The sequence below is a fragment of the Ursus maritimus genome, unplaced genomic scaffold (genome assembly GCF_017311325.1).
Source record: "Ursus maritimus isolate PB19 unplaced genomic scaffold, ASM1731132v1 scaffold_1, whole genome shotgun sequence".
NCBI classification, from domain to species: domain Eukaryota; kingdom Metazoa; phylum Chordata; class Mammalia; order Carnivora; family Ursidae; genus Ursus; species Ursus maritimus.
In genome coordinates this window covers 10,034,782-10,323,139 of record NW_024423343.1, presented here as the reverse complement: position 1 = coordinate 10,323,139, position 288,358 = coordinate 10,034,782, and the positions used below count along the sequence as shown (strand labels likewise).

The 288,358-nt window shown below is 40.6% G+C and overlaps 1 protein-coding gene across 3 annotated transcripts; it reads right to left on the bottom strand.

Annotated features, from left to right (window-relative positions):
- Window positions 1-72,524: 72,524 nt before the first annotated feature.
- On the bottom strand, window positions 72,525-286,260 carry PID1 (phosphotyrosine interaction domain containing 1). 3 transcript variants are annotated; one of them, XM_040639520.1, is made up of 4 exons: window positions 285,978-286,260; window positions 277,313-277,375; window positions 188,762-188,908; window positions 72,525-74,684 (listed from the first exon to the last, which is right to left on the bottom strand). In XM_040639520.1, exons 3-4 carry the CDS (start codon window positions 188,894-188,896, stop codon window positions 74,208-74,210), a joined length of 612 nt encoding a protein of 203 aa, XP_040495454.1. In that variant the 5' UTR covers window positions 188,897-188,908; window positions 277,313-277,375; window positions 285,978-286,260; the 3' UTR covers window positions 72,525-74,207. The 3 variants fall into 3 exon arrangements, with proteins under 3 accessions (XP_040495454.1, XP_008688614.1, XP_040495446.1); XM_008690392.2 differs by lacking the exon at window positions 285,978-286,260 and adding an exon at window positions 278,225-278,241; XM_040639512.1 differs by lacking the exon at window positions 277,313-277,375 and having other exon boundaries at window positions 285,978-286,259.
- Window positions 286,261-288,358: the final 2,098 nt, after the last annotated feature.

Below are 288,358 nucleotides of genomic sequence, written 5' to 3'. Positions count from 1 at the left end.
CTTAAGGAATGGGCATTCCATCAGCTCTAATTACTGTTGGAAATGATTCTGTTGGAACTCGTTGGTAATTCAATACAGAATTTCTCTCCAGACCACCAGTTCAGAATTGGCCCCAATGAGAAAGAATTCTGAGTTATTATCTGATGGCGTCTGCTGCCAGAATGAGAGGTTAGAAGAATTGACCGTTCTCCGTGTAGGGGTGCAGGGCCATGTAAGTCAAATGTTATTAGTATCAATGCTTCATCACTCACCCCACCCCTTCATCTCCTACTGCCATCAGCAGCACCAAAGCCAAGAAATTGGTTGAGATGAAGACTAAATCATTATTTTTGTTCCATGTGTGGTCCTATCTTTCAGAGATACGTTCAAGTCCAAGAGAACTCATGTTAACAGTTATCATTGATATGTAAGTCCCAAGAATTTACTTCTGCCAAGCCAGTGTGTCGGTATATGCGAGGTCAGATGCTTAGGTCTCTAGATCTTTAGAGAGTCTAAGGACTGAAAAACTTTACAGTGCCACCCACACACATATCAGTCAAAATGAAAACAGACAAAACCATGAAACAAGTAAAGGAAGCTTAACAAAATACAAAACTGAAAACCTTTTAAAAAAATATCTACTTTCAAATATTTTTCTAATTTATAGAGGCCTCCTGCTTTCCCGATGCCCTGAACATGTGCATAGGTTGCATACTGAACATCACAAGAGAAGCTGTAAGGCTCAGCATATGGAAAAAATTTTGAATTTAGAGTACAGATACCTGTGCTCAAGGTTTGACTCTGTCAGTCAGGAGTGAGGGACCTTGGGCAGGCTGGAGAACTCTCTGGCACCTCCATTTTCCCATCCCTAAACCAGTGATAATATTTACTCTTTGAGATGTTGGGAGTGTGATGTGACTTGCCATAGGGCACATTCTTTGTAAATGGCACCACACCATTCACATTCTTTGTAAATGGTGCCATAGCATTTACAAAGAATATATAATACATGGGGTCTTGGCTTTGTGGTTCAGTGGTGGCTATATTTGTCAGAGTTTTGACAAATGGTATAGTACCATTTACAAATGTTAGGTCTTAACATTTTAGTTAGAATTTATGTTTTTCTCTGTATCATATTTTGCAAAAATGTAGAGGATTCTTTCTGTTTTTTTCCAGTTTGTTTAAATATAAAATTACAAACAGTGCTCATTTTGTCGGTAAACTTCTGTTAAATTCATTTTAATATGTAGTCTTAGTAATATTAATATTTTCAATTAATGCATATCAATTTAGTATATGTTCTTACTAATGATAAATACTGAGAGCTGGCCATGTGCCAGGAAGTATTCTTAGTTCATTACTTGTAATAATTGATGTGACTCTCATAACAACCCTACAAGGTAGATATTATTATCATACCCATTATTTTTAATATGAGAAAACCAAGGTTCAGGGGTGAATCTAGGATTATACAAGATTATACAGCTAGTAAGTGGCAGAGCTGGGATTTGAACTCAAGCTATTTGCTTTAGAATGTATACTAATTACTCAATTTTACTAACTTTCCATAAGGTATGATTTTTAAAAGAAAGGGGGGATATAATTTTAATGTTTTCATTCATTTGCTCCATCTTGTATTATGCTGAGCAAACACAGTCACATTGCTGGCTCTACTGGGAGAGACATATAAGAAATTAAGAAAACATATAAGCAAAAAACCAAAGAGATATGTGTTACCAGGAGAATGAACCCAGATGATACAGCAGAGAGTGATTGTTTAGTTGGGAAAGACCTCTTCAAGAAATGATATTTGAACCAAGGTTGGAATGTCAAGAACAAGTCCACCATGTGAAGCTCTGGATATTCCAATTAGACAGAACCGCACAGACAAGAACTTGATTTGGGGTTGAGCCTGGAAAATAATTCCCAATGTAGGTAGAAGTAGGTTGGTGCTAGGGATTAAGCATTTGTGTCCCCCTACAATTCATGTGTTGAAAATGTGATCCCCAGTGTGATGACACTTTGAGGTGGGGCCTCTGGGAAGTGAATAGATCATGAGATCTCATGAGCAAGATCGTGTCTTTATGAACAAGTTTCCAGAGAGTTCCCTTGCTTCTTCCACACCTGAGGTTTACATTGAGAAGACGCAGTCAGTGAGGTAGCTGACCTTTACCAGACACTGAATCTGACATCCTCCAGAACTGTGAGAGATAAATGCCTATAGTTCATAAGCCACATTTATGGCATTTTGTCATAGCAGCCCGAGTGGACTAAAAAGAGAAGAGTAGGGGAGATAAGGATAAAGCCTCCCATTTTAAGGAATAAAAAGATGGTCAGTATGATTGAAGAGCAAGGACGAGAAGAGGCTACAAGTCCAAGTTGAGGCACATAAGGCAGGGAAGGCCGTGCTTAGCACCTAAGAACAACTGACAGGTAAAGTAATGTTTACAGCAATTGGGTGACATAATCAGGTATGTTTGACATGTTTTGAAAAGTTACTCTGTCTGCAGGACAGATAAACAAACGGAAATCACGAGAATAAGAGAAAAGAGAGTAGTCAGGGGCTATACCGCGAATAACACAGGCAAGAGATGGTTGCCTGTGTTCTTTGACTAGGGTGCCAGTGATGGATATAGTGAAATGTGGGTGGGTTTAAGATATGTTTTGGATGTAAAATTGATGGGACTTGGCAGGAATGAAAAAGAAGGAGGTATGAAGGATGACTTCTAGTTTCTAGTTTTTACTACAGAATGCACTAAAATTTTTTACTATTTTTTACTACAGAATGCACTAAAAGTTTTTACTACAGAATGCACTAAATTCGGTTGGAAAACTTTGAGTTTCACTATGGACCTTTGAAATCTAGAACTGTAATCTAGTGAAGGACAAAAACTAAAATATCTAGTACGGGTTCAGTTAATATTTATTAAATAATTAAAATAATTTCTTCTCCATTTGTCTGACCGTGGATCACCTAGTCACCTATGCACACTAACGAAATTTTGACACTGGAAATGTTATGGACTGAATGTTTGTGTCCCCTTCATATAATTCACATGTTGAAGACTTAAGCCCCAACATGATGGTATTTGGAGGTGGGGTCTTTGGGAGATAATTAGGGTTAAATAAGTTCATGAAGTTGGGGTCCTCATGATGGAATTAGTGACTCATAAGAAAAAACACCAGAGTACATGCTCTCTTCTCCCTCTCTCTCTCTCTCTCTCTCTCTCTGCATGCACACAAACAAGAGGTCACATGAGCACCAAGCCTGACGATGGTTGTCTACAGGCCAAGGGAAGAGACCTCAGAATAAAACCTCTCTTTCAGGCACCTTGATCTTGGACTTCCAGCCCCCAGAATCATAATAAACAAATTTCTGTTATTTAAGCCGCCATGTTTATGGTATTTTGTTATGGTACCCTAAGCTGACTAAGACATGAAGTTTCCTGGTAAAGCAGGATTTAATGAATTGAGAAATTCCAGATGGAATTTCAGTTCTGATTCATCCCCAGATGATGTTATTAGAGATCTCATCTGAGACCCCATGGAAGTATCTCTATATCCTCTGAACATGGCAATACTCCCAGCCCATTTCTCCCCTCCTTTCAACCATTAATCTCTACTTCTGGAAATATCTCAGAACAGACTTAGTCTCTGAGATGGGAGACAGAAAAACGATGAATATTTACCTCAATAAATTCATCTCTGTTTATCCAGAAAAATCTAGTTTGCCTGTAAAATATATCCTTATGTTCATTACTTCTACCAAATCAGTTGATCACATTAATTATCTGCCTCCTCTTAGGCCTTTTTACTGGTTTGAGATTACCCAATTGAACAATAAAATCTTTCTAATAGAAAAGCAGTCAGCAAACTTTTTCTGTATAGAACCAGATGGTAAATATCTACAGCTTTGCAGGCCAACTGCTCCTTGTCACAACTACTCAATTCTGTTGTTGTAGAGTGAAAGCAGCCATAGACAGTACAGGAATGGGTATGGCTACGTTCCAATACAACTTTACTTACAAAAGCAGACACATAGCCAGATTTGGCCCCTAAGCTATAGTTTGCTGACCTCTTTACTAGAACATTATTTTGGTCAGATATTATGTTTTCAGATAATTTCACAATTACTTTATACATATCACACATAGGGTAAAAGCTGAAATCACAAGTGTCTCCACAATCATTGCAGGACAGAGCCTATTTATATAAATATGTGCTGTCTGTTAGTATCATTCCCAGAGTATTGTTTGTCATTCATCTGATAAAACCCTCCAATCTGCTTTGGGAAATCACTCCTTCCCATTACATGGATTCTGGTGAGGCTCCCATAGTTGGACTTTGAATACTCCGTGAGGGGCCAACATAGGCTAATCAAGGCATTGCAATTCTACTGGTAGGAAAATAAATAAATAAATAAATAAGATCAAGGACAAGACCAAGTTACGAAACTTTGATTACGTAGGCATACTGAGAAAGATAACTTTGTTCTTCTAAAATGCGAAGCCATAAAAATTATGTAACTTGGGATGCTTTAGAATCATCTTCCAAGGCTACATGAATGAAGTCATCTGTAGTATCAGCAGATGAGATCAATGAAATGAAAGAACAGAAAGAACACCCAACACTGCAATGGCAGAATCTGGAGCCCAGGATCAAGCCTTCAGTCACAAAAGCAACAATAAACTTCTCTTTTTAATATCTAGTTGAAAGTGAATTTCTAATGCTTGTAAACAAAGGAGTACGGAACAATCAAATTTCGCTATAGATATGACAAAAGCTCAACGAAATCAGGCAATTTCAAAAAGTAAGACATGCCATTATCATAATTAGACCAATGGTTGATTTGATTAAGGAGGAAATAAGGAGCAATTTGGGGCAAGGCTTGTCAGAAAAATTAGAGAATGCCAGGCTACTAGGAAAAAGTTTCAGTGTGTCATGACATCACAACTGAATTAATATTTAAAAAGTGCAAAGTACTCCATAGACACAATGAATCATAGATAAATGGATCATCCCCTAACTCCATGGAGAGTCAGAGAATGAAGGCTTTTGAAGTATTTGGGAAGTACACGAAAAGTAAAGAAAAATAATTGTACAAATACACTTCAAGAATACAGAATGGTTCTCACATATTAAAGACTTCAATGTAGCCTGATTGACTTTATTGACATGTCTAAAAGAAGAATGTTTTAATCAGTGGGAGTATATAACGAGCCGTGGAGGCAGAGTAAATGAGAGTTGCAGGGGGAGACACTGTCAGCTTCCACTCAAGCACAGCACAGTGAAAAAGAAGATTTAACCTCATATTTTCCATTTTCTAGTCCTTTTTGGCAAGAATTGCCAATATTGGGATGCTGACAAGGAATTCTAACCCAATGAACAGTACAAAACCACCCCCATTATGAGCCTAGAAGATGAGGAGAAGCCTGAGACCACTGTACATTCAGCTCATCTAATTAATCCCATCCAATCCCACACATTTTTTCCCCTGATTTCAGCTTAGCAAGGAGACTTTAAATTATGCCCTAAATTACTAAGAGAAAGACTTTGCCAACAGAAAGAGAATTTTCTGATCATTACCATCTTTGAATATTCAAATTCCAATGACAGTGATTTCTCATCATAAATTCAGAGCTCGGATTTTATGCATCAATCTAATGGGTTTGGCTAATGTACATCTACCCCTGGAAAATGCAACTATTCTCTGTGAGCCCAGCAAGTTCAGTCTTTGAGCCTCTGGAAGGGTCCTAAAGTATTGTGAATCCTCTAGGTCAGTAAACATCTTCCTTCCACAGTCCCTGGTGTTTGCTTGAGAGGGAGCCTGCCTAGCCTATCAGGTAGAAACTTCCCCAACACAAACACACATTGCTCTGTGCCTATTCCTATGTCTCTTGGCTCTGGCCTCTGGGATCTTAGCTCCAAAGCTCTGGGTCATCTGTCTTTGCCTTGAAAAATAGCCTGTATTTGAAGGGAGTGTTTTTCTCCTCTTTTCCCTGCCCGTGGAAGTACAAGTGTCAAACACCTCTTTGATTCTGTACGGTCTCTATTTCTTTAAGCTTAAGTTGGTGATATTTCTGCCAGTATAATTTCTTTAAAACTTTGTGGGGGTTCTATGAATTGTTTTGTTGTTCACTCCATTCAAAAAAATTAATATCCACAAATCTCTTTGAGATAGCCAGAGCCCCTCATGAGGCTGCTATGGGATAATTCCCTTAGATTCTAAAAGCTCTATTGTTTAACAGGCAGAGTCTGTGAGGAATATATCCTTTAGATGCTGAGAAGTTCTTTGCTCATCTAAAAGGACCCCTGAGGCACCACCTTATGTCTTTTTTACAGTTTACAAAGGTTTCACAATTTTGCCATTGGTTTCATCTTTACCCTGAGACTATATTTTTCTGACAGGGCTCTGGATTTGATATTCGCCCCGAGGTCTTTCTTGCTCTGAGAATCTTTTGCCATCTGGAGAGGCTAGGAATGAGAATCAATTAAATTTTCCAACTCACAAAGTCATGGTTTCTCTGTATTTCTACTAAATTTTGCTTGAAAATTAAACATTTCCTTTTTTACCTCATCTCTCTTTCTCTTTCTATATCTTATGATGAATGATTAAAGGAGGCAAGTTGGCGCTTTGACTATTCTGCTTGGAAATTTCACTTGCAAATCCACCAACTCATTAGGACTGTTTTCTGTTTTCTACATCACCACACATAACTGTGTCATCAAACTTTTTTGCAATCTCTTATAATAATATTTTTACTGACTTTCCAGCCTTCATCCATAGCCTCTTCAAAGTCCTTTCCACCTTTCCTAACAGAAGCCTCAAAACACTTCCATTTTCCACCTGCACCCTAATCATAAAGACAATGACACATGGTTAAAGTTTTTGGTATGGGAATACCCTGCTCCTGGTGCCAAATTCTATTACAATGATCTATTGTTTTATTAAAACCACCCATATAACCTTGTGTCATTAAGCAACAACCATTTAATATGCTCATGAATTGTGTGGGTCAGGAATGTAGGAAGAGCACAGCAGGGATGGCTCTTCACTTCTCATGATGTTGGGGCCACAGCTGAGAATATTCAATTGGCTTGGAGTGACTCAAACAGCAAGGCACAGAAATCATTTGAAGGCTACTTTAATTATATGTCTGACACCTACACAGGGGTGATCTGAAGGTTGAGCCCAGTTGGAACTGTTTACCAAATACCTATGCAAGATTTCTCTATGCAGCCAGGGCTTCATATAACTTAGAAGCTAGGTTTCAAGAGGAAGCATTAGGAGAGGAGACATTTCAAGAGACCCAGACAGAAGCTCTAAGATTTTTCTGACCTACCCTTTGAGGCCATGCAGTCTTAACTTCTACCACATCTTATTGTCCATTGTAATCTTAGTTCTTTTGTATTTTACTGATTTTTTTTTTTTTTTTTTTTGTAAATAGATTCAAAGTAAGGCTCTGAGTCCAGCCCAGTTTCAAGAGGATAGAAATCAGATTCCACCCGCTAATGTGAAAGTAAGAAGCCCACGTAACCAAACAGGTCAGATGGAGATATTATTAGACGATCTTTGGAAATATGTCATAGACTATTGAATTAAACTACTGAACAGGAGAAAATATGAGAAAAGTAAATGCCATAAGCTGATGAAGAGAAGAAAAGCTACCATAGAAGCTAAAATAATAAAGTTTAGTATTTTTAGAGACTCACATTCCCTATGTCTTCCACAATGTTTCATCTTTAGAGAATAGAGGAAAATAACATCTGGGGCCACCATAGAATAATATTCAACATTCTGCATCCCAAAGCACCAGGTGAATTTTGCCTTCAGTAAGAAACAAAGAAATATACGTTGAGCTAGAGTAAGACAACTCCTGTTTTCTCTCCTGCTGCTGGAGTGATAAAAGGAGGCTGGTTTACCCCACATTCAAATGGCAGGCGGCACTTCAAGACCCAAGCAAGATCAGAATGAAGTCCTTGGGAAAAAGGAAAATGAAGTTGTTTGATCAGGCGTGGGTCTGATCAAGATGCTGTAGAGTAAAAACAAAAGCACGCAGGGGATTAGGGAAGCGCTGGGCGGGATCATCAGCCATGAAAACACCCAGATCGCAAATTACGGAAACACAGTAACACTTTGGTTTAACATTTCTTAAAGTGGGGGCTCCTGGGTGACACAGTCAGTTCAGAGTTCTTTTCTTGATTTCAGCACAGGTCATGATCTTGGACTTGTGAGATGGAGCCCCACGTTGGGATCCCTGCTCAGCAGAAAGTCTGCTTGAGGATTCTCTCTCCTTCTCTTTCTACCCTCCCCAAATAAATCAATAAATCTTAAAAACAAACAACAACAAAAAAAAACCAAAAAACAAAAAACATTGCCTAAAGTGTCTATTGGTTGGGACGCCTGGGTGGTACAGTCGTTAAGCGTCTGCCTTGGGCTCAGGGCATGATCCTGGCGTTCCTGGATGGAGCCCCACATTGGGCTCCTCCGCTGGGAGCCTGCTTCTTCCTCTGCCACTCCCCCTGCTTGTATTCCCTCTCTCGCTGGCTGTCTCTCTCTGTCTAATAAATAAATCTTTAAAAAAAAAGTGTCTGTTGGTTGATACTTTTAAACCTTTAAGAACAGATCGCAAATGGATGCAGAAGAGAGGCAAAGGAATTCTCAATATGAGAGAAGTTTGTTTGCCTAAATGTAACTTATTGCAAATCTTACTATCCACAGCTGGTTTCTGAGGGCTGCCCTCCTTAATTCCACCTCCATTTTCCCCTGACCAAAAATAGTTTGAATGAATGTTTCAATTACATATCTTTCCCAAGGATAAGCCTTGGGAGACCAAGGATAGAAGCAGAGGCTGCTGGGATGTTATGGAATAATCCAGGAGAGAAGGTAGACCCAGTAGGATTCGCTGATGGATTTTATGTAGGCATGAGAGAAAGAGAGGAACCGAGGATACCCAAAGCTTTTAGTCTTGGCAGGTGGCAGGATGGAAGTACCAGCAGTCATGTAAGAAGGACAAGGGTGGATTTGTAATTGTACTGCATATTTAATTACTCAATTGTTTACTCAAATTTCCCAACCTGGTGTTTCCATTGAACACAAATGATGAAAGCTGGATTACATAACAGAGGTCAAATGGTTTCTCTAAATCTAGAGCCACATTTTATCTGAGGAAGAAAGCTTCACCAGTCTTTCAGTCCCCACATTTTATGCCTAATAACTGGTTAATGTCTGACTTCAAACTCATGGGACTCACACTTAGGCTGACCTCATCAGAACTTCCCATCAGTAACTATTTCTCTGCTAGTTATCTTCGAGGCTAGCTCTCACTCCATTCTTTATACTGAAAAGTTGATGATGACGATCAGAGGAAAGCCCAGGTGAATGAGAATTTGGCCATTGAAATTGAGGATTTTTTTTGCCTTTTGTGCATGTTTATTTCTGTAACGAGAATCCCAAAGTCTTTGCTGGCCACAGTACTCTGTTTCTTTTTCCAAAGAGCCTTACATCTCTGAGATTACAATTGGATTTTTGTTTCATTTGGATGCCAAAACTGAAATGTTTACAAAAGAGCCTCTCAAAGTATGCGAGATAGATAAGTTAGCTGAGCTCACAAGTTCCAGCAGCACGTAAGCATGACTATGCCAAAGAAGATGGTTAAAAAAAAATAATACCCCCCAAACGCTATTATTCTCATAAATGTGTACAGTAGATCAAAAGCATTTTTATCAATAAACTAATTGTAAATGATCTGTTCTGCCTCTAATGAAGGAAATGTTTCGTTCCTAACAGCATCAAATAGTCATCAAGAATTTTATTAAGGAGATGGTTATTACTTCCACAAGGTACTCATCAGTATTTTAAAAATGCATGTGCCCCCATATGAACACCAATGTTCATCAGAGTAGGTTCACATGGAAAAGGAAAAGGAAGAATTTGCTGGTATCCGTAGCTTCTATAAAGGTCACACCGCTGAGTACCTTTGATACTAGGTCTGCAAAGCCGTGTGGATATAGATATGGGCTGATGAATATAGTTTTATTCCAAGTCCTACTGTCCACAGCTGGTTTCTGAGGGCTGCCCTCCTTAATTCCACCTCCATTTTCCCCTGACCAAAAATAGTCTTGAATGAATGTTTTAATTACATATCTTTTCCCAAGGAAAAGCCTTGGGAGACCAAGGATAGAAGCAGAGGAATCTGTTGGGATGTTATGGAATAATCCAGGAGAGAAGGTAGAACCAAAAGGATTTGCTGATGTATTTTATTTAGGCATGAGAGAAAGAGAGGAACCAAGAATGACCCAAAGCTTTTAGTCTTGGCAGGTGGCAGGATGGAAGTACCAGCAGTCAAGTAAGGAAGGACAAGGGTGGAGCAGGTGTGAGGGGGACGGAAACCAGGAATTGAGTTGAGGACATGCTGAGTTCCATAAGCTCATGAACGATCAAGTAGAGAGCGTGAGTAGGCTGACATCCAATAAGTTTGGGCCTTATTGTATTTTCTCTTTTCAGAGTTGCCTCAGTGCCCAGAAATCATAGTTCAAAATATCTTTAATGATACTTATATTTCCTCAGGAATAAGGAAACAATCCACTTAGGTTGCGTTCTTATTGTTAAACAAAAGCTCTGGGTAATTCCAAGCAATGGGAAACACTATCATAATGATGACACTGGTACTTCCAGTAATAATAACCATGACTTTTAAAGCATGTGATGTGTGTATTGCATTGAAATCATGTCTAATTCAACAGCTCCTCAGGAAAGTATTAAGATGCAGAAAATAAGTCCGAATCTTGTCCAAAGACACAAAACTATAAAAAACAAAATAAAACAAACAAACAAAAGCCACAAAGCTAAATGAGTGGTCAAGCCATGATTTGAACACAATTTTGCCCCATGTGGTCCAAAGTCCCTATTCTTATTCAAAGTAACACCGAAATGCAATTTGGAGGCCCAAGTCCTAGGCCAGAATCTTCCATCACTTACTAAGAGGCCTCTGCCAAAAGTGACTTTTTAAGAGCTGTAATCTAAACACATCTGCAATGGATATAAACATACCTAGTTCTTTGGTTTTCTGGAGACTATGTACATTAAGACATACAGAAGTGCTTTGAATTTCTTTTAGCACTAACATATCTAAACCCTATTCACTGAACTCATTGACCTAATCGGCATTGCCCTTGGTGATGCCAACAGCAAAATACTTCTCAGATGAAACATCTATGTCTGGTACCACAAGGACTTTGTGTTGTAAAGAAAAGAAACTTCAGAATAGCCAGCTCCTTTTGCCTTATTGGACAGCACACACATGCTTAGCAGAAAGACAGAAGAAAACCAGCTGGTTGAGGCGTAAAATTAAATATAAAGTAATAACACTGACTTAAAGGAAAATACATTTATTTTCAGAGAAAGATTTAAACCAATTTTTAAAATGATCAAGGGAAACGTTCATGCTACTGATGATTTGTAAATTAAAGAAAACTAGAAGCCAGGTGTGATAAAGTTAACATACTTTCTTCTATTACTTATGGTAGAATACCCTAGAGCAATCTTAAACCTGAGGAACCAATAACTCAGCTGGAAATTTAAAAAATGCATGAAAATAAATGCAAAGGGAGGTCCTTAGCTTTAAAAAGACTACAAAGGCTTTAAGTTAGGAAAGCATAAAAAGACAACAAAATTAGAGCTAATTATGGGTATAAAAGTTATTGCTTCCTAAAGCATATGTGGTAGTTTAAAATATTACTTTAAATTATGATTTAGAAATTTGTTTTCTAAAAAGCTCTTGGTGCTTATCTGGGGCTTCTCTTTGAAAGTTCTCCAAGCATATCCAGGGGCAGAAAAGACTGCTTACACACCTAGCTGCTGAACCCTTGTCTAGCGGGCACTTGGCCTCTGAGTAGCTTCCAAAGAAGACTCGTCTGACATCTTGTTGTATGATCTTAACATTTATTTTTTGCGAAGTAAAATGCAAATAAATTGTCTCTTGAGCATGACAGGCCTAGGATAAATTTGGCCTATTAATCATATAATTGATTCAATTTGCCTTTGATTACTTGGCTGGCATTCTCACAGAAAAGAAGTCTAGTAAGCGAATAACCCAGTGCTAAAAAAATTCTTGCCCCTTGATACAGAGCAAGCTGACAGAAACAATACTCCCAAAGTGCTCATATTATGGTAAAGTGGTATCAAATCTAGAAAATCGGTTATTGGTATTTGCAAATTATCATTTGATGATGATTGTGATGATTTTGCTAATATTTATTGTGCTGAACCAACCCCTTCCATCTGCCCCAACAATACGATGTATAACTACTGTTCTCTTTTTACTAATGGACAAAGTTAAATATCAGTTCAGTTTCTATAGGGATCTCTGAAAAATGAGCTAAAAATAGCAGGCAATTAACGTTTTGGCTATTCAGTTGCAGAAAATAGAGGCCAGCTCTGGCTCACTTAAGCACAAAAATTAATTATTGGAATGGTCTTGGGGTATTCATTTAGTTAAGTGGAAAGGTGGACAATTATTTCTGGAAAATAAGGTCTTTGTTTCAGAAAATCTTCAGGAAGAAGAGGAAATGGCCATCTGTGGGTCATGCTCAACCTTGGGGAAGGAGGAGAGCAGAGACCTAGTTCTGGGATGCTGTCAGGGAAACAAGATGATGGTACCCACCTCCTACACTCTAGCACGTTCTCAATGACAAGTTCTGTCCTACCTCAGGGCCTTTTTGACTTGCTGGTCTCCCTGCCCGGAATGCAGATCTTAGCATGGCTGCTTCTATCACACCATCTAGGATTTAGCTAAAAGTCTTCTGTACAGAGAGTTCTTCCCTAATTTTCCAATCACAAAACCCCCTTAATTTGCTTCACTGCACTTACCAACACCTGACTTATATGCTGTACTGGGCCACAAACCCCACAACGATGGGGACAGCCAAGGCGAATGAATGTCCAAGGTGAATGAATGTCCAAGGTGAATGAATGAATGAATGAATGAATGAGAGAACATGTTAAAGAAATGAACTATCAAGGCCACTGGATATGTTTAATGACAGCTTTGCTGACTTCTTGGCCTCCTCCTTGGTGTCTTTCCCCTACCCCAGTGGGCATAAAGAGAAGTTTTGAAGCCCATGCTTTTTCCCGCTCTCTGGAGACTGTGGGTAAAGCTTGCCTCTGGGGTTCTATCTGTGCCAGGAGTCTGTTACAGCTGACAATGGTGCTGATGATGGGCCGTGGCACTGAGCTTGGAACCTGAGCTCTGGCTTTGCCTCCTGGTATGTCCCGAGGAAGTCGCTCACCCCTCCGACGAAACAGATGTCTCTTCACTAAGGTGAGGCAAGGAGACTGACCCTGTGGCTTCTGGTTGGCGGTTGGCAGCAGTACAATGCCCCAGGGTTGTATTTTGTGGAGCTGTAGTATTGTTATTTTGTTTTGTTTTGTTTTCATCCTGAAGTACAGTTATTCCCCAGCAGTTATATGTAGAAAGATGTAATATTATGAGTTAATTTCCAATAATGTCTACTTCGAAGCACAGTTAGGACGTGGTATTGGTGTTTGGAATTATGTTTGTGTGTAGGTAGCTTATGCAATCTATTATTGTAATTCAGGAGAGTAAAGAACTCTTCTCAAAATGTGTGTTTTAAAACGGGGAGCTTTGGGGCTAGAGGCTGGGGAACCAGGTGACTTCTGCAGGGAAAACACAAACTACTTCTTTTGCAAGGTCTCCTCGGCCTGGCTTCACGGTCCCATCTACTGCAAATGCTCAGATCAGACACATCCCCATGCAAAACAAATGCACGCATGCCTTCTAAGCACAGACACCAATGCTGCCCCAGGGGAGCGGTAACTCTGGGCGGCAGCCCTCGCCTTTGCACTGCTTCTGGAAGTAGATCTGTCAAGACGCAAGGGCCATGTCATAGGAGAAGGAGGGAGAGGGTGACAGCAGGAGACCTGGGCCAGCTGATGGTGAAATTCTGCATGATATCACAACAGCCGCTTCTCCAATCTAGATCCCCATCCTCATTCTCCCTCCACCACTGAAAGCCATTGTTCGCTCTGAACTTCAACTACCATCGGGATGTTTATCACCTCTTTATATTTTTTATATTCAGATCCCTGGCTTGTTCTCTGGGTAGGGTAAAAGTTTTTGCTCTCCTCCAATCTATTCTTCATTCAATGCCAGAATCTTCTTTCGTGACTGTAAGTCTTATTTTATCACTTTCTCAAAACCTTTGTAATGCTCCCTATAGCTGGGGTGAAGTCCAGTCTTACTTAGATAGCAAATCCTGCCTAAACCTCTGGACGTGACCTCCTGGTGTCAGATGTGAAGCCAAGCAGAGCTCAAAGTCTGTAGTTACTTGTAATGTGGGACACACTCAACATGGTTTTCTGTAGGAAAAGGATTCAGCTGGCTATAATTCCTCCGGCGGTGATATGTCAGTCCCCCACCCACCCTGTGGCCTCACACCCTTCTCTGACAAGCCAGTGGTAACCATGCGGACTATGCAGAGATTTCTATTCCTCTTTTGGCTCCCAGAGGGTGCTAATAATTCGTGAAATCACCCAAGGGAAGGACACTGAGAAAAAACACAAAAACAAAAACAAAGCATCTTATGGATCTGCCCCACATAGATTACCAGCCATACACTGTTTACAAACATGATCTCTACTGTTGGGCTGGCCTGGAAGAGTGGCATTGACTATCACTTGAAAATGCATGCTTGCAGCTGGGGCTGGGGCTTTGCTTGTCAGAAGACAGTCCCATTATCGTGGTACTGACTTGCTGTGATTTGATTTGTGCTGTGTGTGAACAGGATTCTTAGGTCATGGGAATTGCTTGATAAAGACTTGTTGGCCATTGACTGATAGGAAGTAAATAAAGTGCCTCATGCAAGAAGAGGTTCTTTCTCAAAACATCTCCCCAACTGGTGATGTATCTGAAACATCTCAATGTACACCTTTTATCACATATTTAATACTTAATTGTTGAAAATAAAGACTCGGTGGTATAAAGCTCTTATCCTTCAGAAATGCCAAGTATAGAGTGAAATGTATTAATTCGTCTTTGCCTAGAATCTTTTCATCTGGGGACCTTCCTTCTCCCCACTCCCGTGGTGGAGCTGTGAAACAAAGGACCCCAGGAGCAGTCTCTCTCAACACAGGGCTGGTTCCGAGGTCCAGTTAGTTCTTTCCTAGAACTGGAGCCATTGCTCATTTTAACCTAGCAGCATATGTAACAAGTCTGCCTGGGAATGCAGTCAACCCAGGGAAACCAAAGCAGAGTAAGCTAAAGACAAAGAAAACTACTGCCATTATTGACCTTTGGGTTCTGGCCTTACTGGAAGCCTGCAGCCTTTTTTATTTTACTTAAGCTAGTTTTATTTGAGCTTCTATCATGTGCAATCAAAAGTAAATATTCAATACTAGCTAAAAATTATGGAGAAATAACATTTACTTTAAACCACTCTCATTTCCACTCTCATTTCTGTTATGATATGAAAAGGGCTTACCATAGAATAGGCATGGACTGAAGCATTTGAAATGTATCGATTACTCCTTAATATATATTATCTGATACTACTATTCCCTGATACACAGAGATTTACTGAACTGCACAATCTCACACAACTAGGCATTTTCAGAACTGTAATTCTTTCTTGCTCTTCACCATTATGCAAATTTGCCTTCCTGAATGCCATCCAAACACTGACCCTTTTCCAGAAGTGGCAAGAATTTTCCAACTCTTCTATACCCATGTTCCATAAATGCATTCCTGGAGGAGTGTGTGCTCTCTGGAGTTCATTGTATCTGGGTTGAAGCTCTGACTTTGTCCTTTAGTAATTTTATTACTTGAAGCCATGTCTCATTTTCTTTTTCTGAAAAACATGCCAGAAGACCAGCACCTTCCTCCAAGTGTTGTAAGGTCCAAACGAGCTAAAGTATGTGAAGCATAGTGCGCGCAGCTGTGGACACATAGCTAGTGCTCGGGAAATGGCACCGTCAGGACTAAGACCACTCCTTTTGCCTGCAGAGCCCGTCTCTCTGGTACCATCTACACCACCAGCTCACGCTTTGGATACTGTTAGTAGTTACTCTGGACCAGCATAAACTTGCTCCTTCCAGAAGCTTCCTAGTCCATTTTTTCTCATTTCAATCAGACATCACAAGAAACTTCAGTCACTGTACTTGCTAGAAGAATGCCCTGGAATGCTGCCCACGTATTAGTCATGCCCATCCGTGACTGCTCAGAGGGGCTAAAACAAGGAGTTCGCAGCTGGAGAACTCCTCTCGCTGTGCTTTATTTGAGATGCTGTTTCCCTTTTGCCCATTGGACTTAGAAACATGCCAGGAGAGGTCACAGAAGCCAAACTCTTTCAGGAAAGGAGAGCTTAATAGGGTTTCCCAATCTTCATTCAGGTGCTAATACCATGGGAAGGCAGGTCAGACCCAACCTGATCCGTCTCTTCAAGTGTAGAAAATGGGGCCATTTTTCTAAGGGTTCATAGGTTCTAAAGTGACCTCGTCTGTGTTTTAAGTGCAGGATACAACAGGAAGAAGGAAACTAAAGAAAAATTTAGTCAGAATAAAATGATACAACTTTGGCTGGATCGGTAAGAGCCCGGTAGACACACAAGGAAGGGACATCAGGCTCCACCCTTCCTCTTGCTGCGCTCCAGCTATCCCTGCCGTGTTCACAGATCCTCTCCCACTGCTGCCTACGCGAGTTACTTACGGTTCGCAGACTTTGCTCGCTTCATTATTCTGTTTAATGCATCTTTGCAAAGGCATTCAAAGAGTGCTTCCACAGCTCAGGGTGCACCTGCTCCCACAGCTGTAATACCTCTGCTGCGGGGCCGCAACCCCCCCCCCACTCCAGGGGCTTCTGGGATTGATGACCCACTTCCCTTGGCGTCAGGCACTTCAATGTCAGAGCGACGCCGTGTGCTGACGTTCAAGAGACACCGGCCCGTCGTAAGAGTTATTTATTCTTTTTCTGATTCATGTTAATGCATCTAGAGTTTGAAGACTAACTTCCATTAAATCTGTGAAGAACTCAGACTAGGGGCGCCTGGCTGGCTCAGTCCTGGAGCATGTAATTCCTGATTTACTGAGTTGGAGCCTCCCCATTAGGTATACAGATGAAAAATATCATTTTTATTATATTAAATATTGTATTATATTATTAAATTAATCTATAACTACATATTTATAGAATACAATTATATATCAATTATGTAACATAATTAAAATATAAAATAATTATTCCATTATTAATATTTTATTATATTACATAGAATAATGATTCAAAAAATACTTCTCTAAAACATATGTATTTAGTGATATTTCTGAAAATAATTTAAATTCTTACTCCCCTTTCTATTAATTTCTGTGATTAATACCAATATCACTGACATATTGAAGACTTTAAAATTTTTTTCCTCTTGGGGTGCCTGGGTGGCTCAGTGGGTTAAGCGACTGACTCTTGATTTCAGCTCAGGTCATGATCTCAGGGTGGTGGGTTGGAACCCACACTAGGCTCCATGCTGGGTGTGGAGTCTGCTTAGGATTCTCACTCTTTCCTCTCCTTCTGCCCTCCCCTAGCTCATGCTCTAAATAAATATTTAAATAAATAAATAAAATCTTTTAAAAATAAAAAATAAAAAACCATAAAAACGTTCCTCTGTACCTCCAAATGCTTTTAGTGCAGGCCAACAATGGACCTTGGCGCTATTGACACTGGTAATGAATCTTGCTAGTTTATTATGCTGACATAAAGTATTTGTGTATAAAGTAGATGTTGAAAGATTTATGGATGTGAGTTAATGAGCAAACAAGTGAACTAATGGCCATCTAAATGGATAAACAAATCAGTGGAAAGGGTATCATCCCAATAGCAGCCCACACTATGGGCCAGGTGCTGCGTTAATGGCATACATGGCTATTATCTCAGTCATTCCTCACGTGAACCTTATGAGGTAAGCAAATGTAATTGTGTCTCAATTTACAAATAAAAGAAAAAAGCCCAGTTCATTTAAGTTACTTGCAAAATGTCACTTAGCCAGAAAATGGACTTTGACCACAAGATTGGTCCAGCTTGAGAAATCTTGTTTTGTTCTACCACTTTAGTGTTTTTCCCAGTGTCGAATCAAGATGCACATCCCCCCACTTCCCACTTCCACACCAATGCAGAGTGACTGTGTGTCCCCGGAGGCACTGGGAGAATAGTACAAGGCAGCCAGGGTCAGGGTCAATTTCCTTCAAAGCCTCATGTTTTACTTAAAAATCCACATCAATTTGCCCTATATTCCAAAGTGTGGATGCATTTTATTACTATCAAGAGAATGTGGTCTTGCTGTTGCTGTTGGTATTTTCCCTCTAGACGTTCTAATAAAGATCAATGTCCCCTTAAAAAGAACCAAATTTACATGGTGGCTCTACAGACCCCACTCACACCAGCTGGATGCACTCCAGGTTGAGAAGCATGCCGTGCACGTGACAGATACATTTGGATAGAGGTCAAGGAACATGGTAGTATTTTCTAGGGGTAACTGGCCCCTATGAGTTCCACACTCAGGGGCTCTTTATAAGTGAGACACAGCCCCAAAGCCCTGAGATCCCAAAAAAGACAAAACAGCACAAAAATGGGAGATGAAATGAAATAGGTGATGAGTGTGAAGTGTAGGACAAAAAGATTTTGTTGTTGTTGTTTGTGGGAGTCACTGTCCTCCTCCCGATGCCTGATGGGTCCTTCCATGTGGAGGGGCTCCATTAATGTGACCTTCCCACCTCTCTCCTTCCCCAGGAGAGGAAAACTCTTACTGATAAGGTCAAGAGAGGAACTGGACACATATAGCTCTGCCACTTCCCTTCCCTTTGCTTTCCAGAGCTGCTGTGCCCAGGAGGCATGGGTCCTAATCTGGCTCACCTGCTATAAGTGCCACAGTGACAAGTCTACCTGTGTGGGGATACCTGTGATGGTCCAGTCCTGCTGTGACTGGCAGGTATATTTATCTAATTCTGGGGTTCAGTTCAGCAAAGCTTATTTGCCTCCGGACATATGCTACCTTCTACAAAATTGGCATTATTAGGCATTAAAATAGCATTTTGGTCTGCCTTTGATTTTATTTCCCAGTTGGTTCAGAACTCAGGTGAGAGAGAGAGAGGTACTAGTCATTGGGCACCTTTAGAGGCCCAGCTTTTTTTTATGCAGGGCCAGAAACCTTCAGAAAGAAAAAAGTGGAATCGTTGAATCAAAATAGCACAGAGAGATATGGGTGAGCTCAAGGCACATGGCTTTGGTCCCTGAACTTCAGTATGTAATATACGAGTGGGATGTTTAGATGTTGCAGTTTGAGAGACTCATATTAGCCACATAAGACTGGCTGCAGCCTGAGTCTGCAAGTGACGTTTCACTCTAGAGATCTGGTGAATGGGTCTAAGTTTGGTTGTGTGTCATTTGAAATTCTCACCTTGGCAAATCGCTAAAGCTGGATGGTGGCTCTGTTCACAGACAAGTGGGTGTCTTGATAGAGTTAGTGTTATGGACATTAGGCCTAAAACAAGTACCTTGCAGGCCTTACCTGCGTTGAGAACATTCATCAGAGGTTCAGGTGCCAGGGATCAAACCAGATGTTGACTAGGAAGGTGGCCTTCGCAAGGAATAGTCTATTACCTGACTCAGAAATATATGCAAACCTTTTCTTATGCTTTTCTTAAGATAGTACAACTGAGGCAAAGATCCATTATAGGAAAGAGTATCTTTCCACATATGGGCCTTTTAGGCATTAGTGCCATTTTCAAAATGCAAGCCCATCAAAGTCTCCATGATCTACAAAGCATTAGTGAGAATCAAGCTCAAACTTTAGCTCAGAGGCTACGAATCCAGTGCTGGACCAGTTGCCCCAAATTCTATTCTGCTTTTAGAGCCAGGGAAGAAAACATGGCAAGACCAATCTTGGATTCCTGTGCCTTCTCCACAAGCTCAGGAGTTGGGAAACACTCCAAATCAAAGGTAGCATATAAGTAAAAATAAGGTATTCATTCCAGCAAACAGCATCTGTGTTGTAGAAGGGAGACCCCGCCCCCAATGATCTGGTTAGATTATTACCACTTCATCTGGGGAAAGAACAGAAAGAAAACAAACCTTCAATGCACATCCCTCTATCACACAGGAGGTGTAGAGACAGAACAGTAGCAGGGCTTGGGGAGCATGTGACCACTTGGCTCTGAATTTCAGAAGCACTGAGGAGCACTTTGAGTTCAGTAATCAGGAAACAGCGTTCCCAGATGAAACACATGTGAAGTTGACGGTACCCATCTCTGGGAAGTAGTTTTTATAGGCCTATTCTATGTCATAGTGAGAGGACTGAAGATGCCCACCAGTATGCTTTGAATTGCATCTCCCCTCAAATTCGTACATTGAAGTTCTGATCTATGGTATCTCAGAATAAGACCTAACTTGGAGATAGGGCTTTTACAGAGGTAATCAAGGTACAATGATTTCATTCGGATGGGCCCTGATCCAGTATGACTAGTGGTTTTACAGAAAGAGGAAATTTAAAGACATACAGGCATCATGGAGAATGCCATGTGAACATGAAGGCAGCCACCTACAAGCTGAGGAGAGTGGCCTGGAATATATCCTTCCCTAACAGCCCTGAGGACTCTACGAACACTTTGATTTTTGACTTTTAGCCTCCAGGACTGTGAAACAATAAGTTTCTGCCATGTGAGCACCTAGTTTGTGGTACTTTGTTACAACAAGCCTGTCAAAATAATACACGACTCACAAGCGTGTGTGGACATTAAGCCACCACGTCAAGCCCACATTCCATCCAGTTTCTGAGGGCTGAGAAATAAAAATTAGGAAGTTTTGGATAAAGAAAAAAAAATCAAATTAAACCTTGAGATTAGAGCTCCCACCATTGCAAATTTCTGAGCTTTTCAAAAAGGTAGCAGTTTCCAGGGCAGTCCTGTGAATATGTTTGTATAAAGAGATTTCCTAGTAGATACGGTAAGGGCAGAGAGTACCTAGGTTTACTTCCTGCTAAAAAAGTTTTCTCAATTCAGCTTAAGTTCACAGTTTAAGCCTGGCTGATCACTGGCTTAGATGGACAACCATTGTGGAAAAGCTAAAAACCAAGATTTTCTCCTTCTACCCTCATTTTGAATTTAAATTATGATGATGGTGACGATGATGTACTTTACCTGCAAGGTAGTTTAAAGTTTCCATAACAAATTAACAACAGAAAAGGATTTATATTCCAGTTTGAAGCATCTAATATTGACATATACTTACAATACAAACTCTTTGAAAATCATTGATAGGTCAATTTGCAGGTACCTGGACATAATTTAGCATCTCAGAAATATAATAGGGAATGAAATTTTAGCCTTGGGTAATAAGTACTCATTGGATTTGATTTGAATAATGTACTGTTCTGACCCATCCCAAAACCCTCTGGGGGAAGGGGGAATCTGCAACCACTTCCAGAGGATCTGGAAGAGTAACCAGGGGCAGTGGTTGGTATTAGGAAATAGACTCAGGGATCAGTCTCACTTTTCAGGCCACACAGCAGCAGGAGTAATCCAACCTCTCTAGATTACTCAGAAGGCACTATTTAAGAAGCCAGAAACGAATTCCATTAAGAAGAGACTGTCTTCAAGTGACTCTATTACTGAGAGACAATTAGATTAGACATGCTTCTCTGATCCTCTCCACAAAGCAATGGTAACACTCTTCCCAGGAAGCTAAATTGCCTCTGTCACCCTCCTATGTGTGCAGCAGCTGCTTAAATTCACAGCTGACTTTTAAAGAAGAGTTATAAGATCCTCAGAATTGCCTGTGATCGATAAAAGGGGAGATGAGCCACATCTCTGGAATTGCTGTGCCCAGATTGAAGCACACCTCAAGAAACATATGAAAACATCTTTTAATGCAAAGTCCTCACTACTCAGTGAACCTATTTGCTTCTGGTTACAAGTGTTCATCTCAAAGAGACATGCTGAAGTCAGCAGGAGCTCTGCCTGCTGAATCCGAAAAGTTCTGTTGGCACCACTGGCTGAGCTGCCAGGGGACCTGTATAAAATGCTCTTGAAAAGCTGTCTGTCCCTTCTTTGGCCCGCCCTCCATGGAAATAGCCACAGCTTAGTGGAAGAGCATTTTACCAGTGTCACTCCCAGTGCAGATCAGAACAGAACCTGTATCTGAGAAACGCACCAAGTGTGAGTGCTTTCGTGTCTGAACATTTGGTGAGGTTGAACACGCATGTAAAGAAAGGTGGAAGAATACAAAGAGGCCATCAGCTTCCAGAATGATCAACCCAAGTCCTATCCTTTGCAGTGAAAGCAAACACATTTGGGAATAAACATGGGGGGGAAATTACATTTCAAAAATGAGTCCGTGAAAATTTGCAAGTATGGATCATTCAATTATGACAATATAACAGAAAATAAATGAGGCAAGTAAATCCTTATTTGCCAGAAATCGGGATGGTCATGCCAAGCTGATTCTGCAGTTGTGGATCCACAGCGGTCTAATCACCTAAGAAGAAATCAAATTATGATTTCACTAACTATGAATCCTGATCTGAATTCTCACCCAAGCATTTTGATCATCTCATGGAGAGAAAGGTAATTAAACAATGAAAGGTCTAGGTCACTCAGTCAGTTGAGCCTCAGGCCCCTGGCTTGGCTCAGGTCGTGACCTCAGGTCATGGGATGGAGCCCTACATGGGGTTCTGTGCTCAGCGGGGAGGCTGCTTGAAGATTCTCCTTCTTCCTCTTGCCCTCCCTCCATTCAAGCTCTCTCTCGTAAATAAATACATACATACATACATCTTTTTTAAAAAATGAAAGGTCTAACGAATTGCCCATTTTCAACTTTATTTTTTTTTAAAGATTTTATTTATTTATTTGACAGAGAGAGACAGCCAGCGAGAGAGGGAACACAAGCAGGGGGAGTGGGAGAGGAAGAAGCAGGCTCCCAGCAGAAGAGCCTGACATGGGGCTCGATCCCAGAACGCCGGGATCACGCCCTGAGCCGAAGGCAGACGCTTAACGTCTGAGCCACCCAGGTGCCCCCCTTTTTCAACTTTAAATGAGAAATCATTGTGAAGCAAAATTGAGTGTGTATGATAGTCCTGGGGAAACATCATTCGTGGTTTTGTTTTTTTATTTCCCTTTATATCAGCAGCATTTTTTGGTATTGTCCTCCTAGCCATCATTTTTCAGTGATAGCATAGCATTTCTTTCAGAGACATTCTTTAATTCCCCCCCCTTACCATATGGAATAGTCACTTTTTCTTTCCTTATTGTTTTCTCAGTAATATTAATACTAATGAAATTAATAATTGCAAACATGTACATACTATAATTAATATGTAAGACGCACTGTTCTAAGCACTTACATCTATTAATTCACTTAATTGATGGGAAGGAGTTTGTGAAGCAGGTGCTTTTTATCTCCATTTTGCAGTAGAGAAACTGAGGCACAAAGAATTCACCTGGCTACTGGCACAGAACAGGGTTTCTAACCCAGGCAATCTGGCCCCTAAGTCCATGCTTTTGATCATTACTTGGTCCTGACTATATCTGGACATAAAACATTTTTCTCCCCTTCCTTAAGATTGTTTTTATCAAGATACATTTTCTGAGTAGAACAAGTAGACTAGAAAATATGAAAATTTCAAAAATTATCAAAATATAATTGCTGGATTGCTTCCTCAACTGTTACAAATATCGTACAGATCATTTGCTCCTAAATCTACACATTGTGAAGCCATGTATTCAGTTAGTAAAGATTCAAGACTATCCTATCTTTACTGCATTTTGCTTTGACCAATAGAACATGACTCCCCATTTTTTCTGTTAAATATTTTTCTAATAGCTAACTCTATTGTGTCCAGCTTTAATGCTATTAGCTTAAATTAGCTTGAGTTTTTTTGTTGTTGCTTTGTGAGGGGTTTTAATATTTGCCAATTTTATATTTGTTCATTCTTTTACTTTCACCTGCCAGTGGCTTTCTGTTTTCCATGTTTCTCAGCAGATAATTGCTGAATTGATTTTAAAGGTCCAATGAATCCACATTGTTTTTCCAGTATTGTACCTCTGATACCATTCAGGATATTGTATATGTGTTATAATTAAAATAGATCTACAGATTGATTTATTTTCTTCTAATCATCATTTTGGATACCTGACTCTTAATTACTTCATAAAATTAATTCACAACTTTTTCAGTTTTCCTACGTTCTGAAATAGTTTCCATAGCATGAGACTATTCAACTCACTGAATATTTTAATAAATTCGAAGTAAAACTTTCTGGACCTAGCAAGGGGAGAGGAGGAGAGAAAACAATACTTTTTAATAAAGATGTTCAATTTCTTTCATAGTTACATGTCAATTCAGATTTTTAAAATTCTTCTTGAAGCAATTTTACAAATATATATTTGCAATAAATTGTCTAGTCTAGTGTGATTTAAACACATATTAACATAAATTTTAAATAGTTTTCTTTCATAGTTAAATAAAGCTCTATATCTGTGGTTCTATCTCCTTTCCAATTTCTAATGCAGTGTGTCTATGGTTACTCATTCTTTCAGATACAAGGCCACTTTATTGGATACTTCAGAGCACCGGGACTAAAAATGGTTCGTATATTTCAATATTACTTGTCCTTTATTTATTTATATACTTCATTAGTTTTGGCATTGATCTTTGCAGATGCTTTCTTTTCTCCATGGGGATGTTTCTGCTGCTTTACTTGGCCTCTTGAATTTAAAATTTTCTTTCTTTCCCTTCATTCTTCTTCATTCTTTCAGGTTAAATAATAAAAGCTCTAATCACATTCCACAAATACTGATATGTAAAACATTTCATTTATTGATAGTTTAAAACAGTTTAATGTGGTACTTTAAAATAGGCTCACAAATGTTGTGACATTCCCTTCAAAAGGTGGAGCCTAATTGACCTCTTCTTAGGTAAGGGCTGTTCTCAGTGAGCCATTTAGAATGAATAGAATAAGGTAGAAAGGACAGGGAGTAACTTCTGAGATAGGTCTGAAAAGTTAGTTAAGATAGGTACTGTATGGTGACTAATATAACAAAATAAAAATTATTAAAAAAAAAAAAAAGTTAAGTCCTTTCTCTCTTGGATCACTCCCTCTGGGAGAAATCGGCTGCCATGTTGTAAGCAGCCCTATGAAGGGGTCCATGTGGCAAGGAACTAACACCTCCTGCCAACAGCCATATGAGCCTGCCATCTTAGAAGTAGATCTTCCATTCCTTCTCCTACATATCTTCCTGCTATTTCTTATGTTCCATAAATGAGTGAAACCATATGATTATTGTCTTTCTCTGCTTGACTTATTTCACTTAGCATAATCTCCTCCAGTCCCGTCCATGTTGCTGCAAATGATGGGTAATCGTTCTTTCTGATGGCTGAGTAATATTCCATTGTATATATGGACCACATCTTCTTAATCCAGTCATCTGTTGAAAGGCATCAGGGAAATTCAAATCAAAACCACATTGAGATATTACCTTACGCCAGTTAGAATGGCAAAAATTGAAAGGCAAGAAACAATAAATGTTGGAGAGGATGTGGAGAAAGGGGATCCCTCTTACACTGTTGGTGGGAATGCAAGTTGGTACAGCCACTTTGGAAAACAGTGTGGAGGTCCCTTAAAAAGTTAAAAACAGAGTTACCCTATGATCCAGCAATTGCACTACTGGGTATTTACCCCAAAGATACGGATGTAGTAAAGAGAAGGGCCATATGCACCCCAATTGTCCACAATAGCTAAATTGTGGAAGGAGCCGAGATGCCCTTCAACAGATGACTGGATTAAGAAGATGTGGTCCATACGAAGGGGGGGGTGAAGAGAAGGGGGAATGAACCATGAGAGACTATGGACTCTGGGAAACAAACTGAGGGCTTCAGAGGGGAGGGGCGTGGGGGGATGGGATAGGCCCGTGATGGGTAGTAAAGAGGGCACATACAGCATGGTGCACTGGGTGTTATACGCAAATAATGAATCATGGAACTTTACATCAAAAACTAATGATGTACTGTATGGTGACTAACATAACATAATAAAAAATTATTATAAAAAAAATAAAGAGCAGATTAAAAAAAAAAGTAGATCTTCCAGTTCCAGTCAAGCTTCAGACGAAAAGTCAGTATCCTTGGCTCCCATCATGACTGTAGCCTCATGAGAAACCCTGAGCCAGAACCACCTCACTAAGCTGCTTCTGAATTCGGCCCCACAGAAACCGTGAAATAATAAATATGTATCGTTGTAAGTCTCCAAGGTTTGTATTCTATAATAGTAGATACATCAAAAAATCACAGTTTTTTAAACATTCCTTCTTTGACCCTAGATTTGGGTTTCTTCGATCCTATAGCATTGGAATGGTTCTTGTAATTCTTTTCTCAGGCCTTCTGACCAGAAGGCGGAGCTTATATAATTTCACCCATTGCGGATTTATCAAGTTTTTTTATGCCTTAGTAGATAATCAAATTTTGTGAACATTGTGTGGATGCTGAAACAAGTGGACTGTCATTATGTTTACTGAACTAATCTGATCGAGTATATTATTCAAACCTTACATAAACTTATTTATATCGTATGTACCTCATTATCAACAGCAGAGTGTCATGATAAAATCTCTCATGCGTGTGGTATGTTAGTCCCTTCCAACTTGACTTTGAACAAATTTTTACGTAGATATGTGAAAATGACTAGTTGTGAAAAACTTTCTTAGTAGTCATATGCTAATCGTACATTAAATTATTTAATATAAGAGGATTTTTTGAAAAATCAGTTCAGTGAAATTTTCCCATTGATCTTTATTATATTTATTGAGTTCCTAATATTAATACTGTAGTACTCTACTCTCTTTTGTTCTACATTTTTCTAATACAGCTTTCTTCACTTTTCACATCTAACTTCTCAGTCTGCTATAAATTAGTTTTTTATAAGAAGCATGTAATTGCTACACTTTGATCTGAAAGCCTTTGACTTTAATGGGTGATGTAATCAATTTGCTTTTGTTATTATAATCATTTGGTTCTAAGCTTTCTTCTTTTCCTTTAACTGTTCATTGATCTCTCTTTTTTTTTTCTCTAGATTTTACTAGGTGATTTTTTTGTCGTTTTTGCTGTTGGTTTTTTGCTTAAATTAATCCGTGCTTTTGGAGGTCTATATGCTAGTAACAATCCCAGTAGTTCCCTCTAAGTTTCTCAGAAGCACGCCTTAACTTACATTTATCTAAATATCAAAGACCAAAATGAAATGTTCACTTTTGGTCCTCTGTATATGAGATGAATAGTTTAGTACACTTTTACTCTCCTTCATCTATTAATCTATTTGAAGTTTTAGATCAAGAATATTATATTTGTTTCATGACATGGAACCTGACTGTGCCATGAGATAAAGTTTTAAAAAGTTTTTCTTAACCTACATGTTTCTGCCTTATAATGAATATCACGTCCTCCTACAATCTAACGTTCAGTCTCTGTTTTTTCAGAGTTGCTATTTCATTTTTCCCATATCATCAGGGATATTCTAAGAGAAATTAATAAAATCTGCATTGGAGGCTGCTAGTGTGAGTCCACATCCCATTTCAAACTAGATCTCTAGTTAAGACTCCTTCAGACGTCCTCCGAGTTCCTCAAACTTCCTCTTCTACCACGTCTCACTCATTCTGAGCATTTAAACTCCTCTCTTATCTCACAGAGAAAGGAGAAATCATCACGCAGGAATGCCCGCTATTTCCTGAAACCACGCTGATTCTTTTTTTTGTTTGTTTGTTTTTTGTTTTTTTTTTATTTTTTATTTTTTATTTTTTTATTTTAATGTTTTTTTATTATATTATGTTAGTCACCATACAGTACATCCCCGGTTTCCGATGTAAGGCTCGATGATTCATTAGTTGCGTATAACACCCAGTGCACCATGCAATACGTGCCCTCCTTACTACCCATCACCGGTCTATCCCATTCCCCCACCCCCCTCCCCTCTGAGGTCCTCAGTTTGTTTCTCATAGTCCATAGTCTCTCATGTTTCATTCCCCCTTCTGATTACCCCCTTTCTTTATCCCTTTCTTCCCTTACCGATCATCCTAGTTCTTATGTTCCATAGATGAGAGAAATCATATGATAGTTGTCTTTCTCTGCTTGACTTATTTCACTTAGCATTATCTCCTCCAGTGCCGTCCATGTTGTAGCAAATGTTGAGAACTCGTTCTTTCTGATAGCTGAGTAATATTCCATTGTATATATGGACCACAACTTCTTATGGTTCCTTCTTATTCTACCTTTGTAACAAAGTTATGTTTTGCTTACATTTACCTTCTGTAAAACAAAAAGTGAATTCTTACTACTATATATATTTTATATATATAAAACATATAAAAATGTTATATAATGTTATATAACAAATATATATAAAACATATAACAAAACAATGAATTTTAACATCTATTCTCAAATAAAATAACTTTAGCACATGTGATACTTCTGATTTGGGTCTATGTGATCTTATCACCTTTAAAATTAAAAATAAATAATTGTTTGAATATTAGATAAAGAATTATTTTTCGTGGTGGGTGGGAGGTGTGATTATGCTACTGTAGATATGTTTGCCTTAAACGTCCTTATCTTTTTAGATAGGCATATCAAAATAATTACTAATAAAAGTATATGGTTTTGGATTGACATCTACATAATCTAGTGATGGAGAATGAATGTTGAGAAAAGTGGGTTGGAACATAAAAGAAACAGAAGTGGACATGGGTTGATAATTATTGAAGATAAGTGATGGTTATGTGGGAGTCCATTATGCCATTTTCTCTTCTTTTGTAAATATTTGAAATTTTCCATTAAAATTGATTAAAAATAATCATTTATCAACATTTTAAACTATTATGCTTCTACAATTATATGAACACACATGAAACTGACTTTAACAATCACTGCCAGTCCCTTCCTACTAAAACTTCTCCTTCCCTAAGTTTCTAGTAATTTGGGAAACAAGTTTACCTCTTTTGAAAATCCTTTCCAGGAACTACTATGGGTTGTATGTGTTCAGAGAAGCTGAATATGAGCTATTTATAAAAGCTAAAATGCATCCATACATCCATTAGTCCATTCACTTATTCAAACAAGTTTACGTAGCTCACGCTAGACAATGTGCTCAGCCTAGGGATACCCACCATCCCTGCCTTTATGGAATTTCTGTCTCAGTTCTGGTGGTTTCCTTGAGGGAGGGCAACAGAATAAACATCTGGCCTGAAATCAAGAAGAAATTAGGGTCTATCCCTCACATGTCCAGAGAAGGAAATCCCATCCCTTCCCTCGCTGTGGCTCCCTGTTGACAAATGACAAAATGACTTAGACCAATCACTTTCGAAAGAAATTCATGGACCACTTAGGGATCTCAGGAGGTTCCATGTAGCCAGTTAGTGCTTTGAGTATTCTTCCTGGGAGACAACCTATCCACAGATTTCTTTGGAGTCTCAAAATAACCCATGGTATTAAAAGGATTAAGACTGCCTTGTCAGTCTGTGTTTGTAATGCATGGCTAAGGATGATTCATAATGGTGGTTTATCAATTCCTCTTATCCATGCTGCATGGGGGAATTCTGGGAGATTGTTGACGCATTCTAGTAGCAGAATACAAGGAGATCTATTTAGAATGATGGATGGTTTGGTAAGACAAGGATTTCTAATCAGTCCTTCCTTCACATGGCTCATTTTCTTCTGAGGTTTGCAGTTAATTATTAGAATGATTGGTACTCACAGAAAGAGATTATGCTTATTTTTTAAAAGCGAGAGAGTTCTTTTGTTTAAATATCAATAGTTTGAATTTAGTCCAATTTCCCAGAGGATAATGGTTTAGTGTTTTTTCTCTTCTTAAGTTTAATAGAGAACATTTCTTTGATATTTATTAATCTTGGATCTTCAGCTATAATGCTTTGGCATTATTCAAAGCATTCTTAATAACATAGTAGAGGTAAAAATAAAAATCTTCACAAATTGAAATGTGATGCATGTTTGGCACTGTAAATTTTGTATAATCTCAATACCATAACATATGTAAACTATACTATTCAGATAAGAAAAAAATCAGTATGTAAACAATAATTTGCGTCATTAACAGCCTTATTATATGAAATATCACAAATGAAATATGCATATATTGACTTAGAAGTCCTAGTTTTAAGCCTGCAAAGTACCTTTGAAATATTATAGTACTGCAAATAAAAATCACAATATATAATTGAAAAATTTTTTGAAAATACCATCTGCCCTGTGTTGGGCAGTAACTCAAAGCATAACATAAATATCCAGAAGTCTACACAAATATAAATAAATTACATAAATAAATGAGGGAGAGAAGATAAATCTCCCGTGAAGAAGAACTTCGAATAATTTATCTAGATACTCTCCCATCAAGGAGAGGAGCATAACGACTGACTCAAGTGTGAGCTCTGCAGAGCGCCTTCCTTCCAAAGAAGGTAGAGTGAAATAGGGAAAATAAAAGAGTGACCTTACATTGGAGCAAGCTGAACCCCCCAAAGCCCATTACCAAACACAAGACCTCAGGGCAATCATGAGAAAAACATCAGATAAATCCCAGTGGAGTCAAAACACCTGACCAGTATTCCTCAAAACTATAAAAGTCAAAATCAAGGAAAGTCTGAGAAACTATCACAGCCAAGAGAAGCCTAAGGAGATAAAATGACTAAATGTCATGGGGGATCCTGAATGGGACCCCAGACCCACAAAATGACATCAGGTAAAAGCTAAGGAAATCTAAGTAAGGTATGGATTAGTTAATAATAATGCATTAATGTTGGTTCATTAATGTGACAAATGTACCAGACTAATTGAAGATGTTAGTAATGGAGGAAACTGGGTAGAGGGTGTATGGTACACTCTCAATTTCTTTGCAAATCTAATAACGCTGTTCTAAAAACTAAAGTTTATTTTTTTTAAATGTCATCTGCCTAAATATCTTGGATAAAGGAAATGTAAAATATTTTGGACCATCTACAAAATAAACATCCTATTAGTTTCTAGCAGTACTTTCTGCAGAATCAATAAGGTTTTTAATTTGTCAATAACATTATCTTCCTTCCAAATCTCTTCCCAAATATCAAACCATGATTCACCAAGTAATATTAATTTTTATAAGATAAAGCATTTCTAATAACTATATAAGCACTTTATCCTTCATATACAGAATTTTCTAAAATCCTTCAAAGCAGAGTCTAGATGGCAATATTCCATTACTGTGCTCACCGACCCCACACTGGCTTTCAGGCACTATTGTCAATACAGCCAGCTCTGTTGGTGAGCCCCACCCTTCCATTCCCTAAACCTGACACCCCTGGAAATTTATGTCAATGATTTGTCAGGTGTGTGCACAAAGTCACAAAACAGGGATGCTTCCTGAGCAGCAACAAATACCCCACAGAATGAATAATCATGGTATTGATTTGAATTATGGCATTTCCAAATAGATTTTTCCAGAAAGAACAGAGTAAGTAGAGAATTCAGATTGTTAAAAGTCAAAAAGAAGCCATGGGAACAGTTAGAAATCCCAGCTGAATACTATTACTACAATTTCCAGGTGGGAGACTTACTATACTCATTTAGAGGACTGTCTTTGCTTTAAGAACATCATTTTGGGCTTAGCTGAGCAACGGTAGAGGAGAAGGGTAATGCTGTCATTCCTGGAAGGCAGCCTCATAGTAGGATAATTCATTGCTATTTTAGGATGCTCAAAGATTTACATGACTTAGTTTAAACCTAACCCGAAAGCCTTCATAATCTATGACCAAATCTTGTGGAAAAGAATAGCTTTTGATATTCTTTCTATTCATTTTCTTGGAGACAACGAATTCTTTTTAAGGAAACATAGAGGTCATTCTCATAAGAGTTTGTAAGACCAGCATCCACTATTGACTATTAATAACTTACTTCCTGTCGCTGCTAGTGAGGCTGTAGGGTGTAGACGTCTAATCTGAGTTTCTCCATTAGCAAAAGTTGTGAAAGATATGCTCATAAACATGATCGATTTGGCCTCCTGTCACCATCTATTCTGAGTCACTCAAAAGATAGTCATCTCATCTGTTATTTATTTTATGAAAGCAACCTTAGAGGAGCAATGTTATTTTCCTATTGAAAGAAGAATCTGCCTCTCCAACATATTGATTCATTAAGCTGAAATAAAATCTTGTTTTCACACAATTAGGGAATGTGAGTTACAGGAGTCTATCAGGATGTGAACCTCTCAGTTCCCCAACTTACTGAGTAAGTTTCACTTCAATTTTCTTTCCATTAACCATGAAGAGAGGTAGGAGAAGGAAGAGAAAGAGAAGGGATCAGGAAGTAAAGAGAGGAGGAATGAGATAGCGGGGAAAACGTAAGGGAGGGAAGAGGAAAGATCCAGTAGACAAGAAGGGGAGAGCCTAGAATATGGAAGGCAAGAAGGGGGGGAGAAATCATTGTGCAACCATTGTACAACTACCTTCTTTGCAAAGTTATTCAAACCAAAAATGAATGTCTTTGCTCATAAGACTTGATCCATTTCAGCTTTAGGAATCAACATGGTTTCATTTACTCGCATGACATAAATTCATCTAAAAAGGTGATCTTAAAATATTCTGGATTCAGATTTCACATTCAAATACTTTAGATTTCGAAAATTCTACTAGTCTGACCACTTATTCAATTTCTATTTGAAAATATATGGCCACCATAGAACAACCCTTTTTAGGGAGGATGTGGGAAGAGAATCCTTGCCTTAAAAAAATAACTTTATAATTTAGAGAATTTGACTAAGTAACAGATGATAAAATGTCAAATAAAGGTTCATCAGAGATCACATGAAATCTTTTAACTTCCCTTTCTTCAAAACTTCCACCAATGAACTTGGTTATAAAACCCTGCCCTTAGGGGCACCTGGGTGGCTCAGTCGTTAAGCATCTGACTTCGGCTCAGGTCATGATCTCAGGGTCCTGGGATCAAGCCCCCATGGGAATCCCTGCTTAGCGGGGTGTCTGCTTGTCCCTCTGCCCCTCACCCCTGCTCATGCTCTCTCTCAAATAAATAAAATCTTAAAAAAAAAAAAGGAAATAGGCATGATGTCATGATATTCATATGTCCCTGGGAGCCTAACTAAACTCTACAAACAGGAAAGAACAAAGAATATATCCTGTTTTAAATAATCCCTCATGCAGGCAGGTCTGGTCTTTTCTTTCATAATTTCCTCTGATACTTAGTAACCCTCCATGAACTAGAAATTCTTTCTTACATAGTTGCACTGCGAGAAAATCAAATTTGTGCAAACGGAATCATCTTTTAAGTGCATTGGGGACAGACTTAACAAGGTTAAAGGAGGAGCTAGAGAATATTTAAATATTGATCATAACACCTTACAAGAACAGATTCATAGTTTCAAATATTTGCATAGAGGGTTAACCGGAAGTTAACACAGCTGAATGTGACTGTGCTACTCGGGAGTTTTCAGTGATAAACAACAGCAATTGATTCCATCCAAGTGGGGCACAGCCTCAGACTCCCTAGGATCAATTTTCTCCTTCTGCTTTAACAATAGAAGCTTTCACTCTCCTGAATTGTGTTAAGGCACAAAGCAGCCCAGCTAATGACTCTATTTTCTGGTACCCTCCCTTTGAGCTAAGAGTGGTCATGTGACTAAATTCTCAAAACTCAAATGCAAGAAAAATGATCCCTGAAACTTCTACATCCTTTTCTTAAAAAAGAAATTGCTCGCCCGCCATTTCTCTCTTCCCCCTTCCACAGGGTGGAATGTAGGCTTGGTGCTGGTGATCCAGCTTCAGATAAAAAGACCAGAACAACCTAGAGATAGAAGCATCATGAGAGAAGGAATCTGATTCCCTGCAAGGAGCTGGGAAGACAAGTTGCCTGACAGTTCTGAATTACATTCGTCTCAGCTTTTACATGACAGAAAAATAATATATTTGTCAGAGTCTTTGCTACAATAGCTTAGTTTGTACTGTGACTGGATTTATTGGAATTATATTGGGTAGCTCACAAAATGATTAGTAATGTTCGAAACCAGGCTTGGAAAATAGTCAGTGACCAAGAAATACAGGACACAGCCAAAAATCCTACCACAGGCTGCTGACGTTATTCCTCTCTTCTGAATGCTTAAGTCTGCAACAGCCAACCACAAATCCTCCCTCATATCCTCAGTTTTTAAATCATTCTTTTATGGTTCGAAGTTTACAGGCTGGGCAGACACAAATGGCAAATGTCCTCCATGGTCTCTCTTTGAACATGGAATAGTCCCACACATTCTTTTCCTCATTTTTACACTTAAAAAAAAAAAAAGAAAGAAAATCTCCCACCAAAATTCAGCTATCACTCACGCAGCTGAAAATTTACTGGCTTCCTCCCAGGGAGAAGAGGATGAAGCTTCATGAACCCTTGCATCCTGCTTAAAGTCTAGCATCCCCCCCATCTTCTGAGGTGAGGTTCAGTCCTTTCTACTGAAGAGGCAATTCCATGATATGCACTATGAACAAAATAGTAACGTTATTCATGAGTAAATCCAGTGTTAATTGCAAGGAAGAAGGAGTCAAAATAAAAGGGAAATTAGTTAAATGCATAAATATATACTTGATACAATGAGGAAGGAAATACAAGTTGACGTTTCAGTGTTCATATCCTCAACTATCTTAAGGCCACATTTGGCTATAATTTCCATCCTCCAGAATGCATTCCATCCTCCCTTTGCCTTGAAGCACACTTCCGCTGGTCAAGATGCTTACCTGGGACAAAGCCAGATGGTTACACAACTGCAAGAAAAGGTAGTGATTCATATGGCTATCCCTGGAAGCTGCTTTTAATCAGCACAGAAAAAAAATATGAAATCAATAGCTCTATGCCAGGTCCCAAGGGCTCTAGTGATTTGCTCTAGTAAGGAGACCACATATGGAGCAGCAGCTTTAATTGGTGTCATCCCCTGATTAAACTTACAATTACTAATGAGCTCTGTATACCCAATCCATCTTCCCCACTGGTCAAGCTGGAAAGTTAAATGGACCCATCATTGTAATTACCACCCATGAAGCTTTCAAGTCTTACACCACGGGGCTTCCCTAAGCATCTACCTCTTAATACTTTTTTTTTCATTGAACATGTTTAATTTTTTTCTATTTTTGACATAACTTTAAACTTAGGTAAGAATTGCAAGAACAGCATAAAAATCCTCTGATGCCCTTCAGCCAGAGTCACTTTATCCTTTCTTCTCTTTCTGTTTCTTCTCCGTTATCCCTCTCCCTTCTTCTTTCTCCTTCTCCTTATTATTACCTCCCTCATTTTTTCCCTAATCATTTAATAGCAATTTACTCACGTGATGCCTCTTTACCCCCAAATACGACAGCATGCATTTTCTTAAAACATATAATTTCCATAAATACCCATAGGATAATTATCAAAATCAAGAAATTAACATAGGTGATATGTTATCTAATTCCATGGACCTCATTCAGATGTTGAAAATTCTACAGTAATGTCCATCATAGTGAAAATGAAAACAGATCTATTCTATTGTAGAAATAGATCTGTTTCTACTGAAATAACTATTTCAGAGACTGTCCCTCAATCTGTGTTTGTTTGCTGGTTCCTGACGGTTAGTTTTAAGTTATGCCTTGTTGGAAAGAATGCGGTAGAAATGACACTGCTTTCTTAGCTCATAATATCAGGAGGCACATGCTGTTGATTGATCCAATAGCTGGCATGCTAGTTTTGACCACTTGGTCATCACATGTGATCTATCCTGGAGAATGTTCTATGTGCATTTGGGGAAAATGTATATTCTGCTGCAGTTGGATGGAATCTTTTATAAATGTCTATTAAGTCCATCTTGTCTAACATACAGTTTTGGTGGTGTCCCCTGGTTTGGTTAAGGTTGGTTTCTACTGTAAAGAAGAGCTTTCCCTTCTCCATCATTTGTCTACTTAATTTTTTCATATTTCAGAATCTTTGTGTTTTGTGCAAGAAGTAATTTCCATATTCATACCATTTTAATGTCCTCATTCTGTATTTTCTAACACTTCCTACTTTGTCAATTTAAATGATATCCTCAATTCCCACCTACTGCTTATAAAAAAAATTGATGATTTCATTCAAANCCCTTAGCCTTGCCCTCCATCTCTTAGCTGCCCTAATTCAGTTTTATTGAAACATACAACATGGAACATATAACATATATCACGTAACATAGCATTGTTCTCCATTTTTTATCATCTTTGTGCTAGTCTAATTTCAACAATCATTTACTCAAAATCTACCATTTTGCTGAAGTTTTCAAAATCACCTCTCTTTTTTAATGTGTGTGGTATCAGTTGTCCTGTCTCCTCTTTCATTTCTAATTTTGTTTATTTGAATCTTCTCTCTTTTTTTCTTGGTAAGTCTAGCGAAAAGCTTGTCTATTTTATTTATCTTTTCAAGAAACAGCTCTAGTTTTATTGATCTTTTCTATTGTCTTTCTAGCCTCTATTTCATCTATTTCTGCTCTGATGTTTGTTATTTTCTTCCTTCTACCAACTTTGGGCTTCATTGGTTCTCCTTTTTCTAGTTCCTTGAGGTATAAAGTTAGGTTGCTCATTTGTGCTCTTTTGTCTTAATGTAAGCGTTTATCACTAATGAACTTTGCTTTGTTTTTGCTGCATCCTGTAATTGTTGGTATATTGTATTTCCATTTTTTGTTGACTAAAGATATTATTTTATTTCTTTTTTGGCTTTTTCTTTGACCTATTGGTTATTTAGTAGCATGTTGTTTAATCTCCATATATTTGAGAATTTTCTGGTTTTGTTCTTGTAACCGATCTCTAGTTTCATCCCATTGTGGTCAGAAAGATGCTCAATATGCTTTAAATCTTAAATTTATTCATTTTTTAAATTTAACTTGTTTAAAGCCTAACCTCTGATCTATGCTGTAGAATGTCTCATGTGTGTTTGAGAAGAATGTATATTCCGTTGCGGGTGCATAGAATGCTCTGTAAATGTCTGTTAGTTCATCTGGTCTAATGTGTGGTTTAAGCCCATTTTCCTTATTTACTTTCTGTCTGGATAATCCATCCACTGTTGAAAGGTGATATTGAAGTCTTCTACTATTATTGAATTGCTATCTATTTCTGCCTTCAGGTCTGTTAATATTTGCTCTCTATATAATTTAGGTGCTCTTGTGTTGGGTACATAAATATTTACAAACGTTATATTCTTTTGTCGGATTGACCTCTTTATCATGTTATGACCGTCTTAGTCTCTTATAGTCATTGGCTGGAAGTCCGTTTTGTCTGATATAATTACAGCTATCCTCACTTTCTTTTGGTTTCCATTTGCAGGAAATATCTTTTCCCATCCCTTCACTTCCAGCCTATGAGTCTCTTTTAATCCATTGCAAGCATTTTTTTTTCTTTTCCATCATTGAGGATACTTACTAGTTTTTTTAAAACACTTATCTGTTAATTCTAAAATCTGCATGATCTCAACTTTAGTCTCTATTGATTGTTTTTTTCTCTTGAGAATGGGTTCCAATTTCCTAGTTCCTCATATATCAGAAAATTTTGGATTCAATCATAAACATTATTGTTGAGAAGATTCTGGATTCAGTTATTTTTTGCTGATCAGCCTTGGTTTTTAGGTTTTGAGGTTTCTGCTTGTCTCTTTTTAGCAGGTATTTAACTTGGTTGGACTTGAACTGCAAATGCATTCCTGGGAGTTAGCTCCAATCTCAATAACTTTTGTATTTTAGCTTAGTTGTCTTGAGACTGCTCCAAGCATTCAGGGTTCTTAAATTATCCAGATACGGGGACAGACATAAGTCAAACACCTTTTGTTTGGCTCTTTCTCATTGTGAAATATGTCTGTCTTTCCAGGGACTGTTTGTGCTAGTCTAAATCCCAGACAAAAAGACTGTAGTTTTTCCGCCAGTACCCCTAACAAATGCACCTGCCCCAGGCTAAAAAAACAAACATACAGACCTCATGCTATATAACTCTTGCTTCTAAGCATGGACTCCATAGACTCCACCTGCTTCTATTCTTTCTCCAGTAACTAACTTTTGTGTTTTTTTAGAGCTAATCGTTGTCTGCAAAAGAGTTTGCCTTGTTGGAGTTCCTTAGTCATCATTGAAAGTGGAAATAACAAATTATATTTTAAGATGTTATTTCTGGGGCACCTGGGTGACTCTGATTTCAGCTCAACTCATGATCTCAGGGTTGTGAGATCAAGTCCCACATGGGGCTCTGCACTCAGTGAGGAGTCTGCTTGAGATTCTCTCCCTTCCTCTCACTCTGCCCCTCCCCTTGCTCTCTCTCTTAAATAAATAAATACATAAAATCTTTAAAATACTATTTCTATTCCAGTGTTATTGTTTTAAACCCTTCTTCAGAACCCCAATTACATGTTATTTCTTCTTTGCTTGTCTTTATTTCAACAAATTTTCTGACCCTTTTAATATTTTCTTTATCTAATTCTTATCTTCTCTGTTTTCCTATTTTTCTTAAATGCCTCTTATTTGTTTTCATTTTATTTATTCTTTCTTAAGAAACTTATCATTGAATCTTCATTTCTGATATATTTTGTATTTATTATCATTTCTTCTTGAGTTCAATACACTCTTGTTTAATTGAAAGAATGCTCATTACTTGAATTGTTTGGGGTTTGAGTTTTTAATCGTTTGCGGTTTTTTTTAAGTACTTATAGGTAGGTAGGTAGATTGTTTGTGCCTCTCTAAATTCTATGGCTGGGGCTGGTGTTTCGGTGGTTTATGAGATTCCAGATTCAAAAGCATATCTTCAGTGGTTTTAACAAAGAATTATTTCTTTACTGATTTAGAGGAGGGAAAGGTGAGAGAAAAGATACGAGGCATTTTGTGTCTCTTTTTACTTTTATTTTTTACTTTTAAAAGAGACTGTATTTCTCCTCTTGCTTATTTTTCCCTTTTCTGCTCAGTTTCCAAAAGGCACCCTTCCATTCCCTCTAACCTTCTTTTTCCCTTGAAACATCACTTCCTCAGGACAGACTCCATAGGTTCTGAATGCACTTTAACATTTTCCCTGTAGACGGTGCTCTGTGTTCTTTTGCTTCTGTGTGGACTTTCTTTTTGGTATTGTTTTTCCATCAATTTTAGGCTTGCTACAAACTCCCCTATACTCTCTTCAATGTCATTTTCCAGAATTGTCTGTATCGCCCAAATTGTGTAGTAGGAAGAGCAAGAGATATCTTGATAGGATTTGGTGTGTGTTTTGCTACTTACATGTAATTTGAAGTTTAGATGTTCTCTGTTTTCTATTTATGCTGGGGCTATAGGTCTTGTGTAGCTTGTTATTTGTTTATTTGTTTCTGAAGTTAAGAATTATGGATCTGTGTGCCCTACTCTGCTTCCACCACTGAGGATTTTTAAATTTACTATATTGGTAAGAAATGAGAGCCTTTGTTACAAGTACAGCACTTACTCTGTGGATCAGAAAATTAGTGTGAGAAATCTCATTGCTGCTGAATATTTGCATACCTACATTTAACAATTAGGGAAATAACTTTAGGATGAGCTCAGAGGTAGACCTACTGTGAGGCAGACTCAAGTCAAATTTCCGTTTATGACTTGTCCCCTTAAACTCCAAATATGACTGGAGTTTCTTTCTGGTTCTTTCTGAGACTGTAATAAATAACACACAAACTTCTGGGTATTATTCTGTTAAATGACTGCAAGTCCCTTTAAGAAAGACTGAGCGGAGGTTCATTTTACAGGCACGAGATACTATTGTGAAATTCCTATATATGGGTCTCTAGGCATCTACCTTACTGAGTCTTGGATCTGTGATCTGACTCATATCTGGGAATTTAATAAGGAGCTGTGACTCTCAAGGAGGTCTCAGACGTTTTTCTTTGTCTTTTTAAGTTATACTAACCAAATAGCTGCTTAGTGTGCCACCCTTCATTTTAGTCCCCGGTACTCCATGACCAGAAGGTCATAATCAAACTTACTCTGAATCAAGACATTTAGTTAACAGCCGTGTTTCTAATGCGCAAGTGCCTTTCCACTGCGCTTCCAGCCATCTGATGTCATATACTGGTGTCTCGCAGTCTACCTACTTTCATAGCACTGACATCAGAAAGCCCATTTCAACTGCATTGCCTTCCACCAGCATTATTAGTTTATACAGTACTGCTAAAATATTTTTCAGAAATGTTAGTGCTTCCCTCACAACTTTTTTTAAAGCCTTAGGAAGGACATGTCTTCTCTGCTGTCCTATGGGCTGTAGATAGAAGGTAAGTGGTGAATGGGTTACACAAAATAAATCTACCCCAGCACATCTCCTTCTTTGTTATACAGAGTCTATGGCATCTCAGATTACACTCTGAAAGACTTCCACTGTTCTGGCATATTGAATCCAGGATCTCTTGTGCCTTGCAGATTTTAAAATAAATTAGTCTGATCTATTTTTATCTTCTTCCCTGTTTGTTCCAGCATCCTTGGAATCCATTCCCACACATACAGCTCAGATTTTGTTTTTTTCTGTTATAAATTAACAAAGAACTGTGTATGAGACTTCTTCAGACCCCTTCAGTGTGCTGCAATCTGACTCTACCCCTAGGTCTTGACAAAAGGAGGGGTGACAGAAAAGGAAATGGGGAAAATTGAGGTCCTTTGCAAAATAAGCAAGGGAGACAGGGTGTCTTTAAGCCAAGCTGAAACAGTCTCTTTAGATTAAAAAAAATGAGCTTGTTTCAGGTAACGAGGCAGGCCCAGCAGCCTTAAGAAGCCCGGGGAGCTCTAGTTCTTCCAAATACTACCGTATGAGTAACCACTGCAATTCTCAGACACTTATTCTTTCTCAGTCAATGCCTTAAGATATTTGGAAACATTGCATATTTAACCAATGTTGTAATTGGGCAAAGCACAAAATCCTTCCACATTTGCTTTTCAGTTCACCACCTCAACATTGAAGGTACAAAATGTTTAAAATAGCTCATTTTAGCTGTCATAGAAAGTTCTTGGTTTCCAGTTTGTGCCCTGAGATAAGAACAGAATTATATGAGTTTATTATTCTTCTTTAAATTATTCAGATGTGGTATTATTATTATTATTATTATTAGATGTGAATTCCCCATCCTGCATTCTTTGAATAACACATGTCCTTTGTCTTATTCTATAGTAGTGGTCACTAAGGGGCTTTCAATGGGTACTTCATTACAGGTCACAATAGGCAATAATTTCACAGCTATATATCATAGGCTGCCAGATTCCTATCCTTTAATATACTGGAAGACACTAGATTTCCACTGCCTTCAGCTCTATGCAGGCTGGATAACAATCTGATGTTCTCCCAAACTCTATAGAGAAACACAATTCACTCCCTTAATAATCTCTGTACGATTTATCAATGTTCTTTGTTACAAAAAAAAATAGAAATAAATACCAATTTAAGACTTCTGTCGGGATGACATTGAGGAACACTTATGTATTAATTCTTTAATGTCCTCAGTTCTTCACCCTTCCCTGTAGGCACAGCCTTGGCCTTTGCAGTGTCCACTGCCTGTGACTTTGCAGTCTTCCATAAGTATTCCATTGTATTGTGAAGCTGCTGATCCATGAAAAATTAGGAAAATGTGGAGCAGACCCCAGACTTAATCATAGCTTGGAGCCAAGCCCACTAAATCCAGCCTAGAATGGCCAATCTCCCATCAACCTGCATTCATAGGAATTTGAAACAAATTGAGCACTGGGTGTTACACGCAAACAATGAATCATGGAACACTACATCAAAAACTAATGCTGTACTGTATAGTGACTAACATAACATAATAAATTTTTTTTAAAAAAAGTGAAACAAATATTCACATTTGAATGCCACTGAGCTTTTCTTGAAGACTTGTCATGCAAAATTATTGTGGGTATAGCTGGTAGATATGTCATAGAATCTTTCAAATGACTAGTGAACCAAGATTCAAAGGAAGCTAGAAATGGCCAAGACTCCAGCACAGAAAGTTTATTTAAGATGCTACTACAGGTGTTACTACCACTGGAGACTGGCTACTGTCCCATCACAATCCACATTCCCTGGGCAGTGCACACTGAGAACCCCTATACCTTCATTTCTATGACAGCCCAGAAAGTAATCTCTCGTGACCTCTGTTCTCATTTACCACTACTCCATAATCAAGTCCCAGTCTGGAGCATTTTTAAAAAAGATTTATTTATTTTTTATTTTAGAGAGGGGGTGATGGGAAGAGGGAGAGAGAGAGAATCTCAAGAGGATTCCCCACTGAGCACAGAACCCAACACGGGGTTCCAGGTCACAATCTTGAGATCATGACCTGAACCAAAACCAAGAGTCAGATGCTTAACCAACTGAGCCACCCAGGTGCCCTGTCAGTCTGGAACATTTCATCAGCCAGCCAAGGTCACACATCTCCACCCTAACACCAAGAATTGGGAGAAGGAATATCTACCTCCCTATGGCTTGTCCCAATCTGTGATTCCTGCCAAATATAAAAGGTTTTGAAATCCTAGGTAGCCAAAAAAAAAAAAAAGGGAAAAATGTCCACTACGTGTCTTTTCACCTGAGTAGGAGTGGAAATGCCATAGAACCCACAATCTTACTTTCAAGCCAGACCATATCTAAACACAACTGCAACAATAACTAAGGTGTTAACTAGGTGCCAAACACTGTGCTAAAAGCATGATCTCAACTTTCATTATGGATCAAAAATCCCCTCTATATTATGTTATGTTAGTCGATAACATAATAAAAAATTATTATTAAAAAAAATAAATAAATAAATAAAAAAGAAGGGGGAATGAACCACGAGAGACTATGGACTCTGGGAAACAAACTGGGTTTCAGAGGGGAGGGGGGTGGGGGAATGGGATAGGCCGGTGATGGGTAGTAAGGAGGGCACGTATTGCGTGGAGCACTGGGTGTTATACGCAACTAATGAATCATGGAACACTACATCAAAAACTAAGGATGTACTGTATGATGACTAACATAACATAATAAAAAACTAAACAAACAAACAAAAAAATCCCCTCTATAGAAATGTGGAAAAATGAGGTTTAAGAAGGTTAAGTAACTTTCTCAAATTCCCACAGCCCGTAAAGGTGGTAAATGCAGGAGATAAGCCAGGCCGGTGAGCTCATAGAATCCTTTCTCTCAAACACTGGGGTGCACTATTTCTCAAGTATTAAAGAGTCATTTCCAGGAAATAATGAGATCTCTCTTTTTATTTTTTTTAACTAATAAGCATTGGGGACTTCATGAGCGTCATCTATAACCCACCCTAATCTTAAGTCCACAGCTAATCACTACTTTTTAATTTCCTTCATGCTGTATTTTAAGCCAAGTTCCGTTTTCTCTCCTTGCAGAGGAAATGGGAAATAACTGGTCTCTCCTAAGTATTCAAAACTTATTATTAAGCTTGCTACGTGCTTCTCCCATCCATATTCTCATAACTTTTCTCCACCTTTAAATGGGGTATACTGTTTTTTCTTTTATTTGCTTTCATTAATTTCTAGGGATTAGGTCTCCAGAGTTTTTCTAGACAGAGAAATAATTTTCCATTTTCTGTAAGCCCTGACTCCTCATGAAAGTTTCTTGAGCGTGGCTCTGTGTGTGCTGGTGTGTATGCGTGCCCTCGTGTGCATGTCTGTGGCATACCCTATTGTTACTAACACTGTTGTTAATCGAATTTCTGAGAGGACTGAACAGTAATTAAAGTGCTTTCTCTACTGGTGCCTTGACAACCCACAAAAACAGGTGTCATACAGATACGAGGGTAGAGGAAAGAGTGTAGTGGACCCGATCCATGTGGTTGAAATGATTGTTTGGACATAAACTAGCTCTATGTCATTTGCAGTGCACTCCAACTGTCTGAACATTTACTCCATTGTTTACACAACAAGATAAAAAAGAAGGGTGTCTGGTGGCTCAGTTGGTTGAGCGACCAGCTCTTGATTTTGGCTCAGGGTTGTGAGATCGAGCCCTGTGTAGGGATCCATGCTGGACAAGGAGCCTGCTTAGGATTCTCTCTCTCCCTCTCCCTCTGCCTCTCCTCCCGCTCACATGCATGCTCTCTCTCTCTCTATCCCTCTCTCTCTCTCAAAAAAAAAAAAATAAGATAAAACAGAAATAATACTGCATGCAGCTCAAAGCTTAATGCAAAGCGGATGCTCGGTGGTAGCAACCATCATCAGTCTTGCTGTTGCTTCAACATTATTGTCATTGTTTTTCTTGTAATGATACTGAAAAAAGCTGTGACTCTTCCACTCATATTCACTGGAGTCCACTTCTTAGAATTTCTTTTCCTGAACAACCAGCAATAATAATGTGAATAATTACCACTCTTTTCAAGTAAAGATTTTACTGAAGAATAGCAGTAGTATTTATTCCTGAATTATCTTATGAAATCATTCTCAACCACATTTTAGGAGCTGGAGAGAGATTCACGCAAGCATTATTTGAGTTATCCATGCGGTAGTTCTCGTGTTACCGCCAGCTAACTGAGTTGGTTATCACCACTAGTAACCCACCTGTGATTAGTGACAGCCAGGTCCAGGGTTAAAGCATTCCTCTTCGTGTTCTCCCTACTTGCCTTGCCTCCCTATTGTTTCCTATTTTGAACGATTCCTTGTAATGTAACCACTGAACAATGGCCCGGATGAGGCAGAAATGAATTCACAGCTCTTGGGCTAAAATATTTGAGGGGAAATCATCGAGAAAATGACCACAACCATTTTCATGTGAATTATTTTCATTTTCTTTAGCACCTGAAGCATAAAAAATTTGGGTGGCTTCAGGACTTGAAGTCAGTATGTTTCCAATGACTCTATAAATTATCTTTCAGACAACCCATCACATTAAATAATGGAATTATTGAGTAAATAAGGAGCCAGATGACTCAAAGTGTTTTATAGTTGAGGGAACATCATGTCATATCATGGCAGTATAGAAAGTCCACTTTACGTAAGGTTGGGATTTCTCTCTTTAAGGTGTCACCTTACACTTTGACTGCCAAGTCTCAAAGAGGCAGGGAATTAGTGCTGTCAGTTTGAAGAACTGGGGAATGTTTTTCCTCTGGATTTCATCACCCCCTCATCAGCTGCATAAGCAAGAAGTGAGATAATTTGTATTTATGGAGACAGATAGGATTCTATGTCATAGGCAAGGAGAAGAATTCCCATGTCCTTGTTACAGTAATAATGGTACTAAATGCCTTGAGCCCTTTTAGAAGTAAGTAGGATATAGATCTTTAATAGTGTAAGAAAAAAGGTGTATTAGGTATCACAGCTAAGCAATAAGTCACTAAGTAATACAAACATGTTTGGCTAGAACTACAAAAAGATAATTTTATTATTGAATCAGAAATGAGCTAATTAGCTAAAGAACTTCAAAAAGGGTCCCTGTGGTTCATGCTTAGGACCAAAAAAAACCAGAGAGAATTGTAAATAAAATGCGTTCTTTTATTCTGGATACCATTTTCACCTCCACCCAGCCAATTACTATATATCTTCTAGTTTTATTTTATTTATTTTTTTTTAAAGATTTTATTTATTTGACAGAGATAGACAGCCAGCGAGAGAGGGAACACAAGCAGGGGGAGTGGGAGAGGAAGAAGCAGGCTCATAGCGGAGGAGCCTGATGTGGGGCTCGATCCCATAACGCTGGGATCACGCCCTGAGCCAAAGGCAGACGCTTAACAACTGCGCCACGTAGGCGCCCCTAGTTTTATTTTTTTATATAAAGTGTTATACAGTAGAAAAGATGCTCTAATCCCATTTGTTTGTTTTCCTCTGTAATATAAGTAACAGACCAGAATTTGTGCACCAAACAAAATAAAGTTATTTTCCTTCAACACACATTCCATTAGACATCTGGAAAACATTTGAGGCCACACTTCATGATCCACAGATGAAAGAAGTGATATGAATGAGAAATGATGATGTTCCTCCAAGGAATGAAAAGATTTGAAAATGAGTTTTTATCTTCTTTCCTAGATGCATTTTCCAGTCCTTGTCGAAGGCCAGCAAAATGGGCTCAGGATTCAACAGCAGAACCACACATACATGAGCTGGGCTCGTGCTTCTGCAATCGATCAAACAATCGCACTTTACCAGACGCCTCAAGAGAATGTCCTTAATGCTCACCTTACAGCATTTTACTCCTAGTTCTTGGGTTCACCTTTTCAGAAGGCAATTTCTATACTTCGATCACCGCCTGGAATTACAGGCCCAGCTGTCAATGACTTAATCGCCTGTTCTCCTATGACCAGATGTATCACTCAAGTGTTTCATTACACATGAAACAAGAGGAGGCTGGGGTGGGACTGCCCATGCCAATTGGATTATTTCTTGCACACTCACTAATGGTGGGTTCTGAACTCTCAGTTGTCCATAGATGTTATTACATTAATTCTGATGGTGAATATATATAAATATATAGCTAATTTCTATTTGAAATGTAGAAATTTCTTCAATTTTATTTTTATCCTTAAAATACTGTAGAACTTTCAGAAAATGAATTATGTCTTCTATCCCATTTTATTTTTTATTTTCTTCTATATTCTGTCTTCTTTTCTCTTCATTTTTAAATCATATAATTTGTCAAACTGAGGGAACCCAGCTAATTATGAATTCAGTTTTCTCTTGCATTCTCCAAGACAATTGAAATTCCAAAGCTTCAGAGTCATATTCATTTTAAAGGACTTTCAGTGTAAAGTCTCTTGTTGATTAACTCAAATAAGAGCATGATACTGTGGAATGGCCTTGACTGAACTCTCTCCAACTATTGATCAGCACATGATTATATGTAGGGTATACTGGAATGCATTGCACCAATATCATAACATGTGGCTGAACTATTTGGTTGAAAAGAATTACTGAGAACAGAATTACCTGAGAGTTGGACAGTTACACTGTTCAAGAATCTATAACAGAAACTGGGATCATGGATTACAGAGGAGCATATTTTGAAGATACTGCACAATATGTCGTAAATGTATGAAAAAGTATTCTGAGACCAGGTCAGTAGGATTCACCAAGCTCCCAAAGGAGTCTGTGGAACAAAAAAATTTAAGAATTCCTGCTCTAAATCACAGACCGTGGTTTGTCCTATGTTTTCTTTGGGAAGATAATGAACGTGCTAGGGAGGCCAAGGACAAACCTAGAGCAGGGCCAGTATCATGGGCATGTGACCCATGCTCAGAAGGGGGTCTTGTGCTTGGGATTCATACTCTGCAAGCACCATCTTGAAATTATTAATAATTTTATCTTTGAATTTTTTAAATAAAGCCCACTTGGAGAATGGAGCACACACCAAGGGCATGATGTCTTAGCTTGTGCTGGGTCTATTTTCTACCATCTCTTTGTGTTCTTGCCTCCCGTAGATAGGTTCTTTTACAACGATCTTGCCAGCACTGCCCTGATTTTTGAACAAGGGGTACCACATTTTAAAATAAATGTTTTATTTTAGAATAGTTTTATATTTGAAGAAAACTATGAAGGTGGTACAGATAGGTCTCATATACCCAAGATCTGATAAATGAGTAGTGAAATTGAGATTTGAACCTAAGTGTATGGGCTCCCAAGACTCACAGTCATGTAAGTTGATGGAACCATCATTGTTTTTTCTGGCCAGGCACTTTGGGAGTTGTAGTCTGTCTAGTTCTTATTGAGGTTGCCATAACTCAGTTTCCCTGTCCACCTAATATCACTTAATATCACTCTCTTTTCTTTCATTCCTGCCTTTGGAGGGTTTTTGTTTGTTTGCTTGTTTTCTTTCCATAGTCACCTCATGGCGGCATAGGATTCCAAAAATATGCAGTGGTCAAGTCTCTAAAAATGTGATTGGCAGACATTGACTCTAAAGGTAAAGGTTGAATTCCCTAACCCTACTTTTTGGAAATTCAGAAATCTCCAGTATCTCATCAGAGAAGAAATGTGGCAAGTCACTTCAAAGCAGGAAAAGAGAATGTTTGAGCTCTGGGTAAACCCTTACAGAGAAATGATCCAGCAGGTTCCTGCCAACATCTAATTCTCCCAATTAAACTGGTTTTCTCTGGCAGAAAATTCTCCTTTTTCAGCTCTCCTAAGCATTGACACTATCAGTTATTTTATTACCTATAGCAACATTATTGGTCATCAGCCTACTATTTGTGCCTAATAGACATCTGTTTCAATTAAAACCACCATAGCTGACACCTTCTTCTGAGCTCCCATCAATGATCGGGAGTGAGAAACATAGGGGTGCCTGGGTTGCTCAGTCGTTTAGCATCTGCCTTCAGCCCAGGGTGTGATCCCAGAGTGCTGGGATTGAGTCTGGCATCGGGCTCCTCTGCTGGGAGCCTGCTTCTTCTTCTCCCACTCCCCCTGCTTGTGTTCCCTCTCTCGCTGGCTGTCTCTCTCTCTGTCAAATAAATAAATAAAAACTTTAAAAAAAAATGGAGTGAGAAACATAAGCAAAAAAAAAAAAAAAAGAGTGAGAAACATGAACAAAGCTGTCCATAGAAGCCTACCAGCCTTGCCTGGCACCCACCCACCTCACGCTTGCAGGAACCTCACCCTCGCCAAACTGTGTCACTGCCACACGAAGAAAACAGCAATTAAACAATATGACAGAAGCTCAGCTTGCCATCCATTCTGCATCCAGTATAGGAAAATAGACATTAACCATGGTCAAGCTCTAGATTTGTTGAAGGGAAGGTTAAAACAAAACAAAGCAAAAAAACAAGTATAGCAGTGGAAAGTGTTCTGCTATGTTAACTATTCATTTTTCACCTGTTTCTATGATTGAATAAGCTTGACCCCTTTCATGGTTAGAAAAATAGCCAGGAGAGCTCAAGATGTGAAGTTGAGCATTTTTTCTTGTGGGTTTGCTTTGAAGTTTTTCTAGGATTTCACTATCCACCAGGGCTCTGAGGTATCTCCTGTTTCTTGAAGTGACACTGAATCTGGAGTCCATTTTGTATTTTTTTTATTTGGTGGAAAATCATTTAATAACAGATAGTATTCAACATTAAAACCACGTTTCCTAAGTCTGACATACCAGAAAAAAAGCAAAGGTGTATAATCAAGCAAAGCTATCTCGATTGAACACCATTCTCAAAATCATCCAATTTTATCCCTTTTAAATGTTTCCATATCATTTCTTTTCCATCTTTCATACATATCTTGCTGGGAGAGACATGGCTGAAGTCAGATGAATGATGTGATTTCTGGGAAAGAAAAGGAGACAATACAATGTGGAACTCACACTTGGTAACCTTGGAGTGAGGACCAGGAATTTTCAAAAATGAGTTCTTTGGAAGAAAATGTTTGCTTTGCTTTGTTGTTTCCATAGGATACATGTGGCTAGAACCACAGGATAATGACAAGAGCTGAAACCACCATAGGTCATACATTATTCTTAGTTCAGTGAGAGAACACTATAAAGTCACAGACATCCTTTAATAATAAGAGAAAATCCTTATATTACTCTTATCCAAATGTTTCTGTCCTTTCAACAACTCAAACACATATTCAAAACTCAAAAATAATGTATTCCATGAGTTGTGTTAACACAGAGTTTTTTAATATTGAGACAGATGCCTAGTAAAAATTTGTTCATTTGTTTGTCTCAAATTTTCTTCTTGAAAATGTTCCAAAAGTGGAAAGAAAAAATGAGAGTGTCAAGGTGAAATTCAAGACCCATTATTGGAGAAACTTGATAAAAGTGGCGATTCTGAAACATACTATAAGTAGAAGTGCTGCCAGACTCAGTGAAGATCAAGGAGTAAGAGACATGGATGGGTGAAGACCCTCATGGCAGAAGAACCACAACAGCACAGTTCTTCAAGGCAAGTGGCAAATCTAAAACTCAGCAAAGCTTGAGGCACAGGGTGGTGCTGGGAGCTTCCTTGGTCCTCATGGCATAAAGTTTTGAGAAACAGGGAGAGTGGATAGGAATGAAGAATCAACTGGGAAGGCAAAGAATCCCGAGGCCTCTAGCTCAGAAGGCAAGTGGAGGAAAGAGACAGTGTCTGACCCCTTCTTAATAGAAGAAACAGAGGAATGAATAGATGATACAGAAGAGAAAATTATGGAAATGAATAAAGCTGAAAAGAAGAGGGAAAGAAAACTATTAGATCATGAATAGACTTAGAGAACTCAGCGATTCCAAAAAGCACAATAATATCCATATCATAGGCATCCCAGAAGAAAAAGAGTGGGATAAAGGGCAGAAGGTCTATTTGAACAAATTATAGCTGAGAACTTCCCTAATTTGGGGAAGGAAACAAGCACTCAAGTCAAAAATGAACAGAGAACTCCCCTCAAAATCAGCAAAAAAAAAAAACAGGTCAACACCATGACATGTTATAGAGAAACTTGCAAAATACAAAGATAGAGAATTCTAAGACCAGCTAGGCACAAAACTCTTTAACCTACAAGGGTAGAAACATAAGGTTAGCAGCAGATCTGTCCACAGAAATGTAGCAGGCTAGAAGAGAGTGGCATGATATATTCAGTATGCTGAACAGGGAAAATACGCACCTAAGAATACTGTATTCAGCAAGGTTGTCATTCAGAATAGGAGAGATAAATAGTTTCCAAGACAAGCAAAAACTAAAGTAGTTTGTGAACACTAAACCAACTCTGCAAGAAATATTAGAGAGTACTATTTGAGTGGGAAAGAGAGACAAAAAGCAAAAAAGACTAGAAAGGAACAAAGACAATCTATAGGAACAGTGACTTTACAGGTAATGTAAATTGTAATACAATGACACTATGTTCATGTCTTTTAATAATGACTCTGAATGTGAATGGACTAAATGCTCCAATCAAAAGACACAGGGAATCAGAATGGTTAAAAAAACAAGACCCAACTATATGCTGCTTATAAGAGACTCATTTTAGATCTAAAGGCACCTCCAGATGGAAAGTGAGGGGATGGATAACCATCAATCATGTTAATGGCCATCAAAAGAAAGCTGGAGTAGCCATACTTATATCAGACAAATTCGATTTTAAACCAAAGACTGTAATAAGCATCGAAGAAGGGCTCTAAATCATAATAAAGGGGTCTATCCGACAAGAAGACCTAACAATTGTAAGTATTTATACCCCCCCTCCCAGCTTGGAAACAGCCAGATATATAAATCAATTAATAACGAACTTAAAAGAACTCATTGATAATAATACAATAATAGTAAGGGAACTTTAACACCTCACTCACAGCAGTGAACAGATCATCTAAGCAGAAGATCAATAAGGAAACAATGGCTTTGAATGACGCACTCGACCAGATGTACTTAACAGATATAGTCAAAGTATTTCATACTAAAGCAGCAGAATACACATTCTTTTCAAGTGCATATGGAACATACTTCAGAATAGGTCATGTACTGGTTAATAAATCAGACCTCAACCAGCACAAAAACATTGTGATCATACTATGCATATTTTCAGATCACAATACTATGAGACGTAAAGCCAACCACAAGAAAAAACTTGAAAAGACTAGAAATACATGGAGGTTAAAGAACATCCTACTAAAGAATGAATGGGTTAATCAAGAAATAAAAGAAGAAATTAAAAAATACATGGAAGCAAATAGAAATGAAAACAGGAACATTCCAAAACTTTTGGGACACAGCAAAGGTGGTCATAAGAGGGAAGTACGTAGCAATACAGGCCTTACACCTAAAGGAGCTGGGAAAAGAATAGTAAATAAAGCCTAAAACCAGCAGAAGGTAAGTAATTAGGATCCGAGCAGAAATCAATGATATAGAAATCAAAAAGCAGTAGAACAGATCAACAATACTAGGAGCTGGTTCTTTGAAAGAATTTTAAAAATTGATAACCCCCTAGCCAGACCTATCAAAAAGAAAAGAGAAAGGACCCAAATAAATAAAATCATGAATGAAAGAGGAGAGATCACAACCAACACCACAGAAATATAAACAACTATAAGAGAATATATGAGCAATTACATGCCAACAAATTGGGCAATCTGGAAGAAATGGATAAATTCCCAGAAACATATAAACTACCAAAACTAAAACAGGAAGAAATAGAAAATTTGAACACACCCAAACCAGCAAAGAAATTGAATCAGTAATCAAAAATCTCCCAACAAACAGGAGTGCAGGGCCAGATGGCTTCCCAGGGGAATTCTGCCCAACACTTAAAGAAGAGTTAACACCTATTCTGCTGAAGCCATTCAAAAAATAGAAAGGGAAGGAAAACTTCCAAACTCATTCTACTTCCAAACTCTTCCAATCAGCATTACCTTGATTCCAAAACCAGGCAAAGACCTCTCCAAAAAGGAGAAGTACAGACCAATATCTCTAAAGAACATGAATGTAAAAATTCTCAACAAGATACTAACTAATCAAATCCAACAGTACATTAAAAGGATTATTCACCATGATCAAATGGGATTTATTCCTGGGCTTCAGGGGTGGTTCAGTATCTGAAAAACAATCAATGTGATCCATCACATTAATAAAAAAAAGAATAAAAACTATATGATCTTCTTAGTAGATGCAGAAAAAACATTTGACAAATACTGCATCTTTTCTTAATAAAAACCCTCAAGGAAGTAGGGATAGAAGGAACATATCTGACCATCATAAAGGCCATATACAAAAGACACACAGCAAATATCAGTCTCAACAGGGAAAAACTGAGTTTTTCCCCAGAGGTCAAGAAAATGACAGAAATGTCCACTCTCACCACTGTTGTTCAACATAGTACTGGAAGTCCTAACTTCAGGATTCAGACAACAAAAAGAAATAAAAGGCATCCAAAGTGGCAAGGAAGAAGTCAAACTTTTACTCTCACAGACGACATGATACTCTTTGTGGAAAACCCAAAAGACTCCACCAAAAAACTGAGGAACTGATTCATGAATTCAGCAAAGTTACAGAATGTAAAAATCAATGTACAGAAATCTGTTGCATTTCTATATACCAATAATGAAACAGCAGAAAGAGAAATCAAGGACTCCCATTTATAATTGCACCTAAAACCATACCTAAGAATAAATCTAACCAAAGAGTTAAAAGATCTGTATGCTGTAAACTATAGAACACGTATGAAAGAAATTGAAGAAGACACAGAAATGGAAAAACATTCCATGCTCATGGATTAAAGGGATAAAGAAAGGGGGGTAATCAGAAGAGGGAGTGAAGCATGGGAGACTATGGACTCTGAGAAACAAACTGAGGGCTTCAGAGGGGAGGGGAGTGGGGGAATGGGATAGGCCGGTGATGGGTAGTAAGGAGGGCACGTATCGCATGGTGCACTGGGTGTTATACGCAACTAATGAATCATCAAACCTTGCATCAGAAACCAGGGATGTACTGTATGGTGACTAACATAATGTAATAAAAAAACATTAAAAAAAAAGAACAAATATTGTTAAAATTTCTATACTACCCAAAGCATTCTACACATTCAATGCAATTCTGATCAAAATAACATCAGCATTTTTCACAGTGCTAGAACAAACAATCCTAAAATTTGTATGGAATCAGAAAACATCCGAATAGCCAAAGGAATGTTGTAAAAGCAAAGCAAAGTGGGAAGCATCTGGTCCCAGACTTCAAGCTGTATTACAAAGCTGTAATCATCAAGATAGTGTGGCACTGGCACAAAAACAGACACATCGAGCAATAGAACAGAATAAAGAACCCAGAAATGGACCCACAACTATATGACCAACTAATCTTTGACAAAGCAAGAAAGAATATCCAATGGGAAAAAGACAGTCCCTTCAACAAATGGTGTTGGGAAAATTGGACAGCAACATGCAGGAAGAATGAAACTGGACCACTTTCTTATACCATACACAAAAATAAAATAAAATGGATGAAAGACCTAAATGTAAGGCAGGAAACCATCAAAATCCTAGAGAAGAACACAGGCAGCAACTTCTTTGACCTTGGCCACAGCAGCTTCTTACTAGGTATCTCAAGAGGCAAGGGAAACAAAAGCAAAAATGAACCATTGGGACCTCATCAAAATAAAAAGCTTCCGCACAGTGAAGGAAACAGTCAACAAAACTAAAAGGCAACCTTTGGAATGGGAGAAGATATTTGCAAATGACATTGGATAAAGGCCAAGTATCCAGAATCTATAAAGAACTCATGAAAATCAATACCCAAAATAAATAATTAATCCAGTTAAGAAATGGACAGAAGACAGGAACAAACATTTCTCCAAAGAAGACATACAAATGGCCAACAGTTACATGAAAAAATGTTCAACATCACTCACCATCAGGAAAATACAAATCAAAACCACAATGAGATGTCACCTCACATATCAGAATGGCTAAATTTAACAACTCAGAAAACAACAGATGTTGGCAAGGATTTGGAGAAAGGGGAACCCTCTTACACTGTTGGTAGGAATGGAAACTGGTGCAGCCACTCTGGAAAGCAGTAGGGAGGTTCCTCAAAAAGTTAAAAATAGAACTACCCTACAACCCAGCAATTGCACTACTGGGTATTTATCCAAGGGATACAAAAGTGTTGATTCAAAGGGACGTACGCACCCCAATGTTTATAGCAGCATTATCAACAATAACCAAATTATGGAAAGAGCCCAAATGTCCATTGAGTGATGCATAGGTAAAGAAGATGTGAGATATATATGTATAATGGAATATTACTCAGCCATCAAAAAGAATGAAATCTTGCCATTTGCAACAACATGGTTGGAACTAGAGTGTATTATGCTAAGTGAAATAAGTTGCCAGATAAAGATAAATATCATATGATTTCACTCATATGTGTAATGTAAGAAACAGAACAGATGAACATAGGAGAAGGAAAGCAAAAATAAGATAAAGAGAGGGGGCAAATCATAAGAGACTGTATAGTTAAGAGAACAAACTGACGATTGCTGGAGAGGAGGTGGGTGGGGGAATGGAGTAAACGGGTGATGGGTACTGAAGAGTACGCTTGTTGTGATGAGCACTGTGTGTTATATGTACGTGATGAATTACTAAATTCTACCCCTGTAACCCCGCTAAAAAAGATAATAGTGTCAATCAAATCTGAGTAACGATGATATGATCATTAGTATTATGAATCTCATAGTAACACATATAGCTCATACTATGTGCCAGGCAACATAAATATACATATGTTTAATCCTCACAACAAACCTGTAAGTTAGCTTCTCCTATTATCCCCATTTGACAGATGAGAAAACTGAAGCACAAGGAGGTTAAAGAATCTAGTGCAGTTAATAAATTGCCTAAGGTCATGGAACTACACAGTGGTGGTCAGAATTTAGACCTAGACCCTCTGGCCCCAGATTCCATGCTCTTAACCATTAAACCAGCAGATCTCCAAATTTTTGGTCTCAGGACCTCATCACACTTTGAAATTTATTGAGGATCCCCAAAAGCTTAATTTTTGTGGGCTATTTCTCTGTTAATATTTACCATGTTAGAAATAAAAACCAAGAGGGGCGCCTGGGTGGCACAGCGGTTAAGCCTCTGCCTTCGGCTCAGGGCGTGATCCCGGTGTTATGGGATCGAGCCCCACATCAGGCTCCTCCGCTATGAGCCTGCTTCTTCCTCTCCCACTCCCCCTGCTTGTGTTCCCTCTCTCGCTGGCTGTTTCTGTCTCTGTCTAATAAATAAATAAAATCTTTAAAAAAAAAAAAAAGAAATAAAAACCAAGAGATTTTTTTAAAGTAGAATTCATTTAAAATTAACAATAGTAAAACCATTGAATTTTAACATGAATAAGAAGTTTTTAATGAAATATATTTTCCAAACCAAAAAATAAGAATAACAATTCTTATCACTGGTTTACCTTTTTAAAATCTTTTAATGTCTGGCTTAATAAAAAAAACCCTGGATTCTAATATCTGCTTTTGCATTTTATCTGTTGAGCTATGTTGTTTTAGTTGATATATATGAAAACAATCCAGCCTTACACAATACGTAGTTGGAAAAGGAGCAGAATTTTATTATAAGCCTTTTCAGATAATTGAGGATATTCTTCTTTAATATTAAAAACTTTGAAATGTTGTAGTTTCTTAAAGGACACTTAGAATGGAGAATATGAAACCATAACAATGAACTTTTCTTACCCTATTACATTAAAATCCGTTGATCTAACTCACACTTTGAATGAATCTTTTACCCATGCATAATTTTGCGACATCACACATTAGTCATTTAGTTCACTAAGTAATACAGATCTTTTAAATGTTGACACAGTTTATTGTGCAATATTGAGAAATCATACTGTTAACATCACTACTGAACTCATCAGAAAAGTCATAAGTGTTGGAAAGATGTCAAACTCAGAATGGTAAATGAAGTTTTTCCAAAATTCTAATTTTTGCTCAAAAGTTTGATATTTTTCATTGGCAACAAATATTGCCACTCATCTTCCTTGATGTGACAGGCTCACTTGATTCATTTTTGAGAAAATATCTGCCAAACACTCAATTCTGAATAAGCTTAGGTTTTCTGTCATTTATTCTTTCATGTGAAGATGGTGTTCCAGGAGCAAGGAGCTCATCATACTTTTGTATTTAGCGGAAGTGCTCTATGTGTAATTCCCTGTCGTTGTGCAGATATTACAAAGACATGTACTTAAGGGACAAGTTTCATAAAATTAACGATTATTTCTCCTTTATTAATAACATTCTTACAGAAAACTAAAACTGGGAATTTTCTTAAACTGTGATTTTATGGCTGTGACGGCAACGATGACCACCAGTACTTTCTGGCGTTACTGCCTTGATGCACGCTCAGGCACGAGCAGTTTCGGCCGCCACTGCTTTTGCACAATTGGTAAAAATGTCAAAACAATGAAAAAGCAAATAAGATTTTAGTGTTGTGATCAAAATAGTTTTGACCTTGCAGACCCCCTAAAAAAGTTTTCAGAGATGACCAAGATTTTACAAACCACACTCTGAGAAACACTGAGACATATTACACTCTCCATAAAGTTAAAAAACGAACAAGCACAGTATATTTACAAAAATATTACAGAAGAAAAGAAAGAGAGTGCTATGGACTGAGTGTGTGCCCCCCCAACCCTAAATTCATATGTTGAGGCCCTTATCCTCAGGGTGTTGGCCTGGTGAGGTTCTGGTGAGAACTCTCTTCATGGCTTACCCTGATCTCAGACTTCCAGCCTCTGTAACTATAAGCAAATCAATTTCTGTTGTTTAAGCCTCCCCAGTCTATCAGGTTTTGTTATGACAGCTTGAGCTGACTAAAACAAAAAGGAACAGAAAAAAAAATGGCAGATGAATATAGACGCACCAGAACTATATTGCCAAGCAGCAGCTCAAAACTATAACTAAACACATAGTCATAAACTTAAAAAAAGAAAAACTGAAGCTGTGGCCTCTATAAAACAAGATCTCAAAGCTGAGATTAAAAAGTTTAGGGAAAATATAGGAAGACCAAAAAAAGGTGATTCAAAACTCAAGAAAAAGAGGCAAAAGAACAATAACTAATCCTAGAAAGAAGTCCTAAAGAGCAACAGTAAGAAAAATACAATAAAACATGGAGAACACAGAACTGAAAAAAAAAAAAAACAAAACAAGCAAACAAAATTAAAATGGATACAAGGTTTAAAAAGTTTAATTGATGCCCCAAGGAAAATCATTATGATAGAGAAAAAACATTTTAAGATATATTTAAAGAAAATTTTCCCCAAATCAAAGGAAATACGTCTCTACAGATTGAAGGCATCTGCTCTGACCAAGTAAATGCTGAAATAGAAAGCCAACATTGGATCTAAGGGTACTGAGGACAAATTATTTATCTTTGCAATAAAGAAATATTTAAGCAGCCAAGAAGATATAAAATCACCATAAGAGAGGAAATCTGGTTGGCCATGTAGCATCTTATTCCACGTTGTGTCTAGAAGATGATCAGCACAAGAAGACAGCTGAGCACGCTGCAAAATACTCAAGGCAAGAAAGCATTAAATACAAGTTTTATCTGCCCTTGAAGACTTAAGGTAACAAAACTTCTGCACATATAAGAATTCAGAGAGTAAAATTCTCATTAGTTTTAATTTTTTTCCTTGATTAAAAAAAATAGTTGAAAAATGATTTGAAGGGAAAAGGATTCAAGGTGAGCTTTAAATAGACCAAACAAGAGGACTTTGCCAAAGGACAAATTATAGGCCTAGAACGATCTTTACGGATAATAAGCCTCAACAATACAGAATTGAAATAATTTACACAAAAGCCAAGAAAGGAAGTTGGGGAGAAGGGGGTGAAGATTATATGAATATGCTGCTTTCCAATAGTTTTATAGCTTGTGGTTAAAAAAAGAGTATTTAAAACCAATAAATCAAGTAATAGAAATAAAAGTATAGATTTAAAGATATGAAGGCAAACATGGGGAAAAATAATATATTCAATTAAAATTGGTGGTGAAAGGGAGGGGAGAGAGAGGAGGAAGAACTAAATAATAATTTCATTATTATTCAAAATAGGAATAAATAATGTGTGACCAAACAGAGGATTAAGCATACTAGATATTACATTTAATAAAGCGGCCGACAGAAAAAAAATCTCATTGAAAAAAACCTCACCACAAAAAAATATGCAAAAATACAAAAACAAATCAAACAAGCTGATATACTGTATATCTGATAGCATTTTATTTTATTTTTTTGAAAGATTTTATTCATGTATTTGAGAGAGAGAGAGAGAGCAAAAGCCGGAGGAGGGGCAGAATGAGAAAGAGAAGCAGACTCACTGAGCAGGGAGCCCTTCTCTGGGTTGGTTCCCAGGACCGGATCCCAGGATCCCCAGGATCATGACCTGAGTCGAAGCCAGATGCTTAATGGACTATACCACCCAGGCACCCCTATCTGATATCATTTTAAACCAGTAGGGAAGGACTGAATTTAGAGTGGCAGGTCAAATAGTAGCCATACAGAAAACTAAATTAAAATAGATCCCTACCTTGTAAACTACCCCAAAAATGACATCTAATATAAGGAAAGTTCATGTATAAAAAATAATGGTACCGAAAACAAAGAGCATGGGGAATTTTTTTCTTACTATTTTGGCTCAGGATGACCCTGCAGGGATAAATCCGGAGGTAAACACACTGACCTCCCCCTCTCCCATCCTCCAATCTCTGGCCAGTGTTGTCCATTAGCTGAAACCAGATGGTGCCAGAGGGCAAAGGAGCCAGAAGGATACAATACTTCAGTGGCTGGAGAGTGGGTCAGGAAAAGAAACAGTCTTCAACAAATGTGCTCAGAATACAGAATGAGGAAAGGGTAGTCTCTTCAACAAATGGTGTTGGTTAAACTATATATCCACATACAAAAGGATGAAATTAAACCCTTCTCTTACACCCTACACAAAAAACGACTCCAAGCAGATTAAAGACTTAAATGGAAGAACTGAAAATGTAAAACTCCTAGAAGAAAACATAGAGGAAAAGCTTCATAATATTGGTCTTGGCAATGATTTCATGGATACGAAACTCAAAGCACAGGCAACAAAAACAAAAATAAACAAGTGCGTGTACAGAAAACGAGCAATCAACAGTGTGAAAAGGCCACTTACAGGAAAGGAAAAAAATGTGTAAACCATATATCTAAAAAGGGGTTAGTCTCCAAAATACATGAGAAACTCCTACAACTCAATGGAGGTTCTTCAAAATAGTTTCTCTAAATCCTATCTCAGATGGATGGAGGTTTCCAAGTGATCCCCCCTTTTTTTTTTGCATTTACCACTTGCACACTTGATCCAAATATTAAGCCCACATTTAGTAAAGTGTTCAAAAGATTTTTGGTATTGACTTACCCATCAATTTTCCTTTCCCTTATTTATTCACATATTTTGTATGTGATATAGATGCTGCAAGATACTGTGAAACTTTTTGGAAAAAGAATAATATATAAATAAAGTTGAAAAATGAATTTCACTTTGTATGGACAGTTATCTTTGCACCAAGTCAGCACAAACTCTGGAGCCAGGCTACCTGGGTTCAAATCCTAGCCCTGCCCTTAGGATCTGTGATGCCTTGGACCTGACATGTAACTTTCCTGGGTGTCACTCTCCCCGTCCCTAAACAGAAGTAAATAAACAGAAGTGTTTCCCCTAAGGTCACAGTGAAGAGTAAATTAGTTACTACACAGACACAGGACTGTATCCTGCATATTGTTAGTGCTACACAAATGCAACCGAGTATTAATGTCGAGCTTCCATGACACACTGCGAAGTACACGGCTTAGGTTTAGAAATGACGTCCAGGGAGTCCCACAGCTTGAGAGGAGCAGAGGGTTGGTGTAGAATAACAAATGCCTGCAATTCAAGGTACTTTAGGCATTCTAGAGCATGGCCTATTGTTTTACATGTGGGAAATCAAATCCTGAGATCCCAAAGGATTAAATGACTGACCCAGATCACCCTTCTTCTAGGGGCTAGGGCACATCAGTGAGGGTCCCCAGGCATAGAAGAGGCAGACTTACCATTATAAGAAACAGGAGTCTAGCCTATGGAAAGAACACTGGATTCCCAGATCTAACCCTGTCACTCACCCTGGGGGTCATGGGCAAGTCCCTGGATTTCTCTAGGTCTCCATCTGGGAGAAAAGAAAATTGTCAAACCATCTTCCAAGTCCTCTTGTGATTCTAGTCATTACGGTTCTCTTTGGGCTCACGCCTGTAACTAAACTGGAAACATTTGCAATGTGGTAGAAACAGAGCTTCCAAAGTCAGAACAGAAGATTTAACGTTTCCTACATCCAGGCTTCGACCCTCCTCTGTACTCCTGCCCAGTCCTTCCCATGAAGAAATCCCTTTGAAGTCATTTTGACTCTGTTGATTAAGGAATCAGTTCTTCTAATCCACCAGACTTTGATCCCCACGCAACCCAGATAGTTTCAAACAGATGAAACCGCTGCTCTGCAGTCACCGACCATGCTCCCAAGCAGCCAGCAAAGATGCTGCCCCCCAGCCAAGCCCCCGATGCCTCGTGAAATGAGTGGTGAACCTCAAGCCGTAGTCCTCACTACTCTGTAGCCAAGTCATTAATTCATTCAGAAACTATTTATGGGTCCTATTTAAGTGGCAAGCATTGTGGTAGGCATTTAAGGAACTCATGATTTAGGGAGAATAGACAGCCATTACTCACAGAGTCACACCAAGGAAAGCATAAGTACAAGTACAGCTAGGATTAGTGCTTGGAAGACAATCCGCACAGCGCTGTGCAAGTAGAGTGCAGTGCAGGACTTCCGGTCACTCCTTTAAAGGTAAAGAAGTATTATCTGTGTCACAGCGAATGGGTTTAGGATGCGAGGACTGAGGATGAGGAGTTGGCACTGCTCTTTGCAGCATATGCGAAGGCCACTGGTGTGAGTATACGAGGAACTAGAAGTGACCAGCACACTGAGGTACAGAGCACAACAGGACTCTGCGTCGGCTCACCGTGGGTTCATTTAAAGATAACTCTAAGAAACAGTTTTCTCAGTTATATTGATGCTCAAGCCTCCCTCTGCCCCGCTTCCTGCACTTTATCCAGTACATGGGAATAGTTACAGTGGTCTTGGTTCAATCTCTGACTTTGAAATGCATGAAGCAGTTACCAGAAATTTTCACCAAAGGCTATCCATGATGGTTCTTTCCAAATGCTCTTGCATTTAGTGCTACAAAACTACTTTGATGATGCAGTTACCATCATCATTAACCTAGAATAACACCATCATACTCACATGCATTTCCACAAATTGTTTTTTTTTTTCCAGATGGCATATTTTCCAGTAGAAATGACTTTGTGTATTACCTGCTGTTCCTGAGTATCTCAGACCATATTGTGTCTGCTGGGAAGAATTTTCGCCAGGGAAGCCAACATTGTGTTTATATTTCTCTTTCCAAAAATTAAAGAATTAAAGAGCAAAAGAAGTCATTTTTAAGTGAGTCGTATATACATATATATTCATATATACACGGAAGATATTACATGTTCATTAGCAAACAAAAGAAAATCTTGGAAGGAACAATCACTCCCTAATTACATCAACATGAGAAAGTTGCTCTTGACACGATGATATATCGAGATGACTACTTCCTTTCTTCTCTATTATAAACATGTTTTCTTAGATTATGAATTGAAGTTACAGGGGGAATGCCGCTAAATAAAGCCCAAGCTGTGATATCTCTCCTGGAAATAACAATCTGGTTGTGAATATCAACATCTTCTTTTAAAATTGGGAAATCAAAGATGAAGTAATGAAGAGATAATACTAAAGAACAGCAGTGTATTCTCAGGCTTATTTGTACAAAAATGCTGATGGCAGATAGACATAATAGTTCTTGAAAATTACAGGGTGTTAAAAACTGAACAATAATTATGATACAATGGCCTCCATTTTTAGTAAAGTCATGAAAATTAGTGTTATACCATTCAAGGTTCATTGGAGTAAATGGTATGTTTGATTAAATGGGAGTGCATGAAATAACACATTTATAATCATAAAAGAGTCTGGGAAACAAAGACCCAATTGTTAAGATCCAACTACGCTCAGAACAATTTCAGTACTTTTTTTTTTTTCTTATTTGGATAGTCACACTAGACATTAGAGTCCTTGATTCACAATGGATTCTGCATTTCCACTATCGAACTTCTCAGATGAGAAATGCAACATTTTAAGGAAGAATAAAAATGATGGTGTACACTAGATACATAAAAAGTAAATAATTTAGAGCTCATCTCTGCCATGTTATAGTAGATACCCTTCATACTAAGAATGAGAAGAGCATCTCAAGTCTTAGTCTAGCTCTGCGGAAAGTGGGAGAAATCGTTTAATCTAAGTCTCCATATTTTCATCTGAAAAAAATGTTAATGTGGTATTAAAATAGGTAAAAGATGCCCAAGACACGGGTAGATCTTTCTTCTCAAACTTCTGTCCTGCAGAATAAAAACTTTGAAGCAGACTCCAACGTATAATTTATTTTACCAAGAAGACAGGTGCTGGCCTGATAGGAGCGGTTTAAGAGAGAGCCATGTTGCAGGACCATCTCAGTGACTTATCTGGAGTGAGCTATGCCCTGCGCAAGGCCCTGGGTCAAGAGCCTCCACCCACCTGAAAGGCTGGCTAAGACATGCACACTCAGAATTCAGACTGCCTCTCCAGGATGGTGCCATTTAGCAAATACCCCTCTAAACTTAACTTCCTTCAACTGTAAAATAAGCTGAATAATAGTTCCATCAGCATTTTCATTTTGGGAAGCATACAATAAAAAAATGACAGGAAAAATCTTAAATCCTGGTACATGGTAAACACTTTATAAGTGTTCATTTCCATTTTTTTTTAAGATTTTATTTATTTATTTGACAGAGAGACAGCCAGCGAGAGAGGGAACACAAGCAGGGGGAGTGGGAGAGGAAGAAGCAGGCTCACAGCGGAGGAGCCTGATGTGGGGCTCGATCCCAGAACGCCGGGATCACACCCTGAGCTGAAGGCAGACGCTTAACTACTGAGCCACCCAGGCGCCCCTCATTTCTATTTTTATCTCATTTCAATCTCACATCATTCAAGCTCAAGTTTCAATTCCTGATGTGCATGGAAGGAAAGGAAGACCGAAATTTATTTTCTCCTGGACCAGGGAAATACATTTAGATACCAGAGCACAGATCAAAAAGAGCTACCAAAATCATCTGGGGAAGTTAAGCATTTTAGTTTCATGAAAAGGAGCCCCTCTGGGGAAGAACCATCCCCAGGGCTCACTGAGAGCACAAGCGTTGAAAGCAAGGCTCTGAAAAGTCACTGAAGGCTGGCCCATCCACAGCACAGAGACACTATGTTCTCAAGACTGAGATGGACCTGAGAATGAGGTAATCTGATCCATTGGAAAATTTGGGGACCCAACTTGGGAGTCCCAAAAGTCAGGTGTTTGGGCTGTTGCAGGGACAGAGTGAACCCAGAATGTCCTTGGAGCATGTAGGTAAATCATAGGCTTTGGTATTAGTGGGTAGTGAGGTCAAATCCTAGCTTTGCTTCTTAAGTGATTATGGGATTCAGCCAACTTCCTTAAGCTTTTCCAAAATCAACTCTTCATCCATAAGGAGGGGATAATAATTCTGACCACATAGGATTTGTGAAGATTAAATAAGTTGATGTATTTAAAGTGTCTTGTACCTCATATATGCTCAAAAGTATTAGTTCCCATTATTTCGGTTCCTTCAAAACTTTCTTCTCTCTTTACCTTCTTTAGCCCATGTCTTTGGTGGAGTCCATGGAGTAGCCAATGGACAGTGCTGAGCATGAATGAAATAACTTGTTAATCTTGGACCTAACCATCCCTCCAGAAATATATTCAGGAAGAGCCTGTAAACATGCTTTCCTGAGTTCCTTTTCTAAGATATTCTGAACCTAAAAAGGAAAGGCTAGAACGTGTTCAAATCCCATATCCTAATGCTTAAGTATCTCCTCCAACAGCTACCGATGAAGATTATATTATAGTGTCATTTGAATTTGCCTAAAAACAAAGATAAACTTTTGCAAAACCAAAACTATAATGTTGAAAAGAATTGCAAGGTTCATTAGTTTTTCAGAGAAAAGGAGAAAGAAAATGTGTCGCGAGTTCTCTGATGGTAGCCCACTGTGGAGAAAAAGGCAATTTATAGAAAGGCAACTTTATTCATGATATAACAAAGTCGGACCTTTAAAAGAAAGAACTGAATAATCGGTCTGGAAAATAATTTTTAGTAATAAATTCTCTTTGGTGGCTGGCCAGTCAAATTCTGGTATGGGCTTATTGTGACAGAGCGACTTTGGAGCTGCTTTTTAAATGCTGGGGAATGCTGTTCTTCCACGTGAGGCGGAGGGACCTGGTTCTGCAGCGTGGTACAGAGCGCATGCTTCGGGACAACGCGGGACACAGCCGCAGGGCCTGGAACGGCAGAGGCGGAAAAGCACCACAATCCCTGTGTTACTGGCAAATCCCAGATTCTGGCCTTCAAAGGCTTCTTCTTTTTGTGATGTGGGGATTTGGGTTGGATCATATTGCGATGTCTGGAAGACACCAATTCCCAATGAAAAGCACAAAGGGCTCCATGGGAGAATTGTGGGCATTGGCTTAGGCCAAGGTTGTCCCAGCCTGGAAAACTTGGCCTAAGAGTTGCCTAATGTTGTCACATACAGGAAGAGCCATCCTGCCTGCTTCAAACTTCCTTATTTATTTATTTTTTTTAGTTCTCAGGCTGCTTTTCCTCACAACCTCACTTCCCTCAGCATACAACCGAAGCCAGCGATTACCAGACAGGACATAATAATGGGAGATGGGAAAGGGCTGAGTTCAGGGAATTTCATCTCCTTGAAATGCGTATGTATTTAAGAACCATGCTAACTTTGTTTCACAAGGAAATTTAAAAAAATGTAAATGAAAATATACTTCAAAGGACTGTCTGCTACGTCCTTGATAACTCAACCACAATCCTGGCTGGCCAAGAGACACCCAACCCAGACAAGGAAGGCTTCCCACAGGGGCAAGAGCAGAAAAAATGCTGAATTTGGAGTTGAACCATCATCAGCACTGAAGCCTCCAAGCCATGAGCTCTGAAACATGGCTCAGTGTTACCAGCTGCCTTATCATTATGGGTTGGATTGTGTCCTCCACCCAAATTCCTATGTTGAAGCCTTACTTCCCAGTATGTCAGAATGTGACCTTATTTGGAAATAGAGTCATTGCAGGTAAAATTAGTTAAAATGAAATCCTAATCCAGTATCACTGATGTCCTCATAAAAGGGGGAAATTTGGAGACAGACAGGCAGACACACACACACACACACACACACACACACACACACACACAGTAATGTAAACATAAAGACAGAGAGCGAGGTGATGGTGCAGAAGCCAAGGAATGCCAAAGATGGCCAGGAAACTACCAGAAGGCACAGGGCAGATTTCCACTCATAACCTCAGGAGGAACTAACCCTGCCAACACCTCGATCTTGGTCTCCTAGCTTCCAAAGGTGTGAGGTCCCAGTTGTTTAACCCATCCAGCTTGTTACAGCAGCCCTAGAAAACTCATACACTCATACACCTGATGGAGTTATAATCAGGTTTCCATTTTATTCATTAAATAAGCATTTCTGAGTGTGTCTGTCACTGAGACAGACTCTGTGGGTGCACAGAGGATCAGGCCACTGTGCCCACCCTCTGGGACTGTGTAGCAGCACCAGTCAGACATGACTATTGAGCACTTGACGTGCTGTAGCCTATAAAATATATATCAGATATCAGAGACTGTATTGTAAGAATGTGAAATAGCTCACTCATGCATTTTATAGAAGTTATGTGTTGCAATGATAATAGTTTAACTATTTTGGTTAAAGTATATTATTAAAATTATTTTCTCCTCTTTCTTTTAAATTTTTTAATTTGACTACTAAAAAATTTTAAATTACACCTGTGGCCAGCAGTATAGATCTATGGGAGAGCATTGCTCCAGAAACTCTCAGATAAGGGGTGAGGAAGACATAGAAGCAAATAATGGCCTTGTGTCAGGGCTGTAGTGGATTTTCACAAGTCTGTAGGAGCCTGGAAGAAGGAGCTGCATCCACAAAGAAGGGAGGATTTGACACAGGAGCAGGGCATTCCACAGCCCAGAGTCCAGCCCTTTTGTGGAATTACTAAGAACACTGCGGCTATCCAACAGGTCCTTGTGAAGGACTAAAAAGCGAAAATGAAAACCCCCACAGAGCAGCATTAACTGAGCATTAACTGAGCACTAGAGAAATGCTGGCTCTGGGCTAAGTACTTCATTTACATTTACTCGTTTACTTTTCATTGCAGCTCTATCAGTCTGACACCTATTATTCTCACTTTATAGATGAGGACACTGAGATGTTACATACTTTGTCCAAGATGTCAAGTTCTTTGCCCAGGCCAACACAGAGAAGGGTTCAAACCTGAGCCTGGAATAGCAGGTGAGAGCCAGCTTGAGAAGGAGCTCATTTATCACAGCAACATATACAATTAAGGAAGGGGTGGAGGGAGGGTGGGAGGACAGTAACTAGTTTCTCTTGTAGACAATGAAGAGGACATGGAAAGATTGTAAGTAAAACTCTGGCGTGATCACATTTGAGGTTTAGGACAATAGGAGCTCTGGGCGTGAAGAACTGTGGGGCTGGCGGTTCTGTGTTCAGATAAGAAGCTATTCTCACAGAAGAGTAATCCAGAGAACTTCCTGTTACTATGGCCTTTGAGGGCTCTCAGGAGACCTTTGCAGACAAAAAGACAAATGTCCCAAGTCCAGAAGTGATCTGAGGGCACAGAGCTGGTCTGACTGAAACCAAATTGTAGATGATGCAGGGCTCCTTCCCCCCCATCTTCAGGAGCCACTGTTCTTTGACACTCCCGGCCATGGGAAAGGCTTGGATCAGTAGTTGAATCGAAATAGCAGAAGAAATAAATAGGACTTCTGCCCCAGAGTTTTGTTCCTTGGAATGAGAGAGGGGCCAAGTTTTACCTTCAGCTTCTGAGGCTTTCTGGCATCCCTAGAGTCACTCAGAATGAATCTTTCTTCATTCTGAGACTGCCTAATGTGTGGGATGCCTCACTCTTTTCCTTCGAGAGTCATGGAGAAGAAACGACTCTAAGGAAACAATGATTTTGATTCTTTAAAATACAAGTTCTCATAGAACAGCACTTGGAATGTGATGACTCAAAGCTCACACCTGTTGCAATTCTGAGCCTAAAAGTTAGGCAACTTTAGATAAGATGGCTCTTCTCCAAAATGTGATTTCAAGAGCTATTTCTAGAAGGTCACTGGTGGGCCTCACATGCCCTCTTTTGGTTTATGAAACATGTAATATAGTGAAAAGGGTCCAGTATTTGCTATTTCACATGTCTGAAAAAAACACATTGAGAATAAGGATATGGGTATAACTCAGGACTGCTATTTTAAGATGCTATTTATTTGCGAAAGAAGTTTCTACCCCGATAGAAAAATTATCTACCTTCTGGGACAATCATTATGCAAAGGCAAATTCCCCTAGGCTGATGGGTTGTGAAAAGGTGCCTCTTCCTTTGGAAGAGCGTGCTGCCCACTTGGTCTATTACGTCCTCTTGGCAGGGCGCAAACTCTATTCTGTGTGCAGAGACCCTCCAGACCTCATAGCCCATCCACGCGGAGCTAACATGATGACCACATTCGTAGTGGAACACTGCAAATCATAAACACATTAACCGATCTGAAAAGTAAAATGTTAAACTTTAAATACAAACCAGGCATCTAAACATAATTGGTTATAACTGACTTATTATATAATCTCGATGAGTTACTGAGCTCTGTAAGGTGATCCCCAATAATTTAGTGTCTTAATGATGTAAAAAAGAAAAAAACGAGTAGCAAAGAGAAAATTGATTGATGATCAGAAAGTAATTTCAATTATTTTAATAGCAATGTTTCTATGAGAAACAGGAAGAGTTTAGTTTTTGGAGGGAGTTATGTTAATCAGATCAAGGAGTTATACTAACTGAAGATAAAAATGGATATAAATGATGAGTAGAAGAGGAATTTCATTGCTTCCAAGGACTCTGAGTCCTAGAATTGCATTAACCATCTGTTGCTTAGTGGAGAACCCATTTTAATAAATAAAGAATAATGGCTTGAAACCAGCACATCAAAGCCTCAATTTCAGCTGTACCAGCTTCTACTTATGCTGAAATTACACCATGTCTAGTAAATTGTTGTAATATGTGGCAGCAGTTTCTCCCAAGCAGGCAAACACTTCCAGTAACAACGTTATTCATCCTATTTATTTTGCTTATTAAAGATAAACATAAAACTTGAGCTTTTCAAGCCCAAAACCACCAACTCCTAATTAGTTTTATCTAAATTAATGAGGTTTTACTCTACTAGTTTCTCAAAATGCAGTATTAAATTCTAGGAAAAGCTGTTGCAGTTAAAATGGAGAAAGGCAATAAGAATTTGGCAAAAGACTAAAATTAACGGTCTAATCCCATCCGAAGTCCCCCAGTTAAAATCTTCTTATACCCATAATAGCATTGCCATGAAGATAATCCAATTACGGACATCGCATTTTGTTTTCTGTGGAAAATTGGAATCAGAAACACTAGTTCATATCTGTGATCAATCTTGGTTTTGGTTCATCCCAAATTTACATTAAAAAGTGACCCTGGAATGGAGTCATTTCTTGGCTCTTTCTTGCAAGTGGGTGTTTCCTTGAATGTTTCTCTTGGGCTTTGCCCCCAAAGAACAAAGAATGCTCCGGAATGGCAACCAGCACCATATGATGGCAGGTTTGAAATCAACTAGGTCCTACCCAGCATCATATTTTATTTTACAAATCTCATATTTTTAAATGGCTCAACCTTGGTCTAATAGGTATGTTTAGACAAAGAGATGGAACATTTTTTATCAAGAAAATAGTTGTTAAATGACTTTATAGACATGAAAGTATTGGTAATTATTGGTGATTTATTATGAAGGGCTTAAAAATGGGTAATACTTCAGTAATTCCATTTTCAGATCACCTCAGTACCTTCTTAGGGTAGCCTCCAAGCTAAGCTATTGAAAACTTAGTAGGAACTTAAAAATGTTTTTAAATGGAAGTCATGGGTTTCCTAAGCACAAACTATTCTGATTATTTTTAAATAACCAATTTTGGGTGCCTAAGCAAAACCCAAAATAATCTTACTAGGACATTCCAAAAGAAACATTCTCCCCAAATCTCTTTGTGAATGTCAGCTTTGGTCAAGTGTGCAAGACTATGTCTTAGGTTCATTTTTAAAAAAATATTGTAGTTTATTTGTAAATGTCCAATATAAGATGGATTAGATTTTTCTTCCTCTTAGCAATTTGCTCTTACCCATGCAGTTGTTTTTCTTTCTAAGCCTGGGGTTTATGCACCATACATAGTTCTCTTCTGGTAACTGTTATCAGCTGGTACCTCTTCAAAAGAAGCAGCCAGAGTCTTAAGTTGAACAATTGTGTCCCATAAAATTACGCTGAAAGCCAAATCTTGGTGTCTAAAAGGAAAGTTTCTTGAAGATCAATCAGAATTTGGCAATTAAGGGAACCTTCAGCCTCACTCCAGTTCAGTTTAGGGTATACCAAGGAGATGAGAAGATATATCGCACATTTTTGGAATGCTTAAGAAATAGCTATGATGAATTAAATTGTCATCATGTCCCATCTGACTGAAAAATAATAACAAGTAAGAGCAATTTAGGATAATCTGAAGTGTTTGACAGTACTGTCAAAGTTTGCATCAATGGATCATGAACTAAAATGTGATCACGGATTCAGAGCACATATGCTCTTCCTGTCAAATCAGAGAAAGTCTGGAGTGGTGTTGCGTAAATAATTAAATATTAAAGTTGAAAAGGAAGAAGGGGAAGAGGGGGAAAAAAGTATGAAAATGCAAAAGACAGGACAAAGGAAAAATGTTTTCTGAAGTACAAATTTGGGGGAAAATTAGTTATTTCCATATGATTCGTATTGTCAGAAAAATAAAAATGCCTTCCCCTAATACCCATCCTCTTTGTTTTCAGCAGCAGAAATAAACAGAACAGAGTGTAAGACAAGAATTCTGTAATATACGACTAGAGAGGAAATGTGACCAAAAGGGATGAAATCCCCATCTTAATGACACTTACACCCCAGAGGCTTAAATAGATACTTACATAATATATATACACATACATATACTTACGTAATCATACAAATAAAGATAGAATTGAAAATGCAGTGAATGACTGAAGAGAAATTACAGGGTGCTCTAGAATCCTGTAGCAGAAGGACATGACTCAGAGTTTTAACATGTCCCGAGAAAAACAAAATAAACCATGAATCTTGGTTCTGTAGGGGGTGGAAAGAGTATTTTGTCCGTTGACCACAGCCAATAAAATACTTAAGTAAAATCTCATATTATGTTATTTGTGCTCAAATAAAACTTCCTGGGCCTTTGTTTGTTTTTAAAACTTTTTCTATTGCTATCAAAAATACTTGGAAACGAATAGCAAAGGATGTTTATTTATAGTGGTGTAGAATGCTAATTTAAAATAAGATAGCAGAGGGGTGCCTGGGTGGCTCGGTCAGTTAAGGGTCAGACTCTCAGTTTCGGCTCAGGTCGTGATCTCAGGGCCGTGAGATCGAGCCCCGCATCAGGCTCCATGCTCAGCAGAGTCTCCTTGAGATTCTCTCCCTCTCCTTCTGCCCCACCCCTCTCTCTCTCTCTAAAATAAATAAATAAAATCTTAAAATAAAATAAAGTAAGCTAGAGGATTTAAGAAGAATGGAAATAAAAAATCCCAAGGAGGTGGATCTTGCCTGAACAGAGGAATAGCCCTGGACCTGAAGTCAGAGGGTTCGAAGTCTCCATCGAGCACATCCTCGGTGGGCTGCCTTAGCCAACTTATGCAACCTCTCGGAATCGGAGTGTCTCCATCTCTAAAGTAACTGCCAAACCTTCTGGGGGGAATATGAGTTAACGTACACGAAACCGTCTTGTGACCACCAGTATGGAACATATAGTACAGAAAGGGAGAAAACAAAGCATTAAAAAAGAAAATGCAAGTCTGAATCACCCCTCTGAGGAGAGTTAATACTGCCTGTCCCCAAAGGCTTCATTAGCTATTTGAAAGATTTCGTTGTGTATTTATCTTTAAATTGCTTACTAATCATCTCAAGCAAAAGCTCATGGCAATATTATCAGAGCCAATTACTTAGCATGTCACACTCAGTACCCCGGAAAAAATAACAGCAAACGCTTTCTGCGATAAATAACCATACATGCACTTGGGATTTAACTTTTACTGTGAGAGGAAAATGGCGTTGCTTTGAAATAGATGCTGGCTGGGTCCTTTCTTTCTTTCTTTTTTCCCCCCCTCCCTCGTAGAAGCATATTCAAGGACAAGGTAGTGAAATTGAAATTGAGGAAAGGTCAATGAGGGAAAATGCCATTTGAATCGGAGATGGGTGGTAATTCTTAATTGGGTGTCCCTCTTCAGTAGGCTCTCATATTTTCACTTCAGGAGGCTTGATGCTGGTTACGGAGTCCATGAAGGGCACTGCTCAAGACGCACAGGCTCCATGGCCACCTGTCTTGTGAGATTAATGGGGTGTTCTGAGAAATCATGGCCTGCAGGAAACATTTTTAACCAGTGCCATCAGAGGGAATCACTCCGTGTTTACCTTCCAGGATTTCAGCACAGGTTCTCCCAAGATGGAATGCAAGATTTTATAAATAGTGATCACTTGCAAAACGTTCTGGAAGAGTCCCCTCTGAAATAAGTCCGCCACACTGAATAACTATTTCAATGGTTGACACAATATCATCTCAGTGAATTAAATATAAATTGAGCACTGAAAAATAAAACAAGATTTATTTAAACACAATCAAGGAATGGGTTATTTATGACCCAGTAGGAATGCTTTTGAGAAAGAATTCCCTCTTTACTCAATTTGATCTATTCTGTCCTTCAGGTTTTCATTACTTCAAAAAGGAAAGACATATAAAGTATGAAAGTCCTCAGCTTTATTAATGCAAACATATTTTTTATTAAAGAGTGAATGCATTTATGCTAAAGAATAGTTTACATGTGTGTAGAGCAGCAAGCAATATCTCCAAGAGGCGAGTTCTTCTCAATACGACTCCATGCTCATTCTACATGCCTTAAAACTGGACCCATACACGGGGGCACACGTACACACACACAAACGCATACACGGACACGCAGATACACAGACCAAAACGCTGACACCCTAACTCTGGATTCAGTGAGCTCTCATTTAAGGCTTCTGAAAGGTGCCCCAGTGCCCTTAACATTACTGGGATTAAAAACAGACTTCCATCAAGGAGCAGCATTACCTGGAAAACTAGCCATCTGCTCCCAGCCTTAAATGTATGTTTTTGAACCAACACTTTCAATTGCATTCAGTGTTGACTCTGTGTTGATGATATCTAAAGATCCATGAAACTGAGACATCTCAGGCTCTCTTAGTGAGAATTTCTCATTAGAAACAGTGAATAAACCGGCAGCTCTGCCCCTAAGGTATCACCAATTTTAGGATAACAGGGTCAGACTTCCCTTTAGGACGCAGTTTCTCTAGACAAGCCAGGTGTATACAGCACATTCCCTAGTAGAGTACAATATTGAGTGATGGGGGCAAGGCTTCCTTGGTGATGCCCGATCAGATCTGAAGCTTGTCGTGAAGGATTCATCACACAGGACCATCAACTAAATAAGTTACCATAAATCAGAATTGATCAAAGGACAACCTACATGGAGTTTGCTCACTTGCTGATAACTCGTTCCCTTTTTCCAAGGTTTCTGTGGCTGTGGTGGTTGTTTGAAACTCCTACTTTGATTGTTTATTTCATCTGCTTGGTTAATTTCTTCCCTTTTTTGTGTCCTGCAGCGTATGCTGAGAATCCATCCCTTGGGGGTGTTGGCTGGGTTGGAAGGGGAAAGAGGGTAGATGAGGATGGATGAGGAAAGCAGCTATTAGTAGTCGCAAGTATTCTAAGAAAATAGATGAAGTGAATACAATAAGAGGGTACTACTTGATATATTTACGTAAATAAAAGCATTATCTTTAACTGTGAATTAACTGCCAACTATCAGGTTGTTAGTTGTAAAGCTCATATAAAGGCTGTGCTGATTTGCTTACTGAGGAGAGAATCTGAAACATGCCAGGGAGAGGGGCTCTCAGGATGAGCCTGAGGTGTCCTTTAGCTCTGCAGCCTCCACACCTGCACCTGCAACCCCCCAGAACCCCCCCGACTAGGGATCCTACAGGTGCATCTAACATTCTTGTTGGATTTCATAAGGCAAATTGGAATGGTTCATCAAATAACAGCCGCAGTGTATTTGCCTGAGAGTGGTGATAACTGGCATGGAGGTCTCCTACAGGGAGGCATGGGGAAATGAGGGGGGAAAAAAAAGAAGAGAGTCTAGAACTTTCCTCCCCATCCACACGCCCACCCTCCTCACAGTCACAGCAGCAGCAGATTTCAATGTAATGTAATTACTTTAATAATACATTTCTTTAGATTTAGAATTGCTCTTCTGAATTTAAAAAGCTTGGTCGGCCAATAGTTTGGCAGTCTTTTCTTCCCAAATTTGAATCATTGCTTATTCATCTATCATCTGGAATTCCTTGACCAATGCCGCCATGCTGAAGCACACTCAGTTCATTCAGCCATCATCGGATTCCAATTCCTGGGAAACTTCTTCCGATGAGCTGTTCCTATGGATCCGACCGTCGCTCTTCATACTGTGGAAAGTCTTCTTGAAGGCCTCCATCATGGCGTGGGCCAGCTTCTTGGCCTCGAGCTTGCTCTCACACTCTACAGCATGGCAGTCCATCTGGTAGGACAGGTCGTCGTTGATCTCCCTGTAAACCCAGGCGAAGATGTTGGGGCTCACGTTGTGGTCAGCGGTGCAGTAGGCGATGCGCGCCACCTGGAAGGTATCCATGTGGACTGTGGCTTCACCTTTATGGTCGAGGTGATGGAGCCACACTTGGAATGGTCGGATTTCCAGAAGGGCATTGGCTGGAAAGACATCTTCTCGGGCTAGCGTGTGTTTCTTCCAGAGCTCGATGACTGGCTTTTCTGTGCAGCCTGACAGAAACTGCATGCCTGTGGTGGGGACTTTACCCAGATAGGTAACCTGCAAAGGAAAGAGAGGAAGGAAAAGGGAAAGGTCAATATTAGGCTCTTCCTTCTAGTTGTTCACTCAGATGCTCTCAGACAGTCACACTGTCACTTTGGGCAGGTGGGGAGACATCTTTCCAGCTCCCTAAAACAAAACAAAACAAAACAAAACAAAACAAAACAAAACCAACTTGTTACCAGAATATCTCCCTTTTCTCCCTTACAAGTCGAGCACTTGGCAAAGGTACTGAAATGCCTTAAGTAGCGTTGGATTTTTAAAAAACCTAATTTCTAGAGACCCACTTTCCCTCCCCTCTCCCTACCGCCTTTTAAAATTCAAATTAGAGTAACAATATGATCTTTTTACATAATTTGGCATTTCTTTAAAATCATAAAGCCATTTGAAGTTTACTTTCAACCAAACACATGCAGAATTTAATGACAGGAGGAAGTCAAAAGGATGCTGCATCTGGAAAAAAAAATCTTTATTAAACTTGTCTCCTTATCTCTTTACAATTCTCTTAGTGTTTGATTTCACTTAAGCTTTTGCTTCCAGCAAATGCCAAGGACACAAAAACTGCTCCATTTACATTATGGCTTAAAACATGATTGTTTTCCCCACCCCCTCCTCCAACCAGCAAGATAATTTTTTAAGTATAGCAGTGCTCAGTTGTTTTTCAGCCTAAACAAGTTTTAAACTATGGGCATCTGGTTATAGTGATAATAAATGAAAGATCCACAGATGGGTTAAGACTGAAATGCTGGCTTATCTAATAGCTAGACGGGCAGCATGAAAACAAAGACAAATAATTCCAAGTGATTCAAACAGTGTCTTTTTTTAAAGATTTTAATTATTTAGTTGAGAGAGTGCATGCACAGGTGCACGAGTGGGGGGAGGGGCAGAGGGAGCCCCAGGCAGGGCTCCATCCCAGGACCCCACCCCCACCATGACCTGAGCCAAAGGCAGAGGCTTAGCCCACTGAGCCACCCAGGCGCCCCTCAAATAGTGTCTTTTAAAACACTTGTTTATTATCATACTAAGAAGGAATTTTCATTCTTTCTTTTTTTTCATCCTTCAAAATGCATGGAACTGCCACTGTTAGACAACTGGCATTATGGAAATGCATAAAACTGAAGAAATCATTTAAGAAATAACATGAAATAATATATAATTAGATTCAAAATTGACGAGACAGATGTAAATACTGTCAATTTGCGGAAGACGAGATCAGAAAAAGGTCCATGGGAATGATGAGAAAGGAGATTTGGGTACAATGACGCCAATCAACGTCTGTGTTTAGTGAGGCTATAAAGGCCACATACAAAAAAATGCAGAACACAGAAGTTACGTACTGTTGCGTTTTTTCATGGTTTGTTTATCTCTTAAACAAGAGTTAATTGTACAGTCCCTTTAAAAAACAACTTCTTTGTAAAGAGGCACAGTGTTGCACATTCACGGCATACTTATCGGGAACCTATTATGCACAATGGCAAAGTGCCAGGGGGGATGGGGAAGGGGGAGGGAGAAGATGGAGAGGTCCAAAATCAATAGGAAGGAGGTCACTGGTATTTGCTTGCAGCACGGTCTTTGAAGCAGGCAAGTCAAGATTCATATCCTAGTTCCACAGTTCACAGGGTGGGTGGTTCTGGGCCAACCGCTAACCCTCTCCCATAACAGAAGGCAGACCGTGAAAAGGGCAGGCGAGGGATACAAGCAAAGTACCCCGGAGGATTCAGAGGAGGGAGTGATGGCATCCTGCTGACGGAGGGCCTCAGGGGAGAGAGTCACTGGATCTCAAGACATGGGGTCTCAAAAGCCCGGTAGGAGAAGCACATGAAGGGAGTGAGAGAAGGAGGGAGCAGAAGGGAAAGGGGTTGCAGTGAGGCAAACCCCCTCCCCACAACTTGGGCAAATAGGCCGCTTGGGCCTGACAAGACAGGAGGTGGGGGCAGAGGGTAGCCCTGGAAAAGAGACAGGAGGTGAGCTGCCACTGGATGAAAGCAGGCTGAACTTTGGAAGACGGCCCTGCAGGCAGTCTAGGGAGTAGGGACATCCCTGCTCTCGAGGGAACGCCATGGAAGGTCTACAGTCCCAGAAGTGCCTGGATCGGAGCGAGGCTGTGAACCTGGAAGACTCATCCGATGCCTGGGAGAACAGATGGGAAGGGCTGGGCAGCAGCAGCGTGCTCGGGCAGCACAGCCAGGAGGCAAGAGGGCCCGGATCGGGAGTGGAGGTGGTGGAGGTGAAGGGAAAGGACAGACAGAGCCCAATGGGGCCGACATTACTGAGATGGGACTGACAACACATGGCAGGAGACAGAAGGGGAAAATGACACAGACAGAAAAGCAAGTGCCTCACCCCACAAGCAGAGCCACGGGCTGGATAGCTCCCATCGCTCTGGGTTGGAGTAAATGTACAATAAAGAGTTCTTGATTTACATACTTGCCGCAAATGTGCTTTCTGTATAGGGTACTTTATGATACCTTTATTCCTTTTAACAGCTTTATTACTTTTTTATTGAGGTGAAATTCACATCACATAAAATTAACCACTTTAAAGTGTGTGATTCAGTGGCATTTAGGAGTCAAAATGTTGTACAACTATCAGCTCTGTCCAGTTCCAAAATATTTTCACCACCCCCAAGGGTGACGTCATACCCATGAAGCCGTCATTCTCTATCGTCCCCTCCCCCCAGGCCCTGGCAACCTCCACCCTGCTTTCTGTCTGTATGGATTTACTATTCTGGATTTGCACATAGTATGAGACCCTTTGCGTCTGGCTTCTTTCACTGAGCATAATGTTTTCAAGGCTCATCCAAGTGGTACCATGTAGCAATACCTCATTTCTTTATAGGACATCTTTACTTTTGGAAATTCAAAAGGAAATGGGGAAACGAGCTTCAGTGCTTGAAGTAAAAGTGCATTCTTTCTTTCTATCCACTGAAACTAGAAATAACCATGTTTCTATTTGATAGAAACAGCCTTCAGAGGGAGGAACTCGACCTCAATTTGCTCTAAGCTCCCACACACACACACACACACACACACTTTTTAAAAAAGTTATCCAGCCAATGCCGTCTAACATGATATCATTAAGGGATGAGCTTAAAGAACTTCATTAGAAGTTGTAGATAATTCACTCTAATCGAAAGCAATTTCATTGTAGTAAATATGTGTAACTCGGAAAAATGTATTCCTCTCTTATAAATATTTATGACTTGAAAACTGAAGATTTTAAGGGAAATGAAGTTTTATTTTGGAAGTGTGCTTGAGAGAAGGATGGGGCAGAGATGAGTACGCGAAGAGCTTACTAAAATAATAATGAAAGCTACTTATAATATGTAACCTCTATAAAAACAATTTTAGGGGCTCCTGGGTGGCTCAGTCGTTAAGCGTCTGCCTTCGGCTCAGGGCATGATCCCAGAGTCCTAGGATCGAGCCCCATATTGGGCTCCTCCACTGGGAGCCTGCTTCTTCCTCTCCCACTCCTCCTGCTTGTGTTCCCTCTCTCGCTAGCTGTCTCTCTCTCTGTCAAATAAATAAATAAAATCTTAAAAAAAAATTTTTTTTAAAGCTCTGAGGTAGAATGTAGGACGTAGATGTAACCTCTTTGGTATTAAACTTATTATGAAAGTAATCTTCATTCAATGGCCCAGTTTCACCAAGGTCACCTGGATAGCGCACTGCCCACCAAGCACGAGGTCCTAAATCGTCACTTACGCGTATCACAGCCAAATCAAGTCACACGGATGCTGAATAAGCCGTACCTAATGTTTGCGTCAGACTTTAGACAAAAGACACTGTGTGTCTACCAGCTTCGTTGACAGCCCTGTGGATCCGTGGCTCAGGATGGAATATGATTACCGCTAGCCCATTTTCAAAGATACGAACCCTAGGTCAGGTGGTGGCACCAGGACGCGTTCTCCGTCCTGCAAGGTGCTGGGCTTTCAGGAACATTTTGATGATTTGTGAGGAAAACTGCACAGAAAAAAATCTTAAAAAGATACCTGTTGAATTCCTGAGCCACTTTGCTATTGGATGAGAAACGTTTCCATTCGAGTCCACCTACTCGCTTTTTGTTTATTTTCCCCATATTGTGACTGTAAGAGAGATTCTGGATTTCTGTGAGCATCCTAGAACAGTGAGTCCTCCCAAAGAATGGACAGTATTCTTATGCGGTGCTTTCATAAATGATACTCTTTTCCATGCCATTAGGGGCCTAAGCCTTTCTTTAAAATTTTATTCCTTGCTATATAATTGCAGAGAGTAAGACTCAGAACCCTTCTAAAATTCCCAGGTAAAATAGAGCACAAATAACAAAATTTTATACACACACACACACACACCACACATATACACACACACATATATTTTTAATATATTTAATATCCATATATAATATATGTTTTCTAAAACTCAAGAAAATACAACCTACTTAAAATGAAATCAAAGAAAACAAACTGCTTAATCTCAAGAAATGCAGACTTTTGGCATCTTTCCAAAAGTTTCCTGTGACAAGAGAAGCATAAACGTGTTCTACCAGGACTAATTCTGAATATTCCACCAGCTTCATCTTGCCAAGTATTACTCAGCCTGCAGAGGAGATTAGGGACTGCCTCCTCTCCACTGTGATACCGACAGGGGCCTCCAACCACACCAAATGTTCACTGGGGCTTCCACAATCTATGTCTGCTCTCGATCGCGATCTTCCATGGAGACTACAGAGGCGGGAGTGGACAGACAAGCCCTTTGTACAAGCACAGAATTAGCAAACATGGCCCCGACACGCCAGACAATGGCGGATCGTCTAGATAAGCAGCTCCGATAAGATAAGCTGCTTGATAGGACCAGGGTCTGCTCACCTCAGGCCTTAGTAAGGCTCTTAGCTGAGTCTCCTCTTCAGTTAAATGAGCTAACCCTTTCCAAACCCTTCTAGGCAGTCCCAGTAATGAACTGTTCTCTGGTTCCTATAGGAACTAGTCAACATAAAACACGAGCCAGAGGGTCTAAACTGATGTCACTGGGTGAACATTGGGAAGTCAGTGAAACCTCTGTTTTGTTGCGACTGTGGAGTTGATGATGTCAGAAATCCCAGGACATAACATAAATACAAAGAAACAATGCTAAGTTGACATTTCCTAAAGAGACATAGAAAAAGAATGACCTGAATGGAGTTTCCCTAAAAATGGAATGTAAAATGATGACATGAGGTACAAGACAGCTTCCCCTCAGAATGACCCCTTTAAAGCAGCCCTGTTATCATCCGTAATGGCCCGTGTTCTGGAATCCTCACTCTGTGCCCTTTCCCCTCATAAGTCAATGATTTACTGCCTGCCTGCACATTTGCTAACCCTCCCTTAAGTTCTCCAGAGTCTGCCATTATCCCCTATTGTTGACTCTAAGTCACCGGAAAACAACAACAACAACAACTCCTCAGGCTTTAATTTAAAAATGTTAATTTCTCCCTTTAATTTTTATATATGGTTTAATAAAAATATACCTATGGCTCTATTTTTCAAAGGAAAACTTAAAGTAAACACTTAAAAAAAAAATCAGCTGTCTCCAAATACCAAAGCTTCATTATGCTGTGCGTTCACCCATGTCCTCTACCGACATGAGGCCACAGGATCCATGCGTGTCAATAGACGGAAACCCCCAAATACCGCGTATTATCTCTGTAGCCTTCCATGTCAATGCTGTGGCAGGGATTTACTCTCTCTCTAGAGAGACATCACTTCTTGCCACAATATTCCTTGTGCGGGAAATTTTCTTTCACACCCCTCTCTGGGCACTTCCTCCCTAGGAGGAAAAACACAGGACTCAATGTACAAGGCGGCTTCAGGAGGTCCTGCCACCAACATAGCTGTACACCATTTCAGGTCTGGTTAAGGAGACTCTTGTTATCCTGTCCATCTATGAAAGAGGTGAATGTTTTCTAGATGAATAAGTCCCTTCTGAGCCTCATCCTTATAGGCTGAAATCTTCCAGAGCCACAGAGTAGACGAGAAACCTTGAGTCACTAAACTGGTCACTAAATGTCCAAAATGGTAGACAGATTTTTTTTTTTTTTTTAAAGTTGTTGCCTCCCAGGGTGTAGGAACAAAGGGACTCAGAAGATGACAGGGCGAGTCTTCCGGGGGAGTAACAACCAGTTGGAAATATGCAGTAAATACTAACATCTTTTCTAAGGTTGCAGGAATAGGCATTGGGCAAGAAACTTATTAGAATGAATCATTCAGAGAGAAATAAACAAGCAGAGCAAAAAAAAAAAAAAATGAAAGTTTTTCCCCATGTGTCATTCAATGGAATACACCAATGCCTCAGACACAGACGGTTGCAATGTGTGTGAATGGGCTTTGCCCAATCCTGACTGAAAAAATTACTGGAGAATATTCACGGCGTGTGAAAATCCATAGAAGCCATGGAGTTGAGGGGCCCGCCCGAGCATCTGCAACATTCCCAGTGTCAGTCGGGAGATACTAGTGTCCTCAGAAACTCTCCTTCCCACCCAGGACTTTTCCAACAGCGCAGCCAGCTCGCCATTCATGAATCACCATTCTTTCCTCATCTGTGGCAAAACAAACTCTGGTTGCCTGACATGGAGCCTTCTGGCGAACCAAGCCAGCACCATCCCTTCCTCCTGGTGGCCAGTCAATATTTCATTCTTGCCCGAAAACCCCTTGTTTAGGGTCCTGACTCATTTCATTCTAGACCAGACAGTGGGATGGAGAGGCTAATGACAGAGGCCCCGAAATAAAGAGGGGGAATGAAACGGATGATCACGTAAGAATCCAAGCACCTGGCTTCTTGGGGATCTTGGACCTTCAAGCTGGACAAACCCAGCTGCGCAACGGCAGGAGTCCAGCTTTGGTTCCATTTACTGTGAGGTTTCTGCAGGATGGCACATCCAGATCAAAGCTTCTCCAGAGGCCTTTCTTGGGATATAAAAATCCTTGGTGTTCTTTCATCATCTGTAGGAGACTTCCTGTCCTCAGCTGACATAAAATAACATGATATGAACTTGAGATGGAGAATACTAGACTGGGAATCCTATAGCCTTTGGGTTACAAGGCAGAAGATAAGAAGAGCCAACTCTGAACCAATAGCAGAGTCAAGCTCTTCTCTGACATTATACTGCACTTTGTGGAGAAAGGGGACAGAACATTGAGATCACAATCCCAGCTTGAATTGTCTCCTTCCTTGTGGGCCGCAGAGAAGCAAGCAACCACTGTACACTCTGAAGAGCAGGGATGGATCCACATGCCAAGAACCTAAAAATCCTCAATCTAAAGACAGACATAATGCTAATTATGACCTTGAACTTGTATTACATGTTGTAAGCCATGAAGAAGGTATTAAAGAATAAATGCTATTCACAGTGAAACCTATGAAGTCATTGAGAAAAAAAAGTAATAAGCTTTGGGCTTGAAAATCAATTTCTTTTGAAAATTAAATTTTTTAATGGCACATTCATTTGATAAGTATTTACTGAGCACCTACTAGGAACTAGGTATATTAGTGAACAGAATTAATACAACTCTTGGAGCTTATGTTCCCTCCCAGTACACAGACAAAGGTTACAGGACTCAGCATGACATGGGCAAGGCGGGCCCATGTGTGAGAAGAACACACACATGCCTCTCTGAGCATTTTCAATGAATCCAGAAAACTTCTCTTAGTTTCAAAAAGGTCTTTCATACAGCACAATGGGGACAAAAAAAAAAAAAATCCCCATTTAGAATCCGTTCCTTGTTCAAGCTATGTCCTACGTAGGCTCATATCTTTACGTTCGCTGTGGTTTGGGTTCCTGAGATAGAGGTAGAAGATCAGGCAAGAGAGGGCTTTGGAAGAGAATCAAGGGAGAAGGGAAGACAAGTAGGAGCTAGAGAGATATGGAGGTAGAAGGGCCAAGGCAGACTTTGCCTCCCAAACAAAATGACCTGGCAACAACAACACCATTGGTGACTTGACATTTGCCCTCATGACTGGAAAAAAGGGGTTCCTGGCCTCCCTTGACATCTGTGTCTTCACTCTCAGGATGTTCCAGGCACATCAAACCAATTTGCCTTTATCGAATTATTGGAGTAAAATGATGCGTTGTTTTAGGCTGCCCAGCATCTATTCTACTTTTCTTTGATTTCTCCTTTATTTTGGAGATCCAAATAACAAGTGTTGCCAGTGTTTAAACCCAAAGTATTGATAATTATATTGCAATAAATTCCTGATGATTCAAAGCTATATGATCAACATTCTCGGTTTTCAATGCTAAATGGGGCCACCATACCTGCCTAACACCACCGCTTTGTTGCAGAGATGATGATTCTGATAACTTGCCCAACATCACACAGCTGGTCCCTGAAAGAGCAAGATGTGGGACACAGTGCTTCTACCCCAAGGACCAGATTCTTCCCTCTACCCCAATCTTCCCTGAAGAGCCTTTGGACCCTTTCTTTTATTATTATTATTTTTTTTCTTTTTCATTCTTATGTCATCTACCTTCTCTCTGGCCACTTCTTCAAGTGTCTACACTGAGACCCGGTCAGGAACATGGAAAGGTGACAGACACTTTGCCAGGTCTTGTTTAACATTCAAAAAGGAATTTGGAATCAGTTAAACTGTCCTTAACCTGAGATCTGTTTGCATAACTCAGGGATTTAAATGGTGATGCTAGCTAGCATCAATATTTGAAGGACGGAGACAAGAATGCACACTTAATATGCAGATATCCTATTCCTAAAGAATCTTGAAACGGTGCTTTGCAAAGCAAACAATCCCTATTTCAAAGAATAGTTCCAAGGAGCAAATATTAAGCATGTGCTGTGTTGGCTCTAACCCTGCCCTTGTGGGTGGTGTACCAACAAGCCAGACAGCATGTGATGTGGAATTGCTCTGGGAGCCACACACATGGTGAGCAGGGCTTTACAGAGCCCTCAACAAAGGCAGGAGAGCCTCAAAAGGCCAGCCTGAGAGGCCAGAGCTCAGCTCTCAGCAGACCTGGGAATCCCTTCTGGTGACCCTCCAGGGTTCTACTCCTTAGCCCTCCAGACTTCTGTGGGTCATCCCTAAGAAGCCCAGACGATTCTGGATCAAAATGAGGATTTTCTTCTCCAAAGTAAATCTTGGGTGCCACTCTGGGGCCTGTTTTTTGGCAGACCTCTTCAGGAATACACCCAGCTGTCCTTTGGCTAGACAGGGATGAGGAGGGATTGTTGCCACTTTCCTTGAAGCTATGCTTTGAAGTCTTTGCCTTATATCTGTTTGGCCAGGCTCAGTCCGCTGACCCAGAGGCAGATGAGCCTGGTGGCCTAAGGTAAGCCTGTCTCAACAGCACATTTTTGTTATCCCCAAAGGGGATGGTGATGACCTGGAAAGGCTCACAGACTTACTCTAAATTTTCTTCTTAGCAACAATGCTGGCAGTACAAGTTACGTTTTCCAAAGTGCATTTCCTCTGGTGCACATTTATGCTTATTCCTTTGTTTAGTGATATGTATTTACTTCTGTAACTTTCCTAAGGTCATAAATATTAAGAATACTTTTCTTATTGTTCAGCAAGATCTTTCCAAGTATTTGCATGTGTTATGTTGACAGAATCTATAAAAATATTAATAGAAATTTTACTGGGAGATATGTTTTACTTTTATTATGTAAATGTACATCACAGGGGGAAAAAGCAAATTTACTAAGACGCAATAACAAAAAATAATTAAGTACTATTTTTGCACTCTAATAAAGAAACGAACATTGCTTCAGTTGTTAAATACAGCTTCTGTCTCACAATTAGGTGTTTAAGTGATAGATTTGTTTCTATGATTCATATTATTATACCTTTGTCCCAATGTAGAGTGATTCGAGACACTTTGCCCCATCTTGTGCCTATCAAGCTGTTTCAATGCACGATTTGTCCTGTCAATTGGCTCTTGGATGTGTGAAGTTGGAAATATTGTCATTGTCACTGTCAAAGACAGAAGCAATTTATCTGGAAGGTACTGAAGTGTGCCCCTGAAGACAAAGTCACTTAATAAAAGTGACACCACATTGAAACATACATCCCCTCATCGGGCCCCTTCTGGTGAGGTGGCTCAAGGATGGTCAAACCTGTCACTGTTCCACTCGGTGGGGCAAGAGCAATTTATTTCATGACAAGTCTAATATCTCCCCTTCTGTTTTCTATTCAGGAGAGTATCCTGGAGAGAGACAGACATTCAGCAGAGCTCTCCAGGCCCCAAAACGTTCACAATGAGAAGATTCCCTAAATGATAAATCAATATGGAGCACAATGCCTGAGAGTTATCCTGACAAATGGATTCAAGGGACAAGCACGGTGGCAGGTGAAAAATGTCACCAATTTTACTCCTCGTAGCACTTTATCAGTTCATTTTGCTTAGTGCACAATTCATTAGAAATGGACCAGAGACGGCATTAAACATTTGGAAGGAATCATATCGAGACAACATTCAGTTGGAGGTAATAAAATAAACACACCAATCTCTGGGCTGCAAGTCTAGAGCTCTTGATCAAAGGCCAGTGAAGGTTTGCAACAAGAGAGGTACACTGAGGCGAATGAAACATGGAATTACTATGTATTCCAGAGAAATGAACATTTATGTTCAAACGAAAACCTCTACATGAATGTTCATAGAAGCTTCATTGGCAATAGCCAAAAAATGGAATTGGTCCAAATGTCTTTCGACAGGCAAATGGTTAAGTAAACTGTGGCACAGCTCTACCATGGAATGTACTATTGACAATCCGGATGGATTGTCTGCAACAATCCAGATGGATCTCCAGGGAATTTTCCTGCATGAAAATGAACAATCCTGAAAAATGACATACTGTAGGATTCCATTTGTATATCACTTTAGAGATGGAGAACAGATTGGTGGTTGCTGGGGTCAGGGGTGGGGTGAGGACTCACTGTTGTGAGGGACATATTTAGAATCTTCACTGTGGGGCTAGAAGGCTGGAAACATGCCTACACTCGTGCAAAAGTTGCACAGAACCAAATACACGCACGCATCCTGAGTACAACTTGGAAAAGCTGAAGAAGATGGGTGGAGGGTATGACTGCAGTATTACACGACAGTTTTGCAAAGTGTTACCCTTGGAGTAAAGTGGGTAAAGTGTTGGAGAACTCTCTGGCTTACTTCTTAACAACAGCGTGTGAATCAATTATCCCAATGAAAATATCAATTAAAAAAGTCATCCATCTTATTAAGAGTTGTTTTTCTAATTAAGCTATCTTTTATTTATAATTATTTATCAAAATTTGTAATACATTTATGCTGTTCTGATCAATGCATATGCATATTAATTGTATGGATAACTCAAACCAGAAGATATTTATATTTAAAGACATGGTCAAAAATTAGTTTTTAAAATTTTCTAATATTTACATATTTTCCTTGCAGAAGAAATATGACAGGATGGCAAATAAATGATTGAACAACATTCTGAAATCCATTCTCTCCCTTTACCGGGGAAAGGGAGAGTGACCCAAGAAAAGAAAGAAATGGTCTGGTTTAATCTCCTTGTCAGCTTGTTAATAACAGATCTTGTGCCATATGCTAGCAGGAAAGATCTTATCTGTGGAATGTTTTTTGCAGGGTGTATCTGTTTGCCTAGAATTGTTCGTGGTAAACAAACCTGAAAGCTGTAGAGTTACAGCACATGGCTTCCAGGAAAACGTCTCTTAAGCTACGTAACTAAGTATAAAATGGAAATGGAAATACGTGTAAGTATAAAATGGAAATGTCTCAAGGTTTAGAGGGCTCTCCTCCACATAAGTACTAAAACCACATACAGTGTTAGGTATCTTCTGTGTTATCTGGGCTAGACCACCTATGATGCAGCAAGAAGGGACTGAAAAAGACTCACGGATGATCCCAGATCTCACCTTGTTTGGCTTGTGCTGTTTCCTTGAAATTATTAGTAAAGTTTGGTCCTGGATGAAATTTCTGATCTGAACATCCAATTCTCTGTGTAATCTCATAGGGTGATCAATAACCTTTCAATCAGACACTGATACTATTTTAGGATGGCATTCGATGGGGTTGCAAGGGCTGCAGGAGGGGACAGAAGGACTGTAAGAGATCAAGGAGGAAAAGAAATGCTGTAGAATTTATGATGGTTAAAGAAGAACTATTGTAAGTAATGCTGCTGTGGACATGGGGGTATGGATATATTTTCTAGTTAGTATTTTCACTTTCTGGATATATTCACAGAGGTGGAATTGCTGGATTACACGTAGTTTCTTTTTTTTCTTTTTTCTTTTTTTTAAGACATGGGGCTTGAACTCATTACCCTGAGACCAAGACCTGAGTTGAGATTAAGAGTTGTACACTTACAGGCACCCCAACCAGGCACCCCATAGTTGTTCTATTCTTAATTTTTTGGGATCCCCCATTCTGTATTCCATACTGTGGCTGTGCCAATTTACAATCCCATAAACAGTGCACAAGGGTTTTCTTTTTTTCACATTCATGCCAGCACTCGTTTTCTCTTATCTTCTTGGTGATGGACATTTTAATAGGCACAAGGTGATATCTCATTGTGTTTTAATTTACATTTCCTTAATGCCTAGTGATGTTGGGCATCTTTTCAAATACCTGTTGGCCTTTTGTAGATCTTCTTTGGGGAAATGTCTATTCAAGACCTTTGCCCATTTTTAATTGGGTATTTGTTGGTGTTATTGTTGTTTATTTGTCTTTGCTACTGAATTATATGAGTTCTTATATATTTCGGGTATCAACCCCTTATATAGTTATGCAAATGATATATGGTTTGACATTTTTTTTCCCATCATAGATTGCCTTTTGATGGTTCCTTTTGTTATGCGGACACTTTTTAGTTTGATGAAGTCCCACTTGCTTATTTTTTATTTTGTTGCTTATCTTTCAGGTGTCATATCCAAAATATCATTCCCAAGACCCAATAGCTAAGACATGGAAACAACCTAAATGTCCATTGATTGATGAATGGATAAAGAAGTTGTGAGATAGATAGATAGATAGATAGATAGATAGATAGATAGATAGATGATATAATTCAGCCATAAAAAATTAAGGAAATCTTACCATTTACAACAACATGGATGTACCTTGAAGGCATTATGCTAAGTGAAATAAGTCAGACTGAGAAAGACAAATACTGTACGATCTCACTTATATGTGGAATCTAAAAAAACCAAATAAACAACCCTCCCCCCAAAATGAAAATAAACAAACAAAAAAACCCAGCTCACAGACAGAAAGTTCAGACTTGTTACCAGAGGCAGGAGTGGGAGGGAGGGTAATTGGAAGGATGGTGGTCAGAAGGTAGAAACTTCCAGATAAAAGATAAATAGGTGCTAGGCACATAATGCACAAAGCGATGACTACAGCTCACATCTATGATACACAGGAGGGTTGGTAGGAGAGTAAATCCTGTAAGTTCTCATCACAAGGAGAAAATTCTTTTTTTCTTTTCCTTTTTATTGTATCTATGTGAGAAAATGAGTGCCAGCTACACTTAATTGCGGTACTCATTTCACAACATATGGAAATCAAACCATCAGGTCATACGCCTTAAACTTATACAATGAATGCCAACCACTTCTCAATAAAACTGGAAAAAAATAGTGCCTGGCATACAAGGTACTAGCATAAGTTGGAAAAAAAAAAAAAGAAGAGTATGCTCATGGTATTTTTTTAAAGAGATGCTAGTTTGATAACATAGGTTATACTGACTACATTTAAAGAGTCATGCAGCAATTTTATTTAAAGTTACAGTGTTTTAAGGGCATGTGGGTGGCTCAATCTGTTAAGTGTCTGCCTTCGGCTCAGGTCATGATCCCAGGGTCCTGGGATCGAGCCCCGCATCAGGGTCCCTGCTCAGCATCCCTCTCCCTGTGCCCCTCCCTCCCGTTCATGCTCTCTCTCTTGCTGGCTCTCACTCTCTCTCTGAAATAAATGAACAAAATATTTTTAAAACTTAAAAAATAAAATTACAGTATTTTAAATATGATAAAAATTATATCCTTTGCAACTGCTTAAGTGTACAATGGAAATATTCACTGTGTAACTTAAAAATGTATAGTCAACTAAAATACTGATAATATTTTGTAGAAAACTGAATGAAATCCCTAGAATATGTCTTACCTGACTGACTGTTACTTGAAAGATCTACTCATAATTAGAGAACTGCTAACTAAAACTACACCAAGATGCCTTTCTCACTTACCAGACTGGTAAAAATAAAAGGTATGGCACACATTGTGTTCACAAGGCTATGGAGAAATAGACACTCTCATGTACTGCAGATTGGGGTACAAACTGATATAACCTTTTTGGAAGGGAGTTGGTAATAGAGAACAAAACTAAACAAGATCATCGAATACTTGACTCAGCGCTAATTTATATGGAAAATAAAAATACCTTTATAAGCATATATAGTTGAGTAGACAATCTTGAAGGTTTAGTTTTTAGATACATGCAGCCAAGGATCTGTTTTTGATCAAAATCACCCCATCATGCTGATCGGATCAACCTATTTCAGTGACGGTTGACGAATACTATTCTAACTGTCCTGGTGCACGTGTGTGTGTGTGTGTGTGTGTGTGTGTGTGTGTGTGTGTTTGAAATAACACCTCTGACAATCAAAATCTGTAATTACTCAAGAGCTTTACTGTATTTACCTTCTGTTTCCAAATAGAACCCAATGCATGATGTGAAAGTAATTTTTAATGACTAGCCCCATCGTGTTTTTATATTGTTAGTTAAAAGTCACCTTGGAACCGTAACTTTCTTACTATTTAACTATTCAGCTCTGCTCAAAGAAATAGTGTGACTGATAATATTGCAACTATTCACCTCCACAGTAGAGTTATCACACTGAAAAAAAGCCCTAAAGAATTCTCCTGCTAGATTTCTTTGTAAGAAAAGAGAGTGATATCAAATATTTAGAAATACAGGAGCAAGGACTTACAGAGGTTTATGTTAGAGCTTTGAAGAGTGTCTGGTTAAAGTCATTGCTAATGAGTGTATTCTTAAGAGAAGAAAAAAGAAAGAAGTCTCTCTTTCAGTGTTGGGAAAATGAGAATAAGGAACGAAGCCGACTCACCGGAATCTTTTGAGATGAATGACCACTTCAACAAGTACAATTATTTTTAGTAAGAGTGCACTTGCACTGGAGCGAAGGTTTCAAATCTTGATGGATTAAGGAAAAGCAAGAAGCTCTTCTGTTATTTTTCAAGAAGCACCTGCTCGGCAGCCAGAAGAGTCCTATTTTCAGCCACAGTAGAGTAATACTAGCAGGGCAAAGTCTATGATCACTGCCCAGTAGACAGACTCCATTTTGCTTCCCTCTGGTTGGCTCAGCAGAGGCAAAGAGCCATGGAGACCATCAGCCCAGGTAAGCAGAAAACTCAACAAGGCAAATGGAGGAGGAGACCTGTGAACGGCATCAGAAGGAAAGTCTATGTGGCCAGCAAGGGAAGAACAAGGAAAACATCTAGTCTATATCCTTTGAAATGGGTCTGACTTTCTAGGCTCCGGAAACCTCATACACATAAAGCAAAGATACAGATAGCATGACTTCCAGATCTAAGCCTGGAAAGCAGATCTCTTTCTTAGAAGAATTTTATTTTCATTGTTTTAGGAAATGTCTCTTTTTAAAAGTCACATAAGTTCCCCATAAAGGCACTGAATTTCCCATATGGGCCTTTGTACTGATTCTTTTGAGCTCTCTCAACATGCTTCTGATGAGTTTCTGTGTGTTTCCATGTTCTCACTCTCTCTCTCCAACACCAGCTTCATCGGGATGCTGAGATGCTTGGGGTGATAAGAGCTACTAGGACCCAAAGGACAGTCATACATGGATCTACAGGAGCACAAAGCCCTGTCACGGAGACAGCTGGTGCAGGTTCAGCTCATTCTTCCTCCTTTACCAGGAACAGAGTGTGACGGTTAATCTTCTGTGTCATCTTGACTGGGCTCTGGAATGTCCAGATATTCGATTAAACATTATCCTGGGTGTGTCTGTGAGGATGTTCCTGGAGGAGACTAACATTTGAATCCTTAGATTGGGTGAAGTGCATTGCCCTCCCCAGTGTGGATGGGCCCCGTACAATCCCTTGAGAGTCTGAACAGAATAAAAGGTGGAATAAGGGAGAATTTTCTCTCTCTGCCTGTCTTCAAGCTGGGACATTGATCTTCTCCTGCCTTTGGATTTGAACTAGGCTGGAGCTAGACCAGTTGCTCTCCTGGGTTTCCGGCTGCCAACTACAAGTCTAGGGACTTTTTAGTCTCCATAATCACATAAGCCAATTATCTTCAATAGAACCCTTTATTATGCACTATATACAGTGCATATATAAAAAATAAATCTCTTTACACACACACACACACACACACACACACACACACCCTATTGGTTCTGTTTTTCTGGAGAACCCTCACGCAGGTGGGATCTACCACTTCACCACTATCTCCCCTCTCCACACCCCATAAATCCTCTTTCTCACTATCCCTTTTCTTTTTGTTAGGGATTGCTCGAATGTTCCTCAATTACTGTCAGCTCTCAACCTCTATAATTGTGATTCTGTAACAGTGATTCTATACTGAATCAAAGTTATGATGTCTTTGAAGGGAAGTAGACTAAGAAAGTCAGACTTGATTTTTCTTCAACACCGAGTTATACTTGGGAAAATAGTAAAGATGAGTGTTTGTGTTCCTCATTTCCAGAGGGGACAGGCCATCTTAGCCTCACACTGAAAGAGCATTTGCTCGACCTGTGGGGAGTTCAGGGCAGAGAGGACATGCCTTCAGGAGGCCCTGGCTTCTCTCTTCTGTAGCCTCCCTCTACAGATGGCCTCACTCTGCCCAAGTCCCAGGAATCTCTTCTTGTGCTTCTTGTGAGTTCCCTCCATTTTGCCTTCTATATAAATACCTGGGAATTCACAGTAACAGCCCATGTTAGAGTGCAGACTCCCAGATTATAAGTATGGGTGCCACATTAACAGCATATGACACACTGTGTGAGCCCCAGAATAAAGAATAAAAAATCAGCTAACTCTCCTTAACTTTCAACTTTTTAATGGCATGATAACATACTCAGCGTTACCATTTTCAGACTCTTAAAATTCAGGCTAGTTTCATGTGAGTTTATTTCCTTTTGGATGTTGGTCTATTTGTAATGATGAATGAATGATAATAATGTAATAATAATGAATAACAATAATCATCTCAATTAATAAAATGAATGACTGGTATCCTGAGAAAATAAGATATCAAGGAAGCCCGAAATATAGCTAAGCTCATATTTAAAGGAGTTTAAAAATTAACTTTCCTCACTGATTGGTTAGAAGGAACAGGAACAGACTGGTGGTAGTTTTAGTTTGTTTAGGGTTCTCCTGCTTTGTTCAAGGTTTCTCTACTACCAGGCCTCTGTTACCTCAGTTGGCAGTGATGCCTTATTTTGTTGGGTCAGTGCTTTTCACAAAACTGTGAATGTGCTCAGAAGGTAATGAATGGGCACCTGGATAGGCTATGCAAGAAACAAACAGATGGGGGAAAGAGTTTGGGGTGGAAGTGAGATGATATGAAACCTTCCTTTCCCGGCCCCAGCTATGATGAGGAGTTTCCGGAACCTGGAAGGACACTTTTGTTCAACATCAAATGTCTCAAGCCCAAGCCCAGATGCCTTCCCTGCCTGCCCTGCACTCTCCTTTTTGGATGGCTCTTCTTGGCCATCTCCCATAGTTTTCTGTCAGTCACAGACTCTGTGTCTCAGGTCAAGGGCGGCAAATCTTTGCACTGTCACTGAATGTTCCCTGTTCCTTGAGTTTGTGCAATCACAGAATTGGCAGGTGAGGCTCCCTCTGTGACAGTAAGGCCTCCGTTATCTGCCTCAAGTGCCGATGGCCCAAATCAAACTTGACATTGCCTGTCTCTCTCCACAGTCATTCTGCTCTGCCTGGTGGCAATTCAGTCTGGGGGTTAAAGGAGAAAATGGCTCTTGGAGCTTCTCACTGATTCCATCAAAGAACCCACTCACCCTACCAGGAGCCACGCTGCAGCAGGGCAATATATTCCTTCCACCGAGCAAATAGATTCAGTTAAAAAAAATAAACACGCTGGAGGGAGGCCACAATTTTTCACCAGTCAAACCTTAGTCTTAATACACAGACATACACACTCCCCCAACTTCCTGAAATTCCTTCCTTGCAAAGCTTGCAGTGTGTGAATGCTAAGAGAAAAGTTAGCATCTCTAAATTAGAAATGTGATGTGTGTGCCCGCACGCATGTGTCCACGTGCAAGTGAGAGAGAAAGAGATATGAAAATGCACTTTGTGGCCTGAGGAAACATGCCCCAGCTCTTCTTCTTGTAGAGGTATACAGTGGGAAAATTAACAGACCTGGTGAAATCTGATGGAAAACAAATCCTAATTTTCCCCCTTAATTTTCTTTCAGGAAAAATATGAAATAAAAACATAATTTAGTCCGAGGTAATGAAAACTACCTCTAACCTAATTAAACTCTCCAGTATCCCCAATAATCCTCCAAAAGCAGAAGACAAGTGAGATTTTTATTCTTCTAACTAGAAACTTAGATTCAAAGGAAGACTCTGAACAGAGTCACCTCCCTAAAATATTTGATCCCTTGTTAGATTTTGGTTTGGACAAAATTTTTAACTTGATGATTCCATCTTGCTTTCAAAATGTATAAGAAATTCACCAATTTAAACCTGCTGACATACAGTTCAAGCTCTACTCACTATTGCCCTTATATGAGCTTAAATCTCCCAATAAAACAACAAACTCAGTTTCTATTGCCCAAATTAATGTGGCAAGATCTCCTATCATTTGGATTGCTGCAGAAGAGCTCCCAATAAAAGAACAGTTAGTTATTTTGGGGTGCCCAGGAAAATTCCCCTGTGACCCTACAAAGCACCATGGGCTCCAAGAACCATGGAAAGTTTGAATGAACCTGGGAAAAGGGCTGCTGTCCCAGCTCTGGACCACTCTTTGCTCAGCGGGATCAACACAGCTACATTTTGTGCTCAGAGTGGTCCCAGTTTTCTTGAATCAATCCCTCACTCTTCTAGCAAAAGGAATTGAAATCTAGGCCAAAGGTCTGCACTGCAAATAGACATCACACCAGCCTCCTCCACTTCCTTCCTGGCCAACATGCTCAAAGCAAACTTTTCCACCGAGCTCCAGTTTCAAACCGGAAGCCCTCAGACAACCAGGGGAAGACAGGCAGAGAAGTGATTTTTGTGCTAATCAATTCTGAGCCCCAGCTAAGCCAATTATCGATGACTTATTGACCTCACAATAAGATAAAAGCAAAACAAAGCATAATCCTCTTCATTTAAAGCCAATACTGCACTAAGTGATGATCCGATTAGGAAAAAAAAAAAGAATAAAAACAAAATGAGATTTTAAAAAATGACAATATTCAGTTTTATGTCACCAGGAAATTAAATTTTTAAAAAATATTTAATATTTCTGATTATTTTACTTGTGGGTCTCATCCCAAATATAAAAATAATAACAGTGCCTAATATTATGAAGTGATAACTCTCAGGCACTGTTTTATGTACCCAATATATGAATTCACTAATTCTCATGTAGCCTTGGGAGAGAAATACTGTTCTCATTCTCAATTTATATAGGAAGAACTGAGGCACAGAGAGGTTAAGGCACTTAGCAGAGAGGTTAAGGCATGAGAAGTTTGATTTCAGAGCCCAGTTCTTAAGTGCTTCTCATGTCACTTCTTTGAATCAAGATGGTATCTGTATTCAGACACTCCCTCTTTGCTCAAGTACCTTCATACTAAGACTGGGGATGTAATGAAATCAAAATCTCCCCTTGTGATATATACTGTTACTTAAAACTATTTTGCTTTTCAGGGTGATCCCTAAAGTGGCAGATTACTTCTCAATACCTTCTGTATGTGGTAGCAGGAGTTACCATTTTACGACTCAAAGTGTGCCTTCCTGAGTGCAGACAAATGAGTTGAAGCCACATGCTATACCATCTAGCTAATTTTTACCATTCCAAAAACCCTCCTAACTGACCTAACTTAATGGAGACTCCCCTAACTGAAAAGCCCCTTTTGGAGTAGCACCATCAACAAAATTCAGCCCTCTTAATTACCACGCTTTGTTCTACCCACATCCTCTGGCCAATCCTTGCTGCATTCCTAACTCTATAAAAAATTATAATAAAGGCTGCACACTGCCTGGTGGGAGGGTCTCCTAAAGGGGACAGCTCTCTCTGTTGCAAAAGAGAGATAATCCTTCCTTGGCTGGCCTTTGTTTATTCTTTAACAATACTGCTTCTCCTCCATAGGAAAGAAGGAACAAAGCAAAATTTGCAACTTCAAGGTGTTGGCCAGAGTAGCAGGGGTGGTCCAAAGATCTGTCCTAAAAGCTTCACTTAGGTGTGCTAACCAGGGCAGGAAGGGGCTATGATGGGGCAGAAGTCAAAGGGAAAACCAGAAGCAGTGGCTAATGGTGTATATTAAAATGAAAATGTACGCTATGCTATTTTTTTTATAAATGCAAGATTGTACATTATGCTTTATTTTTAGAATTTTATACATGAAATATATTAAATATGGACTTTCACAGATTTTATTTTATGAATTCTTCACAATTTTTAAAGTAACAGTATCTGGAGTGTTGTGCAAAATTTATATTGCAGTATAGGGTACTGTCATTTTGCTGGAGGTTTGGCAATCACCACATGACCCAAGAAATTAGATGCAAACTTGATTGTATATTAGCATTTTTCCAAGAAAAGAGTCATTGCATTAATCAGTAAAGGGATTAGCAATGCAAAAGAAGAAAAAACATATTGCCTATACTAAATTCCTAGAAGTAGAACTATGGCAGTGATGAATATGAACATTTTTTAAAATTTTGGTGTATATTTTAAAAGTGCCTTTCAGAAACATTTTGCCAAGTTTTATCCCAATAGCTATGTATGAGGCTCTTTCTACACACTTTGCAACAATGGTCATCACTACCTTTAGCATCTTTGTCAATTTGACAGATGAAAAAAGTTACCGTGTTATTTTTTTATTGCTAGTAAGATTAAATTTTTTCATGTTTGTTGGTGATCTTTATTTCTCCCTTGGTGAATGACCTGTTCAATTTCTTTGCCCCTTTTTGTTTCTACAGAGGGTTGTTTATCTTCTTTCCAGTATTTGAGTCTCATTTTGTTTTACATGTCACTCCTTTGGCCAATATGTCCAGAACAATAATAGACAATTCCGGTGATAATGGCAATCCTCATCTGTAGCCTGAATATATTTGAAATGCAGGACAATTCCAGAACATCAAAAATTCACCCATGAGCAAATATAAATAGCCAGATACATTTCAATGTCTCTATTACCTTGTGATTATCAGTAGCTCAGATAATTGATAATCAAGAGCTCAAAAGATAATACAAGAGGCATGTTCCAATTTCTTTCCCAAGTTTAGCAGCTCAGAAATCTGACATTACTTTTCTACCACTCAAAAGATCATAAGAAACTTGCTGACTGTATTCATGCTGTTTTAAAATTCAGTCAGAGGGGGGAAATCAGAAAAAAGTCATCTACAAAGAACATACATAACTCTGAGAACAACTGGCTGCATTACCTAGACACATGGAACAGACTTTTCCCCAAAGCAACTAATTCTCTAGCAACTTAGTTTATCACAATCTTGGGAAAAAATTTACACACCAAGATATATACATATACGTATTTATATATATATATATATATACATTCGCATCTACATGTATGCATTCATGTGCAATTAACCTTACACAGGCAAACTTCTATAAATATTGATCATGGAAGAGGAAAACTGGAAAATTGCCAAAATAATAAATCATTTGGCTATAGAACTTTCCCAGATGACAGCTCCTGTTTCTTTAGATTATCTTTCTGTGAATCTCAAAAGAAGTGCCTTCCCTGAAGCAAGACGAGAGACCGAGAATGTTCAGCCATACAAAAGGCACTGTAGCCATATCGGTGAACTCCCCCATTCGAGTATACATCTCTTAGTTTCACAACCCCCTCACATATTACAATGCAGAATGAGGGCCATGACTGATGAAAACCTTGGAGATTTCTCTACCTGTCAAAATGTATGGCCTCTCCAGCAGAGTTCTAAAATTGCATCAATTCTAAGCTGGGAAATCATGGGCCCAGGCAGCAAATCTATTATTCTGAGGTGAGACAGGCTCTCTACATCTGGAGAGTTTTTTTAGGCTATGTGGAATAGGCTCATTGGTCCTTAAAATTTCCTTTCTAAAAAGTCCATCTTCCATAAATAAATAAACAAATAACAGTCCATCTTTCCAAATATCTACATAAGTATACCCTCAGTTCACAGCATGTTAACTGCCAAGTAATGGCGGATTTGGAAATGTCCCACGAAACTTTGGCCGCTCTATATCATGCTGTGTGGATTTTGGTGTGTGCATCCAGAATACTTGTATGGGACTCTCAGAGACATATGTCTCGCCATCAGCCAGCGAGCCATTCAGTGTCCCAGCTCAAACAAGCAGGGCAGCTCCGTACAAACCACTGCAGGCTCTCTCAGGAGTAAGCTGTTAATACCTCTCCCAGCTTGGCAGTGGCCTCAGGGTTTATTTAAATAATTTGAGCACCCCCCCCATCACATGCTTAACGTCAATCAGTGCGCTTTAAATTATAATTTTTTAAAGCATCTCCTACCATTTTCTATGAAGAAAATAACCATTTGCTACGCATAGATTAGAAATCCATCAGGCCTACAATACATACAACTTAAGAGAAAAGCTTGTATAGAAATTTAGCAGGAGGGCCAATCGATCAAGTGGTCTGACTCCAGTGTCCCTGAGTGTCGAATTTCCTTGTAGGGTTCTCTACACACCCCCAACTATGGCTGCGAATCCTGGGCTCTGCACAAACTCTACTTCTGCTTGATGACCATTGCATGTGCAAACCCCCATTCCTTTCCTTTCTCCTACTGCATGGATGAAACAAACTCAAACTGTCTGTCGAGTTTTATAAAAAGGAATGGAACAAAAAAGAAAACAAAAAGAAAATTTTAATCCATTTGAACAGATGACTATGCAAAAACAACAGCTTTGGGAGCCTAAACTAATCCAAATCCTTATCATTAACTGAACGGTGGATTTTATAACAAACAGTTGGACTAATCAGCTGCTGCCTGGCCTTGGACAAATTACTGGATCTTGGTTTCCTCATCCACACAGTGAGGATTCATTCAACAAATGTTTGAGTGTCTCCACTCTGTCAGACTCTGAGAGCACAGCAGTGGGGGAGAAAAGACAATTGAAGCTAACGGTCTATCATGTAATACAAGTAAACAACATCTACAGTATCAATTGTTACAGGGAGGAAATCAAATGGGGGGATGTGAATAAATGTCCAGCACACAGAGGGGCTGGGGTGTTGCCTTCATGATGGTTACAAACTGACGTGGCTCAGCTTGCTGCTTCAGCTTGGATTCTTCTCCAGTTCCTGAATCCTTTCTTCCTGTCTCCTAGGCCATCTGGAGGATAACACTTTCCTCCTGTAGCATCGGACTTCATCCTTCCCATTTTGTCTATAGACAGACCTAGACCAAATAGCTCTCTTCAGAAGAGCTTTAGCCCCCTAGTGAGAGGTCAGGCGCACCCCCTATTCTCCAGCTCACCTGAAGGACAGAGAAATGTAAGAGCTCAAAGTCCCACACAGGCCTGGAGTCTTCCCAGCTAGGCTCTCCTCACGTGTCCCATCTGGAGGATGCTGGTTAGTTCCCACCCCCACTTCCATGAGCAAAGAATAATTTCACTAAAGCAGTTTAACAGTATTATTATGCCAAACTATTCAGAATTTGGGATAAACGTAATTTATATATGTTAGCACCTGTGCGCCCAAAGGTTACAACGGCCCAGAAGTACAAACAGAACATCATCTCGAGGCTATTGGAAAAGATCACACAGAAATACTCATACATGTGCGAGGGGGCTCCTGTCAAAGCCTTAGACTTCTTTATAATGCTCGCTGTGAGGAGAAACTGTCCTGTTTAATTTTCTCTTTTAAAGATAGTTCTATTTTCACTATTATGTTTAGTAATACATTTCCATAATAAGTTTCTACTCTTCTCCAGAGTTTCTACCTGCTGCCAAGGGCCTTCTCACCTAACTGCTGGGATCTGGCTCAGAGACCGCCTTTTTTTCAACAACTGGGGATCGATAAAGCACTTGCTGCTTTGAAGACAGATTTATGTGTCGGGCCATTCTCTCCTCCAGAAGCCTTTACACATGAAATAAATTTCCTTGGTTATCTATTGTCCAATTTGGCCTGTGGGAAATGTTCCTTTCAAACAAGAAGAAAAAAATTGAACTGAAAACTACCTGAAGGCTACCTGGCATCTCACTGAGATGAGGGACAAAGCATGTGACAGCAATTCCAAGCAGTTCCATGTGAATATTGATGGCAGATGAAGAAAAAAAATCAGCAGAATTTTACTAATGGTATTTGTGAGTTTTCTTTACAAGCAGGAACTGTATTTAATAAAGGTTCCAACATTAAAACACATCTTTGTCCCAAACAATTTTTATTCTTTAATGTGTGCCAAATGTAATTTTTGTGAAAACTGTATTTCAATAAGTAAATGATCTTAAGTGATATTTTAGTCAGCCACGATTAGGAGCAACAAAAGCTTCTGCCACAAAAATCTAATAGAACATAAGTAAACATAAACATAATATAACCACTTCTAGGTAGAAGACACATTTCTATCAATTAAAACACCTGTGAGGCATATAAATGTATGTAAGTCTGTAATACACATGGGCCATATTCTGGTTCAAATTGTATTAACTTCTCTTTTTCCTGACTGGACATTTCTCATAAAACTAAGATTCTGCCTGAGTTTTTAAATCTATTAGGGGAAATGGTTTAATTGAACACCACCAAAATAGGATTTTCAAAAACTGTAAACTCAGAAACTATAAATATGTTACGCTGATTAGAGAATGAAAAACAAGCATTTGTTCATTCAAAACAAATATTTTCTGAGCATCTAAAATATGCCAGACGCTGCTGTAGGCATGTGGAGACAGAAGTGAATAAAACAGACAAAAATCTGTCTTCATGAGGGAAGAGAAAATCGTATCTTCTTATCTGGTGGCACCTGTCCTTTTCAAGGCTCCATCAGCCTGAAAGGCAGGTGTCCCACGGCGAACCTGGACAGTAAAGCCTCTAGTACACCCTCTCATCATACACAGAGTTCAAATTCACTTCATTTTATACCGACCAAGGCTAACTTTTCACCCTCCAAATTGGATGATTGCTTTTGGACATAATATAAAATGGAATTTTGTGGTTTATCGTTACCTTAAACAATTACTCTGAAGGGGCTTAACAATGAAATATCGAGTGACCTCTGCTCCCAAGAAATACATTCTTTCTAAAGTTAAACCAAGCAACCGGTCAAGGCGGACCCATGATCCATGTTTTGGAATATCTTCGGGGAAGGTTTTAGGATTAAGATTCAGAAGAAGTCTATTGAATCTTGGAACAATTTCAAGAAAGGAAAAGTTTCTCCATTCCTCCCCATTCATTCAATTCTTGTTTTAATCATATGAATGGATACTAACCAAGGACGGGATAATTACAGATGAATAACTACAGAATGGGTGGTTTTATATGCTCATAGTGATGCTGGGCACTTTTTCAAAAAAAGAAGAGTTTGTATTCAGGTTGAAATCAATAAACATGAAGTGGTCCCCCAAGAATACGAAACAGCAGATAACTAAGTGATGGGTAGTTTGGTATAATGCATATACCCAACAAGACGTCCTAAGAGGCAAGGTTTAACAAGACTGAGATGAACTTGCCTTGAACAAGGGGGTGAACAGGTTAAAAAGGACAGATTGCTCATAAGGCTTGACTGAGGAATTAATCATATGCACATGTGGAAGGAAGAAGATCATCTGACTGAAATAGGGTTCGTGTTTGAAGAGAGGTAGCATGTGATGCTGGGGACATAAGAGATTACGAAAGAACCTGGTGACTTATAAGGGTTCCAACTAGACCAGAATCAGTAACAGGAATGATGATTTGGTGGGGTGAATCAGATGATAAAAGCAGTATTTCTTTTAAGTAATCCCTATTCCCAACATGGGGCTTGAATTCATGACCCTGAGATTAAGAGTTGACTCTGAAATCAAGAGCCGACCTGAGATCAAGAGTCATATACTCTACTGACTGAGCCAGCCAAGTGCTCAATAAAGGCAGTATTTTGGAAGCTTAATCTGGTGGAGGTGGCCAAAGTCAACCACAATGTGACTTGCCACTCACAAAGGAAAATGTACCTCGATGGAAAACTATGCATTCATTGTCTAGACTCTAGGGAGTAGCCCTCTGAATTATCAGATTTGGGCTCTATGGGAGGGCTGTCCAACTTTATAAGTTACAAGTAAGTGATAGCAATGCAAATAATTCTTATGTATAGATGTGCAAATCTGTCTTGTCCAGAAGCAGTCTGAGCGACTTCCCATCCCCCCAAGCCTCCCCCACCCCCAAACTGGGGATAACAATTTTGCTTCCATATATATAGTCATTTCAATATTCCTGATCATATCAATGAGCCCATCCTTCAGATTCTCTTTTGAACTGGCTATAACATCTGCCTACTTCCCTCATTGATTGATGAGTAAAATAAAATCCAAATACATGTTTGTTTTATGTCTGCCTAAAAGTCAGAATTTTGCCTTATGCAGAAATTTCCTATGAGGGATAAAGTCATAACGCAGGCCTGGGTACCTTGGCAGAGAAATCGGTGCCGGTACAAATGGGGAGAAGGGAAGAAACCAGAGTCTTTATAAAGAAAATGCTGGGCAAGACATGGTGACTGAATGAGTCCCCTGGAAAATTCCCAACTCGTTATCATGGTCTTTTATGCTTATCATTCCTGATTGGTCCTCAAATTCACAAAAATTTACAAATCTCCAATCAACTCTGAGAAAGGTGCCTGACTGGAGGAGAGAGGCAGAGCTTCCTGACATGTGTTCCTTTTGCAACTCTTTCCTGCTCCTCATGCAGAGCTGACCTCCTAAGAGTGATGCCAAATACCAGTCTCTACCTGTGACATCTCTTGGCTTCAACCTTCCCTAAGGAGGAAGAGGGTAAGAAAAACAAGAGTAATGTAACATGTTTAAAAGGCTTTCCTTGTGTCCCACTAGCCACAACTTAAGAGAAGGAATTTAAAAATAAGCAGAGGAGAGTGGTGCCTGGATGGCTCAGTCGGTTGAGTGTCCACCTCTCAGGTCATGATCTCAGGGTCCTGAGATGTAGTCCCATCTCTCTCTCTCTCTCCCCCTCTCCCTCTGCCCCTGTCCCTCCCCTCCCACTCTCTCCCTCTCTTAAAAACAAAAACAAAACAGAGGAGAAAATCTTGTCAGGAAAAAGATAAAAAGGTAGAGTTGCCTTGGGCACATCCCCATTGGATTAACCTATATGCAGATAATTAGAAATTGACAGTAACTGGGGCACCTGGGTGGCTCAGTCAGTTAAACATTCAACTCTTGGTTTTGGCTCAGGTCAGGGTCATGAGTTCGAGCCCCCTCCTTGGGCTCCATGCTCAGTGGGTAGTCAGCTTCCCATCTCTCCCTCTCCCTTCGCCCCTCCCCCTGCTCGTGCACTCTCTCTCTCCCTCTCTTTCTCTAAAATAAATAAATCTTAAAAAAAAAAAAGAAATTGACAATAACTATGGTTTCTCCTAATCACAGAATCGAACTAAAAGAAATCCAAATATTGGTGTTTTTTAAGTTATCTGTATACATAAGGCATTTTTGGTTCAATACAAAAATATATCATGTGAAAAGCCGAAGACAACATTATGTGCATATCTAAACAAACTTAGCAATATATCTACCAATTTTGTTCTAAAAACCAGGACAGGGCTTGAGAATATAGCCACAGCTGCTGGATTTGAACCTTTACAGGCACACAGCTTGTTTTCAATAAAGACAAGTCATTTGTAGCACTTTAAGTTTGCAAAGCATTTCCACATAGGGCATTGTACTCAACTCTAATCTGGTGAGTCAAGGCTCCCATTTCACACACGAGCAAGTTGAGGCTGAGAGGTTGGATAGCTTGCCCAAGTGGACAGTAGTTGTTAAGAACTGGATTCAAGGGATGCCTGGTGGCTTCAGTCAGTTAAGTGTCTGCGTTCAGCTCAGGGCATGATCCCAAAGATCTGGGATTGAGTCCTGTATGGGGCTCCTTACTCAGCGGGAAGCCTGCTTCTCCCTCTGCCTGCTTCTGCCTGCCACTCCTCCGGCTTGTGTACTCGATCTCTCTCTCTGACAAATAAATAAAATCTTAAAAAAAAAAAAAGAAAAAAGAAAAAGAAGAAGAAGAACTGGATTCAAATCCTGAAGAATTTCAAATTCCAGAGAACTCCTAATTAACCAGACAGGGCAGGTTATTTTTGTACTGTACACAGTCTGGTATTTTGAGTGGTAAAGCTCATACTGTTCCTTAATTCTCAAATGAAATCTCCATGGCTGCTGTTAGAAATTCTTTTCAAAGCTCCTGGATCCAAATTAGCTACAGAATGTTACGGAGGTATGCAAGCCAGAGAGAAAGACTCCCTGTGGGAGGCTGACTGATTCATGGCCCCAACCAATGGCCAAACCCTCTGCCACACATGTCCACAGTATTGCCACACAACCAGCCACTGAATTTCAGGGTGATTTGTTACGCAGCAATATGGTGGCCTCAGAAATCAGATACACACTCCCTTTTGTTAGACAACTACCCCCTTGTCTTTGACCTCTGAACATATCTCTCTGGGAAGAAGGAGTAATTTGGATGATTACTTGGTCTCTCTTTAGGAAACTGGACTCTGATATGCTAAATGGAGCACATTAATACCGCCTCAGCATGATATAATATAAATAAATCCCTTAAAAATAAAAAATTAATGACAGCCCAGAATCAAATTAATTCTCTTCACCTGCTTTGCTTTCTCTTTCCTTCCCTATACAACCAACAAGCAATCTGAGAGTCACAAGATGGTCACACGCTTCTTGTTAAAATCAGTTTCCAAAGTAGTAAATTGCACTGCCAGCATGATTAAGATAAATTCACATCAGTGTCCCTAGCGGTCCATCTTCAAATATATTCTAATATTAGAGACCTGTATTTCCTGAATGTTCATGACCTAAAGGGATGAAAAGAGAGGTAGAATTGCCTGCTCCCTATAGGAGAAGAGGAGCTTTTCCTTCCTTTGTAGGAAGAAAATACGAAGTTGTCTATTCAGTCAAAGGACTGCTGGCTTCACTCGACACGATATTTTTCCAAGATTTTTTTTTCACATGGAAAGTAATATACACAACTTTAACATAACAGACAGAAATTACTATTTTTGCTGACCTCAAGATGTGTGGAATGCCACTGTGGAAACACAGAAACAGACAAACAAAAACAAACCAGAAAAACACAAAAGTTAATAAAAACCCTCATTTTTCATCTTTGGTTCTGTCTAGCACTCCTTCCTCCTGCAAAATAAGCCACTTTTTTTTTTGCCTTATATAAATAAAGGTAAATACTAAAAACAGAATAAAATCTGAGTAAGAAAATGCTCTACACCAAGATAGCCAAGATCATCTATGAAAAAATCAGAATTTTGTAAGTAAAATACTTAAATATTATATTAGAAATATCACCAATGAATGAACCTGGTTAAAAAGATACTGCAGATTCCGTTAGTTGGTAGAATTGGTCAGCCTTAAGAACTATGTTTGGGGGGTGCCTGGGTGGCTCAGTCGTTAAGCGTCTGCCTTCAGCTCAGGGTGTGATCCCTGGGATCAAGCCCCACATCCGGCTCCCTGCTCTGCTGGAAGCCTGCTTCTTCCTCTCCCACTCCCCTGCTTGTGTTCCCTCTCTTGCTGGCTGTCTCTCTCTCTGTCAAATAAATAAAATCTTCAAAAAAAAAAAAAAAGAACTATGTTTGGGGTCTTTGTTTCAATTTCCCAGAGAGTGGTTGAGAAGACATTTGGGAATTCACACATAGAGTAATGCTCTTCTCAAAATTATTGCATAGAGAATGGGCACAGCCTTTTCTACCCACGTTCATTATGAGCTGGACAAGATGAAGATACTTAAAATCAGTATTCAGTATGCATCAGAAATGGGACAATGATATTTTGCTGACCTAAATGTTTACAAAAGAATTAAACAGCAATTAGATATGCAAAGCTTTTCTTCCTCCGAGGCAGGATACAATTAGCAAGGTCAATTACGCCTCTGTGAATGGCTATGTGTCCCCTTGGTAAAGAGTAGCCAGAGTAAATACAAGTCCCATGGGCTTGTAAGAGCCACTTCTCTGCATGAACACCTGAACACTAGAAAACTATTTCCCAATCTACTCCTCATTACATCATCGCGGGATGAATGCACAATAGAAGATTGTTAAAGGTCTCCTTAGGAAATCAATAAAAACACATCCAGCATCTTTACCCATCCCCTTTAGAGTGTTCTATTTCTTTAATGGAAAATACCACATTCTGAAAAGGAGAAAAAGAGATGAGTTCACAGCAGAAACTCTCCAATGGTCTTCTTTTGTTTCTTTGTTTGTTTTGGTTTCTGGTGGTAGCTGGTTGTGTTTGGAGCAGAGGAGGCACCCCGTGGATCGCCACTGATTATAACTCAGTGAGTGCTAGTGTGGCGAAGAAGGGTTCTCTTCTGGTTAAGCGAATGCTCAAATTTATGACCTGGTTATACGGTGAAGATGCCCCCCATGCTCTGTGGCACTCTTCTGGTGGTTCTCTCGAGGGCATAGTTTAGAACTAAACTCTGCCAGCTACTCATCTCCAATCAACCTTACTGTCACGCACTTTCAAAGACTCGATAAGCACGCAAGTCAATAGATGTGCTTTTAATCACATTCATTAAATTAATTAAATGGAGAGTAAGTTTTTAAAAAAAACAACAAAACAACAACAACAAAAAAAAAACAAAAAGAGCTCCTTAAAGGCAGAGACTGAATCTGTTTTTTCCTACCATCAATTGTACCATGTCCTTAAGACACATTTGTCAACCATGAACTATGCCTGCAGAGAAAAAAGCTCCATTACCAGTGCTTCAAAAATCCATGAAAAGTGTTGTGGCTGAAAAAAACAAGAAGTGTGACAATGCTTTGAGGAGATACATGTGAAATTACCTGTAAGGGTAATAGTGCTAATGTCTTTCTTTATATATACATTTCACATTATTTCAGGAACCTTTGCTCCAAACCAACAAAACAACTTAGAAACAGGGTCATTCCTCTCCTTGAAGCTAAACCATGCATTTTCTATAGGGTAAGATACAAAGAGAGAAATGAGAAAACAGATCTCAAACAAAATAGAATTGATGAAAATGCTGTGTGTGTGTGCGTGTGCGTGCACACGCGCACGCGCGTGTGTGTGTGTGTGTGTGTGTGTGTTTGGTAAGGCTGGTTAAAGTTGTATTAATAGTTTTTAAAGTAAAAGGAAGACACTAAGACAGAACTGGTAAATTACGTCACATCCAGTGGCTTGATTTCATGTAATAAATACCAAAACATCTTGACCAACATGAAAAAGCAGTATTTCTTAGCTCTCGCACTTGACAATACTTGAAACTATCATTTATTGCATACCTGCTATGTGCTAGGCATCAGGTCAGGCATTTGCACGTGTGATCACACATGTAAATTTTAGGATCATTATTTAACAGAGGAGGAAATGGGGTCTCAGAAAAATCAGTTGATGTGTCCAGTCCCATAGATTAAGGGATAGTGACAGGGCTTGATCCCAAGCATTTTCCGAATCCCACTGCAGTGTGCTTGTCAACTATGCTAGAGCACTGAAGAACTGAACAATAAATCAAATTAAATGGTCCCAGCTAACAAATTGACTATGTAAGTGCCATGATGCCTTCACCTCACATGGGGATTCTAGCAACTATAACTGGATATACCAACTGCAAGATCTGTTGAATGACATTTTGTCTCATCTTGTAACATCCCCCCAGAGGAAAATTCCCTTCATTCAGCAGACGTTTACTGAGTGGATACCACATGCCAGGCATTTTCCTAGGTGCTAGGGTGGTAACAGGGACCAGAGTCCCTGGTTTCACGGAGCCTCCAGTCCAGAGAATGATACAGAGATACAAACATACCCTTACAATCAGGGTGTTAGGTGCTGTGTTGGGGGAAACACTGAGTGTCATGGGGCTCATGCACCAAACCCAAACTCAGGGAAACAGGGAGGCATCCCCCAGAAAGAGATTCAAAGTGGAGATGTGAGAAAATGAAAGGCACGGGGGGTCATACTGAGGCTGGGAAAGAAATGTGCACTCTATCCTGAACTCAATGGGGCAGTCATTCACAAGTTTCAAGCAGGCAAACAGTATTCATTAATCTTTTTATTTGAGAAGGATCCCACTGACTGCCATGGTGGTGAATGGGTTGGGGATTCATAGCAGGCAGGCACGGGAAGAAGCGACCACAGCAGTTCGAGTAGAAGAGAGAAGAGGTATGAATGCCGAGGCAGGGGATGAGAAGGTAGTGAGAAGGAAAATCAAGCTGATTCATGATTGACTGGATGTTGGTGGTCATGGGTGGACATTGGATGAAGTGTCCTCTCGGACACTTACTGAGTTGGGGGAGGGGGGAGCTAGTGCCACTCACAGAAAAAAGAACAATCTGGGAAAGGAAATGATGACTTAAACTTTGGATAAGCTGACTTTGTGTAACCACCAGGTAGTCTGGAGGACAGGGGGATGCTCTGGGCTGCATATCAATTATGCTTTTCGAGAAACTTTTGAATGGCAGTAAGCATTGAACTTTCTTTCAACTTCCTCAAAACAGGCGCAACTGTCTTGGGATTGATTCTTTAAATCTGTAAATTCTCCAGTTTTTGACAAAGAAAAGTTGTGACGTTGGAGAAGGGGAAAAAAAGGGCCGGTGTGTTTGGTGTTTTTGAAAAGCCACACTGCAACTGCCTACCATGAATGGCTTAAAATTATTTAAACTGTGGTTATTCTCTGAAGAGACCTTTTGAGAAGTTACAGGACGACGTGATCATGCAAAAATCTTCTACACTAACCTTTTACTTCTTGAAGTAAACACATAATTAAAGAGAAACAAAATGTACTTTACTCAGATGCTGATTCCAAAGACAGCCCATTTAATAACGAAGACTTTATAAAGCCAGCATAATGGAAAATGTGCTGGAGTCGTGGAAAGGTGTGGCAATTCCATGCAGTGAACAGATGGTGGCCATGAAAACTGTGAAATATAACGAGCCTGGAGTAGGCTTTTAAGTGAGCCAGGCTTCGGAGAGCATAACCAGATGCCAATCACTGGCCCCAAACTGATAGTTTGCTTTCCACCTTAACAGCTTGCACAGATGAACGTACATTCTCAAGGTGCTTGCAGAGAAAGACCTTGGCTGAACAATAAGTACCTGGACTTTCAGAAACTCTGCTTTCAATTTAAACTACTCATCCAAGGGGCGCCTGGGTGGCTCAGTCGGTTAAGCGTCTTCCTTCGGCTCAGATCATGATCCCAGGGTCCTGGGATCGAGCCCCGCATCAGGCTCTCTGCTTACTGGGGAGCCAGCTTCTCCCTCTCCCTCTGTCGGCTGCTCCCCTGCTTGTGCATTCTCTCCTGCTGTCTGTTAAATAAATAAATAAACTCTTGAAAAAAAATAATAAAATAATCTACTCATCTGAGTACTGTGAAGGGAATGCTTCTTTTGACTGCTAGCAAGATTCCAGGATTCTAGAGTTGACTTCCCCTTTGACAAAAAGTAAGTTCTAGTCTAGTCTTTAGGAAAAGAAAAAAAATCCTTTCTCCAAAACACAGTCGATATAACACATGATAAGCAATGTTGATGACTGCTTTTTCCCACTTTTGTGATCAATTAGATCTTGCAAAAAGAGTCTGGAGAAAGTAGCAATACTTGGCTTTGTGGTGTTTTGGAAGTCTCTGCTGTCAGAAGGAATATTAACGCCCTTTGTGTTACAATTTCTTAAATCCCTCCCTACTTTACACCCCTGTCCAAGTAAAGCACAAATACACACACATGCAGTGCACACACAGACACACACACGTGCAGCAATTTTTAAATCAAAAAAATTAAAACCATACGGAGTCTTTCCCAAGGTTTACTGAGGTCACAGCTTCCTCTTGAGAAAAGATTTTTTTTCATTGCATGTCTTTTTATAAAGTTACAAATGGGTCTTTTGGGATTTTAAAAGAAGAAACAGCAAAAGTGAGAAAAATCAGAGAGCACTGTGTAAGGCATTTACCTGGCTGATAAATTCAACAGACTGTCGCTACCATGTTGACCACCTCATACTTATCTTCTAACCCATTTCCAAGGGTCCTGCTCCAGTGGTCACGTGTATTTACCAGTGGCTGATGAAAGTAATTTGTATGCTTGACAGTAAACTATTAATGTAAGCACAGGCTCCAACTAAAATATTTTATAAATACACAAACAGTGTAATTTGTACTTTTTCATGTAACCTAAGGATTTACAAACAGCCTTACTAACTCTAACTCCACTGTGGCTAAAGGGAACCAGGCAGATAGAACTATGTTTTAAGCCACACACACACACACACCACACAAAAAAGGGGTGGGGGGGGGAAGAAAACCAGAACTAGATTATCAAAATGGGCACAACAGGAGCTGATATACAGTAGAATCCAGGATACTACGCATTCATTCATTTACCGAATGCCGAACCTATGCCACACACTCTCCAGGTGTTGAAAACCCACAAATCAAAAAGTCCCTACCTTCCAAGACCTCATGGTCTATCAGGAAGACAGGTCAATTCCAATTCGATTTGCCAAGTGTTATGTGACAGAGGGAAGTGTTAGGTGGGACCAGAGAGGTCAAAGAACCTCACTCAAAGAGGGTAACACCTGGGCTGAAACCTGAAAAGCACACAGGAACTAGACAAGGACTTAGAACAGTCCTGTCTTGAAAGATATTCTTGTTTGTATATGTAAAAATAGAGATCTAAACCACTGGCAAAGCAACAGTGGTCTTAGTATCCTGGCCGAAGTGCGAGACACGGCGGCTGCTTCACGAGGCCGAATCCTTTCTACAAAGTGTGATGCCACTTGGGCTGGATTTGAACGAGCTCAGAATGTTCTGCTCCAGATCTTCTGGCCCTTTAGAGACAGACATTTGAAAAAGAGCGAGTTTCTATTTTGGAGCTACATGACACGCAAACTGAAGACTCCTTTTTGAATATTAAACTCTAATAATCCCTTCTCCATGAAGTCATCCAATGGCTCAAGTTTCATCACGGCAAGCCAGTGGGAAAATCACTGTCCTCATCCTCATGTGCTTTGCCTGGCCCACCCACACGCAGCCCATGAACACCCACACCCCACCTGTCCGCAAGTTTTCTTCTAACTCCATAGAAACTGATTATAACTGAATTTTTAAATATATACCATAGTTACCTTTAAATAACTCTTTCTTTTTTCTCTTTCTTTAGTTTAAAGTCATTATAGGAATGATGGGCTTATACAAGACCTTCAAGAGCTTTAATCAGATGTGTCAGGTCACAGGTGAGGAAGGGAGGAAAGTCCACTTCAGACTTGGGTGTTCTTCATTTGTGACACTGAGGCCACTGACTTCAGGCCCTTGGGGCAAGCACAATCCTGTCTCCTCCCATTGTCCTGCTCCAGGTCCTCAATGGCCCTCATGTGGAGCCCTCACGGGTCACCCTGCTTCCTTCCAAACCATCCCCCTTCCCAAGTCAATTCCATGAAGTCACCAGTGAGAGAGATCTGCCTACAAGATAAAGTCTAATCTCCCTGACCTGGCAAATAGGACCCTTCCTGACCCATCCATAACCGTCATCCATTTCTCTCCAAGCTGTGGCCTCACACTGGAAGTTCTATGATGCTCCTCACCTCTCACCTCCATCCCCACACACGCACTGTACTGTGTCTTGTCCTCTGGGCCTCTGAACATGCAGTTCCATCTGCTGGAATGTCCTTTCCCGTTTTCTGCAACAGCTCTCCCTATTCATCTTTTTGAAGTAAAGGTCAGTTCCAAAACTTTCCCTGAAGTCCCTCAGGGACTCAGTTCTCTGTGCCCATGTAACTTCCCTGCTTAACTACTCCCAGTGCATGAAGCCCATAGACAGTCTCTGTCTAGATGTATTTCTCTTACATTTGACTGGGAGCATTTAGGTGTCAAGGCGCGGGCCTCATCAACCGTGAAGCCTCTCACTGTGATGACCACCATTCATGTGTATTTGTAGAGCCAAGCCAAGGGCTGCCCTGGCCTTGAGAAGGGGAGCAGCACCGGGGAGGACTCCCAGGAAAGACGTGAGTGTGACCTAGGGAGGCACAGTGTGTCAGTAAACCGTCTCCATGGTGTCAGGAGCTAGATGGCTGTAAGGCTTGTCTCTAACGCTTGGCGTGTGAGGTTTGTCTCCACCTCCCCCCTTTATTCATCAGCATGGTACGCAGCAAAACCCAACATAGTCCACAGAATTACACTGTCCAGCTGTACTGAATGCCACCACTTGTCTTTGACTCTAGATGACTTCCTCTGTAAGGCAAGCATCCTTTACAAAAACTGGTAAGTAATTAAATCAGGGCGTCGAGCTTCCTTTCTACTATGTTATTTTGCCAACTATAGGTATTTAGATCAAATTTATTGTTTTTCTTTCCTTCGTAGAGAAACTGAGTAACAGAACTTTCTGACTTTGTTGAGGTCGAAAGTGTGTCTGGGTCTGAATGCGGGCTAGCCCCCATGACACCTGCGCTGGAGGGGTGAGAGTAGTTGTGTTTCATGGACACAGGGACCTGCTCTAATGGAGGGATTGTTGGCAGAGGGTCAGCTGTGACCATCGGGGCTTCAGAGGCACTGTCCATTTCTTCCTCACAACAACCCTGCAGCTGAGAATCAGAGTCCCCATTTTGTAGATGAAGAGGAAGAGACCCCCCTCAACAGGGGTTAAGTAACTTGCCCGCAGAAGGGTCTGCTGCTTTCACTGAAGTAAAGGCTAGGATTTCAACCGAGGATGGACTATCTGGTTCCAAAGTCTAAGCAGCCCACACCAGCGCCTCCCTCTCAGAACGCCTAGAAACTCTGCCTGGATCCCCCCACCCCCCCGCCTTCCGTTCTTTCCCTCTTCAAGGTAGAACATTTTTCTCACATTAACCATCCCCAGCTCCAGCCTTAAAATGTCTTTTAAATTTTAGTCCCTAAATAACCATCATCAAAATGTCTTTCCTTTCTTTAATGAGAAGAGTTTAGATGAGATGAAGTGGGAAGTAGGGTCAGGTAGGGAAACTACATAATCTTCTCCCATATTCCATCTTTTTGAAAACAAAGGATTTTCAGGTAGGTTTATTAAAAAAAAAAAAATGCAGCTGAATACATTTCAAAGATCTTCCTCTCCAGGGAGAGTAAGCTTAGGGTTTCAAGATCTCAACTCCAGATAGAAAGGCAGAGTGGCGGCAGGCATGGTTGATGTGATGTTGATGGCAGTGAATGAGGCACAGTTCTAGAATTTACTCTCTATGAAACTCTGGGCAGTGGAGAAAAGTAGCCCTTCCTTACTCTAGGGACCAGAGTTGATAAGCATAAAGCAGATGGAACAGCATGGTACCTGGTGGCTATTTCTCTGAGGTACAATCTATGCATTTTAGACATAGTTTTATAGTTATTTAACAACTTAATCAATATTTACTGAGAAATGCCCATGTGTGAAGGTCTGTTAGTGCAGTGGGTGATGCAGAATTCAATAAGATGTTGGCTTTGTATTCTCAGGGCTCACCATCCAGACGGTAAATTGTATATGCATATAATTAGGTGTAATTCCAGCAGTCTATAATACAAACTACCATGCAAGTGCCAAGCACTAAAATATCATTACTGCTTTATCAGGCAAATGACACATTCCTTTAAGAATGTAATTTTTAAAAAATTCTGTTCCATTATTCCAACTGATTTTTCTGAGAGCATTTCACCCACAGGCACAAATCAATAATTTGACAAGAGAAGTCAAGAGGAAAAAACCAGAAGACAGAAAGCACTCATATCTAAATATTTGCATATTATTTCACTTCAAGAAACATTTGTCGTTGCCTGCTAGGCACAGGACCAGTGTTTGCTTGGGAGGAAGGAGCCCTGGTCTTGGTGCATGATGATTTGCTCAAGACTACAATATGTATACAGCTTCAGATATGTGCTATAACCTCTTTTTTTAATATGTGAGGGCTGCAAAGAGGAAATTCAAGGATGATTTCCTCAATAAAAAATGCTTTATAAAGATTGTGTACTAGGTTTATATGAAAGGGAAGGCAACGGAGCAGAGAGGTACTTGAGCCCACACCGCCTGGATTCAAATCCTCCCTTGGCCACTTACTACTTACGTGACATTGAAACTGTAATTTAATCTTTCTGTGCCTCAATTTTGTCCCTGAAAATAGGATACCATGGATCAAATGGCGGTTGTGGGATTAAAGAAATAATTAATCCACGTAAAGGCTTAATATGATACTTAGCAGAAAGTAAGGACTTTGTTATCACTGTTATTGTTATCGTGTTATCACTGTTACTTCCTTCTGACAATATTTAGAACATGCAAATAATATCTAAAATGCAGATAAGAAGCTCTGATAGTAAACTTTATATCCAATATTATTCTGGCCACTCCACGGGAAGAGGATAGTCCCCCACCCAAAACTCAGTTTGAATATTCAGACTGGTGACACCCCTCCCCCGCCAACATAAACCAAGAAGGTATAAAAAGGTTTGTAGGGAGGAGAAGGCAGGCTTCAAAAGGAGGTCCAACAACACCTTGAGAGAGGAGCGAAAGGCAACTGGCTTGAGGTTTGCGCAACAGTTAGGGGCTGGGACAGGGTGAGGGTCCTGAGTGTGGGTTCCCGTCGGCGCCAAAGGAGGGAGTATCTGGGTTTCCTTATGAGCTTCCCCAGATGCAGGCGAAAGACTCAAATGCTGTCCGCAGTAAAATGTCAAAAATTGGAGTCAGACTCTTCATTACGAGTGTGTACAAACCTTCCCAAACAATTTATACAGGGCTCAGGGAGAGGATTTTGGCAGGCTGGTACATGTTTCATACGTTGCAATGTTCAGAAATCTAAGTTTCATAATGAAATGGTTAATCTAAATGTCTACATTTAGACATCTATTCCATGAAGGGAAGTAAGTGCATATATTTGTGTTTAATTTCCCTTGGTTTGTTTTTTAAAAAAACAAATAAATGTTACCAAAACTAAAGAAGAGCAGAAAATTATGTTCTTTAAATGCAACTTCACTGTAATTTAAAAAACAAACCTTGGAGCAAAAGGCACTTCTGAGTTGAAGAGTTTCATCCCTGGGCTACCAGATGGACTATCTCTAGAGGGACCCCAGGAGAGAAGTTACAATTCCCACCTGCAACAGTCCGTTCTATCACCTTAGGATCCTCGAAGCTACCTAACACGTAGGTGAGTACATGGCACTGGCCACGAGGAAGGCTTATTCTCATTGAGGTTCTGTGTGGTTGTTGCCGTTGCTTTTTTGCAGTTACTGGTGAGTATTTTCTGAGTTCTAGATAAGCACCAGACCCTCTGTTGAGGATTTCACATTCACTCTGTCATTTAATAACAACCCTATGAGGTAGATACTATTATTATCCCATTTTACAGATGGGGAAAAATGGAGAACAGATGGAGTTCGGCTGGCCATTCCTTCATAGCCTATATATATATATATATATATCTCCATCCAGGGATGTTTTGTCTTGTTTTTTCAAACATCTTTCTGCCATACGTGGAACCATAGACATGCCAAGCTCTATTTGATGTGATTAACCCCCCCAGGAGGAAATTATAATTCTAATTTGGAAATAATTTAGCTAGGAAAGAAGAGGCTGCTGAGGAAAAGCCACACAGTAAGAGAAAATTCTTCAGCATCTCCTCGTTTATGACCATAGACAACTTTTTGAAACCATTGCCATCTATGGGCTCAAAGATGTTTATGGTGAAAAAATTATGGCCCCATGATAAGAAGTCCCTGTTTCATTTCTAAACACCATTTTGCAATGGATGAAAACATTTTCCACATGGTCCTGTAAAAAGTAATTTAATTTCTACAACAGCCATAATATTGAAATTTTTCATTTGATCTTCTCAATCTTGGATCATTCTTTGGCAGTTTTGAACACCCATGGGATCCTATACAAATCGACACAAATAATGATTATGTTTCTCTTGTCAGCTGAATTCGCATTTTCTAAGGCATAATATGACTGAGTGCATCCCTCTAGCCCTAGGCATGTTGAAAAATCAAATACAGCAACTCACCACTTCATTATGAACCAGGCAATTTTCTACACTTCTTTAAAAGTTCACAAACAGTAACAGCCTAAGAGATGATAATACATAATTGGAAATGGAGTCTCTAAAAAATCTTACAAGTTTAACTACTATAATTTTAATGTCCACATGTCTACTAACTTTATATGAAACTATAAATGTTTGCTCAACTCTAGAGATAGACTTTCAAGTTCATGGGCATTTTAGCTGTGGCTTTCTTTTAAAGTTGCCACATTAAAAACTTTTATGGATTTCGCAGTTTTGTTTCTGCTATTTCCAAGCCAATGGACACCCCAAACCTGATGTGAACCTACTGTGAACATGGAGACAGGACTTTAATCAGGTGGGAAGGATCCTAACTGGGTGCAAAAAACATCTTCGGGGAAAATAAGGAGCTACTAAAAGATATCAGAGTGCTTGCAAAATCGGAATCCAAGCTTCAAATACCTCCCTATCACCCCAGTGCTATAATACAGACAGCACTACTCAGCAAGGGGCTTACACTGAATTGCAGGGCCTAAAACGGGGTTATCTTCACAAATTGGGTAATGCTGCCATCTTTAAGCTGGCATTAGACCAAATAACCATAGGCAGCTTAAAAAACAATTTATTGCAAAAACGAAGCTTTATCCGAAAATGGGAGGATGAGGCTGTGGTTTCACGGCTTGCCTGCTTTATATTGCTGGAGGTTGGAGTAAACATGTCTTCTGACAAGATCAATACTCTCCTGTCTTTAATGGAGCCAGTGCCATCCCCTTACAGTAGGCCGAGAACTTGTCCTGTCCCACTTTATAAATATCCAGTAGGAAGTCTAGACATCACAGAGTGCAAGAGAACTGAAATCACCTTTTAAAGAAATCAACAAACACTACTGCAGATCCAGACAAACCTCTACTGGATTTCAGCAAACCTGAAGTTAATGTAACTTGGCCCAAGTTGGTGAATACATTTTTATCATTGAAGGTAATTTTGGAGGAAGCCAGAACGTTTGGGTTCTTAAACACTTTGGCTATTAGAAATATAGCTGAAAGAAAATAAGTTTATATCAAACCTTAATTTCTTATTTTAGGGGCTGGAAAAGTGATCCAGGGAAATCAGTGCATGTAAGTCCCTATACATAGTATCATTTGCACACAATTAAGAAAGCACGCATTCTCTTTCATGGGGCTCTGTGATCTCCCTGCAGCATCCAAATTAAATGTGCTGTTGTTAAGATGTCTCCAAAACAGAAATCATTAAAGCATAAATCAATCGCTACAGACAGATAAACCAAGATTTACGTTTAGGTCTTACAGGGCTTTTAAATGGTAAATCTGATAGTAAAACCTGTTTATGGAAATGGTACAAGAAGCTTCATAAATGCTGCCACCTGTTCAGTTAATGATGTTGAAGATATTTGATTTCTATGTAGCTACTCACTCTTCCAGGTTTTCTGGGACATGGACCCATCCCTGTAAGTCCAGAGCAAAGCGCAGCTCAAAAGATAATTTGGAAGAAAAATAGTAACAAAAAAAGGGTGGGAGAGTAGCAACAGAGTGAATTTAAATTGGATACAAGTGGAATATGTGGAAAGAGAGGAAGGAAGGAAGGGAGAGAGAATGAGAAGCAAGCAACCCAACGTGAACAGGCATGGGGGCTTTGTACAGTATCTTTTTAATACAGTATTGTTTAGTAGTAAAACTGGTGCACATTTGTACAAAGAGCTAGTGAATTTAGGAGATAATAACTTCCTGCATTAAATACAATCTCATGGGGCGCCTGGGTGGCTCAGTCGGGTAAGTGTCCCACTCTCAATTTCAGCTCAGGTCATGACCTCAGGTCCTGAGCTGAATCCCTGCACTGGGCTCTGCACTCAGCAGGGAGTCTGCTTAAGATTCCCCCATCCCTCTCCCTCTGCCCCTCCCCCTGCTCCATCTCTCTCTCAAAAAATTAACTTAAAAAATATTTAAATAAAAACTTTAAAAAATAAAAATAAATACAATCTCATGATTCTTCATAATTCTTCAATGAAGAGTGCCTCAACAGATCCCAAGGACCAGAAGGCATTTACCTATTTTTAATTAATTAGGGTAGAAGTGAGTTGATTAGCCCAGTCTAAAACATGTCAAGGATATCAAATAGCTTTTAGAAATTCAATTGTGATGATAAAGTATGTAAATGAATTATGAAATGAAAAACAATGCACAACTCTGTTTTCTATAAACAACCAAAAGTCTGTAAATAGATGGCAACATAGACACAGAGATTTCAAGGTGATCTGAGCTTGCTGTTGAGGAAATCTAAGAAAAAAACAGGCACAAAACTTTGTTCAACGACTATGTGTTATTTTTTAATTTTTTTCTGTCTGTGTACTAAAAGTTCAGAACTTGTAATTACATAGTACACTGGGAGATTTTATCTTTAGTATTCTAGCAAAACAGACTACATAACAAGTAGTATCTTCCCTGTTTTTCACAAAGGCCTGACCTGTCTATCATGCCTACCATGTGTCCATGAACATTGATGGATTGCTTTTAAGGGAAAAGGTACTCATAATTTTAAAATGAACTTCAAAGTATAACCACAATGAAACCCTAAAAAGTGACTTGAATGACATCTGTAATCAAGATAGCCACATGTAACTGAGAAATGTACTATGTAACTCAAGGAAAATACATTCATGAATTCCTCAAGGTGGTATTCCTGAATGCCTGCTCGACAGTCTACCATGCTGAGTGCTACCAGTTACCCAAAGAGCCTTAGATCTTTCCCTTGAAGGCCTAGGGTTAGAGTAGGAGATAAGGATGTAACATGGAGAGAGTGGTACATATTCTAGGACCAGTACAGACACCATGCTAGGAATAGCAGAGGTAAAATAGATAGGGACCAAACAGTCCTCATTTCTGTGACATAATATGAAACGTGCTAATATGAAGTCAAGTTTTTCCAGGGAGATAAAACTGGAAAAATCCATCTTATTGGCTAATTACCAAGTTAAATGCATATTAATATCATATCATAATGATTTTTTATTCTTGTTTCCCCCCTTTTTTTTTTTACAAAGAGAAAAATAACACTTGGCTGAAAATAATGAGGAAAATTTGGGGAAATGTTGGGGTGAGTAAGAGTAGTTTAAATAAAAATGCTTTTATAGCATCAACTAAACAAAACAAGTCATGTTAAGTTTCCAAGGCAGAACTGTTTACAATATCAAGTGCTTGTGGGGGAAGCAGTTTAAAATATAAAGGGACAAAATAAATTGAAAATTACAAAAAGGAGTTTATGTAAAGGACCTACTTCTGGTTTGTTTTTTTGTTGTTTTTTTCCCCAAGTTATTGTAAACCACAAGTCAAAGCACATTTATAAGTCAAAGCCCAGGATGAGCATGAGCCTAAGTGAGGGGCCACGGAGGATTGGCTCTGGAATTCTACTTTAGCTCCAGAAAAGTCTCTTTGGGACATTTCTTGTTTGTCATGGCTGCTATAAGGTTTATTTTACTCATAATAGTTATTCATTATCTCTATTTTCCCTATTTCACAAGATTTTCCAAGGATGGGAGCATGTGTTTTACTATATGTATTTTTACTAAATATATATATATATTCACTAAATTTTTATTATATATATTTACTATATGTTTTTATTATATATATATATATATATATATATTTTTTTTTTTTTTACTATATAGTAAAATATATAGTGAAGCCCTTTCCTCCTGCTTCTATAGTATCAGTCGTTTTGCCCACTCTGGTTCCATCTCAGTTTTTATAATTGGTTCCTTAACTTCCTCCGTGCAAGTGCCCATGATACTCAAGGCATGTGACAGAAAATGGGGTACTAGAGGGTTCCTATCCTTCCCTTAAGTTCAAGAGATTTTCAGCAACTCAGTTTGTTCCACTGAAGAGATCAACAGTGGCATGGAAAGAAATAAGATAAGACAAACTTTCTTCTCTGTATTCTTTTAAGAATTAGGAAATCTGGAAGTTGAAAGAACAGAGCCCTAGACCAAGTGATTGAAATGTATCAAGTACTGATTGTCCCCCCCCCCCCCGGACTGTGGAGGAAGAAAAGGGGATTTTTTTAATGTTTTTTTATTATACTATGTTAGTCACCATACAGTACATCCCTGGTTTTCGGTATAAAGTTCGATGATTCATTAGTTGCGTATAACACCCAGTGTACCATGCAATACGTGCCCTCCTTACTACCCATCACCAGCCTATCCCATTCCCCCCCCCCGAAGCCCTCAGTTTGTTTCTCAGAGTCCATAGTCTCTCATGCTTCATTCCCCCTTCTGATTACCCCCCTTTCTTTATCCCTTTCTTTCCCTGCCGATCTTCCTAGTTCTTATGTTCCATACATGAGAGAAACCATATGATAATTGTCTTTCTCTGCTTGACTTATTTCACTTAGCATTATCTCCTCCAGTGCCGTCCATGTTGCAGCAAATGTTGAGAAATCGTTCTTTTTGATAGCTGAGTAATATTCCATTGTATATATGGACCACAACTTCTTAATCCAGTCATCTGTTGAAGGGCATCTCAGCTCCTTCCACGATTTAGCTATTGTGGACAATGCTGCTATGAACATTGGGGTGCATATGGCCCTTCTCTTCACTATGTCTGTATCTTTGGGGTAAATACCCAGTAGTGTAATGGCTGGGTCATAGGGTATCTCAATTTTTAACTTTTTAAGGGACCTCCATACTGTTTTCCAGAGCGACTGTACCAACTTGCATTCCCACCAACAATGTAGGAGGGATCCCCTTTCTCCACATCCTCTCCAGCAATTGTTGTTTCTTGCCTTGTTAATTTTTGCCATTCTAACTGGCATAAGGTGGTATCTTAGTGTGGTTTTGATTTGAATTTCCCTGATGGCTAATGATTTTGAACATTTTTTCATGTGTCTGTTAGCCATTTGTATGTCATCATTGGAAAAGTGTCTGTTCATATCTTCTGCCCATTTTATGATTTATTTATTTGTTTCTCGTGTATTGAGTTTGAGAAGTTCTTTGTAGATCTTGGATACCAGTCTTTTATCTGTAGTATCATTTGCAAATATATTCTCCCATTCTGTGGGCTGCCTCTTAGTTTTTTTGACTGTTTCCTTGGCTGTGCAGAAGCTTTTTATCTTGATGAAGTTCCACAAGTTCATTTTATCTTTTGTTTCTCTTGCCTTTGGAGATGTGTCATGAAAAAGGGGATTTTTAAGCAGACACTGTATCAGCTATTACAGAGCAGGGCAATGTGGCTGAAGCCACAGGAGGCAGAGAGGAAGGCAATGGATACGGAGCGTTGGGCACGGAGGCTGGGAAGTGGAGTCCAGCAGGGTTCTCCCTCTCCAGAGGGAGCAAGGGAGCTACGACCCGGGCAGCTGGGCAGCCAGAAACAAGGGAGGGCGAGGCAGGCCTGGCTTGCACGGGCCATGCTCACTCCTGCCTCCACCCCCTCTAGCCCATCCTCCAGGGACCTGCTGCAGGGCCACCAAAGAGTACAGACGCAGGCAGTCAGCTGCCTGGCCAACAGCACATTCAGGCAAATTGTCATCTTTCCACGGCTCACATGAAAGAATCAAGAAAGGAAGATACAATTCTAATCTCATCACACACTACTTCCTAAAAAAACTTTCATGGCCACCCAGTGTCTACTGGGCAAAACTTGAAGCACTTGAGGCTTTTTGTAATCTGGCTTCAGCCTACTCTTGCAGCCTTTCACAACTGGCTCACAAGTTCTAACAAATTAAGCACATTGCCTTGATGGCATCCCACCCTTATACCTGTCTATGCTTGCACATGTCTGTGTTCTTGTCTTGGAATGGCTCTCCCATCCCCCATTCTGTCATGATGACTTGCTCTGTGAATGCCCCCTCATCCCAAGACACGCTCCAAATAGCACCTCCTCCAAGTGGCCTACCCAGTCTTCCCCTGGCCCACCGGGTGGAATAGGGTGCTTTGACCTCTATGCTCATACCTCCCACACACCTCGCTTAGAGCTCTCATCACAGAATGATCGAGTCCATGTCTTTCTCTGGGAACTCAGGATCTTCTCGAGGTCAGATGTCACATCCTGTTCACCTCTCATCTTTCAGCCATTGGCAGAGTGCGGGACCTTAGTAGGGACTCAACACGTATTTACTCAATAATCTCTTGAGAGGCACGTTCAAATCAGGTTAGCCAATGCTTTCTGAGTACTTACCACACGGCAGACCCACACAAACTCCCAAGTGATAAAGGGAGGTAAGACACAGTGACTGTGTTTCAGAAGCTTTGAGTCTCCCGGGGAAGAGCAAACAATTACAAAGCAACATAAGACGTACACTGCTAAGATATGTAATAGATTCAGGAGCAGTACATGAGAGAAAATACTGAGATATAAGCTGGCCGCAGGCGAGTTTTTCATCTAGGAAACAGTGAGAACTAGGGCTGGCCAGGAGGCTTGGAGATGAGTTAGCAGCTGACAGAGAGCCACTGACGAGCTTGGGGGAGCAACAGTGTCTTGATGCAAATGGTATTTTAGGAAAGACCACTTGGCAGCAGCAGGATGAAATCACTGGAGCAGGGAGAAGGTGCCATCTGAGGTCCCCTAAGCTTCCTGGCTCTGAATGACAAAATAAGACTTCTAGTTTATACAGCCACTTCAGTCCCTGCCGTGAAAGGTATTTACCTCATCAAGGGATGCAAAGAGCGCATGCTGCATAGAGTTAAATGCTGGACAGACAACAGGTGGTGGTTGGTGCATGCAGAAGATGACGCATGTCGGGACGGGTGGAGCAATGCAGCTAAAAGCTTGCAACTAGCTCAGGAAAAGTACCATAGAATTCTCAAAGCCAGGAGAGTTCAGGGAGACTGCGGCACATCCGACACACTTTTCGGCTAGGACTCATCTAGCAGTTGTCTCAACAATACTTAACCAAATGAGGAAAACACAAAATTGGTAGCGTAACCTACATGAAAATGGGGGCATGCAGCCTCGGTATTATTTAAGAGATCCCACAATTACATTTCCAAGTCTAGAGCTGCTGCAGAATCAAGACCAGGGGTTCCTGAAATATCAACATGACAAGGTGTAACAGCTCGAGTCAGCAAGTGATTCGGAGCCTCGTTTAGACTCTGTAAGATTCGGAGGCCATGGCTGAAATGTGGACTGGGATGCTGAAAAGGAGCAATGACATGGTGTTACATGTTCAAATGTAGCAATCTGCGCTGCAGTTAATCTGGGATGAATTTTCCTTCACCCCCTGTGGTAAGCAGAACGCTAATGGACCCCTGACTTCACTCCCTGGTGCCGCTCCAGTGATTGCGTTATTTTGCAAGGCAAAAGCGATCTTGCCAGTGTCATTAAGGTTACTTACTAGGTGACCCAAAGAAAGGGAAATTATCCAGGCGGGTTTAATCACATGAGCCCTTTGACAGAGAAGGTTCTCCCATGGTGGCAAAGGGGAAAGTCAGAGAAATCTACAGCATGAAAAGGATTCCAGCACTGCCACTGCTCTGAAGATGGACAAGGCTCTGTGAAGAGGCATGTAGATGGCCTCCAGGGGCAAAGAGGGACCCCCGGTTGATAGGCAGAGAGGAACAAGGACCTCAGACCTCCAACTGCAAGGGATTGAACTTTGCCAACAACTTGAATGATCCCTAAGTGGATTATTTTCCAAGTCTTCCACACGAGAATGCAGCTCAGCCAACGAGCTTGATCCCAAGTTTGTAAAACCCTAAACAGAGGGCCCAGCCATGCCCGCCAGGGATTCTGACCTCTAAAACTGTGCAACAATTAATAGGTAGTATTTTAAGCCACAGAGTTTGCGGTAATTTATTAAAGCAGCAAGAGAAAACGAGCAAGCCCTCCAAAAAGTCTTAGGAAAGTGACACCTATGCATTAATAGACATGAAGGTCTTGAAACTGGACACTGCAAATGCAATTTCATGAAGCAGGTAAATGGTATGGGCAATAAAAACCATGGTAAGGATGGGAAATTTTGGACAGGCTCACTGGACGAAATGTGGCCCCACAGGCACAAGTTCTGCCCCGCGGTTCAGAAAACCCATTCCTTTCCGTGGTCCAATTTAATATCTTATTCTCTGATAACATGGGCCCCAGCCAGTCACTCATTCATTCATCTTATGCATCTTAGTGTTTACTTCATACCAAGTGGTGGAGTGACCACCACACCCACATGGAGAATGCAGGGTCAGGGAACACTACTCGTCTATGCGACAATCCCATCGCTGGGTAAAGAAAAATGAGATCTGAGGTTACCAGCAAATAATATGTTAAATTAGATAAGGGAAAGGAGTCTTGGAGTCTCCGCCCAAAAGCTGAATCAAGGTTGGCATAAACACGAGCTTGAAGGCAGACAACTTGATGCAATCAAAGTTAAAACAAAGGACAAAAGGGTCATTATTTAAAATAGATGTGAGGGGGCACCTGGGTGGCTCAGTAGGTTAAGTGTCTGCCGCAGGTCATGATTCCAGGGTCCTGGGATAGAGCCCTGCATCGGGCTCCCCATTCAGTGGGGAGTCTGCTTCTCCCTCTGCCCCTCCCTCTGCTTGCACTCACACTCTCTCTCCCTCAAATAAATAAAATCTCAAAAAAACAAAACAGAACAAAATATAAGTGAGAAGCATGATACCCATGCCTGACTCAGAACCATCTCTTTGGTGAAACAGTCAAAATATGTGGGTATTTTGTTATCCGTTGGTGATTGTCAGAAATGATTCTGCTGCGAGAAGATCTCTGGTCCAATGAAAGTGAACTTGACCCAGGGAAGCTATTGGGATCGAAAGGTTATGTGTTCAGAGCTGATGTGTTTATTTCAAGTACACTCTCTGTCTAGGAAGCCAAGCACACAGTCTAAGGCAACCCAGGTTGCTACGACCCTCCATCACGAGCGTTAACTCAGAAACGCCAGCACCACATGGGACCTGCTGGGGGCAACATCATGACAGCGAGATGTGAAAGCTTGGCTCTATATTGAAAAAGTAGCCAAGGCATTCCATGGCTGCCAGATTTTTACGTTCTTTGTGTTACTTTAGCCCAGGCGGTGAAGTTCAGTAACCTCCAAATGCTGCCTATATAACAGGAAACATTTACTTCAGTGAATGATTATAAACAGAAGGCTCTTGAAACAGCTCACTGCCAATCAGACACTTTAAATATTTACATTCTGCTGGCTGACACAGACCCAGTGTTTATTTCCACAGTTGCTCCACGCAAGCTCCAAACTAGATCTCCACAAGGCGAAGGTGTCTGGGTTCTCTGGTCATGCCACTGGCCATCTCGGGGATAAGAGGGTACAAGGTCAGACCTGAATTCTTGTCTTCCTGCTACTGACCACTTCCTGTGTTATTTGCTCTCATTATTCTTTATTCCATGCCCACATGGCTATCATTGCAAAAGAAGAGAAACTACTCTCTTGGCATATCCATCTGGGGGCATTTTCACTTGTTCATCATGCCAATGAATGGGGGGAAAAATCTTTCCTTTCTAACTGGTAATGGTGCTGACAATTCTCCATTTTGCCTCCAGGTTAACCTAAAATGATTGAGCTGGCAATAATGATTTGATTCAGCTGGTAGGTTTACAGCCCTGTGAATAGGGACTGTCTCATCCCAGCCTGCCATGACAAATGATTTCTTTTCCTTGCTCCAAATATAATTACGTTCCTGATTAATAACAAATGTGGAGGAGACTCGGCCCCTGAAGCAAAGCTCAGGCAACCCATTCTCAACCACCAGCAGATTTGTTTCATATCCTTTAAAAAAAAAAAAAAAGGATTCACCAAACTCAGAGCAGAGATGGTAAACCTTTCGAGAACAAAGAGCAAGTTGGGGACCTGGTGGCCGACTCCGACATGACATGGCATGTTAGACGGAATGCAGAACATTAACTCTCGAGTCACTTCAGACAAGCACACATTCACATTCTCCAGTGCATTAAAGCTGCATCATTCACAGCTAGCGAGCAGCTCACTTCTCTCTTCGGATATGGCCCAAGAAAAATATTGCTTTATTTTCCTTCATAGTTCAAAGGAGATGGCTCATGCCAATAGGAAATCAAGTCACTTCTTTTTAAAAAAGATGTTTTCTTCTTCCACTTGTTTCTGGGCTCTGAATCTCTCTTTCTCTTTAAACAACTTCAGACAAAGCTCCCTAACAAGTAAAATTAAATTAAAAAATGTACCATGTTTTTCTGCAAATAAATCATGATAATTGCATCTATTTTAATGTGATTATTTTCCTGATACAGATAACTTAAAAAAAATAATAAGCCCACTGCATACACATCTCTCTCATCCTCATACTATATATCCTTGTGAAAAACAAAGAGCAAGTATTGTCTTCATGCAGAGGGGGAAACAATCACACAATATTGATGTGACTTCCTCAGTCCTTAAGGAAGTTCACGAAGAGGATTCTAATCTCTGACCTCCGTGACAGCATAAGTCCCTTTTTTTTTTTTTTTTAAGATTTTTATTTATCTGAGAGAGAGAGAGAGAGAAAGAACAAGTCAGGGGGAAGGATACAGGGAGAGGGAGAAGCAGACTCCCCACTGAGCAGGTAGCCTGACATGAGGCTCCATCCCAGGACCCCATGATCATGACCTGAGCCAAAGGCAGACGCTCAACCAACTGAGCCACCCAGGCACCCTGACAGCATGAGTCTTTAAAGCCAGGAAAGTGATTGCATTCACTCTTGCATTCCATGCCTTGTAGGTTTGAGAGGTGTTCACTAAGGTGTGCGAGACTGGATTGAAGAGAATTCTGGCTGGCCAACCAATCACTCAGATTCTGAAACATTTTAGAAGCTTAGGGTCATTTGACTGTCTCTGGTGGAAATGTCAGTCCAACGGTAGTTAGAAGATACCCATGAAGAAACATTGCTTAAAAGCACATATTTGTAACATCTCAATAACACCCATGACCTGTGACATACATGGAAAAGCAAATTTCACCAGCCAAGCCTGCTCCTTTGTCCTTCAGTTAGTTAGATACATGGCTCATCGCACCACACGATTCGTTTCAATTCCAGTGGATCTGTCTTACACAAAACCGTACCAATCCTTGTGATAGTGTAAATCAGGCAAACTTGAAATTAGTGAGAGCATGAGGGGGCTTTCAAAAAAGACCTGATTACAGCTTCTGAAAAATCAATTTAGGGGAAAATTGTCTTTCATTTCAAAAACAGGCAATTACATTCAGATCAACAACATTAAAAGTAAGAGCCAATATTTCAGAGACTATAATCCACATACTTTTTGAGCGGCTTATTTACATTTAAATTCGGAACCTATTCAAAAATACAATGGACCAGGAAAAACTAATATATTTTATTTTTAAAAGATAATTTGTTTGGATGATTTCTTCTTTGCACTTTCCATAAGCTTAAGTTTGTACTGTTTTTAAAGGTTTCATAAAAGTACAACAGAGATAATTTAAATGACAAAACTGCTAATGCAGCAGAAACATACACTTCACCTCTGCAAAATAACTTCGCCGAGGCCTTACTGAGTGAGACGAAAGTGTAGGTAATAAGTAAAAATGACATACTAGCTAAAGAGGCCAATTAAAGACTCCTGGTGTGGGTAGCGAGACAGAGACAGTGATTTATGTGTCACATTTGAAAGGATTACTCTTCTAAACAGAAGTACTATCTTTCAGGGCTGTATGCTTCAGATCTGCAGAGCATCTGCATGGACATAACATTCTTTCCATCCCAGCATCATGACACACGCGTGTACAAGTGAGCTCTCACACACGCATGCATACACGCACGCACACCAGGAAGGCAGCCAATGACCACCACGCGATTTCTCACCACAAACTGCTGTCAGAATGAATACTACGTTTTTACTTTTCAAATAACTGGAAGGATTAGCAGGTGAAGTCAAGAAGACAGCTGAAGTATTTAAGGTTTCACACTCTGAGACACACACATCGCACTCAACGTTGATCAAATCCACTAGGTGACCGCCTATCAGATTACATTAGGTGTTTCCCTGTGGGAAGAGTCCAAGTCCAAGATATCACACCAGAAATCTGTTACCAAAAACAAAACTAAATGAAAACAAAAATGAAATTAATCATGATTTAGAGAATGGACGCATTCTTCATATCTGGTGCAGTGGGACCCTGCATCATTTGAAATCACTGTTAAGGACATGCTGCTAAATAAAAGAAACCAGGCCTAAAAGAGTATTTGCTGTGAGATTCCATTTCTATGTAGTTCAAAAACGGCATAACCAATCTATGCCGTCAAAAATCAAGATAGTGCCTACACTATCAGGAGGAAGTGACTGACAGTGAAAGGAAGGGGCACAGAAGGACTCCTGCAAAGGTTGTAAGGTTCTATTTCTTGATCCCAGTGCTGGCCACATGAGTGTGTTGGTTTTGTGGAAATCCATCAGGCTGGACACTTACGACTTCTATGCTTTTTAGTATGAATGTCATCCATCAATAAACATTTGCTCAAACATACACCATTGAGTAACCAAGTCTGCTGTCTCTCTAGTTTCTCTTTCTCCTTAAAACACACACACACACACACACACACACACACACACACACCCCATCTGTATATTCTCTGAGCAAAAACTAAAGAAAGTGAATGCAAAGGGTTTTCTCCTTTACATCCTGACTCTCAATTTGTCATGACCTTAAACATTTACAACAGAGATACATTCAAAAGCCAAGTTTTCACTTCTTACTTAAATTTTTTAGATGTCATTAACAATAGCTGTGCAGCCACAGAAAACAGACTCTGGGAAGCTAGAAAAATTGCCACGGCCTCACAGCCAAGAAGATGATGAGGATTTGGGCCTCAGATGTTTCTGACTCAAAGCTGTCTGCTTTATAGCATTTTTCTTGACAGCCCACTGGCAGCATAGAGCAACAGTCAATGCCTGTACCAGTGTCCCGCCCTGGGCACAAGTCCTGGAGACAAAGCTGCAGAGCAGCCCTCTCCATCCATGAGGTCTCTGACCACGGCCAAGTGTAAAAACTAACCCCCAAGAGCAGAGCTGAGCTCCTCTCACTAACAGCTTCTTGCAAGCAAATCTGGGAGCTTCTAAACATCCTATCTTTTTAGCAGGTTACAAAGATTCTTAATGGAACAGGTGGATGTCTATGAGAGGAAAGGTATCTGGGGCAGGTTGGCAAGGATTTCTTTTTTCCCTTGTTCATATCTTCATTTTGAAAACATTTCTTGAGCAACTCTCATATGCCAGGCCCCGAGGGTACCGTGATGAGGGAGGCAACACGCTAAGCACCAGGTTATCTCCCAGCAATGGAGGGAGAGGAAGGTAAAGAAATAAGACAATGGGGTCCTCATGATGAAATAAAGGTGTGGACAGAATCCATCCTCCTAGTAGGTAGACACAGGAGCCCCTGAACAATAAGAAATAGTCTCTCGTCCTCAACTTCCCATCATTAGAGAAAGGAAGTCGGTACCACAGAGATGAGCCTAAATACATAGTGTCAGTGCCTAAATACATAAGAATTTTATTGTAGTTTTTCAAAATCACACCAAGCCTTTCACTCCAGTTGCATCCTATTGTCACAAACTACAAAAGAAAAAATCAAAGGCAACAAATACACTCGAGCCCCATGCGTCCAGCTCCTAACTGCAAAAAGCCAGTTCACTACTTCCCGTGAACACTGCCTGAGATCGTTTCCTTATCTTTGCAGGAATTCATCTCTGTCCAGGTCCTCTTCTGTTTATCTTTATAAGCTATGCCTAGCTTATAAGATTAGAGGCACCAAAATACATCCTCTTGCCTTTACAATCAAAGCACTGTTGGCAATGGTGACTTCCAGACTTTGCTCAGGAGATTCTTCATCTTGACTCTCAAAGGTCTGTTTGATAGCTCAATTCTAACTTCAAATTGGTATATCATAGATAGTAAAAGGAGCTTTTATTTTCATACTCCAAGATATTCAAAAGTAAAACAAAGGAAGGGGAGTGAGAAGAGATTTCTTAGCTGTTCGTTCTTTTTTATTCCCTTGGTAGCCATTGCTGACCATTGGTGACTCCCTCTTGCTGCTTGCCATCAGCTATAACTTGACTGATACCAGTATAGCTTTACAAATTTAATAATGGCTGAAAGCACTGGCCTATTTACAAACTTTGAAAGGTACTGGTTAAAATGCATTTTGGTATCTCCCATTCCTCAGAGTTACATTTGGTCCTCAGTCGTGCAAGCCCTGTGGGTTTAGTCTCTATTAAGATTTTAGCTGTGTCAACCTTGAATAGACTGGACTCCTTTAGAAAGAAAAGGTAATGATCATCCCACTGGAATAACCTTCATCCTTAGACTCTGGCGTTTTCCCTCAAGTGAGCAATTCTTATCGTCACACTAATTAAGTAAAAACATAAAGGCTTTCCCAATGCTTTTCACAAGGGAACGCTTCTCGCAGATTTTATTTTATGAAATCTGTAAAATGCTAGGAGGCATATTAATTAATAGCTAAACATATATGGAATACATAATTAATTACCAAATATGATACCCTTAATACTTGAAAATACTAAAGAGCCAATTTTCAGTAATTTGTCTAGGAAAAGAGCTTTTATTTCTAAAGAAAGGCAATATAGATTTGAGACTGCAGTGGTGAATTTGGTTTTGCTGGCTGAAAAATGTCAGTTATCAGTAACTAACAGGTATATTTTCTCTGTGGATTACAGTAAAGCACCCCATGGTAGATAGATGGGGGCACAGGGTTGAAAAAAGAGAAATAAATGAGAGAGAGGGAGACTGAAATTGAGATTGATTGTGGCCTGTGGTTCTCTAAGTAAGTAAAAGACCCATTTGGTCAAAATGGTTTTGCAGCCCAAATATGTAACATACGTGAGCTGTTCCCACTGCTATTTCCCGGTCAAAGGTTATTATTTAATTTATCCCAGTTAAATCTGATCTCAACTGTAATTACCGTGCAAAGCTCAAACTCAATCCAGACCCTTCAGTTCAAACCTCCCTAAAATAAAGACGATGACCCCAAACAGTTTCCCCACGTGGTCCTTATTCAGAACACCTGAATGTTACCCTATTAGTAATGAATTCCTTATTGTTATTTTAGGTCTAATCAAATAAGTGAATCAACTTAGAAATGAAATAACAAGATCTATAATAAACAGACAAACCCAGAATCTGTAGAATATCAGACGAATTCATTTTCACCGACTTTTATTTAATATTTGCGTGCATACAAGGCACTGAGGCAGGCACTGATGAGAATTACGTCCTACCACCTGTCACTCTCTCAAGACACACGGAAGGGAGGTGGAGACCCTTGTCCCGCTGCTTTGGCTGGGTCTCGTTGCCAGGTCACAAGAGGCAGGTGGTTGTCAAGGAGCAGCAGTGACTGTGCCAAGGGCTTGTAGCTTTCAGCTTCCCGATCCCAGCTTGGACAGTTCCTGAACACAATAGTACAAGTGGTCTGCTGAGTCCTACTCCTCCAGCCCTTTCAGCAGTTTGTACATACCTACTTTCCGGTATTAAATCCCCTTCTGCTTAAAATACTTGGTGCTTTTTCTACAATGAATCCCAACTGATGCATGAAGGTTCTACTGCAGAGAACTAGGGTTGAGAGAGAAGCCAGGCAAGAAACGAGAGAAGAGTTGGTGATGAGTTGTCATGATTCATTCACTCATGCACATGTGTTCATTCCATGATTCATCCACGCAGACACTTGCTGAGTCTGTACTACGTGCCTGGCACTGTGTCACTACTCAACGGCTTTAACTTTTAAGGAACCAGGGTGATGATGGTTGAAAAAGAGAACAAGGAGGGAGCATGGATAGTAAACCCTCTGCTGTATGCACGGTTTGAAAGCCCTATTAACTAGCTGGTGTGCCTTCATCTCTGGGTCTTTTATCCTTCTCACTGTTATCTACTACAGTTTCTCTTGTGTTCACTTAAAGCCCCGTGTAGGACTTTGCAAAAAGATATTTGTCTTCTACAATGTATATCTATAAATAATTACGTATACTACATATCTTAAAATACAAAAACAAGCATACTCCCATTTAGACACAATTAACGTGATATTATTTCCCATTAGGGATAAGATCTATTCTTTTATTCTAGAAAATGAGAGTTACATCACTCTCTGAAAATATGTGCACTAAAATCCACATAAATGATTATGAGCACAAGGGGCATGCAATTCCCTTTAAAAAGAGCAAGGTATTTAGGCTGACATGAATAAGTAAAAGAGAATCTATTCAAAGTAAGAATCATAAAAACTCCCTCTGGTAAAAAAGCTGATGAGTATTGAATTTTCAGGAAATATCAACAAACTCTCCAAAATTTATCAGTTCACATTCATTGGACTTGAACATAAGCCTTGATATTCACAGTGAGTGGCAATGGTAACACTCTGGCTGGAATCCATTCGAGTTTTCCATTGGAACCTGTGAGTAACACGTGTCTGCTGCCCAGAAATCATCCTTTTCCTGTTGACTTGGTCTGTCCTTCGTGAACGTATTACTCCTGATACTCCTGATACCCCACTGCACATGTGGCTAAATACTAGCTAGCCTTGGAAGCCCCATGCACATCCAAACTCTTCTTGCAGCCAGAGCCAGATGTCTAGGGCTACACTGATCTCTCGCCATTATCGATGCCTACTTCATTCCTAGATAAATCCAATGAGTTTCCCAACAAGTTATTTTCTACTTGCATAAAGGATGGATTTACAATCTCCTCAAGCACATGTTTTAATATTTAACCTTTTATTTACTGCCTAGTTATCTAAGGGTCTCCACTATAAGCTGATGGTACAAGGATGGAAAGACATAGTACCACGACTTAAGAAGTGTAGAGTCTAGTAAAGGGAGTCAGACAGCCCAGCACAGAGAGAAGCTGCCCAAAACAAATGAAAAACAAGGATGAGAGAGGCTTAGGCAATTCAACAAAGTCCCCAACCCTCATGTGTTCATCCTGCAAAGGAGAAGACAAAGGGAAGTCAGCGATGGGATGAAACGAGGTAAAGAGAAAAGATCACTGGTCTAGGAATGGTCCCTAAATCCACATCTCTCAGAGCTGATCCAACTGCCATCTGTCTAATCCAGTAAAATGGCTTCTCAAGTTTATCAGGAAAACTGGCTTCAGCCGAATATATCTCCAAACCCATCTGGGATCCTGGTTTTCCTGCTTCTATGAGAGGCACCATGTCTGTCCCAGTCACTTCAGCATGACAAAAGAAAAGCACATGGGTTTGGAATCTGTGGGTCCTAGATACAGCCCAGTGTCTATCAGGTACTAACCATATACCTATTAGCCAAGCACTCAGCCTCTCGCAGCCCCAGAGATCTCATCTGTAACATTACCTTTTGCAAGGTTGACAAAAACATGAAATTAATTGAAATGTGTGAAATTCAGTAAATATTAGTTCCTTCCCAGAGATCAAACCTTGGGCATATCTTCGGTTGAGTTAATTAGCAAACTGGAAAAAATCAGGAGCTCTCATTCTTAAAGTCTTATCTTTACACAAACACACCTCCATTCTGAGCATTCACTACTGCTTGCGAGAACCTCTCATTTTGCTAATCATGTAGGGTTATTTGTACCTGCTTCATTAGATTGTTGTGGGTATAAAATAAAATGGTAGAAGAGCAAAGAGCCAGTATTCAGTGTGTAGAGTCAACACTGAATAAATGTGAGCTGCTATTATGTTTTATTTACATTATTCTTACTTGTTGGTATTAGGGAAGAAGAGTCACCTATAAAGATATTTCTTTTGCTTGTTTGTTTTGTTTTGTTTTGTTTGCAGGCTCTATGCCCATTGTGGGGCTTAAACTCATGACCCTGAGATCAAGAGTCACATGCTCTACCAACTGAGCCAGCCAGAAGGCCCTAAATTTACTTCTTGCTCAAACTTTTTCAAGCGCTACTATCTTTTGAAGATGATTTTAGTCAGGTTACCATTTTAAACAGATCAAGTGCCATGTTACACACATTATGTTACACGTATTATCTGATCAAATCCCCAAGACAATCTGATGATAGCATCCTATAGATGAAATCAATAATGAGTAAGTGATTAAGTAACAAGCCAAAGCCACACAGTTACTGAGTCACAGAGTTATGATTCCCTGCCCTTTCCCCCTTCAAAGGACAGGGAAGCAATGTTTCCTGTGTCCTTCCCTAACCCCTGAACCATACAAACACAGGGAGATCCTGGTTTCTTCTCTTATAGACACAAAAATAGAAAATATAAAGATTAAGGTATTAAGATTTGGTATATTACCTCTACCTTAAGTTTTTCCATCTCAAGGCCAGGGGGAGAGAAAAATGCTCGACACAAAGAGAGAAAGCTTTCAATTCTATAATGGTAGAATCTGAAGCATCACTAAGGTTCACACGTTGTGGTAGATAAGCCCCCCTCAATTTATAATATTTAGGGGAAATTGACCTTTTTTGTATTTTGGGACAAAGGCTACATGTCTTCATTCCTTTATTCCAGGAATTTGGAGTCATTTCTGATTAACGAATTACTTTTAAATTGCTTTCTCTGCATGTTCCTTCAGAAATCCAATTACGATTCCATTATTGGGGGGAGTGAATTAGAAAGCGAAGAGATGCTTGCATAAATTAACATATCAATGGATTTCTTTGCATTGATAAGCAAATTTCTTTTCATATCAGAAACTGTTCATACAAAGATGCTCATTATAGGCATTAGAATCTGTCAGTACATCACATACTGCATACCCAGGCCACACCCAACATTTGCCCAACTCCAAACAGACTCATCAGTCCTTTACTGAAAGCTACAGAATGAAAAATGTTTCTTCTGGATGGAGGCATACTCATAAAAAGTCTTTGATTTATAGCCTTAAAGTTACTACTCATCCATATATGTGTGATTATTACGGGACTTTTAAAAAAAATCTATTTGGTTCTACTTTGTTTGATTTCCCAGTTTTGAGGCTGAAAAGAATGAGACATCTTTTATCAGTTCAGTGCGAGAAAGTAAATTATAACAGCTTCATCTTATATGTGACTTTTAATACATGGGAAATCTATAAGCATGTCAAATGGTGTTGGAGAATACTCATATAAGCAATACAGAAATGTTTAAAAGCAAAGTCTATCATTTTGTCAATAAGCAAAGCTGTTTGTCTATAAGCCATATTTGTATTAGAATTACTCTTACAATTTTAAGACATTCATTTAGAGGTCAGATCTAGGGAAATATCATGCTTTTCCTTTACTTTAGAAAAACTATGATGAATTTGAATTAAGAAAGGAAATCACAATGCCAGCAATTGCTAACATATTCCTTTATATTCTCATTTTATTGAGTAAGGAGCATGGTACTTTTGGACAGTGTCAGCATTAGTCTAAATAATTTGTTTTGGAGGCAATATCCCTGCTAAATGGAGTGAGGATAATTTGTAATCTTCACTCAAAAGACTCTTTACTCAGCAATTTTCCCTTAACATATCATCAATAAAGACATCTCCATTTCACCCACTTAAGGTCCCTGTCATGGGGTAATTTCACTAAAAGTTGACCACATGACATAAAGAAGACAGCCCTACGATAACACATCTGACTCATGATGGCATTACAGTTCTTGACTTCAGCTTTAGAATTCTTATCTTTCCCACCTAGTGGTTCAGCTGGAAGATAATGATGTGGGGCTGTCTAAAAGGATCAGATGGGTAATATCAAAAGCTTCAGAGCCCTAAGTGCTCAGAGCTTTCAGAAATTGAAGTCTGGGTTATATCTCCATGGGAGGAAAACACCATGCATATGTTTGGTCAGAAAAGAAAATAATTTCAGAACTGTGTCTCTTAACCCCTCACTAAGGATCCCTGTAATGTGCCCTTAGACTAATAACCCCACAATTGAATCTCAAGAAGAGGGCCTTGCTTACAAGAAGGCATTGAGATGTGTCATGAAAAATAAACAAGTCAAGAGTGGAGAGCAAAGTAAGAACATATGAAACACACCATAAATCTCTAGCACTGGGAACTCAGCTGTGAAAATAGCTTGTTAAAGTCACCCCATGTTTGATTAAAAAATAAAACATTTCTACAAAACAACCACGTTTGAAGTCCACCACTGCTACAAGATAAAATGAAGCCTTTAAGGAACTTTCGAGATAGAAATACATGAAGTGTTTATGAAAACAAACTTCTGTTGACCTTGTGTGTGAAATCTCACTTTATGGGGGTATACAAGTGCCTTACTGAAAACCTCAAGTTGAGGAAGTTTAATTTGGTGGGAGTACAACATGGAAGGAACAAATGCCACCCATTTTATACTTTGCCCAGTGTTCTCCATCACAATGGGAATACTGAGCTTTGAATGTATTGAAGAAAGTCAGACTAGATAGAAATCTGGTTCTGGAACGTTCTGACTGAAAACCTGAACATATTAACTTGGGACATCATAGCTAACATAGCTGTCTCAGGTGGCCTTTGCAGTTATAAGGGCAAATATATGCCTTTAATTAGAAGTCACTAAGTTTATTTCTGTCCCAATTACCTCCACCTAAAGCATGAGAATCCAATATTATTTGAACCCTGAGGCTATTCTGCCAAAAAGAATTCATTTAGCTGACAATGTCAGAAACTATTCTTTGGAAAAACAGAATGGCATCGTAAAGAGGGAAGTATGATAAGGAGTGGTTTCTGACTAATCGTTATAGGTACTTAGATAATATCAAGTCATTCTGTACAAGTGCGTTCTAACTACCGTTTTCCCCCAGAAGTAACATTTATAAATGCTTCTTTCTTTTCTTAACCTAACAAGCCTAAAGCTTTCCTCTTTATCCTTACTGAAGAGTTAACGAATGGGTCTTGCACTGAAACCATAATGGTCTGATTCTACTGAAAAGAGAAGCGATGGGAAGTCCTCATTATTGCTTTCAATAAGCAAAAATGCTGCTGCAAGTTACATGGAACATAAGATTTATCTGGATCATTCTGAAATGAGAGCCAGGAATTCTGTGAGGTCAAGCTCTTGTTCTATTGCCAGGATTTCTTGGGTTTCTTACCACAGGCATGAGCTTTGGGTCCAACAAGTCTTGCTCAGTGCAAAACCGTCCTTCAGGGGCCCACTGAAGCATAAGCCTATGTTGTCTGACATCCAAAGAGGGCTCCTGTTGGGGGCCAAGACTCGTTTTAGTCTCAGAGGCCAACAGCTAGCAATGGTTGTGCTCTGTACAAAACACGAGAATTCTGGCCCATTTCCTCATTTGTAAAATGAGAAAGATAGAAAAGTATTGCTTCTAAATTTGTTTCACCAACCACTGCCTCCATAAAAAGCTAAAGATAAAAGGAAGAGAAAGGGATATCATGGTTAAGCAAATTTGGAAAATATTGTAAAGGGGGACCATTTTTTATGACAGGACTTTCAGAGCCTTTAAACAAAGTTTATTTGTCCAATGTACTCATACCTAAACCACATTAAAACATTCTTAAGTAGTTTCCACTTGTTAAAGTTGTGAGTACCCCACTATGTGCCCCCGATTTTCTACTCCTCTCAGAAGAAATGTCTTCCTTTTGGTTAAAACATATGGAGAATGCTCCTTCCTGAGGTTGGTGGAGAAGAACTCAGGATAATAATATATCCCACGTAATATTTAATAGGGAAGGATGAAGTTCCTGTCTCTAGTCTACAGCCCACCTTGATCTCAGAATTCTTCCCCTTTCTGAGATCAGGCTCACTCGACCTTTCCAAAGCTCTACCCCTCATTTGGTCTCTCCAGCGATGTGCGCCCCAGGTTTTCCTATTCAAAGCGAGTTAGGAGTTAATGGACTATTTTCTTTGGCAGCCTGGGGCAATTTGCTCTCACCATGTTCATGCTTTTTCCCAGTTTTCTTTATTCCTTTTCTTGGCTCAGTCTCCATCATCATTTTTTGGCTTTCTGCTCCACTGCATTTCTCTGATGCTAAAGCGATGCTGAGGACTTTCTTTCCCTCTGCCAGAGAAAATAGCCAGAGGACCAGGTCCTGCCTGGTGCACTGTGGCCACACTGGGGATGTTGGCCAATGCCTGGGAATTTTCAGGAATCAGAACTATTTCTCGACAATGTTTGCATCATTCAACCATGGACATAGTTTAAAATATCAATCTCCTTCCCACCCCACCTTCTCCCCAAGCCTTGCACTATATGATCAGTAAGTCAGAAACCAGTTGAAAAATTCTTAGAGTATGGCTCTACAAGAGAAGGAAAAAATTAATTTTAATTCAAAGAGAAGACAAGGACTAGGTTGGGTGAGGAGTAGAAACATAGAACTGACTTCTACTCTACTCTTGACTTTCCACATATGAGGCAGCAGATGTGGGTTTTATTAATCACTGTACATGGGTAGATTTGCACCCACTGGCATAGGACCTTGGACACAGCATGAAAAAAAAAGCATCAATATCCAGTGTCAGGACAGGGTAGCAAATATAAAGTTTCTACTTCTAAATGGGCATTTATGCTCCTCTGTAAGCAAACTTGAAAAACAACTTTGCCTTCACCCAGAGAATGCAAAAGCCAGCTCAGGTGTGGGCAGAAACTGAGCCACACAGGACAGAGCCATGCCCTGTGTGATCAACGACAGTAATTCAGTAAGTACTAGCAGCTAGTATATTAGTTCTAACTATGGCCCAAATGCTGGGCAAAATGTTTGCAGGTATTATTTTATTTAGAACTACCATGCCTCTCTGAGGGCAATCCTATTATCATGTCCAATTTATAGTTCAAGGAACGAGGCACAGAAAAGATAGAGTTTGCCTAAACTCACAAAGATAGTAATTTATGAAGGCAAGAAATCCCAGACCCTCTAATGTGAGAGACTGTGTTCTCCATCACCAGTTTCAAATGCTCCCTCTTAGTCTCGACTCAAACTGGTGCTCTCACACCATGAGCAGGGTGGGCTGTGGAGCCTGTGGGAGGCAGAATAACCATCTCCCAAAGATGTCCACACCTCACCCTCCGGAAACTTTACTTCCGTTGCTTAACTCCTTTCTATCACATAATGTAACAGATTCACAGGTTCTGGATTCACAGGCTGCTAATCAGTCAACCTTAAAATAGGAAGACTGCCCTGCATTACTCACGTGGGCCCGGAGTGGTCATCGGGGCCCTTGCAGGTGCACGAGCAGGGCTGAAGAGGGAGTGAACGTCAGAGTGACGCCCAGGGGCAGACTTGGTCACCTGGTTCTAAAGACAGAAGAAGGGGACACACACCGAGGGACGCAGGCCACCTCGAGAAGCCGGAAGAGATAAGGAAATGAGTTCTCCCCACATCCTCCAGAAGGAACACCGCCATGCTGCCACCTGGATTTTAGGTCAGTGAGGACCATTCCAGACCTCTGACCTACAGGGCTGTACTATAATAAATGGGTTATTTGAAGCCATCAAATTTGTGGCAATCTGTTACAGCGGCAATGGGAAAACTAGCGCCAAGCCAGAGACTCAGTAATTAGGGTCTTGAAGCAAGAAGATGACGGAAGGAAGAATGACATAGGCCTACAGGTAAGGAGGAGGGTAAGACGGAGCAGAGACGATTCCTCCCCAAACTAGTTCAAAGTTTGTTCCTGTTCCTCGGGGAAGAGAAACCAAAGACGGATGTGAGGAGTGACTCTGCATTGTTTCCGGTGCCGACTATAATTAGGCAGGGAGATGTCTGTGTTCCCTTCACGGACTGCGGACTCAGTCATGCTCATCAAATATCCCTGCCATCTCAACAGAATCCACAGGAAAAGAACCCTCTAGGTATTGTTATATATAGCGTCTGTCCTGGGAGGCCTCCACCTGACAATTAGAGTCAAAATTACTGTGCAGAGTGGGCAAAACCAGGCCCAGAGTATTGGGGAAGGATTTAGGCCAGCAAAACGGATGTCGACTTGCCACGCAGCACGTAACACAGGACAGTTTCCATACCGCCTTCAATAAAGGACACAGAAAATGCCATCTCTCAGGGACTGGAGCCTCAGCGTTCCTCATGGCTTTAGTAGAGATTTTACCCAGTCTCTCAGAACCAAGGACCTGGCTGATGAGGGGGCTGCCCTGGTGTTCACATTTCAGAGCTGACAGGCAGGTAGAATAAAGTCTGTTCATCAGACATCAAATGTCGACAGAGCGTAACCTCTTTAGGGCTAATATTTCTCACTTTAACCATAAAATGATCCAGTGGTGCATGTTCCAGAGAAGATAGATTTCTATTTTTAAAACCATGCTAGGTGTGGGAGAGACTTCCGGTGCCTACCAACACCAGGGTCCCCTCTTAGACCAATGCACTCTGCTAGATGACAACTGCCAGCCTCCTACAGCGAGGTGGGGTTGTGGGACTGGCACTTCCAATGGCTGAGGGCAGAGCTGATGCAGGTCACCTTTAGGAAGAGGCAGAGAGTCCATACTGTTTCTGTCTTTGTCAGCTAGACGCAGAGGATCCAGGTCCCCGGGCCTGGAGTGACCAGATGGTCAGAGCTGAGACCCTCGACCCTGGAGAAGAGCAAATCAGACTTTGCTGGGTGCAAGAAATAAAGACTCATTGTGTTAAGCTACTGGGATTTCAAGGCCACCGGTTACAAAAATGGCCTCGACAAATACGCGGGATTTTACAAACCAAGAACTTGTCCAAGTTTGATGATTCAGCAGACATGGAAACCACTGCCTGTCCTTGGATCATCAAAGAAGCAGGATGCTCTCCAGAATCAGACTTATATTTCTTATTGGGTTTTTAGCCTGAGGAAACGCTCCCTTACCTGGTTTACTGACCTTTTGCGCAGACTCGAGTCCCCAGAGGCAGCTCTCTACTTTGCCCTGCTTTCCTCCTCTGAAGCAACACTAGCAAATGAGCTGGACTCAATGAATGAGGAATGAATGAATGAATTTGCACCTCCTGCCAGTCACTTGGTGACTTGGTTCAGCCTTCTTCCAGACAATGGTTCAACCGAACAGCCTCTGAATGGTCCCTGCACCAGCTGCTGTGGGACAGCTACTAATTAGCCTGACAAAGCAGCCCTGTAAATGTAAATGTTTTCAAGAAATGTTTAATGTGCGCAGCCTGTGCAACAATACAACTAAAAATAGACTAAGCATTGACTTCCTGGCAGAGAATGTAGGAGGTTGTGAAGCTGTGATTAGCCGACTATATGTTTTATCTTATTTTTTAAAAATGCATTAGACTCAAATGAGTCTGAATTCATATGGCAATTATTGACCATGTCACTCATTAGGAATTAATTATACACTATCTTATGGCATCTCCCCTGTTGCTTTGAACTCACAGTAAATTGTTAATTATAACAGTGAGCTTCCAACTTACATAAACCCGATACAGAAGGTGCTCACTTGGAAATGCCCTGCTGAGATTCTCAGGGTCTCATCTTGTCTCTATCGCTTTCTGAATGTGGAACCTTTGAGAAGTGACCTACTCTCCGAGTTGACCCATCAAATGGGCATAATATTAGTGCTTTAACTCATAGGGATGGGATCACCCAGAGGCAGCATTTCTTAGCCATCTGGCTAGGGAGGTGATCCACAAATGCTGACTGTCCATACTATGGGTACATGGTTTGGGGCAGATCCCCACCTCTCTGGGCCTGAACTGCTTCACCTAGAAACACAGAGGCACAGACACAAATGCCTGACATAACAGAACCAAGGGCACCGCTCTGACAAAGAACCCGAAGAGTAAACAGAATGTGTGCCAAGCCAGACAGGTGACCACGAACACCTCATGAGATAGTTATGTCCTGGGTGCATCTGTAAAATAAAGGTTTTGGTTTGGGGTGGGGGTGTTTGTTTTTTGGCCAATGGACTTTTGAAACATCTTTGGGCATGAAAGCCCACAACCTCGTAATGTGTTACTGCTTAATTTATCTCTGTTTGAGAATACTAGGAAAGAATTTCCATAAGCCCTCGAGATGGAGGCACTTCCTTTAGCCTGGACTCCTATCTGATCATCTGATGGGGCCCACTTCGCTCCAGAAGCACCAGGTGGAGAGGCAGTGGCCCGCCCTCCCCAGGGCGAATTCAATCAGCAAGGGAGGGTTTCCTTCCAGCTGCAGGCAGTTAAAACTGAATAACCAATTCAGCCCCACTAAACCAATCTCTCCCCTCAGGACAGAGGAAATAGTCCATTTGAACATGGATTAGGCCAAATCTCTTGGGATCTCTTCTGTAGAAAGGAAAAAAAGAGTTCTTCTGTCAGTGTGAGGGAGAGAGGGCCAAGGAGTGTGGGCTCTGGGGATGTGTGTGCTCACCAGCTATTGTAATTGTTCAAGCGACACTAGTGACTTAAAGGGCCACAAGCACGGCCCGTTCCCCGAGTCACCAACAACCCCCACGCAGGTACAGGGCCCAGCAGAATGCCCGGTGCGGTGGAGAGATCAGACTCGAGGTATGTGCATGTGGTCATCATTTACACCAGGCCCCACAAAAGCCCAGCCACGTACATGGCATCCAGTCACAGACAAGGAAACAGAGCCCCAGAGAATGCTAATAAGCAGATGGGGCTGGCACTTGCTTCCAGTGAGGATTACTTCCAAGAACACGCTCTGTCCCTTATCCATCCAGCCTGATGCCGAGGTAGCGCTCAGTAAACACCAGTTTCGGGGAGGGATAAATGCGCCTCCTCTGACGAAAAAGCCAAGAGCAGTTAGAATCAAAGCCAAGACTACACAGGTCCTTAGCATACCTTCTGAGAGGAGAGTCCACTGAGGACCGACTTCCCTCCATATTTTGATGCAACTATTGATAGCGGAAAGCTCTTGCCTTCCGGTGGCATTTTGTATTTTACAATACATTTCATTATCAGTATCATAGTTTGTTCTTATCAGTAGCAATGCAAAGTTGTTCTCACCAACAGCATCATCCATTTCACGGTAGGGTGTGGTAAGGTGATTTGCTTAGGACACTGATCTGATTCTTGGGTTGTCCATGGGAACCAGCTGGGAGCTCTGCAAGCATGTCCAGACTGGGCTGGACCCCAGATCAAGTGAGACTGAATCACCATGAGTGGCAGCCAGAGATTGATAAAGGAATATATGACATTAATAATTTTGATCACATGTTGAAATGAAAATATTTGGAATATACTGGGTTCAACAAAATATATTCCTAAAATTATTTGCACCTGTTTCTTTTCACTTTTAACGAGGCTATTTAAGAATCTAAAATTGCCAATGTGGTTCATATTATATTTCTATTGAATGGAGCTGCCTTAGGGCAAGTCTGTGCTTATCATTTCACATGCATTTTATTTAACCATCCCAACCAGCCTATAACATAGAGACTCCAATAGCCCCATTTGACAGATGAGATAACTGAGCACAGTGGGTGGAAGTACTTTGCCCAAAGCCACAGTGGTGGTGAGAAGCAGAGTCTGGTTGCCCTAGGCAGAGAGAGCCCTGTCTCCTCTTAAACACCACTCTGTACAAGGCATTATCTCTCTTTCTGTGCAATGGAGTTTGTGTGGGTTGGATACCTAGGGAAATACCTAAAGAAATAAAGGGCTGTCCCATAGCTTGCTAAAGGATCTACCATCTACACATAAATTCAACTTCATGGGTTAAGAGCAAATAATTTGAAAACCCAAAGTAGCACGTTTTCTTCGGGGATCGGATATTTCCATAGCAGTGAGTCTGGCATAAGATACATATTCTCATCTTTAAAGGAAAACATTTAAAATCATTTTATTCTGGTTTAGCCCTCATTCCCTACCAATGAATAAATTGTATATTCCTTTCCATGGACACAATTAGAGTCTTGGAAACCTATCTATGCAGTGATATTGATTTCTAGAAAATTTGGTTTCAACTGATTCCAGATCCTGAGATGAAGCCTAAAATAAAACAGCTGAATTCTGTGGGATGGCCATGGCCAACTAGGGCTCAATATATGAAGATATAGTGAACCATCCTAGAAGGCACGAAGCACTTTGCCCTTCATGAATCTCCCAGTAGCTACTTGTTAACTCATTTGTTAACTAGCCATCTCTTTGAAAGGTAAGACCAAATTCCCTACCTCTCTAATGGCAAACAGCCAAAGAATTTCTCTTCATCTTCCAGAGACTTAACAGAAATGATACAATTAAGAATTAACTTTCTATCCATTATCCTGCCCCGCTGTAGAACAAGCTAGCCAAACAGACAGGTAGGGGAATACGAAACTTACACTATACAAGGGGATATATCATGTTTTGTGCAACCAGCTGGAAATGAAAAGCTGTCTATACACTGAATTTTTGATCCATTGATTGATCTTTTCTTTTTTTTTTTTTACATTAAAAAAAATTTTTTTTATTATATTATGTTAGTCACCACACAGTACATCCCTGGTTTCTGATGTAAAGTTCGATGATTCATTAGTTGCGTACAACACCCAGTGCACCCTGCAATACATGCCCTCCCCACCACCCATCACCAGCCTATCCCATTCCCCCACCCCCTCCCTTCTGAAGCCCTCAGTTTGCTGCCTTAGAAATATATTACCTTCGCAGTAATCGGCATTAGCTTCTAAATTCTTATCTGAGTAATTAAAGAACTGCTGTTCAAGACTTACAGACAATAACAATCAATGTTCTTGAAAATGCCTTAGTATTTTCTTGAAATGAGCTGGAGTTAAAACAGCTGAACAGATCATTAGACAGTTAGATGGAAAACTAGATAGGTCGTTCAGTCAGTGGTCAGAAAGAGAGGAGAAAAAGGAATAGAGAGGCTGGTACAGAGGTAGAGAAATAGATAAAAAGAAAAAAGAGGAAGAAATGAAGAAATGACCAATTATCTGTAAGAAAATTTCTTGTAAGTGAAGAATCATCAATATCATTCAGTAACTGATAGGTCATAGTCACAAAGATAAAATGAAAAATTTTTTAAAAGTCTTTACACAGGCTCTGCCCCATATAAAAATCTAATACTTGTCTGTTGTTGTTTCCCTAACTCTCATTAAGGTTGCTTGGAGGGTGGGAAAGATGGCATAGACACCTTCTTAACCCCCTCCTCCGACACACAGGTACAAAGCGCCTCCCATCTGCTCTTCACATAACAGGGTGTTGGCATCAACCGTGGGATGTCCTGGATTCACAATGCAATCAAGGAACCAGGATGCAGTGGATTGAATAACACCCACCCCCAAATATGTCCAAGTCCCAACCCCTAGTACCTGTGACTGTGATCTTACTGGGAAAGAGGATCTTGGTAGATGTTATTAAGGATCTAGAAGTAAGATCATCCTGGATTTAGGGTATGTCCTAAATCCAACGACTGGCGTCCTTAGACTTGAGAGGGAAATCTGAAACCCAGAGAGGCATGGGGGGGTGGCACGTGACATGTGAGGATGAAGGCAGAGATCATGGTGATGCAGCCACAAGCCAAGGAAGTTCAGGAGCCACCAGAAGCTAGAAGAAGGGAAGGATTCTCTCCTGAAGCCTTCAGAGGGAACATGGCCACGTAGTCCTGGCCCTACTGACACCTTAGTCTCAATTTCCAGCTTCCAGAACCGCGAGAGAATAAATCTATTGTTGAAAGCCTCCCAGTTTGCAGGAGTTGTTATACAACCCTTGGGATCTAATGCTCAGGGGTTTTCTGGAACCAGTGAGAAAGGCTGCCTCATCTCTGGATACAAGGATATTCTACTCACTCAATGGGAATGGGAGACAATGTATTGCGTAGAATGCCATGAAATGACCAGCTACTCTTAGCAAAATTTACTAAACAGAATGGTGGAGCATGCCTCCTTTCACTCTAAATCTGACCACCAGGAACAAGAGCTGAAAAACGCCACACATCTTGTTTATATGACATGAGCTTGCATAGACTTCAAACTGTCCTGCATAAGACAGCCAAACAATAGGAGTTTTGCTCAAGTTTCTTATCATCAAGTTATCTGGGGTGCTTTGTCATTTGAGCATTTTGAAACAGAAGGAAACAATTTTGCTTTTAAAGTCTCACCCGATAAAAATACAGACCCACCATCTGAGTGTTCCTGCCTCCCTGCTCTAGATGTGGTCTGTGGACTGGTCTCACAGACATTCCCTGCAGCTTCTTAGAAATGCACGATCACGGGCCTCTCTCCAGCTGTACTTGAATCAGAATCTGCATTCCTGAGATCCCCCGGTGTCTGGCTGGCACATGAAAATCTGAGACATTCTCCTCCAGAGTATTTACTCGACAACTTTTTCAATGGCTATGAAATTATGTCATCTTAAACCAAGAATGAATGACCAGAAACTCATGAAACATGCACACACACACACACACACACACACAAATGCTTTAAAACCCTTCTCAGCTCTTTTGATTCTGACAAGAACTGTACAGTTTTGAATTTTTTTAAAAAAAAGGGAAAAATGAAAAGGAATACTTTATGTGTTTCACTGTATTTATTGAATCCAGTATTTTCTAACTGGGTTAACAGACTCCTAGGAAAGAGAGACCCAGAAATCCAAAGGATCAGAAGCAGTATATTTTTAAAATTTTAAATCACAGCTGTGGCTTTGATCTGCTATTAAGTCAGTTTATTAGAAGAGCCCAATAATGGTCCCATGATAGCTCGGCTTTGGTGATCCCCCTCTGTGGCACCATGGTGAGCACACTGCACTGGGTGACAGGTGACACGAATACAATGGCGAGAACACAGTGACTCCACCCTGCCCAAGGAAGGGAGACAGGGACATGATCTCTCTCCTCATGGGGAGGCAAGTGTCTTAATAGAGGGAAGCCTGCTGTATTGGGGGCGAGGGGAGAGCAGGGAACACTTCCTAGAGGAAATGGCGTCCATGCAAAGTCTTAAAGAATAAGTTGGAAGAGTCTTGGAAAAGAAGGTAGAGAAAGGCAGTCTAGCAAGAAGGAACAGCATAAGAAAAGGAACAGAGGCATAAAAAAAATTGGGAATCTGGCAACTGTGGAACACAAAGTAGGAGTCAGAGAGTGACAAAAATGAAGCCAGAGGGGCAGGTAAAGGCCAGTCCATGGGGACAGCCAAGGAGCCCAGACACTGTTGTCTGAGTGAGGGGCACTTCATCTTCCTGCTGCTGGTGATCAGAAATAAAGAGCCTAGAGTCTCCGTTTCTGGAGCACCTCACAAATCAGGCTCAATAACAGAATAATGAAACTGTAAGAATTCTTAATATAACATTAGCAAAAATTGGGACACTTCTAAAAAGGACACTTCCATCAATTAGATTTTATGATGACAAAGCATAAAACATAGGAAATGTTCAGGTCATATCACACGGTTAATTCAGTGTAATAATAACAATTCAGTGTTATAAAATGTTACAAGAGAAAGCTCACTGGTAACAAGACTTGTAGGGATTTTATAGGGATAAAACAGACAATGGATTTCAATCTTCAAAAACATTTTCTGCTGGAAAAAAAATCATGAAAATCATCACGGTAATTTGCAGAGTCACCTGTTTGAGGAGATTCTTTGAACCTTCTTTAAGATAAGGCAATGGAGGTCTTTGGAGCTTGTGCAAACTCAGTTCTTTCAGGCTGTAGAAAACCCAGAGTTCTAACAGAGTCTGTATTTGTGTGTTCGTGGCAAAGATTCAGAAAAACAACATGGAATTTTCCAGGCAATTAGGGAAGTAGAAAAGCCTGTGTGTCAGCCACACACTAGTTGGCATGGTAATGTATGGAGGGCTGTGGCACTGAATCCCGTGTGGGCCAGTCCACAGACACAAATTGCATCATTACCTCACACCAGCTGCCTTGCAATTGCGAGCTCCCCACCACACAAGGCATCGGGCAAGAGATGACGTATGATTTAGACCTCTGTCAATATCGCCCCCCAAAATCACCACTGTGGGTAAGTTACTGAGGATGGGCCAGTCGAATAATCGTTACAAACGGAAAACTGAAGTATGATCTGTTTTTGTTATAATTATCTGGCATAATCATATTTTATATCTTTAATTAGCACACATGCATCCAAAGGACACAGATGCAATACCTGGAACCTACAACAGCATGGCAAGGCTTGGCATCCTGGGTGGGTTAGGGCATGCGAAAAGCAAGCCCGATGGATCAGCATCTGGTGAACCAACAGCAGGTGCATATGCTGGCTAGCCAGAGCTGCAGGGCAACCGGGACATGGATTCCATCACTGCGGCTGTCCCATGTCATAAACCAACTTTTTTCCTTTTAGCGCGCAAGCTGCTTAATGTGCTCTACCTCACCACATGGGACATATTAATGACGACTCCAATTAGTCGTCCTGTAACTAGAGGAGTCACTCCACCTGCTTGTGCTTCCTGGAAGGATCTGTGGGAATGTCTCCCTCATCTGCTGGACAGATGCCTAGATGCTTACCCTGCGAGGCAACCTCAGATCCAAGTACCTTTCATCCCAGCACCTTTTGGATCTGAACTCAGCTGGGCTGGAGATCCTGGAGCCAGAGCTGGGTGCGGGAGTGACCACAGCCCACCCCCTGCTGGGAAAGATGAGCTACCAAGAACCAAACCCCAGAGAGGTTAGGACAAGGATGAGATCCCCATCTAACAGGAAGGGCCTCCCTGAGTGAAGGCAAGAGTAACTGAGGGAGGAGAAAGGGAAGGCTCCCGGACACAATGGAAGGTGAGCCCAGGAGCAGTTCCTGGGGTAGAACAGCAAGGATACCGTCACAGGGCAGAGCCAGCTAGGAACAGTTCTGCTCACTGGAGAAAGTCCCTAAGACCTGAAATCAAAAAAGTGGCAAACACTTTTTTTTTTTTTTAATCAGAGATGACAACTGAGGAAAAAAAAATTAACTGCATGGGATAAAGAGGAAACCTAAATCTCTGAATGAAAATTATTATATAATATTATAATCATTATAAGCAATACATGATGCCATAATACATACATAAAACTACACATAAGGTCTAATATTGAGACCGACCATTTCTAAAGGGGTTAAACTGTTCAAAAAATGTCATAACTACTATATCTTGTTTATTTTCCCTGGGAATTAAAAGAAAAGAAAACCCTTCAATATGCTCTAGCTCATCACATTTTAGGTCTAGTCCTTGCTAGGGTGGGAGAAGTCATATGGAGGGCAGTGAGGATGGGTGGGCAATGCCATGACCTCCTCCCCCTCTCTGCATCCCCTCTGTCCTCTTCCCTGCCCTGCTCCCTGGCAACTCACCTGGACACTCAAGAGGGAGCCCAAGACAGCAAGGGAAGGTGGGGGAGCAACAGAAGCCACTACAATTTTACTGTCTCAAAAATTAAATCATAAAAGGACATAATAACAGAGTAGTATTTTCTGACCCAGAAATCTTCAAAGGTGTACATTTACTTGAAATCTGTCTTTTAAAAAACAAGAAAGGATGGACGAGAGATATGGGATTAAGGCAAAGGAACTCAAACAGGGCCACTTTGACCTCTCACAACCCAATTTAAGTAATAGAAAATGCATTCTTTTTCTAATATTTTTTCTGCACAGACTGAATACTCCATGTGGACAAAACAACAGAAACACTGTTCCAAAATGAGACAGAGGCTTAAACATTTTAATGGACTTTTTAAATCTTTTTAAGTCTTTTAATAAAGAATATATTGACTGAGAAGTAAAGTAGATTTGAAACAGCCTGTCCAAGGGCAGCAGTGAGCCTCAAGTCCTGATTATATGATAAACTGAAGGACATCAAAATAAGAATGAAAGTAATTTGAAATAACTTGGAAATGATCTTTCAAAAATTGTCTCGAAATGTCAGAGACAAAATTCTAGCGAGCTTAGCAAAAGAGAAAAGCTGGCCAAAGGCTTCAAAGATGAATATCACGTTCCAATTTCTGTGATTGAGCAAAGAGATTAGTGTCTAAAGGTCCTAAAATCTTTAGAGTTGGGTGACAGTAAATGGCACATAACTTCAACTATTGGAGGGCGTGTGATAACTAATTTGAAATGTTCAGAGCTCTTCATCCATGATTTCACTGCTAAGACGATTTCATCCATACAAAGCTCTCAGCCTACATTGGTCCACATAACACTCTGGCAAAGCGAAGCCAAACAAAATCTCACCGTAGACAGGTGGGAAGGAACAACAACAAAAAGGTTTGAGCCTATTAGAAATTTTCCTAGTTTCTCTGCTAAGAAGAAAATGCTTCTGATGATTAGCTTTTCCATTAATGTCAGGGTTCACAACTAAAACGCTAAGCCTCCCATCAATATACTCGGCTATATCAATGCACTTGCCATCTAGAAACGCTTCTCTGAAATGGAAGGGCTGAAGTGTCTCTGACATGTTTTTCAGAAAAACGAGACATTCTATCTATCTCTGAAAGTCTCATATCAGCAGGGGAGCAATGGAACCCTAATATTAGCTCATAGATGCCACCCTGTGCAAGAGACCCCTCTTCCCTGGAATCGAGTGAGTCCGCCTGGTAACATGAACCATATTTCGCTTTTTCTGTAGTCTTGGAAGATTCTTTCTCCTTAACAAGGATCTCTACCTCACAAAAATCCAATAGTGTGTGCTAATACCTGAATTCCCAACAGAACCTAAGTAAAGGGTCTTTTAAATAGGAAAGCTTCCCAGCAAGTTTCAAACATGATTTAAGCTAGAGAAATCTGATTTCGTGCACTTTGGCGGAAAATATCTGTTATGGGGCATGGCATCCTAAAATGACAGCAATGGAGTCACTATTCATCTGAATTAAGCCAGTCATCCTACCTCATCATCCATTCATGAATGTGTCCATGTAGATGCCAAAGTACCTTGTGGATCTAAAATTCTAGAATCTCAGAATAAATTAGGCAACACCCATTCTTAACTCCATGGCAAAGAAAGAATAAATGTATTTTGTTCAAGGCTAGAATGGATCTTAGATGGTATCTAATCCAATGTCATAATTCTATACATGAGCGAGCTGGGAGAGGACTCAGAAATTGAAAGTAATTTGCCTAAGACCTTTAGTTACTGCGATGGGCAATTTTACCTGCCAGCTTGGCTGGGCCATGGTAGCCAGATGTTTATCCAAACATTATTCTGGATGTCACCGTGAAGATATTTTTAAGATGAGGTCAACATTTAAATCAGACTCCCAATAAAGCATATTACCTTCCATAATGTGGGTGGGCCTTGTTCAATCAGATGAAGGCCTTACTAGGAAATGGCTGACCTATCCTGAGCTGGAAGGAATTTTGCTTGCAGACTGTCTTAGGACTCAAACTGCAACATTACCTCTTCCCTGAGTCTCCAGTCTACCAGCCCACCCTGCAGATTTTGGACTTACCAGTGTCCACAATCAATCATGTCAGCCAATTCATTTAAATATATATCTCTCTCTTCTCTGGAGAACACTAATACAGTTCTGACATTGACGTTAGAACCTAGATCTTTCTTCTCACTCTTTAGGGATGCTTCAGAGGGGTGCAACCGTCTTTTCACTGCTCATTTTCTTGTACGTTGCCTCTGTCCGACACCCGAACCACTATAATAGTATCTTTTTCAATCCCCTCTCTCCAAACCTGCTCTAACCTGACCACAGATGATCTCCTATTATGCATAAATTACCTACCAAGCAACCACTAGAAATTCTTCAGCAGCCCTTAACTTGGTTTGCATGTCCTTCATAATCTGGGCCCTCCTTACTTTGACACCTCCCTCCATTCCACTAGAGGCAACTTTGTGCTATTCATGCCAAATGACCCCTTCCTCCAGGTCCTTACTCTTTACCTTGATGACTCAATGTGACTCAGTTCACATAATTACCTCCTCTGAATACTTCCCTATACCCTTTCATGTTCCTCCTCTGACTTCCTAAAACACATCTTGTAATAGAAATTTATAATCATTCATACACACTCATCTTCCCCTATTAGACTATAAGCTCTCTCAAATCAGGACTTGGCATCTCATGAATCTCTAGGAACTGGCACAATGGATTTTCTATAAATTTTTGTTGGATCCATAAAACCAAGTATCCTGACTCTTAGCCAATGATAGACCTAATTTAACTTGAAAGGTAAAATTTCTTATGCCCTTCACATATTAGTATTGACAGATAAAAAGATATGAGTTTAGATATGCAACCATCTGAATTGTTTGAAACATAAACAGACTATCTGGAATTTATATCCAACTGAGAATCCGGTTTCTTATTTTATGCTGCTCTTTTATGTGAAAAACCCAACCAATGAACCAAAACTAGCAGCTACATTCTTTACTCAGCTGTGTACTACTGAAGAATTAAAGAAGGTTCTATAAACCCAAGCAAAAATTTGAGCATGTTCAAAAAATTTACTATAAACTGTACATTTCAAAGCAGAATTTAAAGAGAGGAAATACATGAGTCCTTCAAGTAGTACGGTTTCCTAATCTGTATTTTAAAAACCTTTCACCTAAATCTTGTTCTTTAGTCTCTTCCTTATTCAGAGTCAAGACTCAAACGTCTATCAGGAAACCATGGGCACATCGGTGCACAATAATGACACAACAGACATGCCCCACATCCTCCAGTAATACCGGAAAGCCCATTTTCAACGTTTTATTTTGTCAAGGTCTTCAACTTAACAATCCAGAGACAGCATTTATAAAAAGTTACTATATGGGTTTTCTACTGGCCCCAAAATCCAGAGGTGAGTCACCTGAGTGCAGTTTCTCATTGCTTCCTGTTTTCATTCTACCTTCCAACTGGCTTCTAAGTGAAATTAAAAAAAAAAATCATCTTAATCATTAGAAATGGTCAGCAGGGGAATTCTCAGTATCTTAGTAATGAGCCATTGAATTATTAGAGAAAAATTAGATCCTAAGACTTCCCATTTCAGGGTTTAACCCAGTGGTAGTTGGGTTATCCGCTATCCTAATGGTACCACACCCTCCCTGTGCCCCCAGCAGCATCTCACGCATCTCTCTGTGCCTTCCACAACATCACATTCTCCTAGCTTTTCACCCACCACTCTGGTTACTTGTTCTCGGTTTCCTCTGTGACTTTCTCCTCCTGATATATAAATATGGCCTCCAACCAGGCCATCTCTACCCTAACTCCTGCCAGTGATGATCTCCTATAATGTACATCTTTACAGACCAAACAGCTGTTTCTTGGGGGCATGGCCTAGGCCCTCTTCTCTCATCTGCTTTTTCTCTTTGATGACCTCATCTTCTCACATGGTTTTATACACCAACTGTTAACGGGACAGCTTGGATACATCTAATTGCAGCCCACTTCTCTATTCTGAGCTCTGGGTCAATATAGCCAGAATTGACATCTCTAATATAATAGCTTAACTTAGCAGGTCCAAAGATGACTCTTTATTACTGCCCCCACAAAAACAAAAACAAAAACAAAAACAAAACTTGTGAAACCTGTTCTTCTTCTAGTCATCCATTCGTCAGTAAATGGAGTCATGCCATACCACCAATTCCCCATGCCCCAATCCAAGGAGCTATCACCAAAATCTTCCCTTCCCTGGGGCTCCACCTCCTTTCAAGCCATCCTTCCCAAAAGGGTTCAGATCCATCATGTCTCCCTCCACTGCCACCTCCCCAGTCAAAACTAACATTATTGCTCACCTGGATTATTGCAAACATCTCCTAACAGATCTCTTACGCAGCCCTGCCTTCCTCTAACCTTCCTTTCCCTGTAGCCAGAATGTTGATGCTCTTATCTGCTCAGTTTTTTAATAATTTCCCATTGCTCCACACAGAGATCAAAATCACCAATGTTCTAAATACATCCAGAAGACCATCCCAAGACCAAAGATCATCAGTGGCTCTTACCTGCTTATTTCCATAATCTCTTTCCACTTGCTTTATCCCTTCAACATCTGTGTCTCAGATATGCCAAGGTTCTTGCTGCCTCAGGATCTTTGTTTGTACTCTTGTCTTTGCCTGGACTCTTCCTACCCTCCCTGCCACCACCCACCACACTGCTACTCAGATTTCTAGCCTTAGCTAATGGACACTTCTTCAGGAGACTTTCTGAACTCGTATGGTTCTGTACTCTCGTCTTCACCAGAGTAAATAAGACAAGAAATCTGGTACATCAGAGCAGCAAAAGAGTCTTGAACACAGGTATTTGGCGCATTTTATGAAACTAAACTTACCTACTAACAAAATCCAACTGGGCAAACTGCTTCTCAAGCTGCTTTCTAACTTATTATACATAATTGGTTTTCTTTACCTGAACCACCTTTCCACCCCAGAGGGAATATCATTTGCAGAGTTTCAGTTACTAAGGTACCACTTGGGACAGGAAGCATGAGGAACTCATGCAGTCACTTTCTAAAGAAATAGAACTATCCTAAGAATGTGTGCAGTGACAATGGTGACATTATTTGCATGCCATCTTCTATAACAAAGCACTTTTACATATATGGCCTCATTTAGTTCTCAGTAGCCTATAAAGTATTTTTTCCTCCATTTTACAATCTAGGAACTAGGGTTTAAGGAAATCAATTACTTTGTCTAAAATTAGACTGGTAGGACATAGGAAGGCCATGATGCCCGCCAAAGTCTGTGTACTTTCTATTGTACCATTCATCCCTACCAGAGTATTATATTACTTTATCAGGACAATGCCTGAAGATTTTAGCAAATAATACAGCACCTAAAATAATAGTGGATAGTGGGTGAAAATACTTCAAATGCTTACCTTCATATTTTGTATTCCTTATTTAAAGCCATCATTGATGGGAGCCATTCTTCTTTTTCTTAATCCCTTTTTTTATTGCCTTTTTTTGGGGGGGGGGGGATGAAAGCCATTCTTGCCTCCAAAGAGGATGATATAACTTTTGTTTTGGTTTAACAAAATACCTAGAGAGGCCATTTGGGAATAAGGCAAAGTGGCAAAGGGACAGCATATAAAAGAAAAGGCAGTGATCCTGGACTACTTAAAGTAGGAATACTGCACCACCTCTCCCTACACCCACAAATCCCTGAGGGGAGTACCACGTGAGAGATGGGGTCACAGCCAGTGATTTTCAAATCTCCAAGGAGCAAGCTTCCCCTGCTGACATTTGGGTTGTGACTGTAATACTATATAACCGTGGTTAGTAAATGTAGAGGGGCTGAACGTTCCAATGTAACTTTAGTGTTTTTCTCCACATTCTAACTTCGAGAACCAAGCACCTAGGAATGGCATTGTTTGAGGTACAGTCTTCATTCTGTCACTCACGTTTGTGGTAACCAAGGGGAAGTCCCTTTGCCACTTGGACCCTCAATCTCGTCATCAGGAAAGGGAATTGAATGGGAAAACCCTCCGAACGTCACCATTCTCTCTCCTTTTGTCTGTGTGATACTAAGTGTCTGGAAGCTGGTAATGAGTAGTTCACAACAGAGAAATGAGCTACTCACTTGCTATAAGCTCTGTGCGGCTCTCTTCTCTCAAACTATATTTTGGAGAGAGGAGGAGGGGGAGGTTGTATTTATTTATTTATTCAATAACTATTTATTGAGTACCTACAAGAATCCAGACACCGATCTAGGTGCTCAGACAGAAGAGCAAACAAGATTAACAGAGTCCTGCCTAATGAGGATTACCTTCTATGTAGGAGATAAACAATAAAGACATAAATATGACACAAACGGGTGATTATGGCTGTAGAGAAAAACAATGAAGGGCAAAGAGATAGGAAGTAATAGGATCCTGTGGTTTGTGACAGGCTGATTAGGGTAGGAGTCTAAAAAAGGTCCCAACCGAGCAGACACCTGTATGAAGGTAGAGAATGAGCTGTGCAAACAGCTGGACTGTTATTTCTAATAAAATGCAGTTTTCATCAACATCTCTAGGAGAATCAGCATTTACTTTCCTTATAGTTTACAGTAAATCCTCATTGAGATAATGAAGTTTCGGTAGCTGAAAAGTTAATGGCAAAATTTACATAATTTACAACAATTCAACCTTCCTTTGCATAAAATAGCAGAGAGATGGTTTCTACACAATTATTAATTAATACAAAAACTTATTATGTGCCTATAATATTTAAATAAATGTAGCCCACATACAATATTAGGCTGAATGGCTTTAACAGTCATATCCAGGTGTGGTTCTGTTAGAGGTAAGTCCAGTGGCACGGCATATAGGGTACAATGACACACAGCGATCACTGAATGGTTTTGCACTGGAATCTCGAGTAGGAAGTTACTCCTCTCTCTAAAAGGGTTTTGCAACTCCTTTCCCCAAGGCCCCCATACCTGGGCATTCTGATTGATTATGGGAGTGTGCCTGACCCTACAGTAAACCAAGACTCAGACCAAGGGCACTGAGATTAGATAAAGCTCTAGATAGCTCCAGCATCACACAGCCGGCACGTGCATTGGTCAAGCTGGTAGCCGGCGTTTGCAGAGCACAGTGAAGGAAAGCAAGTGTACCATAATAACAAATGGATATCAGTTCTGAAGTTCTGTTCTGAAGCAGGGAATGAGACATCTCAGTATAGATGGTGAGGGATGGAATCGGGGAGAAGGGCTGAGAAGGGGATCATTAGAACAGTAAAGAGCTATTACTAGTTCCTTAGGTGACTTGGAACCAGAAATTGGAACCCACTGTACAGCATTATAAACTACTGAGCCAGAAAACTTGCCAAGCAGGATTACATTTCAGTATTGGAGCTGGATAAAATTCATCTTACTTGAAAGAAAGAAAGAAAGAAAGAAAGAAAGAAAGAAAGAAAGAAAGAAGAAAGAAAGAAGGAGGAGGGGGAGGAGGAGAGGGAAGGGGAGGGGGAGGAAATGGGGGAGGGGAGCAGGGGAAAGAAGAGGGAGGAGAAGGAGAGGTAGAGGAAGAGGAAGAAGAAGAAGAGCCTTATTAAGATGTAATACACATAACATACAATTCACTTATTTAAAGTATACAATTCAGTGGTTTTTAGTATATTCACAGAATTGTGCAACCATCACCACAATCTAATTTTAGAACATTTTTATCACACTATATAGAAAGCCTGTAACCATTAGCAGTCACTCCTCACTACCTACTCACCCTGCCCAGTTCCAGGCAAACGCTAATCTACTATCTGTCTCTATAGATTTGTCCATTCAGGACACTTTATATAAATAGAATCATGGCAGACGTGGTCTTTTGTAACTGGCTTCTTTCACTTAGCATCATGTTTTCAAGGTTTATCCATGTTGTAGCTAGCATGTGTCATTGTTTCATTTCTTTGTATTGCCAAGTAAGTTTCTATTGTATGGTTGTATTACATTTATTTATCCATTCACCAGTTGGATATTTGGGTTGTTTGAAATTTTGCTGTCATGAATAATGCTACTCAATATTTGTGCACAAGTTTTTACGGGGACATATGCTTTCACTTATTTGGGGATACTTTCTCTTGGGTATATACTCCTAGAAGCACAATTTCTAGGTTATATGATAACTCTAGCTTAACTTTTTAAGGAACTGTGTTTTCCAAAGTGGCTGTCCCATTTGACATTCCCACCAGCAGCGTATGAGGTTCTCACCTTCCCCAATCCTCACCAACATCTGTTATTATCTGTCTTCTTTATTCTAGCCATCCTAGTGGGTGTGAAGTGGTACCTTACGGTAGTTTTGATTTGCATCTCCCTTGTGTTGAAAGACTGAGCATCTTTTCATGCACATATTGACCCCTTGCATATTTTCTTGGGAGAAAAGCCTCTTAAAATTATTTGCCCATTTTTAAAATTGGGTATTTGTCTGTTCTATTACTGAGTTGTTAGATTTCTTTATACATTCCAGATGCGAATCTTTTATTAGCTATATGATTTGCAAATATTTTCTTCAAGGTAAGTGGACAAAGTAGACCAATGCCAGGTAATGAACTCCCCTTAGGGGACGCTGCCTCGGTAGGTCAGATTTCTGTCAGGCTCTGCTACATGTTAAATAAAACACAGCAAGACTTGATGGTAGCATGAGAGATTTTCTCTGTATGTGGCTTGAGAAATTAAAACCTGGGGCAAAGGCAAAGTAAAATGGAATGTTTGCTCTTCAGGAACCACGCTGAGTTAATTTTATTATTTTCTCCTTGAGCTAATGAGCAGTGTCAAAAGTCTGGAGTTTTGGTTTTGTTGGTGGCTACATTAGGTGGGTATTCGCCTTATCATAACCGAGCCACCTGTCCTGGCTTCCCACAATGAGGACGGCTCCATTTTATTGTTGTGGTCTTCCTTTCAACTTCTCCCAGGCGACTGGCATTTTACTTATTTTGAGCAAAGGAAATTTTTAAAAAAGAATTGTAACAAAAGAAGGAAAAGAAAAAAAATGATATGAGATTATCTTAATGCTGTAAACAGCTACAAACAAGAAAGAACCGAGGTTATATCTACAGCAGTCAATTCTGAGAGCACCACCTTTAATTCTCTCTAATTACATGTTTAAAGTATTTTTCTCAGGGTGCCTGGCTGGTGCAGTCGGTGGAGCATGTGACTCTTGATCTCAGGATCATGGGTTGAAGCCCCATGTTGAGTACAGAGATTACTTAAAAGTAAAAAAAAAAAAAAAAAACTTATAAAAATTAAAATAAAGTATTTTTCACATGCTTCATATTTGCCTTTCATCTACTCAACAGACCTTGAAAATGAGACTCAGGGAGCATGTCTCACATCTGTGGCCATAATTCTCACTGATATTTGACCTGCTGCTTAAAAAGAAAGTTACAAGAAAAATCAAAATTTAATCTGAGCTCTATTATTTATTTATTTTTTAATGAGACAGAAAAACTAAATACTCTCAATTCAGAGATTATGTTGGGCTAGTTCCTAACTGAGCCTAGGGTGGAGGAGGGGCCCCTAAAACAAAATGCCTTTCCAGTACCTGTTGTTGCAGACAGAAGATCTAACTCTTTGGGGATCTTCTATTCTGAGCTATGTTTCTAAAATTTCCCATAATGAGTCTTCATTTTCCCCTGGGGGCCAATTTTATGACTGGGCTTAGGGTTAAATGTCTATGTCCATGTGTGTGAGTGTGTTACCTGCAGTGTAACCTACTTCACAGGACAGTGAAGTAAATATTATTACTATTTACTGATACCCAGTTGCTATTTCTGGTATTAAGAACAATCACACTTCCCTGTGTTTCCAAAGTTAGCTTTGGCTCTAAGACTTGCTTTTGCCAATAAAATTAAGCAACAGTGATGTGTGTCTCTTTTCTGCTGAAGCATTGTAGAGCCCACCTGTGGTTCTCCATGCTCTGTTTCCTGTTCCTGTGACCTGTGAAATCTATATGGAGGCACCTCCATCAGCTTGGGTCTCAGAGTAAAGATGACATGAATCAGAGCCCCCCCCCATGTGGTGTACGTAAGAAATACACCTGCCTTACTGCATTGTTTTTGCTTACTGACACTTAGGGAATGTTTGTAACTGCAGCATAACATTCCACCCTGACTAATAAAGGTAGCAAAAAAAAAAAAAAAAAGCTGCTTTCATTTTTGGTCCAATTCTTCCTCAACACATTTGAAATTCTCTGTTAATTATTCCGGTAACTGACAACCCACATCATACCTGATCTGACCATGCTGCAGAACCTGCCTCTTGGAACATGTAGGAAAACAAAAACAAAAACAAAACAAAACAAAACGACAAAAAAAAAAAAGAACAAACAAGAAAAAACTGCTTAGAATATAGGCTCTACCATACTGAAGTATATAAGCAGCCCTCCCCTTTCTTCCCCCTCCCTATAAACATGCATTGGAGACTCTAATCCAGGGGAATAAAATAATTTTTAATAAGATAATTTTGCTGAAAATCACCCCATTCCTTAAATATTTAAACATGGGATGCGTGTTGACTATACTTGGTATGCATACTCTGTGCACACTTCCCCACATGCATTGTAGCCCGTGCGAGGCTGGTCTTCAGGCAAGCAGCTGGTGTACCACTGAAGGCTTTCTCTGCCGAAGTATATTGAGCATATTGAACAAAATTTGAACCTTCCGTTTCTCAGCAACAAAGCCCCTGTGAGGTTCTGAAATGGTTATGGACTGCACATTCTTTGGGTTCTATTAAGGGAGCAATAGAGGATAATCCACCTCTAATGTGTTTACCAGGTCAATTTTCTACATACTTACAAAGCTTAATTTCTCCTTACAGCCATCCCACAAAGATCTTAAAATGTGACTACATCACAAGTTTGAAAGACTCTCAAAAAGAGCCACACCACCTGCCAGATGCGATGGCAAATGTCTTTAAAAAAAAAAACAAACAAGCAAACAAACAGAAAAACAAAAAGTTTTTATAAAAAGATGTTCCTGCCCAAAGTTTCTATGAAATAATGATGATGCAGCCCCAAAGGAGGTAGGATTTTGGGTAGAGAAAAATAAAAGAGAAATGCATTTGGAACCAAAGCACTGAGTTTTTCCCATTGTGCTACATGAAAAAGATGGGTCTGGAGGCAATTTAACAAGTTTAAATTACAACTTGGAAAGTAATAAGCTTTGGCTCCTGAGATGCGCAACCAACTGGGAATGGTCTGGCAAAAAACTTCATATTCCACATTTCTCAGCTAAATCCCAGACTCACATGCAACACTTAGCATTAAGGGGATAATATGTCAATTTATGAATCTTCATGCAGGGTTTAAAAACCTGAAATTACTAAAATGACTGGCTGAGACATAAATAAGCTTTTGCCTATCATGCAAAATACTGATAAAGGAAGTTTAATGAATTCTTTGATTTTAAAACATGATACGGAAGACAGCATCATTAATTTTGTATCTTTGCATATTTGATGAAGGTGAATTTTTCCACATAGTCCCAGACAGATGGCCCATAAGTCAAGTGTCCCCCTCATGTTTGCACTTGTCTGTTTCATTTTTTTATCATTAGAGCGGGCTAAAAACTTCTTTAATAACCAACATTTTCGTGGCTTCACAAAATAAAGGTTTATTTTTCTTATGCGACACTCTAAGGCTGAGCTTCCTCAATGCAACTGGTCAAGAACCAAGGCTCTCGGCTTGTGACTCCACCCTCCTCTTGAAACTTGGAACCTTCTCCATGTAAACAGTAGGAGGAGAAGGAGAATCAAAGACCATTTGCACATTTAATGGGCCAGGCTTGGACAAGGAATACGTTGTGTATGCCCACATTTCAGTGGTAAATTATAGGGGACACCTACCTGCCAGGGGGACTGGGAGATATAATCCAGCCATGGGTCCAGAAGATAAAGAGAAAAGATCTGGTGACTTCTTTGCTTCCTTGCTTGGTGAAACACAACCTCTCTGTTTTCACTTTTACAAAATGGGCAAAGAAATTGGACCTATTTCTTATGATTCCTGATCCATTTTTTCCCATGGATTCAAACTAATCAGACTCAGAATTGACTTGAATTTTAAGAGACTTATGAATGAGCAAGATTTCCAGTTTATTTCTGTTGGAGGCTAGAACCTACTATTTACCAACTAAGACAACCCTGTTATGTGTCCCCCAAAATTCATATGCTGAAACCCTCAACATAATGGTATGTGGAGCTGAGGCTGTTGAGCAGTAATTAGATCATGAAGTTGGAGCGCTAATGAATGGGATTAGTGTCCCAATAAGAAGAGACCAGAGAGCTAGCTCACTCTTTCCACCAAGTGAGGACATAGCAAGAAGACAGCCATCTGCAACCAGAAAGAGAGCTCTCATCAGATACCAAATTGGCCAGCACCTTGATCTTGGATTTCTCAGCCTCCAGAACTATAAGAAATAAATTTCTGTTGCAGATAAGCCACCCAGTTAATGGTATTTTGTCACAGCAGTCCAAGCTAACTAAGACAACCCCTTTCTTAAGTCAAGGTGTCCAAAATGCAAAATAAGCCATCAGAAGGGGACGTTCTGATCAGAGGGTAAGAGAAAAGGACATGGGCCAGTCTGAAGGTGTGTCTTTTTCTAGACCAGGCGACCAGAGTTTCTCAGCCTAGGCACTATGGACGTTCCAGCCTACGCAGTTCTTTGTTGTAGAGCTATTGCATGAACTGAAGGATGTTTAGCAACATCTCTGGCCTCTCCCCACTAGATGCCATTAACACCTCCCCAGTAGTGAAAACCACAGACGTGCCCAGACATTGCCAAATGTCCCCCAGAGGACTAAATCGCACCCCTGATCTTTGAGAACCACTGTTCTAGATCACAAAAATGTTCAATGAACTAACACAATCCACTATGACTGGAATACTTTTACAGACCAGACACAGTGACTGTCTCTCTGTCTGTGCTTCTGTTTCTCTGTATCTACCTCTGTCTCTGGGACAGCCTGGGAAACCACTGCCATGTGCCTGCTCTTTGGCTCCTCTTTGTCTAACCTCCATGGGGCTCATCCTCCTCTGAGGACTCATGCTTCCTTCAGATGCACCGGTGCCGTTGATGAGGGTACGTGTCCTTCCTATACAGTGAGAGCTGTCAGGGGCTCTGTCTGTGTCTCCCATTCCCTACGCATCAATGTCACACATTTTGTAAAGGGGTAAATTACTAAGCAAGTTCCCCACAAAAGGTAAATGGATTAAAACATTAACACCGGAGTCCCCCAAACTTCACATATTCTTGACAACTGGAAGTGTTTCCAAGGAGGAAGTAAAGACACTTAACATTTGTGAGCTCATTACAGGGCACTTATTCAAAGCATAATCCAGCTTAGGAAAATTCATTTCCTTTAAATTCCCTCTAAAAACTCAAATAGAGGGGCACCTGGGTGGCTCAGTTGGTTAAAGTGGCTGCCTTCGGCTCAGGCCATGATCCCAGGGTCCTGGGATCGAACCCAGCATCGGGCTCTCTGCTCAGTGGGGAGCCTGCTTCTCCCTCTCCCTCTGCCTCTGCCTGCCTCTCCCCCTGCTTGTGCTCCCTCTCTCTGTCAAATAAATAAAATCTTAAAAAAAAAAAAACTCAAATAAAAAAATATTTTAAAATCTTGGTCCAAATAGCAGTGCTGCATTTTCTCCCATTAACCAGCTGTTGCATTTCAGCAATTAGGGAAAGGCTCTCTGATGTTGGTATAACTGTACAAAGTTCCAAGTACTTCAAGTTGAAATGTGCAAAGAGACTTATTTATTACTTCTATTGCTGAAAGGAGAATCTTTGATAAGGGGGGAAAAAAACTGTTCAAAGCCAAAGAATCCTTTTATTTGAATATAGTGGACTGACTTCATGATGACAATATTTGGATAAACCAAGCTATTTAATGAATAGTACACCAACAGTGCATTCAGAACTGTTAGCTTCTCTTCGTTTCAATTTATTTCTAAACTGAAAACTAAAACTAATAATAATAATAATGATGATGATGATAATAATAATTACCACCATGCTTGGAGTATCTACTATTTCCCAGGTCACTTATGTTCATTATCTCTAATGCTCACAAATACCCTCTAAATATTTACATCATATTTTTAAAAGATGAAAAAAATTGAGGCTTAGAGAAGGTGTCTGACTTACCTGGGAATGCAAACTGGGTAAGTACAGAGCTGGGACTTGATTCCAAATCCCCGAGTCCAAAGCCTGTCATGTTTGGGTTGTTTCCACCAAACCATGATGGCTCCAAAGAACTTAATTTATTGAAAATTCCATATCGGCAATTTCAGGCACTTCTACCTATGACAATCTAAACGTCACTATGGTAGGAGATATTCTAATTTTCATTTCATTGCCTGGCAGTTCTCCTCAACTGGATAATGCATTGGGTTCTACATAAGCATATTAAGTCGATCTCAGCTACTTAGAAAGTATTTATTCATTCCTACTTTGGAATAGCAGCTTATGCAAACAGTACTATGAAGAAGCATATTTCTAACAACAATCTGATTTGTCTTTATCCCCCAAGTGGATCATGGTCTCTGCCCTGAGAGTCTGAGCAGAAGGAACAGAAGAAAAGGCCATGTTTCTCTTTCTCATTTCACCCCGTGTGGTGACGGCACAAGCTTAATAGGGGAGGTGGCTCCTCTCAAGAGCGGTGCCCACGGCTGGGCTGTGGTGTTCACACTAATTACAACGAAAATCTGTCCTCTGCCCAGTGGGCTCAGGTAACCATGGCAACCTACCAGCTACATCGCTCACACAAATTGCAGCAAAGAAGCGACGAAGGGCTCCACCCGGAAACTGAAGCGGGCACACAAAGAAGGAAATATTTCTCAAGGACACTTTGCTCTTAAGTAGCTATTGTCAACCTTGCATCTATGCAGCTTTATCAACAAAATAAACGTCAGTTCACTTTCACCAACTGGTGTTAAAAGTTGTTAAACATAATACCCTTGAACTTTCACTATAATGGAACTGTGAATCAAAGCTCGGAATAACTAGTCATGAAGGGCAGGTTGGAGTCATCTCAATGGCTCTCTCGTCCGCAGCCTGTCTGGAACCCTGCAGATGCACAGGTGCCCGCGCACCTTCCTGAACGCTCCCCACTGAGGGTGTGAGTCCCAGCAAAGCCCCCGAGCGATGAGAAGAGTACAGCCACCTGGAAATGGGGCAGGTGACCCGGTGTGAGGTTGAGAGCAAGAAAAGGAAACCGCCCTTTTGGAAAGTTTTTAAAAATACCATCTTTAAGAAATATCCTAGGAGCAGGAGCAGAAAGTCTTTGGTTGGACGGAAATGAGGACAGTGGTGACTTCAATAGTCACTATGGAATGAATCTGAGCGAGATAATTAGGGAGCTAGTAGGTTTCTTAGGTGACTTCATGGGTCTATCTGCAGTTGGCGACTCTGAACATAGAGGGACATCACTTTCCCTGATCCCTGTTGTCCACTTCTCCCACAAGGCTGGGCTCCTGGGAGGCTTACTTCAGTTTGTGTCGCTGGCATCTAGCTCTGCTTCTGGAACGAAGTAAGTGCTCATAAATGTTAGTGGAGCTCAACTGGAAATGGCAAGGTCCGTAATGCCTGATATACTGGTTTCCTGGACTGCCGTAGCGAAGACTACAGGCTAAGTGGCTTAAACAACAGAAGTGTATTGTTGGCTTAAACAACAGAAGTGTATTGTCCCACAGTTCAGGTGGCCAGAAGCTGGAGGTCGAGGTGTCCTCAGGGCCATGCTAGACAAGAATCTGTTCCAGGTCTTTCTCCTAGCTTTTGGAACTTCCTTTGCTTGAGGCAGCATAACTCCCCTGGTCATGAGGCATTTTCACCGTGTCATGTCTACGCCCAAATGTCCCCTGTTCATATGGACACCAGCTATATTTGATTAAAGGCTTTCCCTACTCCAAGACAACCTCATCTTCAACTAATTACACTTACAACAACCCTATATCCAAATAAGGCCACATTCTGAGGTACTGGGGGGTAGGACTCCAACACACTAATTTGGGTGGGGATACAATTCAACCCATAGCATGTGAGCATAAGTAAACTTTAGTAAATACTGGACAGTTCTACACACACAACCATGAAGAGTAAAGAAACCCCATTCATACACAAAAATTACCATGACAGTCATGCTTTAGGAGTGATTTATTTCCCACAAAATTCCATTCTACCGAAAGGTACCACAAAATACTCATGCCAGACATGGATTTCACTAATTAATCCTACTTAGCAATTAAAAGCCAGCATCTCACGAGTCAACAGAGTTCTGAATAAATCACACAGGTCAACTGAGCAAAATTCAGTTCCTAAAGAGGCTGAACTTTTTCTGAAAGAGGCAACAAGACTCGGAAAAAGGAAGGCCTCTTCAGGTTCTGGCTCCCCTGTGTTCCTGTGAGAGGCAGCCACCATTCCAGAGAAATCAAGTAAACAGCTAACGTTATAAAAGTGCTTTTGAACCCACAAGTCAGTATAAATAAATAAACACATGAAATCCAGCGTTTGCAGCCATTAGCGCTGTTTAAGTTTTCCTGGACTTGAAAACTGTCACAAATCCTCATGTTTATTATTGGCAGATATTGCTAAAATTTTGAACCAAAATGCTAGAAACTGTTAGTTTGTCTGTGATACACACCATTTTGAATTTTGTATGAATGGGTTTTAGATTCAGGTTACAAATTTATCCAAGCTCATTGTGTAATTAAATGTTTGATTAGGAACAAGAATTAACATATTACACAGAGGCATATAATTTTATGAGACAAACTATTTAATCCCAATAAAGAGATTCATCATGGTAATTATCTGACCTGTCCAATTCAACATGTAATTCAAAATGGTTTTTCAAGTTATCTAAAAATATAGTTATTAAATAGATATATTAAAATGTATGCACTGCACTGTAAAGATTTTTTTAGGAAATACTTCGGCAAAAGATGAGGGCATTTTAAATAGGCATTTAAAAATACAGAGAGGGGCACCTGGGTGGCTCAGTCGGTTGGGCGTCCAACTCGATCTCAGCTCAGGTCTTGATCTCAAGGTTGTGAGTTCAAGACCTGTGTTGCGCTCCATGCTGGATGTGGAGCCTACTTGAAGAAAGAAAAAGAAAAGAAAAGAAAAGAAAAGAAAAGAAAAGAAAAGAAAAGAAAAGAAAAGAAAGGAAGGAAGGAAGGAAGGGAGAAAGAAAGAAAGAAAGAAAGAAAGAAAGAAAGAAAGAAAGAAAGAAAGAAAGAAAGAAAGAAAAGAAAAGAAACAAAAAATAAATAAAAATATACAGAGAGAAAAGATCAGGGCTGGAATTCTGAGGAAAGGATAAAATATTGACAGTTTTGTCACAGCAAACACTAGGTGCTTTAATTTCTTTTTTTTTAACTTGGTAACATTTGGAAATGGTGTATTGAATGCATTTTTAATCTTTCTGGTTATCTTGGTACAATGCGACTAGCTGGCAGCACTCGAACTGGAGATGGAGCTGTTTTAACTGCCAGATACAATGTGTGTTAATCAATCCGAGGTCTTCAAGTACAATTTCGTTTGCTACTTCAGGAGCTGGATGGCATGCAATTGTTCACAGCTGTTTCTAATTACACCTTGATCCAATAATAACTAAATATTGTTTAACACTGTGGCAGTAACTACTTAAGAAAATGTGTGAGATCAATAATGGAAAGTAACACTTTCAGGCATAAACCTGCATAAATTAGAACCTGGGGAAAACCCAAACACAATTCAGTAGGTGGCACTCTTCCCCCAGCCAGAATTCTCTTCATTCTGTGCGACTGGAGTACTCTCTCTATGGCAATTACCTCTATTCGTTTGTCCATGGAAATTTTGTGTCCTAAATCAGTATCAACATACTACCCTCAAACATATCGCCTGGCTTCTTCTCTTTGAGATACGCAGCCCAGATTAAAAAAAAAAAAAAAAAAATCTGCTGATAACAGGTGAGAGTAGAAAAACAGCTTGATTTCATCCCAAGTCCTTAGATAATTAGTTCAGTGTAGTGTTATCTGAAAGTAAATTAATTCTGTATACCCATTAAAAACAACCCAAGTGATTTGACCTCTTCCATTGATATTTTCCAATGAACTAATTTAAAATATTTACACCAGCCAATGAGCAGGTTTCTCATCCTTGGCACTGCTGAGTTTGGGGCTGGATAATTTGTTGGTGAAGGGATGGGGGGGGGGGGCATCCTGTATGTTATAGGACGTTCAGCAACATCCCTGGCCTCTACCCCCAAATGCCAGTAGCACCTCCCAGTTGTGACAGCCAAAAATGTCTTCAGACATTGTCAAATATTCCTGGGGACAAAATCATCTCATTCGAGATACATCAGCCAGTCCTTTACACCGAAGACCGATCTCTGGCTTCATGGCCAAGGATTGAGCTATTCTACTAGCATACTTTCAATAACAATGTTTTTTTTCCTTTTTATCTGGTTCCAAAGGTTGATGCATGTCCAGTGTTGAAAATTTTGAAGCTATAATAAGCACAAACAGGAAAACTAAAAGCCACTGGTGGCCATCCCACACTTTGATAACGACTGTTACAATTTTAAGTGCATCATCTGATTTTTCTCTGCATAAAGATGCACATAGAGTACATGTAATATTATTTGATTCATTAAAATCTGAGGACCCTATTGCAATACTACTTTGTAAAAAGGACTTTTATCTCTAAATATATATTCCGTCATTAAATATTCAATTAACCATGATTTTTTGTGGCTACAGAGTATTCTTTCCAAGAGATAGATCATTTTTTTTAAACCAAGCTGTTATATTAGGCTTTTTATATGATCCCAAAAGTTAATGTCAATTACTTTGGCTATGTTCACTTGGGATAAATCCCCACAAATCGAAATTTTGAGTACTAACCTATTTTAGTTCTGCCTTTGCACAGAGAGAAGAAAAGAGAGAATGATGAAACAAAGAAGGAAAAAGTACAGAGAGAGGAATACAGAATGGAAGGAAGGGAGAGAGAAGGTAGCAAATGAGAAGGGATGAGTGGGGGGGATGGGTGAGGAGGTACAAGGGAGGGACCCACAGAGGGAAGGAAAGGAGGTCTAAGAGAAGGGAAGCAGTTGCAGTAGAAGTTCATTTAGAAATGAACTTGGCGGGCATACCTTCCACTTTTATTCTCAGCCTTTGGATGGTTGGTGTGGTTCGTCCTCCTACAAAAATGACGTTATCCTCACCCTGTATGATTCAGAGATCATACACTTTGAATTATTTTTCCTCATTCAATTGCTCCTGTAACTAGCAGACATCGGTAAAACGGCTACATGAAACAAAAGTGAGAAACCTTGAAGATATTATGCTAAGTATAAGAAGCCAGACATGAAAGGTCACATATTGTATGATTCCACTTATATGAGATACTCATAAAAAGCAAATTCATTGAGACAGTAAGTAGATTAGTGGTTGCCAGGGGCTGGGGGGGTAGGAAATGGAGAGTGACTGCTTAATTGGTATGAGATTTCCTTTTGGAGTAATGAAAATGTTCTAGAAGCAGAGCACGGTGATGGCTGCACAGCATCATGAATGTGCTGAATGTCACGGATGATACACTTTAAAATGGTTCAAATGGTCAATTTTATGATGTCCTTTTAAAAAGTCATTAATGAAACAAATTATAAAGGAATCTCTTTCTAAAAAGTATTTGAGTTGAGCTAAGGGATTTAAAAATAAATAAATGAAAATAAAAGCAAACAAAGTGATAGCTATCCTCTTGAGCACCTCTACCTATCCCCATCTTATCTCGTCTTCGTGACAACTTTGACAAATAAATATGATTCCCATTTTACAGATAACGTAAAAGAGATACCAAAAGTTAAGTTGCTCAAGGGGACGGAAGTACTGAAAGGCAGAATTAGAATTGGCTTCTGAATCCACCTGTGCTCAAGGAATAAAACCAGGCTAACTAGGTGGGTAAAATCCTTCATGTGGCCTCACGTGCACGGTAGCCTCGTGAGTTAACTAGACACAGATCATCCACACAGGCATTTAGGAAAGAAGAAAAGTCCCCACACCAGCTGCCTGATTGAAATTTTCCAGCTCAGAGGAGGCACTATTGCTCAGCAGGAAAGGAAACAGGATAAAAACATAGCACGAAACTCTAAATCCTTCATCCGCAACCATCTCATGAGCATAGTAAAGCCTTAATCTCCCACTTTTGTCAAATGAGACATAATCAACCAAATTAACTAGCTAGGTCATTGGGGCTGGGAGCGAACATCATGAAAAAAACAAAGTTTTATGTATATATGACCGACTTCAGAAATCACCTTTTTCTTTTTCTCTTTTTTCCCCCAGCTTAATTGATATAATTGACATACGACATTGTGTAAGTTTAATGTATACAATGAGGTGATTTAATACATGTATAAACTGCAAAATGTTTACCACAATAAGGTTAGTCAACACATCCTTCACCTCACATAATTAACATCTGTGTTTTTGTCATGGTGAGAACTTTTAAGATCTACTATCATAACAACTTTCAATAACACAATACAGTATTGATAACTATAGTCAGCACACTGTACGTTAGGTCCCTGAAACTTATTCACCTATAATTACAAGTTTGTACCCTCTGGTGAACGCGACCCTATTTCTTCCACACACACACACACCCCCAAGCCCCAGGGAACAATCAATCTCCGTTCTGTTTCTATGAGTTCGTTTTTGTTTTTAGATTCCACATAAAATGGGATCGTACAGTATTTGTATTTTTCTGCCTAACTCATTGCATTTAGCATAATGCCCTCAAGGTTGATCCATGTGGTTGTAAATAGTAGGATTTCCTCCCTCTTTATGGCTGAATGATATTCCACTGAATATGTATATACCACATTGTCTCTATCCATTCATCTGTCAATGAACACTTAGGTTGTCTCCATGTCTTAGCTACTGTGAATAATGCTGCATTGAACATGGGGGTGCAGATATCACTACACAACATTAAAGAAAGAATTTTCTCATGATGTTCGTGGCCAGACGGCAAACAGGATTGGTTGATAACGTTAAAGCATCCCAAGTCAAGAAGGAACTTCAGAGTGGCAAAGAAGACCTGAAGCAGAGGATGGGCATGGTTTAAAGAGAGAGAAGCACAATCATGTGAAATGTAAAACTCAGATTACCAGACTCTGAGCGGCAAGTTCAATGTGTGCTTGTCCATTAATTAATGAAAAGAGGTCTGAAAAAGTGGTCAGCAGATGTGGTGGGCAGTTTCTCAGATGCCCCCCAGCAAACCTCACCTCCTAGCACTCAGGCCCTTGTATAATCCTCTCCCCTTGAGTGTGTGCTGGCCCCTGTGACTGCTTCTAAGATGCCACTTCCTCGTTTAAGTTACAAAAGATTCTGTCCTCTATCTCGCTTATCCTGTCTTGCTCTCTCACTTGCTGGTTCTGATGGGGGTCAGCTGATCTAGAAAGAGACTCTTGTGGCAAAGAATTGAGGAAATCTTTGGCAGCCAGCCAGCGAGGCACTGCCACTCTCAGCCTAACCACCTGCAAAGACCTGGATCCCGCCAACCGCCACCTGAGTGAGCTTGCACAGGGAACCTCTCTCAGTTGAGCTTTTGGATGAAACTGCAGCCCCAGCCAACAGCCTGATGGCAACCACAGGAGAGACCCCGATGCAGAGACAGTCAGCTAAGCTGCACTCAGATTGGCAAACCGCAGAAACTGTAAGATAATAACTGTCTGTTGCTGTAAGCCACGAGTTTTGGGGTAATTTTAATGCAGCAACAGATAACTAGTATAAAAGAGTTTTCTGATATTTCACTGGTTAATAAGGAGAATCATTTTAGAAATTTAATATCCCTCCCTTTTGAACTTAGCCATATATTAATGCCCCTGAAACAAATTTCCTATATGAAAATAGTTTCTTCTATCTCTTTTTGTGAATAAAGGCTAATGGGTTATTTACCTTCCATTAAGAAATCAATAAAGGATTGGCACTTTCTCTCTTTAATTTAAATCTATTGGCTGACTATCCTGAACTTCAGGGACATAAATTGACTAAAGAATCGATAAGCACTTTTTGACCCCCTGAGAAAATTCAAATATTCCCCCAAAATCCTCAGCCCTACCTTCATCCAAAACTATCCCCTGCAGTCCTAGAAAAGAGCAGTGATGGAGAACATTAAGCAGCAGGCTCACAGATCTTATACCAGAACTTATCACATGTCTTTATGTTTCTTTTATAGAAATGAGCCATACTAAAGTCTATGCAGCAGAAAAATCAACTCCCTTAAGGCAAGGTATTTCCTACTACTAAGCTTTATTTTGCTCAAAACAGTGAAGAGAAAAGGCCAAGGGAAGATGAAGGATTTTTTTTTTTTTTACATTTAAGAGATTTAATAAATTAAGTTCATGGCCATTCTTTAATCACAAACTTTTGCATATGTCATCGATTTCAAGTAAAATAAACTACACAAGGCAATGCCCTTTTCTGACTCCTCATAAGCAGCTGCTCTATTTAATACATTTGCGCAAGTCCCAGGAACAAAAGAGCAGAGACGATAGAAAGATTTCTGTCAAGTACACTATGCATATTCGTATGGATAAGCAGCTTGTGACATATGTGTTTTAATGAAAAGAACTGGGGGCCTTGAGTGTAAAAAATAAAGCATCATCATTTATTCTTTCATCATTCTTTACCATAAAATACATTTAAGTTAATTTCTAACAGTAAAGATGACATTTATCTCTTACCAGAGGACTAAATTAAATCAAGGACACTAAATTCAGTCTGAGGTTTCCAATTAGCTGTTAATGGTTTAAATACAACAGTTCCTGAACAAAGGCAAAGGACTGAACAAAGGCTTGAACTCAATACACTGTAAGTTCAGTCAATCTTCAAGTGTTGAAAGGCAAAAATAAACAAAGTAACAATGAAGACAAGCAGACACTTCTCTGTAGGAATGAATGGAATAGGTGGACTTATGTCAAATGCATCTACTTCAATTATGCAGGTAATTGAGGCTGCACATCCAGGACTGAGTTATGCCTTCTATAAAGGAAGCACTTTGCGAAGCTAACTCATAAATATAGACATAGCAAGGCATTACAAGCCACGCTGGATGGGCTCCCCATTTTTCTGTTTGAGAAGCTGGAACAAAGCAAGGGAGAGAGTTTGCTGGAACACAAGGAAATGCATCAGCCATTCTATATGTAAAGCAGACAAAGCTTTTCCTTTGTGCAGATGTCTGGAGGGCCAAATGCAAACAAAGGGGCACGCTTCTCCCTAACATGATTCTCCGCAGAAAGCGCTGGACCTCGGCTAGAACTGAGAAACCATGTGCCTGGAGCAAGACAAACAAGTTGTCAGGACCCTAGAGGATAACTGACAGCAAATGGTCTGTTGCCTCCATCGTCAAATCGGAGCCGAAAGCAGCCTCTGCCCTCTTTTCCTGGGCCTTTGGAAGGAGGGAGGAAATAGTGATGTTCATGTCAGTAAGTGTGCAAAGACTTGCACAACTGGCGTGCAAGCTCTCTTCTAGAAGAGCATCGTGCTCACAAACTACTTTTTAGCTTTATTCAGGTATAACTGACAGTGACAATTGTACATATTTAAGGTGTAAACTTTGATGCTTTGGTGCATGTATACATTATAAAATGCACGCAACAATGATGCTAAGTAACACAGTATCACCTCACATGGGTTATCTTTTGTGTGTGTGCTGAGAACACTGAAGATCTGCCCTCTAAGCAAATTTCAAGTTTACAATATTGTTAACCATAGTCACCACGCTACACATTAGATCCCCAGGACCTACTCGTTCTGCAAAACTGAAACTTTGTATCCTTTGACCAACATCTCCCCATTTTCGCCACCCACCCCCAGCCCCTGGCAGTCACCATTCTGCTGTTTCAATGAGTATGACTATTTTAGATTCCAGAGGTAAGTGAGCTCACACAGTGTCTGTCTTTTTGTGACTGGCTTGTTTCACTCAGCATAATGTCCTTCAGGTCCATCCGTGTTGTCACAAGCCTCTCAGGATTTCTCATGCAGTCTTTCTCCTCTATCTGTCCATCCCCAAAACTCAACTGAAATCCCCACTCTTCAAAATGGGTTCCAAGAGCCTCCTGCAGAGACCCCGGCACATCCTCTCAGCCTTCTCTAAAATATCCACTTGACTGTTGGGTGCTCACTGAACCAAAACAATAGAGAAAACATGACACCTTATGGCTCACAGGGTTCTCCAACACCATCTCACTGCGTATGACTGTATACACTGATTTCCTTCTCAGAAAAACAAGGGGACTATTTACGGCAGACATGTGTTTTTACTGTGGCGCAGTGTCCATTTCTCCCTCCCACAGTCAAGACATACCCAGATTTCCCTTTGGGAGTCCGGGTGGGTCTGAGCAGCTCCTCACAGGAGACACGTCCAAGCTAGTATACTCCTCCCTGGGCCACGGAGATGTGTTGGGCCTGTGCAGGTGACCTGAGCCTATCTAAGCAGAGGACCTGTGTTAGGAGGTAGGAATGGAAGCAGGAAGTGGGGAGAAAAGGAGTAAGAAGAACAACAAGAAAGGGGTCGAAAGAAAAAGGATGGAAGTAAAGATAACATTGAGAGAAAAGAAGACAAGGACCAGAAAAAGAAGGGGGAAGGAAAAATACAGCTTCCCCACACCAAACCCTGCCTTGGAATACGTGCATTCTCAGTCTTGCTTCAACATCATGGTCAGGGCACTTAGCTTATCTTTAGTCACGCTTAAAACAAAGAAGAAAAGGGGGCGCCTGGGTGGCTCAGTCAGTTGAGCGTCTGACTCTTGATTTCGGCCCAGGTCATGATCTCAGCGTTGTATGATTGAGCCCCATGTTGGGCTTTGCATGCAGCAGGGAGGCTGTTTGAGATTCTCTCCCTCTCTCCCCCATCTCTTTCTCTCTCAAAATAAAGAAGTAAATCTAAAAAAAAAAGAGAGAAAGAGAGAGAAAGAAAGAAGAAAGGGATACAGTGTCCCAAATGCCACCTTCTCCATAGTGATGGCATAATCATCAGTTAATGAGTCAAATGTTAGAGCCTGAAGACAAATGACTACAGATTAATGAGCTAGGTAAAGAATCTATTTATCCTGCAAATACAATGAAACAATTTTGCTCCTTTCATAGTATCTGGAACTTTCCGTATTTTAGATGGTGCTGATCTTAGTACTTTTCTCTTCTAGGAACCTGTGCTATGACTTTTTTTTTTTTTTAAGATTTTATTTATTTATTCGACAGAGAGAGAGACAGCCAGCGAGAGAGGGAACACAGGCAGGGGGAGTGGGAGAGGAAGAAGCAGGCTCCTAGCGGAGGAGCCTGATGTGGGGCTCGATCCCATAACGCCAGGATCACGCCCTGAGCCGAAGGCAGACGCTTAACTGCTGTGCCACCCAGGCACCCCTGTGCTATGACTTTTTGAACAAGACATAAAAAAAGAAAAAGAAACTCCTAAGTCTAAATACCCCCAACATTGGGAAAATCTTTTCTACTTACTCCAAAGAAATCTTGATCTATAAATGTGGAGTTTGCCGCAGCTAATGAACCATCTCAGCTATAACAGCCGGCTACTGGTTGTCAATAAATCTCAGAGTTTGGCCAAAGCTTGATGAACTGCACTTTATTTTGATGTCTTTAGCATCCACACAAGCGATTATGAATTCTATTCTTATCTCTCCCATGGTACAGGAAGGAGGAGCACCAGAGTATTGGTCTGCAGAGGAAGAAAGCTAAATGGGAATTCTGCTTTTTTTCTATCTGTTTGTTACCGGCATCACCCAGTCTGACAGGTCTAGGCTTTCTTACCTACCAGTGGGGTCCAAGAGAGGAATCTGGTCTGGAGCTAAATACCTGACACCAGCCCATCACTTTCTCTGCCCAGAACAACGGCAGACATCACCGAATGATCTTGGCATGCTCTTCCAAAGCCAGGGAGCAGCCTCGATGTCTGCAGCACAGGAGACAAGGTCCTTTGTTTCTAAAGCAAGCTGTCTACACCCCAGGAGGTACCTGATAGAATTCCCTCAGTTGGGGATACAATACATTAGAATTTCTATCTATGGTTATTTTTATCTTCAAAAATATGAAATAAATTCAGCATGAATATACAGACTGACACCAGCCAGTCCACACGTTAGATATGGAGCTACAAGTCGGCTACACATAAGAATATGGTGAAAAGGAGGGGCGCCTGGGTGGCTCAGTTAATGAAGCGCCTGCCTTTGGCTCAGGTCATGATCCCAGGGTCCTGGGATGGAGCCCCAAGTCAGGCTTCCTGCTCAGCAGGGAGTCTGCTTCTCCCTCTCCCTCTGCCCCTCCCCCTGTTCGTGCTCTCTCACACTGTCTCTCTCTCTCAAATAAATAAAATCTTCTAAAAAAGAGAGAGAGAATAAAAAAGAAAAGAAGTTGATGTGGACACCTCACTCACATGATCACTCAGGTCATTATAGTCCATCTCAGAGGACTTATGGGTCATGTTATCTGGTTTTAACAAAACCCAGCTGAGATTCCTGCAAATAAATGGCAGATTTTAGATAATAAACAGAATGCACCCATAAGCAGACATCAAGAAAATGACAGAGCTGATACACCCCGCCCCCGCCTTGGTATGTCATCTTTTCCATCTCATTCTGGGGTGAAACTGATGATCTCATTGGGTCTAACAAGATCATCTGAAAACCCTGACATCATCAAAGCCATCTGAAATTTGGTCTTACACCCACTATTACTAAAGAAGAGCCTTGCCCAAATTAATGGTAACCATCACAATGAAGATAGACATACAATATCATGTATTTCAGATTTAGTTCATTCTCCTAAGATTTCCATTCTGTATCTTTTAAAAATACACATCATGTGTGAGTAACAAGTACATAGATTTAACCTATATATTCGTCAATTTATAGTGATCATTAGTGAATGTTTATTTTGTTTAAACGGACATATGATTGTAAAAAGAAGAACTGTATAAAGTCCGTAGCAGTGGATTTTAGTGACCATGAATGAATAAACTAATTTTTTCTTTGTCACAATGGTCTCCAACTTCCCTTCCGTTGACTCTTTTTCTCAATGACTCCAGCATACATACGGCAGAATGAGTTATCTTCCTCCCTGTTCTCTCTTTCCTGAGACGTGACTCTCATGAAGGAGACATGAAATCAAGATTCTGTTGGCATAAGAACGACAAGTGCAGCAGGTTTTTGCTATAGAAAAGACTCCATTTTTGTCATAAAGTTTGTTTTACAGAAGATTTATGTGCAGGGCCCTGAGGACCCCTGGAGCTCGCTGTCCCCAAGCCAAATGCTCTGAAGGGCCTGGACCCTTGGGGGATGGGGCTGCAAGGAAGGGACGAGGAATAAAAGGGCTTTAGAAAGCTTCTAGAATGAGAATAAGGAGGAGAGGACAGAGGAGAGAGGTTTTTATACACAAGCAAGATGGGCTCCAAATGAGCTGGTGGGTTAACGAAGCAGAAAAGCAAACCCGTGTTTTGTACCATCCCATGAAGAGACTATCAGTAATGTCTTTGTTACAATGGACAACGTCTTTCCTGCCCTACGAATATTATGGGATAGCCAGATGGTGACATGTGAGAATTCCAGCACTGCTTGTAAGTGGTGAAAAACAAGTTCTAAAGAGAATGCGTTAATCCATCAATGTGGGGGAGAAACTAATTTCAGCTGGATCTTTTATCTCACAAAGTAGCTTCCCCGTGTCCCAGGATGATAAACTTCATTTATCCCCATTACTTTCTGAGCAAATTATTTTTCAATTCCTGGATTTGGTTTATGAAGATGCCTGGTGACTCATAAACACCAATGTGACTAATGTCTCATTTAGAGATCTCAGTATGCACGGAAGCCCTGACATCACTTCTCTTGCCAAGAAATGAAGGTATCATATTTTCAGTAAAAACAAAGAAATGAACAGCCAGCACACCAAGGAACACATCTGCACCTGCTGTCACAGTGGTTTTTATCATTTACTTGCTAGGTAGTCAGAGGTTGAAATACTCAGAAATATAATAAGAAATATCTGTACAAATTTAAGAGCATAATTTGCGACCTTTTTATGATCTGGGTTATTTATTACCACATATACTCTCCTTTGCTACCGTGTTGTCTGTAGTTTATCGACCTTTCCATTCAAACCAAGGGGAGCTATATTTGAATAACAATGGTATTTTATTTACACAGCTCTACTCTTGTGAAAAACTGAAAGTACTTTATAAATATTTCTTTAAGCTTGAAAGTAAGTTAAGGATCGCTGTATCCATCTTAGATAAAGATATAAAACAAGAGAAGTTCAAACAGCTAAGATTAGCAATTTAGAGAGGGCTGAACAATCGAGAGGATAAAGATAGCAAGTTGACCTTAGACATCCATGTCTTCTTCAAACCCCGCTAATCCGATCATAATGGACATTTTTAAGTCATAAGCACAAAAGGACAAAATGAATGAGATAAGAGACAAGAACTTATTAGAGCTTCCAACAAAGATTTGGAAACTTTAGGAAACCCAGTCAGTGTACAGCCACATCCTCCAAACCAAGTATTATGAAACTGCTACTTTTATCTAATTTATCACGTATCATGTTTCTTATTTCTCAAATGGTTCCACAACTGGGAAGGGAAGTAGGACTTTTACTTAAGGCTTCCCAAAATATCAAGAAGTAAGAGTCTCCAAGTGGAAAAGGCACACAATTTTTCAAATGCATGAATGAGGGGGTAGAATTCACACTAAGGCACCTCGTCATGAAATTTCAGAGCACAAAAAACATAAAGAACATTCCAAACTTTCCAGAGAGTAGAGGAGGAAGAAAGTCACATACAAAGGAACATCACAATTTGGATCAAATAGGATCAGATCCCTCAAGAGTAACGGGGATAGTAGAAGTCAATAGATACAACCTTCATAGCTTTAGGTAGAAATTATTTCCAATCTTCCTTTCTATACCCAAACTTTCAAAAAGGTAAGGGCAGAATAAAGAAATTTTCAGACATACAAGGCACACAATTTTTACTCCTTGAATGCATGCTCCAGCAAAACAGAAGGAAATCCAAAGAAGAAGAAGCAAGCAGAGGAGCATCCACCCGGAAGGAGAGAAGTCCCAGAGTCACAGCAGTGAGAATGGCCTAGGGGCCAGTACTCTGTCAGGCGCAGGAGCACAATGGACTCTGGAGGAAGTTCAGGAAGACACAAAGAAAGAATATGCTATCTCCACAAGTGAGTGGTTGAGTCACATATTGATGGGTATATGCTAAATCAGAAAGCACATTTGAGGAAAATTAAGTATTAGTATATATAAAGTGATGAAAATGTTGTCAAAGCTAAAAATAATAGACTATTAATTCAAAAAATATTGAGCAAGAAAGGAAATAAAATCATGGTGCCTCGACCCACTCTTCAGTTATCACACAGATAATAACTAAAATTTCAGAAGTAACTATGTTAGGAATACGGAGGAAGGCAAGTGGGTAGAGTTATTATAGATCTAAATCTTTATCTACCAAACCAGTCAAAAGATATGACTTAAATGGTAAAAGTAGAGCATTTGAAATATGAAGATAAGCATAAGAAGAAATGGCTAAAATAATTAGTTGGAACAGGACTGGGGTGTGAGAGGGATGAAGGGGACAGGTAAACAGTTTATGTTTCATTTTTCATTACTATTTGGTAGGTTTGTTTTTTTTTTTTAAATCTCTGCAGGTATTGCTTTGACACAGTTTTAAAACTTAAGGCAGAAAAAATCACGTGCAAAGAAAGTCTAGGCTTATATGAGATTATATTCAGTCTATGCCTTCTGATGCTTCCTTATTTAACGTACATTCTCCATTTAACAAACAATAAATTAAACCAGTCCTTCCAGTAGCAGATGCACTGGTGCTGTAACATGCAAGTTCCTCTAGTGTAAAAAGTAAACAGAACACTGAAAAAAAAATGACATGACCAAAAATAAGTAGAAAATACATATATAGCTGAAAATGTCTTTTAAACGTTACCTTCTTACATTTAAGCACCCTATTTGCATAAACCAGATTTTAGCTTGAAGTTATCTTAACCTTGAAACCATCTCAAGCAAGTTGTACAGTCTCTGCTGGAAACCATAAAGTATATTATTAATGAGTTTTTACCAACTTAATTGGTTTTCTGTGTGGTGTTTCTGTAGGTTGCCTCACAAATGAAGTCTACCACAGAGCAACTATATTTTATGCACAGAATTAGTCCAGGAAAATTTGTAAAATAATTAACATATTTCCCAAATAACTGAACCCTAAATTCAGATAATGATTAAACTAAATTTTCAGGACTAAACCAACAAATTGTTTCAAAGACAAACGATCTAAACAGGAAGTCATGAGGGGAAAATAGCTTCATAATGAGATACTTCTCACAGACATACACGTTATACTCATAATATTTTATTTTCCGTATCATTTTCAAAATTATCCTTAAAGCTTTACTGAAAAGGGGGGAGGGAGGCAAAACATTATTCCCCCTACCTGTCGTAGAATTATGGAATATTTTACAAGCATATTCACCTAATATGTAAACTACAAACAGTCAGGACATAAACCCATGATCCCACTCAAAACTTTAAGATAGCTCTTCCTTTTCAGAAATTTTGATAAAGTAAATAAAACAAAGAAAATTTGGCTCAACATAGGAGCAAGATCGTTCTACAGACCAATACTCGTCATTTTTCTGTATTTTAAAGTAGTTTTCTGAATTCCAATGCAAGCATTTTCTTGGGCTCAAGAAATAACATAACCTAAACAACTGATTAACTAGGAGCATTATATTTCTTTTTGCTTAGAAATTTTGGCATTTCTAAAATTCCTCATTTATAAAGAAACTATCTATAATGGGCCAAGTAAGACCACCCAAAAATATTAGGTCCTCTTCCCTGGAACTTGACATGTTACCTTATAAGGAAAAAGGGTTTTTGCTGATTTGATGAAGTTAAAAATCTTGAGCTAGGGAAATTATCCTGGATTATTGTGTGGGCACTAAATCCAAACAAGAGAAAGGCAAAGCGGGGGGCGGGGGGCATTGAAACAGGCAGAAGAAGAGGAGGTAGTGGGTCCAAATAGGCAAAAACTGGAGTGATATGGCCACAAGCCAAGGACTGCCTACAGCAGCCAAGTTTCTTCTACGGCCTCCAGAGGAAACTCCCTGACACCTTGACTGCCACCCAGTGATACCAATCTTCCACTTCTGGCCCCCAAATCTGAGAGAATAAATTACTGCTTTAACCACTGAGGTTGCCACTAAGCAGCCTGCCCCATCATCCCTGCAAATGCAGTTGAGTAGGTTGACAATTATTAAGCTGAACACACCAGACATGTCTGACACCGGACAAGTCACGAGTTAGATGGGAAAATGTCACTTTCTCTGAAGCTACAGAAATTCTGATTTGGGCGAAGAGAAGAAACAAATGTCTAAGTCAGGGTGACTTAGGAAGCTGTTTTCCAAAAGGATCCAATTAGAATGGAGTTTCTTCCACATAGCTTTCCATCCAAACTTCTGTCCAAAGAAACATTTATTCTTTAAAATGTATTATTAAAAGCTAACTACCAATGTAATATTTGTTCATTGTTGACAATTTAGAAAATGCAAAAAAAAAAAAAGAAAAAAATAAGGAAATCACAAGTTTTACCCAGAATCCTGCTATCCAGGGATCACTTCTGTTCATATTTCAGTATTATTCAAAAATAAAATCCTAGTAGCATTTTGCAACCAGGTTTTTATTTCATTTAATACATGATGAACATTTCCCACAACAGTATAATTTCCACAACAGAATTTTTAATGACTGCATGTTTTCCTTAATGTTGTGGAGCAAAAATATCATACTATCAATTTCAGGCATTTAGGTTGTTTTCCCATTTTTCACTAATGAATCTTCGCTAATCTCCCCAGAGTTTTTGAAGACAAGAAGTAAAGTAGGCAGTGACATTTGGAGATACAGGAAGATATAATCTTTGATATGAGTCCAAAGATTAAGCTCTGTTGCCACATCTGATGCCCATTTTTCAGCCACAGCTCTCACGTTGTGGGGCACCAGGAAATTAATAGTTTGAAGGTGTCAAAGATTCCCAGAGAATACCTCAATGGGGCAAACAGCTCTACTGCACCCATCATAGGGTAGAGAAACCCCATAAAGAAGCCTACAATCCCACTCAACAAGCCTTCACGCAGAATGATAATAACCACTCTAAACACTTCGATCAGCTGAAGTAAAAACAACTCCTCATATGAAAAGATGTTAGTCATCAAATAACAAAGGTGTGTTCATGAAGGATGAAAAGCCACCACAGCTGTCAGTGGGAAGACTGAAGGACAGAATTCAAAGTCCTAAGGGGAGACTTGCAGCCAAAAAGTTTACAACCACAATCAAAATATCCTCCCATGCTAGGCACCACAGCTGTAGCATAAGTAGTGTGTATGTCAAACGTATACACAAAGACCATTCTAGAACAATATAAGAGCTTCAGCCATCCCCAGAGTTGTTTCCATTTTCTCCCCTCGACACTTCCGAGACTAGAACAGGGTGGCCAGGAGAGTGGGCACCATGTGTAGGATAAAATGACAGGAATAAGACTGAGGACAGTTTCAGTGCCTGGTGGGGAGGACCATCCTCTTGTTCTCATAATGTTCCTTTTCCAGTGATTCTTCTTTCTCTCTGGTCCTCAAACATCAGAGGTGGGTACATGCTTCCATGTGTAAGTGCGTAAGTCTGCCTCGCTCCTTTCTCTTCTCATGGCTCCAGTCACCTTGAGAGACCAGACCTCTATGAAACTCTGCCTCCATATAACGAGGTTCCCTTTGGGTGTTGCCTGGTGGTGGTCTCACAGAAACTTCAAATTCCACAAGCTTGAACTCATGACTTCTGAAATCCTGCCTCTCTTTCTCCACCTTGAATAATGGGTTGCCAAATGAGAAACATGGAATGAAAGCCTGAAAAGGGGGCTCAAGATTTCTCCAATGAATGAGAACATTCTCCCCACCCCCACCCACCAGGAAAACAAAAGCCCCTCAGTGCAGAAGGCCAAACCACATGCTAGCTGATGGTCATTCATGACTGCCTGCATGGGGCCCTGGAGAGTAGCCGATTCTCAAACTGAGGCTCATCTCATCTGTGCAAGAACATCTCCATGTGTACTCAAGGGGATGGGCTGGGCTGCAACACGGAAGAAAAGACCCCCCACCCATGCTCTGCAACCTGAGAATTTGTACTTGCTTCTACTGCCCTTGCTCTTCCTACTGAATGTATGTGTCCGCCTTCAGATCATTAAGCCTATCTTTTCTGCAATGGACATTTTTGTTGCCTCTCTAGCATCTCCTTCCCTCTTCCCTCCTGTTGGAATTTGCAGATTCCAAAGCAAATAAATTTCAGTGACTTAAGTCAATTCCAGTTGGTTTTTCTGTTATTTCCACCCAAAAGACCCAAAACCATTGTTTATCCTTGTGTCCCTATTAACATCTGGAAAATCCTGAGAGTGTGCAATATATATTCTTGTAGACGAAGAAAGAAATGAAAGAAGAAAATTAGGGAGAAAGAGAGGGAAGGGAGAGAGGAAGGAGGGAAAGAGAAGGTCAGAAATTTTACAAATCAACAAAGAGTAAAAATTGCAGAAAAATAAAAGCTTGTCTCTTAAACAACGGATGTGAGCTCACGCCAACTTCTACCTTCTACATTTGGGGAGACAAGCTCAAGTCAATGTGCTTTGATTTGTTTATAGGAAAGTCTGAGAAAGAATAAAGAGAAAATGGATTCGAATTAGACACCATTTACTCTGAATCTAGAGGTTTACATTTTGCTTTAAACCAAGAGGTTTTAAAGAGCCAATAAAGACCACACGCCTGAATCTTACTTCATATGTTATTATTCTTTATTTTATTTGTATTCTGTCTTGATATCAAAATCAGACATGTATTTTGCAAGGAGAAAGTCTGCACAATTGGCAAAACTGGACTCATGCCATGCCCAAATTACCTACACCAAGAAAAGGCTGCAAAATGCATTCAATGAGGATGACGACACGGTATAATCGATGTTTCTCCTTTGTGTGAATGGGTAAAATCAGGGGCCTTTGGTTAAAATGGGAAAAAAAAATGAGAAAATATGACTACATTTCTAATTAAATACAAAACTGATCAAATAAACACAAAAATATGTGTGAAATAGACACATGTGATGCTAATTTTAAATATATTTAAATTCAGATCAGGAGCCCACATCGTAAGTAGGGTTGCTGGAATTCACTTCTAAGACTGGCCATCTTACATGGGCACAGAATGGAAGGATTTGAGGACTGCCTGCAAAGCCTTCAGCTCAGGAACTTCTCTGCCCTGTGCCGCTGGATATCAGCCACATCCTTCCTGAGACCTAGTGACTACTAGCAGTTATTCCTAAATGCACGAACCTCAAAAAGAGTAATATAAAAATCCTCATGCTGTAAATCAATCACAAGGCCCCTCTTGGGAATTAGATTGTTCGATGGCTTTTGCCCTCACAGAAGGGAACAGGACAGTGAGCGTCTTAGATGGGACTTCACATGATGCTAAGCCAGGTGCCTCACTCAGAGGGAGGAGAGATTAGGCAGCTAGAGCGTTCTATGGGAGAGTAGGCCCAGGTGAGGCCCCGGTGGGGCCCACAATGAAGCGTGAGGGGACAGAGGCAGTTGGATGCCCACCAAGCTGCAGAATGAAGACAAGGGCACTCTCACCATGAGCAATGAGAGAACCAGGGATGGGGGTGGGGAGCAGAAAGAACTATCATATGCTCAGTTAGCCCTATTCACCACCAATTCCCAAAGCCTGTCTGGTGGCCGAGAAGAACCAGACCTGGAGACCAATCTCAGGACCCTGGGTCCACCCACCTATAGTGAACAAGTGCAGAGGAAAGACAGCCAGGTAAACCAGAACAAAGGCAGGTAGATTCAGATCCAAACAGGAGACCTATGTAAGGAACTGCCAACTTTCCTGCCTTTCCTTCTGGCTTCTCTCCCTTCCCATCCTCCCCAGGTATGTGTCCTCTATGTCACCTTCCTTCTTCAAATCATCGATGTCTTTGCACTCAAACTACCACCATTCACAAACTTTATAAAAGGTTTTAAATAAAAGATAAATGTTATAACATGTGCTAGACCCCCAATTGTGTGTCAGCATCTTCATTCCAGTGTTGCTACTATTTTGCTTTAAAACTATAAACGCCATAAACCTGGAGACTATCTCTGTGGAATAGGTTTTATACAGTGTTCACATGGGCATACAGGAATTCAATGGACATTTTGTGTTTTATTTCCTATATATGTTTTACAAGGAATGTGACTTTTTCTCTTTTTTTCGAAAACCAAATTTGAGAGGCATATTAAGGGTAAAATTATATGATACTTTTAGTACATTTTCCTCATGCTTTCTGGGTTTTGTGAACAAAGACAAAATTCTAATCCAATTAAACAAGGTAAATTTGAGTCTTAGACCTTAAATACAGTGACCTTGGTTCTGGCCTATCAAAGATGTAGAAACTGAGGCTTGCAGAAGCAAAATGACTTGCTAAAATCACATGACAAAGCCAGTTTTAAGAGCTATCTTAGGACACACATGGGAGCCACTCACAGGTCATTAAGAGGGTGTGGAATCTAGTGGGGAGGAGCAGAGACTATGGAGACAAACTGATGAAGTTCAAATGCAGGCATTGCCAGTTACTCAATGGATACTCCAGTACAGGAACGAACCTCTCTATGCCTCAACTAACTTACCTGTGAAATGGGGCCACAGATGGCACTTGAACCAATGAAGACCCAATGGTTCTACACCATGAAAAGTACATAGGAGAGTGCTTAATGTATTAATAAACATCAGCTCCTTATATTATCATCATTTCTGTATTATCAGTATTTTATTACTAATTATCATCATCATCATCATCATCACCATTTCATGAAGGCTTTGAGAACTTTGGCAAGTAGGCCCAGAAGTGAGTCAATCCAACCAAGAACAGCGCCCCCTGTAGGATAAGGCACTGTCAGTAAGGAACATTATCTGATGCACACGTCACCCTGCCCCATACTTTCTTGGATGTCAGCCTCCTGGTCAGCTGTGGCAAACCCATTCTAACCATACAACGGCCAGCTAGCTCCATCCTCCATGTCCCGGCCTATCTCCCACCTCCCCAGATGTGAATCCACATACGTCACTTACGTGGCTCTTCTCACACACCACTCTGCAGCTCAGGTCCTCAAGCTCCAGGCAGTGCCCGGGCCCCACAGTCATGGAAATTGCACACTTTATTTTTAAGTGCAGGTTCTTTCCTGCCTGCTAAGCTGAGCGCCTGTATCGAAATCTCTGGAAAGAAGGTCCAGAAACCTGCCCTCCAGGGCTTTCTGATACACACGCAAGTTCCAGCAGCCCTGGAGGTTTATTGATTCAGGCACTCATCTATTCCTTCCACTTGACTACAAACTGCATTACCTGCAACGTCCGCTTTGATGCCTTTCTCCACAATTCCATGTACACAGTAGGTTTTCAATGACTATTAATTAAATAAATGTTTGCTAACAAGTCAAAGCCACCTAGGATTCTGTGGTGCGATGCGGGAGAAGCCAGGCGTGACCAACCATTGTTGCTGTTGCTGCAAAATCAGACACAGCATCGGATACTCTGAAAAGCTCCAACAAGAGTGCAGGCAGGCGCGTCCTAATGGTATGCAGTGGGTTTTGCAGTTCAATGACTCCACTCCAGAAAAAAAAAAGTGGCAGCAGTAGAGGAAAACACACAAAGACCCAGCTGCCCACAACATGAATAGCCTGGCAGGGCAATCCCATCAGGACCCACCGAGAATACAGATCAGAGGGAAGGGGGAAATCTGAGATGAGCCAGAGCCTCGATGGTGCTACCCATAATCCATTTTCAACTCCCTTCTCCTTTGCTTCCTCCTGCCTCTCTCCCTCCCCAAACCCACAGTTATGCAAGCACGACTGGAGAGCTGTTTAGGCAAAAAGAACTAACAGTGTGTGCTGACGGAGGGTCCTGTCTGCTGGTCTCGCAGCTGGGCCTGGGCTACATTGTGCTCATTATTCCTGGCAGGCGGGAGCCCGAGAGAGAGCTCCTCCTTCTGCAGCTGGCATTTTGTGAGCTAAGTTACTCGTAAGAATCAGAGAGGAAGCCCTGCATTTTGTTCCTGTGGATGATGGGGGGAAAATGGGGAGGCCAGGACATTCTAAACAGAAATTTCAAGGCTCAAACATGTAACTTTTTCATTGTGTTTTTATCGAAAGAATGTGACTCTGAACACAAACATGAGATTGTCATTGAGAATTAAAGAATGTAACTCCAGTGCGTTTAAGTTAAATCGTAACTGTCTAAAGGGCATGACGGTATACAAGTTGAAGAATGATACATTGGGGGTTTTCTTCCTTCAAATAGAATCATAAAGCTAGAGTTGGCCCGAATCCCTGATTCCAGATCATGATTATCTACTCCTGGAATTTCATCTTCAAAATTTCTAGGGATGGCAAGTTCATAAACTTTCTATAGCACAGTGGAATGTGTTTTTCACCTTGAATGCCTAAGTTCTTCCCTGTGTCCAGGTGAAATCACTGATGATCTCCCTTTGTCTAGTCAGCCCCACTGACTGATGCCAGGGCACTCTCACTCTCTTCCGTGTGCTCTTCTGAATTCCTTCTATTTTTTCCAATATCCAATAAGCAAACATAACCTAACGCAATACACAGAAAAAAAATTACTCCACAAATCTCACACCCTATGCTCCTTTTCATGAAAATAATAGTTTTTATTATCCTAGCAAATATTTCACTCTCTAGCAAATATTTCTTTCTATCTCTCTCTCTCTCACACACACACACACTTCTTTCATCTCCCAATTGGATTGCTAGATCTTTTATTCTGTAACTGCATTTTTCCCCTCCCATTTAAACATACTTTGCAGCCTTTATCAAATGAAACTCTCCTCCTTTCACTTGTCCCTACTGACTTCAACTTGCTTTTGAGGGACCATTTTCCCCAACAGGAACAGAATTCAAAATGACTCTAGGAAATCTCTAAAGTAGATATAACACAATTTGATCTCATATCACTTTCAAATTTAATGAGTATTTTTATAATTCCTTTGTATCATCAATTCCCCTTGTAGGCAAGGGGACCTAAGGCCAGTTCTGTGGTTCCACTGTCTCCAGTTGAAGCAGAGCCTCTGGCAAGTGTTTTTTGGAAGCTGGAAGTTCACCTCAGCTTACTTACCATTTAAAATCACTTTTTTGTAGTGGAGTCATATAACTCCCTTGCCTAAATCTGACGGTTCCCCACAGTAATTAGAACAAAGGCTAAACTCCCTGCCGCCATGATAACAAGGCTCATCCTCTACCTGGACCCTGGCCTGACCGCACCACAGAACACAACTTCCTCAACTTCCCGGTTCCGCTGCCCGTTCCTCTCCAGTACAAAGCACACCCAGACCATCTCCACCTCTGAGAATCAGTGCTCCCTGTCCCTTCTGCCTGAAAGACTCTTCCACAGGTTCTTCCAGACTGGCTTTCTCAACAGCCAATGCTTGTTTACCTGTACTTTCTCCTCCCTCCTCCCCAACTAGAAGTTAAACCCTACAAAGATGTTGGTGGGCGTTGCGCCCACTGTCCCCAGTGCTGGGCAGATAGTGAGCACCCACTGGGTATTTGTGGGACGGATGAACATGTGCAGGGTTCTGTGTACACAGCCATCACTCAAGATTTCTGTAGGCTCCAATCTGACCAGAGCAATGCAGGAACAGGGGAGGGGATGGAATATTCTGGCAAGAAAAATCGACAGGCCTCGACTTCCCTAACCTAGAAAAGCAACAAGGAGAGGCGTGTGTCTACAAAGTTATAATAGAAACCCACATGCAAACATACATTTTTGTTTTATTTTATTTTCACTACTCAAAATAAATTTCTGCCCCTTATTTAATTTTTTACTCCTCAAAACAACTTGCTGATGACAAAATATGCATAAACATATTTTCTTTGTCACCTCTGAACTGATCGCTATATTCATCAACTCATGTAAAAAAGAATACCGTGTGAGAAAGAACCCAAAAGCTTACCAAAACTATACATCTCAATTCTAGGGTTTTTTTTAAGGTCAGCATTACAGTTTACATAAATGAAAAAAATGTTTTTTAATGGATTCTGAGGCATGAATATTAGTATCAATTTGGAGAGCTGAAGCCAAACAAAAATGCAAAATAACCCCCAAAGGAGAAGTACACTATTGAGAAACTTGTTTTCTATTCTTTAAGATGTGTTTTATTCAGAATGCAAATACAAAGGGAGGAAATATCACTAAGGACAGAACTTTTCTGGGGAAGCCCCAAAGTTCCACAGGGCTACAGCAAACACAGTGAGAGGACTATTTTATTCATACATACTAGAACTTATATCTTTAATGTATACCTGGAAACGATGGAGAGCAGCCCTGATTGCTAAAAATACATCAAGATCTCCTACTCAACACCCAAAGAACAAATAATCCAATCAGCAAATGGGCAGAAGACATGAACAGACATTTCTGCAAAGAAGACATCCAAATGGCCAACAGACACATGAAAAAGTGCTCAACGTCATTTGGCATCGGGGAAATACAAATCAAAACCACAATGAGATACCACCTCACACCAGTCAGAATGGCTAAAATTAACAAGTCAAGAAACAACAGATGTTGGCAAGGATGTGGAGAAAGGGGAACCTTCTTACACTGCGGGTGGGAATGCAAGCTGGTGCAGCCACTCTGGGAAACAGTGTGGAGGTTCCTCAAAAAATAGAAAATAGAGCTACCCTAGGACCCAGCAATTGCACTACTGGGTATTTACCCCAGAGATACAAATGTAGTGATCCAAAGGGGCACCTGCACCCCAATGTTTATAGCAGCAATGTCCACAATGGCCAAACTATGGAAAGAGCCCAGATGTCCATTGACAGATGAATGGATAAAGAAGATGTTATATCTATATACAACAGAATATTACACAGCCATCAAAAAACCGAAATCTTGCCATTTGCAATGACATGAATGGAACTAGAGGGTATTATGCTAAGTGAAATAAATCAATCAGAGAAAGACAATTATCATATGATCTCACTGATATGTGGAATTTAAGAAACAAGGCAGAGGATCATAGGAGAAAGAGAGGGGAAAAAAAAGAAACAAGGTGAAACCAGAGAGGGAGACAAACCACAAGAGACTCTTAATCTCAGGAAACAAACTGAGGGTTGCTGGAGGGGAGGGGGCTGGGGGGATAGAGTGGCTGGGTGATGGACATTGGGGAGGGTACATGATGTGGTGAGTGCTATGTATTGTGTAAGACTGATGAACCACAGACCTGTACCCCTGAAACAAATACATTATATGTTAATAAAAAAAGAAAATTAATTAACTAAATAAATAAATAAAAATAAAAATACAGCAAGATATGGATTCGTCCAACCATCACTCATTGGAGCTCATGAGTTGTGTTATATTTTCATTCCTTTCAGAAGTCACCACTGGGAAACAAGTATCCTAAGGCTATGAGTCCTTTGGTTTGTCCCACCAAGAGGACCCCTGCTGGCCACATGCCACTTACCTTGCAGCCACTGTGAGTTCTGGTCTTCATCAGGGGCGTGGTGGTGCACAGCTCGATGGCCTCGGGCTCATGGAAGATGACTGCTGGAAGGGGTTCCTTTTTCAGTGTGAGGACATTCAACTTGGACTTCAGCATGGTCTGAAAGTGCTGAGAAGCAAGATAGATAGATAAATAGATAGACAGAGAGAGAGAGAGATAGATAGATAAATAAATAAATAAATAAATAAATAAATAAATAAATAAAGAACAAGCAAGCCAGCTGCAGTTAAAATTTTTGGCATTGTACATGGCACAAGTGTACATCAAACCCAGGAGCAAAATCTTTGTTTTACAAACTCTCTTTTACTAGGGGAGGTCAAGAGAAACTTCATAAAATGAAGGGAAAAACTGTCAGGACAGCACCAATGTGACACCGTGGGAGACGGCCAACCCCCACGCAGAGACCAAGGAAACATGGGGTTAATGGGAGAATCACCTAGGACCTTGCTCTGAGAAGTTCTTTCAAAGTGTTATATAGAGATAGAATCCTAGAGGTTCAACCAGGCCCATGTCAGCCAAATAAGGGTAGATGTTCAGGAGAGAATGCTAACAGAGCTATTTGGGGGAGCAGTCTAGAGCTAATGGAAAAGGAGAAGACCCAATGAAAAACAACACAAGACCCCTACTCTCTGCCTTCCCCAGTTCTGCCATGCATTGGCTGAAGAACTTTAGGAAATTCACTACTTCTCAATAGACCATTTCATCTGCTGGACTCTAGGTAAATATCTATTCTATATGCAGCTCCCACTGGCACTGGTTTTAAAATATGCCCAGAATCCAATTACATTTAATCACTGCTATGTATACACCCAGTCCAGGCCCATCTTTGTTTGGTCCACCATAGCAGCTGGTTTGACCACTTCCAACCTTGCCCCAGTGCAGGGTATTACCACAGTGCAGCCACAGAGAGCCTTCTAAAATCAAATCATGGCCTGTCACCCCCCTGCTAAGACTCTCCTAAGCCTTCCCTTCTTCTCAGAAAAATTCCAAGTCCCTTCCCTGGCCTTGAAGCCCATGCACAATTCAGGGACCTCTGTTTCTCTAACCTTGGCTCCCACTCCTCACCCTCTCACTTGCACCCAACCACCATAGTCTCTTTATTCTTCTGAGAATAAGGCAAAGACTCATGTGCCTTGGGAGCTCTGAACATGCTACTCCTGCCCTGGTATCTGCATGCCTGGCTTCCTGATCTTCTTGAGGACCTTGATCAAATGCCACCTTACGACACAGTTCCATAGTCAGGAGAGCTCCATGATTGTTTTAATGCTCTTCGGTTAATGTCACAGTCTTGAAACCCCTCATAACTTCTATCTCTGAACTTGCGTTTTGTAAGCTAAGTCCAATGAGACAGTAGTGTACATGCATGAGTAGAGGAGATACACACCGTATGTGCAACCCCTGATCCTAGCAATTCAATGAGATGCAAAGTGAGTACAAGGAAAGCATGTTAAGCCTATGGCTCAGTACAAAGCACTCTGGCAGCCCCAAGAGGCCATGCTTTAGGAGCAGAACTTGCTTCAAATGCAGAAAGAAGTCAGTTTGTTCTAACAAACATGAGTGATCAAGGAACCCTAGCGTATCCCTTTTATTTGTATGACTTTCCTGTAGTAGGCACCCACTTACACTGAAAACGACAACAGAGAAGGAAAGGGACAGGCAGGGCAGCCACAGCTCCTCCTCCTCCCATCTGTCCCTCCTCGTGAATCAGTAAACCAAAGGTCAAGTGTCGGGAGAATGTGCATGTATTAGAGATGAAAGAAAAACGGGTGAGTTTGTTTTGTAGTGTTTCCATTGTTCTGGTAAACACAACATTCAGATGCACCCATGAACAAGGAAATGCAGATCGTGTGATTTCAATGATTCCACTCCTATATATTTGTATTTAAAGTGGGCACTGCACAACATAATGATGACTGGCAGAGTCACATTATAATCTAAATTTTGAATTTTTCTTTACTTACAAGTAAAATAGCAAAAGCAACCAACCAGCCAAACAGAAAAACACCATGACTATTGCAGAGAGAGATTCAGGGAAGAAAGGAAAAGGTTTTATGATTCAGTACCTTTGGTGCCACTTTTTTTGACTTTCTGAGTAGAGGATACTGCATTTTCACTTTGCCCTGGGCCTCACAAATTATGTAGCCAGCTCTGCACACATATACACTCATCACTGTCTATTCCCTTCCTCTGCTTTGTTATTCTCATCACTACTTATCACCATTACAAAATTAGGTATTTTGTTTATCTTATTTTCTGTCATCTTCCATTAGAATACAAATGCCATAAGAGCAGAAACTATTTTATTCAATGAAAGATCCCAAGGGCCTAAAACAGTTTCACAGGTCCGCATAGAATCTACTAGAACTCCCAACTGGCCATGCTGATGGTCCGTTTTATGTGCCCACTTGCCTAGGTTACTACACTGTTACTCAACCAAACACTAATCCAGGTGTTGCTATGAAGGTATTTTGTAGGTATGATTAAAGTCCATAATCATTTGAATTGCAGACATATCCTAGATAATCTGGATGGACTCGATTCAATCCACTGAAAGACCTTAACAGGTGAGGTGAGGTTTCCCTGAGGAGGAGGAACTTGTACCTGCGAATGGGAGCTTTTGTCCATGCTGAGACTTCCAGCCCACCCTTCCTGATAGCCTGCCCCAAGGATCTCAGACTTGCCTCGCCAGCATCGACAAGTGCCTAAACCAGTTCCTTGAATAAATCTTGATGCTTATCTCCTACTAGTTCCGTCTCTCTGATCTAAGCCTGACTCATACTGCCACTTTCTAGGATACAAAGTTGCCACGCCTGGTATTTCTTCAAATGGGAGAGAGATTCGTCCTTATCTTTCCCAGTGAGTATTGATTTGTATTTTTTAAAAACATAAAGGTAAGTTTTCATATGAATCTGGAAGCTTCTTTGTTCCCAATTGGTTCTCATCCAACATGGGGGTTACAAAGGTGTCTGCGAGGAGCGAGAGGCAAAGTTGGTTGCCAATGTGGGACAGCAACTGAGGCCATATGATGAAGAGGGTGAAGGGGAGAATGGCTCAGAAGAGGAGGTAACGAGCAAGTGGGGACACTGTCCCCCCATCTGCCATTTTGCTGGAGCTCTATGAGAAATACATGAAACCACGGCTCAATTCTGCCTGACTTCTGCCACACAGTAAGTTCCTAAAGATGGCCCCAGAGGAGACTCTATTCTCATGAAGGCTGCCCAGAAGCTCTGAGAGCTGTCCTCCCGACCCCACTGTGAAATGTCATGGCTATTGGTCCAGTCGCCAAGCACAGAGAGAGATGGGAAGCTGCAGATTGGAACACACACACAGCCAGAGAGCCAAGTAAAAGAAGGAAATAAACATTTTTAAAACCCGAAATTGGGGACAGGAAGACCATGGAGTTCAAATGCCAACTTCAACACGGGCTGTGTAACCGGAGTTACCTAACTCTTCAGAGCCTTGCATCTCCGCCCAGCAGGCGTGTGCCCCGCGGGAGCTCACCGGCCCACCGCGTGCACCTTCCCCGAACACCTGTGCTCAGCCAGCCACTGTGGCAGGCGCAGCTGGAGCAGAAATCGAATGCTAGCCTCTGCCTGAAAGGGGTTCTCGCAGTGCTGGAGACTGGGAAATCAAATGACAACTGCAAATCGGGTGAGTTCATCAGACGAGCTGAACAGAGACGCTAAGGCAGTAACTGAACATGAAATTGAGAAATGAGTCCCTTAAAAAAAATGGTTTTTTTTCTTTAATGGCTTTGTCCTTTTTGCCCACAATGAAAGGATGAGGGTAAAGAGGGAAATACACTGTGAATTATCTGATGAGTCACTGAGTCTACAATAATATGTCCTTTTTATAGAAAATTAACATTTTTATGTAACTCTGAGTTGCTCTTGTAAATCTTCTAGTGGTAGAAGTGTGATAGCTTTAGCTGTTTGTGATAAGAACACTCCTGTGCCCCCTTGGAGGAAATGTCTCCACTGCTCTCTAGCTGCTCTGTGGAGCGGGGCTGTCCCTGTCCCCTGACTCTGGGAAAGAATATGGGACACAGGCTGACCACCCGAGTACCTACCGCGTGTCCCTGGCTAAAGGTTCGGAGGAAACTCAAGACTGGCTGAATAGACTCTTCCAGAAGTCTGAACTACAGAGTTGCCAGGCCAGGGTGATGTGAGTACAAAGCTGCGGCTGACCTGCTCACCCGCCAAGGTCAGTCTGAGAATGAGACCGCACAGAGACAAAGACGGCCGAGATACGGAGGGTCACAGACTTGACATTGCTGAGCCCTGGCTCCCGCCGCATCTGACTCAGATCCATCCACGGATTTACGGAGAATACGAACCAATACATTCTCTGCGATGCTTCAGCGCACTTGGGTTAGGTGTCTGAGCCTTGCAACTAAGAGTCTCGCCAACACAAATTACTTTTTGATGAAAAGAAAAATCGTCCGAGGCTATAAAATGGAGCCATTAACAAAATTTTAAAAGGACTTCATAAATGTTGAACTGCAGAAGTCAAGAGCAACATTATATTAAAAAAAAAAAAAAGATAGTGAATCTTGCACTTTGTTACCTGAATAGGCCAAGCCTTAATGATAAAACACCAATAATAATCTAAAGGAGGTCTTACAGTCCCCAGGTTATTCACGCCTACAGTAAAGTCCTCTGAGCTCCTGCCAAAATGAGATGAATTCCAAGTCTCAAGAGATAGCCAAAGAGCGTACCCACAATGACACCAATTCAGGTGGCAAGCTCTCTTGCTCGATAGCAAAGAGGGAGATGGGACAACCAGCTCTATCAGAAATGCATGGCCTTGTATTTCCCAGGTCTCAGCTTTCCCATCTGTCAAGTGTAAAGTGGTACGTTATGCCATGTAAAAAATAGTATTGCTTGTTCTTTGCGTGGGTAGACAAGTGCAACAAAGACAATGCAATTTACCATAATCCAGGAGCATTATAAAAAGGCAATAAAAGAGGAATCTAATAGAGGAGCTTGGAAAAGCGATTGCTCCCAAATGAAAGATGCACAGAGTTCCATAAAGAAAATGTGTTATTCATTCTTAAAGGAGGGAAGTGAATAGTGTTGTAGAAAATTAGGGCACTGCCCCGGACAAATTAAACAAAGCTCGGCTTTCTGCATTTGGTGCTTTATGTGCAATCCTAAAATAGAGCCTCTAAATCAAGCCCCATTATGCGGATGGGGTAATCGCCATGCCCTGTATAATTTTACAGTTGGCGCTTCCTACTCCTATTCAGACATTAATCTCTGACAGTTTAGCAGGCAAGGATTTACATATTTTACCAATTCAAATCGGGTGTATCTCACCTTTGTATTGACTCTGTATCCAAAATATAAAGCATCTTTTGAAGGCAAATCCTGCTTCCTCTTTTTCTAAGATAACTGGAACACTCTCCTCACTCAAATTAAAGAAAAGGCATTAAGGTTTTAATCCCTGGTTCATCCTTGCATTGTGAAGGCTGGCTAAAATGGTCAGTTTTAACTTGCACATTACTGATTCAGTAAGGCCCTCATCAAGCTTCAGAAATATTGCAAATGTTCTCCTGAAGAGAATCACAAGGAACAAGTGGGTGAGCCAAATAAATGGAAAACTTCAGTACCCCAAACAAATGTTAATTTGTACCAGCGTGCAGAAATCAGTAGGGCTTTCACATTCTGTTCATAACCACACTTCATTTTATTACTTGGGGGGTATGTAAGAATTAATTAAACTTTGTTGTGGTTTCCTTACATGTTATACCACTTGTTTTTAACAAGGTAGATTCAAGCCCCAAGCATGAGAAAAGAAACCATAGCAATACTCCATTGTGACTTTCAGAAGATCTCACTTATCATTTTTAATGCAAATTCTTAGATTTCTGTGTTTAAATATTTATTCTGGCATTTTTACAAAACAAAACAAAAAATAATATAAAAGCAAGAAAAAATTATTTCCTGTTAAAGAAACAGCAAATGATTTGTTAAATGATTAAGAGTAATCACATGAATGAATATAAGAAAAATTTACTTACATTCAATTTTCATGTAAGTAGGTTTTAATGCAAAATTTTGTTTTTCATTTTGTCCTTTTTTTTAAAAGGAAACAGGGTTGGAAAATCTCCCCCCAAAGCCAGCAAGCATATTCAAAATCGCACTCTTTCACTTTAAGGATTAATTTTTTTTAATGCAGTTTATGTTGATCTGGTATTTCAAGAAAAGAAAGACCAACAGCAGTCTGGCATTTCCCTTCTTGCTGCAAAGTGTCCTAGTAACTGCCTTATTGAAAAAAGTTCCAACTTAATTTTAAAGGCCTACCTCCAGACACTCCTAAATTTAAAAGGTTGTCTATATCTGTTAAAGTGATCGCTATTATTAAACTAACTGAAAATACTCATGTTCACACACCCGTATTTATCCATGCAGCTTTAATTATGGAAGCATTTCTTTTGAGCATCACAGATTCTCTCAAGAGATTATGTGGGAGAGGCACAAAAATAACTCAATGCCCACAGAGCCCGCAGAAAGCCCCCAAGGCTCTGGAAGAGCTCACTGGGGAGGAGGAAGATTTCAGCACACGTACACAGGAGTACAAAGGTCAGAAAAGGTGAAGCAGCGGAAATATGGTATTGTAAGCACCTGACAGTACACAGGACATGGTGCACTATCATCTGAAGACAGTAAGTTGAAGATGTATGCTAGGGGTGCCTGGGTGGCTCAGTGGGTTAAATGCCTGCCTTCAGCTTTGGTCATGATCCCAGCTGGGGTCCTGGGATCGAGCCCCGTGTGGGGCTCTCTGCTCAGCGAAGAACCTGCTTCTCCCTCTCCCTCTTCTGCTCCCCCTGCTTGTGCTCCCTCTCTCTATCAAATAAATAAATAAAATCTTTAAAAATAAATAAATAAATAAAGGTGTATGCTATAAACCGTAAAGCAATGACTAAAATAACAAACCAAAGAGTAGCATGCACTCATAGAAAAGAAAAAAACAGACTCATAAAAAAGAAGGCAGAAGGAGAGGGAAAAGGTAACAACAATAAAAACCCAGATGAGACAAAGAGAAAATAAGTCATAAAGTGATAGATTTAAAATCTATAAAATTGATACCCCTAGTAAAAAAGGCAGCAGATTTAGTGAGATTTGATGAAGGAGGCCCGATTCTATGTTGTCTACAAGAAATTCACTTGAAATATAAAAAAGCAAATACTACTGATAGGCCACAGGGGATAAATAGACATAAACTACAAATACGGTTGGAGATTTCAATCCTGCTCTCTCCAAAATGGATAGAATACATAGACAGAAAAGCGGCAAGGGTATCTAAAGTTTGAATACCACCACCAACCAACAGAATTCAAGGGTACAGAATACACTTCACCAAAACAGACCAAATTCTGGACCATAAAAAAAAAATTTTTTTTAATAAAATAAAAAACACCTCAGTAAATTTAGGATTCAAATTCTACAAAGGAAAATCAACAGAAAGATCTCAGTAAAATTTTCAAATATGTGGCAACTAGCACAGTTCCAAATAACCCCTAAATCAAAGAATAAATCAAAAGACAAGGCAGAAAGTACTTTGAACTGAATGGAAATGAAAACATAACACATCAAAAATTCTGAGATGCCACTAAAACATACGTAAGGGGAACTTTATAGCACAAAATGCCAATATTAGAAAAGAAGAAAGTTCTCTCTTCAATAAACTCAGCTTCAACATTACAAAAAAAAAGGGGGGGAAGAATAAACAGAGTAAATGAAACCCAAAGTGAGTAGAAGAAACCAAATAATAAAGATTGGAGGAGAAAATCAATCAATAAAGTAAAACACAGAAAAATCAATAATCAATACAATGGCCTATCTGCAAGTTCACCCAGTCTTTGTGTCTGCTGTGTCTACTGATGAGCCCATTAAAGGTCATCTTCATCTCTGTTCACTCTGTTGTTGTTTTCCTTCTTATTCTTGTTTCTCTTAGCACTTCCGTGTGATTCTTTCTTTGCTGAAATTCCCCATACATTCATGCTTGCTCTCCACTTTTTTCACTGGAGCCTTTAAATATTTATCAGTTATTTTATTTTATTTTTTAAGATTTTATTTATCCATTTGACAGAGAGACAGCCAGCGAGAGAGGAAACACAGGCAAGGGGAGTGGGAGAGAAAGAAGCAGGCTCCCAGTGGAGGAGCCTGATGTGGGGCTCAATCCCAGGACTCTGAGCCAAAGGCAGACACTTAACGACTGAGCCACCCAGGCGCCCCTATCAGTTATTTTAAATTCCCTATCGGAGTCATCTCTGAGCCTGGTTTTGTTAATGGCTTTGTCTCCTCACTATGGATCGGTTTCCCCCTGGCTTTTTGTGCCTCTCCTATTTTCCTGTTGGATTCTGGACATCATGTGTGGAAGAGTCCCAGGGAACTAGCACTTCACTTGAAACTGACCACATTCCTTCTGCTTGGGTGTCATTGTGTTGAGCCAAGTCAATCTTGTCCGGAACTGGTCTCGCTTGGGTTTTACTGCTGCATCACAGATTTTGATTCCTGTAGAATGACCTGGTCTTTAGGGTGGGGTCTACTTTTCTGGGAGGTGTGTCTCAATGTTCCTGCGCCACCTTGCAGACTTCTCCGTACATTTGGGGCTCACAGCATCTCCCTCCCTGTGCATCCCCAGCCCCCATAGGTTAACTGCAATTGCTTGATACCAGGTGCTTTCTAGCCTGGGAGTGTGTTGAGGGGAAGGCAAGGAAGGGTACTTCCCTCTTGTTCCACCTCAGCCTTATCCAAGTCCTGTGCCCTATGGTCTTGGAAGTCAGGGTTTCTCAGTGATCTTGTCTCCGTCCCCGCTGTTCAGAGATCACTACTTGTCTGGATCCAGGGTGGTTCCCTGCCTTTTCTCCGGATGCAGAGGACTTTTTTCTTTTCCTGTCCACACATTACAATGGGTCTTCACCTAAGCCCTCAGAGCACAGGATGTTTTACCCTTCCCCAGCTGTGCAGTCTTGTGTTCCTTAGAAGAAAAGAGTCTGGGGGCATGCCCTTGACCTTGGCAGCCACACCCCTCCCCCAGGCATTGATCATCAAAGGAGGTTTGCTCTGGCTTCCAGCCTGGCTGGCAGAAGATCTCCTGAGTCCCAGTGTGGCTCTGTTAAGAAAGGCCTATGAGTCAATTTTGAATTCCCCTTGGGTAAAGAGTAACCATGGGCTCTTCACGCCAGTACTACCAACAATTGACCTTAAAAATGAGTTAAGGATGTTAGCTGGATTTTTCTTACCCTTTGCCCTGCAGGCCATCTTCCACTGTTCCCCACTACAAGTGAGCCATAACTCATGTGGTGTCTTTTTTGGGGGAAGATTTGTTTTCTGTGTATTTCAGGCCAGTTGGATGTACTATGACCCTGGCTCTTTGGTGGGTTCAAGAGAAGGTTTGATTTTGTAAATTAGCTGGATTTTCTTCTTAATAGGATGGACAGTGATGCTCTTCTTGCTGTCTTCATTGTAGGCAGAAGCCAGAGTCAAATTTATATTTTTAATCAACCAAAACTAAGTGCACGGAAGAACACTTTGTATTTGGAGAGATACATATAAAATGTTATGAAATACATATTAGCATTATCCACAAGTTCCAAAGGTCCTTTCCCCCAAACCCTGTTTCTTTCCAGCTCAGATATTTACATGTCCGTGGATGCTGACTGCTATCTGGTTGTGGTCAGCTCCCTCCCTCCCTTCTCGGATGCCTCCTCTTCTATTTTGGCCTTATGCTCCCTTGTAAACAAATGTGCACACATGAACCCTGAACCTCTCTGTAGGAGGAATTACGACCCAGAAATGCAGAATGTTAAAGAGTAGGAGCAACCTTCCAGAGGACCTAGACCAATACCCCCATTTCACAGATGAAGCAACTGAAACCCAGAAAAGTGAAGTTACTTGTCCAATGTCCCCCTTGAGCTACAGGCTCCAAAGGCAGCCAGGCCCAGAAGCCCAGCCCGGTAACAACACGGCTGGTTCAGTCCTCAACCAACACACCAGCCCGATCACTTATCACTTCTGCACCCGTCTAGAGCTGATAAGGTTGCTGCTGAATCATCTTTTAAAACTGCACAATCAGGGCTCCTGGGTGGCTCAGTCGGTTAAGCATCTGCCTTCAGCTCAGGTCATGATCCCAGGGTCCTGGGATCAAGTCCCGCATCAAACTCCCTGCTCAGTGGGGAGTCCGCTTCTCCCTCTGCCTGCCGCTCCCCCTGCTTGTGCTCACTCACTTGCTCCCTCCCTCTCTCTCAAATAAATAAATAAAATCTTTAAAAATAAATAAATAAAACTGCATAACAGACTTCATTTTGTACTCAATAGTATAATGCAAGGAATGAAATGAAAGATTTTGGAATCAGAAACTCCTAGGTTCAGTCATGAGTCTAAATATATGATTCATCACACAACAGGACCAGTCATTGATATAAACGTGTGAGAGACAGAGAGAGAGAGAGATGGGTCCACACCTCTCATGAAGTGCCAAAGGCACTTGACAAGATTATCTCATTTACCTTCCGAAAACATTCTGAATAAAGCAGGGCAGATTCACTCTAAGGTACTCTGATGTCAAGGCCCTGAGTCGCTAACATTTGGTGCAGTATTTCCCCTGACGATGAACTACCTAGAGGAGAAACTGGTACACATGTACACACACACACACACACACACACACACACACACACACACACACAAACTATCTTTATTCTTTTCCCTCCCTATTTTCCGTCATTTAAATTTACACAACCACTTGAAAATATCTGGAAGCACAGGGCACCTGCATGGCTCAGCCGGTTAAATGTCCGACTCTCAATTTCGGCTCAGGTCATGATCTCAGGGTTATGGGATCGAGCCCCACATCATGCTCTGCGCTGAGTGTGGAGTCTGCTTGAGATTCTCTCTCTCCCTCTGCCTCTCTCCTACCTGCTCACGCATGCGCACGCTCTCTCTCTCTCTCTCTAAAGACAAAACTCTGGAAGCACATATACAAAAGCATAAGGAGGACCACCTCCTAGTTGCTGAATTGCAAGTAATTTTTTCCTCTTTTTTCCTTTGCTCTCTTTCCTTTTGCTAATTATATTTTCTATCATGCCCAAAGCTAACTGCTACTAATTTTCTGTAAATTTTAATGGCAGCTACTTGCAATTATCTCGTAGCTGAGGCCTAGATCAGGTGGATGCCCAACCACGTCTTTCTTTGACGCACACATGAGCAGGAGTGAAACACGAGGCAGCCTTTAAAACCCAGACCAAAGCAAGTGCACAACAAGAAACACCCCAAGTACTGTCTTCCTCCCAAACCATAAATGAGGGCACAGAGCACAGAAGAAAAACAGAACAGCATAAACACACTTCTAAAAGACTGAAGTCAGACAAAACAAGGTAAGATTTGGAAACCAAACCAAATGTTATGAGTTTAAGATTCCAAAGGCTGTTTCTCCTATTCCCCCAAGGGACGTCACTCAGTCCCTGAGCACAGCCCCAGGGATACCTTCCTGTTCCAACTGGAAATGTTTGCTTCATGGTGTCAGTGAATCCTCTGCTCAGGAGGACACAGCACATAAGTGTTACTAACACACATATATTTCCAGCCACACTCATTTGGTTTTATTTTCACTTCGTTTTCACCAGGCAAAATTCCTCTGCAGGACTATATTTTGGTGGATACACGACTGAACATCATCTTACTACGTTGGAAAGAAATTAAAAATAATCTTATGCCCAAGCTTCAAATGGTCAGGAAGGTACCACGGTGGAGACTGGGCAAGCCCGAGTTTGCTCTGATCAGGGCTCAGTGGAGAGACTAGGCAGTAGTCCTCCACAGAGGACAGAGAATTCATCTGCTATACATGATACCTTCAGAAGAGTTTTGTTTTAAAAAAATAAGAGTAAAAAGTTGTCCATATCAAGGAAGACAGCTCTTATATTCCGGTGGCGTTCCTCTCAGTTACGATCACATCTACAAAGGCTTTCCTGAAACTCCCTACCTGCCAGGCCAGGTAAAACTAACCTTTCTGCCTGAACCGGGCCGTGGAGAATAATCAGGCTTTTCATGCCACCTGTCACACATGAAGGTACTGCTTCCCTACTGTCTCTTTGTATCCCTTGTCCCTAGCTAAGCACCTGACACAGAGGAGCTACTAAATAAATGCTTAATGCAGAAACAAATAATTAAGTGAAGAAAATCAACATTATTGGAATAAAAAAACCATGCCTTCAAACTAAATCATGCCTGAGTCACACTCCTCTTAGCTGAGTCCCTTCCATTCCTTGATTCCATACCACCTCCTGCTACCATCAGCCAGACCGCTCCTTTCTGAAAATCACCTTGGCAATCAGTTCTGGTCCAGGTCCACAGCCAGACAAATATCCCACCTCCCTGGCAGGAAGCCGGCAACTCTCAGCCACAAGAACCATGACTAATGGCCCCACCTGAGCCCCCTGAAATCAGAAAAATCCATTAAGTTTCCTTGGAAAGGAAGGGATCTGTGCCTACGGCCCCATAAGAAGCAACATGTAAAAGAGACAGGCCATCTCCGAGGCCTGTCCCACCACTCTACAACAGCAGGAAAGGCTCATTCCCACCCAATCCTGGTATAGATGGCAAAGCATTTCAATGAGGAAAATGATCCCCTTTGAGCTTCAGCCAAAAGGTCCAAACATCTGAAGAAGAGCCTCTCTTTTGTCCTCCAAATGGCTTAGGAATGGAATGTCCTTCCTAAACCAAGGGACCCCACAGGGCAGGCAAATGTCAACTATTAATCAGTGTAGCATACATAAGAAAGCAAGCAAAGAGGAAGAAGAAGAAAGAGAGGAAGGGGACAACCATTTGGAAAAGTCGTTGTCAAAAAAAAAGAAAAGAAAAAGAAAAGAAAGGGTACTACTTTCCTAGGGCTGCCCTAACAAAGTACCAAAAACTGGTGGCTTGAAACAGCAGAAATTTATTGTCTAATAGTTCTGGAGTCTAGAAGTCCAAGATCAAGATGTCAGCAGCGCCACACTCTCTTTGACAGACCCTTCCTTGCCTTCTCTAGCTTCTCGTCCTGCTGGCAATCCCTGGCAATCCCTGGCTTGTAAATATATCACTTGTAGATGCACATGGCTACCTTGTCTCTGTGTCTTCACATCATCTTCCCTCTGTGTGTGTCTGCTTCTGAGTCCAAATTTCTAAGGACACCATATTAGATTAGGTCCCACACTAATGACCTCATTTTAACTTTATCTCTGCAAAGACCCTTTTTCTAAGTAAGGTCACATTCTGAGGGACTGAGGGTTAGGACTTCAACATATCTTTTTTTGGGGGGAGGGGGAGGGCACGCCATTCAGCCCATGACGGAGAGGAAAGGTACACACCATGTATATTCTCCAAAATCACAAGCTCATCCAAGCACAGCCATTTCACTGGCCAGTCAATATTATTTGTTTTCACTGCACCTGAATCCAAGATGTTAAATTCCTCAGGACAAGACACCCAAGTAAGTGGGCGGGACCTGGCCTGGGCCTGTCTGAGTTCAGTGGACCTGAATCTGACCCTTGACTGCTCAGTCACAAAAATGCCAGTGGTTTAATAAGCAGCCCAGGCCACCCCCAGGAACGGATCTACCTTGTAGCTAGTCTGTTTGCTTTCTAAGAGTTCTTGAAGGCAAATTGCACCTGACATTTGTCAGCTTTCATTACCAGCTTGTATCTTACCTGCCCCGACCTCTTTTGAATTGGAACACAATAAAGAACATATCTCTTAAATCCCAGTGCTGTTTTATTCAGTCATTTATTCATTAATCCTTTTACTGAGTCCAGGACTCAGCTGAGTACATAGTATTGAAGAGGACAGGCATGTTTCCTGTCTTCATGGGGCTGAACTTCAACCACGAAAACTGACAAGGAGAAAGTCAGAGTTCCCGATTTCAAACAAAAACCTTTCATCATCTTTCCTCTGATTAGCTTAGTGCTTCGGTGCTAAGGGAGCCTCTAGCTTCTACTCCTGGTGCTCTGCCCTCAGCCCGCAGGCTTTCCCACTTCTGAATTCCACTATCAGTGCCTGTTTCATTCTGCCTGCAGATTCTCCCAAAGCCCCTGAAACCAATGCAGCCCATGAACAGCCCTGGGAGTCCTCAATCATTGAATGGCAGAGAGTAGGAGTATAAATACCCAGCTCCTCAGCCCTATAAGTGGTCTAACTCCGAGCTCTGATGTTTTTTTGTTTGGGTTTAGTTTTGGTTTGGGCTTTTTTACATTTCTGAGAATTTCCCCCACAGGATTGAGCCCTGGTCACACGTGGTAGATGGCTTGAGAGCATTCCCTTCATGGGCTTCCTCTCTTTCCCTGCCCCACTTCCGTGCCCCCCACCAGTGTTTCCTTCACTTTCCAAAAGGTTACTTGCACTTAAATCCTTACCTCAGGGTCTATTTCTGGAAGAACCCAAACCAAGATAAAACCTAATTCCCTTAGTCCATTTTAATTCAACTCGGTGTATGTTGACTATAGGCATACTGCAGGTACATGATATTATGTATCTAGGAAGCTCTCAGTCTGGTCAGAGAGAAAAAGGCATCATACAACCAGCTTAAATACACTGCAAACATATAAATAAAATGTCTATAAGTGTATAAAAAGGGAACAATTAACTTGGCTGGGATTGGATTAGGATAGGCTTTATGGAAGAGAAGATAACACATCTGGGCAGGAAGTAAAGCAGTGTTTCTCAAAGTTTTTTAGATTATCTCTCCCACCTAAGGAGGCTTCTTAGACTTTGTTTTTTCCTAATTGCCTCCCTCACCCCCATGAAATTTCAAAACACAGATGTATTATATATCTGTTTATGTTCTGTGGTATAGATATCCCCACTGTAATATCTAAGGTCCTCCCCTCTTCAAGAACCAGTTTTTGCCCCCTCTGAAAATGCATGAAAAAAGGTCAGGAGGCTGAGGGGAGACAGTACAGGTAAAGAAGTACCCTGAAAGATATCAAAAGATATGAAAGTGAACAGCTTATAGAGGCAAAGATAAGTGGTCTAATTTGGTCTGTGGTAGATTAAAGATGGCTGCAAATTCTTTGACACCCCTCACCTCAAGAGGAGGGGTCTATGTCCCCTCTCGTCAACTTTTAGGAGACTGGCAGCTTCCAGCTGCTGTTTTTGCAACATTAAATCTTGGAATCCAGCTGCTACGCTGTGAGGAACCTCGAATAGCCCCAGCAAGAAGTGCTTGTGGAGAACAGGACAACCTCCCTCAGCTCCTAGCTGACACCCAGCACCAACTTGCCAGCCATATGAATCAGCCATCTTGAAGGGGCTTCTTTAGCCCCAGGTGAGCTGCCTCAGCTGACCGCCCCCCAGAGTCCTGTCCAAATTGAAGATTCGTGAGCAAAACAGATGACTGTTACTGTTGTACACAGCTAATGCTCGAGGTTATTTGTTACACAGCAATAAATAACCAGAACATCATGCTTATAGACACTATTTAAAGCTACCAAAATCTCACAGCAAAGTCATTACAAATTCAACCCCACTGCAGTCTTAGTCAGGCTTTCCTCACTGTTCACTGTGTTGCATAATAAGAAATGAAAGCAAATATTGGGTAAACAAAGAGCTCTTGAGTGAGTGATTCATTATTAGGGCCACAGACCATACTCTCCTTGTCAAATATAATTTTTTATTATTTTAAGCTGTTCTTGTTTATTGGTTAGCTTGTCAATAAAAACTATCATAGGTCTCTGTGAACAGCATTAGTGTATCTCCCAGCAGCAAGAAGACACTTAATAAATACTTTCAAATACTAAACAACAGCAACAACAAAAACAACAACAGGCAGCCCTAAAAGTAAGTGATTCTAATAGAATCCCGCCCTCACGCCATACCCATCCCTCTTTGGGGACCACTGGTCTTAAACAAATTTTCTTTTGACTTAAAACAAGTAAGACCGTTTCTTTCTGTTCTTTTTTCTTTTCTTTTCTTTTCTTGTTTTTAGATTTTATTTATTTATTTGTCAGAGAGAGAGAGCACAAGCAGGGGGTGTGGTAGGCAGAGGGAGAAGCAGGCTCCCTGCTGAGCAAGGAGCCCAATGTGGGACTGGATCCCAGGGGATCATGACCTGAGCCGAAGGCAGATGCTTAACCAACTGAGCCACCCAGGCAGCCTAGTAAGACCATTTCTTATCATTGCCTCCGCTCACCACCTTCAGTCAATTATCGACCTAAACATAAGGGGCTTGACATTATGGTTCAGAGTTATTTGAAACGATATTTTTACAACACGAACATGAATAATCATGGTATTACAACTGCATGATACGTGTGACACACTTTTGATTCATTTCCTCTCTCAGGAAACAGATCCAGATGGACTTTGTTGTATCTGCAGCCACAAAGGTAAGTTTGGGAGAGCTAGGTCAATTTCTCCCGTAAAATCTTCTACTGATGCCAAACTGGACTTCTGGAGGGGGGAGGGGAATTCTGCAATTGCTGAAGATGGACTTCACTATCCCCATGCCTGCCGCCTCCTATTATCTGCCTCAAGTACAACACAGGCTCCCTGTGCTTATTCCAAAAAGTGACATCTTTCAAAGCTACAAATTCAAAACAGGTGCATATTTCGTGTGTAAATTTAGAACCACTTTATATTTCCTTCATTACATTCAACATGCTCATAAAATCTGAATTTTTGCAGTTTCAGCCAAAGTTCCTACAACCCTTTTTTTCTTAAAGACAATTAGCAAATTAAATTACAAACAAGAAGGATAAAGAAACTTGACTCTCCACCAGCAAGTGGGCTTGGTAAACAACCTCAGGTCCACGTCCAAGTGCACGTTAATTGGTTCCATTTGGCTCAGAACTTCCCTGCCTTGCCTCAACTCACAGTCACACAGCCAGCAGATGTTGCCCGGGGGCATATGATTTTCAGTTCCTGGATTCAGCACGCATTCCCAACACAGCTTGCGCTATGTGTTGTTTCTATTAGGTAACGAGGCCCCAAGCCCCAAAATTCAAAAGCCTGTACCCCAGAAAGTTTCAAAAACTCTAGTCGACACAGATAGCGCAAATGATACTTAACAATACAAGGTCTTTTCCTGTAACACGCAGTGTGCAGATCAGCCATGCCTAAGTTCAACTATGCCTCATGGATGTCATCTTCTGTGCCATCTGTTGCCATTGATGTTTTTTCAACCCTATCATGTAAAAGAGAAGATGCATGAACTTGGGAGTTTCCTTAACCTCCCCACGCTGGAGGTTGATCATCTAGGATGGGGACAGTTACAGTGCCTACAGTTCACAGGACTGCTTAAGGATTAACTGGGTAAAAGAGGCAGAGCAGCTGGCATCACAGGTCCTGACACGGCTAGAGCGGTAGATGTCAGCCATTCTTATAAAGAGGATCGTTGCTCCACAGTTAATGACATTCAACACTAGGATTGTTCTTTTCTTCCTTTGGTTTTTGTTTTGTTGTGTTGTGGGTTTTTTTTGTTTTGTTTTGTTTTGTTTTTGGGTTTTTTTTTGCTTTCCTCAATCCTTCCTTACTATACTAGATTTCAACATTTATTCTTTTCAACTTTCTGAAACACCAAGAGACCTATTTCCCCTAGTGACCTATTCATTGATGGGTGAATTCCGAAGATGGCTATTTTTGGCTTCGGATAAGGAAAGGATTCACATGAAAAGATATTAAAATGCCCAAGTCAAAATGCCCCAAACTTGTCGTCTTTAGGGCCCCTCCGCATGAACTGTCTACTCTCTCCAGCATGACCATCTCAGCCCCAGCATCAATGCAGAGGTCAAAGTCAGAGACCAGGGCTGGGTTTCTACTTTTCCCTCTTTCTTAAACTGCATATCCATGGAATCAAAATATGAAGCCAATTCTCTTTATCAAATCCCTCCACTACTATGCTTTCATATTATCAGAAGCTGAAGGAAAGAAATAGAACTTCTCTTATTTGAGGTGATCGTGATACGTTGTGATCTGCACCCCCCACCCTGGGGGTTCTCCATCCCCAGGACAGAGACCACAGCACAACCACAACATCACAGAGGGGAAGCCAGTCCATGGCTGGGCAGGATGGGCCACCTCTTGAGTCTGGGAGTCATTAGTCCTTGGTACCCCAAACCCATGAGCTGATATCCCAAGGTATCTTGATTCAATAGTGGTTATTAAAGGTTTTGGTTTATTTTCTTCAATCAGTTTTCTTAAAGAAAAAAATACAGGTAATGATCTTTCACTGGTGTTGTTCTGTTGTTCTGTATTCTCATCCTTAATTTTTATTGTATAACCATCTTTCTCAGCTACTCAAGCCCTAAACTGCATGGTTCATTATCTATAATTGGTCAGGATAAAAACATTCTGTTCACTTATTGTGTATATTTATTGATTGTATTCAATTAAATGTATCGTATTATTTACAAAGGCACTGTGACTTGCCCAAACTGAAACTAATTTTTAACAGTTCCGTTTCACATATACAGAGCCACACTATGTGCTTGAATCTATGTGTGTCTAAACATTCAGAGGAGGGAAGGACCTCTTACACTCTGAGGGCATCAGAAAAACATGTGAAAGAGAGGTAGGCCACGTATGAGCACTGGGCTGGAGTCGGGAAAGGCCAAGATGGCAAGGCAAGTGTACAGACCATGTAAAGAGTCACGGCAGCTTAGGGCGGGTCTCAACTTGACTTTATAGAGACTAAGGCCCTGGCCCAAAGCTGGACCCTCTCTGTAAAGGTCAGAGGTGAAAACTCTGTGCAAAGAAATTGTGCCTAATCTCTTCAACTGCTGGCTCATTTGCACACTCTTTCCTTTGGTTCGCATGTGTTTGGAAGGAGCCGTGAAAATTCTTCTGCCTTGGTCCCACGACCATTAGCAACTCTGCTGCCCCTGAGCTCAAGGTCGCCTCTCCCTAGCCTAAGGCTGGTGCCCCACCTTATCCACTCAGGGAAGGTTTGCAAATCCTAGGTTTCCCAGAAACCCAGGGAAAGGGAGGGGAACTGGCCAGAGACTGGCTGGTCCATGAAAACAGCCTACAGATGGGGGACTCTCATGGCTCCTATCAGCCCCCACCAGCCCTTCAGAAATGAAGCTGAATTCACTCCCATCTCTTCTAAGACATTAGCACAAGTCTGTGCTCCTCAAGCTGCTGCTCTTTTGCCCCACGAGGAAAATGTTTCTCATTCAGAGCTAGAAAGCCAAACCTTTAAAATGGGGTGATGAACAGGGAACACCAAAAAGAGAGAGAAGCTGGGGGAGACAAACAACGCAAAAGGAAGTGTTAAGTTAAAAAAAAAAAAAAAAAAAAAAACCCTTAAATTTTGACACCATTTATACATAGGCGATGGCATCCCTTTTTTAAAAACTGAAGCATAATTAATCTATTGGAGATTGTAGTTTCCCTTTAATGCAATATTTTTATAAAACTCAATCATGCAAGATTCCCAGATTTAAAAAAAAAAAAATCTCTCCTAAAAGCAAAGGTCAGTAGATACAAAGTAAATGCCAGATTTTATCTGGCTGCATGAGAACACAGTCTGCTGAGCTGATTTAAGCAAAGGCAGCTGTGTGTAGGTCATTTGTTTGTCCTGGACTTAGCCGTGGATGGAGCGGCGCAAAGCCACAAAAGAGGCTGGACCCTTCTTGACCAAAAGGACCTTTGCTCAGAACCAGCCCCATCTGTCTGGACTCACCTTATCCCTCTTCTTCTGGACAGAGCCCCTCACAAGACATGCCTCCCCCCCGCCCCCAGCACAAGCCCAAATATGCACCAAACACAAGAGCCAGGTCCAAAGGACCGGATAAATCTCCCGTAGTTCTAATAAATGCCAATAATTCCATCCATATGCAATTTGTAGACGTGTTCCAAATCTGAAGCTTCCCTTGTTTTTTAAATCTCTGCTTTATCAACAGTTGCGAAAAGTTCAAATGACCTAATTTTATCTAGCGTACCATAAAACTGTGATTGACATTTAGAATAATACACTTTAGGCAACGCATAGAACAGAGGTGCCTCTTGACTCATCCGAGATTAAATTACGTTCAATAAAATCTCAAGTTTTGCAAATACTGTAGTTGATTGGAAATGAGTAATCCATCCAATGTACATAATTTGTATGCATAGAAAAGGCATGAGATAAATAATGATTGTTTAATCACTAGCGCTAATATTATGCTTGCCATGTGACAGAATAAAGTTCTGGGGGTGAAAAGTCTCCAAAATGTCAATGTAAACAAAAAGCTTTGAACTTTGAGCACTAGTTCTCGAAGTGTGGCCTCCAGACTTGTGGCATCCGTGTCACCTGGGAACTCACCGGAAGTGCAGGTTGTCAGGCTCTCCCAACCCCAGATCTGTTGAATCGGCAATTCCGGGGTGGGACTGGGTCATGTGCCTTCTCGAAGGCCCTCCAGGTGATTCTGATTCTCGCTAATACTTGAGAGTCACAAGATGAAAGGGAAGCCTGATACACAAGAAAGCCTCTGATCAGGGCCTTGAAGGTCCCGTGAGAGAACACGATGTTAATAGGACAAGGACAAGGACAAGAAGAGGCAAAATCCCCTAGAAAACAGCAAACCTTGTACTTGGGAACCAGCAGGGAGTCTAGTTTGGCCAAAATACGTGGTATAAAAAGGTGAACACAGAAGATGATGCCGGAAAAAAAACAGATATGGGTCAGGTCAGAAAAAAACAACACTGTATTCTACAGGCCAGGAGAAGTCCATGAGAATTTGGCAGAAGAGACTGACAAGATCAAACTATCCATCAGTAAATATCTTTGGGAATCAGATCCTCTACCACATTATAAATAATAAAAGATGACAATGAACCAGAAAGTCACACTGATGCTTTATCCCCAAATATTCTTATAAGCAAAGCATATCCACTGATAATCAAAGGATTCCAATTCATAATTTATAATATCCTTAGCAACCTACTTTCACATTTATAAGTCATGAACCACTGAACTGCAATCAAATAGCTCAGAAATGAAATTCTGCTTTATTTCTCTTTGTAAATATTACCAGAGATGTCTCTCACTTCAATGATGAAGACAAGAAATAGAGCAAGAACCACTGGTGTGAAGAGCTTACTTTTTTTGTTATGAAAATTAATAACTGTCTGCATTTGCCTAGGGCAAGGAGATTGAATGCCATAGTCAGAAGTAACACAAGAGGCTTCCTAGAACAACAACGGAGTGGTTTTAGGAAATTTGTTTAAAATCTCTGGTTCTCAGAAGCCACTGTCCACAGCTGCATCTTAAACATCCAACTCTCTGGCTAGATCTCTTATATTCTTAGCTCGCTCTTGAATACCTGGGACTCCCACCATCTTCAACCATACAGGGACCCATTCATCTACCGCCTGATTCCTGTGACCCACCCCTCTCCTATCCTCAGCCTTTCTTACTCAGCTCAATATCTGAGGTCAATCCTCATAACAACTTCCTTTCATTCACCTGTAATGCCCACCTCATCAAACTCCCTTGGAAAACCAACCCTGGCAAAACCGACCTTCCGCTCAAGTCAAGGCTGCATGCACAGAGATGAATATGGCTGGAAAAACCCACAAGACCAAGCTGGCTGGTCTCACATGAAATTCATGACCATAAACCCCAAGCAGGCACATCAGGCTGCTCAGCATTCTCTCTGCACTTTGTTAATTACTTACTCTCACACAGTTTCACATGACTATTTTACACCTTCTCTTGCCCATCCTCATTCTCAGCTGTGGGTCTTGCTCCCTGCTACAGGTTGAGTTGTGTCCTCCCCCCACTCCCAAAAAGCTATGTTTGAAGTCATCACCTCTGGAACCTGTGGATATTATCTTATTTGGAAATAGGGTGTTTACGGAAGTAAGTAGGTAAAACTGGATTAGGGTAGGTTCTAACCCAATGACTGGTGTCCTTCTAACAAGAGGGAAATTCAGACACAGACACACATGAGAGTATGCCATGTGACAGCAGAGGCGGTGCTTGGAGTGATACGTCTATAAGCCAAGAAATGCCAAATTGCTGGCAACCACCAGAAGCTAGGGAAGGAAAAGGCAGGGAATATTCTCCCTCAGAACCAACAAAAAGAATAAACCCTGCCAACACCTGGATTTCGGGCTTTTAGCCTCCAAAACTATAAGGGAACAAATTATTATTTTAAGCCACTTGTGGTGGTTCATTTTATGTGTCAACTTGACCGGGCTGTGAGGTGCCCAGATATTCGGTCAAACATTATTCTGTGGGTTTCTGTGAGGGTGTTTCCAGATGCAGTTAACATTTAAATCTGCAGACTGAGTAAAGCAGATCACTCTCTCCAATGTGTGTGGGTCTTGTCCAATCTGTTGAAGACTTTAATAGAACAAAAAGGCGGACCCTCCCTCAGGTAAGAGAGAATTCCTCCTGTCTGACTGCCTCAAGCTAGGACATTGATCTTTCCTTGTCTTTGGACCCTAACCCAAACATCAGCTCTTCTTGGGTCTTGAGCCTGCCCACTTTCAGACTAGAACATATACCATCAGCTTTCCTGGGTCTCAGACCTTCAGACTCAGACTGGAATTACACCATCAGGTCCCCTGAGTCTCCAGCTTGCTGACCACATATCTTGGGACTTCTCGGACTCCCTTAATTCATGAGCCGATTCCTGATAATAAATAAATATACATTTAAATGTAGTTTGTGGTACCTTGTTACAGCAGCCCTAGGTAACTAATACACTTCCAGTTTCTCTGACGAAGTTGGTGCCCCACAAAAGAGAACCCCTCTAAGCGTATACCCCTCAGGATTGTCCTGGGAGACCCTGTCTTGCCTCATGTTTCTCCAGATGCTGCACCTGTGCCCCTAGGTGTCACTTGCACATGGATCCCATCCTCTCCTGCCCACTCAGGGACATCATTCTAGCAATTCTCCACCCTCCTAGCTTTTATGTTTTTCTCTCTACAGGCTCGTGTCCATAAGCATGAGACATGCTATAATCTTCTTTGGCTGAACCAAAATCCTCTCTTGAGCCCACCCCCAAAAGCCATTTTTCCATCTCTCTCATCTCTTCCATAGCAAAAGAGTTTCCTAAGTTTGTTTGCCTTCTTGCCCAGTTCCACTCCGTTGCTCTCATCAGGCATTTGCCCCATCACGCCACTGAAGTGGCTCAAAAAATATGTGCTGAATGGCAAACTAGTCCGGTTCCTATTCCTCCTTATTCTTATTGGCTTTTAAAACCATAGTCACCTCATCAATCATGACACATGCCACAAATTACATGTCACCAAACGCACACAATTGCGGCCACACGAGAATGTGACTGAACTAAGTCATTCATTCTCTCCGGGTTTCTTCATCTTGAAAACAGAGATGTCAGGCATTGACCCTGAACCCTTCCTCCTTTAACTTTCTGTGAACAGCTTCCGTTCATTCCCTGGTGGTTGCGAAGGTCGACCAGTGCCTCCACCCAGGAGGAAGACAGCTGTGTGATTTGGGGTGCGTCTACTGCTCTCCTGAAAGAGGAAGGGAGGGAACGGCGAAGGGAGGGAGGAATCGGGGAGGAAAGAGAGGAGAGGAGGAAATGCAGGAAGGCAGGGAAGGGAGGCAGGGCCACTCAGAACACTTTTCTGCTAAAGAAATGTTGATTTTTACATACTTATCCCACCACAAGAGATGATTATATGAAATAATTGCTCCTTAAACCTCCCTGGTCTTTCTTAAGGCTGCTTTTAAATATTTATGTAAAGTCTATTTATCTTCTGTATGAGATTTCTTTCAATGACAACTACTGGTAAGTGCTCCTCAGAACAAAGAGGATCCTTCTTAAGTCTATCTGAAAAGCACAAATCCCTCCTATCTATCAATCTGCATCTCCTGTCCCTTATACAGAGCAGCTGTGTATGTTGCACTTGCACAGGGTAACCTCAATCAATGGCAGGTGTAAGCGGAGAGGTCCCCTCTCTCTCTCCGCCCCCCCACCCCCAGACTCTGCTCACCTGGCACGTGCCCACTGAGCTGTACTCAGCCCTCATTCGGAGCAGCGCCACCTGTGGATTACCTGGGGCTTGCACAATGAGGACACATCATTGGACACTGCAAGTAACAGATAAACCCTGAGTGGCTGCTCCATGCCAGGCACAGTGCTTGGGACTAGCCACACAAAGAAAAAGAAGAAACTTCAAATAGTTACAGTTCACTATTGATGCGACTGCATGAGATGGGGGCAGGTCAGTGGCAGAAAAGGCAGGAGCATAATGTTAACTGGTCTGAGCCTGACAAGTGTTTCCCAAAATGTAAGAGAGACCCTTGGGGTACAGGAAATGATTTTAGTTCACAGAGACAGCATTACGCAGTATTCAATCACCTTGGGAGAAAGTCATGCCCACTTCAATTCTCTTTCAAATCATATCAAGGAGACAGTCTTGCTTGGTGCCAGTTTCCTAAACACCTTTCTTACATATAAATCTTTCTTTTTAGCCCAAAGAGTACTGGCTGCAAGCTCAGAGCCTTCAGAAAACAATAATATCTTGTCAATTATTTTTTCCTACTTTGTTTTGATCGTTTCCTTCTATTCATGGCAATGAGACGGATTTCCCATGAAGGCAATGACATAAATATTCCTTTTTAAATAAATGTATTACCTAATAAGGTGTATCGATTTAATGACACTGTGGAGTATATGCTTCCATTAGCATCCAAGTATGTAAAAATGGAGAACGGCATAAGGTATCAAAGTGCTGTTGGTTGTATTATGTGAATAGAGAGAGCTGGGCCACACTGGGCTATACCACAGGCTGCAGGGGGCTCGGGTTCACGTCTGTCTGCCTGGGGGCCACCCGGCATAGGGTACGCTGCCAAATATTGAACAGATGTCACTGAGGACTGTTAAAATGAATTAAGGAAACCTAGATGTCCACTCATTGACCAACCACAGGGGAGATGGGCAGGTAAAGACAGGATATGATCTTTGAGTTCCTATCTGTAGATTGTGTGGAGGGAGAACTTGGGAGATTTTTTGCCTGTTTAGGGGTAGGAGAAAGAGAAAGTGAGAACCTGTTTCATCCACCCATCTGCAACTCAGAGCTGACTGTGATGATACTGCATGGAACAGTTTGCTTCCAAGCACTCTGTTAATTTCCTAGGCATACTGGCTCTTCCCGTTTTGTTGTCTGTTTGGTTTGCTTTGGTTTCTCTTCTATTTTATTCAAGGATTAATTGTGATCTGGGTTCTCTTCAAGCCTCTCACTCCGCAAGGTGGCCCACTGGCCCATTGGAGCAACTTTCAATGGGGGCTGTATGGTCCCTATGGGGGCAAAAATGGGTTTGGGAGGCTGAAAAAGGCCTTACTCTTTTTATATATGAAGCACAAATATACCTTCAATACATAAACCGTTATATAGTATAATATAGTAAAATTCACTGGGGATGGTGTTATTACGTTAAAATGTCTTAAAAGGCTCTCGGTGAAGCAATAATGAAAAAAATATTTGGGCCCCCCAAATCTTTGTTGTGGGGTTCTTTTGGCGTGACTGGCTGTTTAACAGCATCCCTGGTCCCTACCCATTAGATAACAGTTGCATCTCCCAGTTGTCTCCAACATTGCCAAATACCTCCTGGGAGGAGGGCAAAATTGTCCCCATTAGCAATGACTGGGCTAGAAAAAACTGTTCACAGGTATCAAGCGAAGGGAGCCAGCAGCTCAGCCACATGGCCCAGTGGTCTGGGAAGAGGGTGCTTCCAAGGACGCAAGCATAACTCATTCATGAGAACTGAAGGGGATACTTATATAAGTGGGTTCCTCTCCCAGGGCTCATTTGGCACAGTGCAGAGCCCAGCTCCATCTATAAAGGAAGTCCCACTAAACACATGAAACGATACATCCACCAGTGCCTCAAACAGATCTTCACCATGAGTAAATGTGAGTTCAGCAGCTAATTCGTGCCCTGAAACTAAGACCCAAAAGGCTTAGGGGTATTTTTCAATCCACTCAGCAAGTTCATTCATGAGCTTATATTTAGACACTCTTAATACTTCACCCAAAATTAATAAGTTCTGAGCACCAGGGAATGCCATGCAATATGTGAATCAGCACTCTTAAATTGGATTAGGGTTTTTAAAAGAATTGGTAAGTCAAATGTAAGTAAAATAAATCTTGCCAACCAAAAAGCAGGCTTATGAGAGATAGTGAGGCATAGAGTCAGAAATAGGGATTTAGAAGGATTCGGAATCCAGTTCTACTTTCTACGAGTCACGTAGCTTTAGAAAACTCAATGAGCCTCAAAAATTTAAATGTTAAATGCTTTAAAATTTAAACCTGGAATAACATATGTGCTATGCTAACAGCAGGGGTGATAGCACCCAGTAGAATGTCTGACTAATTAGAGGCACCCAAGGAATGTTAGTGGTTTTCCTGGTCTCCTCCCCTCCTTCCTTCCTTCCTTCCTTCCTTCCTTCCTTCCTTCCTTCCATGAGGATGAATACACGCTATATAATTAAGAGCACAGAAAGAAAAAAATTATTAGAAGAAAATAGGGGATATTTAAAAAATACAAAAACATAGGGACAATTTACTTTTTTACTAATAATTAAGATGAAGAAATAGTTCTTTCTATGCACAAGACTGTTCACTAACTGGCCTTGGAGTACCTTTTCTACACTCTCTGCCAAGATCCATCTCTACGGACTGTGCGTAGCTGCTTTAGTCTGTTTCTGTTTGGAAGGTGTGCCTGACACTTTGGAGGGTGGCCTCCTTACAACACGCCCAAAGACTGAAAGACATTTGACATTTCTGGCTCTTTCTTGTGTCCCAACATATCAACAGCAGCAGAATCAAGTGCACTGAACACAATGAAGTCTCTTTACAAGAGTGGTTTGTTTTCTTGTTTTAAGATTTTATTTATTTATGTGACAGACAGCCAGCGAGAGAGGGAACACAGCAGGGGAGTGGGAGAGGAAGAAGCAGGCTCCCAGCGGAGGAGCCCGATGTGGGACTCGATCCCGGAACACCGGGATCACGCCCTGAGCCGAAGGCAGACGCTTAACGACTGCGCTACCCAGGTGCCCCACAAGAGTGGTTTTGTACTACTTTATAACTATGAAATTTATTTTGGTTCAATAAAAAAGAAATTACTCTTGAACTTAAATAGGAAACTATAATTCACAACGCACAATTTGAAGAATCTAAGAAACAGCATACAGAAGACTAGAGGTTAAAAGATGTATCTTATAGAGCTTCCTGATTTATCTAAGCCTATCTCCCCATCTGTAAACTGGTATTAATCATAACACCTATAATGTACAGGGTTGGTGTGGGGATTAAATCACATAATTCATGGAAACACGGCAGGGCTGGCTGGAAAGGCTAGGTTCAAGTTGGCTAGAACCCTTGCACATGGCTTTTCCAGGATGGGCTCAGGGTAGTCAGACTCTCTTAGCTGTGGCTCAGTGCTTCCAGAGAGCATGTTCTAAAAGGCCTGGGCAGAAGCTTTTGTTGTAACACTGCACCTGACCCAGCATCAGGAGTCTCAGAAAGTTACTTCTGCCATAGCCTGCTGGTCAAGTCATAAAGCCAAGCCAGATTCAATGCGAGTGGAATTAGACTCCATCTACCAAGGGAGAAGTAGCAACAAATGTGCAGTCATTGTTAGTCTACCACACAGACCACAAGTAAACACAAATGATACTATCGCTGCTCTTGTGGGTCAGGTCTCCAGAAAATTACAGAAAAGGGCCGCGTTTTGTTATTTGTCATGTCATGTGTGAATGCGTGTGCGTGTGTGTGTGTGTGTGTGTGTGTGAAGAATTTAATTACCATGTAATAAATAGTATGCACTTAATAAAATTATATTGTAGCCTTATTGGAAAATGACCTTTCAGAGTTGCTCTTCCAGAAATAAAAACAAGTAGAATTAATGTCAAGTACAATTTGCTCCCAGCCAAAGTAAACACTGGTTTCACAAAATGAAAAAGAAGCCATATGTTATTTTCAAAATGGCTTCCCAAGAGGGCAAGCAATATTGTGAAGAAGTATTGAAGTTGTGGAATGGAAAGACACTGTCAAAGAGGACTTATTACCTCCATGCATAACAAGAATAATCTCCAGTCCCTTGCCACTGAGCTATGGTCCAGAAAACCTAATGAAAATTCTAGGAGGGAATTAAATTTAATTTGTTGTTCTGGGCTTAGAGCAGACCCACAGCTATTCCAAGGGAATATTGAACCTTCTGAGTTTTCAAAAAATAATTTCAAAATGGCTATTTCATCTTGAGGTCAGAAAACGAAAAAAATGACACACACACGCAAAAACTAAATAATTGGTTTAAAGCACTGGAAGACATAAGATTTATTACTACCTCAATCTTTATGAATTTAGGCACTTCTTTTACAAAAAGAAGTAACAACACAGAGCCTTTGAAAAATATTCTAGAACAAGAGGAAGAAAATGTCATTCTAAAAACTTAAATGAAGAATCAAGTTTTCATATATTATTTATATAGGAATTTGGAGAAACTTTTAGAAAGCCATTTTTGCAAGTTCAATAGCATATAAGATGACATTACCTCTAAGAAACAGAAATTTTAAAAACTAAGCACAATGTGAACTGAACTAACAGGAGGATTACACTAAATACAAAGATATTCCCAAATCAAATTTAGGATTACAGGGTTTATATTTAATTCTTGGAATGTATACTTACTAAAATTTTCGTTCTTTAGTCACATTCACATAATTACTAATTTGGACTATTTTATAATGTATATAGAATATATATAATAGAACATTATATATATCCTACTATATATCTCAGTATATGTGAATGCAAGTATATGAACACAGAGGAGAATGTAAAGGAGTAATAGAGGGAAGAATACTGTACAGTATTAGAATAAAACAATGATTAGGTATACATGTATTATGAACATATACATATATACCTTGCATATATACATGTATATATTACACATACATAGAAACGTATACATTCAACTCAGAATAACAATGCCAATTTCATTACTATAAAAAAGATCAATAAAGCAAATTATTACTAAAAGCATTTTAAGATATCTCTGCAGACTTGTTTCTTTGTATTTAGGTTAAATCTCACCAGTAAATGACAGTCAGATGAACGCCTTTCTATAAAGTTAAATCGCCAACTTGATATAGAAATGTATAAAGCAAGAAACAACTTGCTTTCATTGTTTAAATATTGCTTTCAGTTTTTATAGACTAAACATTTCATTTTGCTTTAATTTTACCTATAATTATGTAAATTATTTGCAAAATTCTGCTATATTTATAAAATTCTAGTTTCTATCCCCAGCCCCTCTACTCTGTCCCTCTTTCCTCCATAGTAACTCCCATTTTTAGTTCTTTAGTTTATCATGCTACATACCACTATATATATACCACACACACACACACATCCATATTTCTCCATTCCTTCCTTAAACAATAAGGTACTGTACACAACCTTCCCCACTTTGCTCTTTTTTCTTTTAGCTTATCAATATGTCCTAGAGATAATTCTTAATTTCTTTTCATAACTGCATATTACTCAGAGCATGCATGTCCCATAGTTTATTAAATTGGTCCCTTCCTTATGGATTTTGAGATATTCTCAGGCTTTTGCTAATTTGGTGTTGCAATGAACAGCCCTGGCATTATGTCTTTTTATATTTTCAGCCTGAGTATACCAAATTTTGATAAAAACAATGAAGAATCGACCCAAGAGGCCATTTATATGGAATGGAAGTATTTAAAATATATTTCACCCACATTTCCTTCTTTTCTTATAAATGTACTGAACTGAGAAAAGTATCAAAATTAAGGATTCAAGGGTAGGAAAGGTATAATAATAGGAGGATTGATCACTAAAACCATTAAACATCAAGGTGAATCTAAAAAATTATTAATATGTAAATATAATACCCTGAAGATAAAACTCAAAACTATTCCTTGAAAGTGAAGATGTATAATGCAAAAATTAGTCAACAATAATAGCCTGGGTATAAAACCCTTAGGTTATATTTTCAAGGACTGGAAAGTAGAGGAGAAGAAAATAAAAGTTTGCTGAACTTTTTATACTTAGCGGAAGTAAAAACACAATTTCATTGTTAACTTTGATAAGAAAATAAATATAGGTTAGGTTTTTCAAAATCATTCTTCAAAGATAACTAAAGAATCTATACCTTCAAAGTTAAAAAACTATCCTTTCCAAATCACTGGAGAAAACAAAATTAAACATACTTAAAATGTGTAGTATAAAGAAGCATGGAAAAAACAAACCTCAAAATAAGATGATCAAGATGGTTACCAGTACATCAGTTGTAACAATAAATATAAATGGGTCAAATTATCTTGTTAAACTTTCTCAGATTGGGTCACATACAACTCAAATCAAACTGCTTATAAACTACCTTCAGAGACAATGCAGAGCAGACTTCAAGGTCAGACAGACCTTGCTTAAAACCCCAGCTTCACTAAGTGCAAGTTATGTTTATGCTTTGGGTCTCACTTCCTTTAACCATATAGTGAGATATCTACCTCCCAAAGATTTTGTATGGATTATAAAAAATGTATATTATGTGCTTTGCCTAGGGCCGACATAAATCTTTTACTGAATTTTTACTATTAGAACATCATAGTAAGTAACATTGACATAGTACTATACAAGTGAGTTAAAAATAAAAGGATGGAAAATAGACAAAAAGTAAGACAACATCAATTGTTGGATACAAGACAAAAACATTTATTATTGAATATAAAGAGCACAATTTTCAATTAAACTGCAATGATCGTGTATCTTTATGTGTCAAATAATACACAATCAAAAGATATAACACAAAATATATTCAAATTTCAAAAGAAAAATGACAGACAAATACTATGAGACACTAAGAAACCACTTTCAGAAATTGAAGAATCAAGTATAAAAAAAGGCACACAAAGAATGTGAATTATATAAATTATAATGTTGATTTAATTGATATAAATGAAAGTGGGCAGCCCTCAATGGTACATTTCGGAAAACTATAAAAAAAAATTATAACATTACTAGGGAAAAGAAAAAGTTTCTTGGACACTATTATTGTTGTTGTTGTTGTTGTTGTTGTTGTTGTTTTAAAGCACTGAAAATTACACCCACTATCCAGTGAAAAGTCATCAGATATCAATATACTAATTTGACTCTAACAAACTCAAAAAGGAAAGACACATTGCAAGAATGTGAAATCACTTAAGAATAGTAATTAGGGATTATGCTTTACCTACCTTATGTAACTGTAAACTACAAATCATATATTTCTTTTTTTATGGCACAGATTTACCACCATACATGTCAAATACAAAATAATTAAAATTATAGAAACAATGCACACTAAACATATTGTGTTGGATGATAAACAATTACAATGTGGTACCATAACAAGATTAAAATTTCCTACCATAACAGAGGACAACTAATATAATTCATCTTGCTTTTATTTCTGAGATTCATGGACTAGGGGGATGAGGGCACCACTGCCTTAGCTATACTGTGTGTTTTCTTTGTAATCCTTCATACAATGGAATGTTACTATTTATTAAATCATTGTTTTTCCTTTAATGACTGTTTTACAAACACTTGAAATATATTTCATTTTTTTAAAGATTTTATTTATTTATTTGACAGAGAGAGAGAGTGAGCACAAGCAGGGGGAGCAGCAAGCAGAGGGAAAGGGAGAAGCAGGCTTCCCATTCAACAGAGAGCCTAACATGGGACTCAATCCCAGGACCCTGGGATCATGACTTGAGCTGAAGGCGAACCTTAACCAACAGAGCTACCCAGGTGTCCCTGCATTTCTTTTTTTTTTTTTAATTAAAAACCAAAAAGACAACTCTGAAAAACGATCCATTCAAAATCTAGTGTTCTGGTTCAAAGTTCAAGGTTTTAAACTGATGATACCACTGAATAACTGAAATGAAATTTTTCTGAGTTCTTGATGAAAATCCAACCAATTACAAATAAAAATCCTGACAGCTTTCAGGTTTAAAGTAATAGGAGGCTACAAAAACTGGCATACTGAGAAAGAATTGTTAATGAAACAAATATTTCTTGGAAACTATATGCACAAATCCTCCCCAAATTTATTATCCCTTCCCATTGTACTAGAAAGATACAAAATGAAACAATGAAATTTTTGCATGAAGTTTTCAAATTTTCTTAGGGACTTATATATGCATCATAAATAGTTTTCAAACATTCACAAGGTGTAAAACAATAATATGTTTGCAACAGCTGTCCTGGGCAGCAGTTGATGAGGTAATAAACCATATCAAGGTCTAGTATAGGAGTAGCCAGCAAAGGAGCTCTGTTCTCAGATCACCTCTCTGCCCACACTCTCTCCTGGGTAATGTCATTCTGTTCTATGGTTTTGAATCCCAGCTATATTGCAGTAACTCTCAAACACATATGCCTAGACAAGACTTCTTATCTGGGATATGGATTAGTACAGTTGACTTCAAAGCAATTCTGTTGTTTCACTCCCCCAACTTACCCAGGGGCCAGCAGGCAGGGAGGCCATGGCCATCTATGAAATGATTATATTCTCTCCCAGGTAAGCGTATCTGCCTGCACTTCCCTTATTTACAGGACAAAAAAAAATCAAGTGAATATATACAAAGAGCTATTTGGGAGACATTTATCCCAAAATCTTTTTTTTTTTAAGAATTTATTTATTTATTTGAGAGAGTGAGAGAGAAAGGATGAGCAGGGGGAGGGGCAGAGGGAGAAGCGGACTTCCCCCTAAGCAGGATTCTGGGATCATGACCTGAGTCGAAGGCAGACGCTTAACCGACTGAGCCACCCAGGCGCCCCTATTTTTTCCTTTATACCAAAAAGACACTGAGAAAATAATTGATGACTTAATTAGCATCAATATGGACCCCATACCATATAGACACTATAAAGGAACTCTCTTTCCAAGGCCTGATATCTGCTGAATTCACTGTGAAAAGCTGGCCCAAATCCCTATATATTGTATATCTCACCGGAGAATTATTGTGAGTGACTGTGTCTGCCTCCCTCACTATGCCAGCAGCTCCTCCAGGGAAATGAAAAGGTCTTTTAACCCAGTACTACCAGCAATTAAGACTCTGCTATGCACATGGTAGAGCTTGTAGAGCAAATATAAACAATTCAGAACCAGACCCTCTGACAAGGCTCGGCACCCAAGAAGAATACAAGGCTTCTGCTAGGTCTCTTGCCCCCAAACCTCCCATGTTTATCAGCTGTCATTGCTTCTGCTTCTGCCACCAGTGTGAGCTCCAATGCCCACTCTGCTATGTGTTTGTCTCCATATTCTTGCATTTCAACCACGTTGCTTTTCTTTTCATAATTAAATTTGCCTCCGCCATTAGAAAGACATGATGTTCACCAAAACATCTAACAATCTCTTAAATTTCTTCCTAGCCACTAAAAATGCAAATAAAGAACTAATCACATCATCATGGAAGTATGTCAAGTGACATATATTAACCCAAATGAGCAGGTCACAAAGCACGGTGCATTGACTATTTCCTATTTTGTAAATAAATGTGTATGCCTGTGTATGCATATATAACAAGCTGCAAAATACACACCAAAGCATTAAGTACAGTCTTAATGAGTTTTGCTGTGTTTTTCAAACCTTTCTATACCATGAAATCTCTTACTATGAAAATACCACTGTTTTCAAGACAAAAACAAAAAACTAAGACTATTTCAGTTGTTTGGACAAAAAGGCATCTCAGGAACCTGGCAGAACTATCAGGTTCAAAAAGAGGAATAAGTGGATCTGGTTTTGAGTCTACTCTACACGTTAGCCAGCACCCTGCACAGAAGAACACTGAACAAATGTCTGTTAAATAAAGGCAGTAACCATTTCCCTATGTTGAACGCTCCCTGCGGCATCCTCGTTGGCAGATCCCGGCCTGACCTAAATCTCTGCACTCTGCATTCTCATTTCTGAAAGACCGCTGGCCCACAAGGGACAAACAACTAAGAAAGACATTTTTCAAAAAAAACCTGTGAAAACACCTTTAAATCATTTTCTTTTTCTTTCCATGTTTTTATTGTGACAAAATACACACAAACATAAAAGTTGCCATTTTAACCATTTTTAACTGTACAGTTCAGTAGTATTAAGTACCTTTGCCCTCCATCACCAGAACTCTTTCCACACTCAAAACTGAAACTCTGTCCCCCTTAAGTAATAACTCCTCATTTTTCCCTCCCTTCAGTCTCAACAACCACCATTCTACTTTGTCTTTATGATTTTGACTAAACTAAGTACTTAGAAAAGTGGGATCACACAGCATTTGTCTTTTTGTGACTGGATGACTTCACTTAGCTTAATAATGTCCTCAAGGACAATTCTTACTGTAGCTGTGTCAGAATTTCCTTCCTTTTTAAGGCTGAATTGCATTCCATATGTAGATGCCATATTTTGTGCATCCATCCACGTTTTAGCTACTATGAATGATCCTATGATAAAAATGGACGCACAAACATCTCTTCAAGACCCTGTTTTCAATTATTTGGGGTATATACCTAGAAATGGAATTGCTGGCTAATCTGGCAATTGTATTTTTAACTTCTTAGGAACTGCCATACTGTTTTCCACAGCGGTTGTTATCATTTTACATTCCCACCAATGCACACAAGGTTCCTCTTTCTCCACATCTTCTCCAACACTTGTTATTTTCTGCATTTTCTTTTTGATAGTAGCCATCCTAATGGGTGTGAAGTAGTAGTTCTCTCCTTGTAGTTTTGATTTGCATTTTCTTAATGATACCTCACATTCAGTTTTGCTTCGGTGGCATTTTTTTTCTGACTCTGAAGATGAAAAATCTTCCCTGCCTTAACCAGCCAAAGCCACATGACTGCAGCTCCCACAGTGTTTTTAGGCCTGCACTTCCTCCCTGCCTCCTGCTATTATGTGAAGAGACATGGAAGTGAAGCTAGCACTTAAATTATTTGTCTCTTCACTCACAGAGAGGACCCTGATGATTCCGAGGAACAACTGTCAAATATTTCTGAGAGAGAAAAGCATACCTAATCCCTAAAGAAACACCACCTATTAATTTGACTATCTAGAAGCACAGAAAACGTGTCTGAAGACTGTGAGGTTCTTATCACTACTCTGCAAAAGAGTCCTCATTACCAAGAAGTTTTAGAGAACTGACAAGGCTACAAATCCAGGGCAGGCATCAATTTGGCTTTTGTTCACTTCTCTCTTTGAACCTCAAAGCAGAATTGTTCTTGGAATTCGAGTCAATTACTTTGATAACATGATTATTTCACTGATACTAGTACCATGCCTGCTCTGAGTTATTTACGCCTTCTTCCCATTCCATTTCTATGAAAATGAAAGGCAGATGAGGAGTTTGGCATAAACTCAAAACTTCCAGGGATATTGGCCTGGGATAGCTAATTGCCTGAAAGGGTTTCAGGTTGCCTGTTCTACTATAAGAACATAAAATGCCTGCACATTCCACCACATCTGGCTCAGGTAAGGTATAAGTAACATACTTCTGCGTTTATAACATAAACTTAATCTTTCTGTAAATGTCACCTGGTCATCAACTAGTATTGCCTTTTAAGTGCTATTGAAAAAGGACATAAAACAGTGTTCCAAAAGTAGTGAATTTTTAGTTTGAAAGTAAAAATGGTTGATTCTAATAGTATTCCAATTACAATCTGACTTCATCACACTGCCTGTGAATTCAATCCATTTACCTCCTGAGCTCAAAAAGTAACAGACGTATGGTTACAATTAATGTCCTGCACTCCAGCCACAAGAACAGTGGCTCATAAACTCTTTTGGGATTTCAGACCCCTTTAAGATTTTAAATAAAGTTGTGGATCCTGTCCCTAGAAAAATAAACAGAATCCAAATTTAGAAAAATTTCCAGAGGTTTGTGGTCATTCCTCTATAGAGTCCATGTACAGAACCTATTCTAACTCAGAATCATTTGGGGGGCTGGTTACAATAGAGATTCCTGAGTAGGAGAAAGGTATCTCCATTTTTAACAAAAGCCTCTGGTGATTCTAATGAACACCACGATTTGAAAGTATCCTGGAGGATGACAGTCCTTGAGGTCAATAGAGCCAGGTGAAAAATTCCTGATACAAAGGTAGGGCTACAGGGTAACGGGACAGGTTTTTAGCTCTCTGCAGAATCAATCTTATTACAATCACATCTATGGAAGGGATGGGGGAAAGAAATCCGAAAGCCAAGATACAGGAACATAAGAAAAATAAATAATATAACTATGTATACATTCTATACGATAGATGTTACTATAGTATATAGCATATATACTATGTATATATGTATTTTATACATAGTATACTATGTATTTTATACATAGTATACTACTATATTTTATACACAGTATACTACTATATTTTATACACAGTATACTACTATATATACTAAAATAGTATGTATTTTATACATAGTATACTACTATAATTCAGCATTTCTAGTAGAGCATTCTTACCTTGAAATATTTAGCGGGCTAAGGCTCAATGGACACAAATGTGAGCGACAGAATATGAAGGAGCTGTGCACACAGGTGAATCCTATCACAATCTATGCATGAGTGGACATACCAGCTCCTTGAGCATCCTGCCCGGGCCTCATTCATCTCATCCCCAAGCATGGGGAATATTGCCTTGCTCATGGCTGATGCTCAACACATATCATCTGGATTTAATTTTAATCTGTCTCTGCTAACAACTCTATTCCAAATCTAACCATCTGCTTAATGACAACAGACCTTACTGAGGTCTGCTACAGAATTAAAATGGAAGAGCCAAACTTGCCTGTACTCAGTCCCTTCTAAGATGGCGAAATTTAGAATGGTCAGAAGAAGTCAAGTCTATCTATGTTGCTTATAGCCAGAGCTGCCAGTTAAGAGTGGAATATAAGCTCCATAGGGTATGACTCAAGAGAAATGAGATCACCTTGGGAGTACGTAGGAAGATCAGTTTCCTAACTTCAGAGTCATATTTACTCTACAACATGATGATAAAAAAGAACACATGTCCAGCTACTCCAGTATGATTAGACATGTACTGAGTTAATAACTTGATAAATGGACAAATGATTCTTTGGAAGATCATGAACAAAACCTAAGGAACAAGAGATTTACACAAAATTTTCACATCATGTCAAGGAGTTCTCTGATCCCTAGAAGAAGGTCATCTGTGCCCACCTTTTTTTTTTTCAACAGCATTCAGCAAGTCTGTTTATCTACCTGGAACAGCATAATACTAATACAGAAAGGGGAGAGGGACATGAAGGGTGAGGTCACATGGGCTTTGATCATGTGTTATGCCACACTGGAAAGAACATGTGATCTGGACACAAAAGTTTCTGATTTGAGGCTTGACTCCATGACTTTATAGCCACAAAACAACTAGGACTACTGTAAGGACCGAGTGAATTAATCATTATGGGTCCTTTCTGCCTAGTAAATACAGAAGTCACTTTCATTAAGTAACTATTATACATTTTTTTCTGATTATATAGGAGCCTAGATATTAATATACTTTAGGTCATTATTTGTGGTACGAAACTTCTCAGATTATAATTAAAACTTTATATAAAGTTACTTTGGTATTTAAGTTATTAAGATCCTTTGAATGTAAGTCAAGAAAAACTTGACTACACTAATTCTATTCCAAAGTAAAAAAAGAAAAAAAAAGATATTAATCTTATATAAATAGAATAACATTTAAGTTTAAATTTCTTCTTAAGAGAAAGCCAAAATCATCATTCATAAAAAGGTGAATGTTTAAAAAGTAGCTAGAATACACATCATTAAATTACATCATAAACATTTACATGGCAAGCTACACACACACACACACACTAGCACACATTACACATGCATATTATATATGCAAACATATACACACATTTCTACATCAATCTACATGTGCGTATAAGAATCATTATATAATGCTGATTTATTTGTCATTGCGTGGACTCTACCTAGCAATAACTGACTTTTATCTACCAATTAAAATCTATTGTAAATCCCTATCTTCCATACATCAACATGCACTTCAAAAAAGTTTGATTCTGTGTTACCATCATCTGACAGGGGGAACAGGGACAGGGGAATATTTTGCTCAATGAGAGCTTTAACTAAATTCTTATTTTTTCATGGTCTTTTACAGAACCAAATTAGACTCACTCTTAAAAAAAATATTTTTCTCCAAATTGTATCAAGAAAATTTAGAGTTACAAGGTCTGCAACAGCAAGCACAGGACTTGGTGAAGTAAATGCCACCATTTCAAATTCCAAAGTCAATTCACAGTAGCAATTTAAGAGATGCAAAAGGCCTGGCAAGAGTCTTTATTTCCTCCAAGAATCCTCTGCAAGCAAACTGTCCATTCAGCAATGCTGCAGGCTACTGTTTCACCATGCGACAGGCCCACTTATTCATAAACAAATCATTAACATTCTTGACATAAATCCATAGTGGACCATTAATCCCAGCTATGATAATGTTTTAGTACATTTGCTCTGCCCATCATGAATGGGAGTGTTGTTTCCCAGAACCCATCCCTGACAAATAAGAGACAAATTATGCCCCGTGAGAAAACTTGGAGAATGAACGGCTTACACACCAATTACTGTCTCATTATCAGGCTGATGCCGAAATAGATCCTGTGTGCTTTGGGTGAAATTTAGAATTTTTTTACTCAGACCGAAAAATACAAGTATGTATAAAATCCTTTGCCAAGGTGGTTTTGTCGCTCAGATGGTATCTGCGAGCCACACTCTGGGGATAGGCCTCTGAAAGCAAATTAAAAATCACTGCTTAAGGAAATAATTATTGCTAGTGAATTATTGCCTGTATAACTACAAAACATACCAAAGATCTTAACAACCGATTAATATGGCTTTTTAGCATTTCTGTGTTCATCATATTCTGCCCAAGCATTATCAGGAAAGGGATATGAGTCACAGAAAAACAATAATCAGTGCATAAAAAATGTATTTAAGTTTAGTTGACTCTATGACCTGACTCTTAAATTCACTTTATAAATTATCCCCGCAGAACTTCAACAATAAACACTTTCATGCCCAGAAAGCTCGGATACACACTCATACATAAGAAGTGCTCTGCTATATGTTTTTGTTTTTACGGTCCAAGGTAAATGGATTCAATTCTAGCTCTTTAACCCTGACATCATAAGTTAAACAAATACCACAAAAGGGACCGAATCAAACACTGTATTTTTTAGGTATACCTAGCGCTACCTATGAACCATCTGCTGGGCTAAACCCCAAGCTCGTGCTCTGTCAACCATCACTTCACACATCAGCATTGGCAGGGACAAGACCATGAGCCTGTTCATTTCTCCAGAAGGTATCTGGCTTCCAACATCTGTTGGGTAGTGCGGTTCTTCTCGAACTTTGTGTGAATAGTTATTACCAGGGGATTTTGTTGAAATACAGATTCTGGGTCAACAGATGTGTGATGGCACCAAATGGTATGCATTTCTATCGAGCTCCCACTGACTCTGATACTCCTTGGCACATACTTTGAGAAGCAAGGTGGGTGATGACTGTGTTTTGATTACAGCTTGGTAGATCAATAGTTGGTTTTCTTCAGGCATGAAATAGAAGCTCTATTTAACTTTGCTTTCCCTGTTACTAACATAATTATTAATTTAAATCAATTAATTTAAAGATAAAACATGTAAAGCCATGTTTTACACGACTCTTAATGTAGAGTAGAATCTAACGTACAGAAGTCTAGAGATAGACATGCATGGGATTGGCATGGGGTCACCCTACCAATGACTTGGATTTGAATTTTATTCTACTCTTCCATTAAACAAAACCATGGGGCCGTAAATATGGTTTGGAACTTCTCTTGGCGGAGCTGTTACATACAACAGGTCTGAGATGGAACTTCAGAATCTGTACTATTAAATACCTCTCTAGTGGTCCTGATCTACAGTGAGGACCAGAAACCACTGCCTTCATCTTTGAGACGCAGATACCTTGAGTGTGGCTGTGATGCCCAACCACCTGCCACCTGGGCTCTAGCAACAGGGTTTAGGGTGCAGCCAACTCTTCCCAGATACAAGACTGTGCTGTCATTGCTGAACTCACAGTGACTCCCATAGCCGTGGGCACCACTTCCCTTAATGTGTCCATTTCATAACTCTGGCCATATCTGGACCAACAGCAATTGCAAGCTCCAGGCCCTGAGGTTTTCCTCTTTTAATTACCACCACAACTGGGTCATGATGAGGTGGCTTCAGTGAGTCCTCCTACCTGTAAGATCAGTGGGCAAGCCCCTGCCCAGTGACCTCCAGACTCTGGCTTCCTCTAACACTTCTCCGTAAAGGAAAATGAGTGCCCCATTACTACCCAATCACTTGGTGCATCTCCAGTGCAGGCCTCACAATCTCCATGAACAGGCTGGTCAGTCCGAAGGAAAGTACTTTCTCTCAGGTCACTGCTGTTTTGTCTCTTACAGCCACCGTCTGCGTATATAATCGGTCCTCACAACAACTGTCACAAAAAGAAATATCTATTCCCACACTCTGGTTTTAGAGGATAAAGATCCCATTTGCAATTACAAATCTTAGACAGAAAAAATAGGCCTTACAGAACATATTTATGCAGAATGCAGCTAGGTGTTCATGCGGAGATCTAGAAGTTTGTTTCAAAAGCCCAGAATGCATTCCCTTCACTCTTTCCTTCATTTCTCTCCCTCCTTCCTTCTCCTTCTCTCTCCCTTCTTTCCTTCCTTCCAATAGCATTTACAATTCTGTAAGCTCACAGAAACCTTTCCTAACCAACCAGAATATTATTTCTTAGACCTATCTCAGTTACAGGTGAGTGTCTCCTCTGGCATGATGAGAGAGAAAGAAAGAGGGAGTGGGAGGGAGGGATGGAGGGGAGAGAGGAGAAAGATATCAGGGCTGTGAATCAGTGTTCTCGTTTCCAATCCTGGCATCATGCGGGAGTTAGAGAAGCAGGCCTGGTATAAGGTGGTAAGTGGAAACTGAGGCTTGGCCTTTTCAGGGATGACAGGGAGTGGCCAGAACCACAGCAAACAAAAGAGCCCCTGGCCTCTGTACAGGTAGAGCCTCAACACAACTCTAGACAAGAGTGGCAAGCAAGAATATGAGATAACCACCACCAGCGAGTCAGATTTTTCAACAGAAGCCAGAAGGCCAGACACTTGTAAGAAATCTCCTGATTTTTTTGGTGTTGGCTACAATTTTAAAATTCTACAAGCACTGTGCTAGCCAAAGGAAATATACCAGCAGGCCAGTGTGCCCGCTGGCCAGCCACTTGCAAACTTTCACCTAGATGGTCTCCATGGCAGGGATGCTGGCTGCTCACCGGAATCTGTTTCCCCTCCTTCTCAGGCACTCAGCTAGACCACATTTCTCCATCTTCCCTGGAAAGAGCTATGAACTGACAATTGAGTTCTAGCCAACAGAATGTGAGCAGAAAGGACAGGTGCCTCTAGTGAGGAAAGACTTGAAATAAGTCACTGCTCTTCCTCATGCTATCTCTCCACCTATACAAACAGCAACGAGCCCACAGGAGCAGTAGAACCACAGCAAGGAAGAAGCCTGGGTCCCTGAATCACCATATGGAAGAGAGCCACCCACTGTCCAGGAACACAGTGTTGGATGGTAACTTGGAAAAACACACGCATAGTGTTTCACACTTTTTATATTTTAGGGCCTATCAGTTATTGCAACCTCGCCTGACTCATTTAATAGCGTCTCCAGGATCTGTCACCTTTGGCTTTGAAAAATAGTGACTTTTCACCATCCTTGAGATGCCCTTACTTCAGCTGTGAGTGCAATGCTTTCATTTTTCTCTCTTAGACATGTTTATCTTTAGTTCTGAGTACACTAGGTCCCCCATGCCTATTCAGACAAGTTTAGCTAATTTATTAATCAATTGCTTAAGGGCAGAAATTGTGATTTTCCAGAGCACTCAGAAAGGTATTTAGGATCAGATTCAGAATGAGGATTATCACATTTCTATTAAGGAAATGTCACCACAGAGGAAAATTTACAAACATTTTGAAAAATCCTCTCACATAATCATTGAAACAACAACAACAACAACACAACAAAAAACTACAAAATATCTCCCACGAATAAGGTGGTTATTTTTTATAGAGGCCCCTTCCTTGAGTGTTTGCTTACTGCTTTTTCTTTCTACCTACGATGAGCTCCCAGGAAGTTTCATATCAGAAAAGGAAAAAAAATGAACTTTAAAAAAAAACGGTTAACATATGGAAAGACATCGAGAAGATCGGCATTCTAGATTGGATTCCTGCCACAAAATCCGAGAGTGGGAGAAGTCAGAAGATTTCAAGGCACTTTTCCCAACACCGTTTGCTATATAAGTAAAGATAAAAATTCAAAGAGCATAGCTTGTTGTCCTATAATTGTATTTCTTTATGTGCAGATAGTTTGCTGGAAAATTAAGAAAAGGAGCTGAATGTCATGTGCCAATATGGCACCAGAAGCCAACAGTGAACCATGGCAGATTAGAAAATAAGATCCAACCCTCCAGACAGACCCAGCAGTCTGCCAGCAGCAACAGTCCCCTCCAGGCAGGGCACCTAAAAGCTTGGCGAAAACAATTAAAGAGGGTTAATAACTTTTTCCATTTACTTTCAGCCAATAGGATTTAATTAAGTATACTTTAATTAAAATTTAATCACACTTCTTTTGTGGCTGCAGACAGCCTCTGCTGAAAATTTCATTAACCAGTATTTTCTAAAACCCCTTTCCAAATAAAGCTGCCTTACAATGAAAAAATATTTATTATGATGATATTGTATTCTTTCCTCAAAAATGGGGGGGGGTGCAGTGAAACAATTACATAAAAGACATTATACAACAAAATGTAGGAGGCTGGTTTGGGGGGAAAATTCTCCATAAATCACAGGTTTGAGCAAAGCAGCATTTGTTAGATTCAAAATTACTGTAACTCTTCATTCAAGTACTGAGAAATGAGGTGTTCTGCGTAACCTAACGTCTATATTCCCCAGGTCCTTACTAACTCTTTGGATACATTTACAGGCAGGAACTGTTCTGAGGACAGTGGTCTAAATCTAAGTGCCAAATCTTTAGTTGACTAGGATGAATCAAAAATCTTTATTTGCATACTTGGGGTTTTCTTAAACAGAGTGTATGAGTAAAACAGATCTCTTTATTGATCACGTTTACTGTCAATGTGAACACAAATTATAATACTGGGCTTAAATGGAGAAATGCTCTCATGGGTCATTGAGAAATGTGTGATTCTCTACAGAAATGTGGATTTCCCTTAGCCAAATAGTACCACATTAAATCTTCGAAATGCATTTGTGAGCTCTGTCCCGTCCGCAGAACATGATGATGCTTGGGCATTGTGGTAGCTGTTTGAGTGCCAAGGGTTCTTCTTACCTGCTTCTGGACAGACTTGGGTTGTGTTCAGGATGGATGAGGTTGTCAGAAAACTAACTTTTCAAGAAAGGAAACATCATAATGCAACATTATCTGTACCATCCAAGAGCAACACACAGTGAAATGGTTGGCACTATTACCAAGTTTCCATTAATCAGAATTTTAAGAAAACTCTATCTTAGTCAACTTGAAGTTAAATACAATTTTGAAAATAACTGAAGATTTCTCTAATGAATAAGAAACTTAGTGTGTCTCAAAGCCACTTTTAAGAAATCAACTTTAATTTTAAGTACACTTTCTCAAATATAAAAAGTGTCAGACTGGCTTACTAACCCCAGACAACCCTAGATCACATCTTAAGTTTGTGCTTTAAAGTGAGGCCCTTATTCTGGCCTCTTTTTTCTTAGAATTTGCATTTTCTGTGGAAAAAATAAATAGAAACAAAGAAGAAAGAGCTGGCTAAGTGTTCTACCTGTTTGTGTGCTTGTTGTCCCTCTAACAGTGTCCTTCCTGAGCCATTTTTAAAATAGATTTGTCCTCAAAGCCTTTAAATCAGGTGCCCAAAGGTTTCTTCCAGAGAAATTTATAATTTCCTTTCAAAGGATAACTTTGTAAAGTTCACCCAGAGATCAAGCAGTAAGTCATCACAGAGAGACGTTCTATAGCTGTCACCTGGTATGTGACTTCTTTATGTTTCCCTCCTCTGTCAAAAGAAACACAAGCCCAGGTTTTGTTATGGCAGAGGAAACTTTTATGAGAAAGTCACTAAGAATTGAAGACAAGTCCTCAGCATCTCTCAGCAGCTCCTGATGTTCTACGTAGAGCTGGAAAGGGGGCTAAGTTTGGAGAGGTGTCTTTCCGGTGTGCTATTTTAAATCTATTTCCATACAAAGATATCCTTGTAGAAGTACTAACAGGAATTGGCCACAAAGATATACCAGAGGGTTTCTTTGGCAAGGGTTGGACCTCACAGTCATGGCCACCGTCTGAAGGTTTATAAAGCAAAGTTGGGGGCACATATATTCAGGCACAAACTGTAAGAGGCATTTTATAGGCTTTTGCCATTTACTTTTCACATCAACCCTGACAGACAGGTACAATTATTCCCATTTCATATACAAAAAAAAAAAAAAAAAAAAAAAAAAAACAACTGAGGCTTAGTTATTTATTCCAAAACACAGCAAGGCAAAGTAGGAGAGACAGAATCAGAAGGCAGGATAGCTAAGCCCCAGATCACAGTCATTCCCTTCTCCTCTTCTCAGCTGACCCACCATTTAGTACACGCTCTTACCTCACCCATGACCTTGAGCCTCTTTTCCAAACTCACTCTCAAAACTAATCCCCCTTGTAACCAACAGGACAAATTAATGACACCAGGGGAAGGAATTAGCATACACTTTGGTTCATGAAATAAAACAAAGTTAACCAGGAGTAGAGGGAGAAAGAAAAAGATACATGGGTTAAGGAGTAGGTCAGACCTGGGCTCCATCCAAGCCAGTCTCTGTGAATTATGAACTTTGTAACTTTGGGCAAGTAAATTAACCCCTCTAAGCCTCCACTCGTTCACAGGTAAAATGCCCAACTTCCAGTGTCTCTGCGAGAACAAAGTAAGATAAATATGACAAATTCAGGGACCCAGGACACAGGGCAGCCCTCCTCCCAACACCTGACCCAATCACAGCCCGAGTTCAACTCCTCAGGCTCTCTGGCTACTGAGTGTCATTTCTCTCAAGGGATACCCTGTCCACACCATCAACTGTTTTGAGATCTGGCTTTTCTCACCTAGGAAAATTAAACTCAGAGAATCTGAACCAGACACAAAGGCAAAACTTAGAATCCGAAAAGGCAGAGAAAGTGTGGATTTAGGGAAGAACAATTACCACACCTTAAACTCTAGCACCCCCTTGTAAGAATAATAAATTGCTCACAATTTTCCTCCAACCACCTTCTCAATCAACAACATGTTGATTGACACTGTCCATTTTATAGGTGGTCCCTCCCCCAAAATTCTAAAGTCATATGTCCCTGTGCATCTCAAGGGTAGACATTATGCCTTCCTTCTATTCTCAAATACTCAATGCTACTAGATACAAAATGTGTATGATTTTTGTCAATGGAAAAAAACATACAAACAAACATGTATCATGTAATACACTGTCTTCATTAAGCTAGCCAAGGACCCTTGATTAAAAAACAAACCAGAATTAAATACACTATCAAACACCATAAACAACCATATAGACTTTAAGCCATGTAGAACTTAATAAAGAGTATGCCAGAAATAGAGGTAGTAAATCATTAAATTTTGAACCGGAAGAGGCGTTCCATTTTATTTTGACCGACTATCTTTTTTTTTTTTTTAAAGATTTTATTTATTTATTTGACAGAGAGAGAGAGACAGCCAGCGAGAGAGGGAACACAAGCAGGGGGGTAGGAGAGGAAGAAGCAGGCTCCCAGCAGAGGAGCCTGATGTGGGGCTCGATCCCGGAACGCCAGGATCACGCCCTGAGCCGAAGACAGATGCTTAATGACTGAGCCACCCAGGCACCCCCGACTATCTTAAATTAAAAGTAAAAACTGATACACTGAGGTGAGGTAGGCATGCCTATAAACATAAAATGAAAGAATGATATCTGATGTGATTCAGATTAAGTTCCAGACTCCCTTCTAAGTGTTTTATAAATAGTACAACTTTTCATTCCTACAACCCATCGCAGTTGGTATTATAACTAGCCCTACTTTACAGATACTGAGCACAAGTTGAAAGAGGCTAAAAAATCTGCTCAAAGGCATATCTAGCAAGTAATAGAGCCAAGATATAAACCCAAGCCTGCGACCTGGGAGTCCACTTTCTTGACCATTGCTCTTGACTGGAAACCTGCAGCATGGATTTCTCCACCAGGGAATAACCTTGTTGTTCTTAAATCCTGGCCAATCCTCCTGTCAAGAGTCTAGGGAGCTGTCTGGGCAAGTCAATCAAATGGTAATTACTCCTTAAGAAGTATATCTGAAGGCAATTGAAGCTGTGTTCAATTAAAAACAAATCTATAAGTATTTAGGATAAAAATAAATAGAATTCTAGAATCAGATACAGAGAGGATAAAGGCATTATTAGAGAATGGGAAAAAATGGATGGCTTTTTCATTAAATAGTTTTCCTATCACTAACGATCCACATGCTTGGCATAAAAAAGGAAATTATATTAACAAAGAAGGGCATATAGGGAAATATAAAAGACCTCTCCCATTCTCTGAATTTCAATGTCAAATCCCAGAGTCAAGCACTATCAGCAGGTTTTGTTGTTTGGTTTGGTGTTTTTTTCTTTTGCATCTCTTTCCAGAAATTTTCAATGCAGTCATGAGCATAAACAGATTTTCTTTCTATTTCCTTTTTTTAATACAAATGTGATCATACCAAATTACTATTTTATAGCTTCCTTTTCTTCTTATGATATATTGAACATTTTCCCCTAACAGCAGCACAGGGCACATTTTATCTCCCCCTCCCCTCCTCTTCTCTTTCCCCCTCCCCTCCTCCTCACTTTCTCCTTCTTCCTCCCCCTCTCCCGAAAGGGACAGAGGAGAAATCCTCTGTCCCTCTCTCTTTTGTTTAAGCTCTGTAGTGTTGCATTAAATCCTGGCACCATAATTTCACTAGTCATATATGGATATTTAGGTTGTTTCTAGCAGCTTAGGTATACTGTTGTTATTAATACAAACAATATAGAAAAGTACAAATATTGGGGCAATTGTGAAATAAATTTACAGAAGGGAAACTGACTTGTCAAAACAGTGTGCCTTATTTTCTTGGCACTAATTGCCCAAACCCTCCAAAAAGGGATCAGAGCAATTTACACTCCCACAAAAACAATGCAAGTATCTATGATGCCTGGCTCCCACAGCACTGGGCTTCATTTTACATTGTAAGCACTACCTACCTGACAGCTGGGGGATAAAAGATGCCTACTACTGCTACATTTTCCAGCTCTTGCAATGAATAAGGCTGAACATCTTTTTGTTTGTTTATTGGAAATATATTTCTTTCTATTACCCTATGTATTAAATTTTTGCCCATTCTTCTACTGGATTGTTTGTCATTTTCCCGTTGACTATGTAAGTGTTTTGAATATTCACAAAATAGACCCTTTGTTGGTCAAATGTTTGCACTACATCTTTCCCCAAAATGAACTGTATAAAGCTAACTTCAAATCAGGGATATGGTTTACCATAAGTCCAAATATGTGCATAGACATGACAGGAGAAAATTTATTACAAAACCAGAAAAAATTAAACTAGAAAGTTGAATTTATATTCACAATCTCCAATTAATGTACCAGTGGTCTCCACCTTGTTAGGACAGAATCAGTCACATAGTTGGCCACCTCTGATGCCTTGTTATTACATATATTTTAAAACAGAATTCAAATCAAAATAATTGTAGGACACCTGCATCACCTCTGCCAAACATGGCTTGGAAATCACTGAACACCAGGATAAAGCCAACAGAGCATCACTTTTCCTATGAAGGAGAATGTACCCGTCTTTTTCGCGTTTTGACATGTGGCTTTAAGAAGAGCTATTCTCAAAAGGTGAAGTCTTTAAAACTTGGCCTTGTGATCTTGATAAAAAAGGTACTAGGGAGCAGCAGAACAAAATCTAACCTTAGTTCTTTAAAATGGCAAACAACAAATATGCTGCCTATCATATGGTTCCCTTCAATTTCCACAGGGGCAAAGCTCGTACTGGGTTGAGTGGGAGAAGAAGACACACATGTTCATCTGAAGGTTTCTCCTCCAAGTTCAGAGCATGATACTGCCAATCTGCTTCTCAGTGCCAGCACCCAGCATCCTTGTAATTCATGGGTTCTTGTGGCTTTAGCTCCAAAAATGATGGGGTCAGAAAGCAACACAGGGACTCAAGAAAGAATATCCCACCATCAGGAGGTCCAGCATGTAAATCATCACACGACCCAAAGAAAAGGTCAGTAAACTGATGAAGACACTAAGAACTGAATAATCAGTAGATTAAGGCCTTAGATTTTGGTCTTTCAAAAAATATGCAGGTAATCCTCAAGCCACCAAATTCTTAAAAAGTAAATAACTGTAATACTTGCTGCTGTTGACACCTTAAACAGTTTTTACAAAGTATTTATTAAATATTATTCCACTATGGAGGGAAAATAAGCCAGAAACAAGACCCAGAAATAAAATCAAAACTATAGCATGCTACTTTTCAGAATGAGGAAACCTACACACAGAAAGAAGTACCTGACTCAAAGCCACAAATGACATTGTTATTGTCATTGCCCCTCTGGTTTGCAAAGTCCTTTCCTGAAAAGGCATCTTAAGTTGTCATTTTTTTTTAAAGATCTTTTTAAATAAACAACTTTTTTTTTTACTTAGAATTTTTACTGAGTTATAATTTACATAGTGTGAAATGTACAAGTCCAACTTTTGTTGTATAAATCCAACTTTTAAATAGATCAAAGTACTACACAACCACGTTTCAGAGGTCCATATTCCAGTCTCTTGGGGCAGGCTGACCACAAGAGTCCTCGACTTTCTGTTAGCCTCTCTGCTGGAGCAGCTTCCTAGGGACAGAGCCCATTTCTATCCAGGATCTACAGGAAAACCCATCAGAGCTCTAGAATAACTCCAGAAAACTCCATCCCATATAATAAAGCAAAGCATGGAACACTCCATCAAAATGAACATTGCACTAGGTAAGCTCCAAATTTAATTTCATTTATGCTAATGAGGTTTATGGGTCTTTGAAAATACGAAGCTCAGCTGTTTAGGATTTGCTTTGTTTGTTTTGCTTTAATTAATGATAGTGCCTTTCTGGAGAGAAAACAGTACTGAGAAGAAATACAGTCAGAGTGGTCTATTCAAAGCCTCTCCTTTGGCCTTGGCTCTGAAGTTAACAAGGTTCCTTAACCTCACTCCAAGTCAGAGAATGGGGATGAGGAGGCAACAAGTGGCTCCACCTGAAAACAGAGAGACTTCAAAGAAAAGAGGAGACTCCGCCCAAGTGCCAGGACAGGGGGAGAAGGGCAATATACGGTTGGCAACTGTGGAGAGGAGCCGGAATGGCTGCCTTCAAATAATACTGAGATACCCAGCACACAACTACCAAAAGTTGTTTCCCAAGCTTCTCATAGTTACAGTGCATTAATTTAGATTTAACTCATTCAGATTTTGCAATAATTCCCTGTCACCACCCATCTCCTTATCCTACCATTCCCAGGTACCTCTAAACACAGTCCCGGCTCTGTCTTTACAGCTTTGTTTTCCAATTCCACTCATGGACCCTCCAGTCACCCCAAAAATCCTTCACTCTTTCAAGTTTTGTGTTGTTTCCTCTACCTAGCATGTCCTCAAGATTGAGCCCAAATGTCATTCCCTCTGGGAATACTCTGCAAGACTCACTGCAGACTATTGGTTGTCTCTTCCACTGCACACCCCAAAACTTTTGTATATACCCTCTATAATAGCCCTTTATTTTCAGTACCTGATTATTATTCTCCACTAAAGTACTAATTCCTTCTCAGTGGCCAAAAGGGGACCAGAGACAGTGCCCATGATACAGGAGGTGCTCAGAAAAACAAATACTAATACACACATCATGATACAGACTGGCATGGATTTTCTCATGAAATGATTATCCTTGAAATGAACCTCCCCACGATTTTGCTTCCTGAGCAAAAAAGGTGTAAAAAAAAGTCATGACAACAAAAGAAATATAAAAGAGAAAAATCAATGACAATCTTCTCCCATTTCATTTCCTCTTATTCCCATTCATCCCACGTCCACACACTGTCAAGTTGTACGAGCTACAATTACAGGGTAACTCTTGCTGCACATGCTTTGGGAATCAATAATGGAGCCAAGAAAAATCTGAGGCAGTGACAGAGCAAGGCAGGGAAGAGGCCAGATCAGGGTTAGCAATAATGTGGAGGACCAAAATGTTGACCAAAGGCAGGATGGGGCAGACAGGTGTCAAAGGATGGGAGAGCAGACAGACTGGACATCCAGGATCTGAAACAAGGTAGATGGGCCCAGTATGGCAGTGGGTTCCATATACAGAAGGCAAATTTAGAGCCCTGGGATTCAGGGGAGAAGAGAGGAGTGGAAAGATGTCTAAGGTCCAAAGGCACAGGCCAGATTCAGAAATGGGGGAGAAGGAGCTATAGTGACAAATGGAAAGATGAGTAGCAGGGATGCAAGACCAATAAGCCCCAGTTTTACCCAATATATTGATTGGTTCAACAGAGCCTCTCTATGGATCCTCATAGAGTCAGAGTAACGTATCTTGGTCCACACTCCTTTCTTTGTAGTCTAGGTTCCTAAAGTCTTCCTCAACTGAATTCTCACTCTCAGAAGTCAGGATGTGTTAAACTGAAACCTCTTAAAGTTGGTCTCTACTATAACCACACAAATGCACAATTATTAATCTCAGTCCAAGCTTCAAACAGCACTAGAGAAAAATGTATTATTCAAGAATCGGATGGGACCACAGAGATCATCTAGGTCAGGGTTTTTTTTTGTTGATAAAATGGAAGGGAGAGACTTGCCTAAGGTCATGTGGCTAATAAGCACTGGGCCACAACTAATAATACCTCATAAAAATGTGGGTCAGACACTGCACAGATCACTCCATATATGTGATTAACTTTAAACCCACAACATCTTGAAACCTCTTTAACAGGAAAAATAAGGCCCCAAAACATCAGGCGACCTGTACCGAACTTGCACGTGACAAGTAGCCAGGTGAAAAAGCCCCAGACAGAGAGGCATCTTTACTCCACAAACACTGTATTTAATTCTAACAAAAGGATTGTACAACCAATGAGGAAAACGAGTCACGAAAACCCAGAAGTTGGCCCCAAGCCCACAGGACTTGGACACCAGGACCCCAGTGGCCCACACTCTCCAGTGAACCTACAGGCAGTGAGGCTGGGGAAACCCAACAGGGGGGATCTGGAATTCCAACCCCCAGCAGGTGGCAGCAGTCAGGCTCAGCCTGGTAACCAAGGATTCTGTAAGTATAGTTGGCTTCACTACATGAATTGAGTCTTTTCTAGGACCAATGGTCTATTAGAACGTTGTGTCTTTAAACTCAGTGCTTTCATGTGTCAAACAGCACACCACTTCCCCATTAATGTAAATTAATGAGCTGTTGTTATAGGTTTTTTAGTCGCCTTGGTGTAAAATTAAAACTAAATAAATAAAACAGTAATTGGAAAACTCAAATAAGGAAGTCATTTAGTTTAAAACTGTCAATGTTTACACCACTGCTTTACTTCCTACGGTTTTACTGTGCCACTCTGACTTGATTTTTTTAACTAAAAATTAAAAAGAAAAACAACTTATTTTTCCCAAAATTTCACCAGATTGCTTCAAACCAAAAATATTTTCAAAAATATTCCCAAACCCTCCATCCCACTAAATTGGCAGCTCGGCATAGGCTTGTTTCCTTGTGTTGCTATTTAACAGCATTATGTATAGACATCTGGTATCCTCACACAGATTTAACCTCACTTAAAGAGCAGATATTTTAGCTTTCACATTTTTGAGTAGAGTGACCAACTTGTCCTGGTTGGTCCAGGACTTTCCTGACTAGGGCACAGAGCAGTTTGCATCCTGAAAATGCCTGGAGTTCCAGGCAAACCAGGGCAGTTGGATGCTCTATTTTTGAGCTTCTTAAAGTCGAGCAATTTAGCATCATCCTCTCCCTTGAGTTTCTCACCTCACGGTCATTTGGGTTCTGTCCCCCCTCTTCACTCCATGCTCCACTAGAACTATATTGTCTATGATCCAATGACCCAACCAAAGGCCTCCTATGGGGCTCCTACCTTCTGGACCCACAGCCTTGGTCAGCTCTCCTGTTCACTCCTTCCTTCTTAAGACTCTTTCTTCATTCCTTTTCCACATTCACCTCCAACTTCATCAATTCCTCTTGACCACCATCTCTAACCTTGGACTTTCCCAAGGTTCTGCCCTCTGCTGACCCCTTTTGTCCTGAGACAAATGTTCCCTGGGCATCCTCTAACCTTTCAACTTTACACATATAAGCCAACACACTTGATTTCCACCATCCCCCATTCCCTTCCTCCCAAGTACAAAACTGCATTCCAGCTTGTCTATAGAAGACACTATGGGATGCTTCACAACAACCATATTCCCAACACATTCAAAATGGAGCCCTCTTTGCTGATCCCTCTAATGGTGCCCTGTCTAGGCTCAGAAAGCAGCAGCCCTTCCTTTCCTCTCGCTTCCACACTCCTACACCGAAGCACTTGGAATGTGCTGGTGATTCCGCCTCCCATATTTCTCTAGGGTTGCTCTCTCCACCGCCCCCACCCCAACCCTGCCAGGCTCCATGAAGGCTCTCATTACCCCAGGGCCAGTACCACCCTAAGTGCCTCCCTCCTGTTCTGAAGCCTTCAGTGCTGTCAGAGCTCCCCAAACATAAATTTGGTTATGACATTTGCAATAGCTTTCCAATGCCTCTAAGGACAGAGTTCAAACTCTTTAAGACGGTATCTAAAACTTTTTCCCACTTGGCTTCAATGTACCTATTCAATGTGATCTTGGGATGCTTCCTGTCACACTCTTAGAACTCCAAAAGCCAGAGCCACAAACACCCACGGGTTCACAGTCCGAGACGAGCCACTGGCCTCCCTATCATGGCACATCCATTATTTTTATTTTTCTGTATCTACTTTCAGTGAAAATCCATATGTGGACTTTTCAGCAGCTAAAGGCACAGTATAAATATAATTTTCACTCCTTTTTCAATTGACTTCATTAGTATCCTTACATTACCATATAGCTTCCATAATTAATCTGATGGTTATACAAACACATAATTTCCTGAATCATTTCCCTGCGGTGGGACCTTTAGGTGGCTTCCAATTTTTTACTATTATAAACATTACTGCAATGACTATTTTCTTACACATGGCTTTCGTTGTCTTTTTAATAATTGCCTCAGGATAAAGTCCCAGGAGTGGGATTGCTGGGTCAAAGGGTGTGGAAATTTTATGATTCGTTATAATTGTTGCCAAATTGCTTTTCCAAAGAGGCTCTACAAATTCCACTGCCACCACAACAACAACCTTGCAATTTTCCTAGCCTTGGTCTTAAGAAACAAACAAGAAAACAATTATTCATTGGAAATACGTAAAATACCATCTCATTATTATTTTAATTTGCATTTCTTTTATTATTAATAAGCTTAATTTTTCAAATTTGTTTACGAAGCATATTCTATTGTTTATGCATACTCCTTGTCCCTTTATCTACATGGTGTTTCTTGTGCATCAGTTAAAATACTTGCTATAAAATTTAACCCTTTGACTGTCATATTTCATGCAAATATGGTCCTGGTTTGTTTTACTGTTTGCTGTTACCTACAGGATTGTTCATTTTAGGGAAATCTGACAGGTTTTCCAGAAAAGAAACTGCTTATTTCTTACATCGTGGTGTCCTAACGGTCAGGAGGAAGATGACCCTAAGACCTCTGATTGTTAACTGCACTGGATTTGGAGTCAGAACTGCCCTCCCCGCTAAACTGCACCATCATCTGCCACGGGCTGGGCCATGACAGGTTTCTGGGCCTCAGTTTTCTCACCTGTGAAATAGGGAGTAACATTTTTTTTTTTAAAGATTTTATTTATTTATTTGACAGAGAGAGACAGCCAGAGAGAGAGGGAACACAAGCAAGGGGAGTGGGAGAGGAAGAAGCAGGCTCCCAGCAGAGGAGCCTGATGTGGGGCTCGATCCCAGAACACTGGGATCACGCCCTGAGCCGGAGGCAGACGCTTAACAACTGCGCCACCCAGGTGCCCCGGGAGTAACATTTTTAAAGCCGCTACATTGGATCTGCCATCCAGTAAGCATAACACCCAACAAGACTACCCCATTGATCACACTATCTCCTGCTCATCTCTCCATAAATTATGCATTCACGTCAAACTCTGGAGCCTCGCTGGAATTAATTGTGGTATTTGGTATACCATACGAATTTTATTTTATTTTATTTATTTATTTTTTTTTTAAGATTTTATTTATTTATTCGACAGAGATAGAGACAGCCAGCGAGAGAGGGAACACAAGCAGGGGGAGTGGGAGAGGAAGAAGCAGGCTCCTAGCGGAGGAGCCCGATGTGGGGCTCGATCCCATAACGCTGGGATCACGCCCTGAGCCGAAGGCAGACGCTTAACCGCTGTGCCACCCAGGCGCCGCACCATACGAAATTTAAACTAACCGTTTCTTTTTAATTGATTGACTTTTATTTAAATATTATTTTCCTTCCTCTTGTTTTAGATTCACATATTATTTATTCATTTATTTTATGATGGACCATCACTGTGGGCTTTTCAATATGGATAAATTAAATAGTGACCCATAAGGCAAAATAGAGACTAATATTTAAGCAGAATATGTCTATGTTTGTTTTATTGTTTTCTGACTTAATTTAATTAACCTGTCTTGTTGCCAGCATTTTCTAATTAACAAATAGTATATTTGCCTCACTAATGAATTCAGAAATTTTTTTTAAAAGCCTATATTCAAACGCCAGCTCTGAGATACTGTTTTGTGGCATGTCATTTGGCCTAAACCTTTGCCATTTTTCATTAGTAAAATGAGAATAATAATACCTAACTTTTTTAACTCCCAAGAATACTGTAAGGGTCAAGTGTAATTATGTCTGGAAATGTAAGGCAGGGACATTCTTCCCATTATCATGATTATGATGATTACCATAAGGCTTGGTTTCTATAGTTTTTCAACTTCTGTTACATCTCCATAACCCCTCTCATAGCATAGAAGTTAAGAGCCAGGAGACCAGCATCTGACAACAGCTCGCACTCATGACTTGGTCACTGACCAAGTGTTAGATGTGGGGAAATCTGCATAAGCTCCCTGAGCTCAGTCTTCTTCTGAGTGAAATGGAGACCATCGTGAGGCTAGAGTTAGCTACCACGTGTGCAAGTGCTTGGAGGCCTGTATGCACACAGAAGCATGGGACAACTTAGGTAACACGTTGGTTATTCTCATCGACCCTCAAGAGCTACTCTCTACCTTCTGTGGGTTGTGCTCTTCACTTGCCCTCAGGCTTCTGAGAAGTACCAGGCAAAGGGAATCACAGGAAGGAAACAAGAAGCCACTGGAGTATCATCTGCTTTCTCACCCTTCCTCCAGGCCCAGGATTTTCACAGTGAATCCTCTCCACCTATGGACATAGCTCACCTGGCAACCTCTCTCCTGAGGGAGGGGCTCCACTGGGCCCTTTTCAGGACTAACGGCAGCCCACTGATCCTGGTGTCTGGTGCTTCATTAACCTCTGTGCATCCCCTTAACTCTGACCTATTCACATTTCAATAGACAGTTTGTCCTTCAAGTGACCTCAGTTAATCCTTTGAGTGCGCCATCTTTTTTCAGCCAGGATACAAAGTCTTCACAGCACTTCAAGGACCATAGGCCTGACATCTGGGTGGCAGTGTCCACACTCCACCTACGTCTGTGGCCCAGTCAAAAGGTAAGCACTGCTCACATTTCCCAACTTTCTGGAATTAGTTTAACAGTTGCTTTTAAGAATTTCACATCTGAGAATTTCATTACTTATGTTCTCAAAGTCACAGAAAGCAAAGGACGCATTGTTGTTGAACCTCAAAGTGACAGGAACATTTGGAGGATAAACAGACTTGCTGCTATCACATCTCCTGACAAAACTGAGCACTGACGACACTTCCCCAATCCAAGTGACCCCACCCAAGATTCTAGACCCCAAGAGCCAGTGATGGTTCCCATTAGCACATTTGAGGTCTGCACTCTTCCAGCTTGGACAAGTTCATCCCATCGGAGCTTTGGCCAAAGTGCACTGCCAGAATGTTCACCAACACCCACATTACAAGGGAGGACTCCTAATACTGAAAATTCCCTGGTCTTCTCTGATACGTCTTTCTCATGAAACTTGCCAGGAATAAAATTAAATCCAAAATAAACTCACACATTTCAGAAGTTGGGACCATTTTGGGTTGGGAGGGGACACATTTTCAGTTCATACAATAGCAGACAACAGGAGCTAAATGGTTAGAACGACCCTCTTTAAGGATCATTTTTTTCCACAGTTACTGCAATAGTGCTGATGTAGACAAAAACAGGGTGTTTTGGATTTTATTTTTTTAATTTGCAGTGGTGTCATATTTTCTTAATGATAAAAGAACAATCTCCAGAAACAGAAATTTTCCTACAAAGAAATCTGTGCTTGGACAGAGAAACTGATCTTTGGGCTGACTTTATGGAGCAAAACCAAACACATAAACACAAAATAAAGACCTACAGATGAGGAAATAACCATTTTTATAAACTCACAATTACCACAAAAAGGACTTGATCCTTCAAATGTCAACACTGCTCCTCAAAATCACTTAAATAGGTTTAATGCTCAAATTTGTGTTCCCCAGCATGCAGGCACTAGCTTAGTCACATATGCCTATTTACACTTAAACTCATTAAAATTAAACACATTTGGGCATCTGGGTGGCTTAATCAGTTAAGCGTCTGACTCTTGGTTTCAGCTCAGGTCATGATCTCAGGGTTGTGAGATCAAGCCCCGCACTGGGCTCCATGCTCGGTGGGGAATCTGCTGGAGATTCACTCTCTGCCTCTCCCTCTGCCCCTCCCCTGCTTGCCCATGCACATGTGCAAGCTCTCTCTCTCTAAAATGAATAAATCTTATAAAATATTTTTCAAATTAAAATAAAGATAAAAGTAAACATGTTTGATAAAATCAGTTCCTCAGTCATAATAGCCACATTTCAAGGGCTCAACAGCCACATGTGGCCAGTAACTATAGTACTGGACAACACACAAGACTGAGTATTTTCATCATCACAGAAAGTTCTATGCAACAACACTGGGTCAAACCTCTTTATCCAATGCACTATGCACATCTACATTTTCACGATGACAGCTCAGTAGCAGCAATTACAATTTTTTGATGTTGCAGACCCTATTGGTGGCAGTGATTTTGGACTCCCCTTCACCTCAGCTCTCTGCCTCAGAGGCTAGAAATAGTAGGTAGCCTTGGTAGGCTTGTGACACAATGCCAGGCCATGAGATAGAAACAGAACTCTGTTGGGGAATCCTGGGAAAACATTTTATTTTGCTCATAAAGGTAGTACATCTTTTGCCTTCTTCATCTTTGACCATAAATATGATGACTTGGGTTGTAGCAGTCATCTTTCAACCAAAAGGTAAACACATGAGGATGAAAGTCAACACACCAAGTTCGGTAAGACTAGAAAGACAGAAAGAACCTGTATTCTTGATGGCATTGTTGAGGAGCAAATCAAACCAACACCAGCAATCACTCATGCCTACATTTGTCACATGAGCAGCTATATCTCTCTGGTTGAACCCACTATTAGAAGCACTTCCACTAGAAGCAGTCAGATTCCTGTTACCATCCTTATATGGTGAGGGTCTATAAGTCAAGTATTCCAAGATCTAAGCATTAAGTACAGAACAATCCAAATGTTAATAGCAATTTATATCTATGTTTACTTACATTCCATAGTTCATATATTTCAGCAGATAGAATAATCACAAAAAGATTTGATTAAATTTTATAGTTACTATTTAATATATGTATATATATATAGCAAATATAAAAACATTTTTAAAGTACGATGATAGGGGCGCCTGGGTTGCCCAGTCGGTTAAGCGTCTGACTCTTGATTTCTGCTCACGTCAAGATCTCAGAACACTGAAATCGATCCCTGCCTCAGGCTCCACACTCAGTGGGGAGTCTGCTTGAGATACTCTCTGTCCCTCTACCCCTACCCCTACTCCTCACAGGCACACACAGTCTCTCTCACTCTTTAAATAAGTAAAATCTTTTTTTAAAAAAGTATGATGATAAATTATAGATCTAATGGCAATACATTGAGGAGTTTTAACAAATGTCTTTGAGTACAACTATATGTATAAGTTTTCTGCTTTAAAAATGTCCCTTAATGAGCACATAATTCTTTTATGCATATATACATATGCAATTTATAAACATCCAGGAAACATATGTGGATAGAGATTTCCACACTCTTTCATATTTAAACGAAAAGGTATCTGTTAAAACCATGTTGGTAGTCTTTTTCCTAAAATGATCTTAGAGATTAATGGTTAAGGTCCCTTTATACACAGGAATACAATTTGTTGGTGCCTGAAATTTTACCATGAGAAATATCTTAGGCTTATGCAAAACAGGAATTTTGAAGCCTGTTAAAAATATAATTCTTGAGGAGAGAACTTATCCCTTGTTGGTCCTTTACATTATTTGGTATGAGAAATACACCTTATCTCAGAGAAACACCAGCACTCTGAAGGCTAACAGCTTGGAGTCTCATCAAGTGTGATAGCAGAGAAATGGTGTGCTGACTTCCCTTTTCAACCTAGTCTCAATGTCATCTAGGACAGCCTAAGGCCATCACTAATTTCCTATGTTCAGTAAAGGCTGTGACTCACAACAGAAGCTGAAAAATGATTTATGAATGAATGAATGAATGATCAGGAATAAAACTCACCCTTGCTCTGGAACACATCCTTTCTCCAACAGTACCACCTCACCTTAGAATGCTGCCAACAAGCTAACCTTGAGGCCACTATGGCTTCCTAGACCTCACACTGCATTGCGTTTTTTGTAGTCCTGCATCACATTTATTTTTACCCCAACTTGCAAGGTGATTGGATGTCCCTGTGTTGCCCCATTCAAAGGAACTGTTTAAAAGCAATGTTACAGTTAGTTTGTGGTGATAAATAAATTGTTATATATTTTTCTTCTTATCAAAATGTTTTACTAGACAGTCAACTCAAATGTAGGATATCCATAGATTTTCAGGTGGGCATCTCTTATTTACTACCTCACTTCTTCCATATGTTCCTCTTTTTTGGAGAGAGCTTTAGTTCACCTTCAAAATTACAAAAATAAACCCTCTTTGCTTCATGTAGCCTGTATCATGACATGCTGAACCCACAAAGAGCGCATCTGAACTTGGCTTAAAACAGATGTCTTATTCAATAATCTCACCCAGGTGATCTATAAAGTTTTATTTAGCTCTTCTATTTACACATATGGTACATATTAAGACTTTTATAAAAGACACAAGGCATTCTGGGAGAAGGACCTACAAAGAATTTATGAAGTGAAACAACTGTCTCAGTGCACCAAATTATTTGCTATGTTTTTAACATTTTAATTCATTGCTCATACACTTCTCTGAGTAATTGCAATGTTTAACCTTGGCCGGAAAGGGCTGCCAATCTAAAAGAGAATAATCATGTCTAATATAGGTCAAGGAGTTTTACATCTATCTGCAGGAAATAAAGGTGTTTGGAATTGTAATTTGATATCAAAAGCAGGTACCATATTGCACTTCACTATCAGAAAGAAAAAAGAAGGGGGTGGGAGGAAGGAAGGAAGATAGACTAAAATAATAAACCTTGATCAGTGAAGCAGAGACCACTAGGATTTTAAAGTACTGAAATTCTTCAGTAAGCCCTGCATTTTGCAATATGAACCCTTCTTGGCCCTTACCACATACTCAGATTAAACACCACTCAGATCCAAAGCTTGTTTATCTCTTTTACAATTGGAAGTTTCTCTGTGAATAACTTCTATAAGCCCCTTTGGTATAAAGCCCCCTTAAGTTATCTGATTTGTCAGCCATACGATTTCAACATTTGTTTCACAAGCTTGGACCCTAATTGGATTTAAATCAATAAGAGGAATTTATTGCTGCCCTTGGGGCTTTGTAATATCTGCCTGTGAAGCTTTGTGTGAGTTACTGGGGATGAAAAAGTTCATTTCTTCACTTTTTATATCAAATTGCAGTCTACTTTTCAAAATACAGCACACTATAATTTCCAAAGGGATACATTTCATACACACACAGATACACTCTAGAAACATAAATAAATATATATGTATACCTTCCTGTGCAGATAAACATATGCATTAGATATACTATCATTTCTGTTGATTTGTTTCTCTGTGTTTTAATTAACACTTAGCAGGGTTTATTAAACTAAAAAGTCTCATCAGTACGTCCTCATAAGACAATCATGGACATCACTAAATTCCTCTTCTCTTGTTAACAAGGGCTGCCCAGCCATGGGGGACCACAGCCATGCAAGGCACGGAGTTTTTGCCCCAAACTGTGTGCCAGCAGAAACCCAGCGGCTGAGGGTCAGGTACGATGTACAACAACAACGTACAACATCCACACCTCGGCCCACCTGTCTGGCTAGACAATGGGTTAGAGGACCAGGGGAGTCTCAGTGGACTCTCAGTCCACTGGAAGCCAATGAGGCCAAACCAGAGTGCTCAGCTCAAGTGAAGCACACAGCCTCTAACCCAACAAACTCAGACTCATCCTTTTGGTCTATGGAAACTTCTCCTCCAAGCCCCAAATTTGGCCTTCTGTGTAATTTGCACACGTGGATGCCCCCTACCTCCTGGGGATGTAGCATCACATGAATATGTCACCTCAGCCTTCAAGACAAAACAACAGTCGACCAATTACTGAATACCTACCATGTCCCAGGTATTTAGCGTGTATGCTCGTTCACCCTGCCAGGCAAGTATTACCAGCCCTGTTTCATGGATGAAGACAATGGTGCCGAGGCAGTCTGAGAAACCTACCCAAGGCTGATCAAGTAACAGAGCCAGAAACAAACCCAAATGTGTGTGGCTCCAAAGCAGCATGTTTGCAGCTGTACCAGAGTTTCCAAACCTGGGTCAGTTCTCCCCCATATGTGTGGTTTTATAATGAATGTTGCCACCAATGTGTCTCAACATTCCAGATGTGGGATGCCATTTTATATAACCCACTTCCCACAACTCCTCTTTAGTCTCCTCACCTACAGACACAGAGATGGAAGCCAGAGGTTGTGCCTCCTAATCTCTCCCACCCATTGAAACCTCACCCATGTACACTCCACCAAAATATATAAATGTGCATATAGATAATTCACACGTATGTGTGTGTATGTATCTGCTCACTTAATAAGAAACTGCTGGAAAAGTATATGAAGTATGAAATGCAGACTAAAGCAACAAAAAAGCACTCTGAATTGAGACTTAGGGTATGTTTGTTAAATCTGCTTTTCGATATCATAATGTGTAAGTGTTCAGATGGGAAATGCCAAGAATCTCGTATGAACAGGAAGGGCAAAAAGAGAAGACAGTGGATTTCTTCACAAACCACAATCCCTCAGTTAAATCTTTAAAGTAAGATCTTTGTTACAAAACAAAAACCAAAGTGGTCAAAACTGCCTATCAGTTCTTCATTATATAATGTAAATTATTCTAATCAGATTACTTGATCAAAGCTGGAATGAGAGATTCTAGATGTGCAGGGAGAGCAAGAGGGTGAGAATCATAGCTTTTGTAACACAGGAATGTTCAGAGGGTGATGGGCCAGCTGGCAGGCTATCACAGGGCATTTTGAACCACTTACTAATTCTAGATGTACATGAGCTGGGTGGGTGTGGGGGTGACAGAGATGGGAACCAAGATGAGAAAAAGAGTTATAGATATGGAAGATCTGGGGCACCTGGGTGGCTCTGTCAATTAAGCAACTGACTCTTGGTTTTGGCTCAGGTCACAATCTCAGGGTCGTGAGATCCAGCCCTGCATTGGGCTCCATGCTCAGCCAGGAGTTTGATGGTCCCTCTCTGCCTTCCTCTGCCCCTCCCCGGTTGGCACACACACAGTCTCTCTCTCAGATAAATAAATAAGTTGGTTTTTTTTAAATAAATGGGAGGTCTGAAAGTCCTAGGGACCAAAAGTACCCAGTATGCTAGCTTTTTGGTGATTACTCTACAATGAGGAAACCTCTCCCATCAAGCATATGCCTCATTTATTTCTATAGAATCACTTTTAGTTAGTCATTCAGCAAACATTCATTGAGTATTAACTATGGCATGTTGTGATGGGAGATCAAGAAAAATGCCTTTACTTTCAAGAAGCATGCACCTTGGAGGACTAAGTCTTATGTGAGAAACATCTAGAAAATAATGTATGGTGCCTAACAAATAAGGTGAACACTATATGTCAAAGATGATATGGGGAGAAACAGGTACATTGATCAGGATGCCAGCGCTTCATGGAAAAAGTGACTTGAATTTACCTTTGAAAGATGAGGAGGAATTTGAGACATTGAGGAAAGACAAGTTATCAAGGCAAAGAATAGCACAAGAGCATAAAGTCTAGGGGGACCCAGAAAGAAACATAGTAGGGAGACTGGCTAGACATCAAATACAGGAACCAAAGTTGGACAGATGAGCTTTATCTGCTGGATCTAGAAGCTGGACTTTAAGCTTGCAGGAGGGACAAAGGAGAGCCACTGTAGTCCTTGGGCAAAACAGAACAATTCACCTAGTAGCACTGCGCAAGGTGAATCAGAAACCATGTTTGTCACGTAACACTTTCTCTTCTGCCATATCTCTCTGACGCCAGCCAGAGAAAGTCCTCTGCTTTTAAGGGCTCATTTGGTTTAGTGGGCCCCATCTGGATGATCCAGGATAATCAACCTATTTTAAGGTTCATAACCTTAATTATATCTGTGAGGTTCCTTTTGCCATACAGTGTAATGTGGTAGGCAAAATAATGCTCCCCACCAAAGACGTCCACATCCTAATCCTGAGAACCTGTGGCTATGTTATATTACAATGCAAGGGGGAGTTAACATTGCTAATCAGCTGAAAGTAGAGAAATTATCCTGGATCATTGCAAGACTCCTTTAAATGTGAAGGAAAGAGGAAGAAGAGTTAGTGTCAGTGATGCAGTGTGAGAAAGAAAACCTGACCAGCACTGAAGGTAAAAAGGAGCTAAGAGCCAAAGAACGCAAGAAATCTCTAGAAGCTGGAAAAGGCAAGGAAACAAACTCTTCCTTTGAGCCTGGGAAGGAAGTCAACCCTATGAACACCTTAATCTAAGCTCAAAAAGACCCATTTTGGACTTTTGGTCTCCAGAACAGTAAAGATAACTCTGTGTTGTTTCAAGTCACTAAATGTGAGCTACTTTACTACAGCAGCAGGAGGAAACTAACACACATAACACATTCAAGTTTTGGGTATTACGGTGTGGACACTTCGGGAAGGGAGGGCGGATTCAGCCTGCTACAGATGTGTGCTCACCTCTTACTGAATAGCAAACTAACAGGACCAAGCAAGCACACCTGGAAATTTCTGATGACCATTTTATTGTCAAACAAAGACCTATTTTGGAAAAACCGTTATTACAACAGATGGGTATTTCAAGTACCTAGCATAGAGTCTGACATGTAACAACACTTAATAAATATTAACTGTTATTCTTACATAAGAGATCGTAAGTCCAGTTTCCTGCAGCCTGGTCACCCAGTACGCCATGAATTATTCGAAGGACTGAAATGTCAGTTATGTTGCTGTTATTTCATAATCTGACCAACAGCTTCCTTCCTCCTCCTCCCACGACCCTGGGCGTTCAACCTCCCTCCCCCTAGTCATTCTCAGCTCCTCTTGACCACTCTGCTCCTACAGGTACAGGCTCCACCCCCAATCTTTCATGATCAATAGGTTGACGCCAGTGGCAGAAAGTGCCCTTGGAAGCAGTGAGTCTCTCCACTGCAGAAGAGCAAAAGTTAAGACTGAATTCAAGAGGAGAAATAAATCAGAACTGCCACTACCCTCCTGGAAGCAGCAGGCAGAGCAGAGGAGCTGCCCAAAGGTTGTGGTTCTGAAAGTTGTACTCAGGGCAGCAAAACTGCAGGAATTCTGAGGTCCGCTGACCCGGCCATCAGAAGGTGGTAGCTTCCAGGGAGACATGGCAGGAGGAAGGATGCAGTACAGCCAACAGCAGCCAGATGGGTATTTCCTAATATGTTTATAATTTTCTTCCATTTGAAATTTAAGATTTATTTTCACTGACTTTTTCTTGACTCTTTTCCTTTTTTTAATGTTGGCATTCACCCATGACATAGACACTAGAACACTGGCATTGTCGTTTTCCTCCACTGTTGCAGTAACTGACCAGTACTGTCATTGTGCTACAGTAAGTGCATAGGTCATGACAGTGACCCTGTAATCCTAAGAGGTACTTCAAATTGATGGGCCGAAGGGATGAGGGATAAAATCATTTGGGGAAAATGGCTAATAGCTACTGAGTTTGAAGTGAGGAAGCCCAGACCAGAAGAGTCTCCATGAAAAGAGAGTCAATGTGATGGCTTCCAGGCATCCGGAGGGCAAGAGAACAAGAGGCTCATGGTTGGCTGCACATAAGAAGCAGTTTGCGGCAAAGTCTATTCTTCAATGGAGCGGAAAACCAAAGCCTGTATTTTGGAGAAAAAGATCTGAATATCATCTTGTAACAAGACTCCATGAGAGCTGATGATAGCCCACACATGACCTGAACAAGGCTGTAAACAATTTACTCTATGAACAAATTAGTAATGTGTGTCAGCTTTTAAGAAAACCATGTACATGTAGACAGTCAGTGAAGGGGTCAATTTAGGTATAAACTTTTAAGAATGAGGTCCTCTTTTAAGAACAGAGGTCTCCCTAACATAAACTCAGCCCAGAGAAAGGCAAGTGACAAAAGGAAGAGGAGGGAGAAGCAGGAGGCATCTCATGAAGGTAGGTCCAAAAATTTCCAGGGGACTCAGAGGAGCAGGGAGACACCATTTGCAGATAGAGTGGTCTGTTGGAGCTTCACGGAGATGGTTCTCTCACAAGCCCTTCTGTATCTGGGAGCACAGCTGCTGATTCTCCCCTTACCAAGGAACAGCCTCCTTTTTCCAAAGATCACCTTTTACTACTAGTAGTGAAACTTCAGGAGGGACCTTCCTGGAGAGGTAAAGGAGGAAGGAAAAGCCCAGTGCAGGTGGTCAACCAGAAGTATAAACCTCGGTTATCGGTGGGAAGTGGAGGCTACTGTCAGGTCACATTCACATCCCAATAGCAGCATTCTCCCTGAACAGATAAGACAGCATTTGGGGTGAGGGGGCATCTTGAACAAAGGGAAGAAGGAAAGCAGATGTTCCTCTTCCAGTAGAAGGAAGGGGCCAATAGGCTGAAATACAGGAAGAACAGTTAGAGAGGACAGATACATCAGCAGCCCAGAACAAATCAATCCACGATGTGTTGTTATATATAAAGTTTTATTGAAACCCAACCATGTCCGTTTGTTTATGTACTGTCTATGGCTGTTTTCACACTACCTCAGAATAGTTACAACAGAGAATGTTCTACAAAACCTAAAATACTGCCCTGCCCTTTGCAAACACACCCACACAAACTGCTGACCCCCAATGCAGATCACGATGTATATGTTTTTGAAATACTGTAAAATCTCACCCTAATACTAAGATATTAATACAAATAGAACTTGGTGGTAGGTCCTGTGTAAGAAAATTACCCAGTGTGGGAACTAAGGAATCCTTTTACATCCAGAGAACAATAATAGAAACCAATTCCAAACTTTTACTCATTCTGTGAATACATTAAAGGATTTAGGAGAAAATATTCAGTCACCAACATTTGTCAGTTTTGCAGAGCGAGTAGTCAACCCATAAAAAGAACACTACTGTTCTGAATGACTTGGGTGAAAAAGAAAAAAAAAGTAAACACATGTTATATGAATATTTCCACTTACCATTTTTATTCATTTGAGAGTGTCCCCTAAAAATACTGCCATACCAAACTGTCCTAACAAACATTATTCTCTAAATAGTACACGGTTTTGACTGGACATGTAGAAATAATTTGCAAGGACCCACTTTGTGCAATAGGGAAAAAAAGAACAGTCTTTGAATCTCAGGCAAGTGCAAAGCTATTTCCACCTTTGTGTGGTTTAAGACTGGTAGAGAGAAATGTAATTAGGTGCAGTGGGAGAGAAAGGAGAAACTTTTATCATTCTGAATAGGTATTTTGCTTAAAACTGAAGGCCACCCTAACATAAATAAGAATTTGAAGTATAAGTGACATTTCTTAAGTATCTATACCCTTACATGTCCTTCACCCCACCTTAACTACCCCCTGACACACACATACACAAAGGCTTTTCTGAACCCTTAGGAATGTCTGATAAACTCTCAATTACCGAAGCAAACCATGGAAAGCAGTTCTATGGAATTATTAACACTGGAGTTAATTCATACTGACATTGGAATTAATTTATTCTGACTTACACATAATAAAATTAATCATTCCAATTTTAATTAATGCCCTTCTTTTAGACTCCTCCACTAAATAGAAGCTCCACGATGGGGGGGTGGAGCTAGCGTCAAATCAATTAGTAACTTCGAAGGTTCATTGAAGTTCTTGCTTTCATGTTAAAAAATGATCATATTAAATTTCAATTTGGAGAGCCCTTTTCTCTCCATTTAATATGGCTTGTCTTACTTCTTTAAAACATTCTATTTCCTTGTTGGTCAAGAAAACAAAACTATCTTGGAGGTAAAATAAATCCCTCAATTACCAGGAATGGAATTTGAAAGGCTGCCTCTAATCATCCAATAAAGTTTTTTTAAAAGGGGGGAACATGACTCAGTAGGATAAGGACTTCATTCAAGTATTAATTGCTTTCAAAATCATCCAACTTGATACTGCATTAACTGTTTAAAATGCCAAACCACATCGTCGCTCAGTTGATCTTGGAAAGCTTCGAAAACCACAAACTAGAGCCCAAAGATAAAAGGTCAGTGAATTGGTTACTTCCAGAATGAGATCAACTTTTGAAAGAAAACAGACTATAAGAATGTGTTTGCCACATTCACTTGACTTGATCAAAGTAGCTCTGGATATTAATTTGGGAGAGGGAGCAAATCACAAATGAGTAAGACACGAGCTTATCTGTAATGACATGAACTTTGGCTTCACTTCTTGCATTTACGAATAGGTCTCTAGCCTCACCGGGAGATACGGGCTGGGACAGGAGGCAAAAGGCATTGCCCGAAGTCTGAGACAGCATTACCAAGTGGGTCATGACATGGTTGCCCTAGTCTGACCAGAATCATAATCCTGGCTGTCCTACTGAACATCTCAGCCTTGGCCAACTTCTTCCCTAAACCTGTTTCCTTGCTGTAAAACAGCAATCACATCAGTACCAACCTCAAGAATATTGTAATAATTAGTGGAGATAACGTGTGCAAAGGGCTTGACCGAGAGAAAAATGTGGTGTAAATATTAGTTTCTATTATTTCTTTATTATTATTACTAATTATTGTTATTGTTATTATTTAAAGTATTTCATTCGGTTTGAAAGGAACTCATCCAATAGCCCACCACTGCCACCACCAAGAACTCTTGAGTTCTGCTTTACTTTTGTTGTTGAATAACCAGCAGGACAGAAAAACTATTTCAAAATGTTTCCTTCATGTAGGGTAATGGTTCTCAAACTTAAGCAAGACTTAGGCTTTCACTGGGAGAGCTTGTGAAAACATGGATGGCTGGACCCCACTTCCAGGGTGTCAGATTCAGTACATCCATGGGAGGGCTAATACCTTATATTTCTACCAAGTCTCCAAGGGATTGATGCTGAAGATCTGGAGATCAATTAGAGAACCACTGTTCTAGAAGTTTATTCTGTACTTAGGCATCTTTGATTTAGAGGGAAAAGAGACTGAGACTGACACATTTCTGGAGGAAACAAGAGAGAGAATGGGAGATGAATTTGCATCATCTCCTTAATAGCCACAAGCAAGAAGACAAGGACAAACCCATTTGTCAACCAATGCCAATGCAATGGGAGACCCTCAGTGTGGTCCATGCGAGGGTTCAAAGTCAACTGTGGAAAGGGGATATGTTAGACTCCTAGAACCAGGCTGAGAAATAGGAGAGGAGGACAAGCAAAAAATTCAAAACAAACCTTGTGAATGATGATCTCTTAAGCTCCATTTGCAAATATATTCAAAGACAAGGTCATGTTGCTCAGTAGCAATGAAACCTAAGTCACTTGATCCTTCAATGAATTATTTCAAGAAGTTGAAACTTCATTTGAACTAGATGGCTTATGTCATTTATAATGTAGTTCTGACTACCTTTATACAAACTGCATTTTTTCTAGCATTAATTTACAACATTTCATGATTAAACTGCACATAAAAGCACAGGTAAGCACTCATAAGACAGAGACACAAAAGGTAATAATTGCATTGCAATCCAACTCAACCTATATTCCTGGCACTACTGTACTCCTAAAATATGCACTGGGAACTCTAGGCAGGAGTTCTATTTTCATCTAGACTAAAGAGGCAACATGGAATAATTTAGCCCTGCTGGACAATATTTCACCTGGCAACAACCCAAAACCATTCAACCTAAAAATATGTTTTAGAAGGAAAAAAATGCAAGGTAGGTTAAGACTTCACATTTCCATTGCTACAGATACAGATATACTGCCAATTAATTCTCCAAATCACTTCATTCTGGAGACATCCTGAACATAAAAATGAATAGTAAGTAATATCAATACTGCATTCCTGAAGTTTCTTATTTCCAGAAGCATTTTATAAATAAAGCTAATCCCCTGAGACATCCTGTGAAGAAATGATGTATGGTATTAAAAAAAAAAAAAGCTTGGAAATTGGGGAATGTGATATCCTTTTCATAGAACTTCCCAATTTACTAAGTTGCAAACATACACACGTGCTTAACTTTGTTCAGTTCAGAGGTTCACAAATTATTAGTAAGCAGAAAATCCTGTTTTCATGTTCATGGTATATCTCTCCCAAATATAAAGTTCTGAGTTGACAAATTATTCTTTTCTTTCAATACTTAAAAGAAGGCATTGCCATAATCTCCTTCACTCCATCATTTCTGATGAGAAGTCAGTGATCATTCACAGCACAGTCCCCTTCATGTAATGGATTGCTTTTCTCTAATCGTTTTCATGATCATTCCCATGATTTTGATTTTTAGTGCTTAAGTGTAGCTTTCTTTGGGTTTCTCCTACCTGGGTTTTGCTAAATTTCTTGGAACTGTAAATTTGATATTTTTCAGGGGCATGTGGGTGGCTCAGTCAGTTAAGCAACTGACTCTTGATTTCGACTCAGGTCATGATCTCAGGGTCATGGGATCAAGCCCCATCTAGCCCCACACTGGGTTCTGCGCTGGGGATGGAGCCTACTTAAGATTCTGTCTCTTCCTCTCCCTCTGACCCTCCCCCCCACCCCAATCCATCCCCCTCCTCACACTCTCTCTCCAAAAAAAAAAAAAAAATTGATATTTTTCACTAAATTTGGGAAATTTTTAAACATGATTTGTTGCATTTTTTCTGCCCCAGTCTCTTTGTTCTCTTTTTGGGACTGCAATTACACGTGTATCCTCTTCTGCTTGATGTGTCCCACAAGTTGCTGAGGCTCTATTAAGCTTTTTCAGTCTCTTCTTTTTTTCTTCTGTGTTCTTCAAATGGAATGATATCTACTGATCTGTTTTTAAGTTCACTGACCCTTTCTTCTTCCTTCTTCAATTTGTAGTTAAGTCCATAGAACAAAATTTTCCATTTTAGATATTTCACTTTTCAGTTTGAAAGTTTCCGTTTGGTTCTATGTATGGCTTCCATTTCCCTATTGAGATTCTCTATTGTTCACTCCTTATAACAAAAACTTTCATTGTTTAAACATATTTGTAGTAGCTGCTTTAAAGTCTTTTCCTACTATTCCAACATCTGTGTCTTCTTGGGGTCTGTTTTTATTGACTCCTTCTTTTGGCGATATATCACATTTTCCTGCCAGATTTTTTTCTTTGACACTGACCATGTTAAATGACATATTTAGGACTTCTGCCGTCATTCTCTGGTAACAGGAATGTTGATTTTTTTGCTTTAAAAAGTTTGTAAGTTACTGACTCATCACTTTAAACATGTGGATGGTTTTTATTCCTTGGTAGGATGGGTCTATTTCAGATTTACCCTCAGTCAAAGGAAAAAAATTATTTTACCAAGAAATAAAGCCTACAAAATACTGCTTACCTAGCCACAGAAAATCTAAATTTTGTACAAATAAAACAGAAGTAAAATCATTCTTTATGTGAGCACGGGTTTTCAAGATGTCCAGTTCTTCCAGTATAATTCCAAAAGATAAACTATATTTATTCTGAGGAGTTGGTGAGATTTTAAGTCGTACAAAATTCACAGCATGCATCAATCAGTTTTATTTTTCTCAGATGGGCAGAAAAGTTTTAATAACTGGCCTAAATGTCCAAATAAAAACCAGAATACCTTACAATGTATCTGCTGCAGTTAAAATAGACTCTTTTCCTATTTTTTCAATAATTTTTCCATAAGGGTTATAATTTTTCAAAAATCAAATAGAAGAATATGTTTGCATGTAATACAGCCCTGATTTGATTCCATCTTTACCACTCTTGGCAAACTCTTAACCTCTATAAGCATCTGTCTCCTCGCCTGTAAAATATCTGTAACAACAGGTACCTCTTAAGCACAACAGCAGGTACAGAGTTATTGTTCAGTAAATAGTTATTTTTAAAGGCAGAGATCTCTGCCTTTAGATCATGAGGTAGAAAAAATTTAATCCAACAGCTAAAATATAGTTTTCCTGTTCTGCATAATTAGAGGCCAGCTAAAATCAAAACTCACACCACTTGCTGTGACTCACGTACTCCACATAACAACCAGAACTGCATGCCCACAAGCAAAAATAGTTAGTTACAGGTCTGAAAGGACAACTCGTGATTCTGCCCCCACCCTATCCCACTGCCACCTGAAAGATGCCCCCCTTCTATTACAGATCCCAGCAGCCTCCACATGTAGCATGATGCCCCACCAGCTGCCCTTCACACTCTCTCTCCTCGCTAACCTGCTGTCAATCCATTCTGCTGCCTAACTGTCTCTCACATCTCCACCACCTTCTCACCCCCAGTAGTCACTGTTTTGCATGATATCTTCATCCTCTTTTTTCTGCACCATTTCCAACAGGCTCCTCATTTCCCTTTTAATTCACCTTCTATGTCACTGCCAGAATAATATTCCTAAAACCAATACATCTGCATCCTTCACCTCCTTTCAGCTGCCAGGGGCTTCCCAATGCCTAAAAGATGGAGTCCATGCTCAGGCATAGCCCATATGAGACCCTTCCTTCCCAGTCAAGCCTCAACTACATGTTAGCTTCTACATCCCTTCTCCCCAGTAGCCACCCTCCAACGTTCCAGCCTCATGTGGTGTGCTCACTGTTGTCTGGACAAGCTCAAGTTCCCAGCTCTGCATATGTTCTTATCTATGCCTAGGGTAAGGTAAGAACCCCTCCTCTGTGGAGGACTCCCATCTAGGACAGGGCTCACAACTGACCCTCTCTACTGGATTACAGGACCATTCCACTGTACCATAATTACATGTTCATATTCATGTTCTCAAGGCTATGAGCTCCCAGAGGACAAAGACAATGCTCAGCATAGTATCTGGTTCATAGTACATGCTCAACAAACATTTATTGAATTAATAAATGAACATCACTTCTACATTTCTGTGGCTAACATTCCACAGATATGCAGTATTTGGATATTAAAGCCCAGAAATTAAAAAGAATGGAACAAAATATTGGCCTCAGTGCAAATCCCACCCCCCCAAGGACAACAATCAAACAAGGAGACTCAGTATTAATCATAATTATAATCACCTTTATCTGCATTCTCCCAATACCAAGAGAACTGAAAATCTTTTCTTTTTATAAGATCAAGGTCACATCTATACTGATCAAAGCCCGATTTAGCAACTCTCAACTTTTCCTAGATCCTACATTTTAGTTATAATGCTTTCTTTTCAGATCATATGAGGTTTTAAAAAATTTAATTTGGTTTTGTCAAGCAAAGATTAATATTGGATGCTTTAATCACAAAACTCGCGTTTGGCATTGGGTCTTGGCAGAGAGCCCCACGTGTATTTTCTCTGAGACTAAATTACTCATTTCTAATACAAACATAAGAATAAAGCAAAAACCAGCATTGTGTAAACAAAATATGTTACTTTCTAGTTCTCAACAGAAAACTAGTGCCACCTCATTTAACCACATGGGATCTCGTGTACGGCAGAGAAACCATAGATTCTTGTCAAGCATTCATCATAATCCAAAAAAAAAAAAAAAAACTCTACTCAGTAGCCTTTTTCCACTCAAACTTCTTTCTTCCCAAACTTTGAAGCATCATTATTTTTGCAAATACAGAACCAAGTATCCCTGATTCTTATCGTCATCCAAACAATTGCAACCAGCTGTGAAAACTAGCACTGGAATCAAGTCCATCTCTAGGGCGTCCCCTCAAAGCTACCAGGCATGATTGTTTTCAGCAACAAATATTAGTGACCCTCTTTCCCAAAATTCTGACTCTGCAGACCACTTCTTAAAAAAAAAAAAAAAAAGATTCAACCCTACAAAATCCTTTAATACTTCTTCATTTCAACTCAGTCAAAATTATGCAACCTCTCCTAAGAAGACCGATTATCTTCTCTCCCACTGATCTGCATTTAGTTGCCAAATAATGCATTTACTACAAATACAAAATACCTTTTTCCATCCCTGTAATCTCAACACATTGTCTAATCAGCAAAAGTAATTCTCCACTCTTTTCAAAGTGAAACTACATCCTCTTTCCTTCTCAACTTCCTCATAAGAACCTCATTTCCCAGACTTTGTTCTCTAAATTCCCATCAGAAGCTTCCTACAAAACCCTCCCCAGTCTGCGTTTTGCTTCTGGTAATGTTTGGTATGACATCAGCACGGCGTCAGTCACTTTGGTGCTTACAGAGGTAGGGAAACCATCCTGGAGAACCTCAAAACTCCATGACGAGAAGCTTCAGGTACTATAAACAGAATGTCACTTGTTTTTCAATTGTCTAAGGTCAAAATCCCACATATAGATCCATTGTGTAACAAACTCCATCTCTGCCAGTAGGCATGTTTCTCTTTACACTTAAAAGAGCTGTCCAAACTAATTATGGCATTTGCAATCTCCTCCTTGACAACACTCTCAAAAACCCACCTGTGGTTTGAAACTCTTCTGCGGGACTAAGTCCCTCGCGCTGCTTTTCCTCTGAATTCAGTTTGGAACACATGACTTCATAAAGCTTCTCCCTTGGACACATGCCTCTCTATCCCAAGCAGGGCCAAGACGAAAATGATGTTTCTTTAACACCCTAAGCTTCCTGGTAAATGCCACAGGTGTCTATATATGCTCATGGACAAGGGAGAAAGGCAATTTGTTTTGCTTTGCCTAATTTCTCTCTCAAAACTTTTCACTAACAGTAATAATCCTGAAGGTATGGAAATGTTACTCATTTTAACCAGAGTCTGTTTTTGCAGATCATACAAATATTCTGACAACTTCTTAAAAATTACCTAGAGCACAAAATCACAGCGTTCCCAGGGCACCTGGGTGGCTCAGTCGTTAAGGGTCTGCCTTAGGCTCAGGTCACGATCCCAGGGTCCTGGGATCGAGCCCTGCATCAGGCTCCCTGCTCCGCTGGGAGCCTGCTTCTTCCTCTCCCACCCCCTGCTTGTGTTCCCTCTCTCGCTGGCTGTCTCTCTCCCTGAAATAAATAAATAAAATCTAAAATCTTAATAAATAAATAAAATCTAAATAACAAAACAAAACAAAAACAAAAACAAACCCTGCAGCGCTCCCTACCAGGAAAATCAGCATTGGGGGTCGGAGTGGGCAGTACCACTCCTTTAATTAGCTAACTGCTAAATAATACTTGAACCTATTTTCCAATTTACAAAACACTTTTTTTTCCCTACACTCTCTAGAACTCTAGTATTAGACTCATTTTACTGAATGAGGAAACTGAGGCTCAGAAGTTTGTGTGACTTGCCCAAGGTCAGAGTGAAACCACCTGGTGGGGCTGAAACTTCCATGAAACTCACACAAAAATATCCCGATTCCCAGGCTCATCCCTCCCTCCTTGTCATACCAGGCTCCCTTGGGTCCAGGGAATATTTAAGTCCTTCTTATCATGCGTCCCTCCTTTGGTTCCAATTTGTCTGGTTGGTTTCCTTTGGTGTTACGATTGGTTTTTTTCACAGACCAAACTGTGACAGGGGCTTCATCCGGTGATCGTGGGTGGATAAATAAGTGAATTGTTCTCTTTTCTGTAGGAATACAATCACAATTCGCATACAATAGCCACCACTGATTCCTGCCCAGGCTAGCTGGGGTTTAGAGAGCTGGAAGACCTCACCCATGGCAATTCCAAATATAATGCTTTACATTCAAGTGACAATCAAGCATCTCTCAGATTCACATTAGCCAGAGAACCAGGAGTCAACATGGCCCACCGGAAGGAGATCATCCTCCGTACTACAGAGCCTCCAGATCATGAAATAGTATGACCAGGGGAACCACACAAGCCAATACAATCTTCATTCATGTCACATCTAAAAAATAAGTCCTTTAAAGGAAACAACTGAACGTCGTACAAGATGCTTACAGGGTCCACTTTCAAGTTCCTGAGTTCCACTGCGCAGAAACACACACATATAATTGAGGAGTTTAGCTTTGCTGCTTACATACCAGTCTAACAATAAACAAGCTGGAAGTCAGTTCCTCTATTTATGTCGTGCTGTGGGCACCCACACCCATTTATTATCTGTGGGACCCAACGCACCGCAAACCTTAGTGGCAACAAATAGTTCCAAAGAAAGAACCGTCCGCTGAACAAGTAAAAACATGAGTGGATTCCAAAAAGTACAAAGCTTAGCTAAACAACACTCACCAGGCAGAAGAGGGCCTTTTAGAACCTGCTCCGAATCCTTCGACTGAAGCAAAATGTTTTTGGCAACTGGAAATCGTTAAAATTTCCTATTTTCTGATTATCGCAAGTGCTTACCTCTGCACATCCGGTCTCCAGCTGGGTCTGTCAGAACAAGAAATCTCCTAAGGAAAGCTGGTTCTCACCATCTTTTCAGGCCAATTCAGCAAGTTGCAAAATGGAGAAGGTTTGCCATGACAGAGGAGAAAGGAGGGTGCCCTCAGCCTGTGAAGTCCCCCAAACCACAGATACTAACGCACCAAGTCAAGGACAGAAACAGAATCCTGCTCAGAAAGAGAAAACTTTTACCCTGGGAAAACAGAAAGAAAAAGAAGAAGAAGAAAAGGCTGGAGAATTTCTCCAGTCAATGTGTATATATGTGACAAACTGAACACAAAGCTCCACAGAGGAACAAAAATTCAAGAGTGAGGATTCTTAGAGAACACAGAGTATCCTGTAGGATTAGCTCCACTTGCGAACGAAAGAAACAGCAAAAATAGCAGTGGTTTAAAGAAGACAGACGTTTCTTTCTCTTTCACAGAAATGAAGTCTGGAGTAAGGAACCAGGAGCTAGTGTGGCAGCTCCCAGGCATCAAGGTTCCAGCTGCCTATCCCTCTGTACCCGTCCTTTGCACAGGGCTCCCCCCAGATGGTCTAAGAGGGCCTCTCAACCTTCAACCATTACATTCATATTCCCACCAGAAAAGAGCAAGAAGGAGCAGAGAAGCAGGTACCCTCCCTTTCAGACTCCTGCTGACATCCCACTGGCTACCACGAACTTGTTATGTGGCCATAACTAGCTGCAAGGGAAAATCGTAAAATAGGCACTCCCAGTTGGCATTTGCATTTGTGCAAAGATCAATATTCCACAGCTCGAGAGACTTCAAGGCCCTGCCAGCCATGTGTCCGTCAAATAAATATATATGGGCTGCTTCCTGTTGCCAGGCACTGGGCTCTGCAGTGGGTTCTGGGTGCGTGGTGAGGAACAGACCAGAACAGCCCCTACCCTCAGGCTTCAGACAGTTCAGTGGCCACCACCCCAAAACCATGAGAAATGGCCTTTGCAAACACGTCTATGTAACATGTTTTTGTTTAGCATTTTATTCTGAAATAATCTCAGATTTGTCCAAACAGCAAGAACAGTTACACCCTTTACCAGATCTACCATCAACACTTAACCATGTTTCCTTTACAATATATTCTCGATCTCATTCATTCTCTTTCTCCCACCTTCCCTTCTCCTTTCCCCTTCCTCCCCACTCCTGTCTCTCTCTCTCTCTCTCTTCCTCCCTTCTTCCTCTCTCCTTCTCCCTCCCCCTCCCTCTTCCTTCATCCCTCACTCCCTGCTTCCTCTCCCCCTTTCTCCTCCCTCCTTCCCTCACATGCATTTGAGATTAAGATACAGACTACAGATGTCACCCCTCCTTCACACCTAAAATGTTCAGTTATATATTTCTCAAGAACAAGAACACTCTCTTGCATAACTGTCATAAAAGTATGCCACCATCCATGTCAATGAAGTCCTTTATAGCAATTATTTTCCTGGCCCAGAATTCAAGATCGCACACTGCACTTGGTTGTCCTGTCTGGAACGGCGTCTTGGCCTTTCTTTGTCTTTCTTGGCATTGATATTTTTTAAGAGCACAAGCCGATTATTTTGTAGAGTAAATGTTCCCAAAACAGGAATTCCGTTCAAGTGGTACTTCCCAGTGCAGCGTATCAAGAGACACCAGTGATGCTAACTTTGATTATTTGTTTAGGTGATACCCACTTGATTTCTTCACTGAAAAGGTGCAATTTTCCCTTTCTTCAATTGATAATTTATGGAGACATGCTTTGAGATTATGTGAATATCCTGTTCCAAATCAAACATTCACCCACCGGTTCTAGTGCTCACTAATAATCCTTGCCAGGACCAATTATTATGATCGTTGCAAAATGGTGAGTTCCTAGCTCCATCATTCTTGCCTTATTTATTAGTTGACACTGTGTAATAAGCAAGAGCTTTCCTTCCTCACTTATTTATTTGTTTATATCAGTTTATATCAGAATAGCCTCATAGATTCTTATTTTATTCAATGGGTTACAATCCACAACAGATATTATTTATTTTATTTTGAGGGTCAGTGTGTACCCTATTTGGTCAATGGAAATCAAGCTGGTTTCTTTTCCTTTTGAAGTAATCTTTTTTTTTTTTTTCTTGTTAGCATTTCCTTGCTTTAGAGCACAACAAATCATGTGTTTAGTGATCCTGGAGGCATCCGGGTTTCTTGAAGATGCTTAACTAGAGACCATTTCATCTTACACAAGGAAAAGCAACCTAAACATCTCTCCCGTCTAAAACTCCACCATTACCAAAAAACAGATATAACCCTAAACAAGACAGATTCTACATTTTATATTTTAATTAATTATTGTTTTTATGAATAGCTGAGTGTTGACATCTCTCACATTACTGAAATTAAATATACCAGGTAATACTCTATGGTAAGCAGGCAATAACTTAGTTACAAGATAAATACAATATATGATATTTTGACTTAAATGTCAAGGAGATCAGGATATATTCTAAAGAACTTAATACAGACTCATAGAATTGTGTGCTTCCCCATTAAAAGTTGGCTCTAAAGACAAATACAAGTGTCTCTCTCTTTCTCTCCCTCCCTCCACCCTCCCACTTCCCCTCCACCTTAATGCAAAAGTCAAACTCCACTTTTAGCATCCGCACTGATTTATAATGACATGTATGCCATACTACCTCTCTCTTCTCTCCTTCCAAAGAAATTAAGAGATGGCAAATACATTATAAAATATCATTAGTTCACTGAATACTACAGAAATAAATATATTCGCTGGGCTTTCATTGTGCTCCTAGCTTTATATCCCAAGTATTACACCAGGTGCAAAGGACATACAAGGAGGAACAAAGACCCAGTTCCCAGCCCCTAGGGCTTAGAGGCTTCTAGGACGTGGAACTCCACAAGTAATTCTAATAAAAAGAAAAACTAGAATGAGCTAAGCAGGATGACTGCATCGTAAGAACTGTGGACACTTAGAAAAAAAGTATGATTCACTGCACTTGGAGTAAAGGCAGAAGGGTAGACAAAGGGCAGTCTCATCTGCTACAATCCTCTCGGCAGAGCATACAAGTGATGAAGGATACTTCAAACTAAGGAAGCATTAGCAAAGGCATCGAACATAAGAACACACAAAATGTGGGAAATGGTCCAGAATGCACGAAAAGATGTAGAGAGATGAAGATGGTACATGACTTTGACCCAAGCATCAAAGCAACCCCTTAGCATCTGATAAGGACAGATCTTTACAAACACTGGCCACAGAAGGGAGAAAAGGAAATCTGCCTAATCACCAACATTTTTGTTCATTTGGCCTCGTTCCATACAATCTTCTCACATCCAATGTGCAAAAGACTGCAGAAAGAGGAGAAGAACAAGCAGTATCAACTAAATAACATTTTCCCAAATAAGAAATTAGCCAAATAGCATCTGTCCAAACAAACATAAAAATTCTAAACTTCAGAACACTTAGATGAGATTTTTATTTTAATCACAAAGAAAGTCTCCCTTTCTCAGTAATCCTGGCAATTTTCAACACATGCCATTGCACAACATGCTCTTATTGAAAGATGGGCTGGAAAACCATCTGAGACCATGTGGGACCAGCTTCAACTGATTGTTCATGTCAGAGGACTGTGTCAATTAAAATTGCTCTCAGGGCGCCTGGGTGGCTCAGTCGGTTAAATGTCTGCCTTCGGCTCAGATCATGATCTCAGGGTCCTGGGATCGAGCCCCACGTTGGGCTCCCTGCTCAGCGGGGAGTCTGCTTCTCCCTCTCCCTCTGCCCCTTACCCTGATCGTGCTCTCTCTCTCAAATAAATAAAATCGTAAAAAAAAAAAAAAAATCTGCTCTCCCAACCAATACATGGACACACATAGTCTCATTCCTAAGATGTCAGCATCCCCCTGGGTAGGGTTGAAGGGAAGCTTTCGTGTTCCCAGTAAAAGGGTACAGATTACAAAGGCTCTCCTCTTTTGCCCTCCATAGTCCTGGGATGGAAGTTTCCTCCATAACAACAATCTACTTTCTATTTAACTGAAACCTTCTTGAGCACAAGAACCGCTTCTTTAGACCCACCTTATAATTCAGTCTGGCTCCTCACCCAAAAATAAAAGATCCATAACATTTGCTGAAAGTAAAGCCTGTAAGACAGGGACATAAGGGGAAGCATTCTGACAAACCCACCAAAGTCAGTGTATTTTTACCCCACCCCTGTAATCAGCATTAATCAAATCTACGGCCCCCACCTCTTTCAAATGCCACAATCCCTTTTAAGCCCACAATGCTGCTGACCCACATATAGTACTTTGATAACCCAGTACTTGAAAATATGCTTAAAATCCAAAAGTCACTATGAATCCATAATGATTTTAAATATTTCTTTCAATAAAGCACACGAGGTTTGGAAAGTACTTGATATATTTGCAAGGTATATGTTTTTGGTCTATAGGAAATGCACATAGGGTTCACAGACATCTTTTTTTTTTAAGATTTTATTTGTTTATTTGAGAGAGAGCGAAAGAGAGCACAAGCGGGGTGGGAGGGAGGAGAAGGAGAAGCAGACTCCCCACTGTGCAGGGAGCCCTATATGGGGCTCTATCCCAGGGCCCCAAGGATCATGACCTGAGCTGAAGGCAGACAGTTAACCGACTGAGCCACCCAGGTGCCCCAGGGTTCACAGATGTCTTAAAAAAATTTTCATGACTCTCTCGAGTTCAAGATCCATAGGTCAAAAAGTATTAATCCATAATAAGAGCATTTTATTTGAATCTACTGCATTGTCAGTAGACTACCCAAAACCCCAAGATGTGAGTTGTAACAGAGCCATGACTTTGCCTTCTGCTCTGGCCAGCTTTAATCTAGTTTTAAATTTCTGAAGCAGGCTTCTGCTCCTATTTATAATGTGAAGTTTAAAAAAACATGTTAACACTTATGAAATTGTTATGCTACATAAAAATTCCCCTGAGTCTGAGATGCCCATAAGAAATGCAAGAGACGAAAAATAATTTGCTCTATCACGCATTTTCTTATTTACCAGTAGGCATTAATAGCTTCAAATCAAAGTTAAATTTCCTATTTAGAGAGGCCAATGATTGAAATAAAAAAGATAAATAGCATCAGTTTCTTAACATAACGAAAGCAGGCATCTGCTGAGCTCCAAGACAGACTTTTTCAAGTGCATTTTACAAGCAATCAACAGTCTATCAATTTCTTCCAGGCCTTGGATCAAAATGAATCCATTTGCCCTCTCCATCTACAACCCAAGAAATGAGTTTTAATGACCATGTAAGGCAAAGATCATGCGCTTTCAGCCATAAGCCAAAACAAAAAGAAAAGTGAGAAGAAAAGAATTAAAAAAAATAATTCCCCAAAAAACAATGGCTTTGAAGCAACAGTCAAACTTATTTTTGTACAATTTAGCTGTGACTTTCAGCCCACCAAAGAGCCTGTAGCCACTGAAAAAGAAAGACAGAAGAAAGAAAAGGTGTCCATCGCCCCCTGGGAGAGCTAAAAAAAAAAATGTCTGAAAGATAACAGCAGTGAGCAAGAGAGCTCAGCGAAATGCAGGAGTGGAAAGAGCTTCAGTCCCATTAGTTGTGAGGAAAGCAGGAGGAGAAAAGCAAGAAAGGGAGAGAGTCCACACAAAAGTGAAAAAACACAGATATGGCCCCAAATCACAGAGCAAGTCTACCTTACGGGTAGAGATCCCTGCAAATTAGGTTTTATTTCCAAAGACTCCCTCCAAGTTTCTGCTGAATGCTTGCCCTGCTCCGAGGGACCCTGCCAGCACACGTCCCCTCCTGTTCAGAGTACACACATATCTCACGGGCCAGCCTCTGTCCAACAAGGGCATTAAATTACATTATGAAGAAAAACGCCAGTTCTCTGGGCCAAGGAGTAAAGAGATCAGCATTGAGTCTGTGCTATTTACCATTAACACAACAGAGAGAAGGAAACACCAATTAGTACGTTTTCTTAGGCTCTGTATTCTTCCTTCTCTAGACCACCTTACTTCCAGAAAACCACTGAGCTGTATCATTCAAATAGTCTGTCAACATCCTAAAACAGATATTGGCTGTTCTCTATACGTGAATATTTAAGTATAATTTCAATCTCTCCAAGAGGATTCCCACAGGGGGAATACTAATTTGAATTTTCTTTGGTTTGCCCAAGCTAACTGATGCCAGATGAACTTTCCTGGATTCAGAGAGCTTTGTTTTGAAGATTTCCGCCTTGTATTAAATCAAAGTGGCAAAGCAGGTCTTGAAGACTAGTGAACTACATTCTCTACCCAGAAGGTCAGGGCTGCCAAAGTTGGACATATTTAACTTTCTGGGGTAAAGAACCCACACTGTCCTAGAGTGAACTTACGGAGCCATTCACATTTTTAACCAACAACTACCAATGTTTCTCGAGAACTAAGACTCAGACAGCCTGAGACTGGATCTTTTTGGCTATTTTGGCCAAAACAGCTGTTTGCCCCCCAACACCATTTCTACCCCAGACTCAGAGACCAGAGGGATTCATTTTATAATGTGGACCAAAATTACTTTACTTGTTTTGGACGTTGTAAAAGCATCATTACTTAAAATGATAGGCTGCTTTTTCAGTACAGAGATTTGGCAGAAAGGTAAGAGTGATATCCAAGTTATAAAAACCTTAAGATTTATAGCAGATACCCATAGTTGGGCTACACCCTTATAAACAAGGACAAAAATCATTTTCCAGCAATGGGCCAAAATGCAGAAGCTGCAGGCCAGGACTATAGGATAATGAGGATTCTTTTTGTTCGGTGGCACTTACTAAAGTAAGGCTATGTGCGAGGAAAATTCCAGGGAGAGAAATGTCTGCATCCCTTTCTTCATCTCCCAGTTGAGCAAGCACACTTTTGACAAGGAAAGGGTACCCATAAGCAAGGACAGGTACGTGTCCACGACCTTCTGGTTGGTATCTTGGAGAACCCTCAAGCATGGCTGTCTCGCTTTTCTCCACACGCCAACTCTGTTCCACATAGAACGTTTCATGACACAGAATTTGAAGGCTGACCTTCAGTGGGTTCAAGGAAAATTCTTCCTGTATATCAGTCAGAGTTTGCAGAGATTGCAAGCAGTAGATACCAAGCCCAGCTCACTTGAGAAGAAAAAAAATAATTATCAGAGTGATACCAGATCGAAAGGAGATACAGAAGGACCACGCTCAGGAAGGATGGGGATCAAGAAGCTCCTGGGGTCTATGCAGCAGGACTACAGATCGCGGCGGGCAGAATAATCAGTTTTGGAGATTTCCAGGCTTTTCATCACCCTGCTCAGGATCCCAATTTTGGGAGAAAGTGTCTGAGTAACTTAGATACCAGGAGCACACATGGATGCCACAGCTAGAGGAGGGCACACTGACAGTCCCCCTCCTTGAAGTAAATGGAGTCCCCCCTGACACAAGAGAGGGAGAACAATTCCCAAAAGTGAGATCAGGGTGCTGTTATCAGAAGGTGGGAAATGAAGTTGGGCAGAAAAAACTCACAGATGTCTGCTTCGACTGCTACATAAACAGTCTTAGCATTCCTACTTATTTTTTTCAACTTCTAGAGACATTTTTGTCAAAAACTACAATTAATATTATCACCCAAGAGTCTGTGCTACAATGTGGAATCACACGGTAATTTCTAGGGTCTTCAATTTAGGAAAACACTTGGGGCTCCAGATGAGTTGATAGAGATTTTTCTATTAGATAATGAGACCTAAGTAATTCATCATGTTTCTCTTCTTACTTAGGCTGCTGGGAAGCTCAGAGCTGGAGGTTTCAGGCTCAGCTATACTAGCTAGCCTAGGTTTTCAGGTACAGCTAAATTCTTTATTATATGACTGGTATTTGAGGGGTTTTATTTCAGTCTTGTTTTAATGTGTTAGTGGTATTTCTATCTTCTATTGAGAAGTACTTCAAAAACATGTGAATTTCTTTCTTCACTAACCAAAAATCAATCTTTTCAGAACTATATAAAGATCTAATACATAACTGTATTTTCTGAGCTTTTAGATTGGCCGAGAACTTTATGTTCTGGCCGGAATTATCTCTTCCCCTTTCTGCTACAGCAGAGTTAACTCTGTGCAGCAGAAACTATTTCAGATGAATTTCTGGTTTTAAAGGGTGCTGTAGGTGGGCGCCTGGGTGGCTCAGTCGGTTAGGCATCCGACTCTTGATTTCAGCTCCAGTCATGATCTCAGGGTTCTGAGACGGAGCCCCTGAGATGAGCCTCAGCGTGGAGTCTGCTTAAGATTCTCTCTCTTCCTCTCCCTCTGCTCCTCCACTGCTCGCACTCTCTTACTCTCTCTCTTAAAAAAATAAATAAATAACAATAAAAGGTGCTATAGGAAAACAGTTTAGATGAACTTAGGTTAGATAAGAAGGAAAGATAGATAAACAATAACCCAACTCTGAGTCTGAGTATAGTGTGCAATAATTTTCAGAATAATTATCAATACAGTCATAAACGCTTATTGGGAGGGGGTCCAAATGAGGAGCAATAGGAAACCATCTCCAACCTAACTAGACAGTCTAATTCAGAGGAACCAGGACATACACAATGTTCGTGCCTCCAGAAATCAAATAGATTGGTTGAGAGTGAGAGGTCTAATTCATTGGTTTATAGCTTAAGATACTTTCTGGTTAACTCCATGTACTTATAATGCTAAAAATAATCAGATTCCATAATTCTGCAGGAATGGGCAGAGCTAAGGAGACCAGCAACACATCTGGGAAGGTAAGTGAAGCCACAGATCTGCTCCCAAGAGGACCAGAAAACATCTACAGCATGTTTTTGAGTGATTCGGTATTGGGTTTTTGGGTTGTTTCCCTTTTTGGGTTTGTTTTGTTTTGTTTTGTTTTGTTGTTTTGTTCTGTTTTTGGTGGAAACAGGGATTCTTAAATACGAAGGTGTTGCCACCACTGAAGATGTCTTTCAGTTTAGGTTTCCTGAAATAACATTTGAGAATTTCTTCATAAGCTGATAATCTGCAAGGAAAATGCTGAAAGCCATTAAATTAAAACCTACTCTCCATCCTCTAAATTTCCCCCCTTTTTTGGAAGCAATCTGTGCCAAAGTTTGGCAGTAAAAATGCCCTCAAACGAGCCAATATTATAACAATGAGAAATTTCCACTTGCCTGGCATGGGCTATGCAGGAAACAGTGATGTGGATTTAGTGAAAAGTCAGAGAAGCCTCCCACTTCTGCCTGGAAGCCCTCCCCTGTGCTCAGAATAAGTAAATGGCAAGCATAAGGCCACTTGTGGTTCTCATGCTTCTGTGTGCCCAGCAGAGAAGGGGCGGTGGCGAGTCCCTGCTCCAATCACACAAGCTCTGACACACAGATCCCGAGAAAGAGGGGAGAAGAACTGGCCTCCAGGCACCTGAAGGTGGGCTCCTGGAGTTGCACCTGCAGAGCAATGAACGTAGTCATTACAATTTTCTATCACCTTGGCTTTTAAAAGTCAGAAGACCAAGAACCTCATACTGATCCAAGAACTACATGAATTTTAGATTTAGTTTTCCCACCAACCAAACAAAGGAGCTGAACTGGACCAGGGTCCCAAACCCAAGGGCCGCAGGCCCATCAGCTTATGGGACTTAGTGACACCTGCTCTGTAAGGCCTGGGACAAGCTGGAGGCTGCTTCCCGTCCACACAGAACAGTGCCAGCCATTAGCCACTATATCAGAACCCACTGTGGCCTGAACATCCCATTTTCTAAGAGAATCAGAAAGTCCAGATTTCCTTATAAACTCCTCTAATTTTTCAATCCTGGAAACTAATTTGTCAAGTTTTTATAGACACTGAAGGTGCCAAAGGAAATATTTTTGAAAGCTAGAGCCAAGCCTCAGGCTCACAGTTTGTCAACTTAAAGAAGTTCAAGTTCTGTATTGAAGCACTCTGGACTGCGGGATGCTTCTCCACAAAGGGTTGGCTTCTCTCCTCCCCTCACGTGGAAATTCATGGGGCACTGGCATCTTAAAGGCTACAAGAAGTACTGCAGCAAACCAGACTCACTTCATCTCCCCCACTGCTTCCCAAAACAATTTAAAGGCTGAACCCTCTGTGGCAAGACTCATATGAGTAGCTCACTAAACTCAGGCTCCACAGAACACACTTTGAGAAACACCAAAACTCTATTATCCATCTAGCCCTAAGATGCTCTGAGGATATTCCTAGTTTACCCTTTGGAACTGAAATAGGGAAAGGAATTAGTTATTTACGGACTCCCAGTAATTGCCAGTTACCACGCTTAGCTCTTTGTAGAAATTTCTTTCCTTCACTCCCAAAGTGATAGAGTTAGGAACAGAAGTCTAGCATGTTACCTGACATTTTTAGGGGTGACCACACACCCTGGTTTGCCAGGGGACTCTGGTTTATGCCTGCTCTGCCAGATAATTACTAATAGTGTCCCTGTCACCTCAACGGGACCTCAGATTGGACAATATACCATATGGTCTCCTTAGATATGGATTGAACAAATTCTTGCACTCCTTGCACTTTACTTTAAAAGGGATTGAGTCAGGCACCTTAAATTTTCCTCCTTGAGGAGGAAAAAAATGGTTTTAAACTAGATTAACATTATTTTTGTGACTGCTTCTCAATAGCATTCTACTAAGATTCAAAGGCCATTGGTAAAGTCACTATGCGCTGAAGTTTTGAGTTGCCATACTAATGAGAAAAAGAATTATTTCATAAGAAATCCAGACTCTACATCTGCTAGGCACATCATATTCACAAACTGGAATCCAGACCCATTCATGGTTTGGCATGATGTATTCTCTGCTTTCTATTGCAGGAGGAGGAACATCAAGAAGGTGGTCCAGCCAGCCATGGGGCCACAATCCTGGAAACTCACCCACTCAACAGCACAATCTCCGGAGTCTACTGGCCACTAGGGTCCGAGCCAGGTGCTGGGAAAAAGGGCCAAAAAGGCCTCAGAGGACTAAGCCATCCGGGCAGGTTGGAAATAAGTGAGAGACAAACCACCAGGAGCAAGAACAAGAAAGGGGCCATCCTAAATGACAGAAGGAACAATGAGGCACCAACTTGAACCACCCACGCTTTGGGTGGGATTTCTTCTTTTGCTCAACTACTAGTTTCCTTTAGGACCTTCAGGCAAACTAACATTGGTGAAACATGCCATTTCAAGGACTAAATAAAGCGATGCTTTAAAAAAAATGAACGCAACTCTAAGAAAAAAATAGTTTGCTATTTACATGCTAGTTTAGGATTTTTAATTTACAGTTCAAAGAATGTGAAAGCTACAGAGAATTCACAGAAGGGAGGGCAGGAACCATGTTTTAGTTCCCCCAACACCAAACACTGTGCCTGGCATACAATGACTACTTCACATACTCTTTTTTAAACAGCTTTATAGAGGTATAGCCAACACGTAATACACTACGTAACTTCCAAAGTTGTGACATATATATGAGCCCATGAAACCATCACCATAATCAAGATTTTGAACACGTCCATCGCCCCCAAACATTTACTCAAACCTTTCCAAATTCTTTCCTCACATCCGATCCTCATTCCTCTGCCTTCCATCACCTTAGGTCCCCGTCAGCAGTAAGAGTTCCAGTTCATCCACATCCTCGCCAGCGCATGGTATGGTTGAAATCTCCTTAATTGGAGCTATTCTAGAGTTATGTAGTGATATCTCACTGTGGTTTTAATTTGCATTCTCTCCATGATTAATGATGTTCAACAGCCTTATGTGCTTAGTTCCTGTCCATATAACTTCTTTGCTCAAACTGTTTGTTTTTAATTGGGTTGTTTATCTTCTTATTATTGAACTTTGAGAATCCTTTCGATATCCTGGATACAAGTCCTTTCTTACAGATATATGATTTGCAAGTATTTTCTCCCAGTCTGTGTCTTATCTATTCATCCTCTTGTCAAAATCGCTCAAAGAGCAGAAGGTTTTGATTTTGAAAAAGCCCCATTTAATCAAATTTTTCTTTTATTGATCATGATTTTGTTATTGTCCTAAGAAATCTTGGCCCAATCCAAAGAAACATCGGGGTGTAACAGACCTGGTTGTTGCCTTGATGTTAGGAATGTTTACGCTGATGTATAAAAAGTTACAAAGATTTTCTACTGTCTTTGTCTGGAAGTTCCATGGCTTTAAGGCTTTGCATTTAGGCCTGTGATGAATTCTGAGTGAGTTTTTGAATGCCAGATGTATGAAGTACGGATTAAAGTTTGGAGTTGGTTGTTCTGCATGGGGATATCCCATTGTTCCAGCATCGTTTGTTGAAAAGACTATCGTTTCTCCAGCAAACTATGTTCTTTGCACCTTTGCCAGAATTGCACACACTTCTGATCAAAAAGCAGAATACTCACAGAAGGCCTTCATTAACAGCTGCTAAAACATAAAACATGCATACTCCTAGATGTAACAATTCCAGTGCTGCTAGTCCCATGTAAAGAAATACAAGTGCAAGTAGGTAAGGACCTGCCCAGGGAGTTATACCAGTATTATCTAGGAGGCAGGAGAACAACAAAAGAACACAGACATGCCCCAGATACGCCCTGATACAGAAAGGACTGAACAAATTGTGGTCTAACTCTACCGCGAATTCTATGCAGATACTAAAAGGAACGAGTTGGAGCTATGTTAGAGTAGTTCTCCCTTATCCATGGGGAATATGATCCAAGACCCCCAGTGGATGTCTGAAACCACAAATAGTAGCAAACTCTGCATATGCTCTGTTTTTTCCTATTCATACATGCCTGTGATAAATTTTAATTTAGTTAGGCACAGTAAGAGATTAACAATAACTGATGATAATTATAACAATATACTGTCATAGAAGTTCAGTGAATGTGGTCTCTGTCTCTCAAAATATCTTATTATACTGTACTCATCTTTCTTCTTGTAATAAGGTGAAGGATGTAGGCATTGTCACGTAACCTTTGGCTACTACTGACCTTCTAATGATCTGTCAGAAGAAGGATCATGTGTTTCTGGACTGTATAGTTGACTGTAAGTAATTTAAACCATGGAAAGCAGAATCATGGAGAAGGGGGGGGGGCACTGTACTGACCAGAAGAGATACCTAGGAAACACTTTGGAAAGTGAAAAAACAAATGCAATAGTAATACATATATAGTATGATTATATTACTGAAATACATGATAAAGACCTAAATTTGCCTCTATATATTTGTATATGTTTGCACAAACCTGGAGAAAGTTGTGGAAAAATCACGACCAGACAGATCATATGAGTTTCCTTCACGGGTAGAACTGGGAACAGAGAAAGGGACAAGCTTATTAACTGAGCATACTTCCCAGCTGTCTGATTTCTTACCTTGTTACCCTAAGCAGCTATTGCTTTGTAATTTTTCCATCAAATTAAGTGTAAAATAGTAGCCATGACATGAAGCAGATATGCCATTCCATTTCACATCCGCACTACCATTTGGGGGAAAAGAAATTCCCGTTGTGTTTTTTTGGTTTTTGGTTTTTGGTTTCTGGTTTGTTTGTTTGTTTGTTTGTTGTGAGTGGTTCAAGTACTCAAAAGAAAATTCTAAAGTAAATGTTATGGACTGAACTATATCTCTCCAAAAATTCATATGCTGAAATCCTAAACTCAATACCTCAGAATGTGGCCTTACCTAGAAACAGGCTCAGAGGAGGGTGGGTCCCTGATCCAAGATGGCCGGTGTCCTTCTAAAAACACACACCAGGGAGGACGCCACGCGCCGACCGGCAACCATGCCACAAGCCAAGGGACAGCTAAGATTTCCAGAAAACCACCAGAAGCGAGGAGGGAGGCATGGAACAGAGTCTCCCTCACCGCCTCCGAAGGAACCCACCCTGCCGACATCTTGATTTCGGACTTCCGGCGTCGGGATCTGGGAGACCACAAATTTCCGTGGCCGAGGCGCCCAGCCTGTGGTGCTTTGTGATGGCGCCCACAGCACTATAAGCTACCGAGAATCTAGGCCCGACACAAACCGGCCACCCCTCAGCACCATGGCCCCGCGGCCCCCCGCGGTTCCCAGGGAATATCCACAGCACACTCAGAGAGGAAACGGGGGGCGCCACGATGCCCCAGCCCGGGTGGCTCGTACCCCGGGACGTCGCACACACCTGGGCAGAAGCCAGCGGTTCCTGACTGGAAAGGCATCAAAGCAGGCGGCGGGAAGACGGGGCGACGCCATCTGTGGGTTTATCCTCAGAGCCACAATTACGAAGCAGCAGCAGCTGTGAGGCAAGGACCCGTCACGAAGGGATCAGGACGGGTCTGTTCTCGCAGAAGGATGACAATTAAGGCGCCGCCTCCTCCTGGCAGCTCTGCGGGGTCCCTGCCTGCCCGTCCCGCCTGCCGGTCCACTCCTTCTCAGAGGAGAACGAAAGGGGAGATGGCTGTTCCTAACCCGGGCAGCCCTGCGCTAAAGCCGGCGCCCGGCCCTCCCTGGGGCTGCCGCGTGGACAAGAGGAGCCGGCCGGGAAAGCAAGTGTGACGACTCCTCGGGACGTCGGCTTTTTGTCTTCAGAGTGAGTTCCGCAACGGGAAGAGGTTCTTCGTTAAGATAATTTATACCGTTACCAAGTGAAAAAAGGAAAACGAAACAAAATACCCAACCAGATGCAAATAAGCAACCAGACCATCATCTGGGGGGGGGGGCCCTGAATAGAATCTAAAGTCAACCCACCCTTGTCCCCGTTGGGGAGCTACCCAGAAACCCTGCAGAGACTCTGACAACCCGGACTGTGTTGAGGATAAAACCCTAGGCTTCCTTGGTCTCCGCCTGCCTGGAAAAGAATCCCTGAGATCACCTCAAAGCAAACATCTTCACATCCCATAATTTTAATGACCAAAGTTAACTACCTCTTGAAGTACATTTACTATATTTTCCAGAGGCGCTCCCTTTAGCAACACAAACCCCGTTTGCCGCCGTTCCTAGGATGTTGACCAAAGCAGATGAGGGAGAAAGAAGCAGTAATTTAGTTGTTTTATAATGTCTGTTTTCATTTTCTCTGAATCCACTGTAAATAAATTCACACACTCAGTATAAAAAGAGCACGCTATAGAGACACGTTCATTTTGCCCCAGTTTATGAAAGTCAGGCACACCTAGGCTTCCAGAAATACAGAGAATGTGGTCAAAAGCAATATGGTTTCATTAGTGCATTAGTTCACTAGGGCTGCTGTGCCAAATTACCACAGATGGGGCAGCTTCAAACAATAGAAATGTATTCTCTCATAGTTCTGGAGTCTGGAAGTCCCAAATCAAGATGTCGGCAGGGCCGTGCTCCCTGCAAACGCTCTAAGGAAGAACCCTCCCTCAATTCTTTCTTCTAGCTTGTGGTGGCTGCCAGCAACCCCGGCATTCCCTGGCTTGTGGAAGCCTAACTCGATTCTCTGCCTCTGTCTTCCCAAGGCTTTCCTTCCTGTGCTTCCTCTGTGCCTTCAAATCTCTCCTTAGAAGGCCACCCATCAGTGGATTGGGGGCTCCCCTAATCCAGACTGACTCAACTCGATTACATCCGCACAGACCCTATTTTCAAACAAGGCAACATTCCCAGGTAGCAGGGTTAGGACTTCAGCATATGTTTGCGGGGAGGCGGAAGGTGTTGACACAACTTAACCCATAGCAATGAGTAGGACAGGGGACCAGGGTTTGAGTCTGCACCTGGGTCCCTCAGTAAGGGCCTCAGTTAAGAAGGCCGAAGGGGCAAGTAATGAAAGACTCGATGAGCATCTAAGCTTCAACAAGCAGGAGGTGGTGTTTTCCTCGCTGCTGAAACCTCCCTTATCAAAGGAAGACCACTGTGGCAGCCACTGAGGGAAGAGTAAGGAGCTCTGGGCCATCAGGCATGGGAGAGAAGACCTCAGCAAGATGAGGACCCCACGTGGCACCAGCATTGGGGGAGAGAGCTCCCCAAGACTTTGGAAGCACTGAAATAGGCCCAAGGCACAAAGCCAGTCTGTGTCTGATTCCTGACACTGTCCTCTTCGAGTTCTTGGCCTGAGGGTTGGGACCTGGGGAATACTCTGACGCTGTGTCACTGGTTGGCAGCTAAATTGGGATCAAAACTCCTTTTAAAGTTAACATAAAATGATAGTAACTAATTCCACTAGACTCCAAGGAGGTCTTTGGACAACGACCTCAACTATTTCTTCATGCTGTACTTAAACAAAGCCTCCGTTGAGATTTGGGCAGGGGGCAGAGTGAAGCACACTGCAGTGTTACTGAGCGTTTCTGTACTACCTTTATTTGCTGACCACTAACGACTCCCTGCATTGCTGCTATTCACTATTTGCGGAATCGAACAGCCCTGTGGAACGGAGCCTGTTTCCCCAGTCTGTCCAGGACTGACTCTTCCAGGACCCAATTTACAGGATTAATTTACATACTCAGATGGGAGTCAGTGCCAAGGGAGGAGGGAGGAGAGAGCCAATCTGGAACATCAAACAAAATGCAAAAGTTGCCCAACACCCCAAGATAACCCAGTACAGTCAACATTAAACAGCCCAATTAGGCAATGGGTAACCAGGGGGCAGAGTTGTTTCCAAGGCTGGCATTTTGCAAGGCACTTGGTGGAGATTTCGCTGACAAACTCAGAGAAAGATCCAATGATGTAAGATAGCATCCTGCTTCTGAAAGACTTCAAAGTAATGATCACTCCAAGTTTCTTTATAAATGATAAACCCCAAGGCTTTGTACTTACTCATCTAAGAGGGATGAAAGAATGGCAAAATCTAGAATCGATTTGGTGAGAAATCTGTGCCTCACTAAGCATACCTACCACTTATTTCCAAGCAATTGTTCCTTAACTCCCCAACCTCCTTCCTCCCTTCCCCCCAGTTTTGGTCCAAATGTGGTAGGACTGCAGACAAGATCAGGCTTGATTACCAGCCTTCAAGGTCTCTAGTCTGGATAAATGCCATGAGCTCCAGTTGAATGGCACCTGGGAATTTCAGCTAAAATACAACATAGCCGCTTACTTCCCCTGGAGGTGTGAGCCACCCAAAGAGGGTAGCCTTTGTCGGCACAGGCAACCATACCACTTCAACAAGAAAGATGAAAGCAGCCACTGGGACCACCACTGCTATAATTCTAGTTATTAGTAACAAGAGCCCCAGCATGTGTAGGGCATTGTCTTATCCTTGTGCACGACAGAGAAGTGGTTAAGAAGTAGGTTCTGAAGCTAGAACACCTGGCTCTGATACCAGCTCCACTCATTTCTAGCTGTCCAGCCCTGACCAAATCATTTAACATCTTTGGCTATCGGGTTTTGTTTTGTTTTTTTTCTTTCACTATAAAATGGTGATAAAAGTAGCTATGGAAGATAAATGAACTAGATAATTCAAATAAAAGTCCTTAGTGGAGTGCCACACACACAGCGTGTGCTCTATAACAACAGGCCGCTGTCATTACCTTCCTTAATCTGTGTTCCTTTTGTCAATTTGGTCAGCCTGGAAAAGTGTCATATTTGCCAAAGTCTTCTCTCTGCCCGGCGGGCCTGGTCTAATGGTCTCCAGCTGATGCTGTAAAGGGTTCTTCCATCATTTCTCAGGGGAAAAGTGAAAGGGACATAATAATAGAGAAACAAGTCTAGAACAATCCCCAGTCCAAGTGAAGGTGAAACCTACCAGCTAAGGCAAGGCAGAGAAAGCAAAGGTAATCCTGGGGAACAAAAGTGCTCTTACCTAAAATCTCCAAAGTTTTTGCTCCAGTAAAACTTAAGTTTTGTTTACTTGAACCTTTTTGCCAGCCCAGAGTTTCACCAGAAACCAAAGAAGGCAGGATCTGGTCTGCTCCCTACCCGCCCTCATTTCACCCCGTTTTGAAGGTGCTCATGCTTGGCCACTGAACAAAATGAGAATAAAAAGGAGAGTGGTGAGTGCAAGAGAATGATCCAGGCTGAGAAGCCAAAAGCCAGCTTTATGGATTGAACTTCTGCATTTTCTGGATCTGCCATGGAAAAATTTCAGTCTCCGGGAAGACAGGCAAATGATTAAATTGGAACCTTTATAGAATCCCTCATAAGGGGCACCTGGGTGGTGCAGTCGGTCACGTCTCTGACTCCTGGTCTGGGTTCAGATCATGATCTCAGGGTTGTGAGTTTAAGCCCTGCATTGGGCTCTGTGCTCAGCACAGAATCTGCTTCAGATTCTCTCCTTCTGCCTCTCCTGCTCATTCTCTCTCTCTCTCCCTCTCTCTCTCTCCCTCACTCTCCCTCAGATAAATAAATAAATCTTAAAAAAAAAAAAAAAAAAAAAACCTCATGAGAAAACAGTTACACATTGACTCCACAACTAGAACTCACCGGAACCTGCTTCCCATATACCTTCCTACCATCACGTCCCACTCCACCCTTGTAAGAACTACCCCTCAGGCAAGGATCTGTTGGCCTCCTTTGTCTCAAACTCAGCTTCCGTTCATTTTTCTCTTGCTCTCCTCCTTTCCTGGCCTGCAGAAAAATGTATCTGGGAGCTCACTGAAGACATATGCTCCAGGGAAATACACGCTTCTATGGCTAATGTCTCCTCACTCTTGTACGGATGAGTCTGTCATTTCTAACAGATTCTCCTCTACCCAAGAATTAAGACAATTAGGAAACCCATGCAAATTTTAAAATACCAAGGCCAGAAGTAATCTCATCTCTATGTTAAAAAAACCAATACATAGCCTTTTTTTTTTACTGCAAAGTCCCCTTCACTTTTCTGAGAAAAGCCTGTTTCAAATCTGCTTCTTTAAAAATTTATAACTCTCCCGAGTCCCTCCAAGAAAAAAAAAAAAAAAAGTCCGCTGTGTGGTACAGAAGGTGAAAAGGGAAGAGCCCATATTTATGCATTTTTAAAAGTTGGGGTGGTAATTTAAATCTTCACATCCCTTTTGATCCTATTATATTTTTAATGGCAGAAGCTCCCAGCCAGGGCTCAAGTGGGATGCAACAGAAGTTTTAACATTCAGGGGAGCAGATGAACTTGCCGCGGGGTGTGTGACTGAATGAGAAATGATCCAGCTCAGCGCTGCTCGGGGCAACAGGTCGCTTCGCCCCGGCTGGATCTGGGTCAAGCAGCTACACCTCAAATCGGGAAACATCAGCATCATTTCGTTTGGCAAAGAAGTGAGTATTGATAGTGACAATCAAACCTGATCAAAGATGTCATTTCCTGAGCAAAAAAGGCTGGTTGCCAGCCCCAAATTAGCTAGAGAGTGACTGTCTGGCCTGAGCCAGGTTCTGCCACGCTCCCAGGGCCACAGACCCTTTGAAGGGGCATCATCTAGCAGGAACTCATAAAATCAATTAAGAAAAGATGCCATTCTTTTCTATCCTTGCCTCTTTTGTTTCTAGGTATTTGTACAATAAATTGGCTCCTGAGTCCTTAGTCCTATTAGGAAGCTCTGGGAATTCTTCCTTGAAGGATTTTCTGCACTCCAGCTCATCTAAATTGAAGTCTTGCATTAAAAATTGATGAAGAAAAAAAAATTAATGAGGTTGTAGGAGAAGGTTAGGATTTGTGTAAGAAGGGTGGGGCTGTAACTCCATTCAGGAGTGGGACTTATCATTTATTTCCCCATTGAACACAATTTCCATCACCATCTCCATGGCCACAGAATCAGGGCAAGATAAAGCATCCCATTCACTAAGGAATCGGAAACCAACGTTCCTATATGGTGGTGCCTTGAGGGCAAGAAGGGGAAGAAAAAATCCCAGACAGCAAACAGAGACCGTGACAAACATAACCACAAGGAATGTAAATAAAATATTATTACACGCAGCTCACTCACCACCTCACCCTCAACAACTCCCTCCCCCAGAAAAGAAAAGTAAAAGCATACAAATTGTGTGTTTTGAAAGAAGAGTCGAGCTGCTATTTGGAAAGAAGCCAGGACTATGAAGATTTTTTTTCTCCATTTGGCTCACTTCTATAATCGCAAGACTTGAGCTGAACCTTTTAAAAGAGAACCGGGCTTGTTGACTAATTTAAATTGGGGGAGCACGAAGCTGAGCCTCATGTTGGGAAGAACCTTCCAGCAGGGATTTGATCTTCCTCAGTGATAAGACATGTTTACCTGAGCTTTCAAAAGCCCAAACCCCGGCTCTTTCAACATGACACTTCAAAATGAAGTAAATGCATTGCAAGCGCAAACTGTAATAAACCAGACTCGTGCCAAACACACATGTGTACATTTCACAAAGGAGCCAGGACGACATTTCTAGTAAAGGAACGATTGCCATGCGGAACGCAAGCCAGAGCTCTCGCCTGCCAAGGGTCACGTGCTCCGGAGCACACAGGAGTCCTTAAACAAAACAGGCCGGTAGAAATAACTTCAAGAGACAAAAATCCACAAACTTTGCAGAGGCGCAGAGCTCCAGGCGAGAAAAGCCACCTCAAGGAACTCTGGCCTCATCTAAGGACTTCTAAGAGCTACCCTCCACCCCGTTCAGTCACCCCTACCTTTAGAATAGAAGCCATGCCCTGAACCGAAGGGGGGTTCAAATGCACAATTGATAACTGGTGCCACAACCAAAACACATTCACTTACCTTTGGTCAATCATTCAGAGTTCGATGTGATACTCTCTTACCAGGATGAGGAGGTTAGAGGTTAGTCACCCACCACCTTGTCCGCAAGGCTACAAGTCCCTTTTTTTGTTTAGTTTGTTTGAGACCCTGGGGGACTGGCCTGGGGTCCTGGGTTCTGTTAATATGCACCCACTCCCCACAAATCCACAGGGCCATGGAGGCTTAGACATGGGATAGGGGGCATCTGATTTTGCTAAATGCAATGCCCTCTGCAGGTTAATCCTCAGTATGAGAATTCCCAGGCAAAGGGTTAGCCTCTCCCAACATCTAAGAACAGTCTGCATTCTGCATTTGGAGCTTTGCATTTTCATTGAGAAACCTTCCACATCCTAAGTCTTCAGACCCACTCAGCCTCCAATGGTGCTGTATTTTACCACTTTAACACTTCTTCAAAGTTTACTACGAAACAATGTGGCTCTGAGCCTGCCAAAAGTTTCACTGCAGGATTCAGTGGATTTCATCTGGCAGAGTAGCTTACCCCCTCTCTTGAGAATATTGGGGAGCAAAAGGCAGTCATCAAACCTTGCAGTCTGGGCAATTCCAGGGTCCCAAGCGTCACTGGAGGAGCTCTTTTCGGTAAACATCCCTTTTTCTCATTTTGACCCCCTTTGCAACACCCTGTTCAGAATCCAAATTAAAGGCAGCCTATCATTTCAGTGGACAGCTCTGAAAAACTTTTGATGGGATGACCCAGAGCATAAGTATTCCTGGTTGAACTTAACTTTTGATTTTCAAAATACCTGGGGGAACTGAAGTTCAGGGAAGATGAAAGGAGAGCACCAACAAATAGGAAAATAAATAAAATAAAATAAAATAAAATAAAATAAAATAAAATAAAAGGCATACCATGACCAAACCAAAGTAAGTTTGATATTTCTAAATTATAATGGTAATGGAGGCTTTCACAAATCATTTGTTCTGTCTTTCATGGAGACAAAAAAGAAGAAGAAAAAATCTGGATGCAAAAACCCTAACCCCAGACCAGTAAATTGTGTCAGTGGAATGCAATCTAAAATTACTGGTCAGAACGTGCAATCTTACATCTATCAACACACACACAAACGCCCCAAGACAAAAGTTGTAACGCCCGAAGCGATGCATTTGTCAATTTATCACCCCTTCGCCCCCGTCGGGTGCCTGGCGCTGGGGTAAGCTGACAGCATCATGTTCTTAACCATGCGTCTCACACGACCGCTCTGGGTAAATCCCCGCCAAGTGGGCAAGAGGCGCCCCCTCGGCTCCTGCGGCCGGGGCACCTCCTCCTCCAGGCTGGCCCCCGGCCGTGCGGGTGCCCCTTACCTGCAGGCGCTCGGTGGCCGGCTGCCACATCTTCCAGCCGGGGTTTGGCAAAGGAAACGCTGGCGAGACTCTCAATCGCGCCGGGGGGCAAGGGTCTGCGGTCCCGCTTTACATCTGGGGTCGGTGTCCGCTGGAGGTGCGTCCCGGAGCGGGCGGCCGCCGCGGGGTGGGCGCTGGGGGCAGCGAGCAGAGGAGGCGGCGCCGCGCTCGGCTGCCGGCAACTTGTGGGCACGGCCGCGCGCCGTCTGTCCTGGCGCAGCTGCGAAAGGACTGCGCAGCTCCGCCCGGGCCCGCGAGCGCACGGCGGTGGCGGCGGCGGCGGCGACCGCTCCCTCCTCCTCCCCCGCCGCCGCCGCCGCCGCCGCCGCCCGGACCTGCGCGCTCTGAGCATGCCCGGGGCCGGCGCCCGCCCGAGAGCCAGCACCCCGGGCCCCCAGATCCCGCCGCGAGAGCGGGGAGGCCAGAGCCAGCGGCCCTGCCCCCACCCCCGCGGGAGCCCCGGGCAGGACCGGGTCCGGGAGAGGGGACCGACTGGCTGGGGAGGGCAGAGCCTGGAGCACGGGGGCTTCGGTTGAACAGCGGGGAGCTCTGAATCGCCTGCGACCTGCCAGGCGCTGTGCTGCGCGACAGACTTCCCATTCATTCTTCCTGGTCGAGTTAACTGAGCAGCTATTATGTTCCAGCCCCATGCTGGGTTCCGAGGGATACAGAGGCGCAGAACAGAAGACAGGAGAATGTTCCTCCTCTCCCTGAGCTTTCATTCGAGTTGGGACTCCGGTCAATGACCCAGAAGATACGTGAAGGGGTACTGGGTCAGGTGGCGGCAAATGTTAGGGAGAAAATAAAACAGGACTGATGAGGGAAGAAGGGGAAAGGAGAGCTTCTTTAGATTGGGACCCTGGAAATGTCTGGAGTAAGACCCAAAGACGTACACAGAGAGAGCTGGCATGCTGGGCAGAGGAATAGGGTGCCTATACCTGGGTGAGGAGAGTAGCACAAGGCCCCCATCCTGAGATCTGCCAGGGACTGCAGGAGGTCTGAAGAACCCAAAGCTAGGGGCCCCTGTGGGCTCCCAGGACTGAGGTCTCACAAGCTAGTGTCCGCACCATGAAGTAACTACTTTCCTAAACATGGCTCTTGCCGTCCTCTTGACAACTAGGCAAGATAAGTATTACAAGATTCCTATCATATGGATTAGATAAATGAAGCTTGTAGCATTTAGGTCACTGCCCAGGTGACACAGCCAGTGAGTGGCTTAAAGTGCGCACACTCAGGTGACTTCCGGGCAGCAGTTCTTGACTTGTTCCTGTAAGTCCTCTGACCATGCAATACCTGGGGAAAAGAGCAACCATCTGGGCCTGGGGCTACAGGGAACTTTGCAGGATAAGGAAGCTAAGCTGAGCCCGGAGGGCCGATGCAGTACAGGCAGAGAGCATGGTGGGAAATCTGAGGGACAGAAAGAACAGAGACAGAGGAAGAGCACGTATATGTGGGGGCCCAAAGCTCCTGAGAGGCAGGGTCCAGGGAGTAGCAGGGATGGCAGGGAGGAGAAGGGTTCTGATAACATTCGGTACTGGGACACGTGCACAGCCTGAGTCCTAAGCCGCCTGTGCACTCTCAAAATTAACACCCCATGTCCAGAAGGATCTGTGCTATCTTGTGCATAGGTAGCATGATTTCCAGACATTAGAGCACTCCAGAATCCAGCCCTCAGCTTATCGGATCCTCCTAGCATATCCCCCAAGGCTTGGGAACACAAGGTTCATAGAGTCACCCAGAGGAGAGCTGTACAGTGACGATTTCAGATCCAGGGCCCTGGCCTCCCACAGTTCCTTTACCAGGGCTCCAGGCAGCTCCCTCCAGACCAAGAAGTTACGGGTCGGCATCACCCACCCTGGCAGGTCCAGGACCCTTGGTGCCCTAGGAGCCTCTGGCAGAGCCACAGAGGTGCTTCTCAGGGGCTGGTCTCTGTCTCCCCAGATGAACACAGGACCCCCCAACTTCTGCCTGAAAAGCACAAGGTCTCACTTTCTCAGGCACTTCCCTAGGTCCTGCCGCTTGCTCTGGACCTATCAGTAAATCCCTTACGCTGAGGTATTGGTGGTCTGCCCTCACCCCTCCCCCCGTGGATATACATCTCTGATGCTTGCTCATGTAGTCTGTTTTGAGATGGTATTTTTAGTTTTCCCATAACTTATCCTGCACACCTCCCACACCTAGAAAACTCCTGATGAGAATAATAGATCTTCTCAGCCTCCTAGTTCTCTTTTGTCAAATCTCAAAGCAGAAAGCGATGCACTTCATTGCGAAAATCTAGAAAATCCAAATGTGCATATTAAACCTCTCAGGAAGCTAAAACGGGAATATTCGGTTGCCAGAGA

Coding starts and splice junctions, on each gene's coding strand:
- PID1 (XM_040639512.1), bottom strand. CDS start 286,007: ATGTGGCAGCCGGCCACCGAGCGCCTGCAG. Junction 188,909..285,977: donor CGGCCACCGAGCGCCTGCAG/GTAAGGGGCACC, acceptor CTTGCTTCTCAG/CACTTTCAGACCATGCTGAA. Junction 74,685..188,761: donor GAACTCACAGTGGCTGCAAG/GTAAGTGGCATG, acceptor TTTCCTTTGCAG/GTTACCTATCTGGGTAAAGT.